The 288,358-nt window shown below is 43.8% G+C and overlaps 5 protein-coding genes and 1 long non-coding RNA gene across 10 annotated transcripts; 3 read left to right on the top strand and 3 right to left on the bottom strand.

Annotated features, from left to right (window-relative positions):
- Positions 1-11,449: 11,449 nt before the first annotated feature.
- LOC117675997 (ras-like protein family member 11A-like) lies at positions 11,450-35,327 on the bottom strand. Its single transcript, XM_034435102.3, has 4 exons — positions 34,832-35,327; positions 25,505-25,561; positions 16,867-16,949; positions 11,450-12,834 (listed from the first exon to the last, which is right to left on the bottom strand). The coding sequence occupies exons 1-4, from the start codon at positions 35,172-35,174 to the stop codon at positions 12,367-12,369; spliced, it is 951 nt and encodes a 316-aa protein (XP_034290993.2). The 5' UTR covers positions 35,175-35,327; the 3' UTR covers positions 11,450-12,366.
- Positions 35,328-40,856: 5,529 nt separating this feature from the next.
- Positions 40,857-86,027, top strand: LOC117675998 (ubiquitin carboxyl-terminal hydrolase 12-like). The gene is made up of 9 exons (XM_034435104.3): positions 40,857-41,165; positions 63,759-63,839; positions 69,463-69,676; positions 70,807-71,033; positions 72,237-72,313; positions 72,939-73,022; positions 75,343-75,540; positions 79,529-79,607; positions 83,441-86,027. Exons 1-9 carry the CDS (start codon positions 41,118-41,120, stop codon positions 83,540-83,542), a joined length of 1,110 nt encoding a protein of 369 aa, XP_034290995.1. The 5' UTR covers positions 40,857-41,117; the 3' UTR covers positions 83,543-86,027.
- Positions 86,028-105,284: 19,257 nt separating this feature from the next.
- Positions 105,285-111,752, top strand: LOC117675999 (G protein-coupled receptor 12-like). The gene is made up of 2 exons (XM_034435105.3): positions 105,285-105,549; positions 106,891-111,752. The coding sequence occupies exon 2, from the start codon at positions 106,893-106,895 to the stop codon at positions 108,000-108,002; it is 1,110 nt and encodes a 369-aa protein (XP_034290996.1). The 5' UTR covers positions 105,285-105,549; positions 106,891-106,892; the 3' UTR covers positions 108,003-111,752.
- A 13,582-nt stretch (positions 111,753-125,334) lies between these two features.
- On the bottom strand, positions 125,335-180,436 carry LOC117676000 (actin-binding protein WASF3-like). Of its 4 annotated transcripts, none has more exons than XM_034435106.3 (9): positions 180,132-180,436; positions 144,867-145,025; positions 141,617-141,751; positions 140,222-140,375; positions 139,809-139,926; positions 137,461-137,636; positions 136,044-136,307; positions 127,658-128,049; positions 125,335-125,634 (listed from the first exon to the last, which is right to left on the bottom strand). In XM_034435106.3, exons 2-9 carry the CDS (start codon positions 144,997-144,999, stop codon positions 125,477-125,479), a joined length of 1,530 nt encoding a protein of 509 aa, XP_034290997.1. In that variant the 5' UTR covers positions 145,000-145,025; positions 180,132-180,436; the 3' UTR covers positions 125,335-125,476. The 4 variants fall into 4 exon arrangements, with proteins under 4 accessions (XP_034290997.1, XP_060548025.1, XP_034290998.1 ...); XM_060692042.2 differs by having other exon boundaries at positions 180,128-180,343; XM_034435107.3 differs by having other exon boundaries at positions 137,521-137,636; positions 180,132-180,343.
- Positions 180,437-192,693: 12,257 nt separating this feature from the next.
- Positions 192,694-198,292, bottom strand: LOC148112207 (uncharacterized). The gene is made up of 2 exons (XR_015729675.1): positions 196,531-198,292; positions 192,694-195,215 (listed from the first exon to the last, which is right to left on the bottom strand). It is a non-coding gene; the product is annotated as an uncharacterized LOC148112207 (long non-coding RNA).
- Positions 198,293-207,468: 9,176 nt separating this feature from the next.
- SLC16A2 (solute carrier family 16 member 2) lies at positions 207,469-285,145 on the top strand. Of its 2 annotated transcripts, none has more exons than XM_087877523.1 (6): positions 207,469-207,779; positions 268,957-269,101; positions 273,487-273,946; positions 275,307-275,450; positions 279,939-280,167; positions 282,931-285,145. In XM_087877523.1, exons 1-6 carry the CDS (start codon positions 207,701-207,703, stop codon positions 283,152-283,154), a joined length of 1,281 nt encoding a protein of 426 aa, XP_087733649.1. In that variant the 5' UTR covers positions 207,469-207,700; the 3' UTR covers positions 283,155-285,145. The 2 variants fall into 2 exon arrangements, with proteins under 2 accessions (XP_087733649.1, XP_087733648.1); XM_087877522.1 differs by lacking the exon at positions 207,469-207,779 and adding an exon at positions 208,935-209,413.
- Positions 285,146-288,358: the final 3,213 nt, after the last annotated feature.

Raw genomic sequence — 288,358 nt, 5'->3', positions numbered from 1 at the left:
GCTATTGGTGGTAGCAGGCGGTCCCGTAGATAACCAGGTCCTAAGCCATGGAGCGCTTTAAAGGTGGTAACCAAAACCTTGAAGCGCACCCGGAAGACCACCGGGAGCCAGTGCAGCTCGCGCAGGAGAGGTGTTACATGGGAGGTGTTACATTTGGATTATTACGGTCCCAATATTGTATGCTTACTTGACAGAAGTTTGCCAAAGTGCAACTGGCAGAGAAAGATCGATCAGGATCATTTTATTTCTGAAGCTGGTATTCCAGAGATGTCATGCTACAGTGGAAATCTCTCTGCAATGCTGGGTCATTTACTCCCAAACTGGCCTCTTACAGGGTCAACCTAGATTCCAACCGGAATGAACAATTGAAAGGGGCCTGCCCCACCACTTAAAACTGGGACCTAGGGTAGTTATGTGATGGTGCAAGGGCAGTGGGAAAATGTTATGCACCATGAATGAGATCAGTCTTTTGGGGACTTTACAAAAGGTTTTTTTTTAAAAAAAAAAAATCAGTTTAATGGTAGCACTTCATGGTGTTATTAGTACCATGTTATTGACATTAGAAGCATCTGTACTCTTTTATAAAACCTTAGTTAGACCACCCCTGGAATACTGCATCCAGGGGTGCAGTATTCATCACCCAGGGGTGAAATGCTCCCGGTTCAGACCGGCTCGGGCGAGTAGGTAGCAATGGCGGCGGGCAGTTCGGAGAACCAGTAGCAAAAATCCCTGCCCCCGCCCCCCATGCCCAGCTGAGCCACATAATCATCAGAGGCTTTTTTTCTTTTAAATGCCTCTGATGATCCAAGCTCTGATGATCCCAGCTGAGTTACCTGCCGATCAGACAACTCAGCTTGGATCATCAGAGCCATTTAAAAGAGAAAAAGTTTTTTCTTTTAAATGGCTCCGACAATCCCAGCTGAGTTGCCTGATCGACAGAGGGTTTTTTAAAAACCCTCTGAGATCAGGCAACTCAGCTGGGATCATCAGAGCGTTTTGAAAGCATTTTTACATGGTTTTACATGTAAAAAAGAAAAAAAATTGGCCACGCCCACCCAGTCACATTACCCACCACCACCACCAAGCCACACCCACAGAACCGGTAGTAACAAATTTTAGATTTCACCACTGTCATCACCACATTACAAAAAAATATGTTGAGACTTTGGAAAAAGGGCAGAGAAGAGGAACTAAGATGATTAAAGGCCTGGAGACAAAAACATATGAAGAATTTGGGAATGCAGAATTTGGGTTTGGGTAGTCTAGAGAAACGATGGACTAGGGGCGACATGGTGGCAGTATTCCAGTATTTGAGGGGCTGCGACAAAGAAGAGGGGGTGAACCTATTGCCCAAAGCACCAGAAGGCAAGACAAGCAAATTGTAGTGAAGAGAAGACACACCAGCCTTCTGTTGAGTAAGCGAATTACAGCGAATATCTGAGGGGCTGCCACAAAGAAGAAGGGCTCAACCAATTGTCCAAAGCGCCTGAAGGCAAGACAGGAAGCAATGGATGGAAACTAATCAAGGCGAGAAGCAACCTAGAACTAAGGAGAAATTTCCCAACAGAGAGAACAATTACCATAATCAGTGGAACCACTTGCCTCCAGAAGTTGTGGATGCTTCATCGCTGGAGTTTTTTAAGAAGAGACTGGACAGCCATTTGTCTGAAATGGTATAGGGTCTCCGGCTTGAGCAGTGGGTTGGACTAGAAGACCTCCAAGGTCCCTTCCAGCTCTACGGACTTTGCTTGATCTCAAATGGCTGTTCAGTCCAGACAACATTATGTAGTCCTGTCTAAGGGGTGTGGAGAAGACTGGGAAGTCATAAAATTTGTTAGGAAGACATAATGCCAAAGCATTTCCATATCAACAAACAAATCCATAAACAATCACTCTTGTTGCTAGGAAAGCAACGTGGACACGTCCATTAAGTTCAGGCCATGGAATCTAAGTCAGAAGTTCTCTCTGCCTCTCAGATACACAAGGAGTAATGAATGAGTCATCAAGAGCAGCCTTTTCACCCTTGGCAACTTTAAGACATGTGGACTTCAATTCCCCAGCTCGTTGCGGAATTTGGGGAGTTGAAGTCCACACATCTTGAAGTTGCCAAGATTGAGAAAAGCTGTTGATGAGCAAAAATGCCCTCAGAAAGGGGGGGGGGCTTCTAAACATCATCTGACAAGCCCCACCATTTCTGATCCACCTTAGAAAAATTGCTAGGAGTGTCCATGGTTAATTTTTTCCCTCCCTTAGTCTTTCCCAAAGGTGCTTTTTCCAAAGGCAACTGGACTTTCAAAAGGCAACTGTTTTTTTTCCTTGAAAACATTTCACTTCTCATCCAAGAAGCGTCTTCAGTTCTGAAAAATAAAGTCGTTGCCTTTTGAAAAGCAGCTTTGGGACAACCATGACCTGGGTGATGGAGAATGGAACCATTAGGCTTTCATATTCCGCTGTCAAGTTCTTAAAAACCCTGTATTAGAGTCACCAAGTACCATGGTCAACCCCAAGGGGATTTTGCCTCCTTATTTTGACTAAGGACTCTCATGACAGCTTTAGTTGGTGTGTCTCCTGCAAATTGTGGAGAATCATGAACTCATTTTCAGCAGTTTAATCAAGAGTGATATTTTGGGGCTACGAAAAAGGACTACAGGAGAACTTACTCCTCTGGGATCTCCAATTGCCTAAGCATAGATTACAACAAGGGAGATTAAGGAGGAGGTTCACCCTTTTGTCTTGTGCAAAATTCTTGAGGCCACTCCCAACTGGGAGTTGCAATCCCAGTACAGATAGTCCACAACATACAAGCATTCATTTAGCAACCGTTTGAAGTTGCAACCCTGAAAAAAATGACTTATGACCGATTTTCACACCTACAACCGCTGCAGCATCCTCACAGTCATATGATCAGAATTCAGGTGCTTGGCAACTGGCATGATTTATGACAGTTGCTGCATCCTGGGGTCACGTGATCACCGTTTGCAAACTTCCCAACTGGCTTCCAACAAGTCTAAGGGGGAAGCTCAATTCGGGTAATGATTACGTGATTCACTTAAGAACTATAGTGATTCGCTCAACAGCCTGGCAAAACAGATCATAAGACTGTGAGCCACTCTCTGAATAACCACCTTGTTTTAGCAGTGGAAATTCTGGTGCCAAGAGCTGCGGTGACACAGTGGTTAGAATGCAGTATTGCAGGCTAATTCTGCTGAGTGCCAGCAGTTCGATTCTGACTGGCTCAAGGTTGACTCAGCCTTCCATCCTTCTGAGGTGGGTAAAATGTGGACCCAGATTGTGGGGGGCAATACGCTGACTCTGTAAACCGCTTAGAGGGGGCTGTAAAGCACTGTGAAGTGGTATATAAGTCTAAATGCTATTGCTAAATGCTAATTGTGGTCATAAGTCAAGGACTACCCAAATTGTTGGGCCTGGGAGAACTGTTGGAGTTGCCTTACCTCCCATGCTCCACTCCTTTGGACTGCCAGTCTCTCCAGAAATTCCTCCTCTGTGCTTGAATGCACTCTGCAAGTAAGAATTCCCACTCAAATTATTTTCTATACACAGCATCTCTTGGTTTACCTCCAAAGGCCCCTCTCTGCCTTATTGTGGATTGGTGGCTACTTTGGTCATTAAACAAGAGAGACTTGATAGCTCAATTGTTCAACAGTTCAAAGGTTTGATATGTGTCATGTCTGGAAGGGCATCCCAATTGTTCCCTTATTTTCATCTCTTTGTTGTTTTGTTCTCTTGTGTCTAATTATCTTTTTTCTTCCCTGCAGCTGCACTGCTGTGCCCATTCAATTACATGTAATGAAGTTGATGCCCTTAAATGGGGGGAAATGCTCACTTTGACAAATAATTCCCAAATTGTGCAGCTACTAGGACAGAATACTGTAATGAATGTTCTTCAAGGAACAGTTGAAGTAGGATTATCAAATTGGATGAAAAAACTGGGTGACCACTAGGGGGCGGAATTTTTCTTTTAAAAAAACCTTGCTGCCCCCTAGTGGTCATCCAGGAAGAGGATATGACTGCTGATCTCTGTGCTAGGCTAGATGTAGAGAGGAAGTATTTTGGCAGTAATTGGGATAGTAAATTGTTTAAAAGTTTATAGGCTAGTTCTGGAACCATAATCCTGGTCTGAGACCCAGTTGCTGTTTCTTGTTTCTTTTCTTTTTCTTTTTTACAGATTAACACAGTTGGAAAGGACCTTATAGGTCATCTAGTCCAACCCCCCCCCCCACCCAAGCAGGAGACCCTACACCATTTCTGACAAATGGCAGTCCAGTCTCTTCTTGAAAGTCTCAAGTGATGAAGTTCCCATATGCCATCCACCCACAGAACTTGTGAGTCTTGCCTAAGTTTGCTTTGAACTTTTTTCTCTTGAGCTACATTCGCACAGCTCATTAAGGCAGAAACTAGCTGATCCCATTTTAGCCTGACACTTTGAACTCATTCCATAAGTCTGATTCAGAATATTGTGTGAAGTTAGAAATTTGAGTTAATTGGGTAAACAATTGGGTAAAATTAAATCTACGTATGTTGTGAAAAAAGAGCTGTGATTATTTGGGCCTGCTCCCAAAAAGTTTGAACTGAAGTTGGCTCATGAAACACCTACAAGCAAACCAGCAAGCTCAGAAAGCAGAAGAACCCCACAATCCTCGTCAAGGGCTGCTCGATGGGGAACTGGAGGAAAGAAGTCGTGGCCAGATGTTCTAGGCAGGACGCAGGAGAATGTCCTCAGTGCAGAAGATGGACTGTGTTGAACATCTGGCAGAAAAGGAAGAGGAGAACTTCCTTGGGCTGGACTTCATGGAGAAACGTCTCCACAGTTTTTCTTTGCATTTGAAGAAATGGCCCTTTTTCTGCTTTGATGCAGTTTTGCGATTCTGTGCAATCCTCCACTTTGTTTTCTTGATTCCTGAAACTTGCCAAATCATAGCTTATCCTTAAAACCGAATCTCTAAAAAAAATAATTACACCTCATGCCATGGGCACTTCAACCTGGTTGTTTCTCATCCTGCCCGTGGAACATAATGCCGGTGTTTCTCTTATCTCCATAACCCAAACATTGGCTAGGCAGCTGAAGAAGCTTTGCAAAGATTCTGAACATTTAAAAAATAAACTAACTTGTAGGAAGGCTTGATTTTAAATCCATGTCTTAAATCTTAGCCAAGGAGCTTCCTCTGGACCTCCAGACATCCAGCAACGTAGATACACTGCAGGCAACAGTTTGCACAGTGAAGTCATTTCTTGATACAGTGGGGTAAAGTTTCCAAGGCTTTTATGGTTTCATTAGAATCCTTAACAAAACAGTAAAAAAGCAAAGCAAGCACCTCTCTACTTAGCTGGGTGACCCTTAAAATCAGGAGGTTGATATAAGCAGAGCTTAATTGCTGATGAGTCATTCCTGCGCTTGCATAAACCCATAGCAGTTTTCTTCAAATTATTAACCCCTGCTGCAGGCCTGGGCAGGAACAGGTTTGGGGTCGCATTGCTCCTAGCAAAAGGGTCTGCATCCTTCTTAAAAGACAGACGTGTGGGGCAAGCAAGCTCATTGAAAGAGTTGGGAACAACTGTGATTTGCTAGGGCAGGGATGCTTGTGTTCATTGTACCTTACTCCACGGCATAACAAGGCACTGATATAATTTTAAAAGCATTCTTTTGAGTACAAATAATCCTCGACTTAGAACAGTTCATTTACTAACCATTCAAAGTTACAATGGCACTGAAAAAAGTGACTTATGACCAACTTCTCACACCTACGACCATTGCAGCATCCCCATGGATTGACATGGTTCATATTTATGACGGTTGCAGTCTCCCGGGGTCACGTGATCCCCTTTTGCGAACTTCTGACGAGCAAAGTCACCGGGGAATCCAGAATCACTTAATAACCGTGTTACTAACTTAACAAGTGCAGTGATTCACTTAACAACTGTGGCAAGAAAGGTCATAAAACAGGGCAAAAATCACTTAACAAATATTTTACTTAGCAACAGAAATTTTGGGCTCAATTGTGGTCGTAGATTGAGGACTACTTGTAGATATCTAGACGACTTATGATGACTTGACGTGACTTAGAAAAGTCTAACAAAGTCGCAGCCTGCAAACCCCAAGGTTGTGTCCTCATTCCTTAATATGTGACTGTGGACAGAAGAAAAATGTGTGTATGGAGCTCAGCAACCCTGAGGGAAAAAGGAAGCGAGAGGAGACATGGGAAGGTCAAGAGAATGTTTGGAGTCTCCTGACAAAAGGTGTCCAGGGTGGGTCACCAACCATCCATTGGTCCCAAAAGTGAGATTGCTCTCTCCCCGTTCCCTGTCGCCACCCCACTGCCAAGTTGTTTCCTCTCATTCCAAGCTCCGTTGAAGCCTTCCAGTGAAAAGGCTTCCCCCAAAAGCCAAGCAAGAGCCACCCACCGTTTTCATCATCTACCAATGTTGATGGAAGCAGAACTCAAATGCAGTCTTATCATTGAAGGCATTGCTAAAGGCTGGTGCTTTGCTTTGTGGCATCGGTAGTCCTCAATTTACAACCATTTCTTTAATGGTTGTTGGAAGTTACGACGGCCCTGAAAAAAGTGACTTATGAGATGTACTTAAAGCTATGACTGTTGTACCATCCCCACGTGAACAAGATTTGGGCATTTGGCAATCATCTGACAATGGTTGCAGCATCCTGCAGTCACATGGTCAGGATCTGCAATCTTCCCAGCCAGCTCTCAACAAACAAAATCAATGGGGGCAGCAGGATTCACTTAATAACCACAGTGATGAAGATGATGGTTACTAATCCCATTATAGACCAGACAATGAAGTGATGTCTACTCAGCAATCTGCAGTCTTCTTTGTGGAGATTCTTGGTCATCCAGGACATGGTTGTCCCAAAGGTTCTTTTTCAAAAGGCAACTGGACTTTCTTTGTTTTTCCTTCAAGATGCTTGGATTTATATTCCTTGTAGTCATCTGGCCATTAGCACACTTTCTGAGAGTCGTTGAGGCCACTTGGAGGTTTATCCATGCCCTCAAGTCACCTGAATAGTGCAAATAGGTGTGGAAGTGGCCTCAACAACTCTCAGAAAGAGTGCTAAGAATCAGATAACTACAAGGCAGGAGTAAAATCCAGCAGGTTCTAACAGGTTCTGGAGAACCAGTAGTGGAAATTTTGAGTAGATCAGACAACCGGCAAATACCACCACTGGCTGGCTCCAGAGTGGGGTGGGAATGGAGATTTTGCAATATCCTTCCCCCAGGAGTGAGGAGGGAATGAGGATTTTGCAGTATCCTTCCCCTGCCATGCCCACCAAGCCACACCCACAGTACCAGTAGTAAAAAAAAATTGGATTTCACCACTACTACAAGGAATATAAATCCTTCCATTCTCCACCATTCAGTCCAAACTGAAGAAGCTTCTTGGATGAGAAATGAAACGTCTTCAAGGAAAAACAAAGAAAGTCCAGTTGTCTTTTGAAAAAGCAACTTTGGGACAAACTGCAATCTTGTTTGTTTAACCAAGGTTCTTGCACGACTCTCAACACATGCCATGTGTCAGAAGCTGGCTCCTCCATATTTTAAGATTGTCCTATACAGTAGCTCTGGGTTGGCCTGATTACAATACAGAAGTGTAGATAGCAGAAATGTGCATAGAGCTGATTTGGCCGTCAGACTTGGCAGTTGCCCATGAGTCTGTTTCCATGTCTCCAGTTGTGAAGAACTCTGAACCAGCCATGATGGGTTTAATGTCACATAAAATGAGAAACATTAGGTCAAACATGGAGAACTTTTCCCCATACCGGTAGTCCTCAAATTGAGTCCAAAATTTATTGCTAAACAAGACATTTGTTAAGTGAGTTTTGCCCCATTTTATGACTTTCCTTGCCATCGTAGTTAAGTGAATGACTGCAGTTCTTTAAGTTAGTGACACGGTGGTTAAGTGTACCCTTGACTTTGCTTGTCAGAAGATCACAAAAGAGGCTCACGTGATTCCAGGACATTGCAATGGTCATGAGTCAGTTGCCAAGCATCCGAATTTTGATCACATGAGCGTGGGGATGCTGCAACGGTCATATGTGTGAAAATCGGTCATAAGTCACTTTTTTCAGAGCCATTGTCACTTCGAACGGTTGCTAAATGAATTCGTTTTAAGTTAAGGACTTCCTGCATCTGTTTTCAGGAAAGCAAACTCCACAATGCAGCCTCAGAGATTTTACAGTCCCACCTCTCTGCTCCTGCTACGTTTGAATTTGAGGCCCCCATTTCTACAACTAGAAAAAAAGCAGCAACGATCTGTTTCTACTTGATGGTAGGGATGGCTCCACCCGTGGAAATGCCATCTCAGATCTGTTGACACTTCTAATCCTGCTGTTTTTGTAACAGGGCTGATTCAGAAAAAGAGCAGATCAGTTGCTTGATGGGCTCAGCCTGGCAGTTGATCTGCTGCAGTTCTCTGTCTCCAGCAATGGCAGGGACAATTATCACTCCGAAGTTAATAACTCAGGCACGCTTCCAAATGACGTCTCTTGCTAGTCGGTATCCAATAACTGAAGTTCAGCTCCTCTGTCAAACTCTCCCCAGCCATTCCGCTTCGTTTCTCCTGTTTCTACAGGATGCCATTGCTGATCCTGTGCCTCAGTTTCCTAACCTCCTTTTTAAAAACCAGACAGTTCGCTGGTAATTGGAATCCATTTCCCCATTCCTCTTGGTTCATTCGCTATTTCAGACATATTGTCTTATTTAAATATTCCTATAGAAAGAATATATTTTTTCAGTCTGAGGACATCAGGTTGGGGAAACCTCTTTAGAATAATGGCTCAATTGTTGCTGTTTCAGATCTCCAAGCTAACACACAGTAGTGGCTATTGGCATGCACTCCTGAAGTTACAGACACTCATAATTAACAGAATAACAGAGTTGGAAGCAGTGGTGAAATGTAAAATATGTTACTACCGGTTCTGTGGGCGTGGCTTGCTGGGGGGGGTGTAACATGACTGAGTGGGCGTGGCCAACTTTTTTTTTTTTTTACTTTTAAAACCATTTTTTTTACAACCTCTTCGGCTGAAGAGGTTGTAAAAAAATGCTTTTAAAAGCCTCTGATGATCCCAGCTGACTTGCCTGATCGGCAGAGGCTTTGTTTTTATTTTTAAAAGCATTTTTTCGGCCGAAGAGGTTGTAGAAAAAATGCTTTTAAAAATAAAATAAAAAGCCTCTGATGATTGCGCGGCTCAGCAAGGCATGTGGGTGGGGAGGGATTTTTGCTACTGATTCTCTGAACCACCCGCCGCCATCGCTACCGGATCAGGCGATCCGGTCCGAACCGGGAGCATTTCACCCCTGGTTGGAAGAGACCTTGGAGATCTTCTAGTCCAACCCATTGCTCAAGCAGGCGACCCTATGCCACTTCAGACAAGTGGTTGTCCAATTTCTTCTTAAAAGCCTCCAGTGATGGAGCACCCACAATTTCTGAAGGCAACTTCTGTTCCACTGGTTAACTGTTCTCATTGTTAGGAAGTTTCTAGTTTGCTTCTCTTCTTGATTAGTTTCCATCCATTGCTTCCTGCCTTGCCTTCAGGTGCTTTGGAGAATTGGTTGAGCCCCTCTTCTTTGTGGCAGCCCCTCAGATATTGGCTGTAATGGTTAACTCAACAGAAGGCTGGTGTGTCTTCTCTTCACTACAATTTGCTTCTATGATTGAAGTCTAAGCAAAGCTCTGGGAGTCTAAGGGATCAAAAGTGAGAAAGGGCTGAACATTACTCACTTCGGACTAAGGGCCCTCTTCATGCCCACAATCCAGTACAGAAAAACATACATTAGTTCTGATAAAGGTAATAGCAATAACACTTAGACTTATACCCCACTTCACGGTGCTTTTACAGCCTCTCTAAGCAGTTTATACAGTCAGCCTCTTACCCCCAACAGTCTGGGTCCTCATTTTACTGACCTCGAAAAAGATGGACCTTATGAACACAATTGGGACTGGAAAATTCATTGTTAAATGGTATGGTTGTTAAGTGAGACATCACATGACCGCACCGAGTTTTATGACCTTTTTGGTCATAGTTATTAAACTATGGTGGATCATTTAACGGCCGTGACAAGGGGGGGCTTTTGCACAGGTTCACCTAGTGCGCCAGTTGAGGCCTTTCCTAGACAGAGTTGCCCTCCGCACAGTCACTCAAGCTCTCATCATCTCTCAGTTGGATTACTTTTTTTTTTTTTTGCTTTAATTTATATGCCGCCCTTCTCCAGAGACTCAGGGAGGCTTACAATGCGTTAAGCAATAGCCTTCATACTTTTGTATATTTATACAAAGTCAGCTTATTGCCCCCACAAACTGGGTCCTCAATTTACCTACCTTAGAAAGGATGGAAGGCTGAGTCAACCTTGAGCCTGGTAAGATTTGAACTTGCAGTAATTGCAAGCAGCAGATGTTAATAACAGTGCTTTAGACCACTGTACTACAGGCTCTTCAGCAACACCCTCTACATGGGGCTGCCCTTGGGGTTTACCCGGAGGCTCCAGCTGGTCCAGAATGCAGCTGCGCGGGTTGTTACAGGAGCTTTCCGTTACTCCCGTGCAACACCTCTCCTGCGCGAGCTGCACTGGCTGCCTGTGGCCTTCCGGATCCGCTTCAACGTGCTGGTACTTACCTATAAAGCCCTTCATGGCATGGGCCCGAGGTACTTGGAGGACCACCTCCTACCGGCCTCCCACCGCCAGTGCGTTCTCATAGAACTGCCCTCCTCCGGGTGCCGTTGGCCAGACAATGTCGGCTGGTGACCCCTAGGATGAGGGCATTCTCTGTGGCTGCACCGACCCGCTGGAATGGGTTACCCACCGAGCTCCGGATGGCTCCCGATCTCCGCACTTTCCGCGCTGGCCTGAAGACATGGCTTTTTCACCAAATTCCCTGACCGACTATGAGGCTTTTAACTTTGGGGATTTTAATTTGGATTGGTTTTTAGTATTTTATTGTTGTGGTTTTTATTGTGTGAGCCGCCCCGAGTCCTACAGGAGAAGGACGGCATATAAATTTTAATAATAAATAAATAAGTAAATAAATAAGTAAATAAATAAATAAATAAATAAAAAATTGCCAGCCATTAAGTGAGACATCATGGGATTTGCAACCTTCCCTGCTGGCCTCCCCAGTGACTTTGCTGATGGGAAGCCACCTAGGAAGGTTGCAAATGGCGGTTGCGTGAACCAGATGCCACAACTGTCATAAATGTGCCACGGTTGCCAAGCACCAGAATCCTGACAACCCTGTGGCTGTCGGGACAGTCATTAGTGCAAGACTGATCTTAATGCTTTTTTCAATGCTGACATAACTTCAAACAGTCATTAAACGAACAGTCGTAAATTGAGATCTACCTGTACTTTTCACGAGCTCAAACCCAATTAACTCCCCGGTTAATTTCATTCATTCTATGTATGAATAACGAAACTCCAGATCGTTTGTAACATTTATGAGGTCAACTGTAATGATAAACAAGTCATTCATTTCAAGTGTTTGGATGGCCACAGATAAATCATGGATTAGTCCTCTGAAATAATCCATCGTGAAATAAGGAAAAGAAAAGAATTGGATTGTTTTCTCTTCTACTCTTAAAGAGTTGTGCTGGTTGTTGGTATGGTGAGGGAGGGAGGGAGGGAGGGAGGGAAGAAGGAAGGAAGGAAGGAAGGAAGGAAGGAAGGAAGGAAGGAAGGAAGGAAGGAAGGAAGGAAGGGAGTTTTTCTTTGAAAAAGTTGTGCTGGTTGTTGCTGTGGTGGAACAGGAAGGCAGGAGGTTCCTCTACAGCAGGAGCGAATTGTCCAATGGAGAGACCACCAACCATCTATCTTCTTGTCCTGCCAGTTTCATAACCATGTTTAAGACATTTATATGTGCGGTTATTTTTTTCCTTTAAATGCCATACATAAACATAATTTGGCACCTAAACATTAGAGAAGAAAGTTGTCTGACATATGGGGAAAGAACCAAGATGATGACTGAAGCCAAATGGGAGTGGACAGGTAGAGGTATTCACCTGTTTGTCTCATGCAGGTGAAGAAGCTGAAATTAATCCTGAGAATGACGGTCCCCCTTTCCTTTGGACCCTCTTGGTTTGGAGTGCAGGGGTCTCCAAACTTGGCAACTTTAAGTCTTGTGGGCTTCGATTCCCAGAATTCCCCAGCCAGCATGTTGCCAGGTTTGGAGACCCCTGGTCTAGTGAAAGGGCTTAACTCCCCAAATTCCCAGCCATCCTAGTCTTTTTTCTGAAAAGGACTTCTTTCACCCCCAAAATAGCTGGCAAGCTGACCGTCACTAGGCCCACATCGCTATTCTTGGCCTGCTATGGCCCAGCCCAAACAGTCACTTCAAAATCCATCAGAGCATGGTGGCAGTTTTGCCTTTGGAAGACAAGGCTTGCTTGAGCCTCCTTTTCAGTTCTTGCATGTTGGGCGATTTGGGCCGGATGAGATGGAGGCCCCTCCGCTTCTCCCCATTGCAATTCCCAATGATCCGGCTCAGCTCCTGGCACAGTTGCTGAAAGGCCCCGTGAACCCCTTCGCAGTTCTCCCGCGCAGAGACCTCTGAATACGGGCAGCCCAGCTCGTTGGCAAGTTGGTGGCCCTCCTTTGTGGACACCTGCCTGGCTCGGAGCAGGTCCCCTTTGTTGGCCATCAGCAGCAAAGGGATGTTGGCGTTGGGGTGAATCTTGCGGATATGCTGGTGCAACGGGCGGATGACGCGGTAGCTTTCATAGTCCGTGATGGAGTAGACGAAGACGAAGCCGTCGGCCCAATAAATGGACCGGTTTATCTGCTCCTGGCAACAGATGGTGTCATTCTCATCCTGTCATCAAAAACCAGGAGGAAAGAGCTAAGTGCCAGTTGACAAAAGATCAAAACCAGATTCATATACATTGAGGTTGTTAAAGAAATCAATTGCTGAGTCACTACAGGTAGTCCCTGACTTACAACAGTTTGTTTAGTCACTGTTCAAAGTTACAACAGCACTGAAAAATGTGACTTAGGACCATTTTTCACACTTATGACCATTCCAGGATCCCTGTGATCACCTGATCAAAATTCAGACATTTGTCGACTGACTCATATTTATGACAGCTGCAGGGTCCTGGGCTCATGTGACCCCCTTTTGTGACCTTCTGAAAAGCAAAGTCAATAGGGGGAAGCCCGATTCACTTAACAACCATGTTACTAATTTAACAACTGCAATGATTCACTTAACAACTGTGGGAAGAAAAGTTGTAAAATGGGACAAAACTCACTTAATAAATGTCTCACTTAACAACAGAAATTTGGGGCTCAATTGTGGTTGAGGGCTACCTGTATAACACAGTCATCCACAAACTATGGTTGACAACCACAACTCACACAACAAACCTAGCCCAGATGAAACAGATCCGAGTGTAGAGTAACATAAAGCATGGACTTAATTCAAGTATGTTTCCTCTGACAGATGCGAGAATCTATGTGCTGGGAGTTTATCGTATTCCCTCAATGTTCAGACTACACTTTGACTTGATTTTTTGTTTTATTTCTGAACTTTATGTTTGTAACCCTACAGTCGATGGCAGCCCCTAAGGCCATGTTTCTCAACTTTGTGGCAACTTTAAAGTGTGTGGTTATTGCAGCCAGGTCCAGGGTGCTCCTCGGAAGCCTGGCTGCTGAGTCAGCATCTATAGTGAGGAAGTTAAATCAATGGTGACAGGAAACATCTTCATGCCTGGAAGCTCAAACGGGACGTGATGAGCTTGATAAATGATTCCCAATGTCAGCAGGGCAAAGGCTGTCTCCAGTCTGCCATCAGTCCCAATCCAAACACTTTCTGTAATCCCACCGACTCATAAACTGGAAGGGACCTTGGAGGTCTTCTAGTCCAACCCCCTGCCCAAGGCAGGAAACCTTATTTTATCCAAGACAAATGTCTGCCCAATCTTTTCTTGAAAACCTCCAGAGATGGAGCAGCCACAACTCTTGGAAGGAAACTGCTCCATTCATTAATTGTTCTAATTATCAGGGAATTTCTCCTTCCTTCTAGGTGGACTCTCTCTTGAATGAACTTCCAGCCGTTACTTCTTCTTCTGCCCTCTGGTGCTTTGGAGAATGAACCAATCCCCCCTTTATTGTGATAGCCTCTCACGTATTGGAAGACAGTTACCATGTCCCCCCTAATGGGTCTCTTTGATAGGTTAGACATACTTAGTTCCCTTAAGTGGTTTAGCCTCCAGCCCTCTCATCATCTAGGTTGTTCTCCAAGTAGTCCTCAACTTACGATCACAACTGAGCCCCAAATTTCTGTTGCTAAGTGAGACGTTTGTTCATTTTTCCTCTTTGACAATATAGGCATTTCTACCTTGTGTTTTGTTCTTTTTCTTTTATTATTTTTTAAAAAAATGTTTTAAAAAGGGGTAGGGTGGAACTGCTGCTAAGCAGGCGCTGGTTTGTCTATATGTTCCTGGCAAACCAGGGCTGAAACTGAGTTCGTCTGGGATGTGCAACCACCTGCTTACAAAACACTTGCCTGGAAATTATTGTTTTGAACAGAGCTGAAAACGGCCTGAGAGGTGAGGCTTCCCTACCAAGGTCTCCTTTACAAAAGGACAAGGTGCACATTTTCTTAATCCATAAATCATGGCTTCAAGATCAAGAAAGATCACAAGCACATCTCACCACGGTCTGCCCCCTTTCCCCCCTGAAATCAGTAACTATGTCAATATCCCTACTACTGAAAATTAATCTTGGGACTGAGCCAATTAGGATGTTGGAATTGGGTGGCCTAGAAATTTGGAATGTAAATCAACAAACTGCAAAGTTTCTTCTCCGGTAATATTGTATTGCTAACTAAGGCATACAAAACCTTTGCCAGACCAATTCTTGAATACAGTTCATCCGCCTGGAACCTACACTGTATTTCAGACATTAACATGATTGAGCGGGTTCAGAGGTATTTCACGAAAAGATTACTCCACTCCTCTACTCACAACAGAATTCCCTATGCCACCAGGCTTAAAATTTTGGGCTTGGACAATCTGGAATTGAGCCACCTGTGGTCCGATTTAAGCATAGTACACAAAATTGTCTGCTACAACCTAGCAGAAATGGCGAAAATCTCAGCGTACTTGAAGGACTATACACAAGAAAGATATGTAGCGGAATGGAGAAGATGGATTGACTATATTCAAAATAAGTATCAGACAAGAAAATATCAAATAGCTTATGAATGAACGTTAAGTATTAGAAGTGTTACGTTATCCATAGTGGAGTTAAGGTTTCAGGGGGGGAGTTAGTAGTCTGAGGATAAGTAGGTTAATCTAGTTTATGATTGTTAAATGAAACACCTTGTATTTTGCTCTGGGAAGTCTGGGGGGGAGGGTGGGATGAGGGGAGGGAAAGGGTGGGGAGAACATGGGGGGGGGAAGAAAATTTTTGTTTTTTGTAAAACTTTTCAATTAAAAAAAAATTGTCTGCTACAACATCTTTCCTGTCAAGAACTTCTTCAGTTTTAACCACAATAGTACACAGGCAAACGATCGCTACAGACTCAAGGTAACACTCCAAACTCGATTGCAGAAAATATGACTTCAGCAACAGAGGGTTAACGCCTGGAATGCTCTACCTGACTCTGTTGTTACATCCTCAAACCCTCACAGCTTCAACCTTCAACTGTCTACCATGGACCTCACTCAATTCTTAAGAGGTCCGTAAAGGGGGCCTGCATAAGCGCACCAGGGTGCCTACCGTCCCTGTCCTACTGTCCCCATTTATTTGTATTTACCTCCTTTATGTTTATGTTCAGACCTATATTTGTTATCTTGTACATGTTTGACAACCAGCCAAACAAACAAACAAATAAAACTTTTCATTGCATGGGTACAAGCCAAGTTCACATACAGCCTCAAGCCCTAACAAGGATCCTTCCTTTTTTTCCTTCTTCCCCTCTTTCCTTCCTTCTTTCCTCCTTGTTTCCCCAACTGGGGCGCGCTGTCCGGATTTCAGGACTGTCCATAGGATGCGGTCAGAAAAGTCCCGTAGCTGCCCTCACAGCTCTGCCCATCTGTAGCTGCATCACAGAGAGCTTTAACTGCACCTTTGTGGCCACTACAGGTTGTCCTCCACTTACAACCACACTTGAGCCCAAAATTTATGTGGCTAAGTGAGAATTTAATTTAATTTAATTTAATTTAATTTCCAATTTATATACCGCCCTTCTCCCTGAGGACTCAGGGCGGTGTACAGCCAAGATAAAAAACACAGAATACAAATATTAAAAACATTTAAAAATATATATAAATTTTGGCCCGAAAGTTAAGAATCACAGACTAATTAAAAGAATTTAAAAATTTCTTCTTAAGCCAACCCGGCTTGCTGAAAAAGATGGGTTTTCAGGGAACGACGGAAGGCATTGAGGTCCTGGATTCTTCTTATCTCCGGGGGCAACTGATTCCAATTTGAAATTTGTTAAGTGAGTTTTGCATCATTTTACGACCTTTTTTTGCCACAGTTGTTAAGTGAATCAGTGCAGTTAAATTAGTAACACGGTTGTTAAGTGAACCTGGTTTCCCCACTGAGTTGGCTGGTCAGAAGATGGCAAAAGGGGATCACATGATCCCGGGACACTGCAACCGTCATAAATATGAGTCAGCTGAGAAGCATCTGAATTTTAATCACATGATCATAGGGAAGCTGCAAGGGTTGTAAGTGTGAAAAACGATCATAAACCTCTTTTTTCAGTGCCGTTGTAATTTCGGTCACAAAATGAACTGTTGTAAGTCGAGGACTAGCTGTATTTTGGCCACATCCTGTGGACACTTTGGCTGCGTTGGTTAAGAGATCAAATGCTATTTGGAATTACTCTTTATACCTCCAGAGAGACAAATGGGGTATCCTGGACTTGTAAGGAAATCTGTTCTCCATCAATGGTGAATTTTCTGGAATATAAAGCACCTAAGGAAAAAGAAAGAAAAGCGGGAAGATAATTAATATATCAGAGACGACATGGATTCATCTGACTTTCCTCCAATTTTGCCCCAAACAGGAAGAGCTTTTCTTGCTTCTAAGGCAAGAATGTTGAGAGGCAGGAAGCACGTAAGTTGAATGCATTATTATTACTACAAGTAGGTCTTGACTTACAACCAAAATTGAACCCAAAATTTCCATTGCTAAGCAAGACAGTTGAGCTTTGCTCCATTTTATGACTTTTCTTGCCACATTTGTTAAGTGAATCGCTGCAATTCATAAAGTGAATCTAGCTTCCCCGTTGACTTGGCTTGTCAAAAGGTTGCAAAAGAGAATCACGTGACTCCGGGACACTGCAACCGTCATAAATATGAGTCAGTTGCCAAGCGCCCGAATTTTGATCATGTGACCACAGAGATGGTCATAAGTGTGAAAAATGGTCATAAGTCACTTTTTTCTGTGCCATTGTAACTTTGGTCACTAAATGAATGGTTGTAAGTAATGGTTATATTACCAGTGATAATAATTTTCCCTTCCCTTTCCTCTTCCTTCCCTTCTCTTCTTCCCTTCCCTTCCCCTTCCCTTCCTTTCCTTTCCCTCCTTCCCTTCCCTTCCCTTTCCTCTTCCTTTTTCCCTTCCCTTCTTCCCTTCCTTTCCCTTCCCCCTTTCGCTTCCCTCTTCCTTCCTCTCCCTTTCTTTCCTTTCCTTTCCCTTCCCTTCCCTTCCCCCTTTCCTTCCTTTCCTTCCCCTCCTTCCCTTCCCTTTCCTCTTCCTTCCTTCCTTTCCTTTCCCTTCCCTTCTTCCCTTCCCTTCCCCCTTCCCTTCCTTTCCTTTCCTTTTCCTCCTTCCCTTCCCTTCCCTCTTCCTTCTTCCCTTCCCTTCTTCCCTTCCTTTCCCTTCCCCCTTTCCCTTCCCTCTTCCTTCCTCTCCCTTTCTTTCCTTTCCCTTCCCTTCTCTTCCCCCTTTCCCTTCCCCTTCCCTTCCTTTCCTTTCCCTTCCCTTCTTCCCTTCCCTTCCCCTTCCCTTCCCTTCCCTTCCTTTCCTTTCCTTTCCTTTCCCTCCTTCCCTTCCCTTCCCTTCCCTCTTCCTTCTTCCCTTCCCTTCCTTTCCCTTCCCCCTTTCCCTTCCCTCTTCCTTCCTCTCCCTTTCTTTCCTTTCCCTTCCCTTCTCTTCCCCCTTTCCCTTCCCTCTTCCTTCCTTCCCTTCCCCCTTCCCTTCCCTTTCCTTCCCTTCCCTCCCCTTCCCTCCCTAATAATTTCCTCCTAAACCCCATCTGAATCTACTTCCAGGGAATTTCAATCCATAATTCAGGTTCTGCCTTGGGGGTGAAGACCCCAACTTAACTCCAGCCACTGTATGAGTACCTTTTAAACTTCTTTTTGATATATTTTTTTTCCTTTTCACACCAGACCAATTATTATTTTTAACTTAAACCGATTCCTGCCGCATGAACCACAGCCTGATGGGCTGCCCAAGAGAGCCAAAAATGGTTTTTCCTAGCAAAAAGAGGCAAGACTGATGGCTGCTTGGCTCATTTCTCATCACGGAACATTTCAGAGATGACCCTGCAAAGTTTTCACTGGACTCATTCTCCCGTTGCTAACAATAAAATACATAAAAGCAGAGGGACGAGGCGGGGAAGAGGTAGTTGAATGATTACATTTCAGATAGTGAAACTAGGCAAAAGGTTTTTAGAGACTGTTAGATGCTGTTATGAAATATTAAATAAGCCAGAGTGTAGACTTTTACCCAACGGCATTAAAAGTCAGTTTCCAGTCTGATTCAGTGATGTGCCTGCAGGAATATGACAGACTGAGCATTTATCTGACCCATTTGGTCTTTGCATTCGGCTCCTTCATCTAAACCAGTCAGCCTTGGAGACTTTCAGATGTCTGGACTTCAACTCCCAGAATTCCACATGCAGCATGGCTGGCTGGGGAATTCTGGGAGTTGAAGTCCACACATCTGAAAGTCACCAAGGCTGAGAAACACTGATCTAAACTGAAATAATTAAAAGCTAATTGAAGTCTTTGCAAAACTGCCTCTATTGTGGTTTGTTGAAAAATCTCTGCTCAGCTGCGTGGCCAGGAATGGGAATAAATGCACCGAAATGTTTACAGGGAGCCAATGGAGCCGAGTTTCCATTGTGTCATAAGGCCATGCCAAAAATACTCATGATAAAGAGCATCGCACAAGAGCCTCTGTGTGTACAATACACCACCAGTCAAAAGTGCAGCTCAGCTAACTAACATTGAAACATCACATTCAGTGGTTCTGAGATCACATCTGCCAGCTCCTTTTGAATCCCTCTGGTCCTGGTGATTTGAACTTATTTAGAGTGGATATAGGAAGTCCTCAACCTACAACCATTCATTTAGTGGCTGAAAGTTACAACGGAACTGAAAAAAGTGAGTTATGACCATTGCAGCATGTCCCATGGTCACACGATCACAATCCAGATCTTTGGCAACTGGCTCATATTTATGATGGTTGCAATGTTCCAGAGTCATGGGATTGGTTTTTTTGAGACCTTCTGATAAGCAAATTCAATGGGGAAGCCAGATTCACTTAACAACTATGTTACTAACTTAACAACTGCAGTGATTCCAGAGGTGGTATTCAGCTGGTTCGTACCAGTTCGCGTGAACCGTTTGCGGAAATTAGGCTAAGGTTGCCGAACTGGTAGCGATGCCCAGCTGGCCACACCCCTGAACCAGTTCCCCAGTTGCCGCTCGCTCGCTCCATCCGCCATGTTCGTTGCCACCATGTTCTTCACGCATGAGCATCTCATTGCCTTGCAAGTCAGCTTGCCTTCCGGACTCTGGACCAGCCGCTGTGGAAGGTAAGCAGCCCGAACAAGAGGCGGTGGTGGGGGAGGAAGCGGGGCTAGGGCTGGGGCAGCTAAAGGAGGGGAAACTGGCGAAGGGAAGGCGGGGGTAGATAGGTGGAAATTCCAAAAATTTTCCTACCTTTTCATGTGGGTGTGGCTAGGTGTGGGTGGTGGTCATGTGATTGAGTGGGTGTGGGCAGGAGTGATGTCAAGTTGGCCACACCCACTCAATCACATGCCCCGCCCACTGAACCAGTAGCGAAAATTTTTAAAACCCACCACTGAGTGATCTGCTTAACAACTATGGCAACAGGGGTTGTAAAATGGGGCAAAACCCACTTAGCAACTGTCTCGTTGAGCAACAGAAATGTTGGGCTCACTTGTGGTCATAACCTGAAGACTAGCTGGAGGTGTTCTATCTATCCGTTCTGGTTGAGGGACTCTGGGAGTTGTAGTCCATGCATCTGAAAGTTACCAGGATTGAGAATCCCTGTTCTAAGACACACCTGGGCCCTTTGGCTGTCCCTGCCCAGCCTGTGTGAGGCAAATGTAAATAAGGGGACACCTTGCATGCAAAACAACTGCACTGCTTTTATTCTGAAGGGGATTGCTGGTTGTTTTTTTCAATTTATGTATATGTGTGTGTGCACGCCTACGCACCTTTGCATCTTCACAGTTATATTGGCTCAACCTCCCACAACAGTCAGAGTTTCTCATGTGGCCCCTTGGGAAAATGAATTGCCCACCCCTGCTTTAGGGGTGAGCTGAGGAAGATTTTTTTTTATGGGACTGTTGTTGGTTGCATACCAGCCAGAATCATCTGATGGGATAGTACACGTGGTCCTCTACCTACGACCACAATTTTTTTTTTTTTTTTTAAATTTGATTTATATGCCGCCCTTCTCCGAAGACTCAGGGCGGCTTACAATGTGCTCAGCAATAGCCTTCATCCTTTTGTATATTTATACAAAGTCAGCTTATTGCCCCCACAAACTGGGTCCTCATTTCACCTACCTTAGAAAGGATGGAAGGCTGAGTCAACCTTGAGCCTTGGCAAGATTCGAACCTGCAGTAATTGCAGGCAGCTGGTCTTAATAACCAGCTTAATAACAGGGTGCCTTAAACCCCTGTACTACCAAGGCTCTCAAAAATTTCTGTTGCTAAACGAGACAGTTGTTAAGTGAGTTTTTCCCCACTTTGCGACCTTTCTTGCCATGGTTGTTAAGCGAAACACTACAGTTGTGAAGTTAGTAACATGGTTGTTAAGTGAATCTGGCTTCCGCCCTGACTTTGCTTGTCAGAAGGTCACAAAAGGAGATCACATGACCCGGGACACTGCAACAGTCGTAAGTATGATCCAGTTGCCAAGCATCTGAATTTCTGTAAGGGTGAAAAACGGTCATAATCACTTTTTTCAGTGCCGTGGTAACTTTGAACAGTCACTCAATGAACTATTGTAAATTGAGGACTAGCTGTGTATCTACGGCTCCACTGGCCTTTGTAAACCAGAGGTAGTGTTGCCAGGTGTCCACTATTTGAGCGGACAGTTCACTTTTTCCACATTATGTTCACTATTTTTTTTCACAAAATAGTGGACATTTTTTTTATTCAAAAGCTTTATGATGAAATTAAAATGTAATTTAATATTTTGCATATTATTATAATATATTTGATGTTTTGAATTTTAAGTAAAGTTTTGAAGTGATTATTTTAATACGTGTTAAAATGTTTGTAAGAAAATATATAATTTGATTGTAATTTTTATTTTTTATTTTTTTACTACTTCACACCCCCACCCCCCCGCTTGTCCGCTATTTTTTGGAAGCAGACCTGGCAACCCTAACCAGAGGCCATTTCATCCTATCAGCGAGAGGCCCCCGTCAGATGCCAATTCGTAAGAGAATGTATTATTTTGCCTCCATCCAGTCCCTCCCTCGGCTAATGTAAACCCCTGTCAGCCCCAGGAGACAGATGAGAAGCAGAGCAGGACTTCTGCACCCTCCGTGGCTGCTCAGAGCAGAAACCTCAACAGAGACCAGGAGGTCAGGCGGTCCTGAAATAAATACCTTCTGTGGCAGCCAGGATGAAAAATTGCCTTCGGTGTGGTATTCCTCTGCAGCAAACTAACATAAACATAATCCTCAGTTTACGATCACAATTAGGACCAGAAGTCCTGTCGCTAAGCAAGACTGATCTGAAGTGAGCCATGCCTGATTTTGCAACCTTTTTTTTTTTGCCACGGGTGTTACAGGAATCACAGCTGCTGTTGTTAAGTGAGTCACACAATTAAGCAAATCCACCTTCTCTCCATCTCCCCTTGTCAGAAGCCAGCTGAGAACTGGTGATCATGTGATCCCAAGGAGGCTACCATAAGTACACGCCTGTTGCCAAGTGCCTGAATCTTGATCATGTGGCCACAGGGATGCTGGGAGAATCAGTTGCAAGTCACTTTTTTTCAGAACCACTGTAACATCAAGCGGTCTAAACTAATGGCTGTAAGTGAAGGACTACTTGAGAGCTCATCTGTCAATTTTAATCCACAGGCCCAGGAATGCTGCTGATCCTACTGGAGGTGAAACCATAGGACCATGATGGCGAACCTATGGTACACGTGCCACAGGTGGCACGTGAAGCCATATCTGTGGGCACACGAGCATTGCCCTAGCTGAGCTCCAGTGTGCATGTGCGTGCCAACCAGCTGATTTTCGAGCCTTCTGGGCCCACCAGATGTCGGGAAACAGCCCATTTCCGGCCTCCGGAGCTCCTCCAGGGGGGTGGGGAAGGCCGTTTTCACCTCCCCAGGCTCCAAGAAAGCTTCTGGAGCCTGGAGAGGGTGAAAAACAGGTCTACCAGGCCCACCAGTAACCCTTTTGCCATTGCATGCCAAAAATGGGGGGAGTGCGGGAGAGGGTCGCACATGCATGCATGGGGCGTGTGGGGCCATTGAGTTATGAGTGTGGGCACACACGAGTGTGACCCCCCCCGTTCCCCCCACTTTTGGCACGTGACGGCAAAAAGGTTAGCCATCACTGCCATAGGATAAACAGTTACGGGAACGAGGTATTTCTAGCCTAACAAAGGGAAAGTTTGGGAATGACCTGAATACTGTCTTCCAGTACTTGAGGAGGGGCTGTCATAGAGAAGAGGGGGGGTCCACCTGTTCTCCAAAGCACCTGAGAACAGGACAAGAAGCAACGGGTGGACGTCTGTGGAGATTCTCAGTCATCCGGGTCCTGGTTGTCCCAAAGGTGCTTTTTCAAGAGGCAGCTGGACTTTCTGTTTTTTCTTTGAAATCATTTCCCTTCTCATCCAAGAAGCTTCTTCAGTTCTGATTCTTCTTCTCAAGAGCTGAAGAAGCTTCTTGGATGAGAAGCAAAACATCTGCAAAGAAAAAACAGAAAAATCCAGTTGCCTCTTGAAAAAAACACCTTTGGGATAACAGGTGGAGGATCATTCAAGAAAGATCCAACCTAGGAGGAGAAATTGCCTGACAGTGAGAACAATTAATCAATGGAACTGTTTGCCTCTGGAAGTTGCGGCTGCTCCATCACTGGAGGCTTTTAAGAAGAGGTTGCACAACCACTTGATTGGAATGGTATAAGTTCTCCTGCCTCAACCGGGGATTGGACTAGAAGACCTCTGAGGTCCCTTCCAGCCTTATGATTCTATGAGAGGTGAAGAGCCCCTTCTAAGGAGGGGGGGGTCTCCCTTCTTCTAAAACAGATAGCTCTCAAGGCAAGGGGAGGGTTTCCTGGAGACTCATAAGAACTGCATTGTTCCAAAGGGCCTTGGATACATTTGAGTTCCTGACTGCCAGGAATGTTATTTTCATTCTAACTTTGTAACTTTTAAGTATATGCTGTTGCTCTTTCATTGTCTATTATTGTAGGGCTCTTGTTCCCTTTTTGCCTGCTAAATGGCTTAGGGCTAACTTTAAGGTTAAGGTTATCAGTTGTTGGTTGACAGTTACCACTGCAAATTTATGTCATCGCAACAAGGATATCAAACAAGGGATGACATTCAGCACAGATAAACTCTTTTTGGACATGAAATTTCAACACTAGTGGCAGGCAAAAAAGGATCCTAACAAAGTGTTATCGATATGATTGCACTGGCTGCAGCTCTCGCGTCTGTAAACTGCCGAGACTTCCTTTGTCTGAAGCAGTTAATAAATTCATTTTAAAACAATAAGCAGTTTCTCCAATTTGCAGATCTATCCATTTCATTGCTTCCTTATTTCCATGGAGTTGATTTGTCAAATTTGCATTTTAGTAGCAATTTTCTTTACTCCACACAGTGTTTGCAAACCATTACACTGGGGTGTTTTTTTTTTTTCTACATTATTGTCATGAATGAATGCAGATGATTAGGAAGGAGTGTTTTGCAGCTCACACAAACACAGTGTGTCTTTCATGCTTACTTCAAGGCAGTAGTTCTCAACCTTGGCAACTTTAAGACATGTGGATTCAATTCCACATGCTGGCTGGGGAATTCTGGGAGTTGAAGTCCCTGTATCGGTTGAAGTTTTTTTTTTTTAATTTATTTATATGCCGCCCTTCTCCGGAGACTCAGGGCGGCTTACAATGTGCTCAGCAATAGCCTTCATTCTTTTTGTATATTTATACAAAGTCAGCTTATTGCCCCCACAATCTGGGTCCTCAATTTACCTACTTTAGAAAGGATGGAAGGCTGAGTCAACCTTGAGCCTTGGCGAGATTCGAACCCTGCAGTAATTGCAGGCAGCTGGTCTTAATAACCAGCTTAATAACAGGGTGCCTTAAACCCCTGTACTACCAAGGCTCTTGGTATGATTGAGAACCATTGCCTTAGAGCAAGCGTGAAAGCAGAGTCACTTTTTTCTAAGGTTTACACTGAAGCCTGAACCAGGAGAAGGCCTCTTCCGGCTACGGCAGAGACGCACTGTGTTTGTGTGAACTGGAAAACACTCCTTCCTAATCATCTCTGAGTGCTGCAGGCCTAAAGTATTTTCCAACTGTGAACAGTTTTACTGATCTTCTTTCTTACATTGAATTTGCAAGCATTCCCAAGCAATTGCTTTACTCTTAGGAAAGCTTGATATTCCATTGTAAGAGGACCAAGCTGTTGCTTGCTGCACAAGAACGCAGACTGGATTTGGGGCAATTCAGATGACGAAAGCCCCCTCCCTTTAAACTCAGAGCCCCCCTCCCTTTCTCAGAGCACTAGACGCAAACAGGAGCCTCTCTTTGAAGCTGCTCTTTTGAAAAGTCCTCGCAGCCCCATTCTTTGGCAGAAGAGAAAAGCAGAACAGAGATGGCCTCTGTTTGTTCAGTGGCTGCATGGCAGGATCCTTTGATCCTTTCTTTCTTTTTAATTAAAACTGTGCCGGGAAAGTAATCTCTCAGCTGCCTCTCAATGGAGGCGATGCTGGCTTAAAAAAAACAGCCCCTTCCCCTATGGGAGGGCACAGACTGTAAATCACAGAGCTTTGATTTATGGCCGTCATTGCTAGAAGCAATATTTGAAAGTGGGATGATCTGAAAATGAGACATTTCTGAATCTTAAAAACAGACACACACACACCACCCTCCTCGGGACTGGCTCCGTTCTCTTCCCGGACGGACGCCGGGAGTTGCCCACCCATCCACCCACTTGCCCTTCCAGGCTCTGGAGCCAGACAGCCCCAGCCCCCGTTTGCTTCCATCAAGACCCACAAGGCAGCAGCCAGACGTACCCGTGTTGGCTTCATAGTCTCCGATGAACCTCTTGGTGAGAAACCGCACAACGAGGGCTGCAAAACAAGAGAAAAAACCAGGATGGTTAATGGACCCAGAAATTGCCATGGCGGGTAAAGAGGGGCAATTAAAGGTGCCTGTTCTGTCTCACTATCCCATGAATTTCATGATTGATGTGAGGGATGGGGGTTGGAAGCTCCTCTTGTTGGTTGACTCGGGAGATCGTCCCACTGTTTCACAAATGCAGAGGTTAAGATGCTTGTTCTTAAACCAGGGGTGCTTAGATCTGGCTCGCGGGGCCGCCCTGAAAACAGCGAAGGACCAGCCTGTGGGGAGCAACTTGTGAGCTTCATTTTTGGCCACGACGGCCTCTGCTAATGAAAATGGAACTGAGGGGGGCATGCGTGGCCAAAAACGGAGCTCCCGAGGGCCATGCATGGCACCCCGAGCTCCATTTTCACTGGCAGAGGGGTGCAGGAGGCCATCGCAACTCAGGAGCCCATTTTCACTGGCAGAGTGCTCGGGCCACCACAGGCACCCCCAAAATGAGTGATGTAGAGCTGGCCACACCCACCCTGGCCACGCCCACCCCAGCCCCCCAAAATCAAACACAACCCTGATGCGCCTCTCAATGAATCGAGTTTGACACCCCTGTCTTAAACCATCCATGGCTTATTTGAAAAGAAAAACTTACTTAGGACTCCTATATCGATCAGGAGCCAGCCTTGCAGGGAAGTTGTCAAAGTGGGTCAAAAAAATCGAGATGGTGGCCACAGGGTACAATTGAAGCCCCACCCATTATTAGGTGTATTTCTTGTGTGCTCTAGCTTCAGTCGCACCACTGTGGTGGCCATCTTGACTTTTTTGACCTGCCCTGCAACACCCCTGAAATCATGCCACACCAGCCAGCACAGTTAACAAGATTGTTATCTTTATTATTACACCATGCACATCCCTGCAGATGTGAGTTGTAATACAACACACACATTGTATTCAACAGAATAAAAATAGTCCGGGGTTGAACTGTGGAGTCCTTGCTGCTCTCTGAGCTTCAGTTTCTTGTTTTTTGCAGATGTTTCATGACCCAACTAGGTAACATCATCAGTACTAGAAGGGAGTGGGGTTTGTGGAGTGGAAGAGGAGGAGGAGGAGGAGGAGGAGGAGGAGGAGGAGGAGGAGGAGGAGGAGGAAGGGGAAGACTGGAGGTCCCTGCTGCCTTCTGAAGTTGATTATTTTCTTGCAGATGTTTCATCATTACCCAATAGTAACTTCATCAGAGCACAGGCTCTATATTTTCAAAGGAATCTCCAATTAAAAGAAAATATGTATAAAATGGCCCTCAAAAACCTTCAGAGTCATTTAAACTCCCAAAATCAGAAAACACCCTACAAAAGGGGGGGGGGATGGAGGTGGAGAGAGCTGCCCTCTTTTAACCAGCGTGCACAGTTTCGTACCTTGACAAAGATTGTTTGGAGTCCCAGAGGGTGAGACCTTTGATTTGGGTCCCAAGTAAACTGTGCTCAGGTTGGAGAGAGATCCACATGGAGAATATCTATTGATGTGGTCACTAAGAGTCAAGACTGACTTCCGCATCCCCTTCTCTTCCTTCTTCTCCCCTTCTCCTTCTTCTTTCCCATCTCCTTCCTATCCTTCTTCTCCTCCTTTACCCCCATCTCCATCTCCTTTCCCTTCTCTTCCTCCCTCTTCTCCTCCTCCTCCTCCTCCTCCTCCTCTTCCCCTTAAGGATGTCTTTTCATCAAACTGAAGGTCTCCCCAACAATTCACCTCTGCCTGAAGTTTCTTTCTCATGAAGGAACGCAATGGGTCTCTTGAACCCCTTGCCAAAGGCTCTCAGATTTCAGCTGCGCCTCTCACACTGGCAGCCCCAGCAAACTAACAGTTCCACATGATGGAGTGTCCCAGTTGGGGGCACTGGATGTTACTGGAGGTTAGGCCAGGAGACCTTTTTGCTATAAATTTCCTATTGTGTTTTCACATTTTGAAAAGGCTCCCATTTTATTTATTTTTGCCTGGCTTTCTCGCATTCTTTCACCAGGGAGGCTGGGAAAGGGTGACCCTTCACCACGGTGTCCCTCTTGTCACAACTCATTGTACTTCCTTGACTAAATGGAATTTCTTCCAGCAGAGTTTTTTTTTTTCCTGCCCAGCTTATCCCTTTGAGGAAACGGGTCATGTGAGAACAAGGCATTTTCTTCCAAGCAAAAGGCAAGCCAGAAAGAGATCAACTCTGAGCTCCGGTTTCATACCACTTTTGTGTGGGTGGATGGATGTGAAATCATCTGATGGAGGCCGAGGCTACATGGGAAGATCCAAGCACGCATGCAAAGCTTCAGAAACATGATGTTCCCTTGACTTTGCTAGTGTGAAAGATTATGACGTTCCCTGGGAAGAAGAAAGAAGGAAGGAAGGAAGAAGGGGGCGGTTAACCCTTGTGCTCCCCACCAATTTTCCCATGCAACTGCTCCCAAATCGAGACCTAGCTTGTCTGGATAAACATTCCTCAAGCTTGGCGTCTTTAAGATGAGTGGACTTCAAGCCCCAGAATTCCCCAGCCAGCATGCTAGCCAAGGAATTCTGGGAATTGAAGTTCACTCCTCTTAAAGTTGCTACAGTAGAGAGAGAGACACCCTGGTTTAGATCTCCAGCCAGACTCTGAGATCAGAACCAAACTCCAAAAATAAACTGGCTGGGAAAATAGACTCTTAAAAGGGACTGTAGCAGTTTAAAAATCAGAGTGGATGGAAGGACCTGTGACCTTGACATTGTCACTTCTCTTCGTCACATTCCCACATACACACATAAACCCCATCCTTGGCAATGGGAATGCATGAGCTACATCTAGTAAGATTTATCACAGTGACCTTGGTTACTGAATTTTGTTTCACCCAGATTACATTCCCAAAGTGTCCAAGAAGCCCTGCCAAGATGAGCAGCCATGAAGACCAAACAGGCCACCTCTAATACAGAATCCTTAGATGTGGTTTGAAAAATGTTCATAGTTCACACCTAATGAAGGTAAATCTTGATGTCTATGGAGATTTTTCAACCATCCAGGTCATGGTTGTTCCACAAAGGTGCTTTTCCAAAAGGAAACTGAACTACCTTAGTTTTTTCTTTCAAAACGTTTTGCTTCTCATCCATTCTTCAGTTTTAACTCAGAGCTTCTGTTAGAACTGAATTCACTTCCTGGATGAGAAGCAAAACATTTTCAAGGGAAAAAAACAAGGAAGTCCAATTGCCCCTTGGAAAAGCAATTTTGGGGTTAATTCTGGTGGTTTCTGAGAGAACCTGGTGTCCTGTTTTAAGGAGGACTTTGAAAACCAGTCCAGTCCAGATCCAGGCTCCAAAAGAAGACTAAGAAGTAAGAGAAGAACAAGAACATTGTCTCAGATGTAACAGCATCTGGAGATTAGAGATTAAATCTCGTAATCCACTTGGTCACTCTTTTCTCCACTCTGGTACAAAATCCAGCATGTCTTTTAAAATGACAGTAATGTCCATATTTGTATTTGTTCTTCTGAAAGAGCCCAACATCTCTGTCCTCTTGATCAAAGATATTTAAGGGCCATTCCTCCTAAAATCTCAGGATACAATCCAGAATTCTTCACAATTAGCTACCCCGCAGGTGAAATCTCTCCACTTCATGAAAAAAAATATGTGGATGTTGAGACAGCTTTTTCCCAATTGCTACTTGTGCCCACCACCTGACCAAAGGAGTGGTTTGAGGAACCTTGTCCAAGTAGTTCTTCTCCTTTGGTGCCTGCCGGGTTCTGCTATCTTTCACCAGGCACTTGTCTTCCTTCAGCAGCAGATATGTTCATCATATCTTGCCCTAGGAGCCAACCCTCAACTTGAAGCTGGAACTCCCAGGGTCTCCTGATCTACTTGCAACAAAGGATCGTGCAAAAGTTCACCAGATTTCTGCATGCAGGGATCTCTTTTCCTACTTCCAGAGACCCTTCCTCCACTTCTAGAGAACTCTTAAGAAGTCTGGGCTGATGGTTGTCAGGCATATTGGGTAGACCAGGGGTGGGTTTTACATTTTTTTACTACTGGTTCTGTGGGCGTGGCTTATTTTGTGGGTGTGGCTTAGAGGTCATGTGACTAGGTGGGCATGGCTAGCTGGTCAGAGTCGTTTCTGGAAGGTCCTCGCACTTACGACCAGTCCTCACATTTACGACCTGACTCATTTGTTTGCTTTTAACACTGATCAGCTGTAGGACGGCCCTTTGAAGCCCCACGGCAAGAGTTTAAACAGTTTTTTTCCCTCTAGTCATCAGCTGGGACTCAGGAGGCAGCAGTAGATTGGGGGTGGGACCAAATAAAAGGTAAAAATAATGTGGGGGGGTGGGGGGGAGGGCGGGAAGGGAGAACCGGTTCGGTGATGTCATCGTCACCGCTACTGGCTCGGCCGAACCGGATCGAACCGGGAGGAACCCACCACTGGGGTAGACCAGACAGTAAACACAGACAAACTAATCCTACTTTATTGTAAAGTTAGAGAATCTAGCATGTCTGAAAGTACAAATCTCCCACTGTCTCCTTTACAGCTTGAGAAACTAGGGAGGGTCTCTTCTGAATCTCTTTCTCCACCCATTATCCTGCTATGGGCTCTGATGTCTCTTATCTGACTGTTCCCTAGGCAGCATCTCTTCACCTTGTCACCCAAGGTCTTTCCCACATACAATAACACTGACTTAATGGTTGCCCCAAAATATTGTTTGCTGATTCTCACTTGGCATCCTCAGATATGAGCCAGGATGATGTACCGTATTTTTCAGAGTATAAGATGCACTTTTTTTCCTCCTAAAAGAGGGTGGAAATGTTGGTGCATCTTATACACCAAATACAGCCATTTTTGCCCTCCCGAAGCCCCGCCCCACTCGTCCCATTTTTCTGAAAAATGGGCCCGTTTTTCACAAAAACAGGGTGTGCAGAGGGTTTGGGAGGCCTGCAGAGTGCTCTTGGGGGCTGGGGAGGGCAAAAACCTTTTTTTTCTTACTTACAACTTCGAAATCTTGGTGCTTCTTATACACCAGTGCATCTTATAGTCCGAAAAATACGGTAATTAATGGTTAAGCATTGAACTGGCACTGGAGATACCAGGTCCAAACCTACCCTCAGCCACAGGAGGCACTTTAGACCAGTAACCCTCCTTCTCCCAGCCCAGTCTACCTCTCAGGGCTCTTAGGGGGGAAATGGGAGGAGGGATTTATATTTATATCACTTTCAAATTCCAGAACAAAGGCAAAAGAGAAACCTAATACAGCTAGTCAATTAGGCCCAACATTTCTGTTGCTAAGCAAGATGGCTGTTAAGTGAATTCTGCACCATTTTACAACCTTTCTTGCCACAGTTGTTAAGCGAATCACTGCAATTGTTGAGTTAGTCACACAGTTGTTAAGCGAATCTAGCTTCCCAATTGACTTGGTTTGTCAGAAGGTCACAAAAGATGATCACATGACCTCGGGACACAGCAAGCGTCGTAAATATAAACCAGTTGCCAAGTGTGTGAATTTTGATCATATGATCAGGGGGTACTGCAAAGGTTGCAACTGTGAAAAACAGTCATAAGTCACTTTTTTTGGTGCCATTGTAACTTCGAACGGTCACTAAATGAACTGTTATAAATCAAGGATTAATCTGTACTTGCATGGGTTCTCACTGTAACTCGCCTGAAACAATTTGAACTCAATAAATCAGATTCTGCCAATCTGAGCAATGTTAAGATGGGTGGACTTCAACTCCCAGAATTCCCCAGTCAATAGGCTAGGGAATTCTGGGAGTTGAAATCCACCCATCTTAACATTGCTGAGGTTGGAAACACTGCTATAAATTGTCTTTCAGCCGACCAATTAAAGGAGCAAAAAAGAAAATAAACAATGTTCTTTCTATGCTTTTTTTAAAACAAATCCTGCCCGTCACAGTGCAGGCAGGGAAACTCAGCTCATGCCCCAGGCTCAACTGCCTTCCTGCTCAAAAAAAAAAAAAAAAAAAAAAAGGTGCTTCCAAGGGGGGTACTGGTGGGGAAGGGACTCAGAATCTGGGACAGAGGCCTTCCACAGTGTGTGTGTGTGTGTGTGTGTGTGTGTACAGCCTGGGCAGGAGCTAAGCAGCTCAGCCATCCCATGGTATAACACAGAATAACAGAGTTGGAAGGGACCTTGGAGGTCTTCTAGTCCAACCCCCTGCTCAGACAGGACACCCTTTAAACATTTCAGACAAATGGTTGTCCAATCTCTTCTTGAAGACCTCCAATGATGGAGCAGCCACAACCTCTAAAGGCAAGCCATTCCACTGGCTAATTGTTCCCACTGTTAGGAAATTTCTCTTTAGTTCCAGGTTGCTTCTCTCCCGGAGTCATTTCCATTCATTGCTTCTTGTCTTGCTTCTGGTGCTTTGGAGAATAGGTTGACCCCCTTCTTCTTTGCGGCAGGCCCTCAAATATTGGAAGACTGATATCATTTCACTCCAGCCCTTCTCTTCCTTAGACTAAACATCCCCAGTTCCCACAACCGTTCATCCTTATGTTTTAGCCTTCAGTCCCTTATCACCTTTGTTGCTCTTCTCTGCACTCTTTCCAGGGTCTCCCCTCTTTTTCCAACAAATAGTTCGAAGGCCAGAGGATGCTCTGCCCATTTAAGAGTGATGCCAAGGAATCCTAGAAGACTTCCATGTGCCTGCCAGTCAAAACAGACCAACTCAACTAATTAAGACAGATTTTCCTCCGGTCAAAAATCTGCCTCCTCCCAATTGCCTTTAGTTTGGAATGATTTAAACATGTCGAGGGAGAGGGGTTTTTTTAGGAAGTATGCTCGGTGTTTGTTTCTCCCCAAGCAACAATTACTGCTGCTTTTACACAGAACCTGGGCAGACGGTTTCCTGCAAAAATGAAAGCATTTGAAGCATTCTTTTCATGAATGGAAGAATTTTTGTAGAGTATATTTTTCTCCCCATAGTTAGTAGCTTGCAACCATTTGGAAACATCTAATTTTTTAAAAAAATGCAGGTAGTCCTCAACTTACAATCATAAATTTAGCAACTGAACAGCACTAAAAAAGTGACTTATGACCAGATCCTCCCTTTTACGACCATCGCAGCATCACCATGGTCACATGATCAAAATTCAAGTGCTTGGCAACCTGCCTATATTTACGATGGTTGCAATGTTCTGGGGTCACGTGACCACCAAATGGCTTCCCACAAACAAATGATTGTGTGATTCACTCAACAACTGCAGGACATCACTTAACAATGTCAAAAATGTTCGTAATATTGGGCATGATTCACTTAACGACTGCCTTGCTTAGCAATGGAAATTCTGGTCCCAATTCCAGGCATAAGTCACATAAGGGCCTGATGTCTCAGAGATTAAAAAAGCATTGTGATTAACACCAGCTGTCTGCAATTACTGTAAGTTCGAATCTCGCCAAGGCTCAAGGTTGACTCAGCCTTCCATCCTTTCTAAGGTAGGTAAATTGAGGACCCAGTTTGTGGGGGCAATAAGCTGACTTTGTATAAATATACAAAAGTATGAAGGCTATTGTTTAATGCATTGTAAGCCGCCCTGAGTCTCCAGAGAAGGGCGGCATATAAATCAAATTTAAAAAAAAAATTGTAATCCAAGTTTTATTACAGATAGTTCTCAACTTATAACAGTTCATTTAATGGTCAATCGAAGTTCTAATGGCATTGAAAAAGTGAACTATGACCAGTTTTCACACGTACAATCATTGCCACATCCCTATGGTCATGTGATCAAAATTCAGATGCTTGGCAACCGATTCATATTTATGTCGGTTGCAGTGTCCCTGGATCATGTGTTCCCCTTTTGCAATCTTCTGACAAGCAAAGTCAAGGGGGAAGGCAAATTCACTTAATGACTATGTTACTAATTTAACACCTGCAGTAATTCACTTAACAACGGTGGCAAGAAAGATGTGGCAAAACATTAACAACTCTTACTTAGCAACAACAATTTTGAACTCAACTGTGTTCATAAGTTGAGGATTACCTGTATGTGTAAGGGGAGAAGGGACAAAGTAAGCATTCTTTGAATTTGGGAGGGTTGTTTCTATGAATTCTTTTTGCTGCTTTTAACCTTAATATGTGCTTTGTCCTGAGTTACTCTGATGACCTACAAACTGACCGATAAAACAAATAAGATGCAAAATTACAGTGCTTGCCCACTAACTAATTACAGGAATTGGATATGTCTAGTCTAGTGGAAAGGAGGACTAAGGGTGATGTGATAGCAGTCTTCCAATATTTGAGGGGCTCCTACAAAGAAGAGGGGCGTCAACCTATTTTCCAAAGCATGAAAAGGCAAGAGGAGAAACAATGGATGGAAACTAACCAAGGAGAGAAGCAACCTGGAACAAAGGAGAAATTTCCTAATGATAGGAAGAGCCTAATGATAAAAGAGCCTTGGTAGTACAGGGGTTTAAGGCACCCTGTTATTAAGCTGGTTAAGACCAGCTGCCTGCAATTACTGCAGGGTTCGAATCTCGCCAAGGCTCAAGGTTGACTCAGCCTTCCATCCTTTCTAAGGTAGGTAAATTGAGGACCCAGTTTGTGGGGGCAATAAGCTGACTTTGTATAAATATACAAAAGAATGAAGGCTATTGCTTAACGCATTGTAAGCCGCCCTGAGTCTCCGGAGAAGGGCGGCATATAAATCAAAATAAAAAAAATAAATAAGAGCAATCAACGAGTGGAACAGAAGTTGCCCTCAGAAGTTTTGGTGCTCCAACACTGGAGGCTTTTAAGAAGAGATTGGACAGTCACTTGTCTGACATGGTATAGTCTCTTGCCCGCAGGGGGTTGGACTAGAAGACCTCCAAGGTCCCTTCCAACTCCCTTATTCTATGAGAAGGATCGCTGGGGGTCTCACCACCATCTGACCAGCCATCAACCCTCCCTTGCAGCTTCAGCCTGAGAGGTCCATCGGGCAGTTCTCTCATTCATGGCTGATTTCCACCCTGGTGATTTCTCATTGATCAATCCAGGACAACGAGCTCCTGAAGAAACCCAGCGGTGCCTTTTATAAACGCCCAGTCCTGGCTTTCCTCCTGCTTCCCCTGCCCCAGATCTGGCTCCTTTCGCTGGAAAGGGGAAAAAAAAAAACATCTCCTGAACTTCTGTGTCCCTCAAAACGAAGCCGAGCTCCGGAATCCCCAGTTCTATCAAAGATTAACAGAGAACCGGCTGAAAGCGCAGCGGGTCAAAGGGAGGGGGCGATGGGGCAGCGGGGAGGGAGGGAAGGAAAGCAGAGGGGAAGGGGGGGGAGCTCCCTGGGCACTTACCGGTCTTTCCCACGCCGCTGCCCCCCAGGACCACCAGCTTGATGACTTTGGCGGGCGCGCACTCCGGGAGCGGGTATTCCGGGATGGGAACCAGGAGGAAATTCATGGAGTACTGGGACATGGTCATCCAATCGGGCATGCCAGAGGCAGCGAGCCAAGGAACGCCCCAGAGGGGCTTGGAGGGGTCCTGGGCCAGCGGGCGGCCTCCAGGGGAGACGCGGGGGCTTCGGGCTCTCCTGCTGCCTGGCCCGGCATGGTCAGGCAAGCGGCATTGCGGGAGGAACCCAGCCGGGCAGCCCCTTCCCCAAAGGCTCTGCTCCAGCGAGCGAGGGAAAGTTTGCATCGTTGCAAACTCCGGTGAAAGCTGACTCCGGCGCTCCTCAGCCAATCAAACGGGCCGGGCCGGCATTCCAGCGGGTGGGCAGACGGACCGGGCCTCCTGCTCGCTCGTCCACCCGCCCTCCCTCCCTCCCCTGGCTTCCCCGCCCGGCTCGGCTCGGCTCGGCAGCTTTGCGGACGGCGCCTTGGATAGGATGCGAAGGAGGCAGCACCCGTGGACCTGGGGAGGGGGTGGGTGGGAGGGCATGGCTTGCTTGGGGAGGGGGCCGCTGCAGGTGAAAAGCCCCCACCTCTGCAAGGGGAAGAAGTTTTTTTTGGGGGGGCTTTAATTTATATGCCGCCCTTCTCCGGAGACTCAGGGCGGCTTACAATGCGTTAAGGCTTCATCCTTTTGTATATTTTTACAAAGTCAGCTTATTGCCCCCACAACTGGGTCCTCATTTCACCTACCTTAGAAAGGATGGAAGGCTGAGTCGACCTTGAGCCTTGGAGAGATTCGAACCAGCAGTAATTGCAGGCAGCTGTGTTAATAACAGGGTGCTTTAGACCACTGTACTACCAAGGCTCTATAAGTTCACCAAGTCCCGGTCCCGGTTGCAAAAGCCCATTCCTCCTTCCCTGGGAGGAATGGGCTGAAGAGGGGGGGGGTCCTGGTTTAGAAGGCAACCCCCCCCCCACCTATTTCCTGGTCCCTCCACAGCAATGTTCCTCACCCTTAGCAACTTTAAGGTGTGTGGACTTCAATTCCCAGAATTCCCCAGCCAGCATGGATGACTGGGGAATTCTGGGAGTTGAAGTCCAGATATCTTAATAAGGGGGAGGGAGGCTGCTGCAGGGAGTAACTCTGTCTCAGGGAGCAGAGCAAGGGCCCCAAGAGGTCAAGTGGGGGCTCTTTTTTTTTTTTTATTTGATTTATATGCCACCCTTCTCCGGAGACTCAGGGCGGCTTACAATGCGTTAAGCAATAGCCTTCATACTTTTGTATATTTATACAAAGTCAGCTTATTGCCCCCACAAACTGGGTCCTCAATTTACCTACCTTAGAAAGGATGGAAGGCTGAGTCAACCTTGAGCCTGGTGAGATTCGAACTTGCAGTAATTGCAGGCAGCTGGTGTTAAATTGCAGTGCCTTGTCTGCAGAGCTATCCAGGCTCTTGGAACAGGAGGCAAGAAAAAATAATAAAAGGGGGCTTCAGTAGGGTCTGGCACTATTGAAGGCATTGAGGAATCTGGTAAGGAAATCTCTCTGAAACAATGACCCAGCGGATCACAAGTTGTCTAGTACAGGGGTCTCCAACCTTGGCAACTTTAAGCCTGGCGGACTTCAACTCCCAGAATTCCCCAAAGCCAGCTTTGGGGAATTCTGGGAGTTGAAGTCCTCCAGGCTTAAAGTTGCCAAGGTTGGAGACCCCTGGTCTAATATACAGTCCTCGACTTATAAGTTCATTTAGTGACAATTTGAAGTTACAACGGCACTGAAAAAAGTGACTTATGACCATTTTTCACTTACAATCGTTGCAGCATCCCAGTCACGCGGTCGAAATTCATCCGCTTGCCAACTGACTCATATTTATGACGGCTGCATGTGATCCCCTTTTGCAACCTTCTGACAAGCAAAGTCAATGGGGAATTCACTTAACAACCATGTTACTAACTTAACAGCTGCAAGGATTTATTTAACAATCATGGCAAGAAAAATGGGGCAAAACTCATTGTCTCACTGAGCAACAGAAATTTTGGGCTCAATAAGTTAATTATAAATTGAGGATTACCTGTATTACCTCATTTTAAAAGACTGAAAATTGCTATGAATATTATTTATTAAATGTATATGTTGCCCATCTTGTGATTCGAGGCGCCTCTGGGTGGCTTACAGCTTAAATATCAAGAGCAATGGAGAACAGAATATAAATGAGGGCTCTGAAAGGAAAATGATTCTGTTGCTGGAATTCTTTCAGTCCCATTACTTTCACCTCACTAAATTTTGTTAATGAGAATTTCCTGAAAATCATGCTCGGAAAGGAACCACTTTCAATTTAAGGCAGCTGCTAAAAAACCCAGCCGCATGGGACAAAATGTGTATTGTGAGGAGACAACACAAAATACTGTGAGTTAGGTACTTGTGTCTGACATCACAATGCAAATGTGAAAGCCTAGAGTTTGCATTGTTGTACGATGATACACATGTTGTCTCTTTCACACCATTGTGATTTCTACCACCTGCCTATTCTATTTCTGTGCTCAACCCTCAAGGAGCTCTTCAAATAAACACAACAACAAAAGTGAGTGCGTTGCACAGAGCAGGCTACAATTCCATGTTTGTTGACTGATTTAATCCATTTCTATGGTTGCCTTCTTGCAGTTAACCTCAGTTTAAAAATGATTCCAAACATCGTCTCTGCACAATTAACTTCTGAAATAACAGAAACAAACACATCTGAGGGCAAACACAGTCATTGTCAATCCTTATACAACAAACTCATCTCCCACCTTTGTCCAAGGTAAAGCCAAGGCTTTAAAACCTTAAGGAAGGGGTAACAAGATTTTAATTAATTTCCTAATTAAAATGTAAAGAGTAAAGTTTCAAATATTGTTTGGAATAATGAATCTGGAGCATACGCACTGAGACAGTAATCTTGCTCTAGTGGTTAAACACCAGGCTAGAAATCAGGAGGCTCTGAATTCTAGTCCTGCCTTAGACATGAAGCTGGTTGGGGTGCTTTGGGCCAATCACCAGGAGACAGTGAGTCAATAAGACGTAAGTCAAGGACTACCTGCAAATCTAATACATAAATCTACCTCTGAAGATACTGTAGGAGGAGCAAGAGCACTAGATTTATATACCGCTTCACAGTGCTTTACAGCCCCTCTCTAAGCAGTTTTACAGAGTCAGCCTCTTACCCCCCAACAATCTGGGTCCTCATTTTACCCTCGGGAGGATGGCAGGCTGAATCAACCTTGAGACTGGTGAGATGGACTTTGGGAAAGATTTGAAGTGGGAACTCTCTGGAGAGGAACATCCAAGTGTCTTGGAGATAGCAAAGGAACAAAAATCAGCTTCAAAGTGAACAGGTGGCCCAAGCAGATTATACAGAATTTACACACCCCAATCTTTCCCCTTCACAAGAGATTGTTGACACAATCTGAAGAAAGAGTTTGAAGAAGGCCAGGGAGATAAGACTTGCTAGTCTTAGATTTCCTTACAAGAGAGTGTTTCTTCAGAGGAAGGAGAGAGTCCAGGGACCCTTATCTTGTTTGCTTACATGTTGCAAGGCCACCTGGAGGAGACTTTCTGGATTTATCTCACCTTTCCCTTTGACAGCCAGGTGCTAATCTCTCATAAATATCCCCAGAGAGAAAAGGGACTGGCAACCATCTCTAGAGATCTCAAATTAAGAGAGTGTTTCTCAAATTAAGTCAGTGTTTCTCAACCATGGGACTTTCTAAGACGTGTGGACTTCAAGTTCCAAAATTCTCAGCAATGGCTATGCTGGCTGTGGAATTCTGGGAGTTGAAGTCCATATACCTGGAAAACACTGATTTAGATAAATACACATCAGTTTGTTCAACCAATCATAATGTCCTGGCTCATATCTAATTCTAAACCATAAACCATTATACAAACCTTGACCCTCTTCTGAGAGCAACTTTTCCAACTCACAGATTTGATTAAATAGCTTTGAGAGAGATGGGCACTATAGAAACATGAGATATAAACAAACAAACGAATGAATGAATATGCCGCTCGCTTCAAGATGGAGGATTTAAATTGGGAGGAGGCAGAAAGAGAGAGGATGGGAAACTGGGTCGTGAGTGAGGCTGATACATGGTATCTTTTGACTCTAGAAACTTTTTAGATGGGTGAACTCCAATTCCCAGAATTCTCTAGCCAGCATGCTTGAGAAACCCAAACAAAGGAAGCTGGGTCTTGAAATAAAGAGAGGGATTATGAAATGGACTGGAATGAATTCTCCTGAGACTTAAGTTGTGAAATTCATGAGAAAAAAAGATAATGGTGAAGAGAGGAAAGGAAACTTACACTTATAGACTGCTTCACAGTAGTTGACAGTCCTTTCTAAGCTGTTTACAAAGTTAGCATCTTGCCCCCAACAATCTGGGTCCTCATTTTATCAACCTCAGAAGAATGGAAGGCTGAATCAGCTTTGAGCTGGTGAGAATCGAACTGCCAAACTGCTGGCAATCAGCAGAAGTAGCCTGCAGTACTGCATTCCAACCACTGTGCCACCACTATAGCCCTGATCCCAAAGGACATAACAGAATAGCAGAGTTGGAAGGAACCTTGGAGGTCTTCTAGTCCAACCCCGTATTCAGGTACTACAGTACTCAGGTACTAACGATACTGCAAACGCTATTTAAATATAGGAAGGAGGAAGTTCATTCAACTCTATCATATTCATAGTCAAAAGAGTAGACTAAGCTTCTAGAACAGGGATGTCCAACTTTGGCAACTTGCCTGAGGAATTCTGGGAAATGAAATCCACAAGTTTTAAAAGTTGCCAAGGTTGGACACACACCCTAAACTAGACTCTTCAGCTCCAGGGCTGAATCTTACTTTGAAGTGCTCAGCACCCCCTGAGCACCAGTTGTAGCTGGAACGCTTCCTCCGAAGTATTCACTGGCCCAGATAAAACCTGCTCCAAGGTTCATCCCTCCCAGGTTACTGGAGCACCGTGGCTCAACCTTGGCAATTTTAATGATATTGAAATAGCATCCTGGCCAGGGAATTCTGGGTGTTGCAGTCCACCCGTCTTGAAGCCTGCTGGCCAGGGAGTTATGGAAACCGAAGTCTATACATCTGGAACTTGCCAAGGTTGAGAACATCGCATTGCCCATTGCAGGATGTTGAGGAAGCATCGGGTTTGCTGGAACCTACAGAATGCCGGTAACCCCCAATTTATAACCTTTCGTTTGGTGACTTTGAATTTTCAACTGCACTGAAAAAAGGGGCTTATGACCATTTTTCACACTTACGGCCATTGCAGCATCCCCATGGTCACGTGATCAGAATCCAGCCGCTTGTATTTGTGATGCTTATGGTATCCTGAAGATCACGGGATCCCCTTTTGCAACCTTCTGACCAGCAGAGTCAACAGGGAGGCCAGAATCACTTTTTAACAACCCGGTTACTAACTTAACAGCAGCAGTGATTCGCTTAACAACTGTGACAAGAAAGGTCGTAAAAGGGGGCAAAATTTACTTAACAATTGACTTGCCTCATTTACTAACGGAAATTTTGGGCTCCGTTGTGGTCGTAAATTGAGGACTACCTGTAGTTTAGTTTAGTTTTATTAAATTTGTATACCGCCCTACTCCCAAAAGACTCAGGGCGGTGAACAGGCACAAGATAAAATACAGAAATACAAAAGTTAAAAACAATTTAAAACCAAATTAAATAATATTGGCCCACGACAATTAAAATCCCAATAAATTTAAAACAAATTAAAATTTCAATTTAAAATGTAAAATTTAAAAGAATTTAAAAGAAAGGGGAGAAAAATTAGTCCCTGTAGGGGTGACAGAGGGATTTCCCCAAAACCGGCTGGGCGGGAAAGTCCTTCCCAGCCCCCCCTCCCAGGATTCCCCCCCCCCCGACCTTTTGCGATCTCCCCCTCCCCGCTTTTCCGCCCAGTTTGGCCTCGCGCCGGACGAGCCCAGAAAGGGGCGGAGCCTCGTGGCGTTCGAAAGGGGCGGTGCCGGCGGCGGCGGAACGGAGGATGGGCGGAACTTTCCTTCCGAGGCTGCGCGGTCAGGTCGGAGCCGAGTGCGAGTGACGCGCCCCGCCGCCGCCGCCGCCTCCTCCGCCTCCACCCGGAGGGCTTTCTCGGTGGCGCCACCTGCGGCGGCCGCGGCGGCTCCGGCGGCGGCGCTCCCTCGGGCGGCGGGCGGCCAACATGGCGGCGACGGCGGGTTGCAGGTCGCCGCGCGGATGGCAACACTGATGACCGTCCGGAGACTCGCCTCCATCTGTACCATGGTGAGGGGAGGGGGACGCCCCGCAGCATTAGATTCCCCCCACCCCGCCACTCCGCGGGGCTTCCCTTTTGGGGCGGGGGAGGGACGGAAATGGGGAGGGGTCTGGCTCTGCGAGGAGGGGGTAGGCGCGGGGGTGGGGCCCGGCAGGAACCCTCTCCCCGGGGCGGCTCTGGGGGCAGCTCTCTGAGCACGTGCAGAGTACTTTCTCCCGCTGCAGAGAGGGGGGGGAGGCTGGAGGGGGCGAGGAAAAGCCGCCCCTTTAAGGGACCCCAAAGAAGCCTTTGAGGAACGGGGCTGAATTTGGGGGGCGGGTCTCTTTTCTCCTCTGGGCGCCTCGCCTATTTTTATATGTGGATTAAAAGTAGACAGAGCCTTGGTAGTACAGTGGTCTAAAGCACCCTGTTATTAAGACCAGCTGCCTGCAATTACTGCAGGTTCGAATCTCACCAGGCTCAAGGTTGACTCAGCCTTCCATCCTTTCTAAGGTAGGTGAAATGAAGACCCAGATTGTGGGGGCAATAAGCTGACTTTGTATAAATATACAAAAGTATATTTTGTATAAAGAGCCTGTAGTACAGTGGACTAAAGCACTGTTATTAACAACTGCTTGCAATTACTGCAAGTTCAAATCTCCCCAGGCTCAAGGTTGACTCAGCCTTCCATCCCTTTCTAAGGTAGGTAAATTGAGGACCCAGTTTGTGGGGGCAATAAGCTGACTTTGTATAAATATACAAAAGGATGAAGGCTATTGCTGAGTACATTGTAAGCCGCCCTGAGTCTCCGGAGAAGGGCGGCATATAAATCAAATTAAAAAAAGAACAAAAAAAAAACACACCTCATATCGGCCCCGTCCCCCCGGATGGTGACCCTGCGCAGTGCCTGGGATTCAGAAGACAAAGCCCATCATCCACATCCTCCGTCCACGCGGGAGAAGCAGCAGCTCAGGAGAAGCCCCGGCTGCTCCCTCGATGCGGGCAGGATTTCTCTTTTTCAGAGAAGGAAGGACTCCAAAACATCCTTCCAGTTTGGAGCCACCTCTGGACCATGCCTCTCACGGCCCTGTTAACTGGCCCATTCATCGCTTTTTATGAGAGCATATTTATGATACGTGTTCTTTAGACCGCATACTCCGTTGTTTTTCTGTTTTATATAGCGAGAGATGTATGTGACAGTTTTATTTTAATGCATCTGGCCTTATTGGTGATTTGATTCTGACATAACATGCAGTTTGAAAACAGTAAAAAAAAGCTGTCATAACAAAATAAGGGAAGAGTGCATTCTAAGTTGGCACACAATGCAAAAAGGGTTCTCCATTCCTTGATAAGGTTTTATTTCATTTTTATTCTACTTTTTTAGTTTATAAATAATGCAAGGCAGCAATCGTACCTAATACACTTCCTCCTCCTCTTATTTTCCCCATAACAACCCTGGGTTGGGCTGAGAGAAAGAAGATGATTTGTCTTTTTCCTCAGCTTTCTTGTTCCTCTTTGGTCCTTTCTGCTTCATTTACTTTAGTTATTTTTCTCCTCAATATGTTTGTCACAGAAAACCCATCCTGGGGTAGAAATGGCTTGAAATGTGTGAATGCATCATGAGGTGCACAGATGAGTCATGTATGTGCTGTGTGCTACAACATGTAGCCTGTTGGGAAACCAGGGTAGATTCCATGAGTTTGGTTCATTAAAGCGAGTAGGATCATATTCCCATATTTTAAATGTAATTTTATGTCACATTTTCTGCATAGAGGTGGAACAAATAGGTGAAATGAGAAGCAATACAGGTAGTCCTTGACTTACGACAACAATTGAACCCAAAATGACACATTTGTTAAGTGAGTTTTGTCTCATTTTCTGACTTTTCTTGCCACAGTTGTTAAGTGAATCACTGCAGTTGATAAGTTAGTATAACGCAGTTGTTAAGTGAATCTGGCTTCCCCATTGTCATTGGTTGTCAGGAGGTTGCAATGATCACATGACTTGGGACAGAGCAACGATCATAAGTATGAATCAGTTGCCAAACATCTGACTTTTGATCGAATGATCATGGGGATGCTACAAAGGTCATAAATGTGAAAAATGATCATAAGTCACTTTTTTCAGTGCTGCTATAACTTTGAACAGTCATTAAATGAACTGTTGTAAATTGAGGGTTACCTGTATTTAACAATATGGAGAGATTAAAATGTCTAGAAATAGTAATATATTAAATGTATATGCCACCTAACTCTCAGTAACTCTGGGCAGTTGATTATATGTTGAAGCCTTGAGAAGATTGAGCCTTGAGTCTTCGGAGAAAGGCGGTATACAAGTTGAACAAACAAACAAACAAACAAATAAATAAATAAGATGTTTTGGCCCCCTTTGATGCCAATTCATTTTTATTGAGTCAGAAAGTTGAGTTAGATGCTCTTATATAGTGGTGTATCCTTAAAGTAGCACAAAGGTGTGTTGCAGTGCACGTTCTTTCCAGCCAGCAAACATAAGATTTCTCCCTCTCGGTTCCTGAGAGAGAAAATAATTGATTGTCGAGACCAGAAAGGAAGGAAGGCTCCTGCAAATGAGGAGGTCCTTCCCTCCTGCAGCTCTTGCAAGCAATTCAATCTCTCCTGAAGTAATTTGTGCTGCAGGATTGATGCTTGTACAGCATTTCATTCCAGCAAAGACTATCTGGAATTCTCGTTGCCTTCTATTGGGGAAGGTCTCTTGACATTTTGTATATTTCATCTTTTAGTTCCCTTCCATTATGAAACTCAAGTGTCATGGGATAGTTTTGGCTTGAATGAAGGAATGCTGTTGAAACTTCATCCAGATGAGAACTGTGCATTGTGGGTGAGAATAATCTGTTAATCTGATTGGAAATGCACAACTGAAGTGATTTGCATTCTCCTTGAATGCCTCTGTTGTTGATCTGCATCTCCCAGCACTACAGCTGCTGGAAGCTGTGTTCAAAAATACCTGGAGGGAATGTGTTGCATAACCATGCCCTTAAGACCCAGGGATGGTGTTGAGATGCTGTCATGGAGGTGGCAATTTTGTCAGTGGTTGGGTGTATCATTTAACACTGTTGGCTTGTTTACCAACTGTGATCTAAAGAAAACTGATTTTGCCTCCATTAAACAGGATCAGATCACCATACATGCTTTATTGGGGCTGATGTTGCTGATGGCTTGGAAACGATATCTATAGCTCAAACACTTGTAGGAGCTAGACGTTTGGACGTCTTCTCAGGCATGTTTTGTTGGCTCCTTATTTATTTCCAGTTTGTGAAGTGCCGGTTTTCGTGCTGAAGGCATTAAAGACTGCCATGTGATTGCAGGTTTGCCTTCATAATCCAAGCCTACTAATGGTCGAAGATCAGTCTTTGAGTGTTTGTGGAGATTCTCAGTCATCTAGGTCATGGTTGTCCCAAAGGTGAATTTTCAAAAGGCAACTGGACTTTCTTTGTTTTTCCTTGAAGACGTTTCACTTCTCATCCAAGTAGCTTCTTCAGTTTTGAACTGAAGAAGGGGATCAGTTTCTAACTTTCTACTGTCTGGCCCACCAGACACAGAGCCTTCTTATCAGTGTCCCCAAATCTTTTGAATTGTCTCCCCCATAACAAAGTTTCCAATTTGTCTTTCCTAGCTTTTCTTCTAGCTTGTAGTTGGCTAATTACACTATAGCAGGGTTTCCCAGCCTTAACCATTTTAAAATGTATGGACGTCCACCCCAAAATACTTGAGCAAGCAATGTTGTGACTGGGGCATTCTGGGCATTGAAGTCCAAGTATCTTTAAATGGCCATAGTTGAGAAACACTATGCTATATTAAACATTTAAATAAGATGTTTGTTGCAGTTGTCTTTCTTGTTCTGCTGATCACTTAGGTCATGGGTGTCAAACTCGCCGCATCACGTGACATTTTGTTTTTCCCATTCGCGGAGCTGGGGTGGGCGTGGCCTGCGTGTGACCTATCTGGCCCAAGGGCCGCCAGTTTGACACCCGTGACTTTAATTTTGTGGTTTGATTTTTATTTTTAAAGAATGCTCTGTTTTTAAGGGGTTTTGCTCTGAAAGATAAGTTAAAAATGATAACATAATAATAATAATAATAATAATAATAATAATAATAATAATAATAATAATAATAATAAATATCCAGGTGTTTCCCATCCTATCTTCTCCTTGGATGCTTAATATCAATGGGACATTTGGCTCATATATTTGGAATCCATATCCTGTCTATTTCTTTTCCCCTAGGCAAATTCTGAAGACAAAGACTATATTTCTCTTTAAAACTCTTTCTGAGATAAATTAATCAAGTCCAATCAGTTTATCTTCTTTCTGTCTCCCTGAATCTCAAGGAGTTTACCTCTTCCCCTTGTCCAAGAAAGCCACCTGCATTATGTTCATCCCCAGAGATAGTTCCAGTTTCTCGTGCCAAACCACACCTCGCTCTGCAGAGGTACATGGTGTTTACATGGCCATTTAGCCATTAAAAGAGCCTTGGAGAGTGTTTCTCAATCTTGGCAATTTTAAGATAGGTGGACTTGGCTGCCTGGGGAATTCTGGGAGTTGAAGTCCAGCTATCCTACAGTTGCCGAAGTTGAGAAACACTATTCTTGGATAAAGACATTCTCAATGGGGAAAAAGGCAAGCCCTTGACCTTTCCACAGCAGCCTCTTTCTCCATCAGTTGCATTTGTTCACCTCATTATGTTTGTTTCTAATGCATTAATGTGAATAAGGCACTTACAGCAGTTTTGGTCCATGGGGAAAAATAAATAGTCCATAAGTGGATAAAATCTCTGTGGAGGCCACCAAAATGACATTGAAGCATGTGACTTCTTCTCAGTCCCCGGAACCTTCTGTCAGGCAAAGTGTTATTTAAAAGGGGGGGGGGAGACAGGACGAGGCAGAAGGGAAAAAAAGCTGTGCACAGGTAGTCTTCAACTTATGACCAGTCATTTAGCCACTATTTGAATTTATAACTGACCTATCTGGGTAGTACAGGTAGTCCTTTACTTACAACAGTTTGTTTAGTGACTGTTCAAAGTTACAACGGCACGGAAAAATGTGACTTATGACCATTTTTCTCACTTATGATCTTTGTAGCATCCCCATGATCATGTGATTATAATGCAGATGCTTGGCAACTGGTTCCTACTTATGACCACTGCTGTGTCCCAAGATCATGTGATCAGCTTTTGCGACCTTCTGACAAGCAAAATCCATGGGGAAGCCAGATTCACTTAAGAACTGTGTTAGTAGGTTGTTAACTGCAGTGATTCAGTTAACAACTGTGGCAAGAAAGGTAACAAAATGGGGCAAAACTCACTTAACAAATATCTCACTTAGCAACATAAAAATTTTGGGCTCAATTGTGGTTGTAAGTCGAGGATTACTTGTACTTATGATCTGGACTCAGGGTTCTGACTGTCAGGCATACACACACACACACACACACCCCATGATCACTTGACTGCACTTCAGTAATCAGGCCACATTTATGGCTGTTTGCAGTATCCCAAAGTCACATGACCTCGATTTGTGACAGTTTTGTCAAAAGCCAATATTTACTGTACTTCCAGTTATTGGCCAAACTAGCCCATCGCAAAACATGGGCTGGCTTGCTTGTGGCGTTTTCTTAACTACCACCATAAAAAGATCATAAAATCAGGTCAGTAACATGACTGACCTGCATCATGTGATGGGTAGGCTCCATTACTGTCACAATTCGAGGACTTCCTGTACTTTGTTCCTAAATTCCAGCTGAATATTAGATGCAGCCTTTTTAAAAATAGGAGCAGTTCAACAGCAGAACCTCAGACCAGGAGACGAGGTAGGTTCTCTTCGCTGGAAGTGAATTCTGGGAGTTGAAGTCCACAGAGGCTTGGAAGGCCTCTGTCTGCTCTTATTTGGATACCTGGACCCCCTAAAGGTCTCCTTCCAATTTTCTGATTCTGTATTCTGAAACGAACAGCAACTAAACACCAACAGTGTCTTAAGGTCCCCCATCTCTTGTCTTTGAACCACGGATTTCAAGGCTTGAATATCCTAATCTTAATTTTTGCATTTTCTTCCTGCTTCCCCTTCTACTTTTTAAAAAACCATTTGAGGCATTCTATAATGTTTACACTTTCTTGCTTCTCCTTCTCCTTTTTCAAAAAAACATTTGAGGCATTCTAAAGATCTTGGAAGGCTGTTGGGGGGACCACTTTGACTGGTCTTGATAAAGATACAGGTAGTCCTCTACTTACAACAGTTCATTTAGTGACTCTTCAAAGTTACAATGGCACTGAGAAAAGTGACTAATGACCATTTTTCACACGACCATTGCAGTATCTCCATAATCATGTGATCAAAATTCAGACGCTCATATTTATGATGGTTGCAGTGTCCCAGGGTCATGTGATCAGTTTTTGTGACATTCTGACAAAGTCAATGGGGAAGTCAGATCCATTTAACTGTGTGACTAATTTATGAACTGCACTTAACAACTGTGTTGTAAAACTGGGCAAAACTCATTTAACAAATGCTTCACTTATCAACATAAATTTTGGGCTGAACTGTGGTCGTAAGTCGAGGACTACCTGTACTATACTATCTGACTGTGGATTTTACATGAGAGTAAAGCTCTTTTTGGAAAGAGATTCAGAGGCTGACCTTGGAAAGCCGTCCCGTTTTGCGTACCAAGTGCATGTACTTGAGACTTCCTTGTAATTGAGAAGGGGACCACTTGCATGCTATAATATATAATTTTGGTCTCGGTCCTTTACTGTTCCTTTATATCTGTATACTGTATGCTATCTTTATATTGTAAGCATCCCTATAATTATCTTACCCAAGCAGACTCCATCTAGATGTAAATAAAAATCTGTCACAGCTAAGTGGGAATTTTAAAAATTGCAATCCCAGAACAATCCGAGGGGACGTTGAAGAAAGTCTCTTCCAAGCTACTCTATTCTTCCAGCTTTCTCCGGCTCTGTGAGGGGACTTCTTATAGCTGGTATTTCTTTCTCTGCAAATCCAATCATGATCATAAATCACTAAGCTATGTATGCTTTCTTGTAGTCCTTCTCTCCTTTGGCTTGCGTCTGTTAAGAGTTTGCAGCAATCCAACCAGCACACAAGTGAATAAGTCGGCAGGATTCATATATAAAAGAAACTTCTTTATATACAGTAATATAAATTATGATGCAAGTATACAATACCCATGCAGCAGAAGCCAGAACCAGAAATCACCGAATCCAGAAGCAAAGAATCAATATAATCACGGAAGCTATATAATACAGAGGCTATATTGCAAGGGCAAAGCAACTCTTATATACAAATCAGTCAAGCTAAGCCACCCCCAGGCTCCGAGCCGTCTGAGTCACCAGACAGTCCCCACTGGCTGACCTGTTACCATGTCTATTCCAATTCATGAACTCTCATACACTGACAGCGTCCATGAAATGTAGGTTTTTGTTGGAGCATGTTGAGACCAAGTATCTATAGAATATAGAAGGAGATTCTAAGGAGATTTAACGTTAAATAGGGATATATATATATCGAAGGCTTTAGAATCTATAGTGCCAAACCATGGTATACATGATATGCATGGTAGCTTGAGATAACGGTTGAGGACAAGGAACAGTGCAGGAAGCAAAGAAATATACTTAACATGATATTTTTGCTTGGCAGTAAACAATCATGGTGAGCCATCATTCCATCTTCTGTCAAATTTGCTGACGTGAGAAGATGGAGAAGAAGTAAAGATCTTGAACGCTTAAAGCACTTGCCTTGACAGGGAGGCTGGGCAGCTGGCAGTCTGGGAAGACCACACAGAATCTTAGCACTGGAAAGAACCAAAGAAATGCCTGCTTGGTACATCTCCAGGAGATGACCATCCAGCCTGAATTCATCCAGCCTATTCCATCCGTCATTCTTGGAAATGGAAACAGGATAGAATTGAATAATTAGGAGTGCTTAAAGCACCTGCTATCTTATGTCTGTTCAATCCAGGATAAAGAAAGGAAAATTATACTGATGAAATATTAAGCAATGGGATTATTTACTTATTTCCAGCCTTTATTCTTTTTACAAGTAACTCAAGATGGCAAACATATCCAACAAATCTCCCTCCTATTCTCCTCACAACAACAACTACTCTGTGAGGTAAACTGGGATAAGAGAGAGAGGGACTGGCCCAAAGTCACCCAGCTGGTTTTCATGGCTAAGGCAAGACTTGAACTCATGGTCTCCTGTTTTCTAATCTGGTGCTATAACCAGTAGACCAAACTGGCTCTATGTTCCTGCCTCCTCCTTCACCAGTGAGGCTGCTATTTACCCCTTCCTCCCAGTACAGTGGTCTAAGCACCCTGTTACTAACACAGCTGCCTGCAATTACTGCAGGGTTCGAATCTCTCCAAGGCTCAAGGTTGACTCAGCTTTCCATCCTTTCTAAGGTAGGTGAAATGAGGACCCAGTTTGTGGGGGCAATAAGCTGACTTTGTATAAATATACAAAAGTATGAAGGTTATTGCTTAACGCATTGTAAGCCGCCCTGAGTCTCCAGAGAAGGGCGGCATATAAATCAAATTAAAAAAAAAAAAATCCTGGCTGCCATTTGCACATTTTCATTTTTATTATATTTATCAAATTTATTTGCCACCCATCTCATGGTTCAGGTGACTCTAGAGACTTTATGAACCCAATCTATATCATTTCAAATATTTTAGTGTCTGTTTGCTGCTAAACTTTGTGAAGTTTCACTTTGTGGAGCCACTTTTAAAGGCAGAGCTAATACTTTTTATTGTTTCTTGTCTGCACTACCTTGCAAGGCTAACAAGCTTTGGGTTTATATATTTTAAAATCCTGGATGCTGTTTTATGAAATGGTTGCATCAACATGCTTTGACTAAAGTAACTCTTGCAGATGTTGTATAACTGTAGTGGGTTGTTTTTGACACATGTTTAATCTGTAGCATGACTTCAGAACTGAAGAGCCTAGGGTGACTTTTCTGTTGGCTTCTCTCCATGACTTGTCTCCATGATCTACACCAAGAGGGACAATTAATCTTGGAGTTAGCCCTTTGGATGACATGGGCAGGAAGGGGTTGACTAGTTAGAGTTGGAATTCAGCCATGTTTCTGAACTGTTATTGATCTTTGCTTGCCAGTATGCTGGAGATGTCTTTCTAAGGAATAGCTGAAGAATAGCCTACCCCGGAGAGTAGCAAGTTCATGACTCATCCAGAGACGCAACAGACTGCCTCCGCTCTGCATGGCTGCATTGGTGTTACAGGCATCTAGAGAAATATTTGCCAGCCTTAGCCATTTTAAGATGTGTGGACTTCAACTCCCAGAGGAGTTGGTCCACACTCAATTCTGAGAACTGAAGTCCACAAGAAGCAGGAGGAGAAAGCTGGGCTGGATATGTCCGCCATCTTGAATTATTTGCAAAAATAATAAAGGTGGGATTAAATATATAAATAAAACACTGATATAGAGTAAGATTTCATCCATAATTATTTTACAATTTAATATTGTATATTTCCATATGTTTTTCAAATTCGAGGGTTTGGGCAAAGATTGCAGTAGCAATCTTTCCAGTGAAAGGTGTCAATCCACCTCGCTTTAATTTGTGATTTCCTTGGTTTTGGCTTGTCAGAATGCCAGAGTTTTGGTTGGATTAAAACAGTTATTAAATAGTCACTCATTCTTCTTTTCAAGCCATTAGATGACTTATTCCAGAACTTTGACCTTTTTCATACTCACTGCCAAAATAAACACACATCCAGTTGCAATTGAACATTTCTTAGAATTGTTATTTTTACCTGAAGGGCATAATTCTGTGTTTGAGATTTTGGTGCATAAAAAGGACACAAAGGCCATGGCTGATGCTCCCACAAAGCTCCATAAACGACTTCAAAATTGACAGAAGGAGAAAAGTAGTAAATAAAATTCAAATCTTAACCCAAGCTGAAGTTCCTCATTTTAATCCAGTCTAATCCTCCTATTCCTCCTCATTTTATGTGGAAGGCCACTGGAGTCACTCAGGCTCTGTCCAGTTGTTGTGTTGTTAGTTGCCAAGTCATGTCTGACCCATCGTGACCCCATGGACAACCTTCCTCCAGGACAGACATCTGCCCAAATAATATTTTGTACTTCTGGCTTACAGGATTTTATGGAAGTTCTGACATGGTGGTGGAATGCAAAATACAGCACTGCCACCATTTATTTGCTTGTATGCATTTTACACGTGTCAGGCAAAAAAAATTAAAAAATCTGTTCTTTAGCTTTTGTACTTTCCGGCTTTGTGTTTCTTATCTCAGAGAGCACACTTTGGATATTGTGGTGGTTCCACTAGTTTTATACTCAAGCGGTGTCTCAACTTTGGAAAATTTAAGAGGTATAGATTTTGACTCTTAGAATTCCCTGGGGAATTCTGGGAGTTGAAGTCCATATGTCTTAAAAGTTGCCCCGGTTGTGAAACACTGCACTAGAGTCTCTAGTGACATAATAGAGGAGTGCTTTGTAATTTCTGCGGTGGTGTTCAGGAAAGCATTTGGGATTTCAATACTCACTTCAGTGAAATTGGGGTTAATCCATGATTTTTCAAGCTCGGAAATGTGCATGTAAGAATATTGTTTGCATCTGTCATAAAGTAAGCAGTACATCGTCAACTGTCAAGTTCTGTCTATAACCCTTTGATTATGTCCTGGATGTGTGCTAATCTGTTCGTTAGTTTTTGTTTTCTAATCTTCCACCTCATAACCTCTCTTACAAGCTTTGGTGATTTTGTTACTCTCTTTGTGGTAATACTGTACTTAGTGCTTGTTATAGAGAAAATTGACAGGAGTCTCCAGCAACCAAATGAGTGGGTTTGAGTGACAATCAGTTAATAGGGATGAATCAAGTGTGAGGTGGAATGCATCAGCATCCCTTCATGGGTAACATCTTTTATCTAATATTTTTCATGATTTCGTATTTTTCTAAGTAACATTTGTTGCTTTAATGTAGGTAGTCCTCAACTTACAACAGCTTGTTTAGTGACTGTTTGAAGTTACAAAGGCCCTGAAAAATGTGACATTGCTATTTTCCACATATGACTGTATCCCCATGATCACGTGATCAAAATTTGGAAGCTTGACAACTGACTTCATATTTATGACGGTTGCAGAGTCCCAAGGTCATTTTATCCCATTTTGCAACCTTCTAACAAGCAAAAGTCCATGAGGAAGCTAGATTCACTTAACAACCATGTTACTAATTTAACAACTACAATGATTCATTTAACAACTATGGCAACAAAAGTCATAAATTGGGGCAAAACTCACTGTCTCGCTTAGCAACAGAAATATTGGAGTCAATTATGGCCGTAAATCGAAGACTACCTGAATTACAACCGATATTTGTAATGCACACATTCTGGTATCAAATTATTAATTGAACTGATTGGAAGCTAAGTTTGCAGAAATTTTTCTTTTTCTGACTTTAGGTGAAACTGGTTTGAGCGGGTTGATAAGAGGTGGCTTCTGGGCTGCTGCCCAGCGAGGGGGCCTTCCTGCCTGTGTGAGTTCATCCCTATGCCAGAAGTAGATGGAGAAGTTTGCATTTTCTCTGGGCAGCTTCTGCCATAAGTCATTATGATCAGGCCAGGGTTTTTGCATTGTTGTTAAACTTACCCTGCCTTCCCAAGCATGACAAACCACACTGCAGTGGGTGAGCTTGGCCAAGGCATTAGTCAGCATCTCATCTCATTGCAAATACAGCTGGATGTAGCATGTTAAGTAGCTGAGCAAAGGTTTATCCGCATCAGATGCAGGCAAAGAGCTGCGAGTGATAATGAGGTCCCCAACTGTTTTGGCACCAGGGACCAGTTTCGTGCAAGACAATTTTTACACGGACCAGGGTGGTACTGGTTTTGGTTCCTAATAGGCCACAGACCGACATCAGCCCATGGCCCTGGGGTTGGGGACCTCCAATATAAAGCATGGGTGTCCAACCTTTTGGCTTGCCTGGGCCTCATTCAGTGAAGAGGAATTGCCTTCAGCTGCATGTAAAATATATAGTTATTGTACATATAAATATCACTAAAAAATTATATTTTTGTAGGGCTGCAGTACAGATAGTCCTCAACTTAGGACCATAATTGAGCCCAAAATTTCTGTTGCTGAATGAGACCGTTAAGTGAGTTTTGCCCCGTTTTACGATCTTTATTGCCACAGTTGTTAAGTGAATCACTGCAGTTATTAAGTTAGTAATGGTTAATGTGAATCTGGTTTCCCCATTGACTTTGCTTGTCAGAAGGTCGCAAAAGGGGATTACTGCAACCATCATAAAATATGAGTCATGAAATATGAGTCAACTGCCAAGCATCTGGATTTTGATCACATCACCATGGGGATGCTGCAACCATCGTAAATGTGAAAAATGGTCATAAGCCACTTGTTTCAATGCTGTTGTAACAGTGAATGGTCACTAAATGAACTGTTATAAGTCGAGAACTATCTGTATTAGCTGTCCAGGGCCGCAAGGACACACGTGATATAAAGTATTCAATTCTGTACTGTAGTTTGTTCATTTGGTGGCTTTGTTCTCTGCTCTGTTCGCCTTCAGCCTAGCCATAGCAGTAGCACTTAGACTTATATACCGCTTCACAGTGCTTCACAGCCCTCTCTAAGCGGTTTACAGAGTCAGCATCCTACCCCCAACAATTTGGGTCCTCATTTTACTGGCCTCAAAAGGACGGAAGGCTGAGTCAACCTTGAGCCAATCAGGATCGAACTTCTTGGCAGTGAGCAGTGAGTTAGCCCTGCGATCCTGCAATCTAACCCCTGCGCCATCCTTAACTTATTTCCTATGATCAAACATGAAAGTGCTTAGGGGCAATCTGATTTTAGGCAGCCTTTGGCGAGCTGGCTGACTTTATTTTATTTTATTTTATTTTATTTTATTTTATTTTATTTTATTTTATTTTATTTTATTTTATTTTATTTATTTTATTATTTTATTTTATTTTATTATTTTATTTTATTATTTTATTTTATTATTTTATTTTATTATTATTTTATTTTATTAGATTTATATACTGCCCTACTCCCGCAGGACCCAGGGCGGTGAACAGCCAGATAAAACGCATAAATTACAAAATTTAAAAACAGTATAAAATCTGATTAAATAATTTGGCCCGTGACAATTTAAACAACCCTAATGTTTTTAAGACAAATTTAAAATTCATCACTTGAATTAAAAAGGGAAAAGAAAAAGTTTACCATGTAGTCCTCAACTTAGGATCACAATTGGAACCAGAACTCCCGTTGCGAAACAAGGTGGTTGTTAAGTGAGGCATGCCTGATTTTACAGCCTTTTTTCCACCACAGTTGTTAAGTGAATCACTGCAGCTGTTAAATGGATCATGCAGTTAAAAATTGGCTTCCCGCATCGTTTTTTGGAAGCCAACCATGAGGCCCTGGGATGCTGCAGTTGTTATACATAGATAGCACTTACCAAGTGCCCGAATTTGGATCATGTTGCCATAGAGATGCTGCAGCGCTCAAAAGTGTGAAGACCAGTCATCAGTCACTTTTTTCATTGCCTTTGTCACTTCGAATGGTTGCTTAAAGGCATGTTGTAAGTCAGTGACTACTTGTGGTTACTTTAAATCAGGTACCCACTTTAGCAATCCTCTGATTATCTCTTCTACCTTTTGACTCTTTTCTAAGACCTTCCCTTTGACTCAACATCCTTCACTTCCTGTTTTTATCCCAGCTAAATTCAGTGTATTCACCGTGACTCTTTTACCCCCACCTCCTTATCTATTCCTCCTTGACTTTCCCAGACTTCCACTTCTGTCCTTTAAGGGCAGTTGAGAAGATCATTTCACTGTTTTCATCCATTTTCGTCGCATGCCAGCTTGATCCCGTTAGCATGGGATTCCTGATTTCTATCTTCTCTGGAAATTCTATCATATCATTAACGTAACCACAGTGCTTTTTATTTGGATCATAGACCAGCATAGGATGATAGAAAATGACAGATATAAAGATTATAGTCATTTCAGCAGTAAAAGTTAGTGTATCACTAACACGTTACAGCTCTATGAATACTACTATGCAGTTACCCGAAAGATAAAATACAGACTGTAAAATCCAACCTATGATTAACATTTCTCCTCCTCTAGCTGCTTTTATATTGTATTCTGATACAAAATACAGATCTAATCCATCTGCCCCAAAGGACTTTCCTAAATTCGTTAACTCCATTACCTCTGTGGGAGTATTTTCCCCAAGCTGTGCTGTTGGTCCCTTGTGATCTGTCCTGTGTCCTTGACCAAAACCATCCTTTCCGAAACAGTATGTATTTTTGCTGTAGTGGCTGAGGTCTCTGTTTTGTCTTCAAACTCCTTGGCAACTTCAGTGACTTCGATCAAAGTTAAAGGTCTCCATCTCTGAGGCATTCGCTTGTTCTCGTCCTGGCCCTCACATTGTGCGTTCAAGTGCTCTTTCACCCCTCTTTTGGTGTCCCTTTTTGCTTCACTATGCATTGCAGCTTATATATTTGGAATTTATACTGATGGTCCTCAACAACAGTTCATTTAGTGACCATTCAAGGTTATAACGGCACTGAAAAAAATGACTTATCACCATTTTTCACACGACCATTGCAGCATCCTCTGATCACACGATTAAAATTCAGATACTTGGCAACTGACTCTTACTTATGACGGTTGCAGTGTCCTGGGGATCATGTGATCCCCTTTTGTGACCTTCTGACAGGCAAAGTCAATAGGGAAGGGAGATTCACTTAATAACCATGTTACTAACTTAAGAACTGCAGTGATTCACTTAACAACTGTGGCAAGAAAAGTCATAAAATGGGGGGGGGGGTTAGCATCCCTTTAATAAATGTCTCACTTAGCAACAAAAATTTTAGGCTCAGTTGATTGCCTGTACATTAATGAGGCAGTCTTCGTATACCATACCTTTCCTTTTCCATGTCCAGCCTTTCCCAACCTGTGGTCTCTTCGATATGTTACGATAAAGGAGTTAGGTGGCTGAACTAGATGGGAGCTATTATTCAGTATATTAGAGCAGAGGAAGCCAATGTAATCCCGTGTCTGCCTCTGTTAGATCCAGCCTTCCATTCATTAATTTCCATGCCTGCTAGTCACATCACCATTCTCAATGTATATATAGTTCTGCCTTTTTTCTTTTGTTCATTTGTCTTCTTTGCCAAACTCAGATTCATCTAGTGATCTTTTTCCACCTCATCTTTGGTCTTTATCAGACTTCATTCTTTTGCTTTATCTAAAAGTCTGCCGTTAAAATACTTTACCAGTTGGCCTCTGACATTATTTCTCAAATTGCTTAAAGAACATCCTTGGCTTTGAAGCCTTTCAAAAGCTGAGTTCCTTATTATTTCTGGTTGCCATTTATAGTCCTCCTTTAAACTCCATCCTTGGTAGTCGAAAGGTCTTCTAATATTCTCCCTCCATTCCTTTCCCTATATCATCTTCTGCATCTTTTCCATGTGTCTTGGGGTTTATTCCTTATACCTCATTCCCCCCCCCATTCCATCAAGATTGCAGATATATAGCACAATTTCCTTAAAAGTATTTGCCGCTCCCTGATTCTGTGTCTCCCTTTCCAGTTTGTAACAAAGAGCCTTCCAGATAGGGAGCCTCCAGCATGCTGATGATGTGCTCAGACTAATCATTGTTCTTGCAGCTGCTTGGCATGGGCATAATTGTTAGCTGTGGAACTGGAGAGTGTCAAGATTAGATCAGATAAAATAGATTTCTTATATCTTCATTTCTAATTTTCTTAATAAAGGTGGGTTATCTGGCATCAATCCTGATGCAAAAGATTTTCAAAGAAAGAAGGTTGAGCAAGTTTGAAGTGGAAAGGGCGGGATTACTAGCCTTTGATTTACAATTTTAATAATGCTTGCAGATAAATGGGTAATTGTGCCTTTAAAAATAATAATACATGTATTTCATTTTGATATAATACCTGTCAGACCAGTTTTATAATTAAAACAATATAAAACAATTTACACTGTTAGTCTTCAAACTAAGCCCCAAAATAAACAGAATTAGCTGCAGCCCAGCAGCAGAATTTGCAGGATCACTGAAACAGCAATAATGTGCTTAACCATATTAAGCTGTGGGTTGCATATTGATCTGGGTTCAGGAAGAAAATGTATACAGGTGTACTAAGAACTGCCAAAGACTCTTTGCACAACTACATTCTGGACCAGCTGCAACTTCTGAATGCTCTTCAAGGGCAGCCCCATATAGAATTCATTATACTAATCCAAACACGAATGACTAAGACATGAAAGGCGGAAAGCCTCCTGGTCACAGTTATCTGCACAAGACAAATGGCACAAAGCTCTTCCTAGCCACGGCTGCCACCATTCACGAGTCCACAACCATAAACTCTGATTATGGACGAACTAAGGATGGAAAATCTCTGGATCTGTAAAGGCCTTAAAATTCACAGCCATCTTGTCATGCCAGAGTTGGACCAGGGCCTGTTCTCCTCCATCCCAATCCCACAGCCTCCGGGTAGTGGGAAGGAACCTTGATAACATCACCTGGTCCTCCAGGATAGAGATGTATAACTGAGTATCATCAGCATGTTGATAATACTTGACCTCATACCAATAGATTACTTCACCTAGCAGCTTCATGTAGATGTTGAATAGGAGTGGAGAGAAAGTGGAGCCCATAAAGCAGGGGCCTCAACTCAGTTTCTCTTCTGGAAGAAACGGAAATGACTGGAACCAATTCTAGAGAAAGGAGAAGCATCAAAGCACCGCACCTTTCAGTCCTCTTAGCCAGCTGAAAGGATGCCATGATCGATGGTATCAAAGGCTGCTAAGAGATTAAGGAAGGCCAGGATTATGCACTTACTCTTATCCCAAACTCACCAAAGGTAATCACTCGATGCAGTCAAAACCATCTCAATGTTATGTCTACGCCTGACTGGAAAGGGTTCCGATAGTCTTCTTTCAGAACTTTTGGGAGCTTGTAGGCCAGTTATCTGTGGCTTGACAAAAGCTGTCCAGATTTGTTGGATCAAGCAGTGGTCTCTTACGAAGAGGTTGGACGGCCATTTCTTTCAAAGCAGGTGAAGCCGGCTCTTTTGCAGAGAAGCATTCATATCCCAAAAGTGTTTTTTCCAAAAGACAACTGGGACTTTCTTGGGGTTTTCTTTGAAAATATTTCGCTTCTCATCCAAGTAGCGTCTTCAATTCTGGATCTTCTTGGATGAGAAGCAAGTTGCCTTTTGGACAAGCACTTTTGGGACAACCATGACCCGGACGATTGAGAATCTCCATAGGCATCAAGCATTTATATCTCATGGACCCAACCACCCATCATCTCTTGGGAAACTTTAATTGATCAGGAGGGAGAAGCATCTAAAACACAAGTGGCCAAACTGACAGCGCTGAAGATTCTGCTCACTTCATTCATAACTATCTCATGAGGGACTCTCTGATTCACCAGAGGTTTCTGTGAATAGAAGGAATAGATTTTGGTAGAGAATTTTGCTGATTTTGCTTGGCCCCTAGAGATTTTTTGCCAAAATTACCCCATGAATTAGTGAGCTGTATTTAGGTAAACATAAATATTATGTTTGCCTAATGTATCTACTCTTCTATTTATTGTATCCTGCTCTTTTAATCAACATGGGTTTTTTAAAATGTTCTCTAGGACTATTTTTACAAAAATGTCTCAAGTGTTAAAATGGAACTTTAGTGCATCAAAGTTATTACTATATATTAAGCTTTATGTGTATCACCTAGAATGGTATTTTGGGGGAAGAAGATTAAAAATCAAGGCTTGTACAGTCCAAAACTGGCATGCAAATAGATGATGTGTCTTAAGCCTCTTTACTGGGAAACTTTGTAAGGCAATAAATCTGTTCTTATTTTGTCCATGAATGCATTTCATTGCCCAATAAAAGAATTGTTGCAACAAACAGGCTATAAAAGATGGAGGAATACAATATGTTTTCCACAAATCAAATATAAAAACAGGCTGTAAGTAGCGAGTTATATTGTTATTACAATATTGTAATTTGTAATAAAATATTGGAGTAAGAAACAAGAGAACATATCTGTCCAATTTAATTTGAGTTGTTTACCCAAGAAAAGATTCTACTGGTCTGGCAAAGAAGGTTCCAGTTTAGACTTTTTTGATGATTCATATGAAGTGTCTGTCTTAAATCCTCTCCTTGGACTGTCAACACAAATGTTGTCAAATAAACTGGTAACCCACATTCTTCCATGGCAACCAGGTTTACCATTGCTGTTTGTTTTATTAACAGGCTTGTAGTCTTGAGCTGTTCCTGAAGCCTTCTGTTTTCATAGCTCCAAGGGACCTTAGTTGAGGTTCTTCTCAAAGGGTAATCGGGGAGCAGGAGAAAGTAGTTGTTTTTCTCAAGGGTCAGGAGGGAGGGATGCTCAGAAAATAAGTTCAGTTGGAAGAAAGAATGGGGTTACCATGAGGACAAGCGTTGACTTGACTACCAAGGCTTCCCAGCGTATTGAGACTGCGAATTCTGGCAGAGGAAACTGGTCACGTTGGCAGATCTAAGACAAAATAGGACAATAATTAAATTATTGCGGTAAAACAGGTAGTCTTTCCTTCAGGTAAATATTTATTTCATCCCAGTCATTATGTTTCTCATGTTACTATCAACGATTCTTTGCCACTGTAGAAGTGCATCAAAAGTTCAGGGGACATTTCTGCCAAGTGGACCTCATACTAACATAGCATTGAGAGCCATGGTGGTGCAGTGGTTAGAATCGAGTATTGCAGGCTAACTCTGCTCACTGTCAGGAGTTCAATCCTGATGGGACAGGATTGTCCAGTGGAACAGCTTGCCTTCAGAGGTTGTGGCTGTTCCATCACGGGAGGCTTTTAAGAGACTGGACAGCCACTTGCTTGGAATGGTATAGGGCCGTGATAGCGAAACTATGACATGCATGCCACAGGTGGCACGCAGAGCCCTCTCTGTGGGCATGCCAGCCGTCACCCCAGCTGTTGTGGTCCACCGGCGGCCTGCGGAGCTGGCAGCAGAGTCAGACAGTGAGGAGGCTGAGGAGGAACATGGGCCAGTCCTGGAGTCTGGGGAAGGCTCGGACGAGGGCTCTGCGTCAGAGGCAGAGATGGGGTCAGAGCCGTCTGGGAGTTATGCACGGACTCCGGAGCCTCCAGAGTGGGACATCAGGGAGGCAGAGGAAAAGGGGGAGCCTGTTCCCAGTGCACGCATGCGCAGAGCTGCCAGAAGGCAAGAACAGTTAAAACAAAAGGGACGAATTGGGAGTAGGGCTTGGAGATGATTGGCATAAGACATAAAGGAGGAGCAAAGGCACATGGGCCTTTGCAGGAAGCAACGTTGTTCGTGCTGGCTGGTTTCACTTCTGCAGCTCTGTTTCACTCTGTGCTCCGTGTGGCCTTGGAAAGTTAATTGCCAATTAGGTCTTGGCAGCGTGTCAAGGGAGATAAAGGTGGGTGCTTATCAGCCTTATCCTTAGCCTTATAGAAGGACTGTGGCAGACTTCTGTTGGATTCTTTACAACTATTTGGGACTCATTTGTGAATGAGCAGAATTCACAGCCCTTTTTTTTTTTTAATTTGATTTATATGCCGCCCTTCTCCGGAGACTCAGGGCGGCTTACAATGCGTTAAGCAATAGCCTTCATTCTTTTGTATATTTTATACAAAGTCAGCTTATTGCCCCCACAAACTGGGTCCTCATTTCACCTACCTTAGAAAGGATGGAAGGCTGAGTCAACCTTGAGCCTTGGAGAGATTCGAACCAGCAGTAAATTGCAGGCAGCTGTTCTTAATAACAGGGTGCTTTAGACCACTGTACTACCAAGGCTCTGAAATAAAAATAAAAATAAATAAAAAGAGGGTTTTTGGGACTCATCGTGTGCTTTTACTGTATCAGGAAGTCCTAGGTCAGAACACCAGCCCAGCTCCACCATGCATGTGCGCACGCCTCCTGCCGGCCAGATGGTCTTTGGGTCTCTGCTGCGCATGCGCGGGGGGCGGGGGGCATGTCTGGGGGTACTTGCATTGCATTATGGGGGTTTGCGTGTGCGCCCCTGTGCCCCATTTTGGGCCTGGAAGGCCTCCTGCACCAAAATGGGCCGTGGGAGGGGGGCGCATGCTCACATTGTATTTGGGGGGGTTCAGGCAAGTGTGTGCACACTTTGGATACTTGGCACAAAAAAGGTTAACCATCACTGGTGTAGGGTTTCCTGCTTGAGCAGGGGGTTGGAGTAGAAGACCTCCAAGGTCCCTTCCAGCTCTAGGGCCTTTGGCTGATCTCAAATGGCTGTTCAGTCCAGACCTTATATAGTCCTGGCTGAGGGAAGTCATAAAATGAGTCAGGAAGACACAATGCCTGTAGTACAATGGACTAAAGCACTGTTATTAACAACTGCTGCTTGCATGTATCCTAATGTCCAACCAAAATGTTGGAGATGTGATTGTTTAGATGCTACATATTATCATATTTGGTGGACTTGCAAGAAAGCCAAGGCTTTTTGGATAAAAATTTGGTGGGTTATGCAAAATGTTTTGAAGAAAAAAATTCAATTTTCTCCTCAATTGTTTTTACTGGGTATAGTTAAGGGCTTTTCAGTGGGTGAAACAAAATTGATATTGTATATGGTGACAGCAGCTAGGTTACTGATTGGTCAATATTGGAAAAGGGATGTTTTGCCTACTATTGAAGAATGGACTTTGAAGGTGGCCAGTTTTGCAGAGATGGCGAAGATATCAGCATATCTAAAAGATCGCTCACAAGAGACTTATGCCCGGGAGTGGAAGAAGTGGATAGATTATGTACAGAATAAATATCAAACTAGGAAATATCAGATAGCTTTTAGCTGAATGTATTATATAGGGATAGAATAACTGAATGTTACTTACGAAGAAATGAATAGTACACGGGGTGGAATAGTTAGTATTATAAAATGTGATTTTGATTTGGATTTCATCTTGAGGAAGTCATGGGGGGAGGGGAGGGCTAGGGAGGGTTTGGGGGGGGGAAACCGGGGCAAAAATGTATTTGTAAAACTTTTTAAATAAAAAAATAAAAAACAACAACTGCTACTTGCAATTACTGCAAGTTCGAATCTCGCCAGGCTCAAGGTTGACTCGGCCTTCCATCCTTTCTAAGGTAGGTAAAATGAGGACCCAGATTGTGGGGGCAATAAGCTGACTTTGTATAAATATACAGAAGTATGAAGGCCATTGCTTAACGCCTTGTAAGCCGCCCTGAGTCTCCGGAGAAGGGCGGCATATAAATTAAAGCAAAAAAAAAAAAAAAAAATGCCAGCGTCCCTTCCAACTCTGTTATTCTATCATTCAGGAGAAGATGCAGCTTTGTGCGCTCTCCCTGCCACTTGTGCAGCCCTGTTCCCAATGGGCCATGGCCTGGTGCCGGGCCGGGGGTGCCTGGACTGGAAGTCCTCTTTCCAGCCCTACAATTCTATGACTGACTGATTAACGGATTGACTTTTAAATGCTGACTTTAAATTTTGATCCTGAGCATTACAAAGGTGTGAAGCTTAGAGGATAACTGAGAATGCCAGGTAGAGTGGAGGGAGATTCATCCATTCCTTCCCCAAATGACCACATCTATAAGGTCTTTTAATTGTTGACCAAGTTGCGTGATGGAAAACATTTGCTGTGTTGATTTCACTTTTGCTGCTGCTGCTGCTGAATAGACCAGTATAGTTATTAAAATACAGATGCATCTGCTCTTTATAATAAATGTGGTCTAGGGAGTAGTGGGAGCGACTCAATGTTTTGATAAGTTGCAGACGGACCATTTACTAAATGGAAGATTGCTGTAAGAATGCTGTATAATAGCAGTTTATTAGAGTTCTGTCTAGTATCTTGTCTGCTGGTGGAATTCTCCCTTCCCAGGTTGTAGTCTTTTCTTTCTCCCAAATTTACATTTGGAGACCCACCAGTGCAAATTTGAGCAGTGCCCTGTGTTGGAGGTGGGGGGGGGGGAGGGAGGGATGGGGATGAAAGCTGTTTTTGTTTGCAGCAGAAGATCATTTCTGTAACATGAGGTTTACCTGTTGCAAAGGAGAATTCTTCTTGCTCAGAGATGCATCTGTGTACAGGTGGTCCTCAATTTATGACCACAATTGAGCCCAACATTTCTATTCTTAAATGAGACATTTGTTAACTGAGTTTTGCCCCATTTTACGACTTTTCTTTCCATGGTTGTTAAGTGAATCACTGCAGTTGTTAAGTTAGTAATATGGTTGTTAAGTGAAACTGGCTTCTCCGTTGATTTTGCTTATCAGAAGATTGCAAAAGCTGATCCCATGACCCCAGGACACTGGAACCGTCATAAATATGAGCCAGTTGCCAAGCATCTGAACTTTGATCATGTGACTGGGGATGCTGCAACAGTGTTGATCGTGTGACCATGGAGATGCTGCAACTGTCATAAGTGTGAAAAATGGTCATAAGTCACTTTTCAGTGCCATTGTAACTTTGAACGATCACAAAATGAACTGTTGTAGGTCGAGGACTACCTGTACCCATTTTACATGTCTTTTCTTCCTTCTGTTTTGACTTCCAGGGCGCCAATGCCTCTGCTTTGGAGAAAGAGATTGGTCCGGATCAATTTCCTATGAATGAGCATTACTTCGGCTTGGTTAACGTGAGTGGCTCTTTTGTGCTTCTTGGGGAGTTGTCTGATAGTTGTGTTTTCTTTTGTCATCCCTGGATGTGGAACCAAACACCCCGAGAACCCCTTGTGTTCACTGCTCCTAGAGCCAATTTATATCCTGAGCCTCGGAAACTCTGCTTAAAAATCAGCCTTTACAAAGTAAAGCAAGAGTTAAAAACATTGGCCATTTGTTTGCTTGAGGAAGATTTGCTTGGTTCAATTTGTTAGGAAACAGCAGCAGAAGTGTGTTTCCAGTCAGAATTTATTTATTTTATTTTTTTATTAATTTTATTTCTATACCGCCCTTCTCCCGAAGGACTCAGGGCGGTGTACAGCCTAATTAAAAACACAAAGACAGACAATGTTTAAAAATAATTAAAATTATTAAATAATAGGCCTAATTTATAAAACCCCGAATTTAAAAAACCAATTTAAAACCAATTAAAATCTTTATATTGATAGCCCAGCCTGGCGGAACAACATGGTTTTGAGGACACAGCGAAATACACGGAGATCAGAGATTTTGCGAATTTCTGTGGGGAGTTCATTCCAAAGGGCAGGGGCTCCCACAGAGAAGGCCCTCCCCCTGGGTGTCGCCAGCCGACATAGTTTGGCCGCTGGCACCCTGAGGAGACCCTCTCTGTGGGAGCGGACTGGCCGGTGGGAGGCTACTGGTGGCAGAAGATGGTCTCGAAGGTACCCAGGTCCAATGCCATGGAGCGCTTTAAAGGTGGTAACCAACACCTTGAATCGCACCCGGAAGACCATTGGGAGCCAGTGCAGCTCGCGCAGGAGGGGTGTCACGTGGGCACAATGAGTTGCGCCCATAACCACCAGCGCGGCCGCATTCTGGACCAGCTGGAGCCTCCGGGTGCTTTTCAAGGGGAGCCCCATGTAGAGAGCATTGCAGTAGTCCAGTCAGGAGGTGACAAGGGCATGAGTGACTGTGCGCAAGGTGTCGCGGTCCAGAAAGGGCCGCAACTGGCGGATCAGGCGAACCTGATAAAAAGCCCCCCTGGCCACGGCCGTCATATGTTCTTCTAAAGACAGCCGTGCGTCCAGGAGGACGCCCAGATTGCGAGCCCTCTCGGGGGGGGAGGGGTAAAGACTCACCCCCAATAGTCAGTGATGGTAGCAGCTGACTGTATCGCGGCACCGGAAACCACAGCCACTCAGTCTTGGAGGGGTTAAGTCTGAGCCTATTTCTCCCCATCCAGACCCCATGGCCTCCAGGCAGCGAGACATCACATCAAGGGGTGGTCTGGGGTGGAGATGTACAGCTGAGTATCATCAGCGTACAGATGGACTCTCACCCCAAAACCATGGATGATCTCACCCAGCGGCTTCACATAAATGTTGAACAGAAGGGGCGAGAGGACCGACCCTTGCGGCACTCCCCATGCAAGGCGCCTCGAAGTCGACCTCTGTCCCCCTGCCAACACAAACTGTGAGCGGTCGGAGAGGAAGGAGGAGAACCACCGCAAAACGGTGCCCCCTATTCCTAACCCCTCCAGCCGGTGCAGTAAGATACCATGGTCAATGGTATCAAAAGCCGCTGAGAGATCTAATAGGACCAGGACAGAGGAGCAACCCCTGTCCCGAGCCCTCCAGAGATCATCCACCAACACGACCAATGCCGTTTCTGTGCTGTGCCCCTGCCTGAAGCCCGACTGGTACGGGTCCAGATAGATAGCTTCATCCAGGTGCCCGGGCAGTTGTCGTGCCACCACACTCTCAACAACCTTCGCCACAAAACGAAGGTTGGAGACATGGTAGTTGGCTAATTCAGCTGGGTCCAGGGAAGGCTTCTTGAGGAGGGGCCTCACCACCGCCTCTTTCAAGACAGCGGGAAAGGCGCCCTCACTCAGAGAAGCACTTATAATCCCCTGGAGCCAGCCTTGTGTGACCTCCCGGGAGGCCAGTACCAACCAGGAGGGACACGGGTCCAATAAACATGTGGCGGCACTAATCCTACCCAGAACCCTGTCCACATCCTTGGGAGCCACAGGCTCAAACTCCTCCCAGATGAGATACAAAACTCCTGAGACAGGTGGACCACAGAGAAGGGGCCCAGAAAAAGTTACCTTCCTGCCCTGCAGTCCCCGTTTTAAGAAAACCACAAACTTTTGGGCCAGAGCTTGCAGGTATTTGCTCATTGAGAGAGCTTAAACCTGCCCTAATCCTGTGGAAGTAAACAAAGGCTTGACCCAGGAATGGTCAGCTTTGAGCTCCTATCTGAAAGCTGAATTGAACTTCCAGATGTGTTGATGGGAGCATCCCAGAAGAGTAGAATTCCATTGGACGGAGCCAAGAGGGATGCTAAGAAACAGCACGGAGGGAATTGTAATACGCTCAGAGGTCACGAGATGCTGGACCCCATTGGTCATGTCAAAGTCCATGGCACTTCTCCCTGCATGGAAGTGAAATTGCAGAAGGGTCGCCGATGCCCCCGGCAAAGCTACAGGTGAAACTCGAAAAATTAGAATATCGTGCAAAAGTTCATTTATTTCAGTAATGCAACTTAAAAGGTGAAACTAATATATGAGATAGACTCATTACATGCAAAACGAGATAGTTCAAGCCTTGATTTGTCATACTTTTGATGATTATGGCTTACAGCTCATGAAAACCCCAAATTCACAATCTCAGAAAATTAGAATATTGTGAAAAGGTTCAATATTCTAGGCTCAAAGTGTCCCACTCTAATTAGCTAATTAAACCATAACACCTGCAAAGGGTTCCTGAGCCTTTAAATGGTCTCTCAGTCTGGTTCAGTAGGAATCACAATCATGGGAAAGACTGCTGACCTGACAGTTGTGCAGAAAACCATCATTGACACCCTCCATAAGGAGGGAAAGCCTCAAAAGGTAATTGCAAAAGAAGCTGGATGTTCCCAAAGTGCTATATCAAAGCACATTAATAGAAAGTTATGTGGAAGGGAAAAGTGTGGAAGAAAAAGGTGCACAAGCAGCAGGGATGACTGCATCCTGGAGAGGATTGTCAGGAAAAGGCCATTCAAAAGTGTTGGGGACTGTCACAAGGAGAGGACTGAGGCTGGAGTCAGTACATCAAGAGCCACCACACACAGATAGATCCTGGACATGGGCTTCAAATGTCGTATTCCTCTTGTCAAGCCGCTCCTGAACAACAAACAACGTCAGACCTGGGCTAAAGAAAAAAAGAACTGGTCTGTTGCTCAGTGGTCTAAAGTCCTCTTTTCTGATGAGAGCAACTTTTGCATCTCATTTGGAAACCAAGGACCCAGAGTCTGGAGTAAGAATGGAGAGGCACACGCTGCAAGATGCTTGAAGTCCAGTGTGAAGTTTCCACAGTCTGTGTTGATTTGGGGAGCCATGTCATCTGCTGGTGTTGTCCACTGTGCTTCATTAAGTCCAGGGTCAATGCAGTTGTCTACCAGGAGATTTTGGAGCACTTCATGCTTCCTTCCGCAGATAAGCTTTATGGGGATGCTGACTTCATTTTCCAGCAGGACTTTGCACCTGCCCACACTGCCAAAGGTACCAAAACCTGGTTCAATGACCATGGGATTACTGTGCTTGATTGGCCAGCAAACTCGCCTGACCTGAACCCCATAGAGAATCTATGGGGCATTGCCAAGAGAAAGATGAGAGACATGAGACCGAACAATGCAGAAGAGCTGAAGGCCGCTATTGAAGCATCCTGATCTTCCATAACACCTCAGCAGTGCCACAGGCTGATAGCATCCATGCCATGCCACATTGAGGTAGTAATTGATGCAAAAGGGGCCCAAACCAAGTACTGAGTACATATGCATGCTTATACTTTTCAGAGGTCCGATATTATTCTATGTACAATCCTTGTTTTATTGATTTCATGTAATATTCTAATTTTCTGAGATTGTGAATTTGGGGTTTTCATGAGCTGTAAGTCATAATCATCAAAATTATGACAAATCAAGGCTTGAACTATCTCGCTTTGCATGTAATGAGTCTATCTCATATATTAGTTTCACCTTTTAAGTTGCATTACTGAAATAAATGAACTTTTGCACGATATTCTAATTTTTCGAGTTTCACCTGTATAATAAAAGGCATTTCATCTTGATTCAGTTTGCTGCTTTGAGGCAAGAGATTCACAAATCTGCTTCAGGAGTGACTTGATTGAAGATTAATTGAACCAAAGCACCCTATCAAAGCTTTCCACAGCCTCGGGTTGAATAGCACATAGCTCCCAATACATTGTTTTCAATGGGCAAATATTAGTTTTGTTTATACCAGGGGTCTCCAATCTTGGCAACTTTAAGACTTGTGGACTTCAACTCCCAGAAAGCTGGCTGAGGAACTCTGGGAGTTGAAGTCCACAAGTCTTAAAGTTGCCAAGGTTGGAGACCCCTAGTTTATACTGAGAGTCTTGATGTGGATGGAGGGAGCTGTTGCAGAGATGATGATGATGATGATGTATTCTGAATGTCAAATGATTTCTCCCAGACGTGATCATCCCCTCAGATTCTCTTTTCTTTCTCTGAAATGAAGCAACCTTCAAATGTGACAGATGCAAACATCTGCTTTTAGCTTTGTAAACAGGAAGCATGTAGACACTGTCTAACTCGTCCCCAGGGCGGATTTCTCCTAAGAGTGCCGGTCCCTTCTCTAAATATTCTTGATCTGAGCTGACTCTGGAAAGAACCTCCTCTAACTCTCCTTGGCACCCCATCAGAGTTCTGGCTGCTGCCAGGCTCCACACATAAATCACGGTCTGGTCACAAGCAGCAGCCTTGCCCTGAGCACCACCCATTGCTGACAGTCGTAACAGCATAGCAACAGATTCCTCTGGAGTGACAAGCAACAGGACATGGTTCCCTTCCCTAATTAATTAGCATTGCTGGTTTGTGAAACGAGTGGGAGGGTGGGCCAAATGGCATTGCAAAGCTTTTAAAAAGTCGGGGTCAGCTCCCTTCACTGAGGGTCAACAAAGGAAATACTTCAGGCATGTTGTGGTGACAGGCAGCTGTGGGACAGTTCATGGTTGAGGAAGTACTGACAAAGCCCCCAAACTAGCCTACAAGGCTTGCAACCCCAAGGCAGATTCAGAGTGGAGATTGCAGAGGGAATGCATTTGGAGCAAGTGTGGCAGTTTCAGCTTAAGCATAGCATTCAGGGACAAAAACTTCTCAGGCTCCCTGAGCCCTCAAAAAGATTGTCCTCTCCTCAGATGCCTTTTTTGTGAGAATATTGTATGCAACACCTTCACCTTTTATGCTACTTTGCCAGCCTCCCCCATCCTCTTCCTTGCCAGCTTACTTAGAAGACAGAATAACAAAGTTGGAAGGGATCTTGGAGGTCTTCTGGTCCAATTCCCTGCTTGAGCAGGAGATCCTCTACCAGGCGTGTCCAACCTTGAAAATTTTAAGACTTCTGGACTTCAAAGTCCACAAGTCTTAAATTGTTTACAAGTTGTCCGTCCATAAGTCTTAAAAGTTGCCAAGATTGGACACTCCTGCCCTGTACTCTTGGTTTCCTTAGTTCTCTTTTACCTGCAGTTGAATAACCATTTTGCCAACAGACAGGCAGACAGACAGACAGACAGACAGACAGACACACCCTTAGTTACTTTTCTTTTTCTGTTCTCTCAGTTTGGAAACACCTGCTACTGTAACTCAGTCCTCCAGGCCCTTTACTTCTGTCGTCCATTTCGGGAAAAGGTTTTGGCCTACAAAGTCCAGGCCCGCAAAAAGGAGACCCTTCTGACGTGCTTGTCAGACCTCTTCAACAGTATTGCCACCCAGAAGAAGAAAGTGGGGGTCATCCCCCCCAAGAAGTTCATTTCCCGGCTGAGGAAAGAAAATGGTAAGGAAGCCTCTTGCTTCTTGGATGCCTTGGGACAGAGGATGCATAAGATTTTATTAGATGTCGGTTTGTGTGGTTGGAGGCCCTTGGAAGCATCTCACTCAGAATTAGATTTGTGGGAACAGAGGAAGCTCCCTCATACCGGTAGATCTCGACTTACAACCACTGATTTAGTGACAGTTCGAAGTTACAACAGCACTGAAAAAGTGTCTTATGACTGTTTTTCATACTTATGACCATGGCAGCATCCCCAAAGTCACATGATCAAACTTAAGACACTTCAGGCAACTGATATTTATGACAGTTGCAGTGTCCCTTGACTTGACAACTGGCAAGAAAGGTCGTAAAATGGGGCAAAACTCACTTAACAACTGTCTTGCTTAGCAAGAGAAATTTTTGGCTCAGTTGTGGTCATAAGTGGAGGAGTACCTGTACTAGGGTAATCAACACGATGTATGGACACACATCTCCATTAAGCTCCCTGTCCAGCTTAACCTTTTAAAAATTCTGTTAATTTAAGAAACAAGCTACTTGCTAAGAGCGAATCACCATATTGATCCATAGCAAAATCCCCCTCCCCCCCCTCCCCCGGACACAGATGGTAGAGAGCATCTGGGTTCAGCGTCTGATTAAAGAATATCTTTTAACTGGCTAGGCCAACCTTGAGAACTAGTTAGTAAGTAAATCAGACTCATATGGTAATCATTTTGTAACTCTGCCCATCATTTATTGTCCTTTGCCCTTAACTACAGGTAGTTCTCAACTGAACAACCATTCACTGAAAAAAATTGACTTATGATCCTTACGACCGTTGGAGCGTCCCCATGGTCATGTGATCAGAAATAGTGTGCTTGGCAACTGGCATGTACTTATAACAGCTGCACTGTCCCAGAATGATGTGATCATTTGACTCATAGTGGTATTATATTCATGCTGCGAATATGTTCACATCTCCTATTTTTGCTAAGCACTTTTGCTCATTTTTGATAAATGCATATTCCGTTGCTTTCTACCCTGTCCTGGTATCTGAAATTCTGTAATGACTTTAACCGTACTAGGCTGGCAGTCTAACATCTTAATTCCTCTGCTCTTTTTGTTGTTGTTGTTGTTGTGTGCCTTCTTGTTACCAGAGCTGTTTGACAACTATATGCAGCAGGACGCGCACGAATTCCTGAACTATCTATTGAACACAATTGCGGACTTGCTGCAAGAAGAAAAGAAGCAGGAAAAACAGAATGGCAAACTCCAGAATGGAAGCATTGAGAGTGATGAAGGGGAGAAGACAGAGCTTACGTGGGTCCATGAAATCTTCCAGGGAACACTAACAAACGAAACTCGCTGTTTAAACTGTGAAGCTGTAGGTGGCTCTTTACTTTCTCTGAAATTCCTACTTAGAGGCGCTGTTCTTTCCCAAGGGTTTTGCCTGTATTCCCCCCCCCCCTTTTTTTTTTTTGCTTTAATTTATATGCCGCCCTTCTCCGGAGACTCAGGGCGGCTTACAATGCATTAAGCAATAGCCTTCTTACTTTTGTATATTTATACAAAGTCAGCTTATTGCCCCCACAATCTGGGTCCTCATTTCACCTACCTTTGAAAGGATGGAAGGCTGAGTCAACCTTGAGCCTGGCGAGATCTTCCTACTCTCCGTATATAAACAGAAGAACAGTCGTTCTTTCTAGATGCTAAACCTACATTTAGCTAGAACAGGGGTCTCCAAAGTTGCAACTTTAAGACTTGTGGATTGCTACTCCCAGAATTTGGGGAGTTGAAAGTCCACAAGTCTTATTAAAGATGCCAAGTTTGGAGACGCCTGAACTAGAAAAATGTTTCTCAGTTTTGGCAACAAAGATGTGTGGACTTCAACACCCACAGTGTTTCCTGCCATAACTGGCTTGGTCTGTTTTCAAGAAGCTTGTATGAGGGCATGAAGTTCATAACTCTGCCCCACTCTTACCTCAGTTCTTGTTCTGGTATCTTGGATGCTCCCTGAGCTTGGTTGTTCGCTTACTGATGTTTCATTGCCCAAGTAGGTAACGTCATCAGTGCGAGAGTGTTGGGGTTTGTGTCCTCTTTATATGCAGTAGCTTGCCCTGCCAGTGATGGGAGGTGTGTGATCAAAATTCAAATGCTTAGCAACTGACTCATATTTATGACGGTCGCAATGTCCTGGGGTCACGTGATCCCCTTTTGCGACTTTCTGACAGCAAAGTCAATTGGGGAAGCCAAATTCACTTAACAACCGTGTTACTAACTTAACAACTAACTGCAGTGTTTCACTTAACAACTGTGGCAAGAAAGGCTGTAAAATGGGACAAAATTCACTTAATAACTATCTCGCTTAGCAACAGAAATTGTTATAAGTCGAGGACTACCTGTAATGAAGGCAAGCCTAAACCCCCCATTCCTAGGAGTAAATGTAGGGAATGTGACTGGCTCGGGATCCTTCACTGAGATGAAAGATTTAGCCGAGAACAATTGCTAGGAATTAGATGCTGTACAGTTGTACATTCTTCATTCTCTTTCTTAAAGATTGTAAAATCTGCATTTTTACCTCTTCAAGGTGAGCAGCAAAGATGAAGATTTTCTGGACCTGTCGGTTGACGTGGAACAAAATACATCAATCACACACTGCCTGAGGTACACGTTTCAACTAAAACAGAAAATGCAGCCAGATAAAACAAGGATGCTTTATTTAATCCCAGGACACCGAAGCCTGGAGCCAACACTAATACATTAAATAGCTTCCTAGAGTGTTATTTATTTTTATTTAACTATGCGTATTCTGCCTTTTATAAGACTTCTAATAGAGTTTCAGGGAGAGTTATTTGCTTGCTTTGGCCATCATACAACTGCAAATCCCTGAATCACTATGCCAATGTGGTAATGATGCTATCAAGGGATTTCGCAGGCACAAACCCACACACAATAAATTAGCAGCAGCAATTACTTGGTTGGAATTTATGTTAGCCACAAAAGGGTCCCAGTCAAATAAAGTCGTCATAAGTGGCTTTTCCTTACTGTTCCTTCTCTGAGTCATTTAGGGATGGGGCCTAAAGGAGACAGGGAAAAAATAGAAGAGGGATTAGCTTCAACCATTAAACTGCCCGTTTTGTGGTGCTGCGTGACATTTGCATTTCCCACTGCAAACAGAGGCACCTTTGTCGTGTTGGGGACATCTCTGTACAGATGACCCAGAGAAAATCTGTTCAGTGCTGGAAAACCTGATCAATTATAACTTCTGTCCCAATCTTCCATTTTGCAGAGGGTTCAGTAACACCGAGACGCTGTGCAGCGAATACAAGTACTACTGTGAGCAGTGTCGCAGTAAACAGGAAGCACAGAAGAGGTGAGGCCAAGATGCATTTTTATTACATATCTGGGTCCCACCAAGGACTTCGGTTCTTGATACGTTTACAGCAGACCTGCCTGGCAGGTAGACTATGCTGAGAAAGAATCTACTCCCCCACTTTATAGTTCAAAAGGATCTTTATGAAAGAGACATTTCTAATGAACTTGTGATTTGTGGTTTTGATGATTAGACAGATTATAGAAACAGGAGTAATATGATGGTACTTTAGAAAGAGGATGAAATATGGTATATTTTATTTATGACTGTTATGAAGAATTTTAGAAGCCACTTCTTCCTTCCTTCCTTCCTTCCTTCCTTCCTTCCTTCCTTCCTTCCTTCCTTCCTTCCTTCCTTCCTTCCTTCCGCTTTTTTCTTACCTTGCAGTTTATGCTTGCTTGCTTGATCGATCGATTGATTTCCCTCCTTCCCTCCCTCCCTCCTTCCTTCCTCTCACCTACCTACCTCTTCCTTCCTTCCGCTTTTTTCTTACCTTGAAGTTTATGCTTGCTTGCTTGCTTGATTTATTTATTATTTCCCTCCTTCCCTCCCTCCTTCCTTCCTTCCTCTCACCTACCTACCTCTTTCTTTCTTTCTTTCTTTCTTTCTTTCTTTCTTTCTTTCTTTCTTTCTTTCTTTCTTTCTTTCTTTCCACCCAACTCACACATAAGTGACTTCTTCCTCACTATATTAGTTTGTGTTAGTTTTTACCTCCTTGTATCTTTTTGTAATAAAAAGTATATAGAGAAAATGAATGTGACATCTGTTATAGTTTATTGAGGTGTATTCAAAAGCATCTGGCGTAATCTCAGAAATGTGAAGAATGGCCAAATGAGTTTCTACATGAGAAAGAAAAAGTAGCTGAATAACTCTTTCCCTGATCCCGCTGCTCATAATTCTGTTCATTTTTTATTTTGCATGATTAACTCTGCAGACGCAAAGATAACATTAGTATTATTCATGACCATAATTCTGAAGTTTTTTTTCTTGCTTTTCCTTTTTTTTCCTTGAAGAAAACCTTAAGTTCAAAGTGGAGCAGCAACTCATCTGCAATCCTTACTATAGTTCAGGGGTTGATTTCTCCTTCCAGGAGAAGCTTCACTAATTCTGGGGCCGTAGGGGGCCCAGGAGCTTTTCAGAGCAGAACTGTGAAATTAATCACACCAAGTAAAGAGACAGAGTAGTGTAATAAATTCTGTACAGGACCAGATGGCATTTCTGTAGAATTTGACTCTTATTGTTGGCTCCAAACTTTGAGTTTTCTTGATGCGGGTGGGGGGGGGGAGGAGGGGGAAACAAGAGGCCCCTAGTTTGGTCTAGTAGTTAGAACAAACTAGAAATCAGGAGCCTGTGAGTTCTAGTTCTACCTTAGGACATAAAAGTCGGCTGGGTGACTTTGGACCAATCTTTCTTGCCCCACCTTAAACATAAAAGCCGGCTGAGTGATTTTAACCAGTCAGTCAGCCCAACCCACCTCACAGGGTTGTTTTTATGGGGAAAATAGGAGGAGGAAGGAGCATTACATATGTTTGATACCTTGAGTTATTTATAAACAATAATAAAGATGGGATTTTAAAAATTGAGAACAAATAAATGCATTTTTTTTCTGATTTCTTTGTCAATGTTAGCCAATTTCTTTGGTTGGTGGTTTGGGTCTGAATTAATAGCTGCCTTGCATTCAGTTGTTGCTAAGTGCTCAAGTCATCCCATTGCCACATGATTAAGGAAGTCTGCTTCAAATCTTTCCTGGCTTTTTTTTTGGAGGGGGTGTGTGTGTGGGTGGCAAACATTTTATCAAGCACTACAGGTAGTTCTCGATTTACAACAGTTCATTTAGTAACCGTTCAAACTATATAACGGCACTGAAAAACGTGACTCACGACCATTTTTCACAGTTACGACCTTTCCAGCGTCCCCATGATTGTGTGCTCAGAATTCGGACATTTGGCAACTGGTTCGTATTTGTGACCGTCGCAGTGTCCTGGAGTCCCCTGAACAGCTTTTGCGACCTTTTGACAAGCAAAGTCAATGGGGAAGGCCGATTCACTTAACAACTGTGCTACCGACTTATCAACTGTAGTGATTCACTTAACTGAGGCAAGAAAGGCCGCAGAATGGGTCACAATTCACTTAACAAATGTCTCACTTAACAACAGAATTTTGGGGCTCAATTCTGTTCATAAATCGAGGACTACCTGTATATTATTCACTGAGGGCTATTTTTAAAACCTTAATAAACTCTGTGGAACTGAGCACGATTTTGTAAGAACTGCTTTTGTTTTTGTTCTCTTTCTCTATTGATCTTACATTGCTAACCAAGGATGCGAGTGAAAAAGCTGCCCATGATTCTCGCTCTGCACTTGAAAAGGTTCAAATACATGGACCAGCTACACCGATACACCAAACTTTCCTATCGCGTGGTCTTTCCTCTAGAGCTTCGACTCTTCAACACATCAGGAGATGCTACAAACCCAGACCGAATGTATGATCTTGTGGCTGTGGTGGTACACTGTGGCAGGTAAATAACCTCCCCCCACCCCCAAAAATCATAGCTGTTACTAATCAAAGAGACGATTTGTAACTCACAACTCCGGGGTCCTTGGTGCTGTCTGAGGTTGGTGGTTTTCTTGCAGATGCTTCATGACCCAACTAGAGCCATCAGTAAACAGCCCAGTTATATAAACTGACAACAAACAGCACTCCTTACTACCAGCAGCACTGATGATGTTACCTAGTTAGGGCAATGAAACGTCTGCAAGAAAACAAGCAAGCTCAGAGAGCACCTGTGGACCCCTCATTTCAACCCTGAGCTACAAATATTCTCCTTTATTGATGACCCAACTAGGTAACATCCTCAGGGCTAGAAAAGAGTGGGTGTTGCAATGTGGAGGAGAAGGAGAAGAGGAGGAGGAGAACAACTGTGGGGTCCTTGGTCTTCTCTGAGCTTGGTGGTTTTCTTGCAAACGTTTCATGACCGAACTAGGTAACGTCATCAGTGCTAGAAGGGAGTGGGGTTTGCAGAGTGGAGGAAGAGGAAGAGGTGGGGTCCGTGATGCTCTCTGAGCTTGGTTGTTTTCTTGCAAGTGTTTTATTAACCAACTAGAAAACCTCATCAGTGCTAGAAATAACACTGATATTACCTAGTCGGCAGTTGAAACACCTGCAAGAAACTCACCAAGCTCAGAGAGCACCATAGGTAAGTTACAACCCCCTGGTGTTTCCTGAATTGCATGTGAACTTCAGAGAGATTCCCCCCCACCCCGCCCCTCCAGCTTGGACCTAAGGATAGATTTGGGCTAGCATTCCCATGTGGGGAAGGGGTAGATCAGCCATCAAGATGCAAAGGTAACTGCATGCAATTTCAGAGAGGGCTAAGATTTGTCTCTCATCTCCCCACCCCTTTAACTTCCCCCTTCTGCTCGAGAACTTTCTAAGCTAAAGTTGTTCTCAATCAGCTGTTGTTTGTTCTTAGCAGATCCCTTCCGTCCTTGAATCTCACGGCCTCCTACCCAATCTTTTGATGTAGCCTTCCATTGCAAACCGAAAAGAAAAAAAATCCTTCCATTCTGCACCGTTTTTCCTCCATTTCATTTATGGTCTGGCTTTTGCATAGGTAGTCCTTGACTTACGACCACAATTGAGCTCCAAATTTAAGTTGAGTTTTGCCTCATTTCATGACCTTCCTTGCCACAGTTGTTAAGAGAATCACTGCAGTTGTTAAGTCGATAACACCGTTGTTAAGTGAACCTGGCTTCCCCGTTGACTTTGCTTGTCAGAAGGTCTCGAAAGGTGATCACATGACCCTGGGACGCGGCAACCGTCATAAACATGGGTCAGTTGGCGAGAGTCTGAATTTTTATCACGTGACCATGAGGATGCTGCAACGGTCTTATGCATGGAAACAGTCACAAGTCCCTTTTTTCAGTGCCATTGTAACTTCCAATGGTCAGAAAATGAACGGTTGTAAGTCGAGGACTACCCTGCATACCTTGCTCTACCAGCTTTCCCTGTTTGGTCTGGATCTGCATCCCTGGAATAGCTGTAATGGAGAAGGATGATAGGATTGTGTTCAAGAAGATCCCTCACCTGCTCTACGCCCACAGGAACCTTTTGGCTTTTTTCTCTCCTTGGGTGTATAACCGATAGGCGCATTTTTAAATGCGTTAAACAGTTAACCGTTAAACAGATCGATAGAAAATGTTGCTTTATTTATGGGAACTTCATCTACTGCAAAGGAAAATTGAAACCAGCTATTATTGGAACAAAGAAGATATTAAAGCAGTTTAGCCAAATGATTTAAGGTTTTTTTATAGCAGCACCACCAGGTGGTTAAGCTGCATATTTTGCAAATGTTTATTGAATCCATTAATTTTGGCTTTGTTCTCAGTGCCGAGTTCTAAGCCTCCCTAATTAGTTTTTGTAGAAGAGGTGTGTAATAGAGAGTCATTCTTTCCCTCTAGAGGGCCGTATCCCAAGCCATAGATTGAACTCCCACATCACACTCCGCATGATTTGTGTAACCACGATTTGCTCACCAAACCATGATTGGTGCTGTTCTGTCAGTCATGGATTTGCACATGCTGGCCTAGCACAAAGGGTGACCCCCCCCCTCTGTCCGTACAAACAAGGCTTAGGCGGTCACACACATTTTAGGATTAAATTCCAAGATGCAAGTGAGATCTCCGAAGCACATGTTATCTTGGCTGGAGACAAGTCTACTATTCATGGGCAGCTTTTGCTTTTATTTATGTTATTTATTCAAGTTGTGTGGCAGGCCTCTAAAATTCACGATTCAGGGGAGCCAGCAATGCTTAAAACGCAACGTAAAAAATGTGTACTCAAACCTATACAGGTAGTCCTCAACTTGCAACCACAATTGATTGAGCCCAAAATTTCTGGTGTTAAGCGAGACAGTTGTTAAGTGAGTTTTGCCTCATTTTACAACTCTTCTTGCCGCAGTGAATTGCTGCAGTTGTTAAGTTAGTCACATGGTTGTTAAAGGAAGTTTGCTTGTCAGAAGGGCGCAGAAAGGGATCACGTGACCCTGGGACCTCACAGCAACCGACAAAAGAGCCTTGGTAGTACAGAGGTTTAAGGCACCCTGTTATTAAGCTTATTAAGACCAGCTGCCTGCAATTACTGCAGGGTTCGAATCTCGCCAAGGCTCAAGGTTGACTCAGCCTTCCATCCTTTCTAAGGTAGGTGAAATGAGGACCCAGTTTGTGGGGGCAATAAACTGACTTTGTATAAATATATACAAAAGTATGAAGGCTGTTGCTGAGCACATTGTAAGCCGCCCTGAGTCTTCGGAGAAATCAAATTAAAAAAAAAAAATACATGCCATTATCATGTGACTATGGGGATGCTGCAACAGACATAAGTGTGAAAAACGGTCATAACTCACGTTTTTCAGTGCCGTTATAACTGAATGGTCACTAAACAAACTGTTGTAAGTCAAGGACTACATGGGATGCTTATTTTTCCTATCCAGCGGTCGTGGTGCAAGCCAAAAGTCTCATCTACCCAACCAATGTTGAATCCAGGAGTGGAAAGGCAATACAGAATATCCGCATTTAATCAACGATTCATTGTCGCAAAAGAAAGTCAGGGAAGCCATGCAGAGAGTGGGTGAAAGTTTGGAAATCTAGATGAGTGCCATGGCCACACAGGTGCAAAACCTCACCTCGGAGCCAACATTGCTTCCACCATATGATGGGGAGTTGTCCCTAACTTCCATGGAGAGAGGGATGGTTCTTACTAGGCCTTCAGGAGAGAGCTAAATCTATTCAGGAGAGTCCTGACTGCTGAACTAGTTTTTACTCTCAGTGCTATTGCTAGTGCTATTTTTCACACTTACGACCATTGCAATGTCCCTGTGGTCACATGATCAAAATTCAGACACTCGGCCACTGGTTCATATTTGTGACAGTCGCAGTGTTCCAGGGTCACGTGATCCCCTTTTACGACCTCCTGACAAGCAAAGTCAACGGGGAAGCCAGACTCACTTAACAACTGTGTTACTAACTTAACAGCTGCAGGGATTCACTTAACAACTGTGGCTAGAATGGTCATAAAATGGGGCAAAACTCACTTAACAAATGTCTCCCTTAGCAACATACATTTTGGGCTCAATCGTGGTCATAAGTCGAGGATTACCTGTACTCTTTCCGTTGCTTTACCACTCAGTGGTGACACTATTTTGGGATTGTGGGAAAGCTTTGGGATCAGAAGTCCGAATCGAGTGGCTCTTGCCTTTAATCAAGCGAAGATGCCTTCTCTCCAGTACTCATCCTTCCTTCCATCTCGACTAAGATCAGGGATTCCTCAGAGCTGAATCAGAAAATCAGCCCCAGCTTCCCAGCTTCCCCTGAAATAGATGGGAGCACAACCGGTGTTACTTCCACTCATGTCAAAGCGGCTTTTGGAGATAAAAGTCATAGGAGAACCATAGTTCGAGTCTATATGTCCATATCCAGCATTAACCTTACCTCTCTCTTTTGTTGCAGTGGTCCAAATCGTGGACATTATATCACCATTGTGAAGAGCCACGGCTTTTGGTTGCTTTTCGATGATGACATCGTAGAGGTAGGTTTGGCTCTTGTTCCAGTGCTTTGTAATAACTTTGGCTCAAAGCTATTTTCAGTGTCCGCTTTTGTACCTAAATATAAATACGAACTCTTTGTAATCAATCATGCAAACAACAGTTCCAGCCCCAATGAATCAGTGGTAGGTTCCTCCCGGTTCGGCCCGGTTCGCCCGAGCCGGTAGCGGTGACGATATGACGTCACCGAACCGGTTCTGCCCCCCAGTGCCCCCTCACCTCCCGTGCCCCCCCCCGCGTTATTCTTACCTTTTATTTGGCCCCACCCCCAATCTATTGCTGCCTCCTGAATCCCAGCTGATGGCTAGAGGGAAAAAAAACTGTTTAAACTCTTGCTGGGGCTTCAAAGGGCCGCCCTACAGCTGATCAGTGTTAAAAGAAAACAAATGAGTAGACCGGTGCCTGCAAAAATACATGAGTAGATCAGTGCCTGCAAAAATAAATGGGTAAACCGGTACAGCTCTGCAAGCAGTTAAAAGCCTGGTAGACCAGGACCTCTGCTAAATCCTAAAGAATTGTCACATGACCATCAAGCCACGCCCACAAAATAAGCCGCGCCCACAGTTTTAAAAATGGGTAGCTGAATAAAATGAGTGAGATAAATCACCATGTCGCTGGTTGCTCTGCCCACCCGGTGGGTCCTTACAGCTTTACCAGACTCCATAAACTTTAAACACTTCTCTATTGGAAGCAGCTATATTAGATTGGCTCCCCCCTCGAAACTCACACGTACATAGGCACCGTGAGTTCTTTTGCACTCTGATTAATTTCTCTTAACTCCTAGGATGAGCGAGTTGCTTTTCAGGGGCTGAGCGTGAAGGGTTTTCTCGGGTCTGGAGAAAAAAAAAGTATTAACCATTCAGTGTTTCTGTTGCATGAAAGCTAGTAACTTTGAGAGCAGATTTCTCTCTTTTGAAGCATTCAGTCAGGGCCTCTGCAGATTTTCCAATTTTTATATGCAATGTACATAAAAACCTGACGGAGCTTTGATTCGGCTGGATCAGTGTTGGTGAACCTTTAGGCACCAACTGCCAAAACGGGAGTGTGCACACGCATGCCCGCTTGCCGGAAAAGCAGCTGCCCGGTGCACATGCACTCGCTGGGAATATGATCTTCCGGTTTCCGGCGCGCCACCTGGTCTTCTGGTTTCTAGCACGCACAAAGACCAGTTAGCTGGTGTGCATGCGCGCATCAGAGATGGGAAGAGTGTCAATGAAGCGCCCCACCAGCCCACCACCGAGAACAAGCCAGCACAGCCCCCCGGCACTTCTGCCAAGAGAGCACGACCGCTTCCCGGCTGGGATGCCTCTTACCCCGGCGTCAGACAGACGTTCCTTCCTGCCCGAGCGGGCTTCTTGAGCCGGCTAGGTGTTCTGGACTGCGGACGCGTGTTGGTGCCGAGGGCTGGGGCTGCGCAAGAAGCCCGCTCGGGCAGGAAGCCCCAGTCCGCCCATCCTGGCTGACAGCTCTGATCCCCTAGGAAGCTACCGCCAGGATCCCCTCTCCACATCTTTGAGCATGCGAGCCATTGCCTGTTGCCGTTCCGGGTTCCAGCGCGCTGGCTGCCTGGTCTTTGCACGTGCATGCACGCCAGAAACCGGAAGATCAGGTGGCATGCGCACCGGGTGGCTGCTCTTCCGGTTTCTGGTGCTCCCACGCAGCTGAAGACCAGTTGGCCAGCACGCTGGAACCCGGAAAACTAGATTTTTTTTTTGAACCAAACCCTGTGAATATCCCTGCTATAAATAACTGGCAGTTTTCAACTTAACAACAACTGGAACCAGAATTTCCATCACTAAGCAAGATCGTTGTTAATTGAGTCATGTCTGATTTTGCAACTTTTTTTTTGCTGCAGTTGTTAAGCAAATCACCACAGTTGTTAAGTGAATCATGCGGTCATTAAGTGAATCTGACTCCCCCCCCTTGATTTTGCTTGTCGGATTTTGCCGGTTGGGAAGGTCACAAATAGCCATCTGATGACAACCCCACCCCAGACATAAATACACATCTGTCGTTAAGATTTTGATCACGTGACTATGGGAATGCTGCGGCAGCTGTAATTGCAAGGACCAGATTGTCAGGGCATTGATTAATCCCATTTTTGGCTCTGGGACAATCACCCTGATTAGAGGAGATGAATCGAGGCTTATTCTTGTTTGCAATATTCTGAAGAAGAAACGCGAAGAAAAGTTCTCTAATAAAACTCATTTATTTGTTATAAAGAAAATAAAACACCTCACTAACTAAGAAAGTTAATTGCTACATTTTGAAAGTAATTCGGGTCGGCTGCTTTCCAGCAGTCGACACCCCCGTGGCATGAGAACAAAGGAAAAAGTGTGAAGCAAGTGAAAGAATGCGGACATGCGTAGTAAAATACTGATAAGGAACTTGGCAAACTACAGTAAGTCTATTAGTCCAAAAATAATGAAGCTCAGCTGGGAAATAAAATAACGCAGTGACACAGATGTAAGTCACTTTTTTTTTTAGTGTCATCGTAGTTTTGAATAATTGCTAAACAAATGGTTGTAAGTCGAGGACTATCTGCAGACAGCAATGCAAAAGTCATCTATTGAGAATATGGTTTGATTGACAAAACCCGCTCCCTAGACTGGTGAAAAATATTGAATGTGAATTACAATCATAAGTCTGTAGTCTTACGTAGTAGTCCTTGATTTACAGCAGTTCATTTAGTGACCGTTCAAAGTTACAACGGCACTGAAAAAAGTGACTTAAGGCCATTTTTCACACTTACGACATTGCAGCATCCCCCGTGGCCACGTGGGGGAAGAAAATTCAGATGCTTGGCAACTGACTCATTTAGGACCATTGCCGTATCCCAGGGTCATGTGATCCGCTTTTGTGACCTTCTGACAAGCAAAGTCAATAGGGGGAAGGCAGATTCACTTAACAACCATGGCTAAATTTGCAGTGAAGTCATGAATAGCAGCAAAGAGCAAGTGGGTTGTTTTAATTCATTGATTTGTTGCATATTTAATGTATAATGTCCATTTCTTTGTCCAGAGATGACAGTGGGAAATCGGCACTCTCCCTGCCTTTCTGGTTGGGAAGAGGCCACATGCGCTGAAACAGTCGAGCACCATCCCTTACCTTGTGCTGACCTTCTCAGTGTCAGCTGAATTTTAATGAAATATCTAACAGAATAAGAGAGTTGGAAGGGACCGTGGAGGTCTTCTAGTCCACCCCTCTGCTCAAGCAGGAGACCCCATACCATTCCAGACAAATGGCCGTCCAGTCTCTTCTTAAAAGCTTCCGGTGTTGGAGACCTTCAGAGCTTCTGAAGGCAACTTCTGTTCCACTGGTTAATGGTTCTCAACTGTCAGGAAATTTCTCCTTAGTTCTAGGTTGCTTCTCTCCTTGATTAGTTTCCATCCATTCTTGCCTTCTGGTGAATTGGAAAATAGGTTGGAAACACACACCCCTCTTCTTTGTAGCAGCCCCTCAAATAATCCATAGGCAGAAGGTCCCCCATAATGATAAAGACTGAAACAAAATTGCTTAAATGAGAGGTCCTTTGGTGCTCTCTGAGTCTGGTTGCTTTCTTGCAGACGTTTCATGACCCAAACTAGATAACATCATCAGTGCTAGTTCTGATGATGTTACCTAGTTTGGGTCATGAAACATCTGCAAGAAAACAACCAAGCTCAGAGAGCCCCAAGGGCCCCTCATTTCAACCCTGAGCTACAGATATTCTCCTTTATCTGCTTAAAATCAGGGCGTGAAAATGCTAGGTCAGAGGACATTGACAGTGATTCTGATTCTCTCTCTCCATTAACCTCTCCCTTGTCTTAAATTTTAGAAAATCGACGCTCAAGCAATTGAAGAATTCTATGGATTGACCTCAGACATTTCCAAAAATTCAGAATCTGGATATATCCTTTTCTATCAATCAAGAGACTGAGATGGCACATTTTTGGGACATCTTGTACACAAAAGAAGGGATCAAGGCTGTGCCCGGAAAGGACAACAGAGTGATGGCAGAAGCAATTCTTCCTGGTTATCGTGGGCAATCAAGTGGTGCATTTCCTTGAGGAGAACAATCCTGAGCAAGGATGCATTTTGCTTTGATTTTCTTTCTAGGCTATTTTATACTTGCTAACTTCCAAAATCTTTTACCTCTACTTGAAACCTGGCTGCTTAACTCTTCAAGAACCAAGAAAGTGATTTTTAAAGTAACATTGTAAAATCCGTTCACTGTTCAGTCGTGGCTTAAGACTCTTCTTTGGTTTCCGTTATTGCCATTTTTCTGTTTTCTAAAAGAACGATTTCCCCTCCGGTATTCGCTGAATTCCTGCCTCTTTTGGGACTCAAGCGGAAGAAAGTTGATGAAAGTTGCAGTTTTGGTAATTCAAGACCGCAGCCACTTAAATCATCCTGGAAGCATCGTGGTTTAATTTTTACTTATTTTTTTCTATGGGAAAAGGACACCAGGCGTTTTTACAGGATTGAAGATTTTGTTAAAGATGTCACTTTTATTTCCGATAACACTATTTATTATACATTTGTTCAGCTTTGTCTCTTTCTTAAAATTTTCCTTGGAAACTAATTTTTATATGCTTTATAAATCTGTTAATCCTTTGTAAAAAGAGATTTTGACTCGGAACCACAATACTGTAGAAGTCAGAAAAGAAATAGATGTAAGTGTTGGAGGTCACATCTAGCATAAAAACTAAAAGAACAGTTTCTCGGAGCTATTCTCTAAGCCAAAAGTGCCGTCTGCTGAAACTGGATCTATGAAGGGTTCAGTTTTGCATGTAAGAAGCAATTCTCGGCATGGATCGACATGCTGTAAACGGACATCACCGCTCTAAACTTTAAGGTTTAAATAATAATTACGATTTTGGCCTTGAAAACAATTCAGGAGTGGGACTTAAACTAAGGTCTATCAATGCCTTGAAAAGAGTTCCTCTTAACTTCCATCCCCTCCTGCTCTCCAGCTCTCATTTTCCAGTCCACATTTATGCTGACGTTGCTGCTTCAACAGAGGAAAAAAATAAGGCAGTGTTAGGAAGACTAAATCACCCTTAGCATCTATTTTCCAATGTTATGCATTATAACTCTTAAGCCTTTTTAAGAGGGGAAAAATTGTGCAGTGGAGAAGAATCTGCCAGAATTATTTAGGCTCGTAAGAACCTTAGACTGGGCTGTGACCTAAAAGCCAATTCGGGCTGTGGGAACCATTGGTGCCTCTCCCTCTTCACAGCAGCCTCCCGGAAGGCCTGGTGCCAAGCAGCTGATCCCCGCAGCCCTTGGTGCGCCTTGACGAATGCAGAGATTTCTTTGTTGGTCCACACGAACGGTAATAAGAATGTGCTTCCTGTTTGGGAGAGCTCGCCCCAAAGCTTTCCTCAAATCACCTTCTGCCGGGAATCGCCAAGAAGAGAATCGACTCAGAAAATGGCAACGGCTGAACTCGAATCTGGGATTGGAAGGTCGGGCAAACTGCTACTTCCAAAGGTTTGCCTGGCTTGCGCCGGTAGCAAAAAGCTGCATTTTCCTTGTTTCCTTGGCTCCATGGTTTAACTTTTCTATTGGGAAGCTTTCCTTTGCATTGCAAGGGTGTCCCACCTCTGCAGCAGCATCCAAGCTCCACAGGCAATGTCCGAGAAGAAGGAAAGTCGCCTGCATTTGCCTTAGCCCACTTCAGAGCATCAGAGGTTCTACAGGTTTCCATGGGGCCTGGGAGAAGTTGGAGCTCTCTTTCCAAGAGCAAGACCCTCAGCGAGGATACCAAACTAAGTATCTGGGACCTCCAGGGAGGTTATAAGATTGCAGCCATTGTCTTAACAGTAGCTCCTTCCTTTTGGTTAGCAGGACATTCCATTAGCGGCACATAATGTCACATAATGTGTCTTCGAGTAATTCAGATTTCAACGGTCTCCCTACTTCAGGTGGGCAACTGGTGTGGATATGTTCAGTCCAATATGCCAGAGTCCAATTTTCTTCAGAGGTTGTCATCTCTAACACAAATAGCTGTTGACAACTAGTGGGAAGTTTATGCATTAGGTTGCATGTAGGAACTTTCGGCTCATACATAGAAAACATCTCCAAGCAAGACCACAAAAGATCCTTAATCCACTTCACCCTGGAGAGCCCCTCTTTGGGGGCAAAGCTCCCACCCCACCCATGGGAAGGCAGGGGCGGCCACCCAGCATAGGAAAAGGCTAAGCTTGTATTTTGTATATTTGGGGATAATGTTTTTACGAATAATACCTGACTTGAAAGGAGAGAATATTGAAAAAAATATATGTTATAGATTAAAAGTGCACTTTTGCTACAGATTTATAAGCGGATTAAATTGGAAGAGAATGGTGTGATGTGACTTCTGTATAATAAATGACACCCTGATATCACCAATAAAGGTCGCGTATGGTGAAATTGTCTCAGTCAAGTGTGTGTGGTTTTTTTTTAAAATGTCATTGAAATGCCACAAAAAGACATCTCGGCACATTTTTTAACCTGGTTTTTTTCAACAATGTCGAAGTAACAGTCAGTCCCAGATAGTGTGTTAGGATGTGGTTTGCTGAACGAACTAGAATGTCACATGAGCCGGAAGCCATGGTTCTCAAACGGGTATTCAGCCAAATTGGAGCCGATGCCAAATGAGTTATGTTGTGTAGCGTAATTTAAATTTGAATTCCGTCACTTACATCTAATTTACAGGTAGTCCTCGACTTATGACCACAATTGAGCCCAAAATCTCTGTGGATAAGTGAGACATTTGTTAAGTGAATTTTGTCCCATTTTATGACCTTTCTTGCCACAGTTGAATCATTGCAGTTAAGTTAGTAACACGGTTCTTGGATTCCCCATTGACTGCTTGACAAGGTCTCAAAAGGTGATCACATGATCCTGGGACACGGCAGCTGTCATAAATATGAATCAATTGCTAAAGGTCTGAATTTTGATCATGTGACCATGGGGATGCTACAATGGTCATAAGTGTGAAAAATGGTCATGACTCACTTTTTTCAGTGCTGTTGTAACATTGAATGGTCACTAAATGAAATGTAGTAAGTCGAGGACTCTGTATTGTCCAAATGTCCCAGGGATGTGGATTTTTCTGAGAGGTACACCTGAGCCAACTAGCAAGCAATAGAAGCTGGCCACAGCCTCTGTGTGTTTAGCTGTCTTTGTTCTAGAGTAGAAATGAGGGGTTTCTGTTGCTTGGAAGGCAGACTTCAATTGCATTTATGCAATTCTAATGGGAATGCTAGCTTGCCTTGCCGATAAGCTTCAGTAATAAATGTTCAGAGCACATTGCAGATGTCCTTAATAACCTTTAGATGTGCCCAAAACCTTGGGCTAACAACTCCCAGAATGTAAGACCATGATGGCCAACACATCTGGAAGGCATGGCTTGTTATGCCCAGATTTCCAGATTTCTTACGGGGGGTGAGTTCTGCTGCTGCACATCTGGACCACAGTGGGAATGACAACATGCAGAAGTTGGAAGCTGTCACTCAAAACAGGATGGCCTCTTGTAGGCTACAGCATTTGGGCTAAAGGGGGACACAGAAATGACTAATGTTGAACTGAAGTTTGCATTATGAGTCATCCATCTGGATGAGAGTGAGAAGTACGATGGTGCCAAGTGTTTATTTTTGTAATGTGACAGTCACAAATCCCCATTTCAGAAAGGCTAATAGAAGAGAGGTTTCCCCATCTACTCTTCTGGAACATAGAATAGAGCTGGAAGAGACCTCAAAGGTCTTCTAGTCCATCTCCTGCTCAAGCAAGCGACAAATGGCTGTTCAATCTCTTCCGAAAAACCTCCAGTGTTGGAGCACCCATAACTTCTGAAAGAAAACTCTTCCACTGATTTAATCATTCTCACTGTCAGAAAAGTTCTCCTTACTTCTAGGCTGGATCTCTCTTTTAACAACCTTCCTCCTATTACTTCTTGTCCTGCCCTCTGTGCTTTAATGCCCCTGAGGTCTTCTAATTTATTGTCTTCTTTGGGATTTTACAAACAAGCTTGGACTGTCACTTGCCTTTTCTTTAAAACATTTTTTGGGAAGCTGAAGTGAGATCCAGAGGCATTTTCTCAAATCAAGTTGACTTTGTAGCAAGACATTTTGCAATACATTCCCGTGTATGGAATCAAAGAAGATTGACAAGCACATTGGCTGCTCTGCATATCATGTAGCAGTCTGCAGGACAGAAGATGTAACTTCCTTAGGTTGCTCTTTATTTATTTATTTATTATATTTCTATACCGCCTTTCTTCCGTAGGACTCAAGGCGGTGTACAGTCAAGAAAAATATAGACACACAACCATCATAAAATTGCTAATTAAAATTATTATTATAACATAGTTTGGACCAATTAAATAGAACCTAAAATTAGATAACATTTTAAAAACATTCACATGTTCATATGTTTAGCCCCGCCTGTTGGAACATCAGGGTCTTGAGGGCACGGCGGGAAGCACGGAGATCAGGGATATTTCGTATCTCGGGGCAGTTCATTCCAAAGGGTTGGACCCCTCACAGAGAAGGCCCTCCCCCTGGGAGTCGCCAGTCAGCATAATTTGACTGACGGTACCCTGAGTAGTCCCTCCCTGTGAGAACGAACTGGTTGGTGGGAGGCTATTGGTGGCAAAAGACGGTCTCGTAGGTACCCAGGTCCTAAGCCATGGAGCGCTTTAAAGGTGATAACTAACACCTTGATTTGCACCCGGAAGACCACTGGGAGCCAGTGCAGCTCGCGTAGGAGAGGTGTTACATGGGCGCAACGAGCTGCGCCCATAATCACCCGCGCGGCTACATTCTGGACCAGTTGGAGCCTCCGGGTGCTTTTCAAGGGGAGCCCCATGTAGAGAGCATTACAGTAGTAGTAGTATTTTAATGCAACACTTACACCAGCCTAGGCTGATCTGAAAAATGCTCAGCAAAATCAGCCCTCGTTAACATTTGAACAGAAAACCCACCAAAAATTTCAATCCTATAAAATATCAGACAGCTAGTTTGGTGGTGTGGTGAGGGCATCAAACCAGAAACCGACTGATCATGAATTCTAATCTTGCTTAAGTCATGAAGACAGCTGTGTGACCTCCCTCCCTCCCTCCCTCCCTCTCTCTCTCGATTTGACAGACTATTTTGATGCTGTGCTTCAAAAACAGGGTTTTACCTCCTGCTACTGCAAGGAACACAGAAACGAATGTCTGAAGCTCCACTGCACAAACAGCTTGAGAGGGGATAAATGACACCTGCTCTGGGTTTGTCCTGGAATTGTGTGAAATGATGGTGATAACAATTTCTTACTTGCCACTGTATTTTATTGCAGGAAACAAGAAACGGCTCTCCTCCTTCCTTTCCCAAAGATGCTTAAATCTGTATCAGCTGCTCACTTCCTACTCTCCATCATGACATTTCTGTCCAAAGGGTGCGGGGGAGACATTACCCTCTCCAAAAAATTATATCTAATGTGGTTTTTTTCTTATGTGTTTTGAGTAGGCGATGAAGCAAAAATGAACCATCTTCAGGGTCTGATTTGAAAACGCTGACAAGTTATGGAATGCAGAAGGTTTTCTAGCGGGTTATGATGAAGAGCTAAAAATACCAATCACTGATCATCTATTTTTATGGATTCCATTCCCCAAAGCTCTGATAGCTGGCATGCATAATTACTCTAAATTAAAACTGGAGAAATCATTCCACTCATAAACACAAAAGATTAATCTTGGTGATTTTTTTTAAAGCTTTAACAACATGCTCTCCTTAAACTTCTGGGGGCTGTGGAAAGAAAGAACAGAGTGGAGTGGAGTGGAGAGGAGTGGAGTGGAGTGGAGTGGAGTGGAATGGAGTCAAATCGAGTAGAGTAGAGTACAACAGAGTGGAGGGGAGAGGACAGGAAAGAAGAAGAAGAGAAGAGAATATGTTTTTATTGGCCAAGTGTGATTGGCACATAAGGAATTTGTATGAGATGCATAAATTCTCAGTATACATACAAGCAACAAAGTAATAAATCATTAATCATAAAATACATTCATAAATCACAAGATACAACCATCAAAGTGATAGTCATAAGATACTAATAGGAGCAGGTAATATGAAAGATGCAAACGATAATAGCAATACAGTCCAGCTACGTGGTTAGATACCTTTCGGCATAGAGAGTGCTGTGGGGAATTAGGTATTCAGCAGAATGATGGCATGGGGGAGAAACGGTCTCTGTGCCTGGTTGTTTTGGCTTGCAATGCTCTATAGCGGCATCCTGAGTGGAGTAGCTGAAATAGTTTATGCCCAGCATGTGAGGGCTCTGTAGAAGTGGGAAATGGATTTCTCCCCAGACACGGTCTCTGATTGCAGCAATCCTGCTGCGTTTTTGCTTTATGGCAGAGCCAATGGCAATTCAAAACAGGATAGCCCAAATGAGGCAGCTTTCAGAGAGAGGCTGTTAGCAATTGTTCCTTCTAGGTGGGCCTGATGGGATCTGAGAACCTCTTAATGGATCTGTTCCTGGGCCTCGTGGTTCTTCTTTGACACGGTTTAAGAACTACAGTAATCATTTCCATAACGGTGGCTTTGAGGTGTAAGCATTCACTATAAATGCACTGTCTTTTGTTACACCTCCTGCTCAAGTATGAGGAGATGTGATTCCAGTCCCACCAACCCACATTTCTTTATTCTAACCCCCAAATAACCACATGGGGTAGCTGTTAGGATGGGCACAAATAGTTGATTCAAGGACCACCAAAGGTTTCCTCTTAATCTATCTTTCTTTCCACCTTCTGTAAGTGTTTTTTTCATGTTCAGGTCTTCATCTGTTTTTTGTGTAGCCTTCCACTGTCCGCCATTTTTCCTTTCTTGGATTTTTGTTTCATTTCGTTTTTGTTTTGTAATTATGCATTTACTATCTCCTTTTTTTTTTTTAACAAATTGTTACTCATTATGAGTTACTTTCTTCATTACCTTCATTGTCATGCAATCCTACTGTTTTTCATTGCTCTGAGTTTAATAAAATTTTATTTCTTGAAATTCACAATAGGTAAGAATTCCAATACCTCACTGTTTTTGTCTCAAATGTGTCAAGATTTCTACTAAGATTTAAAGTTCTGTGTGGTGTCTGTATGAAATCTGTTACTAGAACTTATGGCAAGCTCATTTCATCTTGTCAAACCCCCCCCCGCCCCCACTCTTATTTTAAAAAAAGCATCATGTAATCACTGTTGAGTCAGACATAAAAAGAAGAGGAAAAAATAGCAAGAATCGTGAATGACAATCATGAAAATCACTGGAACTAAATATATTGCTGCAGCAAAAGAAAGTAAGTTATAGATTTATGAAGTTTCCTAAAAGGATGAGCTGCCAAGAAGCAAGGCAGCCTTACACGAACAGATAGGTTAATGGATAGATGGATGGATGGATGGATGGATGGATGGATGATAGATAAGTAGATAGATTGATGAGAGAGAGAGATTTGTTGTTGTTCGGTTGCTAAATCATGTCAACTCTTTGTGACCCAATAGAGCACAGCATGCCAGGGTCCCCTGTTCTCCACTATCTCCCGGAGTTTGCAGGATAAATAGAGGATAGATAGATAGATAGATAGATAGATAGATAGATAGATAGATAGATAGATAGATAGATAGATAATACCATATTTCCCTGAAAATAAGACCATGTCTTATATTTTTTAGAACCCTGAAATAAGCGCTTGGCCTTATTGCCATGCACTCAAAAGCCCAGGGGATGTCTTATTTTGGGGGAAACAGGGTAGATAGATGATAGATCAGGGGTGTCAAACTCAAGGCCTGCAGGGTGCTTAAATCTGGCCCACAGGGTCAGCCTGGAAATAGCAAAGTGCCTCTGGCAGCCAAAATGGATGGCCTCCTGCAGCGCTTTGCCAGCCAAAATAGGGCACTGGGGCCACACGCGGCCCCCATGCCCTGTTTTGGCCAGCAGGGTGCTGTGCAAGAGGCATCCATCCCATCTCCTCCCCCCTCCAGCTGGCCCATAGAGAACTACAATGCTAATCCTGCTCTCGAAGAAATCCAGTTTGACACCCCTGTGATAGATAGATAGATACGATAGATGATAGATAGATAGATGATAGATAGATAGAGTAGATAGATAGATGGGGAAGATGAGTGGATGGATGGATGGATGGATGGATGGATGGATAGATAGATAGATAGATAGATAGATAGATAGATAGATAGAGATAGACTTGTTAGTCAATAGTCTGCCTATTGAAGAGTGTCCTGTAATTTTGTTTTTCTTTATTTTCTCCTTCTTTAGTTATTAAATCACCCTGTTTCATCTTTCAGGTATGGAGAAAAACTATGACATTCCATGTAATGTTCCTGGGCACTTATGACAGCATTCAAAGCAAAGTTGTGTCATGTTCCTACAAACTTTGAGAGGCTGCGGGATATTTTCATCGCTCTCTGAAGACAGCGGGAAGGTTAAAATAGCAGAACGATGTTTCTGTGTGGAATGACAATACCCATCTCTGACAAGCTGCTATTCAAAGCCGACCTCTGGGCTTCATCACCAGCTGCGTCTCCCTCCTTTGGCCCTTGAAAATCGGCTGCAGCATCTGCCTCTTTCAAAACCTGCCCCATCCTGACCTTCCTCTTTCTCCTTCTCAATGTGGAGCCTTCAAATTCTGTTGTCTCTCCACTGTCAATCTTGGTTAAGCTAAAGAGGATAGGAATAGTAAAGCAACATATCCAACCATTGGGTAACATTTTGGTCAACGTGATATAAAAAATATGTTGAGACTCTAGAAAGAGTGCAAAGAAGAGCAACAAAGATGATTAGGGAACTAGAGACAAAACCCTAGGAAAAACAGTTGCAGGAATTAGGTATCTCTAGTCTAACAAAGAGAATGAGTAGGGGTAACATGATAACATCTTCCAATATTTTAGAGGCTGTTGCAAAGAAGATGGGGTCAACCTATTTTCCAAAGCAGGACAACCTATTCTCTGAAGGCAGGACAAGAAGCAATGGATGGAAACTAATCAAAGAGAGAACTAACGTAGTTCTCTGACAGTGAGAACAATTAACCAGTTGAATAGCTTGCCTCCAGAAGTTGTGGATGCTCCATCATTTGAGATTTTTAAGAAGAGATGGGACAGCCATTTGTCTGAAAAGGTATAGGATCTCCTGCAAGATCCTTTCCAACTCTGTTATTCTGTTAACAAGCTAGAGAAGAGCGACTACACCCAGGGAATTCTCCCTTCAAACTCAACAGATCGATGGTGATGCAGAGCTCAAAGATGAAGACATAAGAAATCATCGAAAATTGCTTTGGAAAATATTAATATGTATGACGTGAAGTGTCTTTGCAAAAGAGACAGACATACAGTCAAAAGATTAAAATGTAGAAAGCTGCACAGGTGAGTTTGGAGTAAGAGCTCCCAAAGTAGGGCCAAGAGGAGACTTGCTTTGCAACCCCCTGAAACAGGATTACTGTAAACCAGGGCTGTCCAATCTTGGCAACTGCAAGACTTGTGGACTTCCAACTCCCAGAATTCTCCAGCCCCAACTACTTAACTGCTGTAAATCCACCTATTTGTAATGAGGCTCTCCAAACCCTTTGACCTATTTAATTCTATTTATCAACTGTTCTTGGTAGCAGGAAGATGGTTCCAAGTATTGGGGGGTCAGCCAAGGGGGTCCAAAAAAGTCAAAATGGTGGTTGCAACTGTGTGTTTGAAGCTCACTGTTTGCGCAAGGCACACATGATAAAGAGCCATGATTTCAATCGTGAAGTTATGGTTGCCATGTTGATTTTTTGAATACATGGGCATAGCCGTCTTGCAGATGTTCCTGCTTGCAACTAAATGATAGTTCTCAATACACACACACACACACACACACACAGAATGTTTACACTTGATACCTCAAAAAGGCTCAGAAGGAATTTATACTTGATCAAGACAGCCCTTAAAACTACCAGTTCCATTCCTTTCCCTGTTCCTCTCCTTCTGTTTTTTGAGCTTCCATTTCTGAATTGTCCAGGTTTAATGTTCAAAACATTTGCTAGATGGCAATGATAATTAGAAACCTAGGGCCCGATTTCCCTAGAGACTTATGTTTATGAGGCAAGCTGTGGCTGAAGCAAACTCTGCTTATCCTTGGCTCCATTTGTTGCAAAAGGTACCGTTTTATTAGAAATCAGGTGATTTGCAGTGAAGCAAAACCAGAACTGAAATTTGTGCGTCAATTCCCCAATTGAAAACCATTTCTCCTGAGGCACTTCCCATTGCTGCCCCCTCCCCCATCCTCCAATCAATCTCCAAGAAGATGTTTTGAAACTTGCAGTAGTCCTCGACTTACAACAGTTTATTTAATGACCATTCAAAGTTACAACATCACTGAAAAAAGTGACCAATGACACTTTTCATACTTACGACCATTGCGTAAGTCATGGGATCAAAATTCAGATTCATATTTATGATGGTTGCAGTGTCCCAGGCTCACTTTTTGAGACCTTCTGACAAGCAAAGTCAATGGGGAAGCCAGATTCAATTAACAATGATGTTACTAACTTAACAAATGCAATGATTCACTTAACAACTTGGCAAGAAAAGTCGTAGAATGGGGCAGAAATCACTTAACAAATTTTTCACTTAGCAACATAAATTTTGGGTTCAATTGTGGTCATAAATTGAGGACTACCTGTACATTTGCTGCAGTTTTAAGGACAATCTGAGTCACTAAGCACAATTACCTGTTTAACACACATACATTTATTTAACTGAATAAGCCATCTGTTCCCCAATGAAATTAGCATAATCATAATCACCAAACTATTATCACCATCCACATAATATCCTCGTAAAATACAATCGGATTTATGGCGATAATTTATTCATAATATATTCCTTTTCCAAGCACAATGGTGATTGTTAAAATTGTTGGCATTATTATAAAATACAATAGCAAAGATGTAACAATGTTTCATCACCATCAATGGAGAAAGCAGCGAGGGTGAGGAAGATCATTTTTTGGCAGGTAGAGCTTGAGCCACAGGTAAGTGATGGACCATTTTTCCTATGCATGTTTATTAGGCATGTCTATTATGCAACCAGGGTCATCCAAAAGGTCCCAAAAAATCCAAATAGCAGCTGTCACCACCATCTTGACTGTTTTGACTTCATTCTGCAGACACCTCTGAGTTGCACTGAATATGTGGCCAACAGAGGTCCCTTTGAACATCTCCAAGAGAAGAAGTGAGGAAATGTGACTTGCAGGGATTAATTCAACAGAGTTAGTATGGTTAGTTAATATACCATAGTTTATTTTATTTTTATTCCTATTTTAATATAATTGTTATGCTATTCTCTGCTGGTCTATGAGCGAAATAAAATTAATTGATCATATGGTTTGGTATGGTATGGTTCTTCTTCATGTATGTAAAAATTCCTTCCTCGGTTAAATTACAATTTACAATGCAACTATTGTATTGCTTAACGCATGGTAAGCTGCCCTGAGTCTCCGGAGAAGGGCGGCATATAAATCAAATTTTTTAAAAAATTAAAAATTATAATTCAGTGGCAAGGTTTCAATTTTTGTTTCTCTTTTGCTGTGCATGGATATATAAAAATAAAATAACACATGATCTCAAAAGTTATCAAGGTACAGGATGAACACAACAGAAGAAGCCAAAGGGAAATACAGAAACAAGGAAAAACCGAATGCCAAACTCCATATTCAATTGTACATAAAATCTAGGTCACTATCTGGAATTCTACACCCAATGCAGCTCCAAACAGGCTAATATCTTAATAATTAAAATGGGATGCACATTTTTTTTTAAAAAAGAGTGGCCTGGATAATGTTCCTTTACAGGATTTACAAAAGAGGCCTATTAAAGCTTTGAATAATTTTATGAGAAAGGATAAAGAAAAAAATGAAAAAAATCAAATTCTAGGACTTTATTTGAAGGGATTAAAGGTCATGATCATTAAAAGTAAAAGGAAGGAATACAAAGTTGATTTCGTTGATCAAAATTAAAATAGATATGTTGTTATTTCTAGTAACCATTCATGGTTTTTTTTTTCTGACAGTGGGACTGAAATGATGAGGCTTCATGGATTTCTTTATATATAAGAAATGGGACATGGGAAGAAGAGTCCAGGCCTTGTGTCTGGAGAGAAGCTGTTTCACTTATTAAAATTGTTTATATTTGTTGTGATGAAGGAGGAAATCATGTCTTTTATATATTTGTTTACTATATTTGTACTTTTCTATTTTTCTTACTATTTTTTTTCTTTTCTGTACATTCTATTTTTTTTTTATCCTTTTACTTTTTCTAGTTTGTATCACTTCTTATCTTTGCAACTGTAATTTTTAATAAAATTTCTATCAAACAAAGTAAAGCTTTCCATTCCAAGTACAGATGGGAATATCCATCCTCTAGCTATTCTCTGGATACAACATTTCACTTAATATTTCTCTTCTCCATCTAACTGGAAATTTTGAAAGAAGGTTGCTTGGAATCCTGCCGTCTTCTAAGTTGAGGTCCATGAGAATTGGTGAAAAGGGTCCTCACATCACAACAACCTGCAGAAATTGTGGGTGCTCCCTCACTGGAGGCTTTTAAGAAGAAACTAGACAGCTACTTGTCCAGAATAGAAGAGGGTCTCCTGCTTGAGCAGGGGGTTGGACTAGAAGACCTCCAAGGTCCCTTCCAATTCTGTTATTCTGTTAACTACGCCAACACCATTTTTCACTGAGAGTCCCACTTTTTATTTTTATTTTTAAGCCATACGTGGGTTTCTGTGCTTGTTTTTTGTAAACTTAAAAACATTGCTAAGTCAATATAGAATGTTGACTGTTTGCAGATAGTTTTTCTTTTTTTACAGAACCGCATTGCTACAAGTTCTGCACTTAGGCAGGAAAAACCAAATCCACAGGTACAGAATAGGCAGTACCTGGCTCAGCCTGGCTCAACAAGGGGCCTCCAAGGTCCCTTCCAACTCTGTTATTCTAAATGTATTAACTGTGAGAGAAATCTAGGAGTCCTAATAGACAACCACTTAAGCATGAGCCAGCCGAGTGCTGCAGCTGCCAAAACAGCCAATGCAGTCCTAGACTGCATCCACAGAGGGATAGCATCAAGATCACATGAAGTGATAGTACTGCTTTATACCACACTTGCAATACTGCACCCAAGTTTGGTTATTACGATACAGAAAAGATGCTGTGACCCTAGAAAGTGTGCAGAGAAGAACAAAGATGTTTGTTCAGGGGGCTGGAGGCTAAAATGCATAAAGAATGGTTGTGGGAACTGGATACGTCTAGTCTAATGAAGGGAAAGACTAAGGGTGACATGATAGCAGTCTTCCAGTACTTGAGGGGCTTTCACAAAGAAGAGAGAGTCAATTTATTATCCAAAGTACCTGAGGACAGGACAAGAAATTACTGTACGGGTGGAAGATCATCAGAGAGAGACCCAACCTAGAAATAATAATAGGACTTTCTCGACAGTGAGAACAATTAATCAGTGGAATAGTTTGACTCTGGAAGTTGTGGGTGCTCCATCACTGGAGGTTTTTAAGAAGAAACTGGACAGCCACTTTGTTGTGGCCCACCAGACTCGGACAATGAGGAGGTTGGGGAGGAACTTGGGCCAGTTCTGGAGTCTGGGGAAGGCTCTGATGGATGCTCTGCATTGGATGCTCAAGATAGAGGCAGGGCCGTCCGACATTTCTCAGCCACCGGAGAAGCAGCTGCCTTTGGAGGCTGATATGAGTGAGGAGGAGGAACAGCTGGGGCCTGTTCCAGATACACGTGTGCGCAGAACAGTTAGGAGAGGTGAACAATGGAGGGCAAGGAGTCGACTCGGGAAGCAAGGCACACGTGGACGCTGAATGGCCCCTCCCTGGCTGGGGAATAAATAGAAGGAAAGGGGAGTGGTTGTCGTTGGAGACAACAGTTCGTATTTCTGAAGATTTTGCTCATTGTGTTTTGTGCATCAAAGACTGCTTGCCAGAACTTAATTTGCAGCCTTTCGCTGGGAGCTCACGGCCTGGGAATTTTCGCAAGGAACTAATAAGGTCTGTTGCTGCAGTTGAAGGACTCTTGCCTGGACTTTTTGGTGGATGAATGTAATTAATTCACAAGAGGTAAGTAAAGAGGTTTTTTTGTGTGACAAGGAGTCTGTTTCTTGCTTCTGCTAAGGCTGAAATGGTATAGTGTCTTCTGCATGAGCAGGGACCTCCAAGGTCCCTTCCTGCCCTATGATTCTATGTTCTTTTTATTTTTTTTCCACTAATTCTGCTGCCTCCAAGGAGTCAAGAGGTGAAGAGCAAAAACATCCAATGCCTTTCTGGAGACCCCCAAAGAAGGCCAACTTTGAGTTGTATGTCATAGTTCATCTTCACTTCCAACAGAATCGTGTCTGATGAGTCAGTGACTGAATACAGGCAATTACTTGTTGCTATGGCAATCATCCATTGTGATCTCCTTGGAAAGAGAGAGAGTGCCACGCATCTGGTTTCTCGTGATAAGGGGTAAATGCTTCCCAAAGCGGCATGAACGTCTGAGAGAGAAGTGTAATGGGGTAAAATTAATTCACAGGGACTGTTTCAGCCCAATGCCCTCTTCACTTTGCAATTCCAGTAACAGAGCAGCCATGAATCAAATGTTGTTTGATTCGGTTTCTCTCTCTCCATATCTCTATGATGCTGTTGGTTTTGCCTTTGATTTCTTATTTAAATTTAGCCCTAATTCAGATTCATTGAGTGACTTGCTTCCCCCCCAACCCATTTGTACAAATTTTTATTCCTTCAGTTGCAAAATTCAAAACAGTGTTTTGTCTTTCATAGATGTTGGAAAGGAGGGCTGGTTTTGAATCTATCTGCTGGATGTAGCCCTTTCAGCTTCCACAATATTCAAAATATTAATGGATTTTTTGCAGCTAACATTTTGTACTGTACTGTAATTGTAAAGTAAACTTTCAGCTGAGGGGAATGATCCACTTGTTTGTTTTTTTTATGTCGAAGTGAAGTAAACCTTCTGATCAGCTGGAACTATTGTCTTCTGCCATGTTCGTCAGAGTTTCATTGCCCTTCCAGGATAGGCCCTCCATTATCTCCCCCCACCAAGAATATTCAGTCCTTACAACTGGGCTACTAATGTTGCCATGGCTTTTTTTATTTTCTCCAAATCTTAAGGTTTCTCTGATTCTATTAATAACTCCCTCATGTTTCTTAGTAACCTTGTTGGTTTACAGTAATTCATCACCTGTATTTGCTTCTAAAGAAAGATCAGCAATAGTTGTGCATTGGGACCCCCTTCCTTCCTTCCTTCCTTCCTTCCTTCCTTCCTTCCTTCCTTCCTTCCTTCTTTATCCCCTCTCCTCTTCTCTCTCTCCAGCAGGTGTGACAGCATCCCTGGAAGGGAAATAACCAAAATTCCCCCTCTTCCCATTTTATTATAGTTGAATTGAGGGGGAGGGGCATTTAGTTACAAATTCCTGACTTTGTCTTCCTTTGTGGGGAAAGAAAGTGGGGACTTTGCCACTCAATTTCAGCTCATTGACCACTAGGAGGCGCCATGTGGTCTGAAAGACTTCTCAGGATAGGGTGCCATTGAATCTCCAAGGATGGTCTTCAAGGCCTCTAGGTGGTGGATTGTCCCACATATCATGAGTTGACCTCTGGAACAGGGGTCTCCAACCTTGGCAACTTTCAGACTTTCAGACTTGTAGACTTCAACTCCCAGAATTCCTCAGCCAGCCAGTGCTGGCTGAGGAATTCTGGGAGTTGAAGTCCACAAGTCTGAAAGATGCCAAGGTTGGAGACCCCTGCTCTGGAAGACCTTATCATAGTTAACGGCTTCCATTTTATTTAATTCCTTTCATTGTTCTGTTTTCTTTACTATATTATTTCTAGTGTGGTGGTCATTAAATGTTCTCTCCTGCTGCCTCCACATTTTAGTAAGCCGCCTGGGAAAGCAAAGGGAAATAATCAAAGCCATTAAAAAGCGAAAGTTAGAATATTTCGGACATGTGATGCGACACCCAGAAAAATACGGCATCCTTCACTTAATCCTCCAGGGAAAGATTGAAGGCAAATGAGGTCCAGGCAGAAGAAGAACAAAACCTTAGGACTGGTTTGAACAAAACTCAGCAGCACTTTTTCATATGGCTGTTGACAAAGATAGAATTGCCAACATGATCGCCAATGTCCGATGACAGATATGGCACAGCTTGGATGAGAAGTGGATATACTCCTTAAAACACCAACACACATAACCTCACGTCCACTGACTGCTTGGCCCAGATTTTTGTTTTGGCTGACAGACACTCTCATGGTAACTGTCAGAGAACACCTTTCATTGACAATCTGGAATGCAAAAAGTGCCAGATACTAAACTACTTGTATGAGCAACAAGAGCACCACATCTGAGGGCATCTCTTTCCGTCCAGAAGTAAGTAAGGTCACCTTACACTGAGCAGGTCCATCTGACAATCTCTTCTCCATCTATCCTCATCAGGTGGATCCAATCCTCTTCAGGATCTCTCTTCCCTCGAAGAGAGATTTTGATTTGATTTGAAAATTTCAGGAATTTTGATTCTCAATTCCTCACCTTCAAGAGGTGGACAATACTAACCCTCACTGATTGTAGGTCTTCCCTAATAAATCAACTCTCTACTTCTGTCAGAGATCTTCAGTCCACTGTGCACGTAATACAATTAACACAGAAATGCAGAAATACAGAATAACAGAGTTGGAAGGAGCCTTGGAGGTCCAACCCCCTGCTCAAGTAGGAGACCCTTTACCATTCCAGACTGTCCAGTCTCTTCTTAAAAGTTTCCAGGGATGAAGCACCCACAACTTCTGAAGGCAACCTGTTCCATTGGTTGATTGCTCTCACTGTCAGGAAGTTTCTCCTTAATTCCAGGTTGCTTCTCTCCTTGATTAGTTTCCATCTGTTGCTTCTTCTTCTGCCTTCTGGTGCTTTTTGGAAAATAAATTGACCCCCTCCTCTTTGTAGCAGCCCCTCAAATACTGGGACACTGCTATCATGTCTCCCCTAGTCCTTCTTTTCACTAGACTAGACAGACCCAATTCCTGCAACCTGCAATATTACTATGCATTTCGGTATTGCAATATATAATATTTACGATCACTTATGATTTCATTGCTACTTGTTACTCCTCTTTCTTGCCAGTTGCTTAGAAGTGACTTATTTCAGTCCATATTGACTGTTTCTTGATAGTCCTTCAAATCTAGCTCCAGGAGTCTGGATTCAAAACTGTATGTGATGGTGCATAAAAGTGTATGTCTAACAGCTAATTGGCTGTCATTTTCAGTCTTCTGAATTCTTTAAATATTGGATATACAGAACTGCTTATGCACTGTGTGGTACCTTTGAGAGAAAATGCAGAATCCCATTCCAATCTAAAAATATGAAATGTGCTCTAGAATTCTATTTATAAGAATTGTGAAGATATGAAAAAAGAAATTGATGTTGGTTCCAATCCCTCCAAAATATGAAGTTACTAGCAACCTGCTTTCTTATGCAAGCAGGTTAAATATGCTAAAATTAAAGACATGTGTAGCATTGCGCACAGAGTTGAAAGCCTTTGAATATTCATGAACAGAAGTTTTTAAACATAGCCACCAAGTTTCTGGGTTGGGGAAACACATTTTAAGACTGATTCTTCTTTGTTTGCTTTCACTTGCTTTTAAACACCATTTCATTTGCTTAATTTTAATTAAATAAAAAGGTCAAATTCAAAAACTCTTGCAGATAAAACAAAATTCTATTTTCCCCAGCCTCTAAATACTACAATATGGCTGGTGATGCAATGAAATGAGGGTAAGTTTTAAAATGAACTTAAAGATGGAAGATTTAAAAGGCAAAAGAGCGATGCTAAACCTCAGAGACCTTAAGACCCCTATTTGGAGGTATAAAATGGTTTCCCAGGTGCTACAACCTGGAGGATGTCAGTAGTTCTCCTTCTTTGTTTTTCCATTCATAACTATTTTCGTGCAGCATATCACATCACTTGGAGAGGAGGAGGAGGAGGAGGAGGAGGAGGAAGAGGGACATAAATAGCTGGAATATATACAAATTGAGACCTTTCCAATATTTCCTTATTTCTTTCTGAGGAAATGTGGGAAGGGCCTGCAACACCCTTCTGTACTAATAAAAGATTATTTGTATTTTGCAAGTTTCTCATGAATTCCAGCCAAGAGCCTGAAGTGGAAAATTCTTCCATTTCCCCCTTTTTAAAATGTCTCTTTTACCTTTTTTTTTTTAAAAAAAATCCAATACCCAAGTTATTTATTAAAACCTTTGTTGTCCCGAGACATCTATTCCCACTATAGATTTAGGAATATATAATTGTTTAAAATTATATATTGGTTCAGGATTCAATGTTTGGTTAAGAACAAGAGAAAGGGCCTGAGGCTGGGTGAGAGCAGGAGCCCATCTGGTCAGCCTTCAGAAAATGAATCAGTTGGATGCATCCAAGAAGCTCAGAATCCTGTTGAGAAAGGAAGGTTATCCCTTTCTTCCTTTTTTTTTCCTCCCAGGCAACTGGGATTTAAAGAATGCTGACTAGAATTGAAAACAGCCATTAAAATATTGTGGTTCAGTTTTCATGACTTTATTTTACTTTATTATTTTATTGATAAGGTCACAAAACTAATCAATCAATAAACTGCCACTAAAACAATAAATTTTCATTTATTCGCATCAGAAGCATCACAATTAAAATAAGGCATGCTATATGACATAACTTTTAAAATATAAAATACAACATTTAAAATATGTAAAAATTAAACAGATCTTGCCCCAGAAACTAGCAGCCTTAATTGCATTCTGTCATGGTGCCATGAAATCAAGTGTGCTCTGATCAAGACACAAAGGGCAGATATACATATGTGTTGTTGTCTGCATGTCACCACAATCGCAAAGGCACCAGATAGCCCCATTTGTTCAGAGTGTCTCCAGATCTTGTTGTACCCATGCACAGTCTATTCAGTGATTTCCATACTTCCCAGCTTTTGCCAGACCCAGGCACCAGCTCCTCCGTTGGTTCCATCAAGTGTTGGTTCTCGGTTGGGAGAGGTTTTCTTGTGAGTTACAGCTACTCTGAGTTTCTCCAAGCTCCTGTTGTTGAGTCACCATTGATGGCATCTAGTCTCTTTGTCTTCTGTTTGCCTCCTTTTTTTTTTTTTTACTACTTGTGATTTTTCCAATGAGTTACCACCATACAGACTGATTTTATTTCATCAGCTATTGAACATTGTTGTTGCTGTCCAAGGTACCTCCAACCATTCAAAGCCATGAGCTTTTCTTCATTCAGCCTTTCTGCTCTCCCATCTTTCAATGTGAGAATTCATACTCTTGACAATATATTCCATTGTTGTTAGTTTGAGGTATCCATATTTCAATATTTTGACTTCTCTTTCATAGTTTTTCTCCATATGGCAGATGGCTTTCTATTTCCTGACTATAGTCACTTTTCCTGTAGATCAGGGTGTTTACCCTTCTCAATTTTAAGACTTGTGGACTTCAAGTCCCAGAATTTTGGGAGTTGAAGTCCACAGGTCTTAAAGTTGTCAAGGGCGGACATTCCTGCTGTACATTTTAGGTGCCACTTCTTCCATTCGTTCTCTGATCGTTTGCATTGGGTTGACTTTGCTCACTGATAAAATTTTATGCCCTTTGTTTTGTTTTTTAAGGCAGTGGACCAACTTTAGCCTTCATTTGATCTTCAAGAAAGGATCCCTTTTCACTGGACCCAACCACCAAAGTGGTCCTATCAGCATATCTCATGCTTCTCCCAAATTTCTGCTCTTCCTAGCCTAGTAGTTCAGCATGTAAGTCAAACAGATCCTGTGACAATACACAACCTTGACTCATCCTTCTCCATCTTCAAACTATGCTCCATCTTCTTTTCTTGTTATTCTTTGGCTGTTCCAAATCCTTTTTGGTTGCTCCCTATTTTTTTCCTCATTATTTCTTCATTCTACAGCTACTTCAAGAAGTATGGAAATCATTGAATAGATTGTACAGGGGTATCCAGAAGCACTTTAAACAAATGGGACTGTCCAGTTGTGTCTGCCTTTTACGATTGTGGTGACATGCATACAACAACAGACACATATATACAGTACCTGCCCTTTGTGCCCTGATCAGTGCACATTTGAGACCTCATAGCACCATGACAGAACGCAATTAATGTTGGTAGTTTCTGGGCAAAATCTGTTTAACTTGTACATATTTCAATTTTGTATTTTTATATTTTATATCATATAGTATGCCTGATTATAATTGTGATGCTTCTGACATGAATAAACAAACGTCAAGAAGCAGAATGAGATGAACTGATTCCAATTCATTAATCATTTTCCAGATCAACAGATCTCCCTTTCTGGTGACTGCATCTGCACAGATCATGCCAGGAGAAACTTAGTGAGCTGTTTTGCAACTCCCCTCTTAGTGATCTCCAGCAGGGACTTTGCATTTTTACAGCAGCCACAAACTGGGTCCATATTTTCAGGTGCCAATAAAGTCTCCCTTTCCTGTTTAGCCACTGGGTGTGTAAAGTTTGGTTTCTTTGCGCCAAAGTATACATTATACCTATATAATCAATGTCTTATCATGTATAGACTGAGAGACAGATGCTTCTCCATCCTCCCAAAAATATTTTCTTAACCACACACACATTCTTTCCCATCCCACAAGTTAATTCAAATTATTTGTCTGGGGGAGAGGAAATTGCTCCACGAAGGATACAAGTTTACTACATCTCTACCTTTGGGCTTCCACAGACGCGATTGCCTTGCCTCAAAATTACTTTTTCCTGCCTGGGAATTTTGTAGCTTGACGCACCTGTGCTTCCCGCGGGGTTTCCTTGGAATCGGCCGATGGAGACCGATGGGAGGGGGGAAGCCGAACAAGAAGCCAAATACCCTTGAATCACTCTCCTTTTCCCAGAGAAGGCTGGTGGCAGCTTCCTCCCTTCCCAACAACCCCAGTCCTCCTCCGCTCCCGCAGGACTGGAGGCATCAACCGCACATTCGCACCAGGAGAGCCGCCCAGAGTTGGTTATAAGATGGGCGGCTTTATAAAGGCTTAAAGAAAGAAGGAAGGAAGGAAGGAAAGAAAGAAAGAAAGAAAGAAAGAAAGAAAGAAAGAAAGAAAGAAAAAGAAAGAAAGAAAGAAAGAAAGAAAGAGCCTTGATAGTACAGTGGTTTAATGCACCCTGTTATTAACACAGCTGCCTGCAATTTCTGCAGGTTCGAATCTCCCCAGGCTCAAGGTTGACTCAGCCTTCCATCCTTTCAAAGGTAGGTGAAATGAGGACCCAGTTTGTGGGGGCAATAAGCTGACTTTGTATAAATATACAAAAGGATGAAGGCTATTGCTTAATGCATTGTAAGCCGCCCTGAGTCTCCGGAGAAGGGCGGCATATAAATTAAAAAAGAAAAAGAAAGAAAGAAACCAACAGACGCTTCTCTTGCGGATAATTCCAGCCTGGCCAGTTTTGGCAGAGTTTTCCAGGAAGCCAGCCTGGCATAGCTGACCTTGGAGGAGGGGGGAGGGGGGGCGCGTCCCAGCCAGGTTATGAATGGGATTCCAGAGAGGGCCGGGCGGGGCTTCGCTTCCTACGCCGGAGCATCTGGGTCCACCTCGAGGGCGCGGGCGGGGGGCGAGCGAGCCAGGCGCCCTGCTTGCTATTCCGATCACGGGCGCCGCTGATTCACAGCCTCGGAGCCGCTCATGAATAGAAGCGGAGACTTTTGACGTCAGAGGGGAGATTTATCAGCAACCCAAAGGGCGAAGAATATTCAGAGCTGCGGGCTGCCAGCCATCCGCCGGTGCCAGGATCGCCGGCCATGCTCGCCCGGGAAGGACGCGCCGCTTGCGCCCCAGACTGAGCCAGCGGGGCGCGGGGAAGCAAGCCGGACCCGAGACTCTCCAGGTAAAAAGGAGGCTGCCCGTCGCAAGCGCCCCTCCCTCGCCCCCCGGACCCGAAGGAAGACTGCCCCGCGCCAGCCTTGTGCGGGCATCATCCCCGCACAAGCGCCGCCGGGTGGAGGGAGAGCCCGGTCCGCCGGGGCCGTTGGGCTAGCGGGTGGAGGGGAGCGTGTGGGGCCGGAGGGAAGGCTGGCCTTTCTCCGGACTTTCGCACTGCCCCACCAGCCGCCCAGCCAAAGCCGCCTCGCCCACCCGCCAGCCGTTTCCTCCGCCCGGCTGCGGGGTCTCGCGCGAGCCGCCTGGTCCCGGGCCGCCCCCCTCGCAGAGGACCCGCGGATTGCGTGCAGGGGGGGGGGCGGCGGCAAAGACCCTGGAATGGGGCGCCGGAGGGAGAGGCAGCAGCGCGTCTCCTTCCGAGCGGCTGGGGGCGAGGCGGGCGAGGGCGGGCGGCCTCTCGGGGCAGGAACCCTGCTTTCCAACGGGTCCGTTGCAGCAGCGGAGACTCAGGCGGGGCAGGGGGCGGCAGCCGCAGTGGTGGAGCGGACGCGGCGCTTTCCGTGCTGTAGATCCGAAGGGAGGAGGAGAGCCGCTCCTTTGCAGCGACCGCGCTCCAGCCGCCGCCGCGCCTCAGCAGTGAGGAGAGGCTTTAGGAAGAGCGGCGGGGGGGGGGGCGAGGAGGCTGAGGCTCCCTCCAGCCCCCGGGAAGCCCCAGCTTCAGATTCAAGAAATCGAACCCAAGATTTAAGCTCCGAACTCGGGAGAAAGCCAGCGAGGAGCTCTTGGCCATCGTGGGATGCTCTGCCTACCCTTCGGCTGCAGCTAGAAACGGAGCTGGGGATGATGTCACCGCCTCTGCATCCTCCGGGGGAGGGGAAATACCTGCTCCCCCAACTCTCCCCGAGTATTGCACTAGATATCCCAGCCCCCCAGACATGGAGCGATCCAACACTTCGCGGGGGGAGGGGGCGGTAGGGGAGGAAAGCCAAGGAAGAAAGGAAGAGGAAAAGGAGGAGAACTTGTTCCCAGGGCAAAATTTACCTTCTGGTGAAGGAAAAGGGAGCGGATCACAATGTAGAAAACGGGCTCCTTAAGGACCCCTCCCCCCAGGACCTGGAAGGCAAAAGATCCAAGGGAAGGAGCTGGGGGGGAGGGGTGTTTAACAGAATCACACAGTTGGAAGGGACCTTGAGGTCTTCTAGTCCAACCCCGTGCTCAAGCCAGGAGGCGGCTTCGGCCTGCCATTGCGGGCGATGTCGGAGGCGCAGAGAGCCCGGAGACGGCCGGGGCGTTTAGGCTCCCTCTTCCCCTCCTCCCTCTGACTCTCCCGGCCTTCTTCCTCCCGCAGCGATGTTCCCCAACCCGGCCGCCGCCGCCGCCGCCATGGAGGAGCAGCTCCGCCAGCAGCAGCACCAGCAGCAGCGGCTCCTGGTGCTCTTCAACGCCTCTTCGCTGCCGCTAGCCAGTCTCTGGCCGCCCACCCGGCTCTCGGCCGCCGCGGGCAGCCCCGCCGTCGACCTGCCGCCCGCCGCCACCGCGGCCGGAGAGGAGGCCGCAGCCCTGGCCGTGGCGGGCGCGGTGAGCCCCTGGGACATCGCGCTGTGCGCCACCGGGACGGCGATGGCGGGCGAGAACGCGCTGGTGCTGGCCGTGCTCTTCTACGCGCCCGGCCTGCGGGCGCCGCCTTTCCTGCTGATCGGCAGCCTGGCGCTGGCGGACCTGCTGGCCGGGCTGGGGCTGGTGGTCAACTTCAGCGTGCAGTACCTGGTGCAGCCGCCCAGCGAAGCGGCCACGCTGAGCGCGGCGGGGCTGCTGCTGGCCGCCTTCTCGGCCTCGGTCTGCAGCCTGCTGGCCATCACCGTGGACCGCTACCTGTCGCTCTCCAACGCGCTCACCTACCACTCGGAGCGCACGCGGACCTTCACCGCCGCCTCGCTGCTGCTGCTCTGGCTGGCCTGCCTGGCCGTCGGGCTCCTCCCGCTGCTGGGCTGGAACTGCCTGCGCCAGCCCAGCGCCTGCAGCGTCCTGCGCCCGGTCACCAGGGACAACGCCGCCGTGCTGGCCGTGGCCTTCCTGCTCCTCTTCGCCCTGATGCTGCAGCTCTACGGGCAGATCTGCCGCATCGCCTGCCGGCACGCCCAGCAGATCGCCGTCCAGCACCAGTTCATCGCCAGCGCGCAGGCCACCTCCACGCGCAAGGGCCTCTCCACGCTCTCGCTCATCCTGGGCACCTTCGCCCTCTGCTGGGTGCCCTTCGCCATCTACTCCCTGGTGGCCGACGCCTCCTACCCGGCCGTCTACACCTACTCCTTGGCCCTGCCGGCCGCCTGCCACTCGCTCCTCAACCCCATCGTCTATGCTTTCCGCAACCCCGAGATCCAGAAGTCTCTGTGGCTGGCTTGCTGCGGCTGCATCCCGGCCGGCTTCGCCTCCCGACCCAGGACGTCCAGTGATGTGTAGAGGTGGGCTGGCCCAGAGGCAGCTGGAAGCCAACACGCCCCCTCCCCTCCACTGCCGCCCCATCCCCGTTTCCTTCTGGAGTCTCTGCCGGAGGAAGGAAAGAAAACCCAGAGCAGAAACACGCGACAGCCGCCTTTCTGGGGAACGAAACCCGAGGTCGAGAGGAAAGCAATTCCAGACAGTTATTTTCTCATATCTGATTTTGCTACAACAGAGGCAAGAGGCGTCCGACTTTGGCCGGGGGGGCTCCCTGCCAAAGGAGGAGGCGGCAAGTTGGCCAAAGAGCCGTCCGCGACGGATTCAGTGGAGAGTAATTGCAAAACGAGGGTCTTTGCCCTCAAGGCCTTTTCTTGATTCATGCTAAAGTCCCTTCGCCTTTAGTGTAAAACCTGGATCTCAGGAGTGGGCCGGGTGGAGGGACCGAATGGATCCTGATTTGATTTTTTTTAAGTGATCTTTTATTGGCAGGAGGGATGATTGACAGTTCTTGTGAGATCTGCCTTCAGGATGGGGAATTGAGGGGAGAAAGGCAATAAAGGATGGGTGGTGGGGTCTTGCCCCTCTTTCACATAAGCCCAGTTTTGGGGGCTGGAGTATGTGTGGTTTGTGGGTGAAAATGCGGCCCAAGCAGCCCATCAGCTGCACCGTTCCGACTTGAGCTGGAATGTAAGATTTAAATGCTCACTCCTTCGCACGGAATACCGCCGTGGGGAAAGCGTAGGCCGTTTAACAGGGACGTCCCTCCCCCCCCCCTTTTTTTTGTTTACTCCGATCGGATTTTTCTCTGCTATGCAATATCGAAACCACCTTTCAAAACACACACACGCCACGCACGCACACACGAACACACACGCACGCACGCAGCCCACAGGCTCACGCGCGATGAGCCGAGTCGGGTTGGGATGACTGGAGCCAGCCGAAAGGGCTCCTCGCCATCCCGCTTCAGCACCTCCGGCGTCGGACAGCTCCCCGCAAGCAGCAGCAGCCGCAGGAGGCCTCCGAAGGCGCCCCCGCGAGTCCCGTTTTTATGGGGGAAACGTGATTGGGGGGGGGGAGCGTGTATTGCGCATGTCAGCCCAGCTAGAACGCGGGGCAGAGACAGAGGAACCCCCCTCCCCACATCTTTCAGTATTGCCTCCGCCTCTCAAGAAGGTTGTGTAATTCATGGGTGGGGGAGAAGGTCTGTTGAGGGACTCCTCCCCCCATTCCCAACAGTGCAAACCCATCTAGGGAGCTACAGGCCTAAAAGCACTTTAAATTCATAATGTCTCACTATGTGAGACTAAGGCAACCCCCTTTGTATTTGGAGGTACTTTTGAGATGAAGGCAGGGGGGCAAAGTAGGCTGTCTTACAATGAAAGCAAAGGGGAGAACCCGGAAACCACAAGTAGTTGGTATGACTTCTTAACTACTCTGCCCACCATCCCCGTCTGCTATTCTGATTCAAGGGAGGGCCATTCCTCTTTTAAACTGTCAGCTTGATTTAAGTCCCAACAGGCACTTGGAAAAAGAGGGACCTTCAACTTAGCCAGCATGTTCTGTCAACACAAATGTATGTGTGTAACACGTCTGAAGAGCATGTTTTGCTCAAATCTATTTTCTCTGGAATGTGAAATTAGCAAATTGCCCCCTTGTCTTTGGTTTTATTTTGACTGTGGAAAGGGATGCCTTGGGGCCATTTCATAAAGAGACAATGGTGGGGAAAATAATATTTCAGTGAATTTGCAGCCATTTCCTCTTTAGCGATTCAAAGTTTCTCATGGTGTCACCCAACCATCATTACAACCACTTGCCACCTATCTTCAGTACCGTTATTTCAGTATAATGATTGTTGGAGATGCTGTAAGTCAGTACAAGAGCCATGGTGGCACAGTGATTAGCATGCAGTACTGCAGCCTACTTCTGCTGCCTGCCGGCTGCCTGCAATTTGGCAGTTCGATTCTCACCAGGCGCAAGGCTGACTCAGCCTTCCATCCTTCCAAAGTGGGTAAAATGCAGAGCCAAATTGTTGGGGGCAATAGGCTGATTCTGTAAACTGCTTAGAGAGGGCTGTAAAGCACTGTAAAACAGTATATACATCTAAATGCTATTGCTATTGCTACAAGTAGTCCTTGTTAGGGCCAAGTTAGTTGTAACAGGGTTACTGAAGAATCCCATTACTGATATACTGTATAAACCTGTCACTTATTACATTCTGTGAGGGTGTGTGGGAATGACCTTGGCAGACAGGAGGAGGACATATTGCCCAGGCAAATGGTTGATAAGAGGCAGCTCAATCTGCAGGTTGAGAAAAAAACACAGGAAGCATTTCCTAAGGGACCTTCCCTAGTTTTCCAGAGACTAAAAGAAGAGGAAAAGAGAAATGCTTTCGGTCTTGCAAGATTCTATTTAATATAACCTTACAATTTGAAAAAATGCTAATATTCCTGCTGTACTTTTTCTCCGGACCTTCTCAAAACTTGCAAGACTGGAAGTGTTTTCCCCTCCTCCTCTAATAGGCAGCAGGCCTTCCTCCTGTCTCCCAAGATCATTCCGCATGCCCTCCCGAAATGTGACTAGTGGTAGTTGTGCAATTTCATGTGTGTGGTACAAAACTTCATATTTTACAATTTTTTGCAAACACAACCTGAAAGTTGCGTTTTCTCTGCACTAAATCATTATTCTTGCTCTACAGAAATAGCCTCTGATTTTCCTTCCTTAATCAATAGGGGACAATAGGAGTAAAAGAAGGGAGAGAAGGTATCAGCTCAAGGGAAACGCTGAGCTTTGCAGATTTTCAAAATCTAAACAAGAGTAATTTTAAAAAGTGAACTAAGCATGCTCAGTAGTGGTGGAGTGCACTACCCTAGCTCAAAGTGCTTGTCCTATTGCTCTCCAAATGTGTTGGATCACAATTCCCATCAGGTCTAGCCAGCATTCAGGTTAGAAGGTTTATAGCTCAGCACCCAGTTTGAAAAGCTGAAAATTACCTTGCCAAAAAAGTAAAGAAACAGCAAACTGAAGTTGAATTTTATCATAGAAGCAGATCTTCATTGCTTTATATTTTTTGTGTGTTTCTGAAAGGATGTCTATTTTGTATATGTCATTGACCTGCCCACCCTTACAGTGGTGTTCAAAACCCAACCAGCTTCTCTTTCCTTCCTCCTCCTTGGCCCTCTCCTCCACAGTTTATCAGGCATCTCTTGGGGACCACTCTCAATTTTGAGAGTGACTATCCCAGGCATCTGGGAAAAGAGAGAAAGCTGCCATACCATTTACATATAAACCTACCACTTCTGGAAAGTCTGGGCAGAAGAATGTGGTTCTGCCATTTGTGTCCTTACTGCCTTGGGAGGGGCCCTGGAGAAGCCAAGCTGCAGGCAAGTCAATGTCCACCCCCCCCCACCTCGCTTCAGTGCTCCTTGTTGAAGGGAGATGTGCACACGGATTCCCCAAAGGGATCAGAAACGCACCACTTGCTAGCTATCATTCCATGCTGGTTGACCCAAGGCCTTGCAATGCACTTTATGGACTATTGGGGTGGGGTGGGGGGAGAGAGCGAGAGGAAAGACACAAGAAATCAATGCTCTTCATTGCACTGCAACTCTATGGTGTATACTATTATACATTTGTCTGTTGAGAGTAAATTATTTTTATTACTGTACATACAATGTTTGTGAATTGTCCAGGAATACTTAAAAGTTATTTTGACAAATAAAATTGAAAAAGAGAGATTAAATTCTGGGCATTGTCCCTAGAAAGTGCCAAAAGGATGTTTGGTTGTTGTCTCATTTAGGTATAGACTCACTGTGGGCAAAAGTCCTGGTTATGTTCAGATGTGGAGACCTTGGTGCTCTCTCTGCTTGGTTGTTTTCTCACAGATGTTTCATTACTCAACTAGGTAACCTCATCAATGCAATCAGGAGTACTGACGATTTTACCTAGTTTGGGTAATGAAACATCTGCAAGAAAAAGACCAAGCTCAGAGAGCACCAAGGACCACAGACAATTCATCTACAAATATTCTCTTCTATTGTATTCGGATGATAGGCTGCTCAACCAACTAGCCAACCACATTTTTAGCTTGGCCTTCTATGGTGACCAAGGAAATGGGATCATTAACTGCATCATATAAAGTTAGACTTGCATCTTGAGATGTTGCTATTTGACCACTATTTCAGATTTGCTTCCTGTTCTAAAAGCTGGCACAGGATCTGACTCTGATTCATCCACCAGGGGTCCCCCAACTCCTCAGTTACAGACCAGTTTTGGTCCGTGGCCTGTTAGGAACCAGGCCGCATAGCTGGAGGTGAACAGCGGACAAGCAAAACTGTGCATGCATAGGATCTAGTTTTGCTGCCCATCTCTTCCTTCCTCCCCCCACCCTCCGGTCCTTGGAAAAATTGTCTTCCACAAAACTGGTCCCTAGTGCCAAAAAGGCTGGGGACCACTGCCATTCACCATCTATCTAAACTCTCCAGAGATGTGCAAACATCCCAGCAAAACCTCCAGGGATTCCGTCATGTGGTCACAAGTGGTCTCTTGACATTCTTGGCCACCCCCACACAGATGCCCTGAACCTCAGAAGGTTCCAAGTTCAAAAGAGCTGGTTTAGAATAAAACTGAAATTTCCATCTGCTTCACTCCAAGTTCTAGAATAAATCACTGATTTTGTCTTAGCCTCTGAACAAAATGGGCCAGTCTTGAGCAATTTATCCCATTCTCTCCCCCCCCCTCCACATACATATCTTCTAGATATTGTTTTGTAAGCTGGGATTGAGCTGCTTGGGTTAGTGCTTTGTCAAAATATTTTCGCTTCCATTCCTGGTACTTGTAGCTGAAGCTGGAAACGAGGGTGAGAAGCTTCAGGGGAAGTGTTGCCATAGCAGATGAGCAGATGGTGGAGAACCTTCTTGGGATCTGTTGTGCTGAAGACCAGATTATGACTCATCAACAGCAGTTGGACCATACCTGCTGGAGATCTTTGCTCCAAGTTTCATCTCTGAGCTCCTGTTCTATTTTCTGTTCCATTACCCAAAATGACGTAAGGGCTTTCTCTGCATTGTAGCCAAATCCTCAGGATTATTTGGGCAGAGACTGAGCCCCAGGAGCAGACGTGATGAGATGGTCCTAGGATAATGGATAAAATAATCCAGAGGTCCAGTTTGTGGCTCTCTGAGCAGAGCAGCACTAAAAGATATTAAGGCAAGGAATTGAAAGCCACACTGGGGAAAAAGGGTGCGTTTAAAATTGTCCACTAATAATGGAGAAATGACTTCTGCTAACCATTCAGTCATTTCCCCAAAACTGACTTTCAGCAGTTTTAGGGCGTCACCCACAGCCATTGTTACAATGCAGGATACGAAGCCTGTTGTCATTACTGTTATTGGCACATTGCAATGTTTGGGTTTAAGTCACTAGAGAAGAACTCTTGATCACACACTATGCCTTAGTAGTCCATGCTAAGCCTTCCGAGTCTATACTTAACACAACCTGGGGAGAAGCTCAATTTCCAGAAGCTTTTCCTCTTGGGCTGTTCCTGCTGTACCCCCCTTTTAATTGGTGGGTGATGTTCCTCAACCTCTCATAAGGCATTGTCTCCACTTCTTCCCCATCTCGACTTTTCATGCCCCGTCCTGACACTTGCCAAATTTTGATAAACCAGCAAAATCAGAAAATTCATTTTTCCCTCCTCCTCCTCCTGCTTCTATCCCTCCTCCCTCCCAGCCCCCCGTCTCACACACAGCTTGATTTCCACTGCAAAAAAAACCCCAGGGAGATCAACAACCACAGGAAATAAATACTCTTAAAATTTTAATTTTCTTTATTGTTATTGTTACCAACATGCATAAAGTGTCAACAGCTTGGATTTATTTTGCACAACATTTCCCGGGGAGAAAACAATGAAAAAAACCATAATTATTTACTAGCAGCTTTCGGCTGTTGAAATAGGGTTTTGGCTGGATTGTTTTTTTTTTTTTTTTACAGGCAGGAAAAGAAAAAAGAAAAAGAAAATCCATCTGGAACCATACAGTTTGGTCCTGTTTGGTCAGTGTTGAGTCAAGCAGAACCCACGAGGCTGGGAACAGCTGCTTTACAAATAGCAAAACTCTGTACGGCAGATAGATAGATAGATACAAGTGGCAGACATCTACTGATCTACTGACTAAATGCACGTAGTTAGAACAGCACTCCAGTACACAGCAGACGGCACTTTCGGCTACTGCAATTCGTCAGCTTTAGAAGAGTGTGAAATCAAATACTTAGAAGCAATGTGCAAACCTCCCCATGGCAAGATTTACCCGTTTCCCACCAATCGGTCCCTTTGAAGAGAAATCAAATAATATAACTTTTTCTTTTTAAATGTACTATAATCCATGACACCAGCAGAAGAAATATGAACTTGGCTCACTTGCTTTGTTGGTGTCACATTCATCCACGTTGAAAGTAGATTTTAGTAGTGATTTAAGTATGAAAAATACATGGAGACTCCCTATTTCATGTCAGCAAACTATTAGATAATAGATACATTAAATCTTGATGTCCCACCCCATATGGGAGATACCTGAATGATTGTTGCTGGAAATAAATGAAGTCAAGCTGGGAGAACCTGCAGCCCTCAGATGTTGTTGGACTTCACATCTTCCTTGTGACTCAGTGTTTCTCAACTTAGGGAAGTTTAGGAAGTGGGGACTTCTGGGAGTCGAAGTCACCCATCTTAAACTTGCCAAGGTTGGAAAACACTGCTCTGAGTGAAAGAACAGATCTATAGCTCGGATACATTGGACCTTATCAGAATCTGTAGAAGTTCAGGAAGTTAGAATAAGCAGAAGTGCCCTTTGTATCACTTTTGGTTGTACATCACTTTTATTTCTCAAAACAAGAGTGGAAATATCAGTAGGGATTCTCTAGGAGCTCAGTTCTTCCTTCCTTCAAAGAAACCCAGGCACCCCATAGCCCCAAATGGCCACAAACATCTTGTCAATGAAATTTAGTTATTTTGCCAACAAATGTTGGCACTGGTATTTCAAGCCATTGAGGGTTTTGGAAGATTGGAAATACCTCCCGTTCAGAGTTGCTCTTAAGAGCTCTCCTTCCAAACATATACCTGGTTCCTGATCCTTCCTGTGACCCAATCCTCATTCTGGTAATATCAACTATGACTTTCAGCTAGTTATAGACCTGGTTGTAGACCCCCATCCCAGGACACTGTCCACCCTGAGTAATATCATACTGAGGAACAAGGGAGATAACTTGAACATTAGTTTAGTTGAGCCATTTCATTCAAAATGTTAGAAAGTGGAAATGTAACCACTATGTCCTGTTATTAGAGCATGTAGCAAACAGTAACTTCTGATGTTCCCCAAAGGCTGGTTGGGGAACATCCCCACATCAAACATCTCCATGGCTTTTCCACTGTGTCCTAGGGTTGGGACATTTTGCAGCTTTTGGCTGCTTCACTTTGTGCAATCCTTTTATTCTCCAAAAGTGCCCTTGGGACTTTATCAAGAAGGTCCCAGAGGTGCTCATGAGTTGCATTGAAGTATGTGCTGAGCAGCCAAGACTTTGGGCCAGCAAAGTTCAACCCACGTGTCAGGGGAAACAGCTAAGATCTAGATGTAGAAAGGATGAATCCATCCATCTATCCATCCCTGCAGAAAGAGGAAGGAAAACAGTGTTTCCTCTTCAAATTGTTCTGCCTAAGGAAGTGTTTTAAAACTAGGTGCATTATGAGCAATAGCATGCAACTGGTCTACTAACATCAACTGATTTCAAAATCTAGGACAGTGCCAGGCATTTGTATCCAGATCTGATGCCCCGTCACTCTCTTCTCCAAACAATAATCCCAGCAGTTCAAAGAACAGGCATGTGCTGGTGGTTTTCTTGTTGGAGTCCTGTAGCCCTCTGACTCTTCCCTAGAGCCAAAGGATGGTGGGACCTACCTATCAGAAAATCAAACTGGAGAGCTCAGATGCAGGATACAAGTCTAACAGTGCTCCCATCAATTGGTTGCATCACTATTTCTGATCCATCCCTCAAAGCTAAGCTTGGGTCAGAGGAGAAATGCCCAAGACCACTGGAGGCCTTTCCTAAAATTGCTGATCACAATCATTTTTAATGTGGCAGATAGAGAAGAAATCTGAAAATGGTACTTGCTTCATTTTAATCAAAATATATTTAAATCAAATATAAAAAATTGATCAAATCTATTGATCTGATTTTGCCCTGATCCTTCCCCTTTCTTCTTCTCCCAGATCCTAAATTCTGTATCCTTAACAATAATCCTCTCAGGTCGTCCTCTTCTATAAGGAGCTTAAGGCATTCACAGGGAAGGGAAAGAGGGGAAGTGATGTCACACCTGTGATGACATCATTGTGCAAATGACATCACAATGGCACAACATCACTGGAGTTTGTACTAGCCATCTAGAATCAGTGTAACATAGATAGAAACTTCTATGTTTGATAGAACATCTGTTTCTTTGGCACCAACCGCTCAGGAGGTCAAAAATCTTGCATTTCTTTTGAACCCACATCCTAAACTCACCACATCCTCAATCTGAGGAGCTCCCTTTACTTGAGCTCTATTCCTCCACCCAGCTGCATCCCACTCTTAGCCAGAGAAAACCCCAAGCTTTGCAATTCTTCCTTTCCCTTTCCTACAGTTCTTCTCATTTATCTCCTCTGCTCTAAATTTAGCCCAGGACTGCCAACATTTTCTTTGTTCCTGCCAGGGAAAAAATGACAAGATAACAACATATAATCAGAGAACTAAATCTGCAAAAAGACAGGGTCAATAATCTTTGCTTTCAATTGCACGTTTTATCTCTGAGGAGGACGAAGCCTCCTGCTCTTCTCTGGTAGAGCTAAAGTCCCCTATAGAAGTTGCAACCCGCAGACTATGCTGGATTTGGAATTACTGCAGAAAGACTATTTCAAACATTCAAGCTAGCCTCCAATAACTGTCTTCCCATTTTGACTAGGTAGACCCTAGCAAACACTTCATGTTACAACGGCACAGAAAATATTATTTACGACCATCATTGCATCCCCAGTCATGTAATGAAAATTTGGATGCTTGGCAACTGGCATGTGTTTATGATGGTTGCAGCATCCCTGGGTCACATGGTCATAATTTCTGACCTTCCCCAAATCAGCTTCCAACAAGCAAAGCCACTGGGGGAAGCCAGATTCTCTTAACAACTTCAGTGAATCACTTAACAGCCATGGCAAAAAAGGTCGTAAAATCGGGCAGATGCAGAAGCTGAAGCTCAAATACTTTGGCCACCTAATGAGAAGAGAGAGCTCCTTGGAGAAGATGTTCCCTGATGTTGGGAAAGATGGAAGGCAAAAGGAGAAGGGGACGGCAGAAGATGAGATGGTTAGATAGTGTCACAGACGCAATGAACATCAATTTGGGCAAACTCTGGAAGACATTGGAGGATGGGGGGCCTGGCATCCTATGATCCATGGGGACGTGAAGAGTCGGATACGACTTAGTAACCAAACAACTGAACCTAAGAATTCTCTTGCTCCTGTTCGTTGTCCTGGTGGGTGCTGGAGAGCACTCCCAAAACCCTCAGCCTTTTCCTTGATTCCTAGGAATCTTATTACTTATTTCTCCAAGTCAGCCTTAACAAGGATGCTAAGTTTGAAATAGCTATACTAGTCTCCCTTTATTTCTTTGTTAGTAAATTTAAATTTAATGCAAAATAGTTTGTCATGGAAGCGACTGCCTGCGAAGGCTCCTGGACTGGGGCTGAAAGGCGAAAGCAGAAGCACTTGCTCCGTCCCTTATTTGGGTAAACCAGGTTGCCCTGATAGACTGGTCTCTTAACAAGGATGGTTCACCTGCCTGCCATTTTCTCAGTTCTCCTTCATCCACCTTGATGTTTCATTTATTAAAATAATTTTGACCTAGTGGGTCTACTAGGCAGCACATCAATTTAAAATTCAATCAAAAATTAGGAGAGCCATAAAAAGCAATGATGTATTTATGCCAGATGCCTAAATTAGTTGCTGAATTGATTTGTTTTCTGAGTGTGCAGTTTGTTGAGCTATAAACTGATGGAATGGCCCGGGCTCATTCCAACGGTAATCCACTCCCCCCCCCACACACAAATTTTAATAGGCTTTAATTAACTGTAGCCACTATAAAGCTCACCTAGTTAAGTGTCTTGTACAAAACCAGCTAGGGATGAGGGATTGATACAAAATCAGCCAAGGTGGCAGAACTAAAGGAAAGCCTCCAAACTGCCTTAGCCAATTACTTAAAACTCAAGAATCGAAAAGAAAGGGGATATTTTCCCAGTTTTGGTGCTAATGCAAAGAAGTCCTTTCCTATTACACAATAGCAATAGCACTTAAGACTTATATACCGCTTCACAGTGCTTGACAGCCCTCTGTAAACCGTTTGGTTTACAGAGTCAGCCTATCACCCTCAACAATCTGGGTCCTCATTTTACCGACCTTGGAAGGATGGAAGGCTGAGTCAACCTTGAGCCGATCAGGACTCAATCCCGCTAGTAAAGTTGGAAGAGCTAGGTTTTTTAAGAGGCAGATGTAATTATTTGTTCCTAAGAGCACTCTATTTGATTTTTTTTTTTTTGAATAATCATTATATCACTTCCCATGAAGACAGCCCCGGAAGTGACAGAAGTTTGGGAAAAGGTGACATCTGGTGTCATCAGGAAATGGTGACAACTCCAGCTGAAAGGGATAGTCCATTTGTGGAGGCTTAAATGGGACTAAGGACAAGAATATAAGCCATGTTTGAAGGCTTAGGTGGTTCTTCAGCTAATGTGACTGTGAAGCAATGAGTGTATTGTCCCAAAGGTGCTTTTTCAGGAGGCAACTGGACTTTCTTGTTTTTTCTTTTGAAGACGTTTTGCTTCTCATCCAAGAAGCTTCTCCAGCTCTGACAGGAGAGTGGGGAATGGAAGGATTTATTCTCTACAGACGATGAGTGTGCTGTTTCCTGGTCTGAAGGGGAAATGCAGAAATCCCATCTATTTGATTGGAAATATTTGACTCAAATATTTGACCAGGAAGTAATTCAATGGAACTGCATCTTCAGACTGAACCTTTGGAGCAAACCAGCAGATAGAACTGAATGACTTCAAAACTCAGATTCCAATTTGGAGATTCAATGGATATTTTGAGCCTTAACATACTTTTTCTCCATTGATTTGAAAATCCAGTTCAAACTATTAAGCTAAATTAAATTAAATGTATTTCCTAAATTGAGTTAAAATCCAAATTGAGTAGAGTGACAATAACCACTGAAGTTTTTAAAGAAGAGACTGGACAGCCATTAGTCCAGAATGTCTAGACCAGAGTCTCCTGCTTGACCAGAGTTGGACTAGAAGACTTCCCTAATCCTTTCCAACTCTACTATTCTGTTACATCTGACCATATGCCGAATTTAAATTTGATGAAGAGTTTCAGATCTCTATTCCATTCTCTGCTTCTATTTGGGGTTTTTAAGAGAGAAAAAAAAGAAGGACTAGCAAAATTCACAGGCAGAGAGAAGTACTAGATGAAAAACCAGACAAAGTGCTGCTGGCTTCAACAATAGTGCAGAAAAGAGACAGCACTGCGGTTATGTAATGGATTCATTTTTCATCCAATTACCAGAAGGAAAGAGGGGGTGGGGGTAAACTACTATGAACAAGAGGGGGAAGAAAAATTAAAGTTCCATGTTGCAAGTTGGACCTGAGAAGGATCCTATCTCCAAAAAGTACTCTTGCTTAATCCGGCAAGCAGATGCTATTCAGCCAAGCTGTAATTCCAACTGAACTAAATTAATCAGCTGTAGTTGGAAAAGGTATTTTAATGAAGAGAGAGAGAGAGAGGTTGAGAGGGAAAGGGAGAGAGAGAGAACTCATCTAAGTGATCACTTTGATTATGCTGCTTCTTATCCCCTCTAGGGCTTTAACTACTGAAGGTTTGTGTAACATGGGCCAGCATCTTTTTGGCAGTGAACATAGGGGACAGGCACTGTGGATAATTAGCAGGAAGCTCCGTGTTTCACGAACAGTCCCAGACTCAGGAATGTCATTTAGCAATAGTCATCTCTACATGGCTCATTCAGTCCTCAAATATCTGCAAATTTCCTTCCTTCCTTCCTTCCTTCCTTCCTTCCTTCCTTCCTTCCTTCCTTCCTTCCTTCCTTCCAATCTGCAGACATTTCTTTGCTTCTGGCACTTGGCTCTGCCAGTTCCAGAAATAACTTACATCGGAGAGGGGGAAGAGAGTAACAAAAATAAATAGGGCAGCCATAATGGCATGTTTGCAGCCAACATCTGACTTTGATGACACAACCAACATACCCAGGATGCGCTTGAGTTGCACCAAGGTTATTGGGAAGTGTGCATTTCATTGGATGATGATCACCTCTGGTCCTTGAGACCACCCAAGAACACACCTCTCTCTTTCAAAGCTTTCCAGCCATCTGTAGCACTAGCTATATAGCACTTAGATTTATATACCGCTTCACGGTGCTTTACAGACTTCTCTAAGCGGTTTACAGAGTAAGCCTCTTACCCCCCAACAATCTGGGTCCTCATTTTATTGATGTCGGAAGGATGGAAGGTTATCATCAAGTTAGGATCAAACTCCTGGCAGTGGGCAGAGTCAGCCTGCAATACTGCATTCTAACCACTGTGCCACAACAGCACTGTAGCTACTGATTCACTCTTGAAATACATACTACAGTACGCAAAACATCGCAGGATCTGGAGATTTTGTCAAAACACTAAAAGCAGTGCTGTGATGCCATAATGCTGATTTTATCACTCTCCTCCCCCTCTTTGATCACCCCTGAAGATCCTTCTGCTGCAGAGCTCCTTGGTCACTGGACCAATTAACGTGGATCCCCTTGAGAACTTTAACTAGACACAAGTATGGAGGAGCGGTTGAACTGCACACATCCTTGTCCAACCGTATTGCTTCTCAAAAGAGCAATACACCAACAATCCAATCTTTTTGCATGCAGTTCTTTAAAACAACCTTCAGGCAAGGAAATGAAGAACATTGTCTTTGGAACCATTTTCCTTCCTGCCACACATTTTTGCCACCAAACCTTGCAAAGTTTTGACTCCAGCCTCCTCAGCCTGATTGATTTTGAAATAGGATTTTTTTCCCTTCATTTTTGCTCTGGGTCCCATAGTAATTAATCAGTACAAAATTGACCACCTGATCCTTATAGTTCCTCAATATGTATAATCTTTTTTCTTTTGTGAACATTTTATACAAATCATTGGAGATAAAAAAAAGAAGAAGTGAGAATCAACCTGACATTTTAAATAAACTTTTTCTTTCTCTTTTTCTGTTTATATAGATATAGATATATTTAAAGCCCACTATATAAACACTGTACAATATGAAATAATTACAAATTAATTCTGCGAAGCTACATAATCCTACGCAAGGGATGACTTCATAATTAATCACACAATATGCATAGCTTGTGCCTCCTTGCTATCATGGCTTCTTCTGTATCAGCTGCATTACCCCCATTCCCCAGCAATTCCTACTAATTGTCTGGTATTATTGTCTAATTATTCTTCTCTTAAAACCCAAAGGTATCTCAAGCAGATAGCAGTCTTTATACAGGTAGTCCTCGACTTACATCAGTTCATTTAGTGACCGCTCAAAGTTATAACAGTGGTGAAAAAAGTGATTTGTGACTATTCTTCATACAAGACCATTGCAGCATCTGCCTGATCACGGGATCAAAATTCCGATGCTTGGCAACTGATTCATCTTTATGACGGTTTCAGTGTCCCGGGGTCATGCGATTCGTTCTGCCACTTTCTGACAATGGGGAAGCCAGATTCACTTTACAACCATGCGACTAACTTAACAGTGCTTCACTTAACAACTGTGGCAAGAAAAGCCGTAAAATGGGGCAAAATTCACTTAACAAATGTTTCACTTAGCAACAAAAATTTGGAACTCAATTGTGGTCGTATGTTGAGGACCACCTGTATCTTCAACTACTGTGACAACTTGCTGGGTTATTTCCTATGCCTGACCTATCTCAATGTTACAAATAACGATCTGGCAACTGGATTTGAAGAATCTGCCTGATACTAAATCAGAATTTTTCAACCTTGGCAACTTTAACAGTAGTGGACTTCTACTCCCAGAATTCCCCAGCCAGCCTGGAGATGAAGGAACAGAGCCTTGGGTGTTCTACAGGTAAAACCGATCCTTTTCCCTCTCTATCCAATCTTCTGCCATTTTCCCTACCCAATCTTGTACCTTGTCAATGACGAAAATTACAGGCAGAGGATGGAATGTCAATCCTGCTCATCACGGGCAGGTGGTGCCACCGCTTTGTGGTGAAGATGACCTGAAGAATTCCACCGCCCTCTGCAGACTGGAGCAAGAGCAGATTGGATTGAGAAGATGGCAAGTGATCAGGGATGCAGGTGTGGCCAAACTCTAGGCATACTTTTCACAATGCTTCTTTCAGGGAGTTTCTGTCTATACATCTGTTCCTTGAAGGACTAGTGCAGGCTACATGGATCCCAATTCCTTGCTGGAGGTATGGAGAATTTTCTTGGACAAAAAGGGAATTTATATTTGGGGGGGGGCTACAGCACAGCCTTCACTAACCTTCTTCAGAATAATCAGGTATCCATTAATGTACGGTAAATTCAACTGTTCTCCCTTGGTTGACAAAGGCAAATTGCCAACCAATTTAGACAATATGTAGCAGTACCCAAAAAAATTGCATATGCCAAAACTTGAGAGACAGACGTTGTCCTTACCACTTCTCAGCAATGGAAACACTTTAGTTTATCTTGATTGTCAAAGGAGGAAAGCAGATTCTTCCTGTTATGCAAACTCTTGCATACTTTTGATTATAATCCGAGGGCAGAATTTAAGAAGGGTGATTAAGCAACCTGAAGCCTACAAAGTCTCAGTGCGTTCTTCCGCTTTAAAAAAGGGATTCTCCAATTTGGCAACTCCAAACTAGCATGGCTGGCTAGGGAATTCTGGGAGTTGAAGTCCACAAGCCTAAAAGTTGCCAAGTTTGGGGACTCTTGCTTTAAAAGAATGCACTGTACCCTTTGGGACCAAATTCTATGAAAAAAAATATAGAGAGAGAATAGGGTCGTGCGGAATATCCCAAATTGCTTCAAAATATGTTGAGGTCTGAATCCAAAACTTAAAGCAAGCATGAAAGCAGCCGCATCATTAAATAGGCTATCGTGAAGCGCTCTCTGTAGCAGATGTGCAATCCTGAAAAAAAGAGACAGTTGTATTAATGAGCCACAGAGAGGCCTGTAATTGGGTTCCTACTTACACTGAAGCAACTTTTCAAATCTTGCATAGCTGTAAATCAAAACTGGACCTCAGAACTCCCTCCAATTAAGCCCAAAAGCTGTGAAAAACAATGAATTTGGGGGCAGTTTACAGCCCCACAAACACCTAATTAAAAAAATTAAAACCTAAAAAATTAGGTGATCTACAAAATACAAAACTCAGAAAAACCCAAGAAGACATAAAAGAAAAACACAAAACACAAAGCAGAACATTAAAAATGTGTGGGGGGGGGTTGGTTACACTTTCTTAATGTTTTGACTGCTTTGTGTTTTTTTCTGGGTTTTATATTTTGTATTTTAACTTTGTTCTGAGTAAAAGAAAAATATAAGTAAAAAAGATAGGTGATCTTAGGAGAGAGGAATTGGCACTTGTTTTCATTCACTGCCAAATACTGTTAGGTTTTTAAAAATTACCATTATATTCCTATGTACATTTAGTGAGTGTAAGCCCAACAAAACTCAATCAGGACTTACTTCCAAATAGGCACAACTATAAAATTAGGTATTTATGAAAGGTATGTGAATATTAACTTACATTGGTGGGAAATTTTAATTTTCAAGGCTGCTCAAGAATTTTAAGATGATTAAACCAGGAAGGAAAAGTACATAGTTAGCATCTTTCTGGAAAGAAACAAGCACCTAAAATCATCCGGCTCTGTTGGTGATGTTTGACATTTTTATCATATTTGGTTGTATCAGCTCAAAAATCAGAATTTTCCCATTATTATTTTGCAAACTTTTTTCTGGATGCACAAGCAATTTTACACCAATTTTGTTTCTAGTTCTTCACAATTAGGAGAAGGGGGGGAGGAAGGAGAAGGAAATGTAGTGTTTTCTCCATGGTAACATTCAGAAAAAATAGCTATAGATCAGAATGCAAAATAACTCAGCAAATTAATTGTTGGCCAGGTTTTGCTGATTGCCTCGGACATTTGAAACTCTTATGGGTTTCTTAGGAACATTAATGGCTCGCTATCCACAAATTCACCTGGGTGAAAGGTTATTAAAGTGGGAAAATAAATGTTCTATCTTCCCATTAAGTGGAGTCAGAATATTCTTCTGGAGAACAGGGGATTTATGTTTTCTACAAGTAGAGTCAAAAGATCTTGCAATGCTGATTTGCCTCCCCCAATGGCTGCTAATGTGGGATTTTTTCCTTGATCACATCTGAACTGGGATTGTTTGTCCTTTGTCCAACATTTTGCCTTCTCTCACTGAACTTGGCTTATTGTCGGGCTTGTCCCCACTCGGTCCTTTAGAAAAGAAGAGCCTTTGACTGCCAACAGTAACAAAGCCCAAGCCCTTCCTACTGGCCATAACGTGGCTTGCAAAATAAAGTGTGGCCCATGGAATCCTATGTGGTTCCCCAAGGTGAGGTCCGAAGGATGTGTGGATTCAGGCTCTCATAAACTGCAGTTAGCACAGCCGCTGAATTCGCAGGCTGGGAACTATGGTTGTGTTCAGCAGGTTGGGGAAATCTGAAATCTACTGTCATCCTGTTTTTCCCCTTCCCTTGTAAAGTGCTAGCAATTTGTCCCAGCCAATTTGCTTTCTGGAGCTTAGTTGAAAGTGCTAGAAGCAATGGAGAAAAATGTAAGAATGATTTACATCCTTCTAACTTTGGAAACCACCTTAGTGGATTTTTCACAGAGGGAAGTCTCTCTTCCCATCCCCTTCTGTGCTCTCTGATGAATGGGTCTCTCTAGAAAGGGCGTTCGCTTAAATTTATCCCCATAAATGGATGGCTGAAATCTTGAGTGGGAATGACTGCAAAGGGCCCCCCTCCTTGTATGGTTTAGGGGTAAGGGAAGGTTGCTCCATTTTTCCAGCATGTTGAAAAAAATTCAGATGTCATTTTCACCACTGGGAAAACTCAGGAGAAAGCTGGTCTTTTCCTCCCCCAACCCACCCCGACCGAGTGTTTCAAAAGATAAGGATCCCTAATGCCCGTCTGCCCACAAAGAGGCCACCTTAAAACATTGTCAACAACACAACATGGCACGAAAGCAAAGCTCCTGAAGGCTGAGCTGCTCAGAGCAGCCGTGATTTTACCTGCCAGGAACGCTGAGTTGCCTAAGCCAGGTGGCAGAAAGGTGGCAGGAAAAAACCTGGGAGACCTCCCCCCCCACTGCTCCAAAGGCAGCCCACCACCCCTCCTTTAATCGGACCACTCGTTCTCATCCAACTCCGAGTCGTCGTCTGATTCGCTGTATTCCACAGCAATCCTTCGGGAGAGGATGGTGGCCACATCGTTCCCCACCGGCTCTTTCTTGGCTTCCTGTTCCCATTGCTCTTGGACTTTGCGCAGCTGAATTCCTGGGGAGGGGGAAAAGGAAGGTTTTTCTCCAGCTCAGCCTAAGGAAGGAGATGCCTGGCACCAGCTGATCTAAGCAAGCCCAAGCTGAAGTCTCAGACTGGCTTTACCCCCTTTGTGTGATGCTTTGGACTAATGCAGGGCTCTCCAAGCTTGGCGACCTTTAAGACTTCCAGATTCAGCTCCCAGAATTCCCCAGGAAGCCATGCTGGGGAGCTGAAGTCCACAAGTCTGCCAAATTTGGAGAGCCTTGGTCTAAAGCAAGAGTTCTCAGCTTGGGCCCTAGGACATTTCAAGCGAGCCTGAGGTTTCAACATGTAACGGGGGCCCAGAGCACATGCCAAGAGGGCCACAGAAAAGGAAAGTGCTTTTAAACTGCAAATGCCATGGGGTCCTTGGTGCTCTCTGAGCTTTGTTGCTTTCTTACAGATGTTTCATTACCTGCAATAGCACCAATCACCAAGCTCGGGAAGCACCACCAAGGATCCAAGCACCATCAAGGACACCTCATTTCAACTCTGAGCTACAAATATTCTCCTTTATTATTGTGGACATCAAAAGAAAAAGCACCAGTTGCATGTCCTTATCAGAGAAGAGATCTGGCCAAGGGGGCCACAGGAGAAAAACAAGGTTGGAATTGGAACAATGGCAAAAAAAAATGGTTGAGAAATATTGATCTGGTGCATTTATTGCAAGCTTCAAGCATGCTTCTGAGACCCAACCCTTAAATTTTGTGGACAGGTGGCCTTTCCACCATTTCTTTCATGGTGTTCATGTCAACTCGCAAAGCCTTTCCAACCTGCTCTGGAGTTCCATAGGCAGGGGGATTGGGAATCGAGCCTTGCAGCTGTATTGAGGACTTTGCACCTCCATCAAATCAAAGCACATTCCAGCTGGCAAACGTCAAGGCCATCTCCACACAGATCCACAGTGGCTGGAGGGAGTGACTTCTATAACCCACAAATTTGCTTCGTTGGGGAATGTGACTGATGACACACCTTGGGGTGAGGGGGGAAACAGGGTCAGAGCCAAGGCACGAATTAAGTGAGGTCAGAGTTGGTTTTACTTGGTACGTGCCAACATGACACTGCTAATAAATAATTGGATTTCTTTTGAACCTCAGCTTGAGAGTCATGATTTAATTAGGGCATTGGTCGGAACCCTGACAGTTCACTAACTATACAGGGTGATCACCAGGTCTCTCTCAGCTCGAGTGCTGGCACTGAAAATCGATCCATTTACTAAGCCCACCCAAGGACGATAGGACCCTCAATAAGGCAAGGCAAAGAAGGCAATTGTGGGCTCCTAGTTCAGGAAGAGAGGGCATCTGATCTCCATCTGCAGCCAACCTGCCATGGCCAACTCGCTGCAGGAAAATTCACTGCAGGACAAGAGTTACACTAATATCCAAGGAAAGATGGAATCATTAAAGAAAGGATGCGAAAGGAGGGACAAAAAGAGCCTTGGTAGTACAGTGGTTTAAAGCACCCTGTTATTAACACAGCTGCCTGTAATTACTGCTGGTTCGAATCTCTGCAAGGCTCAAGGTTGACTCAGCCTTCCATCCTTTCTAAGGTAGGTAAATTGAGGACCCAGTTTGTGGGGGCAATAAGCTGACTTTGTATAAATATACAAAAGTATGAAGGCTATTGCTTAACGCACTGTAAGCTGCCCTGAGTCTCCGGAGAAGGGCGGCATATAAATCAAATAAAAAAAAAAGAAAGAAATGTAAATGACAAAAATTAAAATAATGTTTTCATTATTTTAAATATTTAAATTGAATTGTTGAGTTGGCCACGGTGAATTGACCATGGCAAGATAACCATGGTGAGTTGGCTACAGCGAGTTGTCCCATTCCGCCCCTTGGTTTGGGGGATGGGATGATGTTCTCCTAATTTTGCTTCCTTTGTCAAATGCTTCCCAAATGCTTCCCGGCATTTGGCAAAATCAGGGTCACTAAAGTGCAACAGCTGAAACTCTGCAGGTAGGTCCAAATCATGGGCAAAGCAAAAGGCACTGACTTACCCCGGCGGATGGCAGCAAGCAGGTCACTCCTGGCATCGGTCATTGGAATCAGGGGCACTGGCTGCTTCCGGGATTCCACCGTCACAGCAGGCGGGGAGGCTGTGTGTGCAGGGGAGGCCGAGATGGTGGGGGGTCCAGGGGGAGGAGGGGGAGGTGCCACAGGAGGTCCCATGGGCCCAGCCTGGGGGGGAGAGGCAGAATAGAGGCAGGGCACAGCAGGGGGAGGGGTAGGCGCATAGGTGGCATGGCTAACTGAAGGGGCAGCATTGGGTGCCATGGCCGAAGGTGCTGAGATGGGGCTGTCGAACGCAGTTTGAGCAGAAGGGATGACTGGGGGTGGGGGCGGAGGAGCAGGTGGCACAAAGTAGTCTGCCATTGGCACTGGTTGAGGACTGCAAAGAGAAGGAAAGAGAAGAAGGTCACCAGAAGGCAGGGCAAGAAACAATGGATGGAAACTAAGCAAGGAGAGAAGCAACCTGGAACTAAGAAGAAACTTCCTAAAAGTGGGAACAGTCAACCAATGGAACAGAAGTTGCCTTCAGAGGTTGTGGGTGTTTCATCACTGGAGGCTTTCAAAAAGAGACCGGACAGCCACCTGTCTGAAATGGTATATAGGGTCTCCTGCTTGAGCAGGGCGTTGGACTACAAGACCTCCAAGGTCCCTTCCAACTCATTCTGTGTTCTAAATAAGCCATTTTTCAGCTTTAATCCCATCAAAGCAAAGGCATTTCACGGGAGGGAGGGGCTGTCCAGTTGTGTGGTCCCCCAACGCATAAAATGAACCAGAAAACTCACTGGGAGAAGCTCCCACAATCTCTCTTTGCCTAACTTCCTTTGTCTTTTTGCTGGACAGGTGGGGGAGGGGGCTCAGAAGAGTCAAGATTGCAGCTGCAAATCAGTGGTTAAAGCCCTACCCCCTTCTCAGCCTGCTCTCTTGCTCTTTTTGGCTTCTGCAAGGCAAAGTGCATGACATTACAGGTAGTCCTCGACTTATGATCACAATGGAGCCCAACATGTCTGTTGTTTTTTTTTTAATTTGATTTATATGCCGCCCTTCTCCAAAGACTCAGGGTGGCTTACAATGTGCTCAGCAATAGCCTTCATACTTTTGTATATTTATACAAAGTCAGCTTATTGCCCCCACACTCTGGGTCCTCAATTTACCTACCTTAGAAAGGATGGAAGGCTAAGTCAACCTTGAGCCTGGCGAGATTCGAACCCTGCAGTAATTGCAGGCAGCTGGTCTTAATAACCAGCTTAATAACAGGGTGCCTTAAACCCCTGTACTACCAAGGCTCTTTGGTTGCTAAGTGAGAGCATTTGTTAAGTGAATTTTGCCCCGTTTTACCATCTTTCTTGCCACAGTTGTTAGGTGAATCACTGCAGTTGTTGACTTAGTAACACGGTTGTTAAGTGAATCTGGCTTCCCCTTGACTTTGCTTCTCAGAAGGTCGCAAAAGGGGATCACATGATCCCAGGACACTGCGACCGTCATAAATATGAGTCAGTTGCCAAGTGTCCAAATTTTGATCACGTGATCATGGGGATGCTGCAATGGTCATAAGCATGAAAATTGGTCATAAGTCACTTTTTTCAGTCCCATTAAACTGTCACTAAATGAATGGTTGTAAGTTGAGGCTTACCTGTATATGATCACATGAATTATGCCATTAATGCAATGTTTGCACTATTTGCAAAATGATATCATGATGTCAATTGCCCCTCCTTGGAGAAACCAATGTTTTAGAGGACACCTTGTTAAGGGAAGTTTGCAAAAACAAAAAAAAAACCCATTTCAGATTGATAATTATTTTTTACCTGGGAAAGATTTGCATTTATAATTAGCTTTGGGGCTCATCCTTATGCTACTAAATTTCTCATGCCTGTAACTTTTAACTGAGTAAAAACAGGGCATCGTAGGGCAAAACCTTTCAACTGAAGAACCTCAAATGGGCTAACTTACAGAATGTGACTCCCATGGAATTGAAATTAGGCAAATTTTATAAAACATTGTGTGACCTAAAATGATCACAAAGCACTTTATGACATAATGCAAAATGTTGTAAAACATTTCCTGGGGTTAACTGCTGTTGTTTGACTGTGCTGTATAGTTCGACATGGGATACTTTGACGGCAGGTTCACCTCTGAATATCTCCCTGAACTTTTCCAGGACAGGTAGTCCTCGACTTACAACAGTTCGCTTAGTGACCATTTGAAGTTACAATGGCAGTAAAAAAGTGACTTATGACTATTTTTCATCATTATGAATGTTGCAGCATCCCCATGGTCATGTGATCAAAATTTGGATGTTTGGCAACCAACTCATATTTCTGACGGTTGCAGTGTCCTGGGGTCATGTGATCCCCTTTTGCACCCTTCTGACAAGCGAAGTTAATGGGGAAGCCAGATTCACTTAACAACCGTCTGACTAACTTAACAACTGCAATGATTCACTTAACAAATGTGGCAAGGAAAGTCATAAAATGGGGCAAAACTCACTTAACAAATTTCTCACATAGCAACATAAACTTTGGTCGTAAGGTGAGGACTACCTGTACCTTAGAAGCTCTGCCATTGTTGAAGAGATTGAGGAATTGCATAAGGAAATCTCTCTGACCCAGCAGATCAGAGATTGTCTAATATAAAATAGACTTTGCTGATTTAATTCCTTTCCGCCTTTCAGTTTTGGATCACCCATTTCCTTGATGTTAGTTTAGAAAGAAGCTTCTTAAGGGAAGACGGTTCAAGCTTTCTAAATCCATTGAGTGTCCTTTAAAGCTTTTTATTTCCTGCAGCCGATGCATTTTTATTCCGCATAATCAATGAATGCAGATCTGTTCTAATATTTGCTCCTTTTGTCTCAAGGCAAGGAAAATAAAGGTCAGGGCTGTTTCTATGTTCACGTGGTCCAAGGACTATTGCTTATCTTAAAATAACCTGCTGTCTTTGGTTGCCGGCAAGATAACAACCTTAGACAATGTTCTAACCAAAAAAGGTGAGTGTTTTTCCTGCAAGAAGCCATTTCCTTGAATATCATTTGTAATTCAAATCTGCGCTTTGCATTATAATATCTCTTGCCTACCTTTAAATAAGACGAGGATTGTACTTCTTGAAAGGCTTCCAAGACAAGATTAGACCATCATTTGTCCAGGATGGTATAAAATCTCCTGTCTTGACCAGGAGGTTGGACTAGAAGACCTCCAAGGTCCCTTCCAGCCCTAGGATTTTATGAAATGTTTTCTGAAATCCACCATGCATTTTTGTCTTACAGCGGAGGTCCCCAATCCTTGGGCCAAAGCACATTACTGGGCCATGGCCTATTCGGAATTGGGCCGTGTGAGTGGCTAGCAGGAACGCATGTGCACGTCCATGCAGCTCAACTTATGTGAGTGGTGGGCCAGCGTGCACGCATGCAAATACCCACCGGCCCACTGCTTGTGCAAGTTGAACTGTGCACACGCAGTCATTCACGTGGCCCAATTCCAAATAGGCCATGACACGGAGGTGGGCCACGGCCAGGGGATTGGGGAACCACTGGTCTACAGCATCAACTGAAGCTGCTGTCCATGGTCCTGAAGTCCTATTCATTGATATCCTGCCCCCCCCCAAAGATATTTAGCATGGAATTTCTGTTTTATTTAGGACATAAAATAAAATAGTTTGAAGGCACCTCAGAGGTCTTCTAGTCCAACCCCCTGCTTGAGCAGGAGATCTTATACCATTTCAGACAAATGATTGTCCAGTCTCTTTTTGAAAGCCTCCAGTAATGGTGCACTCACAACTTCTGAAGGCAAACTATTCCATTGGTTGATTGCTCTCACCATGAGGAAATTTCTCTTTAGTTCTAGGTTGCTTCTCAAATAAACATAAATTTATTCATATTTGACCATGGTCAATGCTATGCATGTCATTAATGTAGCATCGACATGGAAATACAAATGGGTAGGAGGCATTGGACTTTTCCATTTTTATGCATGTTCACCTTCAAGTCCTGCTGACTACATAGTGTATAGGGCCGGGGAAACAGCCTCAAGGGCAAAAGGGAGGGTATCTACCAAGGCACTGCTTAGGTAAGGGGACCTGAGCCTGGTCCAAGAAGGCAACTTGAGAAAACTGTCAACTCGTGAAGCATTCCTGACTTGCTCTTGAGTTGCCAAAGGCAGGGGGATAGGGAGTCAAACCTCGCAGCTGAATGAAGGAACTTGCATTTCAGTCAAAACAAAGCACATTCCAGCCTGCAATGTCAAGGTCATCTACAGGGTGACCCACAGTGATCGGAGGGAGTGACTTCTATAGCCCTTGAAATTGCTTTGTTGGGAATGTGACTGATGATGCACCTTGTGGGGAGGGGGAAACAGGGTCAGAGCCAAGGCGCGAATTAAGTGAGGGTCAGAGTTGGCTTCACTTGGTTTGTGCCGATATGAAGCTCCTAATAAATAACTAGATTTCTTTTGAAGTTTGGCTTGAGGCTCATGATTAATTAAGGCATCGGTCGGAACCCTGACAAAAACATTTCAGACAAACTCCTCCCTCATTTGCACAAAGATAGAGGGAGGTGGAAGCACATTCAGATTTTCAAGATTTGGTTACTATAGCTTCACAGATGGATTTGTTTTATTAGTCTGGTCTACCTTGTAGATTTTGTGCAGTTTTCTCATCAAGACCTATGAAAGTGTTTTCCCTTCTTCCTAGGGTTGAAAGTGACTGGCCCAAGGTCATTTTACCCATCTGCGCAGAACTAGAACTCATGCTCTCCCAGTATCTAACCTGGTGCTATAACTGCTACACCAAACTACCGTGTTTCCCCGAAAATAAGACCCAACCAGAAAATGAGCCCTAGCATGATTTTTTCTCAGGATGCTTGTAATTATAAGCCCTACCTCCAAAATAAGCCCCAGTTAAGATCATCAGCCAGACAGGTGCATTTAGTACCATATTTTCCCCAAAATAAGACCTAGCCAGCAAATAAGCCCTAATGCATCTTTTGGAGCAAAAATTAATATAAGACCCGGTCTTATTTTGGGGGGGAAGTGGGCAGTCCTCTTCCTTAGCATTAGGTGGACATGATGGTGGTCCTACCACTATACAAGTTCATGTGGAAAACCTCCTATAAGATGGAGAGATGATGTACATAAAGACTTCAGTGCCAAGTGGAGTATTACAGTGAAAGGCTGAGGGATATATAAACATCTGTTGAAGTGGACATCAACACAATCCAAATGGTTAAGGGGTGAAAGTGAAGTGAAAGTTCAGCTCTTGACAGCCTATTCCTTTCCTAGAGTCTTTGTTGTCTTCTTTTTTTCCTCCTAGAATTGACTTGGTCTTAAAGCACAACTGCCAACACTAGCTTGTTATGTGAGGTTCAACTACATTACTGATGCTTTTAAATTATTCTGTCCTTAATGGGGAGATTCCCCCTTAGGTCCTACATCCTTGTAACTGTGTCTTGTTTAGCAAGGAAAGGAACCTTCCATGCATTTTCTTATGTTCTCCTTCCCTTTTTCGCCTAGTGAAAAGAACAGTTTTAATCGGGAAGAAACCAATAATTGAAATTCTGCTGGGTAAAAGAAATTGAATAATTAAGGGGTAATTAGAGGGTCCATTTATCAATACTGACATGACTATACTGAAAGTGAATCAATTAGAAGTGGAAGGACCAGAGAGAAGGCTGCCAGCTGTAGAATAATATAACATTCAATTATTTCCAAAATGAGAGACACTTTTTAATTCCATCAAAAGGAATGCAGAAATGCGATGCCTCACCAGCACTTACTAGACAGTATAATATAGAAGCAAGCTCCATGAGAAATTTGGAGATTGGCTTTATTAAAATGTGAGTCATTTCCTCAGCCAACCTAAGGAAATAATTCACATTTTAATAAAAGCTATTGTGTTCAAATGTCCTGAATCAATCTGCCAATGATAAACAATTTACCAAATTTTGCGAGCAGTTCATTTAAAAACAACAACCCTTAAGTTGTAAAAATATACATATTGGAGAAAATGGCCATAAAAACATATAAAATTAAAGAAACGTTAGTAGAAAATCAAACTGTGTTACGGAAAGACTTTCCAAAAATGCCTGTTCCAAGAAAATTGATAACATGCGTCATGTTCAAACAAAAGAGTATAAAAATCCCTAACCAGTTTCGTGCCAGGGATAAATTGATGTGGAAACTGAAGGGAACAAATTTATAATAAGAACAATGAGAAATAATGAAATGCCATCATTTTGCTTTGCCTTGGAACACGGAAAGGCTCCCCATAGCAACCGCTTCTCAGCTGAGAAATCCCGGCCTTTGCAGCGGGGGAAACGTATATTCTTGTAAATTCACTCTGAGCCAAAATGTGCTGCACTTCCTAAAATGAGGCAGTCATCATGGAAGAGATGTAGATCCCTGTCTGAAGGCAGAGGAAGCCAGGAGAGAAAATCGCTCCCATGCAGAAACACCTTGTGTTAATTGCAAGTAGTCCTCGACTTACAACAGTTCACTTAGTGACCATTCAAAGTTACAACGGCAGCGAAAAAAGTGACATGACCATTTTTCACACTTACGACCATTGCAGCATCCCCATGGTCACGAGATCAAAATCCAGATGCTTGGCAACTGGTTCATATTTATGACGGTCGCAGTGTCCTGGGGTCATGTTGTCATCTTCTGACAAGCAAAGTCAATGGGGAATCCAGATTCATTTAACAACCATGTTACTGACTTTTGTTTTTTGCTTTGATTTATATGCCGCCCTTCTCCGGAGACTCAGGGCGGCTTACAAGGCGTTAAGCAATAGCCTTCATACTTTTGTATATTTATACATAGTCATCTTATTGCCCCCACAATCTGGGTCTTAACAACTTAACAACTTAAGACTGCAGACTTAACAACTGCAGTGATACAATTAACAACTTAAGCAAGAAAGGTCATAAAATGGGGCAAAATTCACTTAACAATTGTCTCAGCAACAGAAACTTTGACTTCAATGATGGTTGTAAATCAGGGACTACTTGTAATCCTGTACCAAGATATATGCTTAATCCATTTTTAATTGGCTAATCGATTCACTGAATGGCAACCTTTTCCAATAGTCAAAGAAAGAATGAATTCTGCATCCATGCAAAAAGTCAAGAAGGATTTTTTTGGCACAGAGAAGCCCTGGATTGGGGCCCTTTTTGAGCATGTCTTAACTTAAAAAGCTAGGAAAAACGGACTGCTGCTTATTAAAGTTAGATGAGAAAAGAGCAGGTTTGAGGATAAAAAAATATCAACCGTTGCTTATGACATAAGATCAGCAACAATTGCTCTAAAAATCTCAGTGTTTTCTGAGCAAAGGGGAATGTCAATTCCTTTAACAGGTTGTTCATAGATGATACAGGTAGTTCTTGATTTACAACAGTTCATTTAGTGACATTTCGAAGTTTCAACGGCACTGAAAAAAGTGGTTTATGACCATTTTTCACACTTATGACCATTGCTGCATCCCCATGGTCATGTGATCAGAATTTGGATGCTTGCAACTGACTCGTATTTATGACGGTTGTAGCATCCCAGGACCATGTGACTCCCTTTGTTTCTGACAAACAAAGTCAATGGGGAAACCAGATTCACTTAATAACTGTGGTACTGACTGAACAAGTGCAGTGACTCACTTAACAACTGTAGCAAGAAAACGCCTAAAATGGGGGAAAATTAACTTAACAGATGTTTCACTTAGCAACATAAATTTTGGGCTCAGTTGTGGTCGTAAGTTGACGACTACCTACATGTTCATGAAGGGGACCGAGCCCTGTTGATGCAAGCAGCTATGTCACTGCCTGGCCTCTGTTTGAGAGCTTTGATTGGGGACGGCTGGAATTTTTCCAGGATTATGCCCAACAGCACTCCTGGCTTGGCCTGAAATAGAAATCTCCCACTACCCCAGTTGGCTGAAATAAAGAACACACACCAGGAGGGACCTTCCTTTGCTGCCATCCAATAGGTATTATTTAATTTCTCAGGATTGTCAAGAGGTGACTCCCATCAAAGGATATCATTCTAGGTCACAGGTGTCCCAACTTGGCAACTTTAAGACTTGTGGACTTAAAGCTATGCTGGCTGGGGAATTCTGGGAGCTGATGTTGCCAAGTTCGGAGACCCCTACTCTAGCTGTATTTTCCAATGGTGATTTCAGGGCACTGAATCTTATTTGGGGGCCGTCCATAAATGCATGGCAAAGAAAGGGGTTATAATCTGGTTTCTGAAGTCCACCCCTAGAATAATTTACATCACATTTCTGTAATTCTGGAAAAAGGCATTTTTCTACCCGGGAGCTTCAGAAAACACCCAACTCTTCCTGCTTAAGGGGAAAGTCTTGACGAACAGACAAAAGAAAGTAGACCAGAATCCTTACCCATAGTCCTTGATTATCTGAGGTCGTGGTCCATTTAACATTGTCTCGGGTGGCTGTGGCACATGGGGCTGCTGTACCCGGTTGAGGCTGTTCTGCCGGCTTCCCACTGCCGAGGGCCTGAAGATCTGATCCTGGACCTGAGTAGCCACCAGCACCACCTCTTTGTTCTCGGTGGCCAGATGTGTGGCTGGAGCCATCATCTGTTGGCCAGGATGGTTAGGACTGGCTGGGTAGGAATGATCAGCTACATCGGATGCATAGGATCTGTTGCAGACAAAAACACCAAGAGGTTGTACACCTGGAGGGCAGGGATGGGGGGACAAGCAGAGGATCCAATTGATGGGAGGGATTTGATGGTATCTATCACCTCTTGGAACCAAGGGTTTGGTGTGCCAAAAGCCGTACTGTTGAAATGTGCAAGCATGGAGGAGGAGGAGGAGGAGGAGGAGGAGGAGGAGGAGGAGGAGGAGGAGGAGAGAAGGAGAAGGAGGAGGAGAAGAAGAAGGAGGAGGAGGAGGAGAGAAGGAGAAGGAGAAGGAGAAGGAGAAGGAGAAGAAGAAGGAGAAGGAGAAGGAGGAGGGGAAGAAGGAGGAGGAGGAGGAGGAGGAGGAGGAGGAGGAGGAGGAGAAGGAGGAGAGAAGGAGAAGGAGGAGGAGAAGAAGAAGGAGAAGGAGAAGGAGGAGGGGAAGAAGAAGGAGAAGGAGAAGGAGGAGGGGAAGAAGAAGGAGAAGAGAAGGAGAAGAGAAGAGAAGGAGAAGGAGGAGGAGGAGGTAATGGTGGGGAAGGAGAAGAAGATGAATGTAGAGATGGAGGAGGAGGAGAAGGAAGGTAAAGTTGAAGGAGGAGAAAGAGATGAAGGAGAAGGAGGAGTAGGAGTAAGTGGGGAAGGAGAAGGAGATGAAGGTAGAGATGAAGGAAAAGGAGGAGGAGGGGGAAGAAGATGAAGATAGAAATGGAGGAGGAAGAGGAGAGGGAAGAGGAGGAAGAGGAGAAGGTAGAAGAGAAAGAGGAATAAAATGTGGAGGGAGATGGAAATAGAGGGAAAGAGGACAGGGGAAGGAAAGGAAGGGGACGGGACAGATGGGAAGCATGCAGCAAAGGTGGCACAAGCTCAATTCCACATGTTCCAAATGGTGCCATTAACTGCTCAGCTCAGCACCACATCAATCCAGCCAAGCCCTCGCCCCAATTCAGCAGTCCCTGAGCAGCAGATATCGGGACTCGTTCTTTGAAAGAGAGGCGCAGGTTTCCCTGGCCCTGCCCCTACCCAAAGGGCACGCTGCTCTCTTCCATAAAAGCATCCCCAAGGCCCCTGAACGTCAAACCAAAGGAAAGCCCAAACCACAAAGCCAAGCAAGACCAGGCAGCCAAAGCAACGGAAGGAGGCCAAGCGAGGTGTGTCATTCACAAAACCTGCCTATTATCTGGGGACAGTGATCCTTCCGATGAAGCCATGTGATATGGGGATGGTGAGAACCTGTTATCCGGCCGGAATTCTTTATCGTAAGCCATCATGTTCCACTCCAGCCGCCGGTTGCGTGCCTTCCGCACTTTCTTCACCTCCCGGGTGGAATCCTCAACCAGTCGCTGCTCCTGGAGAGAGTTGGACGGGGAAGAAGAAAGAGCCATCAGCATTCCCCACTGAGATGGCTCCAAAGAGCTGGGGCAAAGTCCCCTCCGCCCCAACTACAAAACACATTCTACATCCAGCCTTGGTGGAGGAACCTGAGGAATCCTCTCCGTCCCACCTCAACCCCTGCTGTGATTCCCACAATGGACGAATGGCTGCAAAAGTTGATGGACTTGGCAGAGATGGCTAAATTGACTGCTCTGATTAAATAAAAGGCGGCCACAAGTTTCTTTCCACAAGGTAAAGAAATATGACGGGTCCGTATAGAATTTTGCTTCTACTTGGAAACCTCTTCTGGACTTTGTGCTTGAGGTGGGAAAAATGGAACTTTTTATTTTGGGTTTTGCTGTTTAGTTTTGTCATTATAGAAATAACTAGTATATATTATCATATAAAACTAAAATGTTTTATAGGTTCTATGTTATTATCTTATTCTACTGAACCAAAAGGATTCATAAGTCATTATTTGTCTTTTTTCTTTTCCCCTTTCCCTTACACCTTTTCCTTTCTTCCTTCTCCTTCCTTATTTTCCTATCATTCTCATTTCTCTTTGTATTTTTGTATTTTATATTTTGATGAACTAATAAAAATTTGCGGCACACCCCTGCTGAGTTACCTGTAGTGCTGGACCCTACAACGAGTGGGAATTGGAAAGCAAATTTAAAAGGACACATCTATTTTCTTTGTTAAAAAAAAAGGTGAGATTCATAAAATTATAAAGCTGGAAGGGACCTTAGAGGTCTTCTAGTCCAACCCCCTGCCAAAGCAGGCATCCTTATATCATCTTGGAGAAATGGATCCAATCTCTTTCTGAAAAACTCCAATGATGGAGCACCCACTTACTCTGGGAAACAAGCTGTTCCAAAGATTAATTGTATTCCCTATCAGGAATTTTCTCCTTAGTTCCACATAAACATCTTCCTATCTTCTGTTATTTCTGGATGGAGATCTATGGAGATTCTCAGTCATCCAGGTCATTCATGGTTGTCCCAAAGGGCAGCCTTTGGAGAACTGGACATTTTGGTTTTTCTTTGAAGACATTTCATTTCTCATCCAAGAAGCTTCTTCAGCTCTGACTGGTTGGTGGGGAATGGAAGGATTTATACACCTTGGAGACAGCTGGTTATTTGCATCCTTTTAGAGAGTTGTTGAGGCCACCTGGAGGTTAATCTGTGTCTTCAGGATCACCTGAGTGGTGCAAATGGGTGGGGAGCCTTCTTGGAACTGCTGAAAGGACTGTGAACTGGAGACGGATGATGCCCCATCTCTCCCCCTCTGTTGAGAGAGGGCCGTTCAATTTTGACAGAGATGGCCTCTTTGACCCCTCTTTCAAACCAGCAGTCCTCTCTGTCCAAAATGTGGACTTTGCTGTCTTCAGAAGAGTGTCTTTTAAATGAGATGAACTGCTGAATCTAGTCATCATCTATCAGTTCTAAAGAAGCTTCTTGGATGAGAAGTGAAATGTCTTCAAGGAAAAACAAAGAAAGTCCAGTTGCCTTTTGAAAAAAGGCACTTTTCTAGATGGAGGTTTAGCTGCATCTACCTGTACAGCTAATCCTCAATTACAACCGTTCGTTTAATGACCATTCAAAGTTAACAACAGCACTGAAAAAAAGTGACACACATGACTGTTGCAACATTCCCACAGTTGCGTGATCAAAATCTGGAGATTTGGCAACCAGCACATATTTACAACAATTGTGGCATCCTGGGATCATGTGATCACCATCTACAATCTTCCCGACTGGCCTCCGACTGGGAAAATCAATGGGGGGAGCTGGATTCGCTTAACAACTATGTGACTCACTTAACAACTGCAGTGATTCAAAAATCGTGGCAGAAAAGGTCATAAAATCAATCTGCAGAATCATCCAGGTCACAGTTTTTTAAAAGATGCTTTTTCAAAAGGCAACTGGACTGTTTTTACCTCCAGGAAGAAGAAGAAGACATTTCGCTTCTTATCCCAGAGGCTTCATCAGTTCTGGCAGGATGAGGGAAGGGCTATGAAGGGATTAGTTCATTAGGGTTGTAAAATCAGGAGCAACTCACTTAACCACCTGAATCCAATTGCGGATGTAAGTCAAGGGCCACCTGGACTACCTGCCAGGAATTCCAGGTTCTGCAGCTGTTTTTACCTTCTGCCTGCGTTTCTCTTTCCTCTTGTCTTCTGTGGCTTGCAACATCTTCTCTTTCCACAAGTTAAAGAAATATGACGGGTCCGTATAGAATTTTAAGCCATCTTTCTTATCGTCTCTGAAATAGCAAGCAGGAGGAAAGGGGGGCAAGGAAGAGAGCAAGGAAAGAAGAAAAGGAGAGATGCTTATTATGGACAGAGATGCAGCACCACCTACTACTGGTTTGATCCTTGCCCAGAGAAGCTCAGTCAAGTGAAGGGGGCAGGGAACTTTAGGTAGTGGTTTTAATTTCAGAACAACTGAAGAATTCTGGGAGCTGAAGTCCACACGTCTTAAAGCGGCCCAGGTTGGGGACCCCTGCTCTGCCTTGTAAGGGCTGCAAAGCCACCAGCAGTGTCCCTCCCCCACTCTACCTGTACGGAGTGAGGATATTCAAGGGTGGAGGCTTATCACAACGCTGGTACATCTCCATCACAGGGTTAGGGATCGAATTGCGCGACACCACCTGCTGGTTCTGGATGGTAGAGCTCTTGAAAGCTTTCCGCATGTTGATATCCTGCAGGGAGACTGGAAGACACAAACCAGGCGCTCTTTAGGATATGCTCATGATCCTATCTCATACACAAAACACACAGGCACACACACACATGGCCCCCTGCAAAACCCGCTGGATATCCTAAAGGTGCTTTTTCAAGAGGCAATGGGACTTCCTTTGTTTTTCCTTGAAGACTTTTCATCCAAGAAGCTTCTTCAGTTCTGACTGAATGGTGGAGGAAGGAAGGATTTATATTCCTTGCAGTCCTCTGGTCATTAGCACTCTTTCTGAGAGTTGTTGAGGCCACTTCCACAGCCAATTGCCCCATTCAGGTGATTCTGAGGGCAAGATAAACCTCCAAGTGGCCTCAATGACTCTCAGAGAGAGCGCTAACGACCAGAGGACTGCACGGAATATCAATCCTTCCATCCTCCACCATTCAGTCAGAACTGAAGAAGCTTCTTGGATGAGAAGTGAAACGTCTTCAAAGAAAAAACAAGAAGGTCCAGTTGCCTCTTGAAAAAACACCTTTACCTGGATGACTGAGAATCTCCATAAACAACCTGCTGGATAGTTGATGCCAGATATTGACAGTTACCAACAATTTTAAATGTGATTTTATTAATAACTGATTTTTAGCCAGCAGACGATAGGAAGCAGAAAGACTGTCATAAATAAAAATCTATTATTATATTCCGTGCTATACAGAAAGTTAGCGGAAAAAAGTCTACAGTATTAAGACTAAATAGTTGGAGTGAGGAGAGAGGGGTCTTCTCGGATCTACTATCAAGGCTGGGTGGATTTTGCACACAATCTCAGACAATGTGGCCATGCTGTGGTTTACAAAGTCATCTTTGCCAGAAGATAATAAGGAGGCATTGAAGGGGATGTGGGGGGTGGGGAGGAATGATATTTCTCAAAGAATCGATGAAATATGACTCACACACAGAGAGAGAAAGAGAACAATAAAAATCTATTCAATCTGACCATCATCTCAAAGGTGCTTTTTCAAAAAGCAACTGGACTTTGTTTTCCCTTGAAGATGTTTCGCTTCTCAATTCTGACCAAATGTGGAGAATGGAAGGATTTATATTCCTTGGAGGCATCAGGTCGTTCCATCCTCCACCATTCAGTCTGAACAGAAGGAGCTTCTCGGATGAGAAACTAAATGTGTTCAAGGAAAAACAAAGTCCAGTTGCCTTTTGAAAAAGCACCTTTGGAGCAACCAAAACCTGGATGACTTGAGAATCTTCCTAAATCTGACCATCAGTACCTTCTTCCACCGTGGAGTCCAGCTGAGTGACCTTGATCACCAAAAGATCCACCCGTTCCTGCAAGGAGTTCATCCGCAAATAAAAGCTATTGGCTTCGTTGAAGAGTTCTCCAAAAATATCTTCAGCATGTCTGCCTGAGAGGAAGAGTTAAAAGAGAGAAGGCCATGTGAGGTCTGCAGAGATAGAGATGGCCTTCAAAGAAGGTTTTGGGAAACTGGAAGGAGAAGCCATCATAAACAACCACCAGATGAGATGTTCTAGATTAGTGTTTCTCAACCTGGATGAGTTTAAGATGTGTGGACTTCAACTCCCAGAATTTCTCAGCGTGGCTGAGAAATTCTGGGAGTTGAAGTCCACACATCTTAAACTCATCCAGGTTGAGAAACCCTGTTCCAGATGGTATCCATAACTAGCACTGTTCTTAGTTTGGACTAATGCTCTCTCTAGTCATCCAATCAGATACAGGCAGTCTTTGGCTTATGACCACAATTGAGCCCAAAATTTCTATTGCTAAGCGAGACAGTTGTTAAGTGAGTTTTGCCCCATTTTACAACCTTTCTTCCTACAGTTGTTGCATAGCTGTAGTTGTTGTTAGCAACATGGTTGTTAAATGAATCTAGTTTCCCCACTGACTTTACTTGTCAGAAGGTCGCAAAAGGGGATCCCAACCTCACTTCCATGGTCATGTGGCCAGCATGACTACATGTCGATGTGCACGGAACGCTGTTACCTTCCCACCAAAGTGGTACCTATTTATCTACTTGCATTTGCATGTTCTTTAACTGCTAGGTGGGCAGGAGCAGAGGCAAGTAACGGGAACTCACCCTGTCACATGGTGCTCGGGGCTCAAACTGCGAACCTTCTGATCGACAAGCCCTGCATCTTAATCGCTAGGCCACTGCCCCCATTAGGTGGGGTAAGATCCCAGGTAACATCCCCAGCATTAACCTATTCTCTCTAGAGACGATTCACTTCTGGATATCAATGTTTCAGAGGCACACAGAACCCCCTTTTTACACTCTGCTGTGGAAAAAGCCACAGGAACGCCATCTTCAATACCAGCTGACCTTCAAATGCTACTGTTGGCTTTGCAGATAATTAATCAATACAGGCAGGCAAGATCAATTCAGCAGAGGAAAAGGCTCCATCCCTAATCAATGTGAGCAACTCCAGTTTGGTCCTGGTTTCTGAACTCTTGGATGGACCTAGTGGGACAATTTCCAGTCCTTGGGATAGCGTGAAACCGTAATATGATAACTTGTTTTGTTGGTCACTTTGCCCAAGGAAGGCGATTAAAATAATGCCTTGTTTTATCCTGGCTGTACACCGCCCTGAGTCCCGCAGGAGAAGGGTGGTATAGAAATAAAATAGCCTTCCATCCTTTCTAAGGTAGGTGAAATGAGGATCCAGTTTGTGGGGGCAATAAGCTGACTTTGTATAAATATACAAAAGGATGAAGGCTATTGCTGAGCACATTGTAAGCCGCCCTGAGTCTTCGGAGAAGGGCGGCATATAAATCAAAATTAAAAAATAAAATAAAATAAAATAAAATAAATAAAATAAAATGCACAGCACTGAAGAAAGGTGCAAACCTGGGGTTTTTTTTTTAACCAAATCAGATGTAAAATAATTGTGACTTCTTACATCTCAAATCCTGCACACAGACACCCATCCCCTAAAGTTGGGCAAAAGGCAAATGATGCTGTTTGTACTTTACAAATAATATTAAGCAGCCGGGTTTTCACAGTCCATCTTAAAATGGGTTCAGGCTACTGAGAATTTTTAATTATTATTTTGGAAAGAGTTATTTTGGAAAGCGTCCAAAATCTAGTTCCTTCTTTTTCCAGTTCTTCTGATAAAAATGTTAAAAACATCAATTTTCTTATCATTTTTTCTTGCAGCATCCAATCAATAGGTAAAGTATATGTAAGGAGAAATAGAAAGTACTTAAAAGTTAATATGGGAATATGGAAAGATGCACTTAAGTTTGGTTCCATTCGGGTACCAAGAGAGATTTTCATGAGTTTGCAGAGAGAATAAAAGACATTTTCACTTTATTCTCAAAGCCATTTCTTGAGGCCTGTCTCAATTCAGGGTCCAGTACAGTTAGTCCTCAACTTACGACTCCACTTGAGTCCAAAATTTCTGTTGTTAAGTGAGACATTTGTTAAGTGAGTTTTTCCCCATTTTACAACCTTTCTTGCCACAGTTGTTAAGTGAATCACTGCAGTTGATGTTAGTAACCCGGTTGTTAAGTGAATCTGGCTTCCTCCATTGACTTTGCTTGTGAGATGGTCACAAAAGGGGATCACATGAGTCCGGGACACAGCAGTGGTCATAAATGTGAGTCAGTTGCCAAGCATTAAAATTCTGATCACTTGATCATAGGGATGCTGCCAAGGTCTAACTGTGAAAAATGGTCATAAGTATTGTTTGCCCTTGTAACTTTGAACGGTCACTAAATGAAAGGTTGTAAGTCAAGGACTACCTGTACGTTACTTTAGCCTGATTGCTGAATTAGTCCATTTGCTGGGTTGATGCAACAGACTGAACCAAACGAGTAGCCTTCAGCCCCCTAATCATCTCAGTTGGTCTTCTCTGCACTTTTTTTTTTTAATTAGATTTATATGCCGCCCTTCTCCGGAGACTCAGGGCGGCTTACAAGGCGTTAAGCAATAGCCTTCATTCTTTTGTATATTTTATACAAAGTCAGCTTATTGCCCCCACAATCCAGGTCCTCATTTTACCTACCTTTGAAAGGATGGAAGGCTGAGTCAACCTTGAGCCTGGCGAGATTCGAACTTACTTTAATTGCAGACAGCTGAATGTTAATAACAGGCTTTTAGTCTGTTGAGCTATCCAGGCTCAACAGACTCTTTCTAGTCTCAACATCTTTTTAATACTGTGGAGACCAGAACTGGATACAGGATTCCAGATGTGGCCTTACTAAGGCTTTGTAAAGCGGTACTAGAACTCCACATGTTCTTGATTCTACCCCTCTATTAATGCAGCCTAAAATTACATTTCAACTTGGTTGAAAGCCATCCAGAGTTGCCTCTCGGCAGGATGGGTGGCATATAAATTTAAAAAAACATAAATTAAATATTTAAATTAAATTAAATTAAGATTCGTGGAACTGAAAGGGACTGGGAGACTCTCAAACCCGACTCCCTCTGAGCTGCACCCTATTTCGTTAGTCTGCTTCGACTAACAGGCACGAAGGAGGTTGTGCGAAACCTGCCCACTTACTGAGGCTTCCCAACTGTTTAATGATGGCAGCCAAAGTGCTGTTGGTTACACACTCCAACTCACTGGTCACCCCATCAGGAAGGGCCCCCCGGCAAAGATGGCGGGGCTCGATATTACGCTTCACCAGTGGCATCTTGGCGAGGAGTCAGTGGACCAAGCCTGCAATAAAGAGAAGAGAGAAGGTTTCATTTTCTTTTGAAATGTCATTTCCAAGGTGCCTTCATTAAGAACTGAACTTTGCAGAAGTTTAATAAGTGGGGTCCTTGGTGCTCTCTTGAGCTTGGTTGTTTTCTTCCAGACGTTTCACGACCCAACTAGGTCACATCATCAGTGCTAAAAGGGAGTGGGGTTTGCAAAGTGGAGGAGAGGAAGGGGAGAAGAAGGATAAAAACTGTGGAGCCCTTGGTGCTCTCTGAGCTTGGGTGTTTTCTTGCTGACCTTTCATTACCCAACTAGGCAACATCATCAATTTAATAAGTAAGGGGGGAAAGAAAGTACCCAAAGTTAACATGGAAATATGGAGAGATGCATTCACGTTTGGTTACATTTGGGTACCAAGAAGGATTTTCATGAGTTTGCAGAGGGAATAAACCAGGGGTGAAATCTAAAATTTGTTACTACCGGTTCTGTGGGCATGGCTTGGGGGTGGGGGGGTGGGGGGTGTAATGTAACTGGGTGGGCGTGGCCAAGTTGTTTTTTTTTTTACTTTTAAAAGCATTTTTTCTACAACCTTAAGAGGTTGCAGGAAAAAATGCTTTTAGGAGCCTCTGACGATCAGGCAACTCAGCTGGGCTCGCCAGAGGCTTTTAAAGGCATTTTTTTCCCCTACATCCTCTTTGGCCGAAGAGGTTGTAGAAAAAATGCTTTTAAAAGTAAAAAAAAAAAACAGCCTCTGATGATCGTATGGCTCAGCTGGGCATGGGGGGGGGGGAGCGCAGGGATTTTTGCTACCGGTTCTCCGAACCACCCGGATAGGGCGATCCGGTCCGAACCAGGAGCTTTTCACCCCTGGAATAAACAATATTTTCATTCTATAGGACAGCTCAGAGCCCTTTCTTGAAGACTGTCTCCAATTTGGAATCCAGTACATTTTAGCTTGATTACTGATTACTCTGTTTCCTGGGTTGTTTCAATAGACTGAACCATGAATAAGCCAAATGAGTTGAGTACATGCAAATTAAACTCTCACATACCTTACACACCATGTTCAAAACAAGACAAAGTCTGAATGGTGGCTATTGCATCTACCAGCTTTGAAGCTAGCGCTCACGAAACTTTGCCAGGTAGATTGTGTTGGGAGATGGAGACTGACCCCAAAATCAAGGAATGGATTTGGTAGCTGAGAAGGGAACTAAATCAGAACTCTTTATCTAACCCAGGATTTCTCAACCTTAGAACTTTAAGATGTGAGGATTTCAACTCCCAGGATTCCCCAGCCTGTAGGGGAATTCTGTATTTGAAATCCTCACCTCTTAAAAGTTGCTGAGATTGAAAGAGTTGGTCTAATCTTTTCATCATTTTACATTACCAGCCTTCTTTCTTTATGTAGAAATAACAGAAACACACAACCAGGAATCCGAGAGCAGGGCTTGTACCCTCTGGCATAAAAGCAATCTCAGAGGCAAATATGCTTCAAAAGGAACTTTTTCTCTCTCTCTCTGTTGCTTGATCAACTTCCAATCCTTTTCTCAGCATGTTCTCAAGAGAATATTGCCCATCCTTAAAGGAAGCCTTTGAGTGAGGAGCAGCATATAAATGAGACACCCACGTGACCCATCATCCTTGACCATGGGCACTAGCTGTTAGAGCAATCTTAATGACTTCCTAGCAGGGGAACTCAAGCACTAAGTGGTGTCTAATTCCTTGGTGGCCCTAAAAGATGCTGGAGACTTTAGGGTCGAGAGAGCATTACAGATAGACCTCAACTTATAACCATAATTGAGACCAGAATTTCTGTTGCTAAATGAGACGGTTGCTAGGAGAGTTGTGCCTGATTGTATGATCTTTATGCCATGGTTGTTAAGTGAATCACTGCAGTTCTACTGAATCCATTGCTAGTCAAAGAGGGAAATTGGTGGAGCAGAAAAGAATCCAAAACCTTCTGGCTTCTGTTTTTCTACCTTATTCCCAGGCTCTTTAAGAGGACATACATTCAATTTTGCATCTACTAAGATTGTCAGCCGAGCAGGTATAAAGATAGCCAGGAAAATGATTGAAGCCTGGGAAAGGGGCCTCTTATCAGTCAACAGGGGTGCTGATTTATCACCTGCTTATCAGGTATTTAGGAGCCGAGGACTTGTCAGCACAAGGAAACAACAATCAATGACTTAATAGCCAGTCATCAACACCCCAATCAACAAATAAAAACCCACACACAACCAGGCACCACATAAATACTACACATAGAATAGCCCAAACCACATATTCTGGTAGAGAGAAGTTCCCTGAGGATGGGCTCCAGTATGAATCTGAAAGCTCGGAAGACTAAACCGCTGGGTCCTGGTGATTCAATTTAAGACCACCTTTCAAATTTCTTTTGATGGTGTTTTTGAACTGACTATCACCGGAGTTCAGAGAAGGTACCACTGTTGGTGCTGATGCTTCTGTTAGACCTTAGTCTCTCACTCTGGGGCCTCTTGGCTGCCCAAGCCATCCAAACTAGGGAAAAAATAATGGGGAACAGGTTCCCCCCTGTATTTTCTTGGAATTCAATGGAAGCAGAGGAAACGATGGAGAGAGATTTGCAAAGAACGACAGCATATTCACCCATGAACCCTGGTCACCTGGCCACCCAATACCAAGAAGGTCACCCTTCGCCTGTAAAGATTTCATCCAGATAATCTTGTCCTGTAAAAGAAGTGCTGAATGCATGTTCTCTTGCTTCACTGATGAGGTGGTAGAAAGATGGCAGGAGGATTTTTGTGCCTGAAACTTTGATAAACTTGTCTGATCTTCTTGACCTTTTGATCACGTTGATTTGGGAGGAAAGATTTCCAGTGTGGTTTCTTGTAGATGTTTCTTTACCCAAACTAGGTAACTTCATCAGCACTGATTATTAGCACAATGGCATTGATGATGTTGCCTAGTTGGGTAATGAAATGTCTGCAAGAAAACCACCAAGCTCAGAGATCACCAAGGACCCTTGTAGTCTCTCTGATTTCTCTGCTTTCATGAATGATCACCATGTGATACACAAAGAAACTCTTCCCACGTTGGAGGGCTCCTTGATACTCTTTAAACTTGGTTGTTTTCTTGCAGACATTTCATTACCCAAACTAGGTAACATCATCAGCACTGATTATTAGCACAATAGCTAATAGTGATGATGTTACCTAGTGGGTAATGAGACGTCTGTCTAGTTGTTATTAAAGATAACAACTAAGCTCAGAGAGCACCAAGGATCCTTCATTTCAACCCTAAGCCACAAATATTTTCCTTTATTGATTTGTATTGGAAGGAAGCTCTTCTAGATCCCTTATCAAGGCTCTCCACATGTCCTACCAACTGACTGTCTTGTGGATTCCACAGATGGGCTACCAGGCCCCACAGGGACAGGAAATATGTGAGAGGCTGCTTGAAAGGAACTGAAAGAGCTGCCAATTAACAGGCAAGCAAAAGCCTTTTTCTGCTCTCACGGGGTCAGCTTGCCTGTTCCAGTCCAAAAAGAAGAAAAGAAATGGACGTACCAGAAACGACCAACAAGATGAACTCTGAGCTCCATCCTGTCCCAACGGAACTCTGCAGAAAGACCCCGAGAATTTTGACCCACGAGATTTCATGACAACATGGAAAGACCATTTCCTTCTTTCTACTTCTATTCATTAAGCAGCCGGAGAAGGAAACCAGCTTTTGGGGAGTGACTGATGGAGCTGAATGCAGAGCTACCCAGCTGCGCCTCATTGAAATGCTTCTCTTTTTCAACCTTTTCCAGAAAGCTGCATTAGGCATGCTGAAAATCAGGGCTCACAGCAAAGCATAGCAAGGAGAGCAAAATGACGCTGGCCATCTGTGAAGCTTAGGAGACCTCATAGCTGATGTGTGTGGTCTTTTCTTGGGGTGTTACAGAAGCCCACCAGCATAAAGGACACCCTGATCCTAACATAAAACAGCTGAACTTCTGGTTACAGTGACAGAAATGATTAATCAGTTTACAGTCAGTCCTCAAATTGTGACGTGATGGAGACTGGTAGAGAGAAGTTCCTTGAGGATGGACTCCAACACAAGTCTGAAAGCTTGGAAGACTAAACCTCTGGTCCCGGTGACCGAATTTTAATAGCAATAGCACTTAAATTTATATACCACTTTACAGTGCTTTACAGCCCCCTCTAAGTGGTTTACAGAGTCAGCATCTTGCCTGCAACAATCTGGGTCCTCCTTTTACTGACCTGGGAATGATGGAAGGCTGAGTCAACCTTCAGTCCGTGAGACTCAAACTGCTGGCAGCTGGTAGTCAGCAGAAGTAGCCTGCAGTACTGCATTCTAACCACTGTGCCCTCATTGAAGTGAACACCACGATTGTAAAGTGACATGCTGCAGATCCATGGTTTGCTATGGGCTAGTTTTGCAGTAAACAGGAAATAAATGCTGGGTTTTTTTGGCAAAGCTGTCATAAAATACAATCACGTGACCATGGGGCACTGCAGATGGCTGTGAATGCAGTTCTGTTGCTGAGAGCCTGAAGTGTGGTCATGTAACCATGGGAAGGTATTGACCATTGGACTTTCAAATCTGGATCGTGTCAGGCCCAAAAATAACCAGGAACAGGGACTGAGTTCAAAGCACTTCGTTTATTACTACTTCCTATACACAAGAATCTGATTTACCAATGGCCAAGGCAAATTGGCACTAGATAAGAGTTCATGGGATTCAAGGGGGCCTGGACTTAGTGGGTACTAAGGGAGCAGTGGGCACTAAGGGACTCCAAACTACCGGTGAAATCCAGCAGGTTCTGACAGGTTCTGGAGAACCGGTAGTGGAAATTTTGAGTAGTTCGGAGAACTGGCAAATACCACCTCTGGCTGGCCCCCGAGTGGGGTGGGAATGGAGATTTTGCAATAACTTTCCCCTGCCACACCTACCAAGCCATGCCCAAGCCACACCACGCCTACCAAGCCACAGAACCGGTAGTAAAAAAAATTTGGATTTCACCACTGCTCCAAACCACTGATTTATGACGATTTTTCACACTTATGCCATTGCAGCATCCTCATGGTCACATGATCAAAATTCAACTGGAATGCCAAGATTATGATGATTGCAGTTCCCCAGGATCATAACCCTTTTGCAACAACCTTCTGGCAAGCAAAGTCAGTGAGGAAGTCAGATTCACTTAACAACCATGCTACTAACTGAACAACTGCAATTGATTTACTTAACTGTAGCTAGAAAGCTTGGAAGGGACTGAGGAGGTCTTCTAGCCCAACCCCCTTCTCAAGCAGGAGATTCTATACTATTCTGGACAAATAGCTGTCCAAACTCTTCTTGAAACCCTCCAGTGATGGAGCGTTCATTATCTACTGTATGCAATAATGCCAGGACCTCCCTGTCTCCTGCAACTACTCTTCATGAGGGAGACAGCTTTTGAAGGTAGATCATATCTAAGAGTTACTGACAGTTCTTGTCTCCATAAATTGGTCTGACTCCTTGCACAAGTTACTTGACTTCATGCCATGACAGTGAATTCAAGAGGGGGACGACATCCAGGGATTGATTCTGAAAAACTGCAGTTACTGAAAAGAGTTTGGCCTGATTGTGTTGAGCTAATAACTTTCACCCAAAATTTTTGAAGAACCTTCTCAGTGCCAACGTCAATCCAATGGGATGTAATCCAGGCTTTCTGATGTCTGCTGAGAAACATCTAAGTTTAATAGTTTCCTATTTAACAGGAAAGCTTCACATCTGGACCTTTAGCAGCAGAGACCTGAAGAGTTTCCTCCTCGAAAAGCAGTTCATCTTCAGGTTTACCTTGAAGGTCTCATTAGCAAGTCGGCACTGGAAATTGCACATTACAGAATGGCTGATTAATCAACACCTGAAGCTGCCAAATTAAATGCAGGCATTTGAATGAAGAGAGGAAGAACTGGGAAAGGTAACGTGGGGTCAGCATCAATGAATCCACATCACTCCCACTGCAGAGCATAAACAAGGGTACTAGAAGAGAACTGTCCAGTGATTTTTCAATTAGTAATCATCCTACACAGCATTCTGGCTAATGCATTAAACAAAGGAAGGAGAGGGAGAGGGTTAGAGATAGAAAGAGACACATCTAAAACAGATTTGTTTGTTCTTTAGGCCCAGAGAACATAGAAAGCAGCATCTCAAGGTAGCAAAATTAAGTAAGAATTTGCAAATCAGGCAATGCCCTTACATGAAGGAATTGGGTTCCATAGCAGAAGTAGGAGATGAACAGGCTGAGCCCGAGGGAAGAGATTTAAGTCAGACCCACTTTCTTATCTCCCGCTCATTTCCCTTGACCACTAGCTGGTCAGATTCTTGTAGAAGTTTAAGCTAAATAAATCTTTATATTCATTTGAACTGCCAGAATCTCCTGATTTCCCCAGTGCTTGACAGCAGAGCTCATATTTTGTATTAGAGAAAAATACATATGGCATGATGGTATGCCAATTTTAGAATTGGTCCTGCCCAGTTGCAAAAATATACACTCTTGGTGCTCTCTGAGCTTGATGGTTTGCTTGCAGATATTTTATGACCCATTATCATCATAAAACATCATCAGTGCTAGTAGATGTTTGGTTTGCCCCCGATTATGTACAGTAGGTTGACCTGCCGGTCCTTGGTAGGCCCTTGATTAGGGTATTGTTTTCTGGTTGACTGTTTGTCTGGTGTTAATCCCTGCTTATCTGAATGTTGGCTGGCGGAAGGGATGTGTTCTATTCTTTTTGTTTCCTTTCTAGGTTTTATTATTATCTCTTTTGAATGCTGCACAAATGCGGTTTATCGCTATGTGTCTACTGATGATTAATTTGTTTGAATGCCAAACTTCCAGGAATTTGATCTTTTTTGGATTTAGCTTGCTTTAGGAGGCTCACAGTTTCCCAGCTGAAACTGTGGTTGAGTTTGTCCATGTGTTGTGAGATGAAAGAGTTAAATGCCTTCTGACAGCCAGCTGGTATTCGTAAATCTTCTTTGTTAGTCTAGTCTCTAATAGGTTAACAGATGTGTTTTAATAAAAAATATCTTCCTGTGAGAGATCGCAAGAAAGCCAGAAGAAAGAATGGAGAGGAAATGAGATATAAATATCCAAGAGATAGCAGGGAGGCCTATTAGCTTATCTCCTAAACAAGAACTTAGTCCAAGTGGTCAGAGACCCAAAAGAAAAGGTTTCACATCATCCGAAGAGCCTTTGCCTTTAAGGAACATACAGGTAGTCCAGGGCTTAAGACTACAATTGAGCCACAAATTTCAGTGGCTAAGTAAGACAGTTGTTAAGTGAATTTTGACCCATTTTACAACCTTTCTTGCCACAATTAAGTTGTTACATTAATAAGATGATTGTGAAATGAATCCGACTTCCCTGTTGACCTTGCTTGTTAGAAGAATACAAAAAGATAATCACATGACCCACAAAAAAAGGTGATCACACAATCACTTCAACCATCAGTTGCCAAGCATTTGAATGTTGATCATAAGACCATAGGGATGCTGCAAACATCGTTAAGTGTGAAAAACTTCACACTTCATAAGTCACTTCTTCAGTGCCTTTGTAACTTTTAGCAGTCACTAAATGAATTGTTGTAAGTAGTGCAAACAAGAGTTGGAAATTCTCCTTACACTTTCCAAGGTTCTGTATTTACCCCCGACTAGCATTAAAGACACTGCACTGAAACCTGAGCAGTTCATGGTCTTGCCCAGTTGAAGGGAAGCTTGATGGATCACTCCACCCCAATAAAAGCTTAAAAAATTCCAATCTTTTTTTCCCCTTCAAGATATCAGAACCTCATCTTTACTCCTCCTGTGACTCTCACCTGCTTCTCATTCTCAACTTAGTATCTGCAGAAAAAAGGAAACAGCCCAGACACGGCTAGGGGCAGGCATCAAGCAGCAATGAGAAAATAAGAGAATAGAATAACAGAGTTGGAAGGGATCTTGGAGGTCATCTAGTCCAACCCCCTGCTCACACAGGAGACCTGTACTAGGGATTTGAACTGCCGACCTTTCTGATTGACAAGCTCAGTGCCTTAGCCACTGAGCCACCTAGTCAGAGGTCTTCTACTCCAACTTCCTACTCAGGCAGGGGACTCTATACCATTCTGGACAAATGGCTGCCCAGTCTCTTCTTAAAAGCCTCCAGTGATGGAGAATTTCTGAAGGCAAGCCGTTCCACTAGTTAATTCTTCTCATTGTTAGAAAATTTCTCCTTAGTTTTAGGTTGCTTCTCTCCTCGATTAGGTTCCATCCACCGTTTCTTGTCTTGCCTTCTGGTGCTTTGGAAAATAAGTTGAGCCCCCTCTTCTTTGTGGAAGCCTCTCAAATACTGCAACACTGCTATCATATCACCCATAATTCTTCTTTTCACTAGATTGGACAAATCCAATTCTTGCAATCATTCATCTTATATATTTTAGCCTCAGGTCCCCTAATCATCTTTGATGCTCTTTTCTGCACTCTTTCCAGAGTATCTACAGCTTTTTTATAATATGGTGATCAAAACTGGATGCAGTATTCCAACTGTGGACTTACCGAGGCATTATCAAGCGGTACTAGAACTTCACGTGATCTTGATTCTATCCCTCTGTTAATGCAGACTAGGACTGCGTTGGCTTTTTTGGCAGCTGCAGCACACGGCTCGCTCATATTTAAGGGATTGTCCACAAGGACTCTGAGGAGAAGGAGGAGGAGGGGGAAGCAAAGTTTCTCAGTAGGACCAACAGAGAGTATTTTTCATGTTTGAACCTTGTTTGAGGACCATGACAAGCAGACGCAGCTGCAGAAAGAATGAACAGGCTCACACTGTGATCCCTGCTCCAAATAACACAGAGAGCCATTTGACCCCCAGAGAGCAGGTGAAGTAATGAAAAAAAAATGTGGGCAGGTTGACTCTACAGCTCAGGGATCACTTGGCAGGCTGGAATTGGGGAAAGGAAAGTTTCATCCTAGTTTTGCAGGCTGGAGCTTTTTCTTCAAAGAAGAAAAGATCCATTCACAGCCTTGTGGCAGAAAACATTTCGCCACCTGGATGCAAACTTCAGTCACAGCCAACATCTGGATCCATTCCCCATCTGGAGCCAAAGATCAGCCAACATCTGAATCCATTCCCTATCTGGACCCAATTTCATTGCAATTGCAACTCTTGTGGTTGCTGGCTTTAAATGAATCCTGCATGATCATTAAGCAGGAGATCACATGATCGCCATTTGCCCCTCCAGCCAACTTCCCCACTGATTTTGCATATGGGAAGCCAGCAGGAAAGGTTGCAAATGGCGATTATATGACCTAGTTGTTGAGTGTCCATATCACCATCATATGACTGCAATAACACAGCGACAACAGCAACTACAAGGATTGGTCATGAGTCTTCTTGTTCAGCACAGCCATAATTTTGAAGGAACAGCACTGAAGGAACGGTCATTCAATGAGGACCACCTGTATTACTGAACATCATTGCAACACCAATGATCAATCTTGGCTGGGCCGACAGCATCATTCAAATATTGTCTTGAATCCTATGACGGGATATGAAAGGTAGTCAAGGAACTCAGGGATGCCTCCCAGGGAAATGCAGTCGTCGTATTTTATTTTTAGTTGCGTGGAGAATTGTTTAAGTTGGGGGAAGCCAAGATAGAAGTGGGAACGGCTTTTCATCTATAACAAACCAAGCAGCTGAGAATCTGGGAGCTTCAAGAACCTGCAGCCTTCAGCTTCTTTTATCTGCTGATAATCCCTCGGATGGCACCGAGTTGTATATCGTCAGTGATGGCCTAGCTCCCTCCCTCTCACTTTCATTGTGTGTGTGTGTGTGTGGTGTGAGCCAGCTGATCTAAATTTACAGAGGATTGCAGGTGGGGGGGAGTTTGGCAGCAGCATCTGCAGCAAGCTAAGATGATGCTAAAGTGACAACCCCATCATAACATCACACAAAGGGCATCTTCATCCCCTTACAACAGAAGTGATGGCTTTTATTTTCTATTCATTTATATCCCGCCTTTATTACTTTTGGAAATAACTATGAAGACGGTAAACATACCTGATACACGTGTCCTTGACTTACAGCAATTCATTTAGTGTCCATTCAAAGTTACAATGGCACTGAAAAAAGTGACTTATGATCAGTTTTCCCACTTACAACCGTTGCAGCATCTCCATGATCACGTGATCAAAATTCAGACATTTGGCAAGTGGCTCGTATTTATGACCGTTGCAGTGTCCCGGGGTCATGTGATCACTTTTTGTAACCTTCTCACAAGCAAAGTCAATGGAGAAGCCACATTCACTTAACAACCATGTTATTAATTTAACAATTGCAGTGATTCATTTAAAAACTATGGCAAGAAAGGTTGTAAAATGGGGCAAAATTCACTTACAAATGTCTCGCTTAGCAACAGAAATTTTGGGCTCAGTTGTGGTTGTAAGTGGAGGATTACCTGTACTCCTTCATTTTCCTATTTTCTCCACAACAACCCTGTGAGGTGGGCTGGGCTGAGAGAGAGTGACAGGCCTAAAATCACCCATCCGGCTTTCATGCTCAAGGCGGGACTAGAACTCCTAGTCTCCTGGTTTCTATCCTGGTTCCTTAACCACTAGACCAGGGGTCCGCAAACTTGGCCACTTTAAGACTTGTGGACTTCAACTCCCAGAATTCTCCAGCCAGCATATTCCACAAGTCTTAAAGTGGCCAAGTTTGAAGACCTCTTCACTAGACCAGATTGGCTGACATTTATGAAACAGTGACATCATCCATGTGCCATCACTCCGCCCACCACAGGTAGCTTCAGGTAGTTCAGTCTCAAATGGAATCTTTTTTTCCATTCTCTGTCCTGGGAATTTCTTAGCCTCAGGTAATCAAATTATGAGTTGGTTGGATCAGAAAACTGCTTACAAATAGGAAAATGCACTGTGTTTATGCCTTTAAATCTCATGGGGCTATTGTCTAGCACAATCTTACCTCTTCTCTTTTACCACTTTCCTTCTCGGGCTAAAGAAACTCCACTAGCAGTGAAATGAACTCTTTGCTGAAACTTGTTGAGTCACTCTAAGGTAATTCAAATGTAATACTTGACTTAGAATAGTTCAGTTAGTGATAGCTCAAAGTTACAATGGCATAGAATAAGTGATTTATGATAGTTTTTTCACACAACTGTTGCAGCATCCCCATGATCATGTGATCAAAATTCGGACACTTGGCAACTGACTCGTATTTATGACAGTGTAGCATTCCGGGTTCATGTAATGCACTTTTGTAACCTTCTGACAACTAACGTCAATGGGGAAGCCAGATTCACTTAACAACCGGGTTATTAATTTAACAACTGCAGTGATTTAACACAGTAATTGCTGTGACAAGAAAGGTCGTAAAACGGGACAAAACTCACTTAACAACAGAAAGGTTGGGCTCCACTGTTGGCCGTAAGTCGAGGACTGCCTGTAGTCCAAAAGCCCGTCTCGTCACTGGGAAGTCAAGGGCAAAAGCAAAAGGACTAACTGGCCTCCAAGCCAACCACTGCCAGACATCAGTGAAGCCTCAACGTTGCCAGGGGCAGAACATGCAGGTGTGGTCCTTGCTGGGACTCTCCAGGTGAGGGTGGCCCAGGTGCTCTGCTTTGAGAGGGGCCTGAACGGTCTCCTTTATCAAGAAAAGTCCTGCTGGCTGCGGGATTCTGGGAGTTGAAGTCCACCCATTTTCAAGCTACCAAGGTTGAGAAACACTGTCCTAGACCAAAGTGATGTCCTTCAGATCCACTGGACCATGACTCCAGATGATTCGTAATCAACATGGACCAATGATGGATATGATGAGGGCTGAGCGTCCAAATATCCCAAAAACAGTAACATTAGAAGTGGAGAAGGCTGCAATGCATCATTCTGTGTATTATTTGCTCTAGCATCCTCCTCCTCCTAATTAGCACTATGCCAGTTCCGCATGAAGGTGTGTGGGTGTAGAAGGCTAATCCTTCTGATTCCTTCTTCTGAAGGGTTTAATTGGCATGAATAGATGAGGAGCCAGCCAATCTGAGAAGGTGTGGGGAGAACAAAGGACCTGGGAGGTCTCTGCTGTCACTTAACTAGACAAAGGAGGCCACTGATAATAAAATAGAGCCTACAATGGAGGCTGAGGATAGCATAGGGCATGACAGAAAGAAGATCTAAGTTGCTTTCATAAGAATCTTGCCTGCAGATTAGGGGTTTACAGTCCTTGGTGCTCTTTGAGATTGGTTTGTTTTGTCATAGACGTTTCATTACCCAACTAGATAACATCATCAGAGCTAAAGGGAGTGGGATTTGCAGACTGGAAGAGGAGGAGGAGGAGGAGGAGGATGACGATTGTGGGGTCCTTGGTGTTCTCTGAGCTTGGTTGTTTTCTTGCAGATGTTTCATTTACCCAACTAGATAGTATTCTCAATGCTAGAAGGGAATGGGGTTTGATTTCTGTGTCAGCTTTGGAAGCCATATTAGGCCGGAAGCTTCCATGCTGCCACCTTCTCCTGTGTGGGAAAGTAGGAGGGGGCATTTAGTAGAGGGGTTGTCTGTAGACATAATAGCATCCTTCCTGTCGGTCAAGGTCAGGGCGATCCTGCATCTGGAGAAGGAGTGGTCGGAGTGCTGTCTCGAGATGGGACGGATGGTGATTGGAGCATGTGATCGACTATGGAGTGAGGGGATGGTTTTGGGGGTTTTGATTCACTGAGGGAAAACCTGGACCTCTGATTCCGGTTTTCCCAGATGTGCCAGTTTACCTATTCTAGTAAATAGAACTTAGAAAAATGCTTGCTTCAGAGTTTTTACTTGGAGTTGGGTTTTTTTTCTGGAACGCTGACACTCTGTTAGATTAAGGGCTTCCAAACACAGAGATCACGAGGTGGTGAGCCTGATGTGGCCCTTGCTTGCCTGTGGATTTAGGAAATTAACAACACAACATGCTGCTGCTATTCTGCATGAAAGCAAAGTGGTGGCTACTATGTGAGCCGAACATGGTAGCCCTCATTCTCTGTCTCCTTTATATAAGCAAAGACTACCTCAACCTAAAACCAGTGGGGTTCTCACACATAATTCTGATTCCTACAAGTGTGACAGACAGCCCTTTCTCAGACCCCAGCAATGAAATGATCCCCCAGTATCCCTGAGGTCATGGAATCCTAGACTTTCTTAGCTCACCACTCTGGAAACTGTGGAAAAAGTGCAGAGAAGAGCAACAAAGGGGACTGAAGGCTAAAACATATGAAGAACGGTTGCAGGAATTGGGTTTGGCTAGTTTAATGAAAAGAATGACTCGGGGTGACATGAGAGTAGTGTTCCAATATTTGAGGTTCTGCCATAGAGAAGAGGGGGGTCAAACTATTTTCCAAAGCACCAGAAGGCAAGACAAAAAGCAACGGATGGAAACTAACCAAGGAGAGGAGCAACTTGGAACTAAGGAGAAATTTCCTAACGGTGAAAGCAATTAAGCAATGTAATAACATGCATTCAGAAGTTGGGGTGCTCCGTCATCGAGGGCTTTCAAAAAGAAAGTGGACAATCATTTGTCTGAAATGGTATAGGGCAAGGGGGTTAGTGGACTAGAAAATCTCTGATGTCCCTTCCCATTCTAGTATTCTATGTTCTATGTTCTATACAAATGCCTTTGAATTCAATCTCTGACTTGAATTGAAATCTCACACAAACGCAGCTTGCAGCTGCTTGTACGCAGACTTTGAATTAGAATAATAGAGTTGGAAGGGTCCTTAGAGGTCTTCTAGTCCAACCCCAGCTCAGGCAGGAAACCTATACAATTTCAGACAAATTGTTGTCCAGTCTCTTCTTAAAATCCTCCAGTGTTGGAGCACCCACAACTTCTAGAGGAAAGTTGTTCCACTGGTTACTTCGTCTAACTGTCAGGAAATTTCTTCTTCGTTCTAGGTTGCTTAGTTAAACTAAGTTTAACTTCTATCCGAACTCAATAAGTCTTGATTTTAGGGTCCCAGGCTGAGGGCTCCTCCTTGCAGATGCAGGCTCCTTGCCAAATGATGAGAGACTGTACATCTCTGTCCTTAAGTTCCAAGATGAAAGGAGGTAGGGCAGATATAAGCTGAATACAGAATATAGAATCCTTATCTGGATTGCAAAGAAGTGAATAGCTCCAGTGCTCCTTTCAAGCTCTCATAGGTTGGGATTCTCTCATTTGGCCCTCAAGGCTTTGCAGCTTCCCTTTAAATAAAACATTTCCAGGACTGACATTTAGTTAAAAGCATAACATGGTAGGCAAAAGAAAAAAAGGGAGAAAAGAATTCAGATCAATGCCAGCCATTTAAAAGATACAAGCAGCAAAACAGATTGAAGCATTAGATAAGAAAACAAGAAAATAGCTTGTGCAAACATTATTCATTTTATCAGGTAGCAGAAACTGCTGGATGGCGTATCTGGCCATCCTGGCTAAACAGGGCAAACCTGGTTAGTTTTTGGATGGGCTCTAAATCTTCCCGTCCTATAGGCTAAACTAGGAGGTCAAGGGAATTAGAAACATTTGTCAAATATCCAATTTTATTATAATTAGATTTGCATCCTGCCTTTATTGTATACAACTCCTGCCTCCTATTTTCCTCACAACAACCCTATGAGGTCAGTTAGACTGAGAGAGACACCGATCCAATATTTCCCAAATCCAGGGAACCCTTTCAAGCCTCGGAGTCTCCCGGTTTCTAGTCCAGCGCCTAGCTATGACACCACATTAGCCTTTTTTTCATTCAAACCTTGGATATTCTTCTCCTTAAAAGTAGCTTTTGAACTTGGTAAAGAAAGTACAAAGTGGCATTTTTAGAGAAATATATTTCTCAATATATCACACCATGCACTTGATTGGCATGTAATTAATTATTCGTAATAGATGTTATGATATATTAATACGATCTACCTCTATCAATCTATCAATCATATATATATATATGATAGATAGTTATAGCAGATACTGTAGATAGATAGAGATAGATCATAATATCATGTCATATCATCAATTATCATGAGTAATTGATTACATGCCAATCAAGTGTATGGTACAGTGCTCCCATCACTAGATAATTAAGTCCATCCATCTCTCTGCCAGCCATCCTCTTTCCTTATTCTTTCCCCAGCATGATAGACTTCTCAAAAGAGGTCTGTCCATGTGCTTTTATTTTATTTATTTTATTATTATATTATTTATTTTTTTATAAAATGTATTGCCTGCCCATCTTACCGCAGGGTAACTCTGGGCATCTTACAGTTATGCATGCAGCTGAAACATAAAAAATCAACATCAGACATTAAGACCAAGGACGGAGGTGGGATCTGTCATTACTGAATCAACCTCCATTGGGCTGATCCCCCACTGGGACCCCAGATTGACTGGCAGAGCCAGGTCTTTAGGCCCTTGAGAAAAGAGAGGAGGGTTGGGGCCAACCTCACATCGGGGCCCAAGATATTCCAGAAGGCAGGAGCCATAGCAGAGAAGGCCCTTCACCCAGGGGTGAAATCCAGCAGGTTCTGACAGGTTCTGGAGAACTGGTAGCGGAAATTTTGAGTAGTTCGGAGAACCAGCAATTACCACCTCTGGCTGGCCCCAGAGTGGGGTGGGAATGGGGATTTTGCAATATCTGTCCCCCAGAAGTGGGGAGGGAATGGGGATTTTGCAGTATCCTTCCCCTGCCATGCCCACCAAGCCATACCCACAGAACCAGTAGTAAAAAAATTTGGATTTCACCACTGCCTTCACCTGGACCCCAACAGCTGGAATAATTGGGCTGAGGGGAACCACAGGAGGCCTCCTCTGCTGGCACAAGTGAGACTGGCCAATCCCCATGTGGTGACAGGGTCCTTCAAGTAACCTGGATGCCAGGAAGGGCTTTAAAAGTGATCACCAGCACCTTGAATTGCACCCAGAAGCAGACTGGCAACCAATGCAGCTCACAGAGCAGTGGAGTTATGGGGGCCATTCTGGGGCACCCCAAAACTATCCATGCAGCTGCATTCTGCACCAGCTGTAGCTTCCAATGCTCTTTAAAGGTAGCCCCATGTAGAGAGCATTACAGTAACCCAGCCGTGAGATGACTAGGGACTGAATGTAGGGTATCTCTGGCATTTCTTGGTAAAACAGGAGTGGAGAAGGAGTTATCAGTCCCGCACAGTCTGAAATGATGCTCTTCCATTGTCCTTAAAGTGATCCTCCAGTTCCAGCACCTTCTGTCATCACTACTGGCCAATACGAGCGTCTGTTTGCTTTAGCTGGGTAGAACTTTGTGTCTTGGGTGACCCTGCTGGAGAGTCCAGTATGGACTCTTGATGCAGCCTCCTGGCATCTTTTGCCCAGTCCTGCCAGGAACATGCCAGTAACACTATTTATTTTGAGGGGTCCTTGGTGCTCTCTGAGCTTGGTACTTTTCTAGCAAACATTTCATTACCAAACTAGGTAACTTCATCAGTGCTGCAATGATAGCATTGACGATGTTACTAGTTTGGGTTAACAAATTTGCTTAACAACTGTGGCAAGCAAAATTGTAAAATGGGGCAAAAGGTGCAAAATTCACTTAACAACTGTCTCGCTTAGCAATAGAAGTTTTGGGCTCAATTGTGATCATAAGTCAAGGGCTATCTGTATTTCCATAGATGGACAAAGGCATCCAAGACCAACATGGAAGCTAATGCATCTGAGCTAAATTTGAATTTGCTGGGTGCTGTTATTTAGTTCTCGCTGCTGAGCATATGGATGGATTCTAATTTGTTCCTTTCAAACAATTCCCTTATATCTTTCTATTTTGTGCTTTTTCAGCAGCCAGCCTGAGTCCTCAGGGGGACAAGAGGAAAGGCAAGAAAGACATTTGATGAATGATTAAAGACAGAAGAGACCTGCTGTAATTTGGGATTCCTCTTCATGCGCCAGAACAAAAATTAAATTTTCTGCCAAGGCAAAGACATATGGATCGGTTAAGGTTGCTTTCCCTACTCATTAAAATTCTGCTGGCATGAGTGAATGGCCTGCAATCTTCTCCAACCGTAACTCCATGGTAAATCATACGCAGAAGGTCCAATCTCTGCCAACGGATCAGATCAGTGGTGGGTTGCCCCCAGTTCGCACCGGTTCTATAGAACTGGTAGAAAAACCGGTGGGAGGCCCCGCCCACCAACCCCGACGTTATCAGAACGCTTCTGCACATGTGCAGAAGAGCGTGCGTGCGCGCGAGCAAAGCAAAGGTGCGTGCAGGGCCCCATTGCAAACCAGTAGTAACGGTAAGTAGAACCCACCCCTGGATCAGATATTATTGGCTATAGTTTTTTGATGGACCGCATGTCACACACACACACACCCAAAAAAATCTTGTGTGTTATTTAGCTTGGATGCTGGTGATCAGCAATATCCAACATTGGCAACTTTAAGACTTGTGGACTCCAATTCCCAGAATTCCGCAGCCAGCCATGTTTGGAGATCCCTGGCTTAGAGGAAGGAAAGTTGACAACTTTGTGGACTTCAACTCCCATGCTGATCTCGGAATTCTGAAAGTTAACAGAATAACACAGTAACAGATTTGGAAGGAACCTAGAAGGTCTCTAGTCCAACCACGTTTGAGCAGGAGACCCCATACCATTTCAGATAAATGGCCTGTCCCAGTCTCTTCTTAAAAGCCTTCAGTGATAGAGCACCCAGAACTTCTGGAGGCAAGTCTTTCCACTGTTGATTGTTCCCACTGTCAGGAAATTTCTCCTTAGTTCTAGGTTGCTTCTCTCCTTCATTGGCTTCCATCCATTTCTTCTTGTGATGCCTTCTGGTGCCTTGGAGAATAGGTTGACCTCCTCTTCAGCAGTCCCTCAAATATTAGACCACTTTGCTATCATATCATCCCTAGGCCTTTCTTTTCACTAGACATACCCATCACCCAATTCCTGCTACTGTTCTTCATATGTTTTAGCCTCCAGTCCCCTAATCATCTTTGTTGCTCTTCTCTGCACTCTTTCTGGAGCCTCAACATCTTTTTTATATCATGATAACCAAAACTGGATGCAGTATTCTAAGTGTGGTCTTACTACTAAGGCCTTAAAGCAATACTAACACTCTACTTCTATCCCTCTGTTAATGCAACCTAGGACTGCATGTCTTAAGTCCACAGGTCTTAAAGTTGCCAAAGTTGGAAAATCTCTGATTTGGAAGATTAGCTGAAAACGCAAAAGGAAGATGTCCTTCCCAGAAAGGCCCCTGCCTAGAGAGACCAAGGATGGCTGAGTGGTGGACACAACACCTGCCCTCCCAAGGGACCTGCGTGGGCTCCTTTTGCTGGTGGCATTTAAAACGGCTTTAAAAAGCCACCTGTTTCAAATGGCTCTGCAATGCTCACATTGCTGTTTTGTTTTGTTTTGTTGCTGCAACTTTGCAGACAATTTATACTTGTGATGTGGTTGGCATCTTTTGAAGCTTGAAGTCTGATAGGACGTGTTTGCCATGTCACTGATTTGTTTTGCTTTGCTTGTATTTAATAGGAAGGCAAGTTAGAAGCCTTTAATGCAAACAAGCAAATAAATCAAAGAAGCAGATCAGGTGGGAGAAAACTTTACATTCTGTAGCCACAGATGCCAATATTTTGGAAAAGAGAAGCCCAAATATTCTAGTACTGTAATATTTTTTTTTGTATCTCGTCTTAAATATTTCAACTACAGAAATGCTGCTTTTCCCTTTAGAAAGATCCAGCAGGCTGCTTAGAGAACATCTGGGTTTAAGGATATCAAAACAAAATATCAGGAGGAGGAGGAGGAGGAGGAGGAGGAGGAGGAGGGAGAAGGTTTCTCACACAGAGAGAATGGTTCTATTCAATATCCAGCAACTTAAAAGAAACTAGGTGATAGATTCAAGGACATATTTCACAAGTCTATAAGACAAACAAGTCAAAAGGTTTCTTTGAGCTTATTATTGTCCACAGTCTGAAGGTTTTAGATTGCTAAACATTTAGAGAAGAAAACAAGCTTGACTGCATGTTGTTTGTTGATTGTCCCACTGCAGTAATCAGGAGGGGAATAGTATCATTCGTTCAATTGTTCATTCATTCATTCATTCCATTTATGTAGCTGCCCATCTTTCAACCAATTCTGGGCAGCTCCCAATCAAAGACCGAAAGACACGTAACATCACATTAAAACTATAAAACCAAACCCATTAAAACATTAAAAGCAACAAAGACCTGGTGCCAAGTCAACCTTCTAATGTGTTATTATTCTAATGTTCTTCTACTGCTTGGGGAGAAAACCAGGTCTTCAAAGCCTTACAGAAGAATAGGAATATGGAGGTCTTCTCTCTCTCCCTCTCTCTCTCTCTCTCTCTCTCTCTCTCTCTCTCTCTCTCTCTCTCTCTCTCTCTCTCTCTCTCTCTCTCTCTCTATATATATATATATATATATATATATATATATATATATATATATATATATATATATAGGACCGCCTACTACCACCAATAGCCTCCCACCGGCCAGTACACTCTCATAGAGAGGGACTCCTCCGGGTGCCGTCAGCCAAACAGTGTCGACTGGCGGCCCCCAGGGGGAGAGCCTTCTCTGTGGGGGCACCTGCCATCTGGAATGAGCTCCCCCTGGAGATACGGAGGATCCCGGATCTGCGCTCCTTCCGCCGTGCTGTGAAGACCTTTTTATTCCATCAGGCAGGGTTGGCCTAATTTCTTCCCTTTTTAAATATGTAAATTTTAATCTGTTTTTAAATTATTGGGGTGTTTTAATCTGTCTGGGCCAAAATGATTTAATTTGATTTTATCTGGTTTTTAAATTTTTTGTATTTATGTATTTTATTGTTGGCTGTTCACCGCCCTGAGTCCTTCGGGAGTAGGGCGGTATACAAATCAAATAAACCATAAACCAAACCAACCATATATATATATATATATACACACCATGTTTTTCCGAAAATAAGACCCTGTCTTATATTTTTTTGAACCCTGAAATAAGCGCATGACCTTATAACCATGCACTCAAAAGCCTGATTGGGCTTATTATCACAGGATGTCTTATATACCCCGTTTTCCTAAAAATAAGACCTATCCCAAAAATAAGACCTAGTGTTTTTTTTTATACTTGCACCTAACATAAGCACTGCCCCCAAAATAAGCCCTACTTAAGAGTCTGCCTGGCTGCCCGGCTGTTCCATCTGGTTGCTTGTGGTGCTATGGCCATGAGGCGAGGCGGGATGGTGGTTGAGCTGCCCCATATGCCCCACACTGGCTTACCTCAGGGCCCCCACAGCCAGGCCATCCATGCCCCAACACCTGCCTCGCAGCAGTAGCACTGGCAGACATGTGCAGCAGGAGCCCATGTGGCCACCAGCCCACTTCTTCTGCTTGCTTGTGGCCACAATGGAGCAGGAGGCTGAGCAGGATGGTGGTGTGGCAGCTATGAGGCGAGGTAGGTGTCGAGGCGTGGATGGCCTGGCTGCGGGGGCCCTGGGTAAGTCAATGCAGGGTGCGTGGGGCAGTTCCATCCCTTGCCTCACCTCATGGCAGTGGTACCAGTGTATCACTCAATCTCCTGCTCTGTTGCAGCCACGAGCAAACAGAAGAAGTAGGCCAGTAGCCATATGGGGTCCTGCTGAACAGGACTGTTGAACCTGTCGCGAGGCAGGTTTATAGGTGTGGGTGGCCTGGCTGCAGGGGCCCTGAGGTAAGCTGGTGTGGGGCATGTGGTGCAGCTCCACCCCCTCCACCTTGTGGCAGCAGCACAGGTGTGCCCCACAGCCTCCTGCCCCGCCACAAGGAAGCAAAAGTGGGCCTCCGGTACATGGGGAAAAAGTAAGGCACTCTCTGAAAATAAGCCCTAGTGCTTATTTTGGGGCCTAAAAGAACATAAGACCCGGTCTTATTTTGGAGGGAACGCAGGTGGGTGTGTATTTGTGTGTGTGTGTGTGTGTGTGTGTGTGTGTGTGTGTGTGTGTGTATAAATCCATATTCAAGTCTTGATTTCTACCAGATCTTAGCAGAATCTGCTCCAGCATGTTTTGAAAAACAGAAAATAACTGCCGATTATGGCCTTCTATTCTTATTCCTCTAAATAAATATGGCCCCCAAAGAGAAGTTCACTAAATGAGGTGATAAATGTTGATAGAACCAGCTCCCTTTTTTTCTAAAAAATGAAAGACTGCCAGAACACCTGGCAAAAAGAAGACCGGGTCACACTGCTGCGGAGACAGGGTGGAATTTATCTGGACTCACGTATCACACTAAACCGTGTTTACTTTAATGGCGCCTTGAAGAAGTCACAGCGGCCCAGTGTATATATAGTATTAAGCCATAACACAACATCTACAAATCACACTGGCTGCGTATTAAGCATACTAAGTTTAAAAAGCATACAAAATCACATAAATCCTATCATGGCATGCTAGTTTCTCTTGGAAAATCAAATGCAGGCATGAGTAGCATTTAAACCAGTAATCTGAAGTGCTACGAATCCTACAAGAGTACTGAGTAGGCTTTATAGAAAGTCTGCATAGGCCAGGTATTTTGGCATTCATGTAAAGGATCCTAATACCAATTTAAACAAAAGCTGTGTTACTTCCCAGCACCAACGGGGCCACCCACTGACTGGAAGCTGTAGTTTCCCCAGATATGGAGAGCTCTGGATTTGGGAAGATGACTTTACAATTTCATTTTGATTGAACCAGGCTATTTAACTGGGATTATTCTGGATAAGGAGAGCTAGTCTGGTATAGTGGTTAAGGCACCAGACTAGAAACTGGGAATCACAGAGATGGACGGGACGTTAGAGATCTTCTCTAGCCAACGCCCTGCCCAAGGCAGGAGATCTTATCGCCTCCCGAACAAAAGGCTGTCCAATCTTTTCTTGAAGACTTTCAGCAATGGAGCAGCCACAACTGTGAGAGGCAAGCTGTTGCACTCTTTTTTTTCTTCCATTCTGGAAAGAGTGCAAAAAAGAGCAACACAAATGATTAGAGGGCTGGAGGTTAAAACATATGAAGAACGGCTGCAGGAATTTTGGTATTTCTAGTTTAGTAGAAAGAAGGACCAGGGGTGACACGATAGTAGTGTTCCAATATTTGAGGGGCTGCCACAAAGAAGAGGGGTCAACTTATTTTCCAAAGCACCAGAGGGCAGGATAAGAAGTAACCGATGTAAACTAATCAAGGAGAGAAGCAACCTAGAACTAAGGAGAAATTTCTTAACAGTGAGAACAACTAACCAGTGGAACAGAAGTTGCCTTCAGAAGTTGTGGGTGCTTCACCACTGGAGGTTTTTAAGAAGAGACTGGACAGTCACTTGTCTGAAATGGTCTCCTGCTTGAGCAGGAGGTTCCTTCCAACTCTGTTATTCTGCTATTCTGATTAATTGTTCTCATTGACTAGTCCAGGCAGTCACCAGGACGCAAAGACATAAAAAAAAAAACCCTTGATAAGACATCCTGTTTCCTTATTGAGAAGATTTTTTATTATGCTTCTCTTAGTGGAGATTTCCAAAGCAGCTGCCACCTTATTAAAAAAAAACATGCAAAGAGACACAGAGGCAAAATTGAGAGAATGAATAACCGAGAAAGCAAAGCAAGCAGAAATTTTAACGGGAAACCCAAACGCAAAAGGGCCATCCATTTAAAGATGCATCCTCCTCATCCATGACAAATGGACTTCTGAGATATTGCTTGAAAGCAAAACAGGAAGACAAACGATTTTTCAATAGCAGAAAATCAAGTCGGGCCACCACCTTTGAAAAATCCCTGCATCTAATGTCAATCTGCTTCATTCCTAGAGCTGATGGAAGCTGATTGATGGTCTGTGCATAGGGCTGGAGAGATATTGTTGTCTCACTCCCTTAAAGCAGTCTTCTCTAAAGGCTTAATAGACTAACAGAGTTGGAAGGGACCTTGGAGGTCTTCTAGTCCAACCCCTGTTCAAGCAGGAGACTCTACCATTCTAGACAAGTGGCTGTCCAGTCTCTTCTTAAAGATCTCCAGTGATGGAGCAGTCACACTTCTTTTTTTTTTTTTTATTGAAAAGGTTTTCAAATACAAATTTTTCCCCCTTTTTCCCCCCCCTCCCCCCCTCCCTAACCCCCCCTCCCCACCCTTCCCCCCCTGTGACTTCTTCGTAACAAAAAAAACCCCTAATTCATAACAGATTACTTACTCCCTCCTCAAAATACTGACCTTTACTTACTAAAAGTATTATAAATCCCCCTTTATCCATACATTTCAGAAAAGAAGAAGAGAAAAAAAACAAAAAAACCCAAACACATTATACTATAACTATTATAAAATAACTTCTAATTTAGCATAATAGTGTTTTATATCTATACATTATTGCAACAATTCAAAACCACCTTCCACTTTAAAACTATACGATAAGTCCTACTTTAATAACATTTCAAAGCGGGCTCCCCATAAAATCTAATTTAACATTTATTCCACTCTATCCATTTCCTCCACTCCCCTAAATGTATCACTTAAAAATCCCTTTTCTTAAACTAATCAGTCTGTAGCTAGCTTATTCACCCACTGTCTTACAAATTTACCATACACAACAATTCTTGATATCTTTAATTCACTGCCCACACTACTTAAAAATATATATATATATATATTCCATTATATCTAAATAAAAAAAGAAAAGACAATAACTTTAAATTTATAGTCCATATAATATCTTCTTGAAGTCTTTCCACTGGATTGTTAAAACCAACATCCATAATAGGGTAATATAGCTTGCTAATGCAACAGTTTATTCAAGATCTCCAATCATATCTGCCCCCATCAATAGTAAACATCTTCTTATATATATAAAAGTAAAAACAACCACCCGAGTGACATTATAATTATATTCCATATAATAATAATTGTGGGTTTCATCAGGATTATTAATTTCCATCATCGTATTGGGTAACAACCCGATCTTCTGCATGTCCCACTTGAGCAGTCACACTTCTGAAAGCAAGCAATTTGACTGATTAATTGTTCTAACTGTCAGGAAATTTCTCCTTAGTTCTAGGTTGCTTCTCTCCTTGATTAGTTTCCATCCATTGCTTCTTGATAATGTTCACACAACTTGATGCTTATTTATCTTCTTTCTTATGGAGTTATAGCCCGATGTAACTACACTGCATCAGTTGGACTAAGGCAGCATTTCTTTAAGACCTAAGCATTCAGCTGGTTGGAGAATTCTGGGAGTTGAAGTCCACAGGTCTTAAAGTCACTAAGATTGAGAAACACTCAACTCTTTCCCTGAATTCAGAAGTCTGGTAGCCCTTTTTTGCAACTAACCTCTTCAAATCTATTAAAAAGCAGACGCTTTCAAGAGCTGCATCCAACGAAGTGAATTGTAGTTCACAAAAGCTTTTCTTAGCCAGAAAAGGTTCTTCCAGAGTCCACTTGATTCTTTGGCTATTCTAGACTCCCACAGCAATACTTCTACATGTTTTTCCTGAACTAAAACTGGAGACACCCTTGCCTGTTTTCCAGCCAGTGTGAGCAGCTTCATTGAAATATTTAGAGAGTAAGCTATGATCCTTCATCTACCTGTAACCTGGGTAGAGTGTGCTAGCTATTAATCTTGGCTCTTGTGGTTGAGAACCAGATGAAAGTTAATAAAACTGCTCGGCACTAAAGCTCTAACTAATTTATTTTCAAAATATAAGTAATCCTTGAATTATGTTCACAACTGGGACCAGAATTTCCACTGCTAAACAAGACAGTTATTAGGTGAGTCGCAGCTAATTTTACTACTTTTTTGCCATGGGTCATTAAGCAAATCACTGCAGTTGTTTAATGAACCAGGCAGTCCTTAAATGAATCTGCTTTCCCATGTTGAATTTGCCTGTTGGAAGCCAGCTGGGAAGGTCACAAATGGTGCTCACATGACCCTGGGACACGGCAACTGTTGTAAACTCACACCAGTTACACGTGCCCAAATTTTCAACAAATGATGGTAGGGAGGCTAGGATGGTTGTAAATCAAGGACTGCCTGCATTAAGAAACAAAGTTTTCTTTCTTTCTTTTCTCTCTTTCTCTCTCTCTCTCTCTCTTTCAGAATCAGCAGGATCGTCCATGGTTTGCTTGGGATTGTGGGAGCTGCAGTCAAGCACACGGAAAAACACCCCATTGGAGAAAACTGATCTAGGCTTTCATTGTGTAATCTGGACTGAACTACAATTTATCCCTCACTAATGTGACAAATGATGGAGAATGCTGTTCTACACCTCTGGGAAACATCAAGCCAGAGATACTGATTGGAACAATTAAGGAGAAACACAGGAGGAGAGAAGACCAATCACCAGGCCATGAACAGATTTGGGATATAGAAATTATTTTGTCACACGACCCACAAATCTTTCTTGAGGCCTTGAAGGACACAAAAGTTAGAAGCTACCAACCTGGGGAGCTTCGGATCAAGATTTAGAGACACACATCGGAAGTTAAATGCTCTTATGGAATACCAATAGCTAGAAGCCCAGAGAAGACTTCTACTCAGGGGTGAAATCCAGCAGGTTCTAACAGGTTCTGGAGAACCGGTAGCGGAAATTTTGAGTAGTTCAGAGAACTGGCAAATACCACCTCTGGCTGGCCCCAGAGTGGGGAGGGAATGGAGATTTTGCAGTATCCTTCCCCCAGGAGGGGAGAGAATGGAGATGTTCCAGTATCCTCCCCCTGGAGTGGGGTAGGAATGGAGATTTTGCAATATCCTTCCCCTGCCACGCCCACCAAGCCACGCCCACAGAACCAGTAGGGAAAAATTTTGGATTTCACCCCTGCTTCTACATCAGTTAAATTTAGAGGACAGTCATGTAGCACAGGGGTCTCCAACCTTGGCAACTTTAAGACTTGTGGACTTCAACTCCCAGAATGCCTCAGCCAGCAAAGCTTTGCTGGCTGAGGCATTCTGGGAGTTGAAGTCCACAAGTCTTAAAGTTGCCAAGGTTGGAGACCCCTGATGTAGCAGATGGTGCTCCCCCACCCCTTCGTCTTAGCAGATAAAAAAAAACCCTAATCAACTTCTAGACATTTCAAGAGCCTGGCTTTTAGCTAAGCGCCAGGGAGGGGGAACATTCTTGCTATTTCTGCCTAGCAGAAAGTTCTGTCTGGATTTGGTATTGTTGATTGTGGGATTCTTCCCAAGGATCCAGGATAGTTAAGAGATATTTTTGCAACATAATACAGACAGTCCTCGACTTACCAAAGGTCATTTGCTGACCGTTTGAAGTTACAACAGCACTGAAAAAAGGGGCTTATGTCCATTTTTCACACTTATGACTATTGCAGCATCCCAATGGTTATGTAATTTACGTTTGGATGCTTGGCAACTGGTTCATACTTATGACGGCTGCAGTGTCCCAACCAGTGGTGGTATTCAGCCAGTTCTATCCGGTTTGGGCAAACCAGTAGCGACGCCTGTGGGAGGCTCTGCTCACCCGCCCAGACATAATCACGTCCCATTTATCTAAGTTTTTGATGCTCTGTGCATGTGCAGAAGGCCCTGAGCATGCGCACTCACATTTGCGGACCGGTAGCGAAGGTAAGTGAATACCACCCCTGGTCCCGACATCATGTGATCCCCTTTTATGACCTTCTGACAAGCAAAGTCAATGGGGAAGCTAGATTCATTTAATGACAGTCTTCCTAATTTAACAACTACAGTGATTCGCTTAACAAATGTGGCAGGAAAAGTTGTAAAATGGTGCAAAACTCACTTGACAAATGTTTCACTTAGTAACAGAACTTCTGGGCTCAATTGGGGTCATAAGTCTTGAGGTCTTGAGACTGTTATCTGGGATGAGTTTGATCCTGTGACCCCAGATGACGTGGACAGGATTCTGGGTAGATTGAACGCGACCACATGTTTGTTGGACCCGTGTCCCTCCTGGTTAGTGCTGGCTTCCCGGGAGGTGACGCGAGGCTGGCTCCAGGGGATTATAAATGCTTCGTTGGGTGAGGGTGTCTTTCCCGCCGCCTTGCAAGAGGCGGTGGTGAGGCCTCTCCTCAAGAAGCCTTCCCTGGACCCGGCAGTATTGGCTAATTATCGTCCAGTCTCCAACCTTTGCTTCGTTGCGAAGGTTGTTGAGAGTGTGGTTGCGCGACAGCTACCCCAGTACCTGGATGAAGCGTCGTATCTAGATCCGTTCCAGTCAGGCTTCAGGCCTGGATACAGCACGGAAACGGCATTGGTCGCGTTGGTTGATGATCTCTGGAGGGCTCGGGACAGGGGTTGTTCCTCTGTCCTGGTCCTGTTAGACCTCTCAGCGGCTTTTGATACCATCGACCATGGTATCATGCTGCACCGGCTGGAAGGGTTGGGGGTGGGAGGCACCGTTTTACGGTGGTTCTCCTCCTTTCTCTCTGACCGGTCGCAGTCTGTGTTGACAGGGGGGCAGAGATCGACCCCGAGGCCCCTTATATGTGGGGTGCCGCAGGGATCGGTTCTCTCGCCCCTTCTGTTCAACATTTATGTAAAGCCGCTGGGCGAGATCATCCGTGGTTTCGGGGTGAAGTACCATCTGTACGCTGATGACACCCAGCTGTACATCTCCACCCCAGACCACCCCAACGATGCCCTTGAAGTGATGTCCCAGTGCCTGGAGGCCGTGCGGATCTGGATGGGGAGAAACGGGCTCAGGCTCAACCCATCCAAGACCGAGTGGCTGTGGTTTCCGACGTCCCGATATAGTCAGCTGGCGCCATCGCTGGCTATTGGGGGCGAATCATTGGCCCCCACAGAAAGGGCTCGTAACTTGGGCATCCTCCTGGACTCACGGCTGTCTTTAGAAGAGCACTTGACGGCCGTGACCGGGAGGATTTTTCATCAGGTTCGCCTGATTCGCCAGTTGCGTCCCTTTCTAGATCGGGACTCGTTACGCACAGTCACTCATGCCCTCGTCACCTCTCGTCTGGACTATTGTAATGCTCTCTACATGGGGCTCCCCTTGAGGTGCACCCGGAGGCTCCAACTGGCGCAGAGTGCGGCCGCGCGGGTGGTTATGGGAGCAACATGGAGCTCCCATGTAACACCTCTCCTGCGCGAGCTGCACTGGCTCCCGGTGGTCTTCCGGGTGTGCTTCAAGGTTTTGGTTACCACCTTTAAAGCGCTCCATGGCTTGGGACCTGGTTACTTACGGGACCGCCTACTACCATCAACAGCCTCCCACCGACCAGTACGCTCCCACAGAGAGGGGCTCCTCCAGGTGCCGTCGGCCAAACAATGTCGGCTGTCGGCCCCTAGGGGGAGAGCCTTCTCTGTGGGGGCACCGACGATCTGGAATGAGCTCCCCCCAGAGATACGGAGGATTCCGGATCTGCGCACCTTCCGCCGCGAGTTGAAGACGCTTTTGTTTCATCAAGCTGGCCTCGCCTAAATCTTCCCCCTTTTAAGTGTAAATTCTAAATTTTTAATGGATTTTAAAATATGGGTATTTTAAATTGGATATTAATTCAGCCAAATTTATTTAATTCATTTTATTCGATTTTAAATTTTGTATATTTATGTGTTTTATTTCATGGCTGTGCACCGCCCTGAGTCCTTCGGGAGTAGGGCGGTATAGAAATTCAATATAAAAAAAAATAAGTCAAGGACTACCTTTTCAAATAATACAATATTTTGCAATGGATAGGTTGAGTTTCTGTCCATTCCTATTATATCCAAGTGCTTTGGAGCTGCTGCTCCTCCTGCAAATGAGGATGATGATGGTTACTGAAGTCCTGATAGGTTGTTGAACCTTTTTTGTAAAGTTGCAGGTTTGGAGAGGGGAACCATATCTAGATTGCAAAACCAAATATGACCACTAGATGCCAGCAGAAAGATGCCAAAGACTTTAACTATTTTCTGCCCTCTGCTGGTGGTTTTGATTTCCGCAGCCCAGATATGGCAGCCTTAAGTCTAAGAGGCCAAAATGGTCCCTTAAATTGCACTAGGACAAAGCACCAATTTTGTTGTTAACACCCACTTCTGAAAAAAATACCCAGTTTGAGAGGAGCGATAAATGTGGAAAATTCTTAAGAGATGAATTGGGAACCTAAGGCCTGAAGGCCCTGGTTTTGCCTCTTAAATATCCCCAATGAAACCGACGTGTGATGGTTTGCAAGCCTAATGGATGTTTTGGGCATCACCCAGGGCTCCTAAGGCTGGTCACTATGCCTTAGAACTGGTGTGTGTTTTGTGTGTATGTGTATGTGTGACAATGGCAACTTTACGATTTCAAGTTTACAACTTACAGACTTCAACTCCTAGAATTCCTGAGCTATGTTGGCTCAGGAAGTTTGGGAGTTCAACTCCACAGGTCATAAAATTGTAATAGTTGCCCATCTCTGCCTTCGAAGAAGCTGCCTGTCCACTCTGATGACCAAACTGTTAATCCAGAAAATAGTGACTATCTTTCATGAGAAATATTTCAGCAGAAATTAGCAACAGCCATCTGTCAAAGTCAGATTTTGAACAGGAGGCTAGATAAAGGTCATGCCAATCCCAGATTCGATATTTCTAACAGAATTACAAGCTCACTGATGAGAGCTTGGTCTTCTTGTTCTCCTGCCCACCGTGTTGCTCCTCTTCTATTCTTGGCTGTTTCAATCCCTAGACTGAGAGGTCAAACCTCCAACATATAAACCTCACACTCAATAGCACTGATGAGGTTACCTAGTTGGGCAATGAAATGTCTGCAAGAAAGCAACCAAGCTTAGAGAACACCAAGCTCCTCACATTTCAATACTGTTGGGTATCAGCTTTTGTCCAACTGAGTGGTGGGTGAAATTTCTGAAGTAGGATTCCTAAAGTCTGAGAAGTATCCTCAATCACCTTAATGTGGTTTTCCAAAGGATAAGGAGCATCAGAAAATCAGCTGCCTACCCTGGGTCCATAAAGGGCTAATGACAGCCCTGGCTTCATCATCATCTCACCGAACACGTACTCTACTTGCACGGGGTTTGCTCTGTAAGCACACTCATTGTTGAGGCACTCTAGGAGGCTGCTGACATTGTACTATTCCAGCACAAACACCAAGGGACTGGTGCAGCTCCTTAAGGATGAGCACACAGCTCTTTCTCACTATCCAGGCTCCCAGGACAGCAGAGGGTGACTATCTAAAAGGGATCTACTGGGGCACACATGTGCCCCATTGCAGTTGATGGAGAATGACCTGCTGACTTGATGATCTGTTTGCAGGGAAAAAATAACCCCGCCTCCTCTTTGGAAGGCTGAATTGTGTTCAGGACAAATGCCCAGATCAAGAGTATCCATTCAGTTATGTGGGAGCAGAGCCAATGATCTGCGTCAGAGCACAGTTTGTCTCCTTTCACACTTCAGTTGCCCTCTTCAACATAATAATAATTGCATTTCCACGCCAAGCTAATAAATGCTATTGGAGATTGATAACTAAAGAAGAATTCGCCTGGACCAAGTCTACGGCCACAGCACTGTGTCTCTACAGTAGCCAGTTAGATCTCTTGGAGGAACTGAGATGACAGACAGAGCAACAGTGCCCCCCTCGTAATTTTCCAAAAACTTACACAGTAGGACATCAAATTAACAGATGTCCATTAAATCAGAGTGTCCATTAAATCCAAATGGGATTTTACATAGGCATGTGGGTTTTTGGAACTTTATGCATGTGTAAAGTGTGAATGAGACTTTATGTATGTGTGTGATTTATGCATTTTACACATTTGTAAATAAATAAATGAGATTTTATACACAGAGAGACCAGTCCTCTGATTCAATCAGTCCTGTGACTCAACCGGTCACAAGACCAACCAAGGATCTATATAAACGAACAAGACACTTCACCCAAAAACACCCCCACTGAAAATGTTACCTAGTTTGGTAACGAAACATACGTGAGCCAAGCAACAAGTTCGGAGGGCAAATCTCTGCCTAAATCTACCACCCGAGCTACAAATATTCTCTACCATTTCTAACACAGAGAAGTGCAGAATACAGAGCGCTCTGTTGCATCCAGATTCTGCTTCCACTGAGATCCAGAGTTTATACTGTCTTCAGAGGAATTAATGACTTTGATTAGAAGCTGACATGAACAGCTTCACAAAATTCTCCATCCAATTTCTGGGCCGAGAATTTATCGGAATGTTTCTGCAAAGAAGAGGAACTATTGGAGAAGGGCAATGCTCATTTGCATGATTGCAAATGTCCCTTGGGAAGATTTCTCTTGGACTTTAGTGAATGTGAGGGAAGGCAGGGAGCTTAAGTGTATGTGAAGACACTGCCTCTAGCTCTGAGTTAGCAGGCTACATGCAACAGTATGTTGGTTCGTAAAGTAACTCCTAGATTACAGACCCAAGCCTGCACAGCCCAGCAAAAACATCCTTTTGCACTTATTTATTTCCGAATGCATAAGGCTGCTCAGCTTAAGCAAATAACTCTAGGAAGCTAATAAAACCGAGGCGTAAAATAACACAACATAAAAGCCGTAAGGCAATAACTAATTAAAAATGTCTGAGTCTCCCCACAAAACTATCTTGCAGCACAAAACAAGCATACATATCGTGCTCCACTAGTGTCCTGGCCCTGCACTATGGGGTAAAGCTCAACTCAGATGCCTTTGTGGCATCTGGCCAAAACGTGTCCCAACTGACCACATATAATTTGGAATGTTACATTTGCCCTGAATAACACTAATAATCTGGTTTCTCTCTTGCTAAAAAACAAAAACAAAAAAAAACACCCTTTCTATGCAAGTTTCAACTGACCAAAGTCACAGTAGATAATAAATGTCAATGTTGACCAATAAAAGAGAATATTTGCAGCTCAGGGTTGAACGTGGGATCCTTGGTGCTCTCTGAGTTTGGTGTTTTTCTTGCAGATGTTTCATTACCAAACTAGGTAACATCATCAATGCTAGAAGGGAGGGAGGTTTGCAGAGAGGAGGAGGAGGAGGAGGACTGAGGGGTTCTTGGTGCTCTCTGAACTTGGGTGGTTTTCTTGCAGACATTTCATTACCCAACTAGGTAACAACACCAGTACTGGGCTACTGTCTATGTCTATTTTTAATAAAATTAAAATGCCTATTTTTAACATCAAAAATGTCTCTGTTTCCTGCACTGCTCCTCCTGAAAGAGAAAAGGATGATGGGTATGTGAGAAGCCAGAGAGGCTCCAGGCCACCACAGAGAAGATTGCGTAACCTTCACATGCAAATCCACCCACTTACCCCAGCTGGCCACCATATCACCAAGCAAGTGCACAAATAACATTTTCCACCCAGGAGGACGTCACTCAGGCTCTCTTTTCCTTTGAGAGAATTTCTAAAGCAAATTCTATTTTATCCAATGGAATGAGAACTAGTAGGAGGGTTTCTCCAGCCAGCCGTACTTCTGATCCCCGAGGAAACCAAGGTGACTAATCTTTAACTGTACTTCTGCTATTCTTTAAGATACCCACAGGATTTGGGGAAGGAGAGGAATCTGAGCTTGATCAGAGCAGTAGCAATAACTGTGATTGAAGGGACGCTTAATCCCTTAGCCCCGTTCCTCTGACTTTTTTAAAAAAATCACATTGATAAAGATCATTTGTATGTTCAGATAAAACATCTACAGGATTTCCAACAGCAGAAAAGTGATAGGAGCATTTATTTTCATCATGTTAATTGGGGGTAGGGATTAGATTGCATAATTGTAATGGGGAAAGGGATACGCACTAGATGAGCAGGCTTGTGTGTGTGTGAAGACATGGACAAGTAACACACGATTAAAAGCAGGAGTCACCAGGAAATTAGGGGAGTGGAGGCTAAAACATATCAAGAACGGTTGCAGGAATTGGGTATGCCTAATTTAATAAAAAGAAGGATTAGGGGTAACATAATAGCAGCCTTCCAATATTTGAGGGGCCACCACAAAGGAGAGGGGGTGGTCAACGTATTCTCCAAAGCACCTGGAGGCAGGACAAGAAGCAATGGATGGAAACTAACCAAGGAGAGAAGCAACCTGGAACTAAGGAGAAATTTCCTAACAGTGAGGACAATTAATCAGTGGAACAAATTCTTCAGAATTTGTGGATGCTTCAACACTGGAAGTTTTTAAGAAGAGGCTGGACAACCATTTGTTTGAAATGGTGTAGGGTTTCCTGCCTGAGCAGGGGGTTGGACAAGAAGATCTCCAAGGTCCCTTCCAACTCTGTCATTCCATTCCATTCCACTCCATTCCACTTTCTTTCTTAAAGTATAAAAGAAATCCATTTTCCGAAGTAGGAGTTTTAGATGGAAGGTGTTCAACCCTTCCCTTGTATAAGCTTGAGGAGATGCAGCGTGTTCTTCAGGAACAGTGAACTGAAGCTCACAACTGCTACTTCATAAAATTAAGGGATGTTCTTTCCTCTTCTGCTGCAAAGGACTGGAAATTCAGGAAAATGAGATTTGGAGTATGCCGATGCATTTGAAGGAAGGAAGCCAAATTAATTTCTCTTGGGGGGGGGGGTAGAGAAATGAGCTCAAGATGGTTCTACCACCACACCCTCACCAATATTGGTGTGAAAATGTGGGCATTTAGGCACAGGCAGCACTGGAGAAGGATTGCATCTGAAACCGAGGCCCACTGTGGTTATGATGGGAAGCTGCAAGACCCCCTAGAAACAAACAAGGTCCTTCAAACTAGGAGGAGAGGTGGTCTCCCTTCTTTTCTCTCTCAGGCTCTTACTTGTTGTAGTTCATCAATTGGCTGGCCAGGCAAGCAAATGTGAGCAGCTTCTCAAGAACCTGACACCCAATTTCCCAAGAGAATCAGTCTGCAGTGAGGATAGGGAAGAAAATGCACCCCAAGAAGACAACAACTGTCAACTGATGAATTGGGTTTCAACAACATACAAAATCCTAACATCTGAATTAACAAAGCGGCATAACCAAAAATCATGCCCAGGCTATAAGTCTCAGGCTACCCAAATGCATTTAAGATAGACAAACAGGTTTTGTGAACTCATCCTTGGAGTTGGTAGCCATGCTGTGATGTCATCTTAAGGAGGATTTGGGACCGGACAGATGGAGTGGCTGCCACCCCCGCCCCCATACTCCTTCATGCACAGCAGGGCTGGCTTGCTACAGGTTGCAAAAAAAAAAATGCACACTTCAGGGTCCAAAGCAGTACTTCCTAACCATGGCAAGTTGAAGATGTATGGACTTCAACTCCCAGAATTCCCCAGCCAGACCTGGATTTTGCCTACAGCCCTGCTTGCTGGGGAATTCTGGAAGTTGAAGTCCACACATCTTCAACTTGCCATGGCTGAGAAGCTCTGATCCAAAGCACCCTTGAGGGGGGGAGGGGGGGAGATCCTCCAGACACAGGGGGAATCCCAGGGGAGGGACGGTGCCACCACAGCACTTCTGGAAGAGGCCAGGCACATCTGGAGAAGGGAGGTCAAAAATGACCCAGCTGGATGCAGGCAAAACCCATCCCCTCGTCGGGCGAAGGTCTCAGCTTTTCTCAGTTCGGCCTCTTAGGATCCCAGCGGCTGAACCTCTGGATGTTTCGCCCACATAATTTATTTTTGATTTCTTGGCTCTGCGTCCTCTTGCGCTCGTCTCCTCCCCACGCCAACCGAGGCATCTGCCAAGCGGCAAAGCGAGCGAGCGAGCGAGCGGGCGATCCAACTCGCAGCCGCGATCCCTCCCCCTTCCCAACCCATCTCAGGATCGCAGCCGCCTCGCGCTTCGCCAACCATGCCCGACCCGGGCGCTCCCTCGCCCGGGCCCTCTGCACATGCTCCACGGCGCTCCCTGCCTCTCCTAAGGCCCGGGGAGGGGGGGCTCTGGGGCCAAGGATGCCAGGCCAAAGGGAGCCCCGCCGGGCGTGGAGCAATCCTAAAGATGCCCCTGCGCTTTTCCTCTCGGCATCGTCCTTCGCTCCCCCCCCCGCCACTCTGCCCCCCCCCAGCACGACACGCAGGTCCTTGGCAAGCGCAGCAGCCGCCCACTCGGGCAAGGCAAGCGCGGCTGCCACCCCCACCCGCCAGCCAGCGCCCCTTCCCTCCGGAGGGATGCCCGGCGCCCCTCCGCGGTCCCAGCCGAGCCCGGGCGCGGAGGGGCCAAGAGCAGGCTTGCCCGGGGCTGCCCTCTGCGGTGCTCGCCTTGCGTGGGGGGGGCGGGGGCCACGCCGCGCGGATCACCTGCCTGCTGGCTCCGGGGGCGGCGGCGCCGGGCTCAGCCGCGGCGGCAGGAGGGAGAAGAGCCGGCGCTCCCGCCGCCGCTGCCCGGCCGCCCGGCTGTCATGCTCTCGCCCGCGGCTGCCGGTTCAGGATGCAGAAGCAGCAGCAGCGGCGGCGTCTCAGCTCCCGCCCGCGGCTCTCGCAGCTGCTCCTGCCGCCTCGGCTGCGCGCGGCTCTGCGCGGGCACGCGGCTCGGCTCCAGCGGGCGGGGGGGGGAGTGGGTGTAGGCGCGCGACCGCGCTCCACAGCCCGGCGGCTTCGCCGAGCCCTGCAGTGCGGCCAGGGCGCATGCGCCTCCATCTTCGCAGCCGCCCCTCCCCACCTGCTTCTTCCCTCGCTGGGAGCAACTGGAAGAGGGGGGGGGTCTCCGCTGCGTTGTGGTCCGTCCCCAAAGGCCAAGCGGTCCAGCGCCCCGGTTTTCGGCTACGGGCACCCTGAGCAGATACACTGGGAGTCCATCAAGAGACCCCCCTCTCCCCTCCCCCGCCTCAATCACAGAAAAGGCGGAAGATTCCTCTGGAAGCCCCCCAGGTTCTCCAGGGAAGAGAAGCTTCCAGGCAGCCTCTTCCCCGCCCTCTGGCCCTCAGCTCCCCCAGGGGAGTCGCCGGTGGGCTCGGTGGTCCTCGACTTACCACCACAATGGAGCCCAACATTCCTGTTGTTAAGTGAAACTAAGTGAATTTTGGCCCGTTTTATGACCTTTCTTATCACAGTTGTTAAGTGAATCACCGCAGTTGATAAATTAGTAACCTGGTCGTTAAGTGAATCTGGCTTCCTCCATTGACTTTGCTTGTCAGAAGGTTGCAAAAGGGGATCACGTGACTCGGGAACACAGTAACCGTCAGAAATATGAGTCAATAGCCAACTGTCTGAATTTTGATCATGGGACCTGGGGGATGCTGCAACAGTCGTAAGTGCGAAAAACGTTCATAAGTCAATTTTTTTTGAGTGCCATTGTAACTTCAAACAGTCCTTGAGGAGCACCCGGAGGCTCCAGCTGGTCCAGAACGCGGCCGCGCGGGTGGTTATAGGAGCCACATGGTGTTCCCATGTAACGCCTCTCCTGCGCGAGCTGCACTGGCTCCCGGTGGTCTTCCGGGTGCACTTCAGGGTCTTGGTTACCATCTTTAGAGCGCTGCATGGCTTAGGACCTGGGTACTTACAAGACCGCCTTCTGCCACCAGTAGCCTCTCACCGCCCAGTACGCTCCCATAGAGAGGGGCTCCTCAGGGTGCCGTCGGTCAAACAGTTTCGACTGGTAGCCCCCAGGGAGAGAGCCTTCTCTGCGGGGGCACCTGCCATCTGGAACGAGCTCCCCCCCGGAGATACGGAGGATCCCGGATTTACGCACTTTCCACCGTGCCCTCAAGACCTTTTTATTTCAACAGGCTGGCCTGGCCTAACTTCCTTTTAATTGTTAATTTTAAATTTGTTTTAAAACAATAGGGGTGTTTTAATCTGTATGGGCCAAAGTATTTAATGTGCTTTTACATTGTTTTTAAATTTTGTATTATGTGTGTTTTATCTTATTGGCTGTTCACCGCCCTGAGTCCTTTGGGAGTAGGGCGGTATATAAATCCAAAATAAAGTAAAGTAAAGTCATTACCAGAGTCATGGTGACATAGTGGTTAGAATGCAGTATTGCAGGCCAATTCTGCCCACTGCCAGCAGTTCAATTCTCACCGGCTCAAGGTTCCAGCCTTCTTCCAAAATGGGTAAAATGAAGACCCAGATTGTTGGGAGCAAGATGCCGCTTAGAGAGGGCTGTAAAGCACTGTAGAGTAGTGTATATAAGTCTTAAGTGCTATTGCTATTAAACGAAATGTTGTAAGTTGAAGACTACCTGTATTTTCCCTTCCACACTCCAGAAACCTGACTTTCACTTATTTGCATTTTATGCTGCAATCTTCCTTATTTTAGGCATGGGGAGTGGTCTCCAGATGTGTTGCCTTTCAGCTGCTATAGTCCTCTCTCTTTGTGGTGAACAATTCTGGCTGAAGAAGCATGGGAACTGAAAGCATCTGGAGAGCATCTGGCTGAATATTTCAAGCTTCTGGGCGATTCACCTTTCCACATCCTCAGATTGAGATGCGGGGGGGGGGGCAGGGCTTCCCTAAGACTGGAAAGGAGAAGGCGGAAATGGAGCTGGCTGCAAAGGACCTTCTGAAATTCTTCACCTTCTTTGTGGGCAATTAGGAGATGGATTTCTCCAGGGGAAGGAGACAGTTCTAAAGGGCAGAACTTCTCTAATGATGGTTGGACCCCACGATCAAACACCAAGGAGGAGGATCCCCAAGTTTCTTGCTTTGGGATTTAATGATGTGTGGGAAACCCAAGACTTCTGCAAACCCTTGGAGAGAAGGGACCCTAACAAAAGAGGAACATCACAGAACATTGAATAGCAAGAGTGGGAAGGGGCCTTGGAGGTCTTCTAGTCCAAACCTCTGCACAAGCAGGAGACCCAATACCAGCAACCATTTTCGGCACCAAATGCCCAACTAGAACGTGCATGCATGCGCCCTCCGAAACCTGAAGACCAGCTGCCTGGGGCGCACCGAGGGGTGAAATCCAGCAGGTTCTGACAGGTTCTGGAGAACCAGTAGGGGAAATTTTGAGCAGTTTGGAGAACCGGCAAATACCACCTCTGGCTGGCTCCAGAGTGGTGGGAATGGAGATTTTGCAGTATCCTTCCCCTGCCACACCCACCAAGCCACACCCACAGAACCGGTAGTAAAAAAGTTTGGATTTCACCCCTGGGCATGCCAGCTGGTCTTTGGGTTTCTGGCACTCTGGCATGCGTGAAAACCAGCTGGCCGGCACACATGCATGTGCCGGAAACCAGAAGAGCAGTTGGCGACAGCGTGTGTGCCCACAGAGAGGGCTGTGCGTGCCACCTCTGGCGCACGTGCCATAGGTTCACCATCATGACCCTATACCATTCCAGACAATCTCTTCTTAGAAACCTCCAGTGATGGAGCACCCACAACTTCTGAAGGCAACCTATTCCACTGGTTCATTGTTCTCACTGTCAGAAGTTTCTCCTTAATTCTAGGTGGCTTCTCTCCTTTATTAGTTTCCATCCATTGGTTCTTGTCCTGCCTTCAGGGGCTTTGGAGAATAGGTTGATCCCCTCTTCTTTGTGGCAGCCCCTCAAATATTGGAACACTGCTATCATGTCACCCCTAGTCCTTCTTTTCACTAGACTAGAGTTAGACAAACCCCAAATCCTGCAACTGTTCTTTATATGTTTCAGCCTTTAGTCCCCTAATCGTCTTTGTTGCTCAAAGTGCAAGGTTTGTAAACTGTAAATAAAGCTTCCTTTGAAGCAAGTTTCACCATATAAAGGTATCCATTTAATTGTCTTGGCAAAATAATTTTTATTTCTCCATTTAGGTTTTCCACTTCATCACCCATCCAAGGAGCTTTGATAGTACAGTGGTTTAAGCACCCTGTTATTAACACAGCTGCCTGCAATTTACTGCTGGTTCGAATCTCTCCAAGGCTCAAGGTTGACTCAGCCTTCCATCCTTTCTACGGTAGTTGAAATGAGGACCCGGATTGTGGGGGCAATAAGCTGACTTTGTATAAATATACAAAAGAATGAAGGCTATTGCTTAACGCATTGTAAGCCGCCCTGAGTCCCCGGAGAAGGGCAGCATATAAATCAAATTAAAAAAAAAAAAAGGACCAACTAAATGGACCTCAGGTACCTTTTTAGTTTAGCCAAAGCTGGCCAAGGACGGCCTCCTAGTTGATATCCCTCACCAACTCAATAAATGTAAAAAAAAAAAAAAAAAGCCAGGAGAATTTCAACGTTTTCCTGCCCTTTGGATTAATTTTGTAGAGCAGATCCTCCCCCATCAAACTGAGAATGAGGAATGAGGGGGAAAAGGGCTGGGAAATATCTTTGCACCTCTTGAGACTGAAGATGCTTCCATCTGGTCTTCTCTGCGTCGCTGCATTAAGAACATCCATGAGTCACCCACAGCGGAATTTCTCTCTCTTCAGCAGAGGCTCCTTGTGGCCACACGTGATGAGTATCTTCTGGGTCGGCGGCTTCTGGTCAACGAATGCCTTCCTGAATATGAGGTCTTGTGCTGAAAGGAAAGCTAGAGGCCTGGCCCTATACCTAAAATGGCCTTCAACCGCATTTCTGACTGCAGGTAGTTCTCGACGTACAACAGTTTGTTGTAACTTTGACCATTCAAAGTTGCAACGGCACTGAAAAAGTGACTTAGGACCGTCTTTCACACTTACGACCGTTGCAGCATCCTCCTTGGGTCACGTGATCGAAATTCAGATGCTTGGCAACTGGTTCATACTTATGACAGTTGCAGTGTCCCTGGGTCATGTGATCCCATTTTGCGACCTGGCAAGCAAAGTCAATGGGAAAGACACTCTCAAGTAACAACTGTCTTATTAACGTAACGACTGCAGTGTTTCACTTAACAACTATGGCAAGAAAGGTCATAAAATGGGTCAAAACTCATTTAACCGCTGTCTCAGTAACAGAAATTTATTGTTCAAAGGTGGTCATAAGTTGAGGACTACCTGCATTCACAGGATTCCTTGTTCCGGGTTCCTACTCCAAGGACATCTAGTAAGGCTGCTGTTGTGCACACTGTGATACTGTGTAAACCTCCTGGGTATCAGACCAACAAGGATCAGACTAGGAAACCAAGGCCATGTAGGTCAGAACATACTTTTATTACAGGTAGTCCTTGACTTGCAACTGGTCACTTAGCGACTGTTCGAAGTTATGACAGACGTACCTTGGGGCTACTTAGGATCTGATTCTGAAGTTAGAATGGTTGCCTCCCCAGTACATAACCGAACTTCAGGTGCTTGGCAACACAACCGCATTTGCAGTGTCCTTGAGTTACTTTTAGCACTTAGCAATAGCACTTAGACTTATATACCGCTTCATAGTGCTTGTACAGCCCTCTCTAAGCTGTTTTACAGAGTCGGCATCTTGCCCCCAACAATCTGGGTCGGAAAGATGGAAGGCTGAGTCAACCTTGAACCGGTCAGGATCAAACTCCTAGCAGTGGGCAGAGTTACTGTTCAATATGGCATTCTAACCACTTCCTTCTACCACAGCTTGGAAGAAAAAGTGGAAGGGAGGGAAAGAGAGAGGAAGGAAGGAAGGAAGTGGGAAAGTAAGGAAAGGTAGCAATAGCACTAGACTTATATATCGCTTCATAGTGCCTTACAGCCCACTCGAAGCGGTTTACAGAGTTGGCATCTTGCCCCCAACAATCTGGGTCCTCATTTTATCGATCTTGGAAGGATGGAAGGCTGAGTCAACCTTCAGCTCGTCAGGATCGAACTCCTGGCTGTAAGCAGAGTTAGCTTGCAGTACTGCATTATAACCACTGCGCCACCAAGGCTCTTATTACTTATAAAATAGTAAAGGTGGGATAAACGTTTCATAAATTTATACATTTATACAAGGTACACATTTATAAGCAACAGTTAATAAGAACCAGGCTGGGGTTCCTTAGACTTTTCAAGGTGGAACTATTCCTCTATTTTATGGGGTCCTGAGCTGCAGTTTTGGATTTTCAGCTGATGTTTTAATGTTATTAAGGGATGGGATTATGGTCTCAATCTTGTTGAATACTAACACCCATTGTCAAAAGACTTTATTTTGGAACATGGTTATAAACTATTTTCCCAGCTCATGCGTGAGTTCAAAAACAGGATTAAGAAATATTTAAAGCTGCAGTGAAATGCATAGTTACCTGGGAGAACAATTTACGGAGTAGGAGGCATCTTTTTCTGACTAAACCTACATAAAATGCTCTCACATAAATATACTGAGTAACTCACTGAAAAAGTATAAACCACTGGATAAACTTCCATTTTGGTTTACTGTAGAATAGTTTTTGTCAATCTCAGCAAGATGAGTGGACTTCAACTCCCAGAGTTCCCCAGTCAGCTGTTCTGGGGAATTCTGGGAGTTGAAGTCCACCCATCTGAAAGTTGCTGACATTGAGAAATATTGTGTAGCCACTCCATTATTCTTCACATACATTTCAGACTCCCTCAGCACAAGGCCTCTACAGGTAGTCCTCGACTTATGACAATTGAGCCCAAAATTTATGTTGCTAAGTGAGAAGATTGTTGGCTTTTGCTGAATTTTACTTCTTTTCCTGCCACATTTGTTAAGTGAATCACTGCAGCTGTTATATTAGTAACGTGGTTGTTAAGTGAATCTGGGTTCCCTGTTGACATTGCTTATCATAAGATCACAAAAGGGGATCACATGAACCCGGGATTCTGTGACCGTCATAAATATAAATCAGCTGCCAAGCCTCCGAATATAAATCATGTGACTGTGGGGATACTGCAATAGTCGTAAGTGTGAAAAACAGTCATAAGTCACTTTTTTTCTGGGCTGTTGTAACTGAATGGTCACTAAATGAACTATTGTAAATCGAGGACTACAGGTACTGAGATTATGCGAGACGTGGATGAAAATGTGGAATTGGGATCATAGAAACACCCAGGAGCATAGAAGAGTTCAGAGGCAGATGCATAAATAAATGTCTTAAACGTATTTATTCATATAATAAATCATATTAACTATGTACAACAGAGATCAAGTCTGATGAGGAACAAACATGAAGAGAGAGAGAGAGAGAGAGAGCGAGAGAGAGGGCAAGGTGGAAAAGGTTGGAGGGGGTTTTATACTCAGGGTAAGCCCCTCCTTTCCACATAGGGGTGGAGACACTCTCTGCCTCCACTGGTGTCTATATGACACATGTGCCAATGGCTTGCAAATACTTGACAGAAAATGTATTTCCACTTGTTTCCACTTGTATAAGAATGGGTCATATTCCAATTCCCACAATTCTTCAATAATCCAATGGAAAGTGCCCCCCCTTTCTTAAAGGCAATTATGGGGTGGGTTTTGGGTTCCCACTCACTTCTTGCATTTTATTTATTTATTGAGTGTTTATGCTGCCCATTTTGCATAGTGTATGTTGCCCTAAGAGTGTCATTGAATTAGAAGAGGAATTCCAGATCTGGGCAACACACACACACACACACACATTATAGCTAGCAACAAAAAAGGTGGATTCTTATGTGTCTTTGACACCCTCTAATTGGGTCTCTGACTTTTTGAACCGCAGGTCCGGCCCCTCAGGCTTCCTGCTAAACTAGAATCACAATCTCTTGGTTGTGTGCAGACACGCAAACAGCTCTTTTAGATAAATTACATTCTTTTCTGCCATAAACAGGATGATAAAAATGAGTATTAGAATTTTTAAAGAAAGAAATGAAAGGCATTTGCCCTCCTTAATCACAAGTAGATGAACTGGCTTACATCAGAGGCACTCAGTTCAGAAAACAGAATATCTGGGCAATCCGTCCTCAGTGTCTGACGCCCCTTCTAGATTCCCATCTCAAAACTCCAGGATCACTTTCTGGAGAAGATCTATTTCCCAATGAGAAGAGGAAGAACATAGAACATCGAATCATAGGGCTGGCGGGACCTCGGAGGTCTTCTAGTCCAACCTGCTCAAGGCAGGAGACCCCACTGAAATGGTTGTCCAATCCATTCTTGAAAACCTCCAGCAATGAAGCACCCACTTCATTCTGGGAGGCAAAGTGTTCCATCGATTAATAATTCTCATTGTCAGAACATTTCTCCATACTTCTATGTTGGATCTCTTTGGAACAAGCTGTTGTGGCCCCGCCCTCTGAGCCTGTCCCATCGGAGGAAGAAAGCTCCGAGCATGAGGAAGAGGAGTCAGCCAGGCCTCCCTCTCCAGGCCCCTCCCCTCTGGCACTGTCTCAGGTGCCGGCCGAGGGAGAGGAGATTAACAGAGAGACAGGTGGCTCGGATGAGAGCGAAGGAGAAACATCATTCCTGGACGCATGCCTCCGAAGGCGTGATAAACGATTGCAGCAGCTCAGGAGGCGTGCTAGGGATTAGAACTGAGTCACTGGACCACACCCCAGAGACTATATAATAGAGGGTGGTGGTCAGTGATCCTTGTGACGAACAAAACTAACCTTGGGTAGTCACTAAAGCCTCGTTCGGAACTGCTGAGAGAAATATTTATTGTTGTCGGATATTTGGAAGCTGAGTATTTATCTTTCTGTTTTTCTGTGAAAATAAAGGCACTTGGCAGACGGTGTGTCTATCGCTGCCAAGTTGGAGATAAAGAAACTGGGTGTGTTCCAAAGTGTTTCCTTAACCCTCGGCTGGCTGTGTTTGTGTGTGTGTGTGGACAGGGACAGATCACAAGCTTCCACCTGTTATTTCTTGTCCTGCCCGCTGATGCTTTGGAAAATAAGTCAATCCTCTCTTCCTTGTAACAGCCCCTCAGATAGTGTAAGATGGCTCTCAAGCCTTGTCTTTGATAGGCTGGATATACCTAGTTCCATCAACTCTTCATTATATGATTTAGCCTCCGGAACCCTGATCATCCTCGTGGCTCTTCTTTGCATTCTTCTAGGGCAGAGGTCTCAAACTTGATTTCATTGAGAGCCGCATCAGGATTGGGTTTACCTCGGGGGTCAAACATCACTCGTGTCAGGGGTGCCTGTAATAGCCTGAGTGCTCCAACTAGCGAAAACAGGCTCCCAATCTCCATTTTCGGCTGGGATGGCCTCCTGCAACCCTCTGCCAGGAGGGCCGCGTGCTGTATGTGGAATTTTGTGTGTGTAAAGTGTGAAAGTTGGTTTTTTGGACTTTTTGTGGCTGTGTGAGGTTCCTGCTTGTTGCAGGGGCCATTTTGGGTCTAGCACACAGCTGCTTTTACATTGTGGGTGAGTCAGTTGTGTTATGTTTTGTAGGTTAAAAAAGGGCAAAGAAGTCGACTTGGCCACGCCCACCTGACCACCAAGCCACGCCCACCCAGTCACCTGACCACCAAGCCCCACCCATTAATTAAGCCACACCCACAGAACTGGTAGCAAAAATTTTTAGATTTCACCCCTGTGGCAGAGGCACCACGGGCCAGTCTTTCACTCTTCCCAGGGAGTCCCCATGGGCTGGATCTGGCCCACAGGCCTTGAATTTGACCCCCCTATTCTAGGTCCTCTGCATCTTTTTCTGTCACGGTAACCTGAACTGGACTTAGTATGCCAAGTGCTTGATGCAGCCTCCAGTTGCCTGATGGAAAATATTGGAAAATGTTTTGTTTCCGAGATGAAGACGGAATTCCAGCTCTTCCTGAGCACCAGGCTGATCTGGCCCTTCGGAGGAGGGGGGGGGTCCTGCAATGTTTGGAGAGTAACTTCAAGAAGTGTATTTTAGGGGATGTTAGGAGTCCTTTTCTTTTCTGGTAAATTTAGATCCAGAAAACTGCCACCAGAATGGCATGAATGGAATGTCTCAGCCTGTCGTTGGGCCCTTCTTCTCCAGACTGGAATGTTTTGCAATACAAAATTTTCCCACAATACTTAATTTTACCTAATGGCTTCTAAATTTGTTCTCTCTCCCCCCTCCCCCTCTCCCTCCCTCTCTTCTCTTCCCTTCCCTTCCCTTCCCTTCCCTTCTCTTCCCTTCTGTTCTCTTCAAGCCCTTCCCTTCCCTTCCCTTCCCTTCTCTTTCAGCTTCTCCATACCCTAGGAGACTTTAAAGCTGCAACATCACAGATTTCATTTCTGATTTCATTTCTGTCTTGCGCTACGAAAAGAGGCCGACTTATCTGGGAAAAACCAAAGGTTGGCTTGTGGGTACAGAGGAAAGCCAGTGAGTGAAACCTGTGTGCATGCAAAGAAAGGCAGTTCAGCAAAAAAAACAAAAACAAATTGATGGGATGGGGTGGGGTGCAGTGGGGTGGGGTGGGGGGGAAGGGAAGGGAATAAAATTAGAACAGAACAGAATAGAATAGAATTCTTTATTGGCCAAGTGTGATTAGGCACATAAGGAATTTGTCGCTGGTGCATAAGCTCTCAGTATACATGCATACAACAAGGGATAGGTCATATATCATAGAATAGATCATAGTTACAATCATTAATCATAAGATGCAAGAAGTGATAAATCATAGATACCATAGGAGAAGGTAGTAGGGTAGATGAGAAGGATAATAGTAATACAGCCCTACTACTTGGGTGAATACCTTTAGGCCTAAGACAGTGCTGTGATAATTAGGTGTTCAGCAAAATGATGCCATGGGGAAAAAGCTACCTTTGTGTCTAATTGTTTTGGCATTGCAATGCCCTATAGTGGCATCCTGAGCAGAGAAGTTTAAACATTTTATGTCCAGGATGTGAGGGGTCTGTAGAAAGGCATATTTCTTCTCCTGCAGCCTCCTGCAAATTCACCCTTATGCTAAAAATTGACACCTGGCAGTTATGGGCCTCTTTTGTTTGTCCTAAGTAGGAATCGCATTTTGCAAAAAGCTCATTCTGCACAAACAAAAAGGCAGCCTTGTGCACAGAGCAAGACGATGGTTTGCTCTAGCAAGACGAGGGATAAATAAATCTGCCGGAAGGAAAAGAGGCTTAACGATGTGTCTCATTAGCAGAAGGTTTGGGCATTCTTGGCTGGCCAAAGTCGTATTGTGCCATGTACACTGAATGAGGCACTGGACGACAAGGCTGGGTAAAGGAAGGGAGGAGGGTTGAAAATGAAAGGAGCCTCTGTTCTAAGTGGATGACAGTAAACCCAGGAAGTTGGATGTGCTTGTTTATCACTTCCCAGCAAAATGCCAGCTTTGTGATGGGGAGGCTGGCTCAGGCCAGCCAAGAGCATTGAGCAACAAGGCACTTTGCACCCAAAGATACTTGACGGTCATCTCCTAGGTTTCCAGATGACCAGACCCCACTGCACCCCAAGGGTGAACAATTTTAATGTAATTTAATCAGAGCTGGAAGGGACCTTGGAGGTCTTCTAGTCCAACCCCCCACTCAGGCAGGAGACCCTATACCATTTCCAACAAATGGTTATCCAGTCCCTTCTTAAAACTCTCCAGTGATGGAGCACTCACAACTTTTGAAGGCAAGTGGTTAATTGTTCTCACTGTTAAGAAGAAATTTTTCTGAGTTCTAGGGTGTTCCTCTCCTTGATTAGTTTCCATCCATTGTTTCTTGTCCTGCCTTCTGGTGCTTTGGAAGAGACCCCCTCTTCTTTGTGGCAGCCCCTCAAATATTGGAAGACTACTATCATGCCAACCCAGTCCTTCTTTTCTCTAGACTAGACATACCCAGTTCCTGCTACTGTTCTTCGTTATGTTTAAGCCTCCAGCCTCCTAATCATCTTTGTTGCTCTTCTCTGCACTCTTTCCAGAGTTTCTATTCAGCAGGTTCTGACAGGTTCTGGAGAACCGGTAGCCGAAATTTTGAGTAGTTCGGAGAACTGGCAAATACCTCTGGCTGGCCCCAGAGTGGGGTGGGAATGGAGATTTTGCAATATCCTTCCCCTGCCACACCCACCAAGCCACGCCCACAGTATCGGTAGTAAAAAAAAAAGTTGAATTCCACCATTGGTTCAACTTCTTTTTTTATATATAGTGGTGACCAAAATTGGATGCAGTATTCCAAATGTGATCTTACCAAGGAATTATAAAGCACTTTAACACTTCTTGTGATCTTGATTCTATCCCTCTGTTAATAAAAGCCTAGGATTGTATTGGCTAATTTGGCAGCTGCAGCACATTGCTGGCTTACATTTAAGTGACTGTCCACTAGGACTCCAAGATCCCTCTTGAAGTTACTGCTATTGAGCCAAGTTTCCAGATTCCAGATGACCAAACTGCACTATGCCCCAAGAGTGGACAATGCAGTGGCCTTTCCTTGTTGCCATCTCCTAGGCCAGAGCAAAGCTGGCTGTGGCATTCTGGGAGTTAAAGTCCACAAGTCTTAAAGTTGCCAAGGTTGGAGACCTCTGGCTTAGACTACTAGAAAGAAAGAGACTGACAGTTCATGGGATGTTAGTGGCCACTGCCTGCCTAGGAACAAATTGGAATTCAGAATTGGAAGCTATGCAGAATAAAGCAATTAAATTGTAGCGTTGTTTTTTGTGTGTTTTACTTTTTCAGCTGCTCAGGGCGGCTAGCAACATTAAAAATTCATGTTGCGTTAATTAAAAGTTGGAAAGTCCCATTACAAAAAAAAGATTTGTCTAATAAAAACAGGCAGGATTGCACGGGCATTCTGTCAGAAGCGGAACCCCTTGCTTAATAAGTTACGTCTCTTTTGAGTCGAGTTCAAGCCTTGGTCACTTCATCGGCACAAAATGTTGTTTCCTTGGCAGCAATATATTGTGTTCTTTCAGGATGTTTTTCAGTCCAGCTGACTGAGCTGGGATTTTCTGGGAATCTCACCCCCTCCCACCATCCAAATAATAACCAAGTATCTCTTGCTTAGGCAAAGTTAACTAAACCAAGTTAACTTAACCCTGGAAACAGCTAAGGACCGACCCGCAGTTTGTCAGCAAAAATGAAGCTTGGGAGGGCTCCATTTTCGCTGGCAGAGGGTTGCAGGAGGCCGCCGCTGTGAGGGATCTCACGAAGATCGATGGTTCGTTGAGGGCGCTTCCAAGAAAAGGCAGCACGCAAGGATGCAATCAAATTAAGTCTTTATTTAGAAGTAAAAGTGGAGTAAAATGAGTTCCCTGGCATGGAGGCATCCATGCCTGGATTGAGCCCATGGATCAGTCCTTAGGAAGTTAGAACAAGAGCAGGGAAAAAGCAGCCCCTGTGCGGGGGTTCTTATAGGGGCTCATGGCTCCTCCCTTACCAATGTGTGAGGGGGCCGGAGGGCCATTAACTCTCCCCCAATGGGGCTGCAGGGGCCGGAGCCCCTTGACCCACCAGTGGGATCAAAGGTGCCTCTTTGCTTCCATCTGGTGGCCTTCTAAGAAACTGCCATGGCTGGCACAAAACACCTAACAGTCGCAGTGAAAAAATTGAGTCGGGAGCCTGTTTTCACTGGCAGAGGACTCAGGCCGCCACAGGCACCCCCAACACGAGTGATGTCAAGTTGGCCACACCCATCCCGGCCCCCTGAGGTCAAACACACCCTGATGCCGCCCTCAATGAAATTGAGTTTGACACCCCTGATCTACACTCATTTCATTAACCTTAAATCCAGAACAGAAATAGCAAAGTGTCTTTTGTTGCAACAGTCAGGACACCGAGAAGCGCCTGTCCATCAAAATGTTTCAAAGTGTGTGAATCCAGCCTATTTGGTGTTGCTAGTAATAGAAAGCCTCTACTCAGAGACGCCTGGATCCAGCTGGTTACCTTTTAACAGTATATCAGAATTAGAAGGGACCCTGGAGGTCTTTTGGTCCAACCCTCTGCTCAATCAGGAGACCATATACCATTTCAGAAAAATGGATGTCCAATTTCTGCTTAAAAACCTCCAATGTTGGAGCACCCACAGCTCCAGAAGATGTTTCACTGATTAGTTGTTCTCACTGTCAGGAAATGTCTCCTCCTTGGTTTATTTCCGTATCCTTTTTAAAATGCAAAAGGAGCTCCCTCTTTTGCCTCCAGTGATATGATTTTGGCAAAAGGGGAAAAAAAGAAATAATTTGTCAAAAGGTATTCAATAAAATATATTTGCAGAACTATTCCAATTTTAAAAAATGTTAAATTTCTCAATTAGGGAAGAACCATGTTATCGAGCACATACAGTATTCTCTGTCTTTCGGTTCATCTTGGTTACATTACGAATGCAGAAATTTCCTAGCAGCAACTTTGCATAAGAAGCCAGACAAAAATCTTCTTCTGTCAAATAATTCCCTTTCTGAAAAATGCTTCCATTGCTAGAGAAAAAAAATAGATGACTTGTTTTTTCTTCTCAGCCACATAAAACTCACTGGAAAAGTAGAAACAAATTAAGGGGAGCTGCTGGTTGATTTGGCCCCTTTCTGTTTACGTTTGTCAGGAATTTGAGAAACTGAAGTGGAACTGACTACAGGTAGTCCTCGACTTACAACAGTTCATTTAGTGACAACATCACTGAAAAAAGTGACATGACCATTTTTCACATTTACAACCGTTGCAACAGTCCCATGGTCATGTGATCAAAATTCAGGCACTTATTTATTTATTATTTATTTATTTTTCATATTTGTATACCGCCCTACTCCCGAAGGACTCAGGGCGGTGAACAGCCATAATAAATACAAATACATATAGAAGTTAAAAACTATTAAGAAACTTGACAACTGACTCACATTTATGACCGTTGCAGTGACCCCCTGGTCACGTGATCCTCTTTTGTGACCTTCTGACAAGCAAAGTCAATGGGGAAGCCAGATTCACTTAACATCCAGGTAACCGACTTACAGTATCACCTGCAGTGATTCACTTAACAACTGTGGCAAGAAAAGTTTGTGAAATGGGGCAAAACTCACTTAACAAATGTCTCAGCAACAAAAAATTTGAGCTCAACGGAGGTCATAGGTCGAGGACTACCTCTACACAGAGCGAGGCTTTCCCAGACATATCTGCCTGGAACAACTCCTGTTTCCCTGGACACAATGCCGAGAGATGCCCAGAGCTGGCCTATGGTATATTATTATTTGAAGAAGTTTTGGAGGTTCCCAAATCTACTCTTAGTTTTGATGTAGAATGGAAAATATTAAGCAAGAAACCTGCAAGAAACTTAAAACAAAGAAGTAGATACTGTGTTTCAATAAATCAGTGTGCTAAATTTTTAAATAAAAAAATCAATTCATTGTATCCTATGATCTTAAGATACAATGAATTGAGTTTTTCCATTTATTGAACACTGGAGAACACAAAACATGGGTTGGGTTTCTTCTTATGTACACTGGGAATGTAACAGAAGGAAATAAACATTGTCATTATTTTGAACTTGTTTTGTAGATCTCCCCCAATCTTTTGGGAACGAGGGACCGGTTTTGTGGAAAACAATTTTTCCATGGACCGGGGTGGGGGATGGGTGGGGTTGTATGCTACAGAGATCCCATGTATGCTCAGATGAAGCTTTGCTCCCTTGTGTGGCCCAGTTCCTAATGGACTGTAAACTGGTACCAGTCTGTGGCCCGGGGGCTGGGGACCCCGGCTGTAGATACAGTGTTTTAGAGTCACTTGGTTGAGTTGGGCTGCTGTAGAAATGGAATAAACAAAAAAAACACATATTGTAAGATTTTCAGAATGGAACTGGGACAAGAAGTAATTTTAAAGAAAAACATGTTGTTATATACCCAAAATTTTGAATTTATTAAAGTATGACAAACATTGGGAGAAGGAGAAGAAGGAGAAGAAGGAGAAGAAGGAGGAGGAGGAGGAGGAGGAGGAAGAGGAAGAGGAAGAAGAAGAAGAAGAAGAAGAAGAAGAAGAAGAAGAAGAAGAAGAAGAAGAAGAAGAAATAATAATAATAATAATAATAATAATAATAATAATAATAATAATAACCATTAGCAGTTGCAGAGTTTACACACTTTATAACAAAACGTTTATGGATGCAGAATTGTCCAGGGAAAAGTCCAAATCCCTGGAAATTTAGAGAGGAGAAGGGAGATCAACTGCAAATGATCTGTCAAACTGGTAGGTAAACAAAACATGAGCTGCATTCTTATCCCACCTGCCTCCCAAGGGGTCCATCACCTGGCAAAGGAGCTTTTCTGGACTTCTTTCCAACCTTGTCCTAGGGAGAGCATTAAAGCACACCAGGGATAATAAACCTGAATTTCTTGGCCTTTGGGGCAAGATTAAATCTGTTGTCTGTGGTTATCAATTTCGGAAGTGAGTTTTTATTGTTAATTGTGGGAAGTCAGATCAATATATGGTCAAGGTTTAAATTGCACTTTAGGAATGGAGCATTGGGTTTCATTATGCATCTGTTCAATTTTTTTCTTCTCTTTTCCTTTTTCTCTGCTCATTTTGTTTATATCCTATATTAGAGATAGATTAGATAGAAGATAGATGATAGACAGCTAAATAGATAAATAGACAGATACAGACAGACAGACAGATGATATCTGGATGGATGATGATGAAGACAGACAGACAGACAGACAGGATAGAGGTAGATAGAGTAGAAGATAAATAGCTGGATCTAGATAAATAGATGTTAAAATAGAATAGAAGATAGAATAGAGGGATAAAGAGAGAGAAACAGAGAGACAGAGATAGATGATACAGAAGAGATGGATAGATGGATGGATAGATAGATAGATAGATAGATAGATAGATAAATAGATAGATATGGATGGATCATAGAGAGATAGAGAGAGATAGAGAAATAGAGATATATTGCAACTGATAGAAAAAAATGATATATTTTAACATCCTTGGAATAAATTGTGATGCTGCTAGACATCCTCTGCTTCTTCCCCACCCCAGTTTTCCTTCTCCCCCATTTTCTCCCTTCATCCCAAGTTTCCTCCCAATTCTTTTCACTCTCCGTATTTCTCTCACCTCCTATATAGAAGTGTAATATATGGTATGTCCTCCGCCTCGCTTTCTGCCTTTTTTGCTTCCTCTTTCTTAAAGGGACAGTGCCCTTTCCTCTTTCTCTCTCTCCTTCCTGTCTCTGGAGGTTCTCCATAAGAAGGGACAAGGCAGGGTTTCTGGGGATCAAAAAATGTTTCTGGCAGTAAATTTGAAGTGAATGACAGAGAGCTCTCCCTCTGAACTGTGAGCTGCTGGACACAAGCAACGTTGTTGACTGCAAAAAACATTTGCCCATCTTCTCTAGTTCTGCATTTCCACTACAATTAAAATGTCAAATATGTAAGGAATTGAGTTCACCCACCCAAGAAAAAAACATGCTGGCTGTAGCCGAGACAAGAGAAATGTGCTGTGCTGGAGAATTTCACTGTAAGGCATGTGTATGTTTTGTGTGTGTGTGTGTGTGTGTGTGTGTGCATGCAAGCTGGCTCATTTAGCTCTGCAAATTCAAGGAATCACACACTTGTCATCCCACAACCCACATGCATATTTTCCCTGTGTGTTAAAAATAGCAACGTGGGGACCAGCTATTTCTGCTGAGATGAAAGCACACCCGTCTCTGTTCCTAAAGACCGAATTGAAGAGTGGGCATTTCTCAACCAGCTCCCCTGCCTGATGGAACAGCCCTTTCCCCCCAAGGCCTTACACTGTCCTTCACATTCTGACTCTGAGATCAGTTCCCCAAAGTGTAATGATGACGAGAGTCAGCAACAAGTGTAACTCAGCCTTCCCCAAGTGCCATCTTGGCTGAGAAATAGGAGTTGGACTCAAATATCTCTAGAGGGCAATGGGTGGGAGGACATACATTACATCCATGCTCTTCAATGGAATGGGATTCACGTGGAGGGAAGCATGAAGTGTACCGAAAGTTCGGCCCAGTGCTCTTCAACATCTTCATAAATGATCTAGAAGGGGAGCTCATGAAATTTGCAGACAAAATCCAATTGGCGGAATTGCTAACATTTTAGAAGGATCTTGATAGACTTGAACACTGAGCCCTATTCAATAACCTCTATTCAACCTCTCCAAGGGTAAGCTGTTATCCTAGAGCTGGCCAAACAATTCCAATCAGCTCCAATACTACCCTGGCATCAGCTCTTAGTCAGCCCTCTTATTCATTCCCTGAATCTCTGAGAACTCCAAGCACCTCCCAACACCATCAATCTCTTGTGTCTTGCCTCAGAACAGGGCTTCCCTGATGCTGTTTGGGGAAGAGGAGGAGGAGGAGGAAAAGGAAAAGGAGGAGGACGGGTGGAGGGAGAAGGAGAGGGAGGAGGAGGATAGGAGAAGGAAGGAGAAGAAGAGAGGAGGGGAGAGGGAGGAGGAGAAGGAAGGAGAAGGAGAGAGTGAGGGGGAAAGGGAGAAGTAGGAGAAGCAGAGGGAGGGGGAGGAAAAGGAGAAGAAGGAGGAGAAAGGAGATAGAGGAGGAAAGAAGAGGGAGAGGGAGAGGGAGGAAAAGGAGACAGAAAAGGAGAAATACCCCATCTCTCTGCAGGAGATAACTTTGTTGCCCACTGGGAAATATAACAATTGGCCAGCAGTAATTCATTCGAATTCATTCGAATCTCACCAGGCTCAAGGTTGACTCAGCCTTCCATCCTTTCTAAGGTAGGTAAATTGAGGACCCAGTTTGTGGGGGCAATAAGCTGACTTTGTATAAATATACAAAAGGATGAAGGCTATTGCTTAACGCATTGTAAGCTGCCCTGAGTCTCCGGAGAAGGGCGGCATATAAATCAAATATATATATATATATATATATATATATATATATATATATATATATATATATATAAAAGATACACAACTTGCCAGTTCCAACCATTGCTTAAGGTGCCCATTGGGGGAGATGGGGAGTGAGTGACACCAGGGGTGTCATACTCAGTCAATCAGCTTTAGTCAATTTCACAGTACTGATCAGAAACTGCCAAGGCTGATTTTCCCTGCCTGTATAAATAGTCTGCATCTTCTCCTTCAACATCCAGAAGTGAAATTAATATAACCACAACTCTCAACACATTGTACTCAGAAGCACACAGAAGACAGGACAGCCCTTCCTTCCCTCCCTTGCCCCCCAAGCAAGCAGTAGGGGAAAACATTTTAACAGAAAAAGTATGGAGAGGATCAATTCCAGTATCTGGGCCACGTTCATGGGCACAGCAGTCAGTGCCTGGACTGTTAGAAGGTCCGTGAAGAACTCTACCCCTGGTTCAACTAAGCAAAGGGATATTCATGAAAGTACGAACTTGTTCATGCCAACTGAATGGACAGATATTACGGACTACTATCTCTCATGCCCCTCACAATGTCGAACTTAGTCTTGCATCTTGGGGAAAAAAACACCTGGATTTGATCAGCCCCGTCTGAGGTGGACAACAATGAACCGAATTTGCATGCAGATGGGCAGATGCCCTCTGTAAGTGGGGCAAAACATCATCACCGAATTGTGACTGTGGGACTGAAAAGCAAACTACCCAACATATAGTGTGATAGTGCCAAAAGGGAGCCTATAATGGAGATTTTAATTATTTCCTAGCTGTGACAGATGAAGCAAAAAATTATATTTGCAATCTGGACATACGTTTATAATATTTTAGATTTTAGATTTTGTATTTTTCTTCTCTTCATCTTTATCAAGATGTGATGTGAATGTGCCATTCACTAATCTAGTGGGGTGCTGAGTAATGGGCTGTATTGGGACCAGGGAAACCCAAATTCAGCCTCCATTGACCGCAAGTGACATTGGCCAGTCTTTTCTGGCCCATCCGATGTTACAGGGATAAAATTAGTGTGACATTCTAATGAATGTGTGACATGGGTGACATTCCTGCAGGGGGCAGCACTGGCCCAACTTTGAGCTTCCAGGGAGAGCAATCTGTGGTAAACTTGCCAGGCAGGGGTCTCCAAGAGGGGAGAAGCCCACTGAAAGGGGTCAGGCTTTGATCACACAATCACAAAAGCCATCTTGACCTTTTTGACTCCCTCCTATTGACTTCAATGACCCCAGAAGAGGCCGTGGCAGTTCTCTTCTGCACTGGCACTGTCTTTAGGGTTTTAGCTGTGAATGCTTTTTAAAAGTTCTTTAATCTTGCAAGCCTTTGTGACTTTGTATTAATTGTAATGGAAAAACATTTTTAAATCCCACTGAAATAAATTTTAGAAATTATTAAGGGCTGCCTGGCAATCTCATTTGAATAGCGATTCAAGTTTATTTTTATTTCAGAAGCTCCTGGACCTCCGATGCTGGAATGTGCTTCAGTGGCTTTGCTTCCCCTCCCAAAGATCAGCAAAGGTTGTCTTGGATGGTGGGAAAAGCCATGTCCTCCTGCATGGTTGCAGAGAACCCCAAATGTGATCATGTGGCCATTGGGGGGGAGAGGGGGGCAGCCATCGGAACTTTGAATCCACATCATAAGTAGCCCTGGGGAAGCCTGCCGTATCTTCACATGGTCACTAAGCAACCAGTCATAAGTCAAGGACTCCTCGTATACTCAGAACATGTGTCTAAATAGGCCAGAGCCATTAAAAAAGCCTCCGAACGCTGCTTCTTCTGCTGCTCCCAGGTGATTATTTTTACATCTTAAAAAGTAAAATAAAATGGTGATCTGCCATATTTCAGAACAAGACTTCCAACTGATCTGATATCAATTCTGATTGAGCTTATTGATTCGTCTCTTCATAGGAGGTTTTAAAATCAGAAAAGAAAATGCCCAACGTATTTCAAATTGGGTAGGAAAGGAAAAGTATAAAAAATGATCAGCAAACTAAGCAATTCTGCACATTGTAGGAAAGCTGTGTTAGTCTATGAGAGCCAAACATCAGAGGGAATTTGGAACCACCTTTTCTGACTAACAGATTTTAGAATTAGTTAATTGGAAAGCTCCAGATTTCAAGGACATTGTGCTAAGCCACAAGATTTTCGGTTTGCTTTCATCTTATTTTATTACTCAGGCTGCCATGGTTGTTAAAACATGATGTGCAACTCCACCATGGTGGCTTATCCAACAAACCGTATTAAAACAAACTGTGGTTTATGCAATGTATGCATGCTCTCTGAAAATGCGCATGTAATCCTTCTTTCGACCACGAGATGGCGTGGTCGAGATGCAGTCTGAAAACAAAACCTGGAAATATCCATCTTCCTGCTCAGAACAATGGCTGGCTTTGATGCCAGCCTCTGCTAAAAAGCTCTTTCAAAGAATACTTTCCAACTCCAGGTATCCACAAAGACCTCGACACCATTAAGAGGCAGTCAGATGAAAAAACAGCATTAAAGTTGTCCTACCGGCCGCAGAAGGTGAAATGTCTTACAACAAAAACTCCCAAATCCTTGAGTCAGAATCTGAGATACAGGGACTTTTTGACTTAAACGGTTAGTGACCATTTAAAGTTACAACGGCATTGAAAAAAAGTGATTTATGGCCGTTTTTCACATTTATGACAGTTGTAGCATCCCCATGGTCATGTGATCAAAATTTGGCTGCTTGGCAACCGACTCATCTTTATGACACCTGCAGTGTCCCAGGGTCACGTGATCTCCTTTTATGACCTCCTGACAAGCAAGCTCAGCGCTTAAAAACCATGTTACTAACTTAACCCCTGCAGTGATTCACTTAACAACTGTGTCAAGAAAAGCCATCAAATGGGGCAAAATCCCTTCACAATGGAAATTTTGAGGCATAAGAACTGCTTGTACGATCCTTTAGTGCAGCCCTGGAAGATCTGAAGAGCCAAGATAGGGACAGGTCATTCGTTCTATGTGGCATCTAAGAGTTGACAATGACTAGATGGCAAGTAATCATCATTAATCAGTCCAAAACACCAGAAGGAATCAAGTTGAACAGCCACAGATTTAAACCTTAGGTAAAATGGAATTAAGATCCAAAGCAGCTGGCTAATTAACCTGTTCAGTTAATTGAATTAAAGTTGAAGCTGGTAACTTTGTGCCTTTAGCATAATATGCAACGTGAGTTCCTGGGGGAGTGAACATCTCGGAAACTTGAAAAATACTGTAATTCCACATCACGATGTCATCTGAACATCAATGAAGGCCTGTTAATAGATGGAGATTCTGCTTAAAGCAACAACCCAGATTTATTTTTGTTGCTGTGGCTGGATGTTTTCTCCATATTCTTTTTTTCCTCTGTGCTTTAGCATTTTTCTTAGCTTCATCTGCTTGATTACATTAATTATTGCAGTTAGCTATTGGTTTTTCTCTGTTGCAAAAAAAATTAAAGCAATACAACATTGCAGGCTAACACAACTAGACTATATACATTGCATAAGCATTCCCATTGTGCTGTGCGTGATTTGCATTAACATAATTGGGGGGGGGTGGAAATCACAGTGGTCAACTCATGAGTAACAAAAAGTTGAACCCCCATGATTCTCATTGCAGGCTAATTCTGCGGACTGCTATTCATTCGATCCACAGCAGTTCAAAGTTGACTCAGCCTTCCATCCTTCCAAGATCAGTAAAATGAGGACCCAGATTGTTGGGGGCAAGAGGCTGACTCTGCAAATTGCTTAGAGAGGGGCTGTAAAGCACTATGAAGTGGTATATAAGCCTAATTGGTATTGCTGTTGCTATCTTCTGAAGTGCATGGCATATTTTTTGGGAAAGAATCCATGCACGGCTAAAGTGTGTCTGCAAAAGGCATCCTCCTGCTGAGACACTAATATGTTTAAATGCAATTGATTATTTTCCTTGATGTTCGTGTCGCTGCAATTGGTCTCAGACAGATACATCCTCAACATACAACAGTTCATTTAGTGACCATTCAAAGTTACCACAGCACAGAGACTTATGACTATTTTTTACACTTCCGACAGTTACAGCATCCCTCATAGTCATGTGGATCAAAATTCAGATGCTTGGCAACTGACTCATATTTATGACGGTTGTAGTGTCCTGGGGTCATGTGATCCCCTTTTGTGACCTGATAAGTAGAGTCAATGGGGAAGCCAGGTTCACTTAACACCCATTATTAATTTAACAAGTGCAGTGATTCACTTAACATCTGAGGCCAGAAAGGTCATAAAATAGGGCAAAACTCACTTAACATCCCACTTAGTAACATATCTAGCCGAGGTGGCGCAGTGGTTAGAGTGCAGTATTGCAGCTACTTCAGCTGACTGCTAGTTCAGTAGATCAGCGGATCAAATCTCACCGGCTCAAGGTTGACTCAGCCTTCCATCCTTAAAATGAGGACCCAGATTGTTGGGGGCAATATGCTATTTAGTATACTATCTTTGGTGTAAGCCGCCCAGAGTCCTTGGAGAGTGGGTGGCATAGAAATACGAATAATAAATAAATAAATAAATGTTGGGCTGAATTGTAGTCGTAAGTCGAGGATTAACTGTACTGCTTGATCCAGGGGCCAAACTGAATGTGCTTTATGCAGAGTGCCTATACCTTAGTTCTAAACCTGGAAGAGCCCATTCCTTATTCCCGGTGACTTGATGATTCTGAAAAAAAACTAAGAGACTTGAACTGGCGACCTCCAGGAGAGGTGGTCAAGCTAATCAGACTTGGATGGGAGACCATCAGAAGATCATCAGAAGATGCCAAAGTTGTAGCCTAGACTGGGAATTTGGAGAAAGATAATCACCAACCACATCTATATGCTGCCAAAAAAAATCGCCATGGACCTGTTCTCCAAGTTTATTAGGAATTCACCTCAATGTGAGACATTGCTTTGAATTGGCACAGATCCCTCATATTATCCACTCCAAAGCTTAGCCTGCATGAGACCTCTGTGGGGGAAAACAGTCAACATTGTGCATGTGTGCGCGCGCACACACACTCATATACTCACCATCAATTTTGGACAAAAGTGATCTTTAAGTCACTAAGAGTCGACCCCCGCTTGGAGACACTTAAATCGATCAACCCAACAAGCCTGCATTGATGCTCTGATCCATCAGCCTTTCTTGTGCTGGTTTGCTCGCCACGTGTAAGAAGATCAGCCTTCGCAGGTGAGTTTGGGGGAGGGGAATTCCCAGATTTCAAAGCCTTGTTTATACGGTATGTACTGTGGAACTTTGGTGGGTATTTGTGGTGACTATCGTGATGTTTTGGAGTTGTCTTTCTTCCAATGGCGACCAGCATTTGTTCTGGCTGCTGTGAGCCCGTATCTCATTAAATTATGATGTTTGCCATTAATGCTTTATGAAAATATACCTAGTAGTTTGTGGCTGCATTTCAAATTTAAATTGCAAAATTTTCTGCACTGTCCTTTGTCTGTCTTTGGGTGTTTTTTTTTTAATGCCCCCACCACATGTGATAAAACATTTCTTCTGTTTCACGACATTTCAGGCATTTTGTGACTGCATGGTTCGTGTCTCTTTGATATTACTGATGGGATTGTGCAACATCCATAAAACACTTTGTAACCACTTTCCTTTGGGAGATACAGTTGTCCTCCACTTCCAACCATTTGGAATTAGGACCTGGCTGAAAAAGGGGACGTATGACCGAAGTTCTGAGGGTTGGGGGGAGGGGCCCCTATGGTCATGGGACATTTGGGTACCTGGCAACATGACATCTACGGTATCCTGCAGTTACACGGCTGCATTTTACGATGGTTTTGCTGAAAACCGGGTACTTCTGCATACAGCATAGCAAACAATGGGTTCACTTAACCACAGCTTTAGCTTAACGGCTGTAGCATTTCCACTTACGACTGATACATTCGCTGAAAAAAACATAGTAAAATTGGTCTTACAAATGTTATACAGGTAGTCCTCGACTTACAACAGTTCATTTAATGACTGTTCACAGTTACAATGGCACTGAAAAAAGTGACATGGCCTTTTTTTCAGAGTTACAACCTTTGCAGCATTCCCATGATCCTGTAATCAAAATTCAGGTGCTGAATTTATTTATGTCCATTGCTGTGTCCCAAGGTCATGTGATCCCCCCCTTTTTTGTATATGTTTTATTTGTAGTTTTCCTTTAACAACCAATATATTTTGCGGACAGTGTAATGACTGGGTCGGTATATTTTTTACACAATGCTAACAATAATAATACAATTACATATATATAGTTTTTGTCTTCCAACGTCTAACCTTAATATGCTCATAATTATAATATATTCTTTTAGGTACATATATTTATGTATTCTTTTATATATGCTATTTTCCCAATTTGTATTTATTTATTTTTTCCCCGTTTGTTGAGGTTCTTCTATATACACCTCTTTGTCTTTAAACAGTACTATTCTCTCTTTATGATTCTTTATCACTTTCTCCAAAAATATATTTAATATATTTTGATCAATATATGCGATCCCCTTTTGTGAAACAAGCAAAGTCAATGGGAAAGCCAGATTCACTTAACAACTGGGTTAATAACTTAACTCCAGTGATTCACTTAACAAATGTAGCAAGAAAAATCATAAAATGAGGCAAAACTCACTTAACAAATTTCTCACAAGCAACATAAATTCTGGGCTCAATTGTGGTTGTATGTTGAAGACTACCTGTAATTTATGAACATAATGGGTAGGCTCCATTACAGTCGTAACTTGAGGACTACCTGTAACCGGGTGTAATTTTGGTAGATTTAATCCACCATTCTTCCCATTGTATACTAACTGTTTCTTTGAAATTTTGCACCCATTTCATCATACCATTTTCTGTTGGTTGTGTCTGCATCACACCATTGTGATGTTTTTGACCCGTCTGATTCAGGAACTTTCAGGTTGTGGTGCCTCAGAGTCCAAACACACCCAAGCGTGTCAGGTTGCAAAGGCTAAATCTGGGCTCCGAGAGGTGCCTTGTAGTACAGTGGTTCTTCCGTCAAACTCACGTTGGCATCAACCCAACCAGTCCTTGCCCTGCAAACATCTGCTCAGCCCGGAACGGCTTCGAGTCCAGCTCTCCTCATGGAAACTTCCATGCTGTGGTCTTGGCTGAAGCTCAAAACCCCTTTTTCCTGGATGAAACAGCTTCTTTCGATTCCCAGTTTAGCCTATTGTCATCACACTTCCTGCTAAACTCCTCTCTGAAGACTAACCAGGACTTGGCCTTGTTTAGTTCTGAGCTGGAGCAACAAAAAGCGGATTTGGGTGTGTCGTATCTTGTGTGTTTGCTCACTTGGGAATGTTTGTGTTGGTTTGAGTCACGGAGACACAATTTCAGTGACTTCGAAGCCTGTGGACTTCAACTCCCAGAATTCCCCAGCCAGAATTCTGGGAATTGAAATCCACAAGTCTGAGATTGAGAAACACTGGTTTAAGTTCAAACCATGCCAAGAAAGAGTGTGGGAATTGGGCTTCAAACACTGAAGGAGCATGTGGAGAAGCAGCCACAGAACCAGATGTAGATTAAGTGAACCATGTGAAGAATCTTCTTTGCCTTCTTTGATAATATTAGGGGATCGGGGAAAGGCAAAATGTCCTTATCTGACATCATCAATTGAGACCGGAACTCCCGTTACTAAGCAATGCAGTCATTAAGCAACTCATGCTCTGTTTTATAACATCTGGTCATGATTGTTAAACAAATCCAGCTTTCTCCATTGACCCAAAGATGCCAACTGGACAACTGGTAACTGGACATTCTTGTTTTTTCTTTGAAAACATTTTGCTTCTCATCCCAGAAGCTTCTTCAGCTCTGACAGGATAGTGGGGAATGGAAGGATCTATATTCCTTGCAGACAGCTGGTCATTTGCATCCGTTTGGAGGGTCGTTGAAGCACTTGGAGGTTTACCTGTGTCCTCAGGGTCACCTGAGTGGTGCTCCTGGTTCCTGTAGTCTGCAATTTTCCCTCTGGAAATCCATTCCTATTCCTACACCATTCAAAGGGTGTATAGAAATTGTATAGAAATTTGGGGGAAGAAAAAACAGTCCAGTTGCCTCCTGAAAAAGCACCTTTGGGACAACCATGACCTGGATGACTGAGAATCTCTCCAGACTTTTCTCCATTGACTTTGCTTGTTCAAAGCTAGTTAGAAAGGTTGCAAATGGTGACCCAGGAATGCTGCAACTGTCATAAATATACACTGGTTGCTAAGTGCCTAAATTGCAATCACATCAACACAGGGAGACTGCAATGGCCAGAAGTGTGAGGACCAGTTGTCAGTTTTTTCAGCATCATCGTAACTTCAAACAGTCATTAAACAAATGTTAATGTTAATCCTGCCAGGTTATCATCCCCTTCCTTGAAAGCAGATCTCACACAATTCCCACAGCCAAATCAAAAGGCTCCATCATGGCTTTGCATGCATTGTAAACCCAGCCAGCAGGAGCTCACAGGTAGTGCTCGACTTACAATGACAACTGAGCCCACAATTTCTGTTGAGAAGTGAGGCGGTTGTGAATCACTGCAGTTGTTAAGTTTCTAACATGGTTGTGAAATGAACCTGGATTCCCCATTGACTTTGCTTGTCAGAAGGTCGCAAAAGGAGATCACGACTCCAGGACACTGGAACCATCATCAATGTGAGTCAGTTGACAAATGTCGGAATTTTGCTGCAATGGTCGTGTGAAAAATGGACATAAATCACTTTTTTCAGTGCCGTTGTAACCTTGAATGGTTACTCAATGAATGGCTGTAAGTTGAGGACTACCTGCATTCAAAAATAGCTGAAATCAAATGTGAAGAGATACCATCTGATTTTGTTATGTCCCAAAGATAGATTTTGAAAGAGGGCTTGATCTCTGCTTGCCTTCCATTGAGCCCGGAGTTCCCTAGTTCCTATCAGCTTCATTATCTGAGCATGCCCCAACCACAGTAGGTATAGCTAGGCTCCGCCTTTACCCTAAAGGCTCCACCCCTATTGGGACAGTCTTTTAGCTGTTTACACCTCTCCAAATCTGTGGTAAAACAAAAGTGCCATTGGATTATTCCAGCTCTTCCCAATCCCGTATATTTAGATTCCAAACCTATTTTCAGCCATAGTAATGCTGGCTAGAGAAGTTTACTCTTCCTTCCTTCTCAAAAGTGTTGGAAGGAAGGAAGGAAGGAAAGGAAGATCTCTGAAATAAAGGCCAAAATAGACCCCAGTTTTCCTAGATGCTGATGAACTGCAACTCCCAGCATTCCCCACTCGTCTACGGTGCTTTTGGGGGCTGCTGGGGATGGTAGTCCAATAAGCTCTGGAGACCCAAAGGTGGCCCAGCTGGGGAAATGGGCCAGGTAATTGCGGCCTTCTGCAGCTCCGGAGCCTCACTTTCAAAAGGCTTCCCTCGTTCAGCAAGAGCAACAGGTAATAAAGCCGCGCACTTGTCCTTCTTTCCAGCCTAGGTGAAAGGAAGGAGGGCAAAGAACCCGCAGCAACGGGAGAGAGCGAGGGGCTGCCTTCCAAATCCTCTCCCGCAGCTCGTGCCAAGGTCGTCGGAGCAGCTGCGCACAATTCCCCGGGGGAGGAAAGAGGCTCAGAGCCGCCCGCCGGGCAAAAGCGGCTCCTCCGCTTGGCAGGACCGAGGCTGGCGGACAGCCAAGCGACGGCACCGCCGGGGCCTCGGAAGCTGCGCGGAGCAGACGCGCCTCTTGGAGCCGGGCTGTCGCTGCGCCCGGCCGGAGCCGCCCTCTCGCGTGGCCGGAGCCCCAGCCCCGCTCGCTCCTGCCCGCCGACCTGGAGCCCCGGGAGCCGCCTCGTCCCGGCGTCTCGACGAAAGCAGCCGGGGGCTCGCGGACCCGCCTCTCCCTCTCCTCCTCCCTCTCCCTCTCCCTCGGCCCCTCTGGCGCAATGACGCTGCTCACCTTGAAGGCGCTGGGCTGAGGCGAGAGCAGCCAGAAGGGGCAGCGGGGGGGGGCGGGGGTGGTTCAATCGCTTCGGGCCCCGCTAAAGGCCAACGGGGGGAGGGGCAGAGAAAGGCTCCCAGCCCCTCCCGCTCGCTCCCCGCCTGTGGAGGAGCCCCCACCCGGCCAGCCTTGCGAGGCGCCTCCAAAAGACGCGGGAGACTCCGCCGCACCCGGGCGACCAAGAGGGGAGGGGGGGTTCCCACAGAGCCCACGGCCGCCTCTGGCCTCTTCCAGCCGCCCACCTGGACCTGCCCGCGCCGCCAGGCTCCGGAGCCCCGTTTCCACATCGCGCAGCCCTTCCCTCCCGCGACCCTCCCCGCCTGGCCCACCGCGCGAGGCTGACAGCCGGAGCCCCGCCGGCCGAGGCGTCCGCGCGGAAGGCGCCTCTTCTCCGCCGACACGTGCGGCATCGCCGCCGCCGCCTCCGAGGCCGGGAGCCCTGCGCGCCGGGAGGGAGCCGCTCCTGCTCGCTAGCCCAAGGGCCGCGCCGGGCGCCAGAGGGCCGAGGCGGCCTCCGGCGGCGAGGCCGGGCTCGGGAGGCGGGCCGGGCGGCGCGGGGGAGGCTCCGGCGCGGCGCGGAGGGCGGCCGGGGGCGGAGCGCAGCCGGGCAGCCAGGAGGCGTGGGGACCGGCTCGGCCGCCGCAGCTCAGCTCAGCCAGCAGCGGCGGCGGAGCAGCCCAGCGGCAGCCTCAGCAGCGGCCCAGACCCGGCTCGGCTCGGCCCGCCCGCTCGCGCAGCTCAGCCGGCCCGGAGCGGCGTCGGGGGCGCGCGCGATGGCGCTGAGGCGGCAGGAGCAGGCGCTGTCGGAGGAGAAGGGCGCCCTGGAGGCGGAGGAGCCGGCCGAGGAGGAGGAGGCGGGAGGCGGCGGCGGCGGCGGCCGGGGAGCCTCGGGGGCCCGCGAGAGGCGAGCGGGGTCCGCGGCTGCGCCCGACTTCACGCCCCCCGACGGCGGCTTCGGCTGGGTGGTGGTGCTGGCCGCCACTTGGTGCCACGGCTCCATCTTCGGCATCCACAACTCCTTCGGGATGCTCTACGTCCTGCTGCTGGAGGAGAGCGGCGGCGCCGAGCAGGACCACACGCTGGAGTTCCGCACAGGTGAGGCTCTTGGCGCCGCCCCGTCGGGCTGGGACCCTCCGGCCTCTCCGGCCGCTCTTGGCCCGGGCGGGGAGGGGTCCGGCCTCGAAGCCCCCCTGAAATCGCACCCCTTCGCGGCCCCGGGAGAGCAAGCGCCCCTCGCGCTCTTCTCCCCGCGAGGAAGAGTCCCGGCTCCGGTATGCCGGCGGGCGCCCTCCTTCCCGGCTCCTTCAGACGGGCAGCGCCAAGGCGCGGCGTCGCTGGTTTCCTGCCCGGTTGGCGGATGGCGCTCCGTCCCGTCCGGGTGGAAAGGCGCCCCGCGGATCAGCCGCTGCGCCGGACTAAAGCCGAGCGTCTGTGGTCCTTGTCCGGGCCAGGCCTCGAGAAAAAGCCGCCTTGCTCCGTCCCGGCTGGGCTGGTGCCTAAAGCGATCCAACGCGGCTGCTTTCCGCCTCCCGAGGTTCATCTTTCCCACCGCTGGGTGACTTCAGGAAAGGCTCTGTCGGGTTACAGGGGCCTAGCCCCATATCGGGTGGGCTTCAGCCTCAGTTCAAAGGCTGGGGGAGATCCAGTGTGGTTGACTAGGAGGGGACTGTCAAGAAACAATCATTCCCACCCTGAGGCTCAGTCTCCCACCTGGTCCCCATCAACCTGTGAGGTGGTCTTGACTTGGGGTGGTTCTGGCCATCTGGTAGATGTCAGTTGGGTCCGACTGTCTCCAGGATTCCCTCTTGGCTTCTCACAGTGGCCCAAACTATGCTGAATGGTTTTGGTCAATGATTTTGAAAAGGACCATTGGGGAAATATAATTTCTACTTAGAACTATGTGAAAATGATCTCTGCCTGTTTCCTTATATGACTTGTTGGCTGAAGCCCACGGCAGTGTGGATGGAGAACCTGTCTTAAAAATAGATAGCAGAAAAAAACCTCCTTTAATTGTTTTCTAGATTGTAGTAAACGGTCCGCTAATCCAAGCAGTGACTTATGAGGAATCCTTAGTGCTCTCCAAGCTTGGTTGTTTTCTTGCAAATGTTTCGTTACCCAAACTAGGTAACAGCATCAGTGCTAGTAATGAAACATCTGGAAAAGAAAACAACTAAGTTTAGAGAGCACCAAGGATTCCTCATTCCAACCCTGAGCTACAAATATTCTCCTTTATTCATGAATTATGAATTAGAAGCTAACCGTGTTGGGCCTTGAGACTTAAATTGCTCTGGTTTCTTGTGATTTTAGTCCACGGACCAAATCAGAATCAGCATCAGTGTCAGAAATAGCATCAGTAACAGAGTAGTTTTGTGAAAACATCAAAATAATTTGCTTGTTTGAGCAAAGCTAGTTCAAACTAACCCGACCACAAGGGAAAGCAAATTCTACATCTGGGCCTTGATGTTGTCTTAGAATGCCTCTAAAAACAGGCATTCTGCATTCCCGGTATGCAACGACAATGAAATCATATGCAACCTTGATTTGAAAGAAAATACTCTTAAGAGACATGCCGTACATTGTTATAGAATGACCGGAATAGGGGGAAAAATAAAGCTTGTAGCTACTATTGTTATACTAAACACATCCACCCAAAGCATAGCATTGATATAACATGGGTGATATACATTTATAGTAATACAATATAGCAGTGATGGCTAACCTTTTTGCCATCACGTGCCAGGAGCGGGGAGAGCACGGGGGGATCACGCGTGTGTGTGTCCACACCCATAATTCTATGTGCCCCGACCCGCACATGCGTGCATGACCCCCCCCCACGCTCCCCACACTCCTGGCACGCGATGGCCCAGTAGGCCCGTTTTTCTCTCTCCCCAGGCTCCAGAGCCTTTCTAGGAGTCTGGGGAGGGCGAAAATGGCCAGTTTGCCAACTTCCGCTGGGACCAGAAGGCCTGAAAATCAGTTGGCCAGCGCACGCATGTGCGCCAGAGCTGAGCTCACGTGCTCACCGATATGGCTACGCCTGCCACCTGTGGCATGCGTGCCATAGGTTCGCCATCACGGCAATATAATATACATTTATAGTATAAATGTATACAAAAGTGTGATGGTTCCAAGATTTTTTTTTTAATTGAGTTCAGAGGATACTGCAGTAAATAGTTGTGTTTTACCTTCACGGTTGCATCCTGGTGTGTTTTGCCTTGTAGTGCATTGAATGAATTGTCTAAGACTTCCAGTTTTTTAAACTGTTTGGAGCTAATGGGAATTGTAGTCTAGTTGTTTGGAGTCAAACCTGGGAGCTGTAGAAGCCAAAGTATTTTAGTTTCTGCTCCTCCTTTAAAGGGAAATTGCACGCATACAAGTAAAGATTTGGAGCTGCACCAATATTTTGAAAAAGATCCAAATGGGACCTGAGGATATAGGTTTGGAGTGAATTGCTCCAAGAGATCTACCTGTAAAATTGCTCCAAGACAGTTTCATTGTCTTATCGTAGGACCGCCGCATATTTCTTCCATAGGCCATAAATTAGACAGCTTTATTGTTTATATGAAACACATTTCATTTCACTGTGTTTTTTTCCCTTGACAGGGGAATTCCCCCACACACATTGAGTTCGTGTCCTATAAACATTTGAAATCAAGGGAATTCCCTGTGCTAGGTTTTAAATTTTCAAGTAAACCCTCAAAATATCTTGGAAGCTTCCTTTCTTCCTTTCCAATATACACACCTGTTTTTTAGTACAGGTAGTCCTCGACTTACAACAGTTCATTTAGTGACTGTTCAAAGTTATAACATTACAGTCTTTCTTGACTTAGATGTTACGTGAATCACTGCAGCTGTTAGTAACAAGGTTGTTAAGTGAATCTGGCTTCCCTTTTATCTTTGCTTGTCAGAAAGTTACAAAAGTTGATCACGTGACCCCAGGACACAACAACCGTCATAAATATGAGTCAGTTGCCAAGTGTCTGGATTTTGATCATGTGGCCATGGGGATGCTGCAACAGTCATAAGTGTGAAAAACTGTCATAAACAACTTTTTTCAGTGCTGTTGTAACTTTGAATGGTCACTTAACCAACTGTTGTAAATCAAGGACTTTCTGTACTGATGTTTCTAGTGTTTTGGGTGCCTGTTACTGACTGCTTGCGGTTGGTTGCAGATGGCCCCATTCCTGCGTCTGGTGGGATCTCTGATCTTTCCTAAACAAAATTGCCCTAAAATAAATCCTGAGAACAAGCTGAGAGCAGGACAATGAAAGCAGTAAGTCTTGATGCTTCCCCATCTTCTTTCCCCATCTTTTTTTTTTTATAATGGGCGATGGAAGAGTTTTCAGGTCAAGAATAAGGGAAGAGATGACCTTCTTGGTGGGTGAAGCCCTTTCACACATTCCTTGGTGCCCTGGCCTCCAACGGGCCACTGAGCTTAACCCAATCAAAGCTCAGATACTGTTTCCAGGCTGTCCTATTCTTGTTTCCCCAACAAGAAATGCTTTGCATTTGTTTGCCACCTTGAGGGCTGGGGAAGGAAGCAGTGGAAACCCTTGAGCTCCTATTGACATGTTTTCTCCAACGCACCTGTCTTTGGCCTCGGAGGTACGGCTGGAAGCTAAAACATATGAAGAACAGTTGCAGGAAATAGGTATGTTTAGTTTGATGAAAGAAGGACCTGGGTGACAGGATAGCAGTCTTCCAATATTTGAGGAACTGCAACAAAGAAGAGGGGATCAACTTATTCTCCGAAGCACCTGAAGGCAGGACAAGAAGCAATGGAATGCAGAAGTGAATAGGTTAACATTGGCAATTAAAGAGAAAGAACAAACCGAATATTATACTATATGGGAGTTATTTGATCGATGGTTAGAGAATAAATATAAAAATTAGAAATAAAAATAGATGAGCGAAATATAGAAAATCCATTAATAAGAGTTAATAGAGTTAAATAAATTAAGAAGAGGATTGTCATAGTATTAGATATTTAATGGTATTAAGCTAAGAATAGATCAAATAATGAATATGGGTGTAAACTTTAACTGTTATTACACAAAGTATTTGTACCAGACGACACACTGTTTAATGGAGGATGGATTGTTTACATTAAAATAAAATAATTTTTTTTACAAAGCTAAAAAAAAAAAGAAGCAATGGATGGAAACTAATCAAGGAGAGAAGCAACCTGGAACTAAGGAGAAATTTCCTGACAGTAAGAAAAATTAACCAACGGAACGACTTGCCTCCAGAAGTTGTGGGTGCTCTATCACTGGAGGCTTTTAAGAAGAGATTGGACAACCACTTGTCTGAAATGGTATAGGGTCTCCTGCTTGAGCAGTGGGTTGGACTAGAAGACCTCTGAGGTCCCTTCCAACTCTTTTATTCTGTTACAATTTGGACTGGAATTTCCCTTGCTAAGCAGTGCACTTATTAATTGACTTGTACCTGATTTTATGACCTTTTTTGTTGCAGTTCTTAAGCCAGTTGTTAAGTGAATCTGGTTTTCCCCATTGATGTTGCTTGTTGGAAGCTGGCTGGGAAAGCTGCAATGGGTGATCGCGTGACCCTGAGATGCTGGAGCCAACATAAATATAAGCTGGTCGCCAAGTGCCCAAAATTGATCACATGACTGTGGGACACTGTCATGGTCCTAAGTGCAAGGACCAGTCCTAAATCACCTTTCCTCAGTGCTTTCATAATTTTGAATGGTTCTTAAAGCGGATGGCTGTTAATTGAGGTCTATCTAAATACGCTTGTAAATGCTTTTCTTTTTTTCATTTGCTGCAAGGTACTTCTATTACCTGATCAATAATGCCATCCACAAGAGCTGTGGTGGTTAGAATGCAGGCAAACTCTGTTCACTGCCAGGAGTTTGATCCTGACTGGCTCAAGGTTGACTCAGCCTTCCATCCTTCTGAGGTCGGTAAAATGAGGACCCAGATTGTTGTGGGGGAGGAAATGGCGCTTAGAGGGGGCTCTAAAGCCCTATGAAATGGTATATGTCTAAATGCTTTTGCTCCAGCTATTTCTTTTGGCCCCCCCAAACCCTCTCCTCTACACCATGTGGTTTGGATCAAAAATATAGGCTGTATTTTATATTGGGGGCGTTAAAGAGCAAAATGGGTACCATAAGTCTTTCAGATATTTAAAACATTTTATTTTAATCTCTTTTATAATGCAAATCCCTCTCCAAATTAGCTCTGTGCCAGCCTGGTTTTGTACATGGATTTCAATCTGTGGTGCAAAGTTTCATGTGACTGTCACCCAACAGATTGAGCCCTTCTGCATTTGCCTGCAGGATGGTCTGTGCATTGAATGCTGTACTCCTGCACAGCTGGAGGGTCCCAACTTGGGAACAGCTGTAGAAAGCTCCCGCTGGATTTTTCCCTTTCCCTTTTCCCACCCCATCTCCCCTCCATTCTGCTCCAACTTTTGGGAAGATGGTTTTCAGCATCTGGCTTTTCCATACATTTTCAGAGTCATTTTCAAAAAAGGTAGTTGCAGCGTCACTCATGTAATGGGTAAAATTGGTTGCCCTTGTTAAGATTGACCTAATAATGTTTGCTTCACTCTTGATGAGATAAGGATTATGAGAAAATATGACTGAAATCAGCCCAATGAGACTCCTTCGTCTTGAGCCAAACAAAGTTTGCCACTAATTATCCTTGGCTGCATTTTAAACTTGGCCAACCAGCTATTTGCAAGAAAAGAGAGAAACTTAAGCAATTTTATCAGGAATACGCACATAGGAAAAAGGGGCAGAGCTTTGATTATCAATTGTCATCTTGATCTGTTTGACCCAATCCTCACCTGCAGAAGTCCTTGGTACTAGTCTTTGTATCTACCTGCCCCAGTAAGTAGACCAGACCAAGAAATGAACTTCTCAAGAAGGTTAAAACTACTTTGATGGAGAGTGGCTGTAACAACAGAATCTTGCAAGGCTGATTGCCTGTACCTCCTCCTCCTCCTTATACTTCAGTGAATAATGGAAGTGTTTGTCTGAGTTGCCTCCAAATATTATTTGTAATCATGGACTTTTCACCCCTGTTGTTCTAGTGATAGATCTTGCATTTCTCCACTAAGTTAATCTTTTCTTACTCTCTCTTATTTTTCCTAAAAAAACAAAAATATTTCCAAATATCAGCCCTTCAAGATAGGCAGCAGGTAAGAAACAGATGTGATCCCAGGAAAGCTGTGTATTGTTGTAGAGTAGAATAACACAATCTTGAAAGCCTTCTAAATTTCTCTCAATTCAATTCAATTCAATTAATTCAATTTATATGCCGCCTTTCTCCGAAGACTCAGGGGGGCTTACAATGCATTTAAAAAAAAACCATTATAAAAACATTTAAAAATTAAAACATTAAAACCCATTCACACCTCTCTGCCTCATCTTATGCCAATAAAATCAAAGATTGTTATTTTGAGTTTCTTTCTCGTGCTTCCTTCAGTCTAGGACTAAAACTTTCTCCAAATTTTTCTTTCTCCAAGGTCAGCCTAATTTCTTTTACAATACATTATCTCATCTTTGGTCATTTCCATAGGTGAGATTATGCTTAAGAGGTCAGAATTTCTTTTAAATCCCATTTAAACTGATCTACATTTTCAATTAAAAAATAAATCACCAACCACCAGAATATTCTTTTTTAGAATTCCCTTTTCTTTTTTATTGACAGGGATATAAATTTTGCTGGAGCTCTTATCTTCTCACAATGGATTCTTTGCAAAGATTTTTCTGGATACTAGTTTGTCCACTCACTGTTGCCTTTTAGATACCTTGAGACCAGAATTGTCAGCCGGCTGTGCGTATTGTGATGTTGTTTGTTTGTTTTAACCATTTAGTCATGTCCGATTCTTGGTGAGTTTATAGCCAAGTGCTTCTCCGTGCTACCAACTTGTTTCAGTTGTTGGTTGTTCATCATTGCATCAGCTTTGATGATATGAAGCCAGTGAGTTCTTTGCTTGCTCTTTCTTCTTGTTCCAGTAACCATTCTAGTGTCATTGACTTCTCCAATGAATTTGCACGTGTCACATGGGCAAAGTACAATCAGACATAGTCTTGTGATTTTGGCTTCTAGTGATATGTCTAGTTTTATACAGGTTTTAATGTGATTTATAGTTGCAAAATAATGTAGCACCGGTAAACTCTGGCCATTTATTGAAACCATCAATGAATAGAACAACAGGAGGACATTGGAGGTCTTCTAGTCCAACCCCCTGCTCAGGCACGAAACCCTATACCATTTCAGACAAATGGTTGCCCAATCTCTTCTTGAAAACTTCCAGGTTTGGAGCACCCACAACTTTTGGGGGTAATTGTCGGGGCAGAATTGAGGATGCAAACTAATTCAAGCAATTCACTCGGAAAAAAATGTCTGCCCTAATACAGTCCAAGGACATCCTACAGTTTAAATTATGCCAAATCTCCATGATACAAGGGGATGGACAGAACAGCTGGAATGAAGAGACAGTTGTTTGTTATCAAGTGAAGGTCCACATAAGTGATGCCTTTCAAGGCTAGATTGTAATCCATCATGGAACAAATTACATGGTTAGGACCCTTCTATTGAGAATGTCCTTAGATTACATCAAAGTGCATCCTTAGTAAATGAAGATCTGTGGGGTCCTTGGACCTCTCTGAGCTTGATTGATTGCTTTCAAACATTTCATTACCCAGCTAGGTCATCTCATCAGTGCCAGTGGGTGTGAGGTTTGCTTTCAATTTGTGTACAGTAACTTGCCTTGTCCGTGTTGGTGGGATGCAGTTTTTCTCCTTAGCAATTCTTCGATTACGATATTGTTTTCTGCTTGATTGTTTGTGGGAATTGATAGTTCCTTGATTGGGGTGTTGATCTCTTCAAATGGCACTTGCCAGTGAAAAATAAATGGTTAAGTGTATGCAGTTGCTTGCTATTGGTTATATTTTATTACAAATATATGCAAACAATGAATAAATTGCAATGTGGTGGAGTGTGTTTGTGCACATATCTCAATCAGAAATAAATTGATAGATAAGAAATAATAAAAATCAGGCTGTACTTCAGTTGAACTATGGCAGCTGCCATCTTGACTTTTTTGACCACGCTCTGCAGTCTCATGCACACCCCCTTGACATTTTCACTTGAGATGAATCCAGATGAGAAGCTGGAATTGACTCTAGAGTTCAAAAGTGGGTTGCAGAGATTTTACTCCATGAGTTGGGGGTGCTCCATCACTGGAAGGTTTCATAAATAGGCTGGTCATCCATTTGTCTGGGTTAGTGTAAGGTCTCCTGCTTGAGCAGGGGGCTGGACTAGAGGACCTCTTTGGTCCCTTCCAACTCTGTTATTTTGTTCTATTCAGTTTAGCTGGATAGGTTGGCCTCCTGCTTCTGCTTCTCCTAGATGTGCCTCTTGTCTCTCAGCCTCCGCCTCCCCCATTCCAGGAACAAAATGCTGGACATGCATTTGTGATGTTCTTATGTGCACCCCACACTTTTTCCTAAAGTGCTCTGTCCGAAACAACAGCAGTTCAAAGCCAACGAAGTAGAAACAGCAAAAGGACCATAAGAGCTTTTGCTAACACTTCAGGTCCTCTGTGGTTGTCTGCGTGATTTTGTTTTTTGTTTTTAAAGAATATTTTAGTTCGTTCCAAAGAGATTAAAATACAAACCATCAAAAAATTATGAACATAAGTAATAAGAGAAAGACAGGATTGAAATTCCAAAAGCCTTATAGAAAATAATCCCAAATATTCTCCTTAATAATTTGTCCTGGATCAAATATCTAGGTTTGTTTCTTTATAGCATCTCTTATCAATTGCTGGTTGATTGCCTACAGTAAAGGTTCAGTCTCCAAAGCCAATTTATCTTCCCCCCCCCAAAAAAACAGATAAATCATTTCTCGATTAGATATTCCCGCTCTCCATCGAATCCCTTAAGAAAAACATTTGCCATTTGTCCAACCCAGAAAGTTCTCTGCTATTACACACCTGCCTGGTTTTGAAGCTGGAAAGAGATTGCTTGAGATTTTGTGCTGTTTGCTTGGCTCTTGACTGACACACAGAGAAAACAGGCATATGCTTATGCGCGCACGTGCACGCACGCACACACACACAGACTGACATTGCTGCGGGTGTGTTTTTAAGAGCAGAAAGCCTGTCTCCAGGAAAAGCTGAGTATTCTGAGAAAGGGTGTTAAAAACATGCTCAGTTTGTTTTTTCTAGATTTTCTACTGGTTGGGAGTGCGGAAAAGCCCCCTCCTCAAGAGTTGGTGGTGGAAGGAGCAGGGCAGCAGGAGGGGGAATGAGGCCAACCAACCCGTGTGTGTGTGTGTGTGTGTGTGTGTGTGTGTGTGTGTGTGTGTGTGTGAGAGAGAGAGAGAGAGAGAGAGAGAGAGAGAGAGAGAGAGAAGAGTAGAGTTGGAACGTGGTAGAATGGGGAATGCCTGGGGAGATGGGACGATTAGGAGACTGGACTTTTTCCAAAATGACCTCAGCTTTTTTGCACTTGCTTCGCTGAATGAAAATGACATTTTAATTGGGTTCGTTTATGTATATGCATTGATTTATTCTAGCTCTCACATATTTTTAATGGATGTCTTTTCAGCTAGCCAGAGGTTTTTCCCTTTGTAAGAAGAGGCAGAAAAAGATTGAATTTTTAGGCTCCCAGCTTGGGTGAGAATTGCTAAGCCAATCTGGGCTGCTAAGGCTCTGTGCTTAGCCCCTCGTGACTCACAAATACACAGAGATGCAAACACACATAAATGTAAGCACGGTGCCTCTGTGCTGAATAAATTACAATGGGCTGAGCTCATGCGAACCTACTAAGCCATTACCCATTAATGCCACAATAATATGCATGTGATTGATGGCTTTTTTCCCAGCTGACATTGGGGAACATGTGGCGGGTGCAGTCACAAAATGGCTGCCATAGTTTACCTACAAAACCCATTTATCAGAAAGTGAACTAGCCACCCGAGAGGCCATTTATAGTGGGGTTTGGGGGGAAATTAAAAAGTTTGCTACAAATAAATAGAGCTCTGGGTGCCACTGAATTGGTTCATAGCAAATCAGTTTCCCATTTACGTTTTTAATGAAAAGAATTCCCAAGGAAAGGTCAGGGGTGCAACATGGAATCTGGTGGGCACCGGATCACTTTGCTCTAAGATTAATACAGTTTTGTAACTGAGTTTAAGCAAGTCACCACTGATTGCCACTAGGAGCAAATGGACTGTTGTTTAGAATTGCAGATCATCTCACGTGATCTTGGCAAGATTTCTGTTTGCTTGCAGGAGGACAGACGAGGTTTCAGAGAAGAATGCCCAAGATGGCTGTCATCCCAGCCCTTTCTAAATCTTTACTTTGGCATTACACCATCACAGAAAGGTGATGCGTTGGCATTTAGAAAGGTTGCTGATCTACGGATTGAAATGAGCGAGAACAAAGACTAAGGAGGCCTACAAAACAAACTTAGTCACTTAGCTGTGAAGCTCATTAGATAGTCTGCTTCATGAGGCTGAGGATCAAAAAATGGTGACTCAGAAAGTCATCTGTGTTGCTTCTGAGAGGAAAATTGAGATTAAAATGTCAGAAATTTACATTCATGATGTGGGGAGTGGATAGCGTAGTACTCTGCTATGTTTGAAGTCAATTGGTGGGTATGTTTTAGTTTGTACAGTTAGTCCTCAACTTACGACCACAATTGAGCACAAAATTGTTAAGTGAGACGGTTGTTCAATGGATTTTGCCCCATTTTACGCCTTTTCTTGCCACAGTTGTTACATGAATCACTGCAGTTGTTAAATTAGTAACAGGGTTGTTAAATGAATCTGGCTTCCCTTTGACTTTGCTTGTCGGAAGATTGCAAAAGATCACGTGACCATGGGATGTTGCAACTGTCATAAATATGAGTCAGTTATCAGGCATCCAAGTTTTGACCATGTGACCCTGGGGATGCTGCAGTGGTCATAAGTGTGAAAAATGGTCATAAGTCACTTACAAATTCCATCTTGGTTCCTGATGCCTCTTGGACATACGACCAACAGGCTATGCAAGTAGGATTTTCCCCTCTTAGGCCATCAGATGGCACCAGAAAGCTTCACCATGAGATATTATAGGTCCAGATCCTACTCCTTTTTACCTCTCATGATTGGGCAAATCTTCTCAGAGGTCTTTGGCCTTCTAATTCGCTTGTCCAGCTTCTCCATCCCTCCAAGGTTTTCAAATGTCCTAAAATTACAGGTAGTTTGTAATTTACAACAGTTTATTTAATGACCATTGGAAGTTACAATGGCACTGAAAAAAATTACTGTGACCCATTTTTCACACTTACGACCATTGAGGAATCTCCATGGCCTCCCCATGATTGAAATTCAGCTGCTTGGCAACTGACTTGTATTTATGACGGTTGCAGTGTCCTGGACTCACGTGATCCCCTTTTGCGACCTTCTGATGAGGAAAATTAATCGGGAAACCAGGTTCGCTTAACAACTCTGTTACTGACTTAACAGTGATTCACTTAACAACTTTGACAAGAGAAGTAATAAAATGGGGCAAAACTCACTTAGCAACTGTCTCACTTAACAACAGAAATTCTGGGCTCAGTTGCAGTCATAAGTCGAGGACTATCTGTCATAGCAATGAAATGACTACACTTCACCCTTCCATATTTTCCCAACCTTGATAGTCTTCTTCACTCACTTAGCACCTGTCTTGCCTAGCATCAGAAATGTGGGGTTCTGTTGTGGTCGGAAGTTGAGGACTCCCTGCAATGCAGGTAAAAAGGCCTGGAGGCTTGGATTATTTCAACATTTGCATGTTCGCTTAGGTGGCTCCTGCCTTAAGAATCCAGAGAATCCTGTCCTCTCTGGGGCCTCTCCAGTTCGGCCAGTTTCCACCCCCAAATCCTTATCGCCCAAGGAACATCTGCCTTCCTTGCTGCTACAGATTGAAGCATCAAGATTTATTTTTGACTTTGTTTATGCTCGCTTTCTCTCACCGGATATCCTTCAAGGCCGGCGAGGAGTGATGGGAGTTGTAGTCCAACACTGAGGGAAGGCACCGGCTGGGAAAAGCAGGCTTATGCATTGTTTTTGAAAGCCTCCAGAGGAGGGGTGGGCAACTATGGCCCCGTGTGGACTTCAACCCCCAGAATTCCTGAGCCAGTCATGATCCAAGATGCTCATTTCACCATTATATACAGGTAGCCCTTGATTTGTGACCGTTCAAAGTTACAATGGACGCACACACAAACCCAAAAAGCTGCATACAACCCGATTCCAAAGTTACCGGGTAGGAGCCTCCCAGAGGGCAGGGGTCTGCATTGTCAGTGCTCAGCAGCCAGCCTGCATTTACAACTGTTTGCAGCATCTGCTAGTCATGTGATCACAATTTACAATATGGAAATCTGTGCTTACTTGCAGTTTTGGGGGTGGGGGGAATGTCAATCGATTTACTTAATGATACACAATAAAAGACATAAAATCAGGTCTAGTCACATAATGACTCGCTATATGAACTTGCAACCGTAATTAGCAGAGTCAATTATAAGTCAAGGAGTACCTGATATTTATCTGCACCTGCCCTAAATGTTTGGAGAAAGCAAAAGACTCAGAGCAGGAATATCAGGATAGAAGCCCAGACGTTCGGCATGCCAGAAAACCTGACTTGGCTGCCACACAGGCGTTGCGATGACATCAGAGGCTTTTGCTGGCCGTGGAGCTGTGCTGTGCAACGTCTCTGGTAAACCCCGGGGGCCATACACGTAGTCCTTGACTTACAACAGTTCATTTAGTGAGTGTTCAAAGTTACAACGGCACTGAAAAAAGTGATTTATGAGCGTTTTTCACACAACCTTTGTAGCATCCCCAGTGCCATGTGATCGAAATTCAGAAGCTTAGCAACTGGTTCCTACTTGGAACCGTTGCTGTGTCCCAAGGCCATGCGATCACATTTTGCAACCATTAGACAAGCAAAATCAATGGAAAAGCCAGATTCACTTCACAGCCATGTGACTAATTTAACAACTACAGTGATTCACTTAACAATTGTGGCAAGAAAGGTCATAAAGCGGGGCAAGACTCACTTAACAAATGTTTCACTTAACATTTAAGTACATAAATGTGTACATATGAACATAACATATGAACATAAATCGAGGACTATATTTGTAGGCACCTGCTTTGAGACAAAAAGCACCGTCTCTTCTGCTTTCTGACTTCATTCTCAGTTTAGGTCCCTTTGCTTTCAAAAACCACCATAACAAGGGAAGCCTTTATAGCAAAAGGAAGAGCAGAAGCCGTTTGAACAGCTGTTACAGGTGTTTACAGAATACAGAATAACAAACTTGGGAGGGATCTTGGAGGTCTTCTAGTCCAACCCCTTCTTCAGCAGGAGATCCCGTACAATTCCAGACAAATGGCTGTCCAGTCTCTTCTTAAAAAGCTCCCACAACTTCTGAAGGCAACTTCCCTTCCACTGGTTAATTGTTCTCACTGTCAGGAAGTTTCTCCTTAGGTCCAGGTTGATAAGTTTTCACCTGTTAACTTCTGGTGCTTTGGAGAATAGCTTGACCCCCTCTTTTTTGTGACAGCCCCTCAAATATTAAAAAACTACCAGTGGTGAAATCCAATCTTTTTTTTACTACTGGTTCTGTGGACATGGTTTGGTGGGCATGGTGTGGCTTGGTGGGTGTGGCAGGGGAAGGATACTGCAAGATCTCCATTCCCTCCCCACTCCTGGGGGAAGGATATTGCAAAAATTCCATTCCCACCCCACTCTGGGGCCAGCCAGAGGTGGTATTTTGCTGATTCTCCAAACTGCTCAAAATTTCCACTACCGGTTCTCCAGAACCTGCTGGATTTCACCCCTGAAGACCACTATCATGTCACCCCAAGTCCTTCTTTTCATTAGACTAGTTCCTGCAACCATTCTTCATGTGCTTTAGCTTCCATCTTAGTTGCTTTTCTCTGCACTCTTTCTAGAGTCTCAACATCTTTTTTATATCAGGGTGACCAAAACTGGAGAAGTTCCTCCTCTTTGGGCCAAACGGTTACAAGCTTTATTGTTTTCCCATCTGGGAATTTTGGGAGTTGAAGTCCACCCATTTTAAAGTTTCCAAGATTGAGAAACACTTTTCCAAATTGGAAAAAATGGACCAGACGTTGCCTTCAGAAGTTGTGGGAGCTTCATCACTAGACGCTTTCAAGAAGAGACTGGACTGCCATCTGTCAGAAATGGTGTAGGGTCTCCTACTTGGGCAGGGGGTTGGACTAGATGACCTACAAAGTCCCTTCCAACTCTATCAATCTGTAATCTGTAATTAATCTGTAAATTGATGCAGTGTAATATTCTAGCCTCCCATTAATTAAAAAAAAACAAAAGTTTGAATGAAATTAATAGGATCAAGTGGGGCAGAGATGTGTCACTAAGCTAGTAGAACACCGTAGTACTCTACGCAGAATTTTGAGCAGCACATTTTTTTCAGGATCAAAATGAGCTGATATCTAATGGTCTTTTAGGTGTCTCGAAAACCAGTTTGTGCTTCCCAAACTTGGCTATATCACCCCAAATTGGGTAAAAGTTGGTGGGGTTTTTTTGTTTGTTTGTTTGGGTAACGACACACCAACTCATTACTCAGTCAGAAGAGGGACATTTAAAGAAGGACTTTTTAATTAGCAGTTTTGGGTAAAGAAGGAAAAAGGTTAGGAAGTCCTTACCTTTTTCCTCTAAAGATACCTGAAGTATCTTTAGAGACGTCTCATTTGATAGCTTAGGATTTAGGCTGGGCATGAAACATTTGCCCAAATGAGGCACTGTGATTTAGCCTTTGAATGCAGCTCATAGAGTATATGCTGGCTTTCTAGAGGTCAACTAAAATACAGCCTTGGGATGTTTCTATGTGAGATCCTTTGGCTCTGTGGCCAATATGGAGAAAACCCTAATGACACAGTGGGGAGGGATGGTGGCGATTTTGAAAGCCTAACCGAATAAATGCCCATGGATCTCACCCCCCAAATCGACCAGAGTTCCTTTGAGAAACAAACATGCTTGCAGAGATCTGAAGAAGTTGTTAGACATTTTTCCAAGGCAAAATGTCCACAATTGGTTTAATTCCAGCAATATCTTTAATCAGAATCCTTAATCTCCTCAAAAGCGTGATTATTACTTTTATTCCATCAAGATTGCAGGTGTCCTCATGAGCACAATTGAACCCAAAATTTCTGTTGCTAAGTAAGACAGTTGTTAAGCGAGTTTTCCCCATTTTACAACCTTTTTTTGTCACAGTTCTTAAATGAATCATTGCAGTTAAGTGAGTAACATGGTTGCTAAGTGGCTTCCCGATGGACCGCTTGTCAAAAGGTCACAAAAGCAGATCACATGATCCCAGGACACTGCAATTGTCATAAATATAAGTCAGTTGTCAAGCACCTGAATGTTGATCATGTGACCATGGGGATGCTGGAACAGTTGTGTGAAAAATGCTCATAAATCACTTTTTTCTGTTGTAACTTTGAACAGTCACTAAATGAACTGTTGTAAGCCGAGGACTACCCTGTACGAGGAGCAAGAGAGGGAAAAAATTCTGTGCCCATGAAAGTTCACAGGGAGTTGGAGGAACAAGAAAGGATCAATTCATCTGCAACAAAAATATTTATAATCTTATTTTTTCTGCTTCAAAAAACAGGTTTTGCCTAGTGCAGCCATGAAACCTTTGGGCTGATCAGGCACCAGGTGCCATCCAGATATTTTGGCCTTCAAGTTGTATCAGTCCCACGTTCAAAGAATTATGGGCATTGTGGTACTAGTTGCTAGGAGCTCCTTTCTTGTGTGTTTCCTGAAGGTGATAACAGTAGTTATAGCAATGAACCAAATAAAACTGCAGGCCGCTTGACTATACAAATCCACGAGAAGCTAACTTTGACCCCCTCACTCCACAGAATTATTGGAGAACGGTGATTTGCCCAGAACTGAGCCTCAGCCTTTTTGGTTCAAAGTCTGAGACATCATGCCTAATTATGTCATGGAGGTAGCATAGTCGCTAAGTCATGTCTGACTCTTTGCGATGTCATCAGGTCCCCCTAATCTCCACTGTCTCCCAGAGTTTGCCCAAATTCATGTTCATTATGTCAATGACACTACCTAATCATCTCATCTTCTGCTGTCCCCTTCTCCTTTTGCCTTCAATCTTTCCCAACATCAGGGTTTCTTCTCACAAGTCTTCTCTTCTTCTTAGATGGCCAAAGTATTTGAGCTTCAGTTTCAGTATCTGTCCTTCCAAAGAACAGTCAGCGTTGAGTTCCTTTAGGAGAAGTTGGCATAGACAGAATACCAAATCTTTCGCTCTCCATCAATCTTAAGCAGTCTCTCTCGATTGGACATCCAAACCAGCAGTCAGTTCTCCAAGCAGTCAACCAAGGAAACCCACAAATTTCCAAGCAGATGTCTTCACAGAGCAATCTTGCTGCCATCAAAGCCAAGAGCCGTTGATACAATGATTAACATAAATAGTCCAAGCCTTTTTGAAGCCAGCCAAACCATCAGCCAGCACCATATCTGGTGGTAATCTTTGATTAGTTGGAATTGTTTGGGGAGAGATGTTCAACCTAGATCAGTTGAGGTATACAAGTAGTCCTCAATTTACAATCATTTGTACAACAGGTGAAAGATCATTAAAGAGAGATCCAACCTAGAAGTAAGGAGAAATTTCCCGATAGTGAGAACAACTAATTAGTGGAATAGTTTACCTCCTGGAGTTGTAGGTGCTCCATTGCTGGAGGTTTTCAAGAATAGACTGGACAATTATTTGCCCAGGATGCTAAGGTTTTCTGCCTTGATCCAAGGGTTGGACTAGAAGAGCTACAAGGTTCCTTCCAACTCTGTTTTTATTCTTGTAAGTGTCTTCATTTATGTGTGTGTGTGTGTATTAAATCATCCCATGCAATCTTTAGTTTAAGACAAGCCTTCCAACCTCCGACCCCACTTGAAATACCAAATAATACCAAAGGGTGTTTCGATTCTTCAAATGCCAACAGCTGCCAGAAGTTGTCCCTCTTTTTTTCCCTTTCCAAGCCCAGGCTTGCCTTCCCATGAAATTACAGCTAAAGAATGAGAAAAATGCCGCTGGAGTTTGGACGGGAAGAAAAAGAAGTAAGCAAACTGGGGGGACTGAGATAAGCCCTTTAAGGTCAGAGTAAGCAGTTGGCTTTTTCAGGTGGGGGCACATCCAAGAACAATATTAGCCCGTTTTGGAGAATTGGGATTGTGAAGCTTGCTCCCAACATTTTTGTATTAATGTTATATTCATTTATTCACCATATTCATATAGTTGAACATCTCATTTTAATATATTTATTTGCTTTTTCATCCAAGACAACTAATGAAAATGAAATGTAGAGTAATTGAAGGATCAAAACAAACCCATTCAAAATGCAGGCATTTTAAATAAAGCCCAAATCAACAAATGGTTTAGAAGCTCCAAACCTATTGGCATCAACATATAACTTTGGTTACAATGGAAAGGGAAACAGGTAGATTGCCAGAGGTTGGGAGAAAACACGAATTGACCCTCTCCCTTGCCTTCACCAAACATCTTTCTCTCCCTCCTCTCTCTCTCTCTGTCTCTCTGTCTCTTCCTCTGTCCCCCCCCTCTCTCTGTCCCCCCTCTCTTTCTCCATCTCTCTCTCCCTCCCTCTCCCCTTCTCTCCCTCTCTTCCCCTCTCCCTCCTTCTCTTTTCCTCCTCCCTCTCTCCCCCTTTCTCTCTCTCTCTTAAGGAGAGAGAGAGACATTAGCACATTGTAAGCCGCCCTGAGTCTCCGGAGAAGGGCGGCATATAAATCAAATTAAAAAAAAAAAAGAAGAAGAGAAAATATCTTCCAGGATGTTAAAAACTTGGTCACATATGGGAGATGATGCTATTTTATTTTTTCACGGCCAGATTGTGTAGAGCTTTAGATCTTGGAATTTCCCGGAAGCAGAACAATAACCAGTAAAATGTGTGAAGTGCATTCTTGTAATGATATGTGAAAATGACCTTGGGAGACAAGGCAAAGAGACACTGTCAAAGAGGCTCTGGTCAGATAAGAGACACCTTGGCCTGCAGCAGGAGAGTGAAGATAACAGGGCCCTTGCAGTCATGTGAACAAAATTTGGGCAGATTTGCCCTTATGGCCAACGACAGGGAGGCTATAGCACCCCCCTGCCTATCTCCCCCCATCCTGCCCCGTTGGGTCCTCACAGGTATAGGGGAGGCCAGGGAAGGCGGGCTTAGGCCTGCGCCAGCTTCTTAGGGCCACCCCACACTGAGGTCCCAAGTAGTCTCCTTAATGCCCCCACAGTGACTTAACAACCACTTTGGGGAGAGGAGGGGTGGGAGTTATTAAGTAGGGCAGGCTTTATTATAGTCGTAAATTGAGGACCACCTATCCACCTCAATAGGAGACGCCCCTGGCTGCATTTTGGAAAGAGAGTCAAGACGGTTGCTGCAATCATGGGATTAAAGCATGCTCTCTTTTTACATGTGTGCTCTATGTACATGAAAAGGAGTGAGATTTCAGCCTTGATTTTATCTTAAGCTCCCTCCGCAGTCACCTGTGTTTAAGCAAATTAACTACAAGAATAAATTAATTGTTGCTCATTTTGAACAACTTACAACTGATTAACATTATATACTGTATTGACCTGTCCGAAATTTGCCAGATCACTGCTATCTTTTACTATTCTGACTGGCACTAATATATAGTTGCCCTGTAATGAAGAGAGGTGGAAAGACAGGCAGGCAGGAAGGAAGGAAAGAAGGAAGAAGGAAGGAAGGGGAAAGAGAAAGAGGGGAAAGAGAGAGAGAGAGAGAGAAAGGAAAGAAAGAAAGAGAAAGAAGAGAGGGGAAAAGAAAGAAAGAAAGAAATGAACTGGGTCAGTTGGCTCATACATCCCATAAGTCATGCTATGTTTTAACAAGCCAAGGCAGCCTGGTTCATAAGACAACAGAATGCCAAAACCTGTGGCTTACAAAACAACAGCTGGGTTTTTTTTTATCTTGTGCCGAGCCAAAAAGAAATTGCATTTTTACTTAAGGCGAAGCGTGAACAAACTGTTATATAAGCTAATGAAATATTGCTAAGAAGAAGGTAGCAGCAGCTAATTAATGCTGAACACCAGGACAGTGACATGATGTTGGGACAAAGCTTTCATTAAACGCACTATAGAAATTTATGCTCCAGCTCAGCTGTTTCCTGGCAACTGTGCCTGGTATAAACTGAGTTAAGTGTTTCTTGCCTCTTGGATGTGCTGGCGTGTAGGCAGCAAATCCAGGAACTCATATATACTACATAGATAGGTAGTCCTCAACTTACAACAGTTCATTTAGTGGCCATTCACATGAACCTCCGCCTTCACGTCTCTCTGGGAGGCCACCTGTGGTTTCTTGCCTTGGGCAAAAGGTGGCACGCTCTGTTGTTGTCTCTGGAATTTGTATTTTAGCTTTTTATTGAGCGAACTGGAGCTTTGTTGCCATGCTGTGAAAGAGTTAATTCCCAACAGGAAATACCTGTTGCTACTCTGAATGTTGTGTGGATATAACAGAATAACATAGTTGGAAGGGAGCTTGGAAATCTTCTAGTCCAACCCACTGCTCAGGCAGGAGACCCTATCCCATTTCAGATAGATGGCTGTTCAGTCTCTTCTTAAAAGCCCACAACTTCTGGAGGCAAGTCTTTCCACCGATTAATTAATTAAGAGCCCTGGTGGTGCAGCAGACTAAAGCACTGTTATTAACATCAGCTGCCTGCAATTACTGCAAGTTCAAATCTCACCAGGCTCAAGGTTGACTCAGCCTTCCATCCTTTCTAAGGTAGGTGAAATGAGGACCCGGATTGTGGGGGCAATAAGCTGACTTTGTATAAATATACAAAAGTATGAAGGCTATTGCTTAACGCACTGTAAGCCGCCCTGAGTCTCCGGAGAAGGGCGGCATATAAATTAAAAAAAAAATTGTTCTTACTGTCAGGAAATTCCTCCTTAGTTCTAGGTTGCTTCTCTCCTTGATCAGTTTCCATCCATTGATCCTTGTCCTGCTTTAAGAGCCTTTGGAGAAAAGGTTGGTCCCCTCTTGTTTGTGGCAGCCCCTCAAATATTGGAAGACTGCTATCATGTCACCCGTAGCTCTTCTTTTCATTAAACTAGACATACCCAGTTCCTGCAACCATTCTTCATATTGGCCAGCCCTGCTTTCCCTCTTCCTCTTCCGTGGCATCTGAAATTAGTGGCCTTAAAGAGTTCCTCTCCTTGGCAGCCTGCCCCCCCTCTTCAAACCAGCCAGTGGCCAAAGGCCTGGAATGCTGGGGGGTGGGGGAGACATTTCTGTTGGAAGTCTTTGTGACACCTTCCCCAAATGTAGATGGCTGGGCTGTCAATCCTATTAAAGCTACCTAGTGAATTTTCTTTGCTTTTTGTTATGCTATTATAAATCTTGATACGTTGTATTATTTCAGTAGAGTGATGCGTATATAATACGATTAAAGAATGTTAACTTTCTATTATTTAGATAGCTTAGAGTATTAAGAAGAGAAAGGAGGAAAAAATTCTATAGGTATTAATTGTAATTTAGGATGTCACTATTACAAGCATAAAATTATTTGGCTTTTTCATCCAAGGTTGAGTTGGGGAAAAAAAAAAACCCACTACGATTCACATTTGGTTGTACAATAAAGGTTTTGCTCCTTAAACTAATTGCTTAATATTAAAATATCAATTCTAGCAAGAGATCAATCAATCAGAATAGAACTGGAAGGGATCTTGAAGGTCTTCTAATCCAATCCACTCAGTGGTGAAATCCTACTGGTTTGCACCAGTTCGGGCAAACTGGCAGTGATAAAAGCTACCGGTTGGTTGGAATCGGTATTTCCAATGATCAGCTGTGCTGTGTGATTTAAAATAGCTAGAAAGCAGGAAATCCTGCTGTTCCCCCCCTCGCTGTTCTACTTACCTTCCCAAGTCTCCTTTTTCCGCGCACAGCGTGCATTTGGTGTGCACTGCACATGCGCACACAGCATGTGTTTGGCACGTCACCGCGCATGCATGGGCAGTGAACTGGTAGCAAACTGGGGAAGATTTCACCACTGAACCTACTGCTCAAGTAGGAGACCCTCTACCATTTCAGACAAGTGGCTGCCCAGTCTTTTCTTTAAAAGCTCCAGTGATGAAGCAGCCACAACTTCTGGAGGGGAGACATTCCACTGGTTGATTATTCTTATTGTTAGGAAGTTTCTTCTTAATTCCAGATTGCTTCTCTCCTTGATTAGTTTCCATCCATTGTTTCTTGTCCTGCCCCCCTCAGGTGCTTTGGAGAATAATTTGACCCCTTCCTATCAGATACTAAAATAGTATCATGTTGCTCCTAGCCCTTCTTTTCCCTAGAGTGGCCAAACCCAAATCCTGCAACCGTTCTTCATATGTTTTAGTCTCCAAGACTTAAAATGACTAATTAAAATAATCATTTTAATTGCTCTTTTGTGCACTTTTTCCAAAATCTCAATATCTTTTTTGTAGCATGGTGACCAACTAGATGCAGTGTTCCAGGTGTGGTCTTATTAAGGTTTTATAAAGCGTTACTAATACTTCACGTGATTTTGATTCTACGCCTCTGTTTATACAACCAAGGATTGTCTTAGCTTTCTTGGCTGGAAGGCGGAGGAAGGCTTGTGGGTCCAGGGTTTTGTGGGCCAACAGTAGGGAGCACAACTGAAGTGGAACTGAGGGCTGTCTCAGCAAATAAGAGCTGGCCACTCTCAGTGGAGCGTTTTGAAAGTGGGCCTGTGCTCCCTGCCTGCCCCGGCTTTAAGAAAACAACATCTGCAACAACATCTGACCTTCAGCTGCGGCAGAGAAAGAGATGGACTTCAGCCAGGGGTCAGGAATATTGGTTTTCTTTTCAAGGATGAAGACATGAACAGGCAAGGCAAACACAAAGAACTGGCTACAGTCCTCGACTTACAACCACAACTGAGCCCAAGATTTCTGCTGCTAAGTGAAACATTTGTTAAGTGAGTTTTATGCCATTTTACGACCTTTCTTGCCACAGTTGTTAAATGAATCACTGCAGTTGTTAAGATAGTAACACAGTTGTTAAATGAATCTGGCTTCTCCATTGATTTTGCTTATCAGACGGTTGTAAAAGTGGGACCCCGGGACACTGCAACGTTCATAAATATGAAATTAGAATAGAATAGAATAGAATAGAATAGAATAGAATAGAATAGAATAGAGCTGGAAGGGACCTTAGAGGTCTTCTAGTCCAGCCCCCTGCTCAGTTTACAAGCATCTGAATTTTGATCATGTGACCACGGGGATGTTGCCTGTCAGAAGGTCGCAAAAGGGATCACATGACCCTGGGACCCTGCAACCCATCATAAATATAAGTAAATTGCAAAGCGTCTGAATTTCAATCATGAGACCATGGGGATGCTGCAATGGTCGTAAGTGTGAAAAGTGGTCATAAGTCCCTTTTTTCAGTGCCTTGGTAACTTCAAACAGTCACTAAAAGAACTGTTATAAGTGGAGGACTACCTGTATTAGGCTTTTCCCACTTGCTCCAAAAACAGGGCTCAGCCATGCCGAGGCAATCCTTCCTCCCTTGTGACTGTCTCATCTCATTAAGTCCTTAGCCGTACCGATATGAAAATAGTGTTTATCCCCTTGAGCTGGTAACATCCAAGAAGAGCTGCAGGGTGTGTGAAGTCTCTTCGCCTTGGCCACCTGTTACATCTGAGGCAGGAGCCGTGCCCAGCGGTCAGCCTGATGCTGGTCATCTTTCCTTCTGGCTGTGGTCTCCACAAAGAACTGGATGTGCCAGGACCATTCTTGGCTCTTCAGGTTTGCTGTGAGTTTTTGCCCAGGGCTTCCCTTGACATTCCTTTGCCAGGCCTGCGATAGTTCAGTACAAGCACATGTAGAACATAGAGTAACAGAGTTGGAAGGGGCCTTGGAGGTTATCTAGTCCAACCCCCTGCTCGAGCTGCAGAGTCTGTATCATTTCAGACAAATGGGTGTTCCAGTCTCTTCTTGAAAGCCTCCAGTGATGGGGCACCCGCAACTTCTATTTTATAGAACCAATTTGCTGTAGTGATTAATGCCAGAAGCTGGAAACCCTGGGTTCTAGTCCTGCTTTTTGCATGGAACCAGCTGGGTGGCCTCGGGCCAGTTACTCTCTCTCAGCCCTAGGAAAGAGACAAGGGCAAACCACTTCTGGAAGCTTGCCAAGAAAACTGCAGGCAATTGCCAGGAGATGCTTCTCCCCCTCCCTCTTCGTAAAGGACACACCAATGTCCCATTTTAGACCTTCCACAGAATGAGGAGTAGCTGGTACATTTCAGCTGTGGCCTATCAGAACTGTGGAATAGCATAGACTTCTCATCCAGCAGTGCATCCCCTCTTAATGGTGTAGCATAGTGTTTCTCAACTTTGGGAACTTTCAGATGTCTGGATTTCAACTCCCAGAATGCTCCAGCCTGCCAGCTAGGGCATTCTGGGAGTTGAAATTTGGACATCTTAAAGTTGCTAAGGTTGAGAAATTGGTCTTGCATAAAGCTAAATTGGTGGGATAACAGGATCAGGCACCCTTCTCACAACCTCTTGGATAGAGCAGAGTGGAATCTGAAGGTTAAAATGAGCTGTCTTTACAAAAAAGAAAAGAAAGGAAAGAGAAATCCTAAGAGTCCTGCTTTTGATGCTGACCTGTTGTTTTATTCAGCTCTTATTCAGTTTTGTATGAAAGAGTGGGTTAGGAGGAGGAGCATGAGAAGGATGCTCCTTCTCATTTGCAGAAATTTGCAGGAAGAACGTTGAACATATGAAGAACGGTTGCAGGAATTGGGTATGTCTAGTTTAATGAAAAGAAGGACCAGAGGGGACATAATAGCAGCCTTCCAGTATTTGAGGGGCTGCCACAAAGAAGAGGGAGAGTCTACCTATTTTCACCAGGAGCACCAAAAGGCAAGACAAGAAACAATGGAAGGAAACTAATCCAGGAGAGAAGCAACCTGGAATTAAGGAGAAATTTCCTAACAGTGAGAACAATCAACCAGTGGAATAGGTTGCCTTCAGAAGTTGTGGGTGCTCCAACACTGGAGGTTTTTAAGAAGCAATTGGACAGGAATGGTATAAAGGTTGGACTAAAAGACTTCCAAGGCAAAACTCACTTAACAACTGTCTTGCTTAGCAACAGAAATTTGGGGCTCAACTGTGGTTGTAAGTTGAGGACTACCTATATCCCAGATGCCTTCTTGTGTCTTGGATCTTTTTTTCATCCTAGTGGTAGTGGTATTATTGTTATTTTGGCTTCCTTCCTTCCCTCTTTGACATGAAGTCGCAGTTGATGTTTTTCTCACTTCTGTTTAGCCAACCTGTTTGGAGTGTGGAGCGACTCACATGCCAGGGAAGATCCTGGTCCTGTCGGGTGACATTTGAGCTCCTGCTGTTTACTCTGACCCACCCCATGTCCTTCCTGTCCAGGAGATGGAAGAGGCCCCTTTGCTCATCACCTCCTTTGTTGACAAATCAGGCTAGACAGTGGCTTTGATGTGTCAAGGGCAGGTGGCCCAGAGGGAACATTGATCCCGCACGCAATGCACGTAGGGCACACCTGGACAACTGTCTGGCTGAGGGGAAATCCTTGGAAACCTCCTAGATGTGGGATAGACCTGGACAGAAATGGATTTTTAGACCGTAGCCCAGAATTCTGGGCAATGACATTCCTGCTTGTTACTGTGGGAAAGAAGGCAGTGGCCAACTGTTCAACTTGGTGGCTGGATTTACACAGTATTGGTAGTCTGCTGCTATGTGAGACATTTGTTAAGTAAGTTTTGCCCCATTTTACAACCTTCCTTGCCACAGTTGTTAAGTGAATCACTGCAGATGTTAAGTTAGTAACACGGTTGTTAAGTGAATCTGGCTTCCCCATTGACTTTGCTTGTCAGAAGGTCGCAAAAGGGGATCCCATGATCCCAGGACATTGCAACTGTCATAAATATGAATCAGTTGTCAAGCATCTGAATTTTGATTAGGTGATCATGGGGATGCTGTGAAGGTCATAACTGAAACACGGTCATAAGTCACTTTTTTTCAGCGCCATTGTAACTTTGAACAGTCACTAAATGATCTGTTGTAAGCTAAGGACTACTGGCACCTTTAACTCGATTACTGAATTTATCTATTTCTAGATACTCTCCCTGCTTGAGAGTAACTCTTCTTGCCTTTAATTTGAAATGGGGGGGGCGGTGTTCGTTCAAGTCCTGCTCCTAAGGATACGCCAAGGCTTCTGACTTGGAAGGAACATTCCTCCTGCAGGAGGTCACCCAATGATTCTGTGGTCCCAAGTGATCATGTGAACTTGGCTTCCCTTCTGGGTTGAGGATATGAATTTTCAGGCTTCTGAGGTTGGTACTGAAGCAATGCAAATCTGCCTTTCCTGTCTGTCAGTTCTTCAAGGAAGACCAAATTAGGATAGCAAAGTCATGCAGGCTAATGTTACTTTCATTATATGGTTAGAAAAATGGAATATTTGCAAATCTGAATGAGTTTTCCTCCTCCCTCCCTCCCTTTATGTTTGTGAGTATTATTTGAGATGCTTTCTCAGATTACCATTCTGCCCCAGACTCAGATGTCTTTTATGTGATTTGGTCTTGGTCACTTTTCTTCTTCTTGGTCAGGGGTGTCAAACTGGATTTCTTTGAGGGCCGGATCAGCATTGTAGTTCTCCGTGGGCCGCCCGGGGGCGGGGGGCAGACGCCTCCTGCAGCACCATGCTGGTGCCCCCTCCCTCCGTGCCCCATTTTCGGCCTGGAAAGCCTCCTCCTGCCTTCCTAAATCATACCTCCTGTTTTTCCCCCTCTTTTTAATCATTAGCATCAGACCTAATCAGCTTTAATGCACCAAGCAGATTAGAGGGGCCTGTTTTCCACTCCTGCCCCCAAATTTAATATACCAGAATTCTCGCCTGCTGCTGTCGCATACAAGGAAGGTCCAGTTCTTGGCTTACTTTTTAAAGGGTAGAGAACCTTCATTGAAGTGCTCGAGAGAAGCTGGCATGCAAAGGGCCGGGAGAGATTTAGTTTCTTGCTGAATAATGAGGTCTAAACCTTCTTGAAGCAAATGTTCCCACCATAGACAAAAGAGCTTGTTTTATACTAGTGGGGCATTTGGACAGGGAGGGGGGGGAGCTGGGTGGGTTAGAAAGAGAAGGCCAGCTCGATATCCCTACTGTAATTGTATTTCCTTTGCGTGCTTTCTCTGCCTGGGCAGAGAAAAGAATTCCTGGGCTCTGTTTCATGTCTCAGAAGTTAAAAATCTCCTTCCTGGTATCTGGAAGAAACGATGCAGCTGAGCAAAGAATCCAATGTTTTAAAACCAAGGAATATTGAGGAAGAAAAAGTAGCGTAGGTAGCTCTTGGCTTAGAACCACAATTGAGACCAGAACTTTCATTGCTAAGCGAGTAAGTGAGCCAGGCTCAATTCTATAATTGTTTTTGCCACCCTTGTAAAGCAAATCTAATGGTTGTAGGTCAAAGACTATCTGCAATCAGAAGCGCTGGCTGGGGGATTCTGGGACTTGAAGTCCACCCATCTTCAAGCTTCCAAGGTTGAGAAACACTGCTTTTTATCTTTAGTGTTGCACAGCTTCTAGTTGAGGATAACAATAATGTTATATATATTAAGCAGAACTTTGATTTGTAGCTCCTGTCTTAGGTGTATCATAATAGAAAGGTTGTATGTGAACATAGGATAAGGGTTGGAAGTGTTGGGCATCCAAAAATATTTATCTAAGCAGTGATTTGTATGATGAAAGATTTCCTCAATTTTGCTTCTAAGATCTTGCAATGTTCCCATTCTGGATCTCATACCAATTCAACTGAATATCCTGAAATCTTGCAAAGTTTAGCGATCTAATCAAATGTCCATTAAAAAAAAATATTTAATTTTTATTCAGATTTGAAATTCCATGGACATTTATTTATTTATTTACAAATTTTATATTGCCACCTACTCATATATGGTGACTCAATGCAGTTTACAAGGACATAAAAGCACAATATAAAAGAAATAAGAATAATAAAAAAAAACCAAAAATAATAAAATAATAAACTCCCATCCACCCCCACCCCAGCGACAACACACATTCATACCAGCCATTTAATGGACTCCCTCCTGTTCTGGTTCCCCAGGTCCACTGGCAGAACCATGTCTTCAGGGCCTTTTGAGAGTGTTTATTTATTTATTTATTTATTATATTTCTATACCGCCTTTCTCCCGTAGGACTCAAGGCGGTGTACAGTCAAGAAAAATATAATACACAAACATCATAAAGTTGCTAATTAAAATTATTATTATAACATAGTTTGGACCAATTAAATAAAACCCAGAATTAGATAACATTTAAAAAATTCATTCACATGTTCGTATGTTTAGCCCCGCCTGTTGGAACATCAGGGTCTTGAGGGCATGGCGGAAAGCATGGAGATCAGGGATATTTCGTATCTCAGGGGGCAGTTCATTCCAAAGGGTTGGAGCCCCCACAGAGAAGGCCCTCCCCCTGGGAGTCGCCAGTCGACATAATTTGGCTGATGGCACCCTGAGTAGTCCCTCCCTGTGAGAACGAACTGGTCGGTGGGAGGCTATTGGTGGCAAAAGACGGTCTCGTAGGTTCCCAGGTCCTAAGCCATGGAGCGCTTTAAAGGTGATAACTAACACCTTGAATCGCACCCGGAAGACCACCGGGAGCCAGTGCAGCTCGCGTAGGAGAGGTGTTACATGGGCGCAACGAACTGCGAGTGTTAGAGTGGGGGCCAGTCTAATTTCCAGAGAGATGATGTTCCACAGAGAGGGAGCCACCACGGAGAAGTCCCTTCTTCTGGGTCCCGCCAGATGTCGGGACATCATACTAATCCCTGATGTAAGAATGAAATTAGATTAACCCTGTGAACAATTGTGTCTCTACATTAGGGCCGTCTAAAATTCATTAATACACAGGTTATTACTTTCAGATATGGAGTTCTTGGATGCTGTCCAGGTAGGCTGATATTGTTGGGGATTTGGCAACATCAGAAGGTCTCCCCACTGACACATTCATGACTGTAGATGCTCCCCTAGCAGATGTTGTAGGCTGGAGGTCTGTGGAGATTCTCAGTCCTCCGGGTCATAGTTGTCTCAAAAGTGCTTTTTTCTTCAAAAGGCAAGGGGACTGTTTTTCCTTGAGGAAGAAGAAAACATTTCATTTCTCATCCAAGAATTAGAATAACAGAGTTGGAAGGGATGGTAGGGACATGGAAGGATAGGTTCTGATAGGATGGGTGGGTGGGTAGAAAGATTGTATTTCTTTGCAGTCGTCTAGTCCTTAGAACACAGAATAACAGAGTTGGAAGGGACCTTGGAGGTCTTCTAGTCCAACCTCCTGTTCAACCAGGAGGCCTTATACACCAGTGGAGGTCCAGTCTCTTCTTAAAAACCTCCAGTGGTGGAGTACCCACAACACATGCAGGCAAGCTGGTTAATTCTTCTCCCCATTAGGAAATTTCTCCTTAATTCTGAGTTGATTGTTCTGTCTCTCTTCGATTAGTTTCCATCCATTTATTCTTGTTTTGCCTTCAGGTGCTGTGGAAACAACCCCTCAAATACTGGAACACTGCTATCGTATTTCCCCTAATCCTTTTTTTTAACTAGAAGAGAAGGGAAAACCATTTAAAAAACCATTTTAAAACTCTTAAAAGCAAAGAGTGTGTGAAAAATCTCCAAGGTGCAGTTTGATGGATTGGGGAATACATTCCGTCTGCTGTTCCAGTCACCATTCATAGAGAATAATCTGTTTGCACATTAAATTGAAGAAGCTTCCGATGGCCTTGTTAATGGGGTGAGGTGGTGCAGAAAAGAAATTCCTGCCCACAAGAAATAGCCAACTGTTTCTAACTGATGGTAACAGAAGTGAGCCAATAGCAATAGCACTTAGATTTATATACTGCTTCATAGTGCTTTTACAGCCCTCTCTAAGCGGTTTACAGAGTCAGCCTCTTGCCCCCAACAATCAATTACATTAAATTGCTTAGCAAATCTTCCATTAATCACAGGATAACCTGGTTGTTTGTAACCATAGGCCATGCTGGATTTTTGAGAATTGCTTTTCCCTCTCCCCAAAATGCAGGAGGGTGGGCTTAGAGGAGGCTACCTTACTCAGTTGGGATGAAACTGATAGTTCTCGTTATTGCATTGTGGGTGCTTGGCCTGCATTTATAGCTGCTTGCAGCATTCTGTAGTCACGGGACTGAGATTCAGGATACTTTTGGAGGAAACATCCATTGTGGACAATGTGTTTGCTTAATGGTAGCAACCATGATAATTTGCTTAATGACAGCCACAAAAAATATCATAAAATCGGGTTAGTCGTGTGATCATAATCTCAGGCTCAATTATGGTCGTAAATCGAGGCCGACCTGCCGATGAATTGCTATCTTCCAATCAAGTATTTCTCCATAGGAGTGTTAGTCAACTTTTTGAAGATAAGAATAGCCTTTGCTAGATTTTCAGCTTTGATGACATATCTTGACAATGAAAACAACTTAAAGAGATTTAAAGGTTGCAGGTTCCCCATGCGGATTGGTGAAATAGATAGGAAAGAGATAAAATAAGTAAGTATAGTCTGAAACGTGACTCTTGGTGACTCATAGACAGAACATGCAGTCTGAAAGGGCTTTATTAAGGGGAGTTTTAGCCCAAGGTTGCTGGTTGAAAAGGTCTTGGTTAAGGCTGGGTTAAATCCGAGTCTCTTGCAACATCCAGGGATGAGCCTAAGGTTATCTATTTATATTTATATTTTTATATAATCTATATTTATTAAGCATAAGGCATATCATGCATGGACTAGTAATTTATGTTAACATTTCAACTAGATTAGTAGAAGCCAATAAAATACAAATATTAAAAAGATCTATGTTCAAATATCAATGTCTAGGTCAACTAACCATTGAAGCACAGCAACATTTATAATAATAATAAATAAAAATAAAAATTATAATAATCATAAAAAAATCAATTATTGGGCCTGATATATGCTCTCAGCCAGTCACAATGCGATCTACTGTTTGAGGTTGGACCCCACAGTCACACTGAGAGGGAGGATGCTACGCCCCATTTATACAGAGATTCCTGGCAGACGCCGCATAATGTGCGAATCCTATCCAGCACATGTGGGCAGCCAGATTACTTTTTCCTGGTTTTCAAAACACTTGACAATGAAAAACGAAAACAAAAAAATAGACCTTTTCATGCCCAAATGGCAAGAGAGCTCTATTAGCACAAACTTTGTGCTTGATTTATCATTCTGAGAAAACGAAATTTTTCACCCAAGTGGTGTTGAGTCTTTTTTCCCGCCTGCACCCTCAGTGACAGGATGTGGGGGGATGCTGCTGTTCTTCTTTTACCCTTTAATAGTTGCTTCCAGGATTTTTCCACATCTCACAGCAGCTTCTCATCTGAGGCCTTTCCTTTCCTTTTCTTCCACTGCCAACTCTCTGGGAAAATGTTCTCCTGATTCATCAGTGGCGCCTGACTCCTTGCGCCAATTCGTGGGAGACAGTGCGATAGCCCCGAACATGTTTGGCTTGGATGTTTGCAGACTTTATTTTACTTTATTGCAAAATACATAATTTTGGTTCTTCGGGTCTAGCCGCAGAAGGAAGTGTTCCTTTTTCTGAATTATAGAACCTGCTGAAATGCAATTTTGCAAAAGCAAAATATTGTAAGGCGCCTGGGTTGAAATCGTTTCTGGTAATCTCAGAGGTGCTTTTTCAAAAGGCAACTGGACTATTTTTTCTTTGAGGAAGAAGAAACCGTTTTGCTTCTCATCCAAGAAGCCTCATTGGTTCTAGAAGAAGGGTGGGTTCCTGCCTGAACCAATGAAGCTTCTTGGATGAGAATCAAAACCGTTTCTTCCTCAAAGAAAAAAAAACAGCCTTTTGAAACAGCACCTTTGAGATGACTGTGACCTGGATGACTGAGAATCTCCACAGACGCTTTTCTGGAAATGAAATGAAGCTTGGCCCAATCTGATGTTCCTGTCCTTTCCACAGCCAGGCACAGAAGGGGAAGGGGAAGATTTTACGAAAATAGTATGAAATAGAAATTGAAGAGCTAAAACTCAAAGGGTGCAAACCACTGGTGGGTTTCTACCAGTTCGTACCGGTTCAGGCGAATCGCTAGTGGTAATTTGGCCTGGGTTGCTGAACTGGTAGCGACCACTGGCTGGCCACACCCCCTAACCGGTAGCCCAGTCACCACTCACTTGCCCTGGCCGCCCGCACAACTGCCAGGAAGCAGCTGGCAAAGAGGCAGCGGCTGGGAGGCTTCTCGCAGTCGCATAAAAAAAGAAAAAGCCTCCACAGGCCACCGAAAACTATCAGAGGTCACTGAAAAAGCCGCTGCCGTTGCTGTCCTGTTCTTCGCGCCGGCCACACACGTGCACCCCATTGCCTGCTGTATTGCGCTCGGACTGACGCAGCAGGCAATGGGATGCAATGGCAGCAGCTTTTTCTGCGACCTCCAGTAGTTTTCCATAGCCTGTGGAGGCTTTTTCTTTTTCAGTACAACTGTGAGAAGCCTCCCAGCCGCTGTCTCTTTGCCAGACACTTCCCAGCAGCGGTGGCTGGCTGGAGGCCACCGAAAACTACCAGAGGTCATCTTGCCTTCCAGACTCCAAATCAGTTGCCACGGGAGGAAGGTAAGCAGCCTGAAGAAAGGGGTGGGAGGGGAGGAAGCGGGGCTAGGGCCAGGGCCGCTGAAGGAGGGGAAACGGGGCGACGTATGCGACTGGCGAAGGGAGGGTGGGGCGGCATGCAGGCGGAGGCCTTTGATAGATTAGACCAGGCCTGGGCAAAAAATAAGTAGATAGGTAGAAATTCAAAAAAAATCCCTACCTTTTTCTGTGGGCGTGACTGGGTGGGATGGTCATGTGACTGAGTGGCCATGGCCGTGAGTTGGCCATGCCCACTCAGTCACATGACCACCAAGCCATGCCCACCAAGCGAGCCACACCCACAGAACCGGTAGTAAAACATTTTGAAACCCACCACTGGTGCAGATGAGACCCTAACTCTGCTTGTACTCTCCAAAAATGGCCCCTGGATTTGAAATGCTGGATAGCCATTTGACCAAACCTGACTTTTTTGACCTTTGGCACCTGGAGCACATGTATCTATTGTGTTAAACAGGTCCGTGCCCCCCTCTTTATGCAACTCCTGGAAAGCAGTTGTTATTGTGCACAATGCAGCTGCACAACCATCTTTGGCAGAGCAGACAGCAAAGGTGACTACTAAGCTGACAGCCAGTGAAATGACTCTTGTCTGCTTCTCCTTTGGGAGCCATACGCTAGGCTTGGTTTCTCTCTCCAACAATTCCCCACCCATTTTCCTTTCCTTTTTCCCCCCCCCCAAAATATTTTTTATTTTTTCCAACATAACACGTAAAATACATCTCTTTCGAGAGCGAAGTCTCGATCCAGTCATGAATAGGTACAATCACTTACATTTTGAAAAAGCTCCATTCACAATTTCCCATTATATCTTTTAAAATTCAAAGTGAAAACAGAAAAATTTTTAGTCATAAACTCTAATATCTTGATCAGAACCATTCTATTATATCACCACCAATTTAATTTTTTTTTTATTTGATTTATATGCCGCCCTTCTCCGGAGACTCAAGGCGGCTTACAGTGCGTTAAGCAATAATTTCCAGGTACACATTTAATTCATTGTTATGTTCATTTATAAGTTCAATTATCTCTGGTTCTTTTCCAAGCTCTCTTCATTACACCTTTTGACATCAATATTAAAATATTAAAAAAAGAAAAAAAATATTCTGATCTCTTAATCTAATTATTTACCTTACAATTTCTAACCACACATCGTAATTTCAATTTAGATACAGCTCTATTTTTTATTTCAAATAATAAATCAAAATTCAATCCATATGTCTTAATCTCTTGACCCCTTCATCAGATCTTTAACCCTTAAAGTTTTGTCAATTTGCCTTTAGTTTTGCATATTTCAAATTCTCAAATTTATCTCAAAATCCCTATCCTCCTCCCTATCTCCTCCTAATTGGCTGATTTCCAGCATTTTATTGTTTGGCTGATTAACAGCATATCCTCCTCCATACCTCCAACTTTTGTTTGGCTGATTTCCAGCATGCTTTGTTTTTGCTGATTTCCAGCATAGTCACCTCTGTATCTCCTCCCATTGTGGGCTAGTGTCCAACGTATTATATTTTGGCTGATTTCCAGCATCATCTCTTTCAAACCTCCCATTATTATTTGGCTGATTTCCAGCATACTTTATTTTGGCTGATTCCCAGCATAGTCACCTCCATACTTCCACCCGTTGTTGGCTAAAGTCCAACATATTATGTTTTGGCTGATTTCCAGCATCGTCTCCTCCATACCTCCCATTATTATTGGTCTGATTTCCAGCATATTTTATTTTGGCTAATTTCCATTTTAATTAGTTCACATATAACATAGATTGCCTTTTCATTACCACAATTTTAACTTAGCATAGTTTTTAATAAATATCTTCTCATCCATTTTCTCCTAGGTTGTAAATTCCCTTTAAAATCATCTACTTCATATTTATTTTAAATCTTAAAAATTCATTTAAGCATTTAGAACATTTAGAAAGGTCTTATACTCACTCAATCATTTATAGTCTCATTTCATAACTAAGTATATCTGTCTATATAATCCAATTTAAAAGAATTGGAAATAGAAGGTGAAAGAGAAAAAGAAAGAAAAGCAAAAACAAGGAAGCAAAGCAGAAGAGAGGAGGGAAGACAAAAATAGAAAAGAACAAAGAAAGTATCAAAAAGAAAAAAAAGAAAAAAAACTGAAAGGTAACAAACTACAACAAGATATATATAATTCTTCGTATCAGTATTCAGGCTTCAGATATTCATTACATTTCTAATTTAATCAAACTATGTTATTTTTCTTGTCTCATAACCTGCTGTATTCCATTTAATCTTTTTTCCATCTGTCCAAAATTATTCTTTTTAATTTTCAATATTACCACTGTTAAGAATTTTATAAAGTTTAATTCGTTTATATCCTTCCATGTATGATCAATTCTTCTTTTAGTGCCACGCCTTTTTTCCTTTTGTTGCTGCGCCTATAAATCGAATTATAATTATCCATTTTATTTCTTCTTTCTTTCCATCAATAAAGTTTCCAACAGACAAATTGAGTCTCTCCAAAATCAAAGCTTCTTATTTGTTGCCAAAATAATCCAGTTAAGTTAGCGAGACACATAATTTCTCTTCCAAATTGCTAACAAGTCACAGTTATACTTTCACTTCCTTACAGTCTCCATTTTGTGTATTCCAAGCCTATCCGCTTGTCTTTTCCTTTTGTTTAAAAAGGTCCCGTTTATCAACTCTTTCCTTTTCTCTCTTCCAAGAATAATCCATTCCCATTTGGTAAAAAGAAACAGTTTTTCAAAGTTTATAGCTCCCCAAAAGAGCAGTCATTCCCAATTAGCAATAAAGTCTGCAAACCTTTATTTAGTTAATGGGTGTTTCCCTTTTAAAAACCATTTTGTAAATCTTCTTGCCCTAATACTCTGTAGCCGCTAATTAAGGCTGAGGCACATTTGTAATCCACAATATAAGTGCTGTTCCTGCCTGGGTTTAGTCTTGCTTACCCGGCTTCCGAACACCTCGCTCTCCCGTTCTCTTCTTCCTCCTGCACAGTGCTTTCTCCGGTTGGCGCAGGCTTCAAGGCAGTCGCCATGACTGCTGCTCCCCCGCTGCCAGCTCAGAGGGCTTCCTCCGGCTCCGAGGAACCTGCCCGTCCCTCTTGGCCATCCAAGGGGTCCCTCTCTCTACCCCTGTCTCTACAGGACAGGGTAGGTCCGCAAGGCTGCGGTTCACCAGACGGGGTTTTCACGGAGCTCGTAAGAGCCCCGCCATTTCCCCGCCTGCATCACCCAGTGCCAACCGGAAGTCCCCTCATTTTAATTTAATTTAATTTAATTTAATTTCCAATTTATATACCGCCCTTCTCCCTGAGGACTCAGGGCAGTGTACAGCCAAGATAAAAAACATAGAATACAAATATTAAAAAAAACATTTAAAAATATATATAAATTTTGGCTCGAAAGTTAAGAAATCACAGACTGATTAAAAGAATTTAAAATTTCTTCTTAAGCCAACCCGGCTTGCTGGAAAAGATGGGTTTTAAGGGAACGACGGAAGGCATTGAGGTCATGGATTCTCCTTATCTCTGGGGGCAACTGATTCCAGAGGGTGGGAGCCCCCACCGAGAAGGCCCTCCCCCTGGGGGGTCACCAGCCTACATTGTTTGGCTGATGGCACCCTGAGGAGGCCCTCTCTGTGGGAGCGCACGGGTCGGTGGGAGGTCGTCGGTAGCAGCAGGTGGTCTCGCAGATAGCTAGGCCCTATGCCATGGAGCGCTTTAAAGGTGATAACCAACACCTTGAAGTGCACCCGCTTTCCTTTTCTTCTTCTTCACGTTTTTGTCCATCCCTCCATTGCTGAGCCCCCAAGAAGAGATCCTCAACCTTCCCAGCCTTTTGATCCAGCTCCATACTTTGGGAGGCAACGTTGCAAGATTGAAAAGAAAGAAAGTTGCATGTTTTTTTCTTAATGTTTTTCTTCTTTTTCTTCATTCCATTTTTCTTCCTTCTTTGTTCTTATTCTCTTTTCCTTTTTTCTTTTTTTCTTTCTTCTTTTTGTCAGCACATGGCCTTGATTTTTCTTTAATGAAGGAGAGAAAGGATAACCTCTGTAAACATAGACCTGAATCAACTTTGCCCTAAGCCATTGTTTGCTTAACCAGAATCTAACTGGCATGATAAATATGGTTTACAAACCACAGTCAGTAAGTTCACAGGCAAAAACAGGAAACTTGTTCCGAGAGATGTCAGTAAACATCAGATAATGAGGGCAAAGAATCACATAAGTAAGGGGGAGGGGGCTCCTAATCGTTGTTCAGAAATATCAAATGCTGAGCTGAAGCATATAACAATAATAATAAAGAGGAAGCTATTCAGACAGATGCAATCAAGACCAGAATTGAAAAACCGTTAAAGGATTTAAGTGTAGATTGTGCAAAGAAGCAGAAGAAACAATAGTTTGTGTACTCAGCTTGTACAACAAGATCATACAAAATATTATAAACAATGACATAACACAGTGGCCAACACGATTCACTGGAATACTGTATAAAAATTATCATGTATCAATTGACTTGTTTAAGTTGTGGTGCTGGAGAAGGCTCCTGCCTATTCCTTGGACAGCAAAGGTGACTAACAAGCAAGTACTGGTATGCCTAACACCAGACATGTCACTGGAAGGAAAATTACAAAACTGCTTCTCGCTTATTTTGGCCATCTTATGCAGGAGCATTCACTGGAGAAAGCAATTCTGTTGGAAAGAGTTAGCAGTAAAAGAAACTAGGCTACCAAAAAACACGGTGGTTGGACACCAGGCAGAGCAAGAAACAATGGATGGAAACTAAACAAGGAGAGAAACAACCTGGAATTAAGGAGAAACTTCCTAACAGTGAGGACAATTAACCAGTGGAACAGCTGGCCTCCAGAGGTTGTGGGTGCTCCACAGTAGTGGGTTTCAATTTTGTTCGCTACCAGTTTGCTCGTGGGCGCGTGTGGGCGCGATGCTTCTGCACATGCGCAGAGACGTCTGAGCGGGTGGGCAGAGTCTCCCACCGCTACCAGTTCGCCTGATCCAGAGCAAACCAGTAGCAACCCACCAGTGGTGCTCCATCACTGGAGGTTTTCAAGAAGAGACTGGACATCTGTTTGTTTGAGATAATAATAATAATAACAACAACAATAACAACTTTATTGTCATTGTACATGTATACACAGTATACCCATACAACGTAATTCACTTAACACCCAAAGACCAGGTCCAACACACATAACAATCCCCAAACACACTCCCACCCACCACAATTCCCCGCCCCTAAACCACATAAACATCCACACAACAGACCAAGTAATGCTGTCCAACAGCTCACTGATGATTAGTTCATTGTTGAGTGCAATTATAGCTCTGGGATAAAACTATTCAGAAAACGTGCAGTCCGAGTTGCAATTGTTCTGTATCTTCTGCCAGAAGGCAACAGTCCAAAAAGATTGTAAGCAGGATGGGAAGAGTCTCTGAGAATGTTATGCAACTTTCTCAAACAGCGAGTGGGAGTTGGGAAATGGGTCGTTTCAGGCCTCCGGAGGGCCTCCGAGGGAGTGGGAAAGGCTGTTTTCGCCCTGCATAGAGAGGATCTGGAGCCAGGTGAGAAAGAAAAACGGGCCTTCCCCACCGCCCCAGGCCCTATGGAGGCAGGAAACAGCCTGTTTCACTACTTCTGGTGGGCCCAGAAGGCCCGAAAATCAGTTGGTCGGCGCAAGCATGCACGCCAGAGCTGAGCTAGCGTGCCCACTGATATGGCTATGTGTGCCACCTGTGGCACGTGTGCCATAGATTCGCCCTCATGGGTATAGGATCTCCTGCTTGAGTGGGGGGTTGGATTAGAAGACCTCCAAGTTCTCTTCCAACTCTATTCTGATTGAAAGCTGACATCAGCCAGAGCATAGAACAACTCAAAGAAGTAGTGCAAAATCAGAAGACCTGGAGAAACCTGGCCCATAGAATCACCAAGAGTCGGACACAACTGGACTGATAACGTCATCATGTATCGATAATGAAAAACTGGTGGGAACATAGAGTTGAAAAAGTAGTCAAAAATGAGCAGGTCAAATCAAATCAACCTTTATTATAGTCAAAGACCACCATAAGGAAAATGGGGAACAAGAAATTTAAAAGCATAAAAAAAATTAAAAATACATATACATCTCACATAAAAAATCCATTGCAAACTAAATGTATCTAATACAAATAATACAATAAATTTAATACAAAAAACTCTATACTAATGGTCTGGGTTAAAATACTGCGGGATTTCCAAATGCAAACAAATAAAAATTTGGCTCCCAACAGATCAGTTGAAAAGAAGAACGTCTGGATAATTTATGTGGCAATACAGGAGATAGTGTGGAACAGAAGACAAAGAATTGGAGACGATCCAACCTAGAACTAAATAAAACTTTCCTGGCAGTGAGAACAATCAGTGGAATGACTAGCCTGCAGAAGTTGTGAGTGCTCCATCACTGGAGGCTTTTAAGAAGAGATTGGACAGCTGTTTGTCTGAAATGGTATAGGCCAAGGTAAGGGTATCCAATCTTGGGAACTTTTAAGTCTTGTGGACTTCAGCTCCCAGAATTCCAGCACAGCTGGCTGGGGAATTCTGGGAGTTGAGTCCACAAGCCTTATAGTTCCCAAAGTTGGACACACTTGGTGGACAAACAGGTCTCCTGTTTGGTCAGGGGGGTTGGACTAAAAGGTCCCTTCCAAACCTATTATTCTATGTTCTAAGACCACAAAGTATCAAGATTTAAAAATCAAAATGGAAAGATTGTGGCATCAACCAGTCATGGTGGTCCCAGTGTTTATTGGCACACAGAGTGCCATACCCCAAAATCTTGCATGGCGCTTAGAAAATCTGTGCATTGACAAAAGCCACATGGCTTGGATCTGTACATATACTGTGCCATTTACAATGCATCTGATTTTGCATCCTTGTGTTTATAATAATAAGGCAAGTGGCACAATTTCTGCAATGCCACGTCTAGCAGCTACAGCCACGGTTACTTTCTTGTAAACGGATAAATGGCTGAGTCTCATTTTATGATATTTTAAAACAATGTTCCTCAAAGAATGGCCTGGGGATCCCCAAAAACCTTTCATGGGGTCTTTATGATATCTAAAATAGATATAATAACATTTCTCAGTTTTTATTTCTAACACAGTAAATGTTGATAAATATTCACTGTAGATCTGATAGATGGATGGATGGATGATAGATAGATAGATCAGCCAAAGCTCTTTGGGGTTCTCAATTATTTTTAAGAACATAAAGGGGTTCTGACTGAGGCCTAAACATTTGGGAACCTTTGCTTTAAAAGCATTATCCTATTTTACACAAGAAACAATTTATTGTGTTTTCTTGCTGCTCTGATTTCAGGAAAGTTAACCTGCAAACCTCTGGATGCTCTCAAGAGCAGTTTCTTTGTTTTAAAACTAGATTTGACCATCATTTTTCTAAATAAAAAATGCAGTAGGGTTTCGACTTCAAATCTGGCAAACGTTCACAGTCCTCCCCTCCCCATCCAGCTTAGATTTAAGCAGGTTAAAATGTGAAATTGCACATGCTCAGAATACCATCTCCTTCATGCATTTGGAATCAGTCTTGGCAAGCATTCTCCTCTCCTGGAGCCATGTGTGAGTTAAAATGCAGAACAGTGCTTACTTGGAATATCATGTTCTTTTTTATTTGCTATTAATTTAAGTACCTTAATTTCAAGCAACTTTGAAAGGCAAAACTGTGCATGTCCGCAATTATTAATCGGTTTTGGCAAGCAAGTCTTGCTTCAAGAAGGTGAAAAGCGTTGAAAAGCCTGGAATGGACCCGTCAAAGAAAAGCAAAATATTAATAGTAATTTCTTAATGAAGTAATATGAGTTTCCAAACATTGTTTCTTGCCTAGTTCAGGAGTTATAACATCTTACCCTCCCAACTCACATCCTATCCACATCCTATCTCCTTTTTTGAAGGAAATCTTTCCCCCTGGATGAAGCTCCTCTTTGGTGTCTTGCGTCCTTCCTTTCCATCACAAAAGAGAGGCTTTTACAAAAAAAAAGAAAACTCAAACAGTTTCTATTTTCAGAATCCCAGTTTTCAGATAGTATATTCACATAATGCCATTTGTGGTGTCTGAGTTCTCTCTTTTATTTTCCTTTTAAAGGTGTATACCACATTTCTATTTATATACAGTAAATACTCAGAGGGCTCAACACATCTGTTTGATAAGTGAACTATGATCCTACAGATGTTGCTGTACTCCAGTTCCCATCATGCTGCTTGAGAAACATTCAGAGATATCTGGAGGGCCACATAGTTCTTTACTCCTGAGTAAACTGCTTGTTCTTTACTTTTCAAAGCATAACTCCCTTCCTTTCCTTCTGAAATCTTGAGAATCTACTCTGGCCTTGAGTGGTAAAAATTGACAGCATCCTCGCTTGCCCTTTGAGATGAGAAGCACAAAAAAATAGGCAGAGTGAGGATGTGAAAAGTCAAGCTGACGTCAATGATGCTGCTTCGGTAATGAATTAATTTTGTTTACCAGCAAGGGTTACAAATCTGATTCTGACTTTGGTCAGCCCAAGGATCAAGAACAGGTACTGTAAGCAAGCATTAGTTGTAGTTCGACTGGCAAATAGTGACTGTCCAACCATAGGAGTTGTTAGTGCAACTGTTTACCCAAGGCACTCCGCATTCAAACCAAGTACCTTACATGTTTATCATTCTCTGGAACTGAGTATTTGGAGAGACTGATGATTAAGGAGAACAGAACAGAATAACAAGTTGGAAGGTACCTTGGAGGTCTTCTAGTCCTATACCATTTCAGACAAATGGTTGTCCAATCTCTTCTTTAAAACTTTCAGTGTTGGAGCATTCACAACTTCTGAAGGCAAGTCGTTCCATTGATAAATTGTTCTAACGGTCAGGAAATTTCTCATTAGTTCAAGGTTGGTTCTCCCAACCTTAAATAGTTTCCATCCATTGCTTCTTTTTCTACCTTCAGGTCCTTTGAGAATAGGTCTTCTTTGTGGCAACCTCTTAGATCTTGGAAGACTGCTATCATGTCATCCCTAGTCCTTCTTTTCATTAACCTAGACATACCTAATTCCAGCGACGGTACTTTATGCTTTAGCCTCCAGTCCTCTAATCATCTTAGTTGCTCTTCTCTTTCTAGAGTCTCAATATCAGCTAGCTCAATGTTTCTAAATCTCAGCACTTTCAAGAATTGTGGACTTCAACAGATTTCTGGGGGATGGCTGGGCTGGGGAATTCTGGGAATTGAAGTCCACACATCTTTATTAAGGTTGAGAAACTGAACTAGATCCTTAGAATGCGGCAGGAGAGGGCAAGAAGGAGCTTCAAAGAAATAGTGGGTCAACCTATTTTCCAAAACACCTGAAGACAGGACAAGAAGCAATAGATGGAAACTAACCAAGGGGAGAAGCAACCTGGAACTAAGGAGAAATTTCCTGACAGTGAGAACAATTAACCAGTGGAACAATTTGCCTTCAGACGTTGTGGGTGCTCCAACACTGGAGGTTTTTAAAAAGAACTGGACAACCATTTGTCTGGAATGGTATGGGGTCTCCTGCTTGAGCAGAGGGTTGGACTAGAAGACTTCCAGGGTCCCTTCCAACTCATTCTGTTATTCTGTTAAATACACCTTCGAGTAGCACTGGAGAAGGCAGACGTAATGCTCTCATGAAACACTGTAGCTGTTACTCCCACGGCACCAGTCCTCCGCGAGAGGTGCTAAGCAACTAAGCACAGTGACCCACTTCCTTTAAGAATTATCGCCTAGGGTTTGTCAAGTGCTGTCATTCTCCAGGGAGTAAAGTCACTCCTGGTGAGAGGAACATACGTGGTGTGTGTATAGGCTACATGGATAGTATTGATGTAATTGTCTAGCTGGTTTTGGACAGAAGGATAGCAATAGCACTTAGACTTATATTCCACTTCACAGTGCTTTACAGCCCTCTCTAAGTTGTTTACAATTTTCAGCATCTTGCCCCCAACAATCTGGGTCCTCATTTTATAGACCTCGGAAGGATGGTAGGCTGAGTCAACCTTGAGCTGGTCAGGATCGAACTGCTGGAGTGGGCTGCAGTACTGCATTCTAACCACAGCGCCACCACGGCTCTTACTATACTACCCTTCTGATACATCAAGTAAGCGACAATGATGAGAGGAATATACCAAACCTATGGCCTTATTTTACAGGCAGTCTTCATTTAACGATCACAATTGGCACTGGCAACCTGGCTGTTAAGTGAAGCAGTCACTAATGGAAACTGTGATTGTGGTTATAAACTTTCTTCAGTTTTCTTTTACTTTACATATCTGCAAAGGGCATAATTGTGAGGATTGATCATAAAGTTCCTCTTTCATCATTGTCGTAACAGATCAGTGACATGTAAATGTTGCATATCTTAATTTTTTTAAAAAAAATTGATTTATATGCCGCCCTTCTCCGGAGACTTAGGGCGGTTTACAATGAGTTAAGCAATGGCCTTCTTACTTTTGTATATTTATACAAAGTCAGCTTATTGCCCCCACAATCTGGGTCCTCAATTTACCCACCTTAGAAAGGATGGAAGGCTGAGTCAACCTTGAGCCTTGGCGAGATTCGATCTTACTTTAATTGCAGACAGCTGGTGTTAATCACAATGCTATCAGTCTGCTGAGCCACCAGGCCCCTTTATGGGGCCCCATCTGTTCCTTATGCTTCCTCCCACCATTCCTGCAAGAGTTTTATAGCATGGTCTTCTCCTGTTTTCCTGCATGGTGGGCTAGATTAAGAGAGAACTTCCTAAGAAAGATGTGATTTAAAGGCCATCAACTCAGGATTATTCTTGACAACCACACAGATATTCTCCATGATGATCTGCTCCTAACATGAGTCTTTCAGGTTTTCAGGCAGTGCATCTATCAACAAAGTTCATTCACTTTGCTGCTGGAGATCCTTTTCTACTCTCTTCTCTCCACCTTTCCCAGCATTAGGACCTTCTCCAGGGAGCTGGGTCTTCGCCTTGTCCAAAGTGAGACAATTTTAGCGTGGTCATTCATACCTCAAGTGAAAAATCTGAGTTGATTCATTCAATGATCCATTTGCTTGTTTTCCTGGCTGTCCATGGTATTCTCAAGAGTCTTCTCCAATACCAGAATTCAAAAGTGTTGATCCTGCTTCTTCAAAGTCCAACTTTAGCTATAGCAATAGCACTTAGACTTATATACTGCTTCATAGTGCTCTCTACTCCCCTCTCTAAGTGGTTTACAGAATCAGCATCTTGCCCCCAACAATCTGGGTCCTCATTTTATTGACCTTGGAAGGATGGAAGGCTTGAGTCAACCTTGAGCCGGTCAAGATCAAACTCCTGGCAGTCGGCAGAGTTAGCCTGCAATGCTGCATTCTAATTACTGTGCCCCCATGGCTCTTTAACTTCCATAGAGTGTCAGACGGAACACCAAGACTTGTATTATTCTGATTTTAGTAAATATGGATACATCGCAGCTTCTGAATAACGCTACTCTACTAAGGGCTAGTCTGCTGCTTACTTCTGAACTGTTCGATCTTTCATTGTTGACAGTTTGCCTAAGTTACCCACTACTTCCATATCTTCCTTATCATTTCCAGGGCTGGTGTTGTTCTACTGTTGGATTGTACCCATCGTTGTATTAATTAGACTCATATTACTTCCCATCCATGTAGTACTTTCTCTCTTCCATCACAGTAAAAATTAAGATTCAAAGGTAAAGTTTGGAGCAGGCCCGGAGTGCAAATCTTTTTTTTCAGACATGTTACGATTGTGATAGCCAAAATTCCCTGTTCGCTTGGCATTATCCCATTAGGAATTGAGAGGAAGGGAAAAGTAAGGTTTGCACCCAGGTTTCAAATGAGCACAGATGCCCATCAACTGTTTAAAAATAATATTGGTTTCAGAGGTAGGGAGATGATGTTTTTTAAAATTGGTGAGTGACTTGTTTAGTTGTTTGAGCCAGAGACATGTTGGCCCAAAGCAACTCCAGACCATTTAAGCTTAAGGGAGATTTTGTGTAAGAGGAGATTGTTCCACTCAGAAGTGCAGCTCCATAGGCATGACGGAGCAAGCCCAGCCTGAAAGATTTGCAAAAGCTGGTCAGCAGATCCCACCATGCAATCCCAGCCCTTGGATGTCTTCTCTGGCCACCAGTTGCAGCAGCTCGACCTGCACAGCCCCCAGAAATGATGTTTTCAGATGCACAACATGGGTAATTTGGGGACAGACACATCACATTGCCAATGACTTGGGACTGAAGTTCACCTGTTCCTGTAAAGATGACAATGATTTAACTGTGCTATGAAGAACACTGGAATAAAGGGCAGCTTAACTAATAAGGGTCATCCATTTTTTTAAAAAATGCTGACACCTTTAAAGAGGTTTTCATTAACAGCTTTGGTCTTGAAAACAGGCTTTTCTCTATTTGTTATTTTGTAGGGTTGGAAGGCTGGTTAATGGTGCCCACTCAAGTCATTATGATAGATCAATGTCTCTCAGCCTTGACACGGTTAAGATGTGGGGACTTCAACTCCCAGAATTCCCTAGCCAGCTGGCTGGGGAATTCTGGGAGTTGAAGTCCCCACATCTTAACCTTGCCAACGTTGATAAATAACTCAGAGAGATAAACCATTTCTGCTTTTGTCCTGATGTTCTCAGCTCCAGCTGTCAACAGGAGGTCCTGTTTCCCACATTTCTCCATTGGTGCCTTTATTTGCCACACCCAGAGTGTCTACGGGGTGTGATAAAAAAAATCAAAATGGCGGCCACAACAGCGTGATCAAAACCTTTCTTGACCATACCGTACCCTGAGGGACAGCCACGATAGCGTTAATGTTCCCACAGTTTCAAGGGTGGCGCAAAGAGTGCTAAGCAGCCATTTCCTCTCTCCCAAATCCACATTGGAAAAGACGGGGATGCAGCACCATGGCAACCCGATCAACAGGTATAAGCAAAACTGAAAGATGAAAGGCGTTACATCATAGAGAAGCACTAATGAAGCATTACTTGGCTGTGGAAAAGAAGAATCTTTGGAGTGGGCTGTTGGCAACAAGTAGCCCATTGCTTGCGGCTGCAGATTGGGAGATTGAGAATTGCAACCAACAACCAGTTTTCCAGAAGTTGCACAGAAGAACTTCCAGCTCTTTAGGATGTGGCCAATGGCTTCAGAGCCCTGTATCCTGCATCATTCATTAGCCAAGCACAGAAGAGTGGGTGGGAAAGCATGGGTGGGACTGCTAAATCTTGCATAATCATCCCAGTTGTTTTATTTTTATCTGTGTGGTCTTTGGTGCTCTCTGAGCTTGGTGGTTTTCTTGCAGACATTTTATTACCCAACTAGATAACATCGTCAATCAAGAAGGGAGTGGGGTTTGCAGAGTGGAGGAGAAGAGGAAGAGAAGGAAAATTGTAGGTTCCTTGGTGCTCTCTGAACCTGGTGGTTTTCTTGTAGACATTTCATAACCCAACTAGGTAATATCATCAGTACAAAAAGAGAATGGGCGTATCTTTTTATCTGGTTACCTGTTGCCATTCACAAAATCATGTCTGGTGCCTCAACAGACTTGCCAACTGTTGATCTGCAGAGTGCAGGCAAGGATAACCCCCCTTGGCTGGCACATTTCCCCCTTGCGGGAAAAAGAAAACAACTCACAGGTAGTTGAAAGACCTCCAGTCCAGGATGTCTTCCTCTGATCTCGAGAAGCTTTCTTCCTCTGCTTCACCTGGGCAGAAAGCCAGAGCTTCTTTTTCTTTTCCTTAACTACCTTCAAAAAGCTCCCTTCTGCCATTGTTTGCCTGGCCTTTCCTGCTCTTCTCCGTAAGGGACATTTTCCAGTCCTGGCATTTGCAGATCCCATTATTCTGGCATCTGCAGCCCAGTTTGGGGGACGGGGACGGGGACACACACAGCCCTCCCCATTTCCAGCATTCTCGGGGTCTTCCCAGCACTGCATCCCCCAAGTGGCTCCAGGTGGGGTCACACATTGGTCACACCCTTGATATCGAGCCTGGTGTCCTAAAGAGGGGAAGGTGCCCCGTCGTTTTCTATCCTGCTTGAGACAATATGCAAGGGGGGAGGACAGCATCTTGGCCAAGAGCATGCTCCAAAAACAGGAAGGAGCATTTGCCTTGGAGAGAGCAGATATTTGTGATGGGATGGGACTCTGCTTGGACCCCGCCGCTCCCGAAGTTCAATGCCATTTGGGGGCAAATGCAGCTAATGCCCCCCTCCCACATGCAGCTCCTTGGCCTACAAAGTGGGCAGAGTGTCCACAAAGTGCAACCAGAGTCCTTTTCTTGGGATAAGAAGAGCTAATTTTGCTATAAAAATCTTTTGCATCGTGTTTGAAAAGCTCTTGGTAGAGTCACAAATATGAGATGAGGTCAAATGTTATTCCTGAAGAAAAAAAGGTGCTTGCATCAGTAGCCTTTAGAACATCTAGTTTGTTAGTGTCTAGGGGTGTTCTGAGATAACGGCTAATCTGCAGGAAATTTGCACTATAACACTAGACATTAAACATGTTGTGCCATCTTTTCTGGATAACAACTGCCCTCCCTCCCTCCCTTTTTGCAGCAAGTATTTATTTGATCCAGCTATTCCAGATCAGATTTTGTTGCAGATTTTCAAGTTTGAAGTGAAAAGTAAGACATGGATGTAAATGCATGAGCAATTGTGGTGAACAGACAGAGTTTTCTCCTCTGGGCACATGCAACATGTGCATTTATAATCAGTACCTAGTTCCACCCAGATTGAGAATCAAAAATAAATATAATAGAAATGAAGGAAAAATGAAGAAAACAGCTGCTGTTTATTTCATGGATGCAGCCATGTAGCATTTTCAATTGGCTGTTGCTTTTGTTCTGCTTTGCTTTGTTTTCTTCTTTACAATCTTAACAGCATCTCGGAGATTTCCTTTAGTTTGCTGTTTCCCATTTAACAAAATCTCAGCGGATTTATAATAATAATAAAAATCAGCCCAAGTTGAATAGGTACTGCCAGTGAGCTGGGTAAAAGTTAAAAGATTCCCAAGGACAAGTTGGGAGGTGCATTTGGGTTTTGTTCCTGCACAAACCACATTAGCAGATGTAATTAAAGGTTGGCAACTGAGGGGGACAGCTTTCCCCCTATTCCTTCCTCCTCCTTGGCCCCAAAAGTTGTCTATTTCTTTTCTTTGATGAAGCTTCTCAGTCCAACAAGGGAGACCCAGAATTTAGCATTTGAAAATCCATCATAGAGAACATAAAATAACAGGGTTGGAAGGAACCTTAGAGGTCTTCTAGTCCATCGCCCTGCTCAAGCAGGACACCTCACACAATTCCGGACGAATGTTTGTCCAATCTCTTCCTGAAACCTCCATTGATGGAGCACCCAGAACTTCTGTAGTCAAACGGTTCCACTAACTTAATTCTTCAGCACCTGCAAAACTAATTTCAACGGGAGATGGTCGGATCTCAAGGCCAAACAGCCTCCTTTGAAAGGGCTGGAACTCAGCTCCATCCTGAGCCAGTCAACGGGGCCCTTTGGCCATATTGGCTCCAGTTTGATCTGTGCTGAACAGTGAACCTTTTAGCGAAGATCCAGGGATCAAAGTTTGGAGGCCTTGAACTTTCAGCCACTATTGAATGGGGACCGAGAGAGGCAAATAATACGTGATTCTTCCTGGTCGCTGACAACGTTTGCCCATCAATAGGTAGCCGGTTAATCATACCCTCAAGCCCCTGCTTTTTCAGGGCCGGAGCTGGGAGGAAACAGGAGACTCTCTCTGGAATGTGCTGCAGACAGCAAGTGTTTTCGCAGAGGGATGGTCAACCAAGAGAGTTAATTATTAGGTGCTCGGCCAACTCTCAGCCCCTCCTGCGTTTGGCGAAAGGGTTGCTGCTTAGAGAGGAATGTGGACTGTTGATCCAGCATGATGGAACTCCTGAGTGCGATTCGTCTGGCTCCAAAGCCATTAAAATATCAAATGATCCTTGTGATTGTTCATCCTTCCCAGGAGGAAGAAAACATTAATTTAACATCATTGCTTTTAGCTTATTTGGCAGGACGAGGTGGGACATAATTTATTGAAAAGAACTCGTTCTCTCTCCCTCCCTCCCTCCCTCCTCCTCTCTCTCTTTCTCTCTCTCATGCACACATACCCTCATTCTAACAGTTTCCCACCATGTATGTATGTATGTATGTATGTATGTATGTATGTATGTATGTATGTATTAAATTTATTTTCCAGCCATCTTGTATCAAAACGACTCTGTTGAGTTATTTCTAGCTATCTCCCTAGACATGGGCACGATCAAAATTTAGACACTTGGCAACTGACTCATATTTATGACGGTTGCTGTGTCCCGTGGTCATATGATCACCTTTTGTGACCTTCTTAGAAGCAAAAACAATGGGGAAGCCAGATTCACTTAACAACCGTGTTACTAACTTAACAACTGCAGTGATTTACTTAAGAACTGTGGCAAGAGACGTCGTAAAGTGGGACAAAATTCACTTAACAGATGTCTCACTTTTGGACTCAATTGTGGTCATCACTGGAGGTCTACTTGCAATTACCCTTTTCATCCCTGCAGTTTTTATATTTTAGTTTTTAATGTTCTAATATTAAATAACGATTGTTTTATATTTTTTTATGATTGTACTTGCATAATTATTGTGATTGTTATACGCCACCCAGACCCTTCCCATCAGACTCCCATCCCATTTTTATAACAATAAATAACAGATAAGACTCTGGCAAATGATAGACAGTTGCTTCTTCTCAGTGCTTCTGTTGGAAGTGTGACCTTTGCAGGAATTGAGTATGCCTAGTCTAATCCAAAGAAGGGCTAGGAGGGACACTGATAGCAGTCTTCCAATATCTCAGGGGCTACCACAAAGAAGAGGGGGACAACCTATTTTCCAAAGCACCAGAAGGCAGGACAAGAAGCAATGGATAGAAACTAACCAAGGAGAGAAGCAACCTGGAATTGAGAAACTTCCTAAAAGTGAGAACAATTAACCAGTGGAACGGCTTGCCTCCAGAAGTTGTGGGTGCTCCATCACTGGAGGTTTTATAAGAAGAGATTGGACGTCTATTTCTCTGAAGTGGTATAAGGGGTTTATAGGGGGTTGGATTAGAAGACCTCCAAGGTCCCTTCCAACTCTGTTATTCTGTTCTGAAGGAGGAAAGCTGCCCACTGGAGTGCAGGGGGAACCTTCTCTCTGTCAAGAATGTCCAACCAGTAGCTCTTCTACATTTCTAGGTGGTCGGCAGGTGACAGCAGCAAGCTGGCCTTGTGTGAGCCTGGATGCTAAGCCAGGGCTTGGCCTGATTCATCCTTTGATGGGAGACCACCATGAAGTCTCAGGTTTGCCAGCTAGACAGGGAAACCAGGAAAAAGAAAGAAGAAGAGAACAGCAAGCCATCTGTTGTCCTGTTATTCTGAGAAAGACCCCAAAGGGTTCCTAAAATCACCAAGATTTGAGGTTAGCTTCAAGAAGGCTTCCTAAATTGGCACGTCTGGCTTGCAGAGCAAGACTTCAAGGATCCCTTGTGCCCCTTGGCTTTGGGTTCTTCTAGGTCATATCGTTCCCTGTTGCTGGTTGTTTTTATCTATTTTTCATAATTCTGCAGCGCCCCGTGTTACTCTTGAATTGGACAGCCTTTATAAACCCAATAAATAAATAAACAAGTGCGTGCTGAGAAGTTGGGCAAGACGGCTGTTTTCCAGCTTAGCCTTAGTGAATGACTGCGGTGACCTACTTTTCTTGGCTCATTATAAGAACTTTAACAAGGTAGGATTGTCTTGGATTTTTGGAAGCCCTCACTCTGTTGAGCAAACCAGAACTGGGCCAAGCAGAAGGTCAAGAGCTCAAGGCAGCCCACTGAGAATTGAGCATTTTGCACGGTTTCATTTACAGTATGTCCAATATTCACTCTGGTTGAAAACAGGCTGGTGGGTTTTGAACCCTGCTTGATTAAAGGGCAAAATGGGGTGGGGGGAGATAAGCAGGATTGAAAGGGACATTTGAGGTCTTCTAGTTCAACCCCCTACTCAAGCAGGAGTACATATACCATTCCAGACAAATGGTTGCCCAATCTCTTCTTAAAAAACCTCCAGTGATGAAGCACCTACAACTTCTGGAGGCAAGTTGTTCCACTGATCAGTTGTTCTCACCGTTAAGAAATTTCTCCTTAGTTCTAAATTGCTTCTCTCCTTGATTAGTTTCCATCCATTGTTTCTTGTCCTGCTTTCTGGTGCTTTGGACAATAAGTTGACTCCCTCTTCTTTGTGGCAGCCCCTCAAATATTGGAAGTCTGTTGTGTCACCTCTAGTTCTTCTTTTCATTAAACTAGACACACCCAATTCCTGTAACCGTTCTTTATATGTTTTAGCCTACAGTCCCCTAGTCATCTTTGTTGCTCTTCTCTGCAGATTTCCTGCAGGTTCTTCTCTAGTTCTCATTTACTTTGCTGAAAAAGGATTTAATGTAGAAATTATATCCAAAGAGAAGAGAACTTTAGAGAAATGCCTCTTCGAGGAAATGTGCTTTCCACGATCTGATAGGATAGCCTTGTGGGAACTTCATGATTTCCATTATCCCATCCTCTGTCCAGGAGTCTGCAGTTATTCTGGCTTCTCATTCAATCACAAGAAAAGGGGGTTGTGTGAAAGTTGTGCTTTGGTGAGGTCTGAGCTTAGCTGTTTTCTTGCAGACATCTCATTACCCAACTAGGCAACATCATCCATGCTAGAAGAAGTCCCGAAGGTGCTTTTAACAGATTTGTTTTTAACAGATTAACAGAGTTGGAAGGGACCTTATGGGTCATCTAGCCCAACCCCCCGCTCAAGCAGGATACCCTACACCATTTCTGACAAATGGCAGTCCAATCTTTTCTTGAAAGTCTCAAGTGATGAAGCTCCCACAACTTCCGAAGGCAACTTCTGTTCCACTGGACTTTCTTGTTTTTCCTTTTCCAGTTGCCTCTTGAAAACGGGGGTGAGGTTTGCTCTCTGTTTAAATACAAGTGGCTTGCCCTGTCAGTATTGGTGGGAATATTCTTAGTTGTTCTTTGATTGGGCTGTTGCTTACTCTTAGCATGTGTTTGCTTCAGATATCACTGATAGGGCAAACCGCTAGCATCTAAACCAGGGGTATCAAACTCGATTTCATTGAGGGCCGCATCACAGTTGTGTTTAACCCCAGAGGGCCGGGGTGGGTATGGCTGGGGTGGGCATGGCCAACTCAACGTCACTTCTGTCAAGGGCACCAGAGGTGGGTTTCAGCAGGTTCTGACCAGTTCTGGAGAACCGGTAGCGGAAACTTTGAGTAGTTTGGAGAACTGGTAGTAAAAATTCTGACTGGCCCCGCTGCCATCTATTCTCTGCCTCCCAAGTCCCAGCTGATCAGGAGGAAATGAGGATTTTGCAGTATCCTTCCCCTGGATTGGGGAGGAAATGGAGATTTTACAGTATCCTTCCCCTGCCATGCCCACCAAGCCACGTCTACCAAGCCACACCCACAGAACCGGTAGTAAAAATATTTTAAACCCACCATTGAAGGGCACCTGTAGTAGCCCAAGCGCTCTGCCAGCACGTGGCCCTCCTGAGCTCCATTTCCATTGGCAGAGGGTTGCAGGAGGCTGTGGCAGCCGAAAACAGAGCTCGGAACCTGTTCTTGCTGGCAGAAGCACCGCGGGCCAGTCCTTTGCTGTTTCTAGGGTGGCCTAGATCAGGGTTTCTAGGGTGGCCTAGATCAGGGGTGCCTTTGACACCCCTGATCTAAACAGAGAGCAAACCCCATCCTCACTAGCAGCAAGGATCATGTGACCCCAGGATGCTGCAACCATACATGTCTGTTGCCAAACGCCCCAAATTGGATGACATGTCCATGGGGACGCTGTAACGGTCAAAACTGACCTTATGACCTTACATTTATGACCTTCACAGCTGGCTTCTGGCATGCAAAGTCAATGGAGGAAGCCTGATTTGTTTAATGACTGCATGATCCACTTAACAACTGCAACAATTCTCTTATCAACCAGGACAGAAGAGGATGTAAAATTGGACATGACTCCCTTAACATCCATCTTGCTTAGCAATGGAAATTCCAATCCCAATTGGGGCCATAAGTTGAGGACTCAACTGTATTGTGTTTCTGATCAAGTCTATGGGAAGGTGTGTAATATAAATTGGAAATTAAATTAAATTAATAGGTAGATATAAGCTTGGGATTTGGGAAAGTATAGGTAGTTCTTGACTTACAACCATAATTGAGCCCAAAATATCTGTTGCTAAATGAGAAATTTGTTAAGTGAGTTTTGCCCCATTTTACGACCTTTCTTGCCACAGTTGTTAAGTAAATCACTGTACCCTTGCTGAGTTAGCAACATGGTTGTTAAGTGAATCTGGCTTCCCCATTGACTTTGCTTGTCAGAAGGTTGCAAAAAGGGGATCACATGACCCCGCGACACTGCGACCGTCATAAATATGAACCAGCTGCCCAGTATCTGAATTTTGATCGTGTGACCACAAGGATGTTGCAACGGTCATAAGTGTGAAAAACGATCATGTCCCTTTTTTCACTGCTGTTGTAACTTCGAACAGTCACTAAACAAACTGTTGTAAGTTGAGGACTACCTGTATTTATTCCTCCTGCATTTGCAATGTATTTTGATGTTCATGGTTGAAAAACTAGCATTGAGTAACCAAAAGTTAAAAATAATGCATCTTCTTTGTTCAACTGTGTCTTATTTTTATTGGCTGGGTCTGTTAAAACCCATTAAGCCAGCCAACCCCACAAAGGTTGCAGCGGCCGCTAATGCTTTGTTCCATTATTTCCTTGTTATTGCCTGCAGATGATAAAAGTGGCTCATGTTATGTGAAGAAGCGTTTAATATCAAGCCAACAAAAATAATTCCCTCCCATGTTCTGTTCCCTATTTCTTCCCTTGTGGTAGGATTTCTTCACCAGTCGGTATCTTCTGAAAGCATTAGAGAGCAATTGCAATTAAGAGGGAGCAAGACGATTTATGGCAGCGTTTGCTAGCCAAAATTCATGCAACAAGCCCGCAAAAAAGAAAATCCATTTGCTGGGTTCAATATTTAAGCTTTTCCCAGCCTGGGGCCATCCAGAAGTGGGAGGTCCCAACTCCCAAAGTCAATCAGAATAGAGCTGGGAGGGAACTTGGAGGGCTTCTAGTCCAACCCTCTGCTCAAGCAGGAGACCCTCCGTCATTTCAGACAAATAGCTTTCCAGTCTCTTCTTAAAACCTCCAGGGATGAAGCACCCACAACCTCTGGAGGCCAGCTGTTCCACTGGTTAATTGTTCTCACTGTTAGGAAGTTTCTCCTTAATTCCAGGTTGCTTCTCTCCTTGGTTAGTTTCTGTCTACTCTTCTTGTCTTGCCCTCCGGTGCTTTGGAGAATAGGTTGTCCCCCTCATCTTTGTGGCAGCCCCTCAAATACTGGAATACTGCTATGATTTCTTCTAGTTCTTCTTTTCTCTAAACTGGCCAAACCCAAATCCTGCAACCGTTCTTCATACGTTTTAGTCTCCAGGCCTTTAATCAACTTAGTTGCTGTTCTCTGCGCTTTTTCCAAAGTCTCATCATCTTTTTTGTAATGTGGTGACCAAAACTGGATGCAATATTTCAGGCGTGGACTTACCTAGTGATCAGCCACTGGGATGAAGGGTTGCTTGGATAGGGGAAGTGGTTCCAGACGGCTAGAAAGCAAGGGGGGCATGATGACTCAGCAATTAAAGATGCTGAGCTTGTCATCTGGAAGTCTGACAGCCGGGGTTCAAGACCCAAGTGCCACATGACAGGGTGAGTTCCCACCTAGCGATTCAAAAGCATGCAAATGCAAGTAGATAAATAGGTACCACTTGAGTGGGAAAGTAACAGTGTTCCATGAGCCTCAGCAAATAGTCATGGTGGCCACATGACCATGGAAGTGTCTTTGGACAACACTGGCTCCTTCGTCTAAGAAACGGAGATGAGTACCATCTCCTAGAGTTGGACATGACTGGACTGGGCAAACCTTTACGTTTAGCTAGAAAGCAGGATGGTCCACCAAGTCATGATGGAACAATCCAAGCTCTGTGATGTCCATAAAAATGAGTGGCGCTTCAATGACACCAGCGTGGCTCCTATTTTGAATTTTCTGACCACTCTGATGACATTCCTGTTGAGTTTCATCTCTTGATTGATGGGGGAGCAGGAAACGGGCGGGAGGGTTATGGGAAATAGCTGTGGATAGCATAAATTGGCCTTGAACTCACCAAGGCCTTGTCTTCCCAAACCAGCAACGTAACATTTTGAAAATTGATTTTGTGTGTGTATCGAGGTCTGTTAAAAGGAAGGGCTTGTTGGTTTAACAAAATCAGTGTAGATTCATGGCTTTAGCTGGTCAAGGAAGGGAGTCTCTCCTTGCGCAAAATGCAGGAGGACCTCAACCCAAGTGATCAAATCCCCTCAAGAGGTCTGACTGATGTCTTCACAATCGTTTAATGAGGTCCTGGTCCCTCATGTGCCTGGAAACTCACAGGTATACCTAGGGGAAAAAAGGGGGTGCACAGCTGGAGTCTTCTTCTTTGGCAGAGATGCTGCTTTTGATTCACTAATCTGGGGAGAAATGAACAGAAATGAGGACATTGTATGAACAAGGGGACAATTAGTCTGGGCATGTTTGAGCATTCAAGCAGATTCACAAGTCTGTTTTACATAAGAGATTTAGGGCCCTACAAGGATAACATTCAATCAGATAATTGAAACATTGTGATGTATTGTGAGTCGGGCTTAACCACCAAGGTGCTTGCAGGGACATCTGCAAAGCGTCAGAACAGCCAAGATGGTCACCACAATCGTCTCATGCTCCACAAAGGGTGAGCTTCAGTCCCACAGGTGCAGCCACTATTTTAACTTTTCTGGCCCTCCTGCAGACACAGCTGGGAACAAGCCAGCATCCATTTGATCTCAAAGGGCGGGGGGGGGGGTGGGGGGTGGAGAGAGAGAGAGAGAGAGAGAGAGAGAAATCATTGGAAATGTCAACACTATGGCCCTGGAATGTTCTCGACAGATGAATGTTCACAGCCGTTGTAGTGTTGACATTTCCAGGATTTGGGACTTGAGCCATGTCGGTCTCCACCTGGCCCAGAAAGCTTCAGCCACAGGAGGGGGACCTTAGTGAACAAGCAACTTTCCCGCACTTCCCTGTAGGAGGAAGACAGGGAAGGATGTCACAACAAGGCAACCACTGGGTTTGAAGCTTTCCAAGCCAGCAACAGGACAGGGATGATTTCTTCTGCTTGCAGAACACTTATGTGTCCAGGGAAAACCATGCCGAGATCTGCCAAGGAAATTGTGTTCTCACCCTTTGGTGTTTATTTTAGGTCTGCAGCTTCCATTTTGTTTCTTTGTTGCCTCAAAATGGGGACCATCCATGCAACTGGAGCCTTGCCCCTGTTGATGGGCATCAAGCATGTGACAGGGGAAAGGTTTAGATGGGGCGGAAGGGGCTCCCATCTCAATTTTTTTTTACAGCCATGTCCTTGAAGAGGCCCCTGGATTGTACACCATTTTTCAGCATTTAACAGAATAACAGAGTTGGAAGGGATTTTGGAGGTCTTCTAGTCCAACCCCTGCTCAAGCAACAGACCCCTATACCATTCCAGACAAGTGGCTTTCCAGTCTCTTCTTGAAAGCTTCCAGTGATGAAGCTCCCACAACCTCTGAAGGCAAACTGTTCTGTTGGTCGATTGTTCTCACTGTTAGGAAGTGACAGTTCTCCTCAATTCCAGGTTGCTTCTCTCTTTGATTAGTTTCCATCCATTGGTTCTTGTCCTGCCTTCAGGTATTGGAAAACTGCTATCATGTCACCCCTAGTTCATCTTTTCACTAGACTAGACATCCCCAGTTCCTGCGACTCTTCTTCCCCCTTAATCATCCTTGTTGCTCTTCTTTGCACTCTTTCCAGAGTCTCTACATCTTTATTTGACAGTGTCCGTTTTCAGATAGTGGAAAGAAAATTCCAATTTATGTGATTGATCTGAGTGCTCAAGGGAACTGCCCACTTGATGTCCAGGAAACCATGTTAGTCCATTGCAACCAAAGCAAGTCTGTTAATCTGTTGCAGCAAAAGCAGGAGAAACCATTTTAGTCTGTGGCAACAAAAAAAACCATGTTAGTCTTTTACAAGCAAACCAAGGGAAATCATGTTAGTGTGTTTCAACGAAAGCAAAAGAAACCATGTTAGTCTGTGGCAGTCAACACAAAAAAACCATGTCAGTTTGTTGCAAGTGAAGGAAGAAAAGCCATGTTAGTCTGTTGCAAGAAAATCAAGTAATGCACCTCCATGATTAATAAATTCGGCCACGTGGCATCAAGAGTTTCTATAGATCGGTCTAGATTGAGGGTTGAAAATTTACACAAAATGTGAATGTGGTGCAGAGGAGTTGTGGCTGTTTGGCTGCCTGGGTAATATATGGGAAAGGGTTTTAAAAGCAAAGAGTGCCTGGAACAGAACAATCTGACTCTGAAATTTATTACAAACATTGAGTTGATAGGATTTCGTAAAACTGAAAAAAGGCTGCAGTCCGGTGGGGTCTGGCAATTTTGCTCAGTTGCACATGGCAATTCCAACAGCTTGACAAACAAACCTTTTTATTGCTCTTCCCAGATTTCAGCTTGTCAACCAATTTTTTTTTAAAAAACCAGAAACCGTAATCCAAGTCAGCTTCATTCTTAGTTTGGCTCTCTAGGGAAAGTTGAGTTTCCTCAGATTTGTCTTTCAGAGATGTGGGAAAGGAAACCCAGAAAATGTTGACTTTGCCAAGCCAAATACCTGGCTTATTTGGAGCAGAGAAGCAAGGGGCATTATTTCTCTTCCAGAGAAATGAAAAAGGGGTTCCAGTAACTTAAATTCCACCTGCCTGCTGCGGCTTCAAAATCGTTCTTGGAGAGGAGACCTCCCAAGTAGATGTTTGCTCAAAAGGAACTCATCTCCAAACCTTCTGCCCTCCAAAGAAGTTTGGCTACCAGCACCAGCCCTCTCGGTGTATCTAGTGATGTGGGTTGGAGGAAGCCGACTTTTTAACTTTCAGCTCACTGTTTTTCCTTTGCTCGGTCTAAGCATAGGGTTGTAGATGGACACAGCACATCTGGAAGAGTGTCTTTGTTTCCCATTTGAATCATGCTCTCCCCGTATTTGAAAGAGGTAGATGCCACTTTGACTGGACATCTGACCTCATTAGCCAACTCATTCGAGGCACAAGAAGTTGGGACATTTGCAGAGTTTGGAAGCATTCTTGCTGATTTCAGCACTGGCTTTCTTCTTCTACCAAGTCTCTTGAAGACAGCTTAGTGTCAGGTTTCGATGCTATCTCAAAATAAATGAATCGCGTCCCAGCACTGACACTTAGCAAGTTTTTAGCTTCATTCAGTTGGGAAACATCTGACAGAGGTAAGTATTGGTTGGCTAGAATAGGGGTCCCCAACCCCCAGACCCCCACTACCAACCCCCATTACTGGGCCACAGCCCATTAAAGAACAGTGAAAATTAGGATTTCAGATAAATGGAAAGTGATCAAGTAGAAGGCGGTTTGGTGGTCTTCCCCCACCCTGAGCAAATAGTTTGATGATGACCATAAAGTTTTTCTATAAACAGTAGACCAACCTTGGCAACTTTAAGGCATGTGGATTTCAACCATCAGAATTCCCCAGCCAGCCGTGCTGTTGGGAAATCCTGCAATAGACTTTCATATCCTTTACATTAATCCTTCACACTGATCTGTTACAACAACACCTTCAAGAATGAGACACGGGGTGTAATTTTGCAAGATCTTCTTTGGGTTCAAGCTAACTCGTAGCAGAGCAAGAATTTTAAAGTCATAATTCTAAAGAATAATCAAGTTTCCAGTTCATACTTTAGAGATGAGCTGTGTTACAATTGGGGCAATGAATTATTGACCTCTGAAACTAGAAATGCCTTCTTTTAGTATATAGAACAGTCAACCTGCAATTAGACTCAGCAGAATGTAGCGTCAAGATGGCAGCCGCAAAGCGTCATTAAAATACAAGTGTCCTTTTTGTGTATTGCTTGATCTGACCGTCATGCCCATTATCTTGATCCCCCACCCCCCATATTCTGCAGATACCCTGTGGACAGTTAGTATATCCATTTTCTGCAAGCCCATAATAACATTGTCATAAAGTAAGCAGAGTGGCCATGGAGGGGTTAAAAAAAATCAAGGTGGCCATAACTGTACAATCAAATTTCCACTCCAGATTATATGCCTAAACAGAAACATGTTATTATTTTTGTTGTTTTTCCTTCTGGTTGGATGACAACCCATTTCTCCAAATCCCTCCTAAGTGTCAGCACCAGAGTAAATGCAGGTTGAAGTGCTGACTCTAGTGCTGACACTAAGATCAGGACCAATTCAGAAGGCATCCCATAATAACTTTCCAAGATAGGTAGCTCAGCGCTTGCTTTTTCCATGGCTTAGTAGTCCAGCAGAGGGGGATTGTGTGATTACAGGTAGTCCTCGATTTACAGCAGTTCATTTAGTGACCGAAGACCATTCGACTTATGACCATTTTTCACACTTAACACTGTTGCAGCATCCCCATGGTTAGGGTAGGATCAAAATTCGGATGGTTGGCAACTGACTCATACTTATGACGGTTGCTGTGTCCCAGGGTCATGTGATCCCGTTTTGTGACCTTCTGACAAGCAGGTAACGGTGGCAAGAAACGTCATAAAATGGGGCAAAGCTCATTTAACAGCTGCCTTGCTTAGCCACAGAAATCATGGGCTCAACCTTGGCCATAAGTTAAGGAGTACCTGTAAAAGGAACATTTCCAAGTCCCGCTTTGCAACAGTGAGTGAGAAAAGCGTCCCTTCCTATCTTGGTGCGTTGCTTTGTCTAGCCGAACCCAGCCAAGGGAAAGGCTGATGCTGTTTCCAGCCAGGGCTGAGGATGTGCGGCAGTCTTTGGACCAGCAGGTTGGCTGTCCAGCTATTGTGCCCCCTTCCTGTACTGGGGGGGGGAGGGGAAATGCCAAATCCCCAGGGCAGACGCTTTCTCACGATCACGCTTGAAGTTCCCTCGCGGTGATGTAATGAGTGGTTATTTCAAGGGGATATTTTTGTCGTGACTTCAGTGGATTGGGGGGGGGAGCAGTGGGAAAGGATAAGCATAAAACATAACTTCCTTTTCCCTTTTCTCTTTCTAGAAAAACAAACCAATAAAGTTTTTTTTAAAAAAAAAAAGTCAGAAGTTTGATCGTCTCATTCAGTGGAAGCATTGCTTGGAAAGAGAAATTCAGGGTTTTTCAGGGTTGCTGGGGAATGTGGAAAGAAAAGGGAAAGAAAGAAAGATCAGGCAAGGCTTTGTACCTTCTGATCCAATGCTGCCTGGGCATGAACTGAAGGCCCGTGGAGTCCTGGGTTGGATCTACCAGCCAGGGAATTCACCTTGCAGTGAAGAAATCCATATTTACAGCCAGCGGCTGCTTCTTTTAAAGCTGAGAAGCTTTTTTTTCATGAGCAAATTATGGTTCCAATAAATAAGCAAATAAATAAAAAAAAAGACTTGGACTCTTGAAGTGGCATAGCAGTGAAGGTTTTGGATTGGCAAGCGGGACTCAGGTTTGAGTCCACTCCCAGCCACGGAAAAGGCCTCGGTCTCAACCTCACAGGCCGAGCTTCCAAGGATGGGACCCTAACAAACACCTGTTCCTTCTGCTCCCAGATCCAGCGTGCTTTTCTTCTCCAAGCCACCAGCCATCCTGGGCTTCTCCCTCACTTCCTGACACGTTACACGGGGTGACCACCATTGCTGACACCCCTTTCCTTTCTTTTCTCCTCCTGCAGCCTTGGTTGGATCCATCGGCATGGGGATGGTTTTCTTTTGCTCTCCCATCGTCAGCATCTTCACCGATCGGATCGGATGCCGGACCACTGCTGCCTCGGGAGCTGCCATAGCTTTCATTGGCCTCCTCTCCAGTTCCTTCACCAAGTAAGGTTCTGAAACGGAGGGTGGAAGGACCAAAAGGCTCACCAGCAAAGATTTGGCCTGAAGGGCTCTTCCAATCTCTGAACCCTTTGCCCTCCAACCAAAGCAAACCCCATTGCCCCCCCATAAACCTCCAAGGGTCCTTCAGGCAGAGGCACACAAACCTTAGACATCTCCCAGGCTTGGTGCTCATGAAGGACACCACTGCCGATAAGCAGATGAGCTCTATAAAATGTCAGTGCAATGTCTGACTGAACAACAACCCCTGGGATTTCTGGAAGGGGACATTCTTCACACCAGGACCACCTCAGCTCCAAAACCATGGCTCCCTCTCTTCCCTCCTTCCTATTATTTTTGCCCTTCCTTCTTTCCTCTCTCCTTTCTTCCCTTCCCTTTCCATTTCCTATATCCTTCCTTCCTTCCTCTTCCCATTTCCTATATCTTTCTTTCCGTCCTTCCTTTCCATTCCATTCCCTACATACATACATCCTTCCTTCCTTCCCTCCCCTTTCTTCCTACATTCCGTCCTCATTTTCTTTATCCATCTATCCATCCTTCCCTGCCCTCCCATTTCCAATATCCATCCATCCTTCCTTCCTTCCTTCTTCCTTCCCTCCCTGTCTTTCCCATTGCCTTTACGCTTCCTCATTCCCTCCCTCCCCCTCTTTCTTCCTACATTCCCTGTCCTCATTTTCTTTATCCTTCCTTTTTTTCCCCCTCCCTTTATTTCTTCATTTATTTATTTCTCAGTGGCTCCTGCCCTGCCATTCAAGGTGCATCCTCCTCCTCCGCCCTCACAATCTTCCCTCCTTGCTCCTGCCATACCACTAAAAGGTCAGGTGCACCCTCTGGCCTCCAGCTGGCCTGCTCTGGCTGGGGATGGGGATCAGGCGACCATGGCTGGCCTACAGAAATCCCCAGGAGGTTCCCTTGGCTGCCCTTTCCTGATATCAGCCCTCTGAGGCCAACCAGGTCAAGAAACGGGCAACAGCAAGGATTCCTGGAAGGCTCTTCTCGTTGCAGGGTAGAGTAACAGAATCCTGCATAGTTTCTCTCTGCCACATCTGAGTCCTTACCCCACTCCTCATGCCTTCCCCTTCCCAGCACCAGGTCCACGTTCCTTCACAAGCGGTTATCTGCGTTTTGTAGCCCAGCTAAGGCAGTCCGAGATGGCAGGAGCTCCAGATATCTGTCTGGCCAAGGCACAGAAAGCTTTTTTTATGTCTGGCTTGAAATCTTTATCCCTTGGAAAGGATGTTTGTCAATTTGAAAACTGGGGAGATAATTGGACTACCAGCAAATTTGTCTCCAGCCAACTTATTCTCTTTTGAATTTTCCTGCTTGGCTCTCTCTGGTTTATTACACTCGCTGGCCTGTCCAAAATGTTTTCATCCAGATTATTTAGCTTTTAAAAGAAATGCTATTCCAAATTGACACCATTAATAAAATGCTTTCTTTTTATAGAAAGGAGATTTGTGTTTTCTTATAAGATGGAATAAAGACAAATTATCTTTATTGACTTGATTTGGCTGTGTGCTCTAAATATCAGGATGTTAAGCAAAGTTTTTTTGGGAGAAGAATACATTTATCTCATATTATCTTCTTCTATGCAGTACATTTGAAATGTGGATTTACAGACGACTTTTACGTATAAGCTGGGTTAACAAAATCACAAATGAGGAGGTGATCAGCCCCTGGGAAAGCAAAGGGAAATCATCAAAGTCATTAAAAAGCAAAAGTTAGAATATTTCGGATATGTGATATGACACCCAGAAAAATATGGCATCCTTCACTTAATCCTCCAGGGAAAGATTGAAGGCAAACGAGGTCCAGGCAGAAGAACAACATCATGGCTTCAAAACCTTAGGGACTGGTTTGGACAAAACTCAGCAGCACTTTTTCATGTGGCTGTTGACAAAAATAGGATTGCCATGAACATGATCGCCAACGTCCAATGAAGGATATGGCACAAGAAGAAGAAGAAGATGCAGTACATGGCTCTGGTCAAAACACTGGGTTGCTCTCCGGTTCATTTTTATCCCTTTGAAACATCTCTAGTTTTGTCTTTGGCTGTTCTTTGGATTTTCCACAGCTTTCCTCAAGCACAGTTAAAATTATTCAGACTTAGTTTTCTATTTTTTGCTCTTTTCTATTTTTCGTACTGTGTATTTTAATGTTTGAAAATTCAATAAATACTATTTTAAAATAAATAAATAAAATTATTCAGACTTAAAATAAATTATAGCTTAGTTACTCAACTGAAAGAATTTCCTGGAAAAATATGAAAATAAATATTAATAATCTTGTGATTCTATTTTTAAAATGGTGCAATGTTTGTGCAATCCTCCCTAACTGGGCTAATTTTTAGAGCCAACAACTCAGTTCAAATTATTTGCAGTTGAGGGATTGTGTAAACATAGCAGTTATTTGATATTAATTTCAGATTCTATTTAAAAACCATGCACTACAGACTTGTTCAGTGGTGGTAGCAATTGTCCCATCAAATTCGGTGAGATTTAAGGCAGGCAGTTGGCATAAGAAAAGAGGTTTTGAAAAACCTCTTTCCCAACCTGACAACCACCTCGTCAGTTAGCGAGGACTACCTGTAATTCCTTTCTCTGGTGAACTTCTTATAAAAAAGAACATTATATTTCCCACCATACCCTCAACCAACCCAGGTTAACAGACCACAGTAGCTCTATTCCAGGGGTGAAATTCAGCAGGTTCTGACAGGTTCTGGAGAACTGGTAGTGGAAATTTTGAGCAGTTTGGAGAACCGGCAAATACCACCTCTGGCTGGCCCCAAAGTGGGTCGGGAATGGAGATTTTACAATATCCTTCCCCCACGAGTGGGGAGGGGATGAGGATTTTGCAGTATCCTTCCAAGCAACACCACACCCACCAAGCCACGTCCACAGAACCGGTAGTAAAAAAAAATTGAATTTCACCACTTGTGTGAGATGATGTGCCAAAGTAAATGATATTGTGACATAACCTGATATCATGTTCACACAAAGTAGTAAAATGAGTTTTTTTTTTTACAGAGATTGAATACAAATACAAATCAAGTCCATCTGAATGGAGTTACACTTTTTCCTCTTGCTCTCACCTTCTCACTCTCTGTGGCTCTCAGGGTTGATGAGTGCTATTAATCAGTGGTTTAAATCAGAGAGCATTGACTTAGGAGAAGACATATCTGTCAAAGTGACCTTGGAAAGTCACTGCTATTTATTTAAATCTGTATATTTTAAGAAAAGCAGGTGAAATCACACATCAGCAAAACAGAGACAATTTTAAAAGCACAAAAGAGAAAACAACCAAAACCAAAGAGTTTGGTGTCGTGGTAAAAGTGCTGACTTAGCAACCAGGAGACCGTGAGTTCAAGTCCCACCTTAGGCACAAAAGTCAGTTGGGTGACTTTGGGCCAGTCACTCTTTCTCAGACCAATCCAGCTCACAGGTTTGTTTTGTGGGGAAAACATAGGAGAAGTATTAGGTTTATTCACCACCTTGAGATACTTATAAAGTAATAAAGGTGGGATTTAAAAACCTCTAATAAATAAACGAACAATACCCTTTTCCATCATGGTCCCACCTAATTCCACACTTCTAATCCCCACCCAATAAGGGATCTCTTCTTTTCCTGTGTTTCTATGGCACAGCTTACAGCCAGCAACCAACTTGCAGAGTAGAGTAGAGTAGTGTAGCGTAGCGTAGCGTAGAGTAGTAGAGTTGGATAATGACAGGATGATGGTCCTACAATTACACATGTCCACTTGGACAACTTCCTACAAGATGGAGAGACAGAGAACTGGAACAACATAGCAAAAGACCAAATAAAATAAAATAAAATAATAATAACAGAGCTGGAAAGTACCTTGGAGGTCTTCTAGTCCAACCTGCTACTTAAGCAGGAGACCCTTTACCATTCCAGAGAAATGGCTGCCCAGTCTCTTCTTAAAAACCTCCAGTGATGGAGCACCCACAACTTTTGAAGGCAACCTATTCCACTGGTTAATTGTCCTGTCAGGACATTTCTCTTTATTTCTAGGTTGGATCTCTCCTTGTTTGTTTTCCATCCATTACTTTTTGTCCCGCCTTCAGGTGCTTTGAAGAATACATTGACTCCCTCTTCTCTGTAGAAGCCCCTCAAGTACTGGAACACTGCCATCATGTCACTCCTAATCTTTGTTTTCATTAGACTAGATATTCCCAGTTACTGTTTCATATGTTTTAACTTCCAGTCCCCGAATCATCTTTGTTGCACTGTTTCTAGAGTCTTCTGTTATGTCTTCTGTTGCTCCAATTTTACATTCTAAAAGGTAAAACGCTAAAGAGACACATTGGAATTTCTTACCAAACCCTATTGTGGTCCTCTCTTTTCCACAGGTCCCTGGAGGTCCGCTACTTCACCTACGGAATCCTCTTTGGTTGTGGCAGCTCCTTCGCCTTCCACCCATCCCTGGTCATTCTGGGCCACTACTTCAAGCGACGACTCGGTCTGGCCAACGGACTGGTGACGACCGGCAGCTGCCTCTTCTCCGTGGGTCTCCCGTTCCTCCTGAAAATCGTGGGAAAGGCCCTTGGCCTTTCTCGCACCTTCCAGATGCTGAGCGCCTTCCTGCTGGTCCAGATCTTCTTGTCCCTGACCTTCCGCCCGATGTTGCCCTCGATCTCAAGTCCTCGAGATAGGGAGATCAAATTAGACACCCGGAGCTGGATGCAGCAATGCATGGCACAGATGCGGAAATATTTCAACTTGCGAGTCTTCAGAAGAAAGACGTATCGAGTTTGGGCCTTTGGCATAGCTACTGCCATCCTGGGATACTTTGTCCCTTACATGCATCTGGTGAGATGGAGAGGGGAAGGGAGATGGGGCTTGCTCCTCATCCTATGGGAGAGAAGGAGACAATGTCAGAAGGGAGAGCAGGCTAAGAATCCAGATAGTCCTCCAGAGAGAGGGTTCCAAAGTGATGGGGCTGGTCTTTAAGGAAGCAGCACCGCAGGTGTGCTCTTTGTGGAAGCAAGCTGTGCCTTCTGCTGAAGCCAGTCCCAGGGCTGATGGCCTTCTACTTAGGAAGTCTAGGTGGCCATCATGGAAGGTCAGAGTTATGAAAGTGATGCTTCCTGACTGTATGGATGGCCCAGCACTCTCTGCCCTCTCAGGCCTTATCTGAAGTTGTCTTCCAATATTTACAGCTAGTCCTCAACTCGTAACAGTTCAATGTTACAACGGTGCTGAAAAAAGTGACTTATGACCATTTTCACACTTACGACCGTTGCAGCATCCTCATGGTCATGTGATCAAAATTCAGATGCTTGGCAACTGATTCATATTTATGACGGTTGCAGTGTCCTGGGGTCACATGATCCCTTTTTGCGACTTTCTGACAAGCAAAGTCAACGGGGAAGCCAGATTCACTTAACAACTGTATCACTAACTGAACAATTGCAGTGATTCACTTAACAACTGTGGCAAAAAAGGTCATAAAGTGGGGCAAAATTCACTTAACCAGTGTCTCACTTAGCAACAGAAATGTTGGGCTCAATTGTGGTCGTACGTCGAGGACTACCTGTACTTATTCATTCAGTTAATATGGCTGCCCTTCTTCAATGCAATCCTTAAAAGTGAGATAAAAGCAACAAAACAAAATCAAAAATACCATTTATAGCAGCTGAGAAAAATCATACAACAGTTGATCTAGCTATGATATAGGCTTATCTACGCATCCAAAACTGGTCTTCACGGCCTTACAAAAGGCCAACAAAGGGGACAGACAACCTGATGTCTGGAGGAACGATATTCTAGAAGGTCCAGAGGATTGGGGCTCCCCCCCCCAAAAAAAAACCCGCTCTATTCCTGAGCCCTGCCAAATGGCAACAATCATTCCCCATGCTGGCTGGGGAATTCTGGGAATTGAAGTCCACAAGTCTTAAAGTTGCCAAGGCTGAAGACCCCTGCTTTAAGGAGTACAAAGCAGACCTAAAATTCCCACTCCACACCCCTCCAAAATATACAAAGGGGAGATCACAAATCATGGGTTATCGCCCCCTTTTTATGCCTGTCCAACTTTTTGTGAAATGACACAGAACAGTGTGCAAATGTCTCTTTTTATCAAGATGCACAACTGGATCTACCAATTTGGAACCTGCAATTCTGAAGAAGTTAGAAGAAACGCAAGACTAATGCCTCTTTTCCGTTTTTCCAGGTGAAGTTCGTAGAAGTGAAATTCAACGAAAAGGAAAGATCCTGGATTGTGCTCGTTTGCATAGGAGCAATGTCAGGAATTGGACGGCTGGCCTCCGGACACATCGGTGACCTCATCCCTGGATTGAAGAAGATATATTTGCAGGTAGGAGATAAGTGCTTATTTCAAATTTCCAGTTATTGATTACTTTGCACTTCCTCCAGAATGTTTCATCTGTGTGTGAGACATTCTCCACCGTCCACACGTGTTGTTGACTTAAGATGAGGGGGCTGAAGGGAAAACATGAAGAACAGTTGCAGGAATTGGGTATGCTTAGTCTAATGAAAAGAAGGAGTGACATGATAGCAGTGCTCCAGTATTCGAGGGGCTGCCACAAAGAAAAGGGGGTCAACCTATCCTCTAAACCAACAGGAGGCAAGGCAAGAAGCAATGGATGGAAACTAAACAAGGAGAGATCCAACCTAGAAATAAAGAGAAATTTCCTCACAGTGAGAACAATTAATCAGTGGAACAGCTTGCCTCCAGAAGTTGTAGATGCTCCATCATTAGAGGCTTTTAAAAAGAGATTGGACAGCTATTTGTCTAAAATCCTTGAGCAGAGGGTTGGGCTAGAAGACCTCCAAGTTCCCTTCCGTTATTCTGTTTAAGAAGATTCCATTTTTCATGGAGCAGAACTTTGTCAATGCGGCATTTTTAAAGTCCTGCCTTAGGGTTGTGCCATCCTTGGCATTCCATGGTCCAAAGATGCCCACAGACACAAAAATAGAGCATCTCTGCAAGACTTCAATCCAGCCGCTTCTTTGCAGTTAATTAAACAAAATCTGCAGATGACGCTGGCTGGGGAATTCTGGGAGTGGAAATCCAAATGTCTTAAAGTTACCAAGGTTGAAAAACACTGCTATAGAGTATTGCTTTCAGGAACTGTAGTGACACAGTGGTTAGAATGCAGTACCGCAGGCTAAGTCTGCCCACTGTCAGGAGTTCGATCCTGACCGGCGCAAGGTTGACTCCGCCTTCCATCCTTCCGAGGTCGGTAAAATGAGGACCCAGATTGTTGGGGGGCAATATGTTGACATTTGTAAACTGCTCATAAAGCACTATGAAGCAGTGCATAAGTGCTATTGCTGTTGCTATTGCTTTCTCCTGTATATTTTAGTCTGACGTCTGGAGATTATGTAGCCAATAAGGTTTTCTGATGAAATACAGAGTCATACTTATGAGTATGTCCAATTATTTTTTAAATTTAAAAGGTACATTTTTTAAAAGGCAGAAAATGTAAGCACACTCTGTTCTGGAATCCTTCTGCAGAACACAAATTTGCTTTAATGAAGGTCAAAGAAGACACAGCTGAAGTTTGCTCTAAGTGTCGTCCTGATTTATTTATTTTTATTAAAGACATTTTTGCAAGATAAAACAATATTTAAAGGAGAAAGAAAGGAAAGTAAAAAAAGATAGTGAATAAGTAGTAAAGAAATAAAAGAGAAAATAAAAGAGAAAATGCAAGATGTAAAGAAGTGGCTTCTGGTTCCATTTGTATGTTATCTTCTCTCTCTAAGGCAGTGTTTCTCAACCTTGGAAGCTTGAAGATGGGTGGACTTCAACTCCCAGAATCCCCCAGCCAGCGCTGCTGGGGGATTGGGCCTGTGAACTCAAGGGAACAGAAAACAAAATAAATATTCTTTTAGAAATATTAATGTACCAGAAGAGAATATTAATATTATCACCTTGCTAAAATGGCCAGCCTCCAGGTCACCAAAGATATGCTTGGATTTCCTTCTCTTTCCTATCTCCTCTCCTGAATCCAGTTTTTCAAAAATTATTTTAGAATATTTTTTTTTGCCATTTTGCTTGAATCCAGAAAATAGAAATCCTGGGACATTACTTTACTAAGGGTATAAAATTTTAATGAATAAACCACATTAGCACAGAAGAAGCAAAACCAGCTCTGGGTTTCTCACGCAAAAGCAAGCATAGTTCATTCCCCCTCTTCCCATGGGCCACCCACAGTCCATTACGTCCACCAATTACTTCTGTTCATTTTGTTATGAAACCAGCTGGCCACACTGGGACATCTGCTCGGTTTGTCCTTGGGATGCCAGCAATTTCCTAGATGCCGATGGATGCTTGAATAGCATTCTCCCTCCCTTGCATTCCATCCACCACCCTCCCTCTTATTGTCAAGATGTGAGTGAAGGAAAAATGTAGGTGAAAGTGTGAATCAGTCTTGACAGGACCCCTGCGAAAGTCCTAGACTTCAACTAAAAGTCTTATAATAAATGTGTAGTGAGGCAAAAGTGCAACTATATGTTTGTCACGTTCACACATGTTCATTCAGAGTGATAAGATGGCCAGCCAATAAATATTACAAATAAATAAATAATAAAATATGTGCATAAATATACACAATCTAGCTGGATTCGCCATTTTACCCAATATTGTGGTAATATTATTTTGGAAGCCTGTTTTCTCACTGGGATAGAAGGAGAGAAAAGATTGACAGTTGGATTGTCCAGTAGGCTAGTCTTCATGTCAATCAATCAGAGTAGAGATGGCTCATTTATTATTCATTCAGAAGGCAATGCAGGGGAGATTGCTGGGCCTAGCCTAGAGTGATGATAGACCTCACTGGGAGACTGTCTACTCAACCCACCTCATGGGAGTCTTGAAGAAGTAAAGTTAGAGAGATGTTCCCTCCATCTACGTTTCTTGAACTCTCAGAGAAAAGGAAGATAGGAAGGCAATAAAAGTAGCTGTGAAGTAGAGACCAGGCATAGTGACCATAAGATCCTTTTAATGCTCAGGAATACTGCATTGTTTTTGATCTGGGTACAGAGAAACAGAGAAGTTCTTCAAATGAGCTGATTCTCACAATTTCCCATTTATACTGTCCATTCTACCATAAATAACCAAATAACATTAGCCAAGAAACTTAATTAAGATGAGCATGCAGTACTGTATAAGGCCCAGCCAGGTGTTTGGTTAAGGTGTCAGTCTGCTTATGCATTCTAGTCCAGTCCTAGGCAGAGGGACAGTTGGGTGGTCTTGGGTCAGTCCCTCTCTTAGCCCTAGGAAGGAGGCAAAGATGAACCATATTTGAAAAACCTTGACAAGAACACTGCAAGAGCTTGTCCAGGCAGTCTCCAAGAATCAGACATGATTAAGAATGAAAAAGCAGGAGTATGTAGCTCTTCAGCCAACTTAGGAACGTATATCAACATTTGATACCACAATATTTCTACAGGCCCAGCAGAAATGGCCTTATTCCAAGTCATCTTTAGTTCAGATAGTTGAGGACTTGTGTGGCCTCAACTCCCAAAGTCAGATCTGAGCTTGGGATGTTCTGCAGGCTGTCCATAGTGGGAGTCTTTCCTGTTGGCTGGAAGAAGCAGCTTATTTTATGTAATTCATTAAAAAAAAATCAGTAGAAATAAGCCATTTGTGAACATTATAAAAGGTCTGAAGGGAAAAATTAGTCTTTCAAAACTCCAGCCTTGGCCTAGAGCTGACCTTCCACTCATTGCCAAGGAGAGTATGTTGTAAAGTTGGAAGCATGACAGAGATTTGAGATGATCTAAATAGAGAAAAATATATTTAATGGATGGAAACAACTCTAAGAATCCCTATAATGGGGTTAGCACACAAGCACTTTGCTAAGAGCAAGGGGATGGCAGAAGAGTTGCTATCACCTTCCAACTTTTTCCTCTTGGTTGCTTCCAAAAACTTCACCTTCTTTGAAACTTAGCCTTATCTGTGGATCTCGAATATCTAGAGCACATTGTCTCTGAATGCCTTGGGGCCTGAGACATTGAACCAAAGTACTCCATTAAGTGCCCTGGCTAATTTGCTATCAGGGACAGGACCTTTGGGAAAAACAGAAGAGAAAATGAGACATGGGAAGGAAGGGAGATGTTCAGGGGTTTAGGAATGGAAGAGCTAACTAAGGCAAAGTGGAAGACAATATTTATATTCTTACAGAGAAGTTTAATCATCTTGGCATAGCCACACACGTCTAGACTTAAAGTGAATTTTCAACCCTTTGGTTGCCCAGCCAACTTTCATGTAGAACTGAGCATCCATGAAAAGATTTGGAGAGTCCTGCCCCCTCACCCCCCAGATTAGAAAGTCTGGAAAGTGGACCATGCTCTCTAAACATCGTCTGTGGATATAGCCTAAGGTGTTCATCCTCCTTAACCAGAGATGGGGAAGACATTTTATTTGTTTGTTTGTTTGTTTAATCAAAGATGGTAAGATTTCTGCAACAACCTGAAGTAGCATTTGCAGAATGTCAGCATTCAGTTTAAAAATTAATACAGATGAAATGGTGAGATTTCAGTGGCTTCAGGTGAAGATGTCAAAATGTGGTGAGGTGGCAGGTGAGAGTACCAGAATCCCACACATTCTCAAGCAAGAATGACAGAGTGTTGCATTTTCACATGAAATCTCAGGGATGAGATGTCAGAAATCTTGTGTGAGTTTGAATTCTTGCATGAGGGAGAGAGAAGAGAGAGAGAAGTCACTTCCCCTCATCACTTATAAAGTGTGCCACTCACTGAGGCTCTCAGCCCTTTGCTTAGGGAAGTCCTCCACATTTGTCTTGGTTGTCTAAACAGCTTCATTGTTTTGACTCCTCAGGTTGCATCCTTCATCATCTTGGGTGTCATGTGCATGATGTTGCTACAGTGCCAAGCATTTTGGGGGGTGATTGTCGTCTGCCTCTTCCTTGGACTCTGTGATGGACTCTTCATCACCCTTATGGCCCCCATTGCCTTTGAGCTGGTTGGGCCTATGGAGGCTTCTCAAGCCATTGGCTATCTTCTGGGACTCATGGCCATTCCCATGTCAGCTGGCCCACCAATTGCAGGTGAGAGAATTTTCTAGCTTGACGATTTGGGCAGGAAGATGTTTTCAATACGTCCTTATCCAATAAGTCCTTATCCAAGCAAGATATAAAAAGTTGGTAGAGGAGGGACAACGTCATAGTTGGCTCTCATCTTTAATCCAGGATCTGTAGATTCTTTGACTTGGCCAGCCATTAGTAGCTCAACTGACTCATTGCACTAAGTATAACATTGTCCTAAATGACAAATGGACAAATATGTATTGGGTAAATACACCATAAGTATACTGTGGCTTATCTAGTTTGGGTTTCCATTTGGCTGGGTAGGTTGCCTCCTGAAGGACCAACAGTAATGGTGGTTATTTTAAAAGCCAAGGTGGTGCAGTGCTTAGAGTGCAGTATTGCAGGTTATTTTTGCTGACTGCTGGCTGCCAGCTGTTTGGCAGTTTGATCCTGACTGGCTCAAGGTTGACTCAGCCTTCCATTCTTCCCAAGTCAGTAAAATGAGGAGCCAGATTGTTGGGGACAATGTGCTGACTTTGTAAACTGTTTAGAGAGGGCTGTAAGGCACTGTGAAGCGGTATATAAGTCTAAATGCTATTGCTATGGCTTCATTTGGCTTATCACCATGCAAACCAATTCTCATCATACTGTCATTTCAGATGTTAATCCTAGGCAAATTTTCTCAGTGACAGTTTGGTGTGATAGCCAGATTGAGCCAGTATACCGAAATACTTTCTTCTCAATCGCCATCCTCCACATATGTCAGGTTCTCTGGGATTTCTCCATACTTAAGGAAGTTGATGAGATGCTGTGAGATAATAGACCCATTTTACAGGTTCTTAATTGCAAGAAGAAGCAGGAAATGTGGTCTGGGTGTTCCTTTTCACTTTGAAGTAGCCGTATTTGGAAACAAATGGGTAGGAGAGGATACCAGAATATAAACTGACAGCAAATAGCACTCCTTACTAGGACTGATGATGTTACCTAGGGTAATGAAACGTCTGCAAGAAAACAAGCAAGCTTAGAGAGCACCAAGGACCCCTCAATTCCTAGTCATTTATAATTGTTAGCAAAACATCTAAAAGTGAGCTTGGAATGCATCACCCCAGCAGCCAACAGAAGTAGTTGTAAACTAATTATTCACCTCTCAGGCCAACACTAACCTCCATCAAATTCTCTGTGCTTCAACTTGCATAAGAAAAACCTCTAAAACCCTGGGGTGAGGCTCATAAGTGGTAATAAGTAATGTTGTTGGCCACTGTGTAAATGCTGGATTTTGAGGTGTTTGAAATATATATATATATATATATTTAATTTGGCAACTATCAGGAGGCCCAGATTATTTTACTGCTTAGAAAATAGCCAAATGTTGCTCAATGAAGTCCCATTTTTTTCCAGATTAAAAAGATCAAAAGATTTTGCACAAGAAGTGCTGCAGCTGGAAAGTTCTTGGCCAGTTGTACCTCTTCTTCTGGGAATAATTTGTATTCTTTAAAAATCAGACTGCCTCCTCCCCATCCGGTCATCTGAATTTGGAATAAGTAACATTTAATGATATTTTTTATTAAAGCCCATTAAAAGCTAAATTGAAAGACTTTACACTGAATTCAAGGCTCAGAACTGCTCAATGCTATGAACAATTTTAAAAAATCATTTAGTTCACAATGCCTCCAATTAAAATCGGGGCATATTTTGCAAAAGGGTCAAGGAGTTGATGGCAAATTGTTACCATCTGTCAGATTTTATATCAGAACCAGCAATAATTTTCCTTTCTCCTGAAACCGGACCTGTCACCCAGTGGCTCACTGTAAATACTTCAAGGATACACAGCTCAGTCAGATAAGTTGCTTTTATTGTAAATAAGACAGAAGCGATATCAGCCTTCTGTAGAACACAGGAATTATGCCCTCTCTGTGTACATGTGTGTTAGGTCCAAGTTTTAAATCCTAGGTCTTTTTCATTCACCTTTCTGAATCAATGGGTTCTTAGCTGTTCTTTTCCTAGCTTGACATTTTCTTCCCATCTTGCCATCATCAGCCCTTATGAGAAGAATAAGGAAGTCTTAAGAGCAGAGCCATTTAGCTGTGAAGACCAGAAAATAGCTTTTTCAGAGGTCATGAAATGCCACTTGATATATTTTAAATCAGCCTTTCCTATATGTGGGACTACAACTTCCATCCCTCAGCCAGCTAAGTCAGTGGATGTATCATCTGATCAAGAGGATTGTTGTAGTCTAGCAGCACAGGTCAGAAGTCAAAAGGATGGAAAGAGCTGCTCTTACAGCAGTTCCAAGAAGGCTCCACACACCCATTTGCACTATTCAGGTGACTCTGAGGGCACAGAGAAACCTCCAAGTGCCTCAACTACTCTCAGAGAGAGTGCTAATAACCAGAGGACTGCAAGGAATATAAATCCTTCCATTTTCACCATTCAGTCAGAACTGAACAAAGCCCAGTTGCCTTTTGAAAAAGCACCTTTGGGACAACCATGACCTGGATGACTGAGAATCTCCATAGATAAAGGTTCTTGTTTGATCTGGCCAACATCCTTTTAGCTTGGTCCTTGCAGCTAAGAATTGCCATGAAGGTAGAATCCTGATTTCTCAGTTCAAATTTTAAATCCAAATAGTTATTGAAGTCCAGAATTCTTTTTCTTTTCCCTCTGTGTCTTTATCCTTGGGCATAAAAAACAGTAATGAAGTTGCTAGGATTCCATAACTCAAGGGCAGAAGCCCTCTCCAACTTCACTTTTCATTATATGTTACTTGCTTTTCCTCTCTTTTAGGACTCCTTCATGACCATTTTGGAAATTACCAGCTTGCCTTCTACTTTGCTGGAGTTCCTCCAATAATTGGAGGTCTCATTCTTGCATTTGTTCCCTTCATCCATCAGTGTCAGCTCAAGAAGAAACGATTGGATTCGGGGAAAGACAAGATGTTGGGTTCAGAGATGGTCCCAAATGGAGAACTCCTACCAGGTTCTCCAACCACAGAGGGAGCTATGTTGTAAACTCTGGCTTGGTTACCCATCCTTTCACCAGCAGCACTTTCTGATCCCCATCTGAGTCAAGATCTTTTGCAAGAAGAACTTCACCTCTTGTGTGATAACAGAAAATCACTCTGTTGGTTGGTCCTGATCAAATTCTGGGCTTTCAAGTTGAATTTGAGTTTCCTTTGCCTCTTTCTTTCCTACCGAACATTCTCATTGTTCCCACATTTATGTCCCAGCTGTGATTTTTTTCCAGTTAGCACATTAGTGGATTATGCATAGATGACTGTGATAACATTTTAATAGTTTGTGTTGGACCATTTCCTCTCTCCCCCAAAATAGATTCTGTAGCCATACTTAGTTATTTTGCTGACAGTGAGCTTAAATTCACTGGAAACCCCATCCGGAGTGAATTGTGAAGCTGCCAAATTCCCAGAAATATAAATTAATATATAAATTAATATATACTGATGGAGACAGAAGGACAAGAGCTGAACGGGTGGATTCTGAGAAGTTTTCTTTTCAACCAGAAGTTCAGCCTTTTTCTCGTCTCCCTAAAATCTGTCCCCAAACAAGTAATTAAGCTTTTTTTCCCCCTTCCAGTTCCGTTGGGTTGTGAATTCTTTGTTTGATTTCTTTTGCATATTAAATGAATCTCAAAAGGAAGAATAATTCCTCATTTATGGATACAGTTGAGGGACCCAGTTGAAAACACTGACGGCTGCTCTTTTGGAGACCCGAAAGGTGGATCTCGGATTCTCTTACTTGGAGGGGTGGAGATTTCATTGCAGGACTTGCTTGGTCCTTAATTGTTTTAAGAAAGGTAGCTGGAAGAAAAAAAAACAGTGGACATTTATACCAAAGGCTGCAGTTGAGGAAACTGAGGCTCTAACCTTATTACAGAGGAAGGAGCCCATGGAATTGTGCAAGTCCCTCACTTCCATTTGGGGAAGGAACATTTTCTCTTTTCCTTAAGGGCCTGAAAACAACCCAGGAGGGAGAAACAAATGCAAAACATTAACCTGGCTTTCTGACAGCGTCCAAGTAAACGGAGGCTTGTCAAAGGTCTCTTGTCGTGAGCTGTAACAAGTGTCAGCTCCTTTCCCAATTGGCTTCTTATTCCCCAGTTTCCCAAATCATTCCTGGAATGGAGATTTACTGAGTTTTGACCTTATTTGACCTTATTTGACCTTATTCAGGATTTGCATTCTTCATTACCATCTATAGGTAGTCCTCGATTTATGACCCCAGTTGGGAGCAGACTTTCCATCACTAACATGGCAGTTGTTAAGGGAGTTGCACCCAATTTTACAACCTCTTTTGCCATGGTTGTTAAGTAAATAACTGCATTGTTAAGTGAATCATTAAGCTGTTCAGCCACTCCAGATTGCCCCATTGATTTTGCTTGACAGAAGCCACAGGTAGTCCTTGATTTAGAACAGTTCATTTAGTGACCATTCAAAATTACAACTGCGTTGAAAAATGGGACTTACGATCATTTCCCACATTTACAACTTTTGTAGTAAAATTACGACCTATAGTCACATGATCAAATTTCAATTGCTTAGCAACTGGTTCATACTTATGATGATTGCAGTGTCCCGTGGTCACATGATCCCTTTTTGCAACCTTCTGACAAGCAAAGTCAATGGGGAAGCCAGATTCACTTAAGAACTAGGTTACCAACTTATCAACTGCAACGATTCACTTAACAACTGTGGCAAGAAAGGTCATAAAATGGGGCAAAAGTTAAGTGTTTCACTTAATGACAGAAATTTTGGAGTCACTTGTTGTCGTAAATCAAGGACTACCTGAACAGGGAAAGTTGCAAATGACAATCACATGAGCCCGGGATACTGCAAATGTCATAAATACATGCCAGTTACAAAATGCCCCAATTGTGATCATGGGAACACTGTGACAATCAAAAGTGTGAGGGTCATCATAAGGGGTTTTTTGTGCTGTCAAAACATCAACTGGTCACTAAGTAAATGGTTGTAAGTTGAGGACTACATGTAGTTGAAGACTAACGTTATTTTCCCTAGTCAACTGTGTCATCTGAACAAGAATCAGAAAATATGTTCATCTCCCTTAACACTGGCAAAAACTAGATTGCCTTAGCAGCTCTTTTCCCTTTTTCTTTCCATGTATTTCCCTCTGACTGTATAGATTACAGGAAAAAGTGGATGGAGAACACCATCCCAACCATGGCTAAACTGATGCTGATCCCTGCTGTGCACCGTGGAAGTGATAACCTCCCAGGTCCTTTAACGTTGGCTCAGACAGCAGCAGAGACCGCTGCTTCTCATGTCAATGTGGTGTCTGACCATATGCTGTGAACTCATGAGAGTTGACTTGAACTGGGAAGAACCACTGGGCCAGTCCTACATAACAGGGTTCTCCCAGTTTGGCAACTTTAAGATTTGTGGACTTCAGCTCCCAGAATTCCCCAGCCAGCTATGCCGGGAATTCTGGCAGTTAAAGTCCACAAGTCTTAAAGTTGCCAAGTTTGGAGACCCCTGTCCTAAGATTGTTTCTCAACCTTAGCAACTTTAAGAAGTTTGTGGACTTCAACTCCCACAATTCACTGGCTGGGGAATTCTGGGAGTTGATGTCCAGACATCTTAAAGCATCTACCGTTGAGAAATATTACCCTGTACGGATGCTAAATGCAGGTGTACAGTCATCAGTTAAAAGTGTGGTCCATTTTCATATCTCCCAAAGAACCACTGATGGAAGTTTCAACCATCCCTCTCTTCTGTGGATTCATCCCAAATCCACTCCTCCTGAAGCTGTTCTAAAGCCCAGGAGAAAAGCAGGCAGAACTTGATCTCAGGACTTGGGGGCTGGAGAAGGAAATCTTCAATGGTCCAAAAAAAGAAGGATTTTATCTCACTCCCATCCCCACTTCATGTGTCACAGTCCACAGTTTGCTTTGAACCACAATGAGTGGTCAGTGAGTTTGGTTCTGGGGAACACCATCCCTTCTCCAGTTTGTGTAATAAAGTTAGATATGATCCATATTTGGAGGTATTTTGATTCCTTATAGAATCAGTAATAGAGCAGTAGAGCTGAGTTTCTCAGCAGCTTCAAGATATGTGGACTTCGGCTGTGCTGGCTGCGGAATTCTGGGAGTTGAAGTCCACCTGTCTTTGTTGCTGAAGTTGAGAAACTTCAATAGAGAATAATCCAATACATGGCTGAACTTTCTTCAGATGCCTCCATTGTGTTCTCCATGGATGCCCACCGTGTCCCAGCAGTAAATATCATTAGTTTCCACCCCTTAATGCAGAGATTTTACAGTCTTGTACTCTTGCAAGTTATAAAACACCCATCGAAGGTATGTGCCATCTGTTGTTGTATAGCTTGCCAACAATCCACTGATTCCAGATTTTTCTTTTTTTAAAAAAAAATCTCTGCAGGTTTTCTATATGTCTCCCGCTCAGATATAGCCATGGAACTTGAGTTTGTTGAGTATACCAGTTTTGATGACATTCAGACATTCTAAGTCCTAAGGCAGAAAAGGCAACCCTTTTCAGGCGGGGGGGGGGGGTGAGGGGGGGTGGGAGGCATTACCCCCCCCTTTTGTCTTTGCTGAAGGCAACAAGCGGTTTTGCTAATGACATCACAATGTCTTGGCCCATTTTAGGAAGAGAAGGGGCAAAATGGAAGTTTTAAGGCTTCCGTAGAAATGAAAAGGATTCATTTTGCCCCTTAAAACTCCCCAGACAAGAAAATGTATTTTATGGGTTTTTTAAAATTTTATTTTAGAAACGTGTTAAGGCCACACAGCTCCACAACAAATCTGGGTGGCATTCAACAAAAGCAAGTATACTCTGTAATTAAAATAAATCACCCAACCACCGTAAGAGACACTGCCATCAAAGACAATCAAACTGGCAGGACCTACCACCCGCTCAAGGTCTGAATTGCCAGACCTCTTCTGACCTTGGTTCAGGAGGGAGTCGGATGTATCTCAGGCAGGATGCAGTTCCAGCCTATGAGGAGTGCCTTAAGCCTCTGTCTACAAAGAGGCTTTTGCCCTTTAAAATTTCCCCAAGCACCCCATCAAACCAAAAAAGATCAAACAATTCAACCTTGCCCTTTGCAGTCCTGTATTTCTGGGTTAGTTGTCCCTGCTGTACAGCTTGCGGTGCACCTGTTAAGCCAAGAAACTAAAAGCAGAAGCTTATCAAAAGTTTTTAGGGAAGCTTAGCCACAATCCTGTATTTTCCTTCCCCGGTTCATACACACCTGGGGTTGCAATGTTTAAACTCAACATTTATCAGCAGGAAAAGCCCTTCTGATCCAGCTGTCTCCCAGAGGTGAAATTATCCCAGCATGATCCAAGTGTGTTCCATGAAGTCTGATTGCATTCCTGCACAACCAACTTTTGTGACACCCTTTACTTTTGTAAAGAATGCTTAAATGGTCTTTGTGACTTTTTTTTCCACGAAGAAGTGTAAAGTTTGTGTAAAATTTGTTCTTTCCAAAGGTTTTTCCTTTCTCTTCTGAGCAATTTCTCTGCTTCCTAGAACCATCATATGTATCAAATGTTAAATGTATGGCCAATTGCTCTAACTCTTCTGTGTTCTGATGAAATAATGGCATTTTTGTAACTTTGGTTTTCCTTCTGGGTAAATGAAGAGGCCTTGCACTGGGGTGGCCTCGGAGCACCTCTGCTCACAGTAGCTCAAAATTAGTTCCCTTTGATTTTGTGTACAGGTTGTCCTTGACTTACGACAATAATTGCACCCAAAATTTAGGTTGCTAAGTGAGACATTAGTTAAGTGAGTTTTACTCCATTTTATGACCTTTCTTGCCACAGTTGTTAAGTGAATTGTTGCAGTTGTTAAGTTAGTAACATGACTGTTAAATGAATCCGCCTTCCCCATTGATTTTGCTTGTCAGAAGGTCACAAAATGTGATCACATGACCCCGGGGACACTGCAACCATCATAAATACGAGTCAGTTGCCAGGTGTCTGAATTTTGATCACGTGATCATGGGAACACTGCAACAGTTGTAAGTGTGAAAAATGGTCATAAGTCCAATTTTCCAGTGCTGTTGTAACTTCGAACAGTCACTAAATGAACTGTTGTAAGTCAAGGACTACCCATAATGTATTTAAAAATTGCCATGACAGTATCATGCTTTTTTAATGTATGTTTCATGCATAATATGTGTAAAACGGATCAGTTTTACACATATTATACATGGTCATC

This window comes from Pantherophis guttatus, chromosome 12, assembly GCF_059756535.1.
Source record: "Pantherophis guttatus breed Tessera chromosome 12, ASM5975653v1, whole genome shotgun sequence".
Taxonomy (NCBI): Eukaryota; Metazoa; Chordata; class Lepidosauria; order Squamata; family Colubridae; genus Pantherophis; species Pantherophis guttatus.
The sequence above is the reverse complement of the archived record's forward strand: the minus strand, read 5'-3'. Positions and strand labels throughout refer to the sequence as shown.

Coding starts and splice junctions, on each gene's coding strand:
- LOC117675998 (XM_034435104.3), top strand. CDS start 41,118: ATGGCAACACTGATGACCGTCCGGAGACTCGCCTCCATCTGTACCATG. Junction 63,840..69,462: donor ATTACTTCGGCTTGGTTAAC/GTGAGTGGCTCT, acceptor CTGTTCTCTCAG/TTTGGAAACACCTGCTACTG. Junction 79,608..83,440: donor TCGATGATGACATCGTAGAG/GTAGGTTTGGCT, acceptor CTTAAATTTTAG/AAAATCGACGCTCAAGCAAT.
- LOC117676000 (XM_034435106.3), bottom strand. CDS start 144,999: ATGCCACTGGTGAAGCGTAATATCGAGCCCCGCCATCTTTGCCGGGGG. Junction 128,050..136,043: donor CAGATAATCAAGGACTATGG/GTAAGGATTCTG, acceptor TTCTCTTTGCAG/TCCTCAACCAGTGCCAATGG. Junction 125,635..127,657: donor GCTTGCTGCCATCCGCCGGG/GTAAGTCAGTGC, acceptor CCCCCTCCCCAG/GAATTCAGCTGCGCAAAGTC.
- LOC117675997 (XM_034435102.3), bottom strand. CDS start 35,174: ATGCAAACTTTCCCTCGCTCGCTGGAGCAGAGCCTTTGGGGAAGGGGC. Junction 25,562..34,831: donor CAGCGGCGTGGGAAAGACCG/GTAAGTGCCCAG, acceptor CTTGTTTTGCAG/CCCTCGTTGTGCGGTTTCTC. Junction 12,835..16,866: donor CCCCATTTGTCTCTCTGGAG/GTATAAAGAGTA, acceptor TTTTGATGACAG/GATGAGAATGACACCATCTG.
- LOC117675999 (XM_034435105.3), top strand. CDS start 106,893: ATGTTCCCCAACCCGGCCGCCGCCGCCGCCGCCATGGAGGAGCAGCTC.
- SLC16A2 (XM_087877522.1), top strand. CDS start 209,092: ATGGCGCTGAGGCGGCAGGAGCAGGCGCTGTCGGAGGAGAAGGGCGCC. Junction 209,414..268,956: donor CACGCTGGAGTTCCGCACAG/GTGAGGCTCTTG, acceptor CTCCTCCTGCAG/CCTTGGTTGGATCCATCGGC. Junction 273,947..275,306: donor TTGTCCCTTACATGCATCTG/GTGAGATGGAGA, acceptor CCGTTTTTCCAG/GTGAAGTTCGTAGAAGTGAA.